Source organism: Sturnira hondurensis, unplaced genomic scaffold (genome assembly GCF_014824575.4).
Source record: "Sturnira hondurensis isolate 20B ecotype Veracruz unplaced genomic scaffold, ASM1482457v3 Scaffold0004136, whole genome shotgun sequence".
Taxonomy (NCBI): domain Eukaryota; kingdom Metazoa; phylum Chordata; class Mammalia; order Chiroptera; family Phyllostomidae; genus Sturnira; species Sturnira hondurensis.
In genome coordinates this window covers 52,555,143-52,843,500 of record NW_028076767.1, presented here as the reverse complement: position 1 = coordinate 52,843,500, position 288,358 = coordinate 52,555,143, and the positions used below count along the sequence as shown (strand labels likewise).

At 38.2% G+C, this 288,358-nt stretch overlaps 1 protein-coding gene and 4 pseudogenes across 2 annotated transcripts; 3 read left to right on the top strand and 2 right to left on the bottom strand.

Annotated features, from left to right (window-relative positions):
• The first annotated feature begins 121,238 nt into the window (after positions 1 to 121,238).
• On the top strand, positions 121,239 to 122,937 carry LOC118985173 (nascent polypeptide-associated complex subunit alpha-like; annotated as a pseudogene).
• Positions 122,938 to 124,262: 1,325 nt separating this feature from the next.
• LOC118985172 (thioredoxin domain-containing protein 9-like) lies at positions 124,263 to 141,394 on the bottom strand (annotated as a pseudogene).
• Positions 141,395 to 157,572: 16,178 nt separating this feature from the next.
• Positions 157,573 to 228,292, top strand: TANK (TRAF family member associated NFKB activator). Of its 2 annotated transcripts, none has more exons than XM_037044595.1 (8): positions 157,573 to 157,742; positions 179,605 to 179,752; positions 194,577 to 194,685; positions 195,677 to 195,795; positions 218,180 to 218,256; positions 219,433 to 219,548; positions 223,559 to 224,139; positions 227,535 to 228,292. In XM_037044595.1, exons 2-8 carry the CDS (start codon positions 179,654 to 179,656, stop codon positions 227,709 to 227,711), a joined length of 1,278 nt encoding a protein of 425 aa, XP_036900490.1. In that variant the 5' UTR covers positions 157,573 to 157,742; positions 179,605 to 179,653; the 3' UTR covers positions 227,712 to 228,292. The 2 variants fall into 2 exon arrangements, with proteins under 2 accessions (XP_036900490.1, XP_036900489.1); XM_037044594.1 differs by having other exon boundaries at positions 194,574 to 194,685.
• A 36,600-nt stretch (positions 228,293 to 264,892) lies between these two features.
• Positions 264,893 to 265,654, bottom strand: LOC118985958 (protein LSM12 homolog; annotated as a pseudogene).
• Positions 265,655 to 266,395: 741 nt separating this feature from the next.
• LOC118986011 (uncharacterized) lies at positions 266,396 to 266,496 on the top strand (annotated as a pseudogene).
• The last annotated feature ends 21,862 nt before the right edge of the window (positions 266,497 to 288,358 follow it).

The window sequence follows — 288,358 nt, the reverse complement described above, 5'->3', positions numbered from 1 at the left end:
TTCATTTTGTGCCCGGCACTGTTGTAATCACTCGTTATATGTTAAAGAAAACTGAGGCACAAGAAGTTAAGTAACTTTTCAAAGTCTCCCAGCTAGCAATGGACAGAAATAGGATTCAAACCCGTCTGGCTAGGGAGTCCACACCCAGCCATTCTTTCTACAGCCACAAGCCTCTGCCTTACTGAACAATCACCGATTCCACTGGGCCTTAGTTTTTCTGGATGCCACCTCTGTTCTCATGGATTTTTTTTTCTTTTGTGGTTTAAAGGTCCATTAGCATCACTGGCTCCTGGGAGTTGCCCCCAGGTTTCCACAAGGTTTCCTCCCCACCACCTGATGCTGCGTGTGGGTGCTAGGCGGTGGTTTGCCAGGCCACCCTGGCTCGGTCCGCCTTCCCAGACCCTACGAGGTCCCAACAGTGGCGCAGGGATGTGCGAGCTCTCAGGTGCCGTTTACAATCACTCACACAACGGGACCGACAGCCCAGCCAGCTCGCAGGAGAACGGGGCCGTTTCACAGTCCCAACATCACCTTGGCCTAATGTTCTGAGACCACTGAAAGCCCCGGTAAAAAATCACAGTCACAGCTCTGGGCTGGGGCTGTTGATTTTGCTAAGCGAGATCGCCGAAGGAATATATGTGAAACGCAAGAGAAAAAGTGGCAAAGAGGAAAGCAATCGGTGGACTCACAGGGTCAAACAAAAGTCAGGGAGCCGCGGAGGAACAGCCTGGCCACAGCCCTCCACTCTGCTAAAACCCGGGGTGCGAGAGCTTAAGGAATTAATATCTACTTGTTTCAATTCCTTCCCTATTGTAAAACGTTTATTTGCACGCTGGCTTTTAATTCAGTGCATGTGTGTTTGTGTGTGCGTCTACAAAGAGAATAAACTATGGCTCTCTTTAAAAACCTGGCAGCAGCTGTGTTCCTGTGCTCAGCACACCCTGCAAAGGTTTTGTGTGCGGAGCGCACAACGTTCGCATGGCTAACCATTTATTTATGCCGAACTTTTAATGTTATGCAAGACTTTTCCCTTCCTTTACTCACCATCGAATGACTGTGCTGATTCAACACTTTATAGTCGCATAAATTTTCATTTAGAATCTGTGATGAGAATGTGTGCCTCCTTGGGCCAGTTTCTCATTGAAATCACATGATGCAGAAACTATCTTCTCACATTTCAGTGAGAGGCTGCCCCCTAGTGAAAATTTTCAGCTACACATTCAACCTACAACATTGTTGCAAACTCTGCAGAGGTTTCTTGACACAAAGGAGAAATGTCCTTCAGTTACTGAGGATGTGACATTGTATAATTTAACCATCAATCAGATATTACTTTCCTTTCAACTTCCCCAGCCTATTTCTGGTACATTTCAGTGCTCTGTAAAGTTTTCTTTGATAATTTAAGATGTCTCTGATTTTTAAATATACAGACAAAATATATTCTTTTCTAAGCAAATAAAAATATTTTCATGGAACTAAAGTAAAAATTGTTAATGGCTGTGCCCTTTCTTTACCGTTTTCATACTGAGCTTATTTCATGGTATTTTTTCCTATCCAGGATAACTACACAAAGTAAATAATTTTCACTTTTAAAATCAGCATTCTAAATACTTCAGTGTTTAATGCCTATGCTTTTAAATGAAGGTTAGTATTTGTCCTCATGCATTCAGATGATTTTTTTGCATAATACCTTACACAATAAGCCTTAAAAGTAGTTATTAGTGTCATTATTACAGAGTTATCCATTTTAAGCAAAAATGATTTTAAATGTTAAACAAGAATACAGCTAGTGTTTTGTTTACAGGTTATTTCTACATTGTTGTCCAGAAGTGAAGTAGTTTTCATGACAAAGATAAACATAGTCTCCCAATGAAAAGTCAATACTTGGAAACAGTGGCAAGTTTGTCCTTCTTTGTAGTTTTACTTCTCATCCTTCACCTCTCCCATCCATCTAACACTAGTGGAAGAGATAGTATGTTGTCAAAATTAACCTATTAGAAATTTATAAGACTGAAAGGTGAAAAACCAATGACCGTGAACAATTGCTATTAACACCTGGGTGTTTGGAAACACTCCTCTCTGCTTTTCTGCTACCTAATTTTTACACGTGCCATCCAAGATTAGAACCAAAGGGAGCTGTTTGTTGGATTTTAAGGCCTCTAGAATCAAAGTTCTTTTCATTTCTCCTATTCATGTACACTAATGAGTACCACCCATTCTGTAGCTGACTGCGGGCTAGTTTGTGCAAAATTCACAATGCTATGAGATAGGTATTAGTATACTCTCTTTAGAGTAATGGAACTTGGCTCAGAGGAGTTGGGTCACTTTCTCAAAGACACACAGTCCTTTAATAGCCACCAGAAGTCAAGCGTGTACTAATCGAGGCCAAACTCTATGTCTCTCTCATCAAGGTTGTCCTACATCCTGCCCTTGGCTGCTTGTTTATTAAATCTTAGAGGCATAGGCCATGTGGCCTCTGTTTTAAGAGAGAAAATTACATCAAGAAAGAGTAAAAAGCCAGAAAGTACATACAACCGTCAGCATTTCGCCACTAAGTCTACTCAGATGTTCCCAATGAAGGAAAGCGATTCTCATTGGTCCTTGGGAAGAATGAATGAGAGCGGCCCCTGCGGAGGGGAGGACCCGCAGTGGCCCTCGGCAGCGATCTCCCGGAGCAGGACCCTTCTCCCCGGCCATGAATCACTTACGAAGGTGAAATTTTTCTACTTACACAAGATGTTGTCATAATGGAAGAGAAGGGGCCTTCAGACAGATACTGCCCGGAGAAGATGGTGTTTGGGGAAACAAGCAGCAAGCCAACCACCCCTTGTGGGATCGCTGCGTCCTGGGAGCTCAGTGGAGCTGCTCCGACAGCAACGTCCTTCAGCTGATCCAGACACGGACTTGAGATTTCACGGCTAGGGGAGTCGTGGCATTACTGTTTTGTTTTAGTCACTAAATTGAGTGAGTTGTTTTTATTTTTTTGTTTTGTTTGATTCTGGGTTTTTAGTCCGCTGCCTATATGCTTCAGATGAGCAATAACAAACAGCCCTTGCTTCTGGAAGTTTTTGAATCTTGCAAGAATGCTTCATCCGCCTTTTTCAAAACATGGCAAGGTGATCGGTTGTTATTTTTCTTTTTTAAAAGAATCTGAATTTGCTTATAAGAAGAAGCAGTCGTGATCAATGAAGCAATTGTTTTGCAAATATTCCTACATGCTCTTCGAAAGGAGTATACTTACTTCCCTGCCCCATCGTTGGGCCATTGAACTTGGCCATGTGATTTGCCCTGGAAGGTGAGTGGAAGAAGGAGTATGCCAGGTCCAAGCCTAGGCCATAAGAGGCCTCGTGTGAATCTGATCACTCCTCTTGTTCTATTACCTTTTGGTTCAAATAGACATATTATGGTAGTCCTATACCCAATCCTCAGTTTTGAGCCAAGTCTAACCAAACTCACCCAGATTCGCAAAGCTCCAGCTGACCAGCAGACAAAGAAAATAAGTGCTTATTCTTGTATGCCATTTAGCAATGCGGTGGTTTGTCAGGCAGCATGATTGTGGCAGAGTTGACCAATGCAAAGCCTAATAATACAGAGTAAAGTTAATACCCCTGAGGACTCTACATTGTATAATCAATGCATTTACCTCAAGTATCGGCAATCATGTAACTGATCAGCTTGGCCGTTCAGTCCACAAGTGAGAAACGGGAAGAATGCAAAACCGGCCCCTGACGCACCTAAACTGATGCCCCATAGTCTGTGCACTAGCGCCTGATGCTCCATTCATGGGAGAGAGTCTGGCCAGGAGCCTATTTAGTACCATTCTAACAAGTTCTGTCATCTAATTTCCCAGGCACTTTTACGGAGAAATTGCTAGAAGCAAACTTGCAGTCACCAAGACAAGAGGTAAACTGCACCAGGGAAGAAGGATATAGAAATAGCATAAAAAGGCAACACAAGATTTCAAAATTGCAGGCCTCTAGGATAAATTAATAGGAAAACAATGTCCCTAAGTGTATTATTTTCCCAATAAGTAGCAAGCAAAGTAGGAAACTTTATGATTAATTTTTAAAATTGCTTCAAAAATTGCTTGAAACAGGAGCTCTTGAGGACTTTTGGATTATGGTCCATTTTGAAAAAAATTGTAAAAATTATGGATTCCTTCTTCAGAAAAAAACAAGTATATGAGAAAAACCTCACAAAATCTTCTATATGATTTTAGGCAGTTCAGAGAGTCCCTGGGTCTGATTCATGAACCCTAGTTTACAAACAATAAAATAGTCTCACTTCCAGGAGGGATATAATTTATTTGTCTGAAATATTTTATTTCCATGAAACAGCCTATTTTTCTGAAACTTAATCCCAAATCAATGAGGCAGCATGGAATTCATAAAGCTATAAGAGTCCTTGGCCAGTCGCCACCCTACGACGGGCCCTGGGAGATATTACTCACCTCAGCATCCCCAAGCCTCCATGATATCCTGTAGTGATACATCTCTCCACCTCTCAGCTTTGTTTTATAAATGTCACACATATAAGAGTTTAGTAATTAGATCATTGCGCTATAGTCATGTAATCCCAGCTTTAACATCACTGCCCCATTGCTTCTTAGAACATTCGATCGTCATTGGGTCCATATTATTCTCTTTGTTCCACAATGGGGTGGCAATGTAAGGGATTTCTCCCATCAGCTTCTTAACTTCAGTTCCCTCTGTGGCTCAGGAGGCATCCATCCTCATCCTGCTTCTGCTTAGCTGAGTAGGTACTAAGTTTTCAGTCTCAAATCCCTGCACATTTGTTTCTAGAACCCTTTATTCTCTCACCAAAAAGAAAAAAAAGACCCACGCTGACAGTTATTGTTATCAATATCACAACAGCTCAGTGTTCTGCAGCTACAACTGGTAGTTCTTAGGATCAAGTTTATAGACTTTAAAAAACAAACTAGAAGTATGGCAATGCTTCTTAACAAAATTACTGATACCCTAGTGTCCTTGTGACTAATAATACCTTGCTATTATTGCATTTTCAAAACATTTATATTTTAAGAGGAATTATGAACAATTACGGCATTCCCCCCAAAAGGAGAAATAACACTTACTATATGTCTCCTACGTACCTTGTACTGAATTTTATTCCTTAAACACTTATCTCATAAAAATTCTGTCTCAAGCATTATTATTCACATTTATAAATGATGAGCCTGAAATGAAAGAAATGAAATGACTTGCTCAAGGTCACACCTCATAAGTGGCAGTGAGAAAAGTTACTTAGACCCCGTCTGTCTCACTTGCAGTATATCGTGTTTGGAGAACAGAAATGGCAGGGGTGGTTTTTAAAAAATCAAAAAGATTTTCATGGAAAAAAGAATAAAAATGTTCTTTGCAAAAAGGTGGGATTTGTACCAATGTGTGAATATAATAAAAAGCAGATTTGAGTTCAATATTAGAATGTTGGTGAGTGTCCTTGAGAGGGTTTCTTATGCCCACAAAGTTTTGAAATCAATTTTTTAAAAAAACCCACTACACACAAAGTTAGGGAGCTGACAGTTGATAGGACTGCCTTTGGATGAGCTACCTTCACAATAACCCTGCACTAAAATAGCAACGGAGGGACAGAAACAGCTGTGAGGGGTCTGTGGCAGCCTCACAGGTTCCTAGGGCCCCTTCAAAACATGGGGAACAAACCAGTGCCTCTCCCAAAGTGAAGTGTTTGAACATAGCTTAGAGAGGGCTGGAGAGATTACAGAAGCTTCGCAGTTAAAATGAAGGGAACACTGTGTGTCTTGGCTGGCAGCTGATAAAGCGTGGTGGCCCACAGAATTCTGGGGTTCTAAGACTTTTTCAAAGTATCTGGGAGGTTTGAACTATTTTCATAATAATCCTAACATATCATTTGCCTTTTTCATTGTGTTGACATTTGCACTGATGAGGCAAAAGCCGTAGTGAGTTAAACTGCTGGTGCCTTAGAACGGACCAAGGTGGTAGCACCACACTGTTCTAGGTGACTTTGTATTCCCCATCATCACACGCTGGTTTTGGAAATGTCAGCCTCACTTAAGAATGTCCTTGATAACATATTACAAGTTTTTAATTTTATTAAATCTAGTCCCTTGAGTATAAATATTTTTAATATTCTATGTGATGAAATGGAAAGTTCATCAAGTCCTTCTGCTGTATTTCAAAGTATAATGGTTGCATCAAGAAATAGCATAATGCAAGCTGCACTAGCTGCCTTTGTGTGGAACTAGCGGTCTTTTTCTTGGAGCATCATTGTTATTCCCATGAAAGACTGAAAAGAGAAATTGTGATTATTCAGACTTCAGTATTTGAGAGGCTTGAATATTTTCTTTAAAAATAAACCAAGTGAGCCTGACACTTTAAAAAAGAATTGACAGCCTGACACTTAAAAAAAAATTGACAGCCCTGGCTGTGTGGCTCAGTGGATTGAGTGCCGGCCTGCAAACCAAAGGGTCGCCAGATCGACTCTGTCAGGGCACATGCCTGGGTTGCAGGCCAGGTCCCCAGTTGGGGGGTGCACGAGAGGCAACCACACACTGATGTTTCTCTCCCTCTCTTTCTCCTTCCCTTTCCCTGCCTAAAACAAACAAACAAACAGACAAATAAATGAAATTTTTTTAAAAGTAAAAAATAAAAATAAATGACAATTCTTGCCCATCATACAATTCAAGCTTTTAAACAACAATAAGGATTTTGGAAAACTTGTATTCACCACTGTGAGCTTGAGAGCTATGGTAATTAAAGACTATTCCTGTGAAACAGCTGACAACATTAAGGAATTGAGTCTTTGCTGCTATATTGAAACATGTCAGCATTACTCTGTGAATCAGACCAACGCACGATGTTATGAAACCATGAATGTGTGGAAGATCCATTCAAAGTACAAGATAGGCCAGTGGATTTTAATGTGACAGAATCTGGAAAGCTTACGAGTTTGGTTTCAGATTACACATTGCAACCAACCTTTAAGAAACTACCACTTGCTGAATTTTGGTATGGTCTTAAAGAATATGGACAATTACCTGAAAAAGCTCTTAAAAATTTCTCTTTACAGCTACATATCAGCATGAGGCCAGATTGACTTTATATGCTCAACCAAAACAGCATATCACAGCAGATTGGAAGCAGAAGCAGATGAGAATCCAGCTGTCTTCTATTAAGCCAGATATGAAAGAGATTTGCAGAAATGTTTTATGCTACTCTTTTCACTAATTTTTATTTTGCAAAATATAGTTAATAATGTTATTTATGTTAACATGTAATGACTTTTATTTTTAATGAAAAAATAAATATTTCAAAATTCTCCATTTTAATTACCAATGTGATAAATATTGATAGATATAGAGTAAGGCAGAAGTTTACAGTTGTAAGTACATGAAACACAGTTTATTCTTGTATTGCAATTTATTAGTTATTATGTTATTTGCTACATGAACTACTTTTACCCCACCCTCTATAATCTACAAGGACAAAATTATGGGGGTCACCGTAACTTGTAAGAGTGTAAATGGCTCCTGAGACCAAAAAGTTTGAGAATCTCTGGTCCAAGCTGACGACTTAGGATAAATGGGGACATGGGCATCCTTGTGGGTACCAGTGTGAGAGGGGCTGTGCCCAGCAGCCTGGTGGAACTGGGCATCACACTGGGTGCCAACACAGCACATTCTCCAGGGCCAGACGCCTCCCAGATGCCCCCACACTATGTAAGCATGCAAGGCCTTAAAGCTGCCACCAGGGAGATAGATTTTACTGAAAAGCTTAATTTAAAACCTGAAATGACTAAGAAATCTGGAACTGACTGGAACTCATTTCTCTGTCTCTGGATAGAATGGAGACTTAAGAGAGACATTCCTGTTCAATCACTGAACAAAACTAAAAAAGTTACACTGTTTGCAGACCTAACTTTATGGCTTTGAAACACCTTGGCCACTGGGATCACTAGAGGCCCCCAAGCAGAAGCCAAATGACTTCTGGGCAGAGTGATGTAAAGGGCTTCCTGCTTGAGGGAAACTCAAGAATACAAGTGTTCCAAGTTCTTTTCCAAACCTTCAGAAATCTACATGTTCTCATATTTGCTGTTACCAAAAGAAAATACACATACACACATATATATAAATGAAAATACATATAAAATATATATTTGGCAGGATTACTCCCATACAGACAGAGATCCAGGAGGCACTGGCACACCAGAGGTGGCTGAGGCTGCATATCCACCAAAGGCCCCATTAATTGCACAGAAACTGTGATCAGCTGTGAAACTGCAGAGTCTCTGAGACACCTTGATTCTCTTCTCACTGATCCATACCCACTGAGAAGAGAGAGACTGTGAGGGTGAACCAGGATGGTCTCCACCCTCGAGGGCACTCTCGGTTCAAGGTGGGCGAGGCTTTGCTCCACTGAAAGTAGAATCATGCTGTAGGAACTTAGAGCAAAGAGGAATTAATTGTGACATTATGAGTTAATGTCAAGACTTCCAACCCTCAATTCTAGGTCAAATAGAAACATTTGATCACATCTCCATAAGCCTCTTCCCAATGGAGAGGATGACCACCAAGGTGGTCTGAAAACTCACACCAGTTCTCATGGACTTTAGCAAAATACAGATCTTTCTACTCTGTGTCCCTGAGGAGCCCTCCACAGGACTCCACTGCAGCCCCTCATTCACAGCCCACAATGGCACTGGTGCCCAAAGTAATAGGTACAGGGGCTAATTTTCTTTACATGCTCATGCAAATTGGCAGGAATGCAATGTATTTTGTATGAGGAAATAACTGTGTCTTATTTCAAATTACCCCAGCAGTGGACACTTCTCCAGGAGGACTCCTGGCTCTGTGACCTTGGCTGGTGAGTGAAGTGCATTCTGTTCCTGGTTGAGTTACTCTTTCTCAAGTTCGTCTTCTCATATGCACCAAGGGTAACCAAACACTTTGCATTCTGCAAATACATCTTCTGGCTTCTTCATCCCACCCAAAAGTTGTTATTCTGATGCCTTTCCCACTGCAATTAATATTAAAGCCACGAGCACTATAGATGACTGCTTATATTTAAATTTTATGATTGGGTTCTAAATAGAGTGATTAAATCGCAAATTTCTCTTGTTCACTGAGGAGGCATAACTTGTGTTAAGAAGTCTAAAAATACATATGTATTTTGCAAGAGCTTTTATATTTTATATATTGATTATCCCCACCAACCCAGCCCCCCTCCCTTAAAAGAGAAATAATACACTGTGTGTCAGTAACATGCTAAAACAAAAAAAATTGCATTTGTGGTTAATAGTTTACCAAAGGAAACTGTATATCTGAAAAGACAAAGGGAAAAAAGATGACACAAGCCTTAGTATTTGACTTTAAATGAATATTGGATTCCCCGAAGGTAGAAACGATGCATTAAGAAATGGAAAGGAAGACCTTCTGGGAACGGTGCCCTCTTTCTCTTTCACATGTGTGAGACTCTAAGTGCTTTCCTTACACAGAGTGCCATGTATTGACTACATTATGTTGAATATTATGTGATACAGTAAGCATTAAAGGTATTCTAATTCTTTTGGGCTCTGTTTGATTCTAAAATAACCTCTCATTTTTCAGATTGTGATCAAGCAATGCCCACAAAATTGAATTATCCAGTTGAGGTATAATTGATCATTTGGTTCTAACCAAGAAAGATTGTAGCATATCAGAAATGTGTGAATAACTACATACTCATCCTAAGGATGAACTGAAGACAGTTTGGGTGTATTTTCCCTCCAGGCTGAGGTGCTACACACTAACACCCTGTCGGGGCATCATCGCTGAGCAACACTCCAGAGACAGAATTTCCTTAAGAAGACCTGGAAGGACAGCAGCCCTAGAAAGCTACAGGCCATAAGTTTACCCCCAGAGCCTAATAGAATAGTATACACTAACTGTTCAATGGTCATCTGTTGAGAGAATAACGGAAAGGAAAAAAAAGTAATGGGCAGGGCAACACACTGGAGTAGATGATTGATTTTGATGGTTCTGGAAGTACCGAAGTTAAGGCAGGCAAGGTGTTGCTGAACCCTGAGCAACAGCGGTACCAACGGAGTTGTCTCCCAGTTGAAAGAGCCAGATGTGTGCATCTTTCCAAACTCTGAATTCTCTGACTTTAAGCTGGTAGCTCGAGATTGGCTCTGGTGGAGGTATTTACACCTTGGAAATAAAAACACACCACAAGTCAGGCTTATCCCCCCCTTTATTTTTATTTTTGACATTAATGCAGATGTCCTCATTTCCCCCCACTTTGCTCACCTCCTCCCACCCCCATCCTGACTTCCCTCTGGCTGTCACCAGGTTGTTGTCTGTATCTATGAGTCATACATACATGTTCTTTGGCTAATCCCTTCACCTCCCTGCTTTCCTCTCATACCTGTTCCATGTGTCCATGACTCTGTTTCTATTTTGTTAATTAGTGTTTTTTTAAAAGAGAGTCAGTTTACCAGCACACCACTGACTTAACTACTAAACTTGTTTTAGCTCAGAATTCCAACACCAGAAAGTCCTTTAAACCCTTACCAAAACAGCAGTATAAGAAGGGAGCTAAGCCAGAGGATGATGAAGGGATTCTTCTAACCTCCTTACAAGGTGGGTGAAAGGGCTTCTGAGTTATAACTGGAAAAGTTAATATCATCTGAAAAGGTACTGTAGGAGTGGAAGAAACTTTCCTCTGCCCTCAAGTTTTTTTCAGCTGGTCTAATAATCAAATACACATGAGACAGATTAACTAGAGAAAATAACCAATTTTAATACATGTATATACTGGGACACCACATACGGGAGAAACTCAAAGACAGAAAGGCAAAATGGGTACATAGGACATTCTGAGCTACAGATTAGGTAAATTGCCTTGGGGGCTTGCTTCAAAGGGTCATTGCAGAATAATAAGAGCAGTCAGTGGCTAGTAAATAGAAGTTTGCCCTGCAATAAAGATAGGTAGAAGAAGACAAAGAGGGAGAAGGAGAAAAGGTTATCACTGTGTTAATCTTTTACTATGGGCAAGGCCCCTAATTCAAATTTCTCTACATAGTTAATGAGGGGTGAGAGACAGAAGTTTATCTTTAGCCTACACGGTCTCAATTGTTTTTAGTTCAAAACAATCTGCATATCACCAAGGAACATCCTGGAATGACTGTTTCTGAACCCCCACAACTTCAAATACCTCCAAGAGTTCTGTTTTTCTTTCCTTTTTAGTCCATGAGAGCTCAAAATCTCAAATGTCATATTGGGATGCCAGCTTGCCTTTGGCCTAAGTTCAATGACTTATTCATTAATTAAACAAGTATTTCTTGTGTGCTCACCACATGCCAGGCATTTGGATAAACACTAAGGCTGATAAGTTGCTAAACAAACCAAATTCTCCACTCCCCCTTTAGGCACATCTTTTATAATATGACTTTTTTAGCTTTGCCTAAAAGGTAAAGGAAGGTAAGGAACTAAGTTTGTTACCCTACCTTCTGGATCTGAGTTGTACCTAACATTTTCTGTGACCAACTGAATGCAGGGAAAAATGGGTGTGCTGATTCTGAACTTACAGCTTAAAATGTCTTGCTCTCTTCCCTCCTCACTCTGCCTTGAGAATAAGCAGAGTAACCTAATGGAGAATAAGAAACCACATGGAGCAGAGCCAAGGTATACAAGCCAGTCGTTCCGCATCATCCCAACCCTCACTGACCGCACGGCTAACTGAAGACACATGAAGGAACCCATCTGAGATCGGTGAGCCTTGCCCAGATCAACAGAACTGAGTCTCACTAACCATGTTAGATTCTTGTGCAATAATAAGTGATTAATGTTTTTTTTAGAAAATCATTTATTGAAGTACTAATTGGTAGTTACAAAATAGCCACAGGGAAGTACAGTACAGCTGGCCTTAGAGGTGGATTGAACAAGATATCAGAGGTGTCACCTGGCCCTGGATGGATAGTTCAGTTGGTTAGAGCATCATCCTGATTCAACAAGGTTGTGGGTTTGATCTCCAGTCAGGGCACATACAAGAATCAACCAATGAATGCATAAATAAGTGAAACAACAAACTGATCTCTTTTTCCCTCACTCTCTCCCCACCCCCAATCAATAAATTAAAAAAATGTTTAAGATGTTACCTGATTTTCTGCCTTGAGTAAATGGACATAAGATGGTGCTCTTCAATGAGATTGGGAACACAATAAGTACTGAGTTTGGAACACAAGATCTAGAGTTTGGTTTTTGATATGTTGCATTTGAAGCATCTTCTATTTAGAGCTATTAGGTAGCAATTATGTATACAAGTCTGATGCTAAAATGAAAGTTAGGCTAATGATACAAATTTATAAAGAGTGTATAGAGTGGGAATCATTGAAGCCATGGATATGAATGAGATCTCATAGAAAGAGGGTACACTCATGTAGTGTCAACCAAGGAAGGTCAGGACTGCAGCTTGAGGGTCCAATTGTCTTTGTAAAGACAAATGAACCTGAAAAGTGCACTGAAACCAGGCACCTGGAAAGATAAGTGTGAAGCTGGGAGTCTCTGGAAACAGGAGAAAAAAGTGTGTAAGAGAGGCAGCAGCAGTTGGCATCGCAAGTGCTGATAAAAATCCAATTCAAACGATGACCCAAGTACGGCTGTGGTTCTGTGGCAATCTTGTATTGATGACCTCAGCAAGAGCTGTTTCCATGGAGCGGGTAGGACCAGTTGGAGTGGGTTGAGAAATGAGTAGGAAGTGAGTAACTAATTCTCTAGAAGTACTATGTTACTTCCAACATCATCTGTCTGAGCCCACGAAATCCAACCACTCCCAAACCAACTGGTCAGAGTCCATTCTGAGATTTCCTGCCAGCTACCCACTCCAAGTCCAGCCCAGCCCAGACCTGTCTGGAGAACGATGAGGACTCCCACTCTCAGACTCAATGAGCAAAATACTATCTATATCCTGGGAAGGAAATAATTTTAAGATAATAGAGTCTGAAGGGACATTTTCTCTAAACAGAAACTGAGGCTAAATAGAACCAGACTGGAAAGGACATAGAACTCCCCTGAATCTTTCTTAAGTCTAACAAATTCTCTTCATATGCCAAAAATTACCTGGACTAGAGAAAATTTCAGCCAAGTGTGAGTTGGATCTATTGGCCCTCATAACATTTTCTCCTAAGAGTTGGGGATGCAGAATAAAATGTAGCTCCTCTCCTTAGGAAACTTATAATATAAAAAAGGAAGACAGAGAAATAGATTAGTGGCAATAGCATGGAGTAATATCTGTCCTGAGGCAGCAAACACAGGGAAGTGGTGACTAAATCAGACTGGGCTTTCAGGTGAGGTTTTTAAGGTACCATTCCCAGGTGGCATTCTGCATGGTGAACAGAATCAGATAGGACAGTGAAGAAGAGAAGGTCAGTGGATGGCACTGTAGGTAGAGAGTACAGCCTGTGTAATGGCCAGCATCATAAAACAACATGGGGCATTGGAAGTACAAGAGATGAGTTAGAAGAGGCAAGAGCACAAAGAACTTTGTATATTACCATGTTAGTAAAAAAAAATTGGGGGTGTAAGGCATAGAAAAACAGTTCAGATAGCTTGAGCAACAAAATCTGGAATGCAGTGGCTCGAGTTACTAGAGAGTTAGAGAGGTCAATTAGGTTCTCAGCCTAGCTGGATGCCAGACTTAGCTGATGTCATCAGGAACCTCTCTTCAACTCCAGGCTTCACTCCCATTGACCTGAATTAGATCTTATACCCATCCCTAAACCAATCTCTAATACTGTAATTGATTGGCCAGGCCTGGGCCTTGTACCCACTCTTAGTTTCACAGAATTCAGTCAAATCTACCCAAATTATGGAGAGTGAGAGTGGGGTAGGAGAAAGTACATGCCCCACCCCCACCTTGCAAAGGGCTTTAAAATTTATCCAAGGACAAAGAAAGGTATTGAAGGATCAAGCACAGGGCACTGGAATGATCAGATTTTCCTTTCAGAAAAACCTGCTCAGCAGCTGTAAAGCACATAGTCAGAGGGAATTTAGACTAGAAGCAATTAGATCTCTTGTGTTTGTTGAGAGGATAATAGTTATACCCAAGCAGTGGCATGAGAACAGGAAATCAACTTGTTCCCTTCATGAGAATGTTAAAAGCCATCAGCCAGCTGCAATGATTCGGTGGGTTGTTTTTCCCCCCAACCTATCATCTAGATTTTAGGCATTAAGAGTCTAAGATATCAAAGACACAAGTCAGAAACGGCTCTTCTGTGCTGCCAGCCACTTCTAAAGGAATAGAACAGATTTTAAATCTATCAGATCCCTTCACCCTGTGAATCCATGTGTACCAAGGACAATGCAATCACATGTGCATATGCTTCCTGTTACCAGCATGAGGATCCTTGATATGTAAGACCACAGCGGGTTTTTCTGCACGCTTCTGAAGTGTTACATTCCCATTTATTCAGCTGGAGATAGAGAATGAAGCAACTGAGAGTCACTGCCTGTCCTACAGTCTGCACCCTGACTTTCACTTTCACCCACACAACACTGCCTTGGGTTTACAGAAAAGGCTTACACGTGCTATTCTTAAATCTGTACAGTATCTTCCCCTTGCAAAAGCACTGTCTTATGTTAATTCATTGAATTCTTCCAGCAACTGCATGAGATGGTCAGTAGCACCACCTGTTTCATCCGTAAAGAATCAGAAGCTCAGAGAGCCAGTGAGTTGCCCATGGCTGTGTCGGGGAGGAGGGCAGGTCTTTGAGCTAGAATCCTATTTCTTCCTGAAAACCTACTTTGGAATAATGGTTGTGAACAAAGATTCTGAGCCAGATTTTCAAGTTTAAAATCTTAGTTTGCTACTGATTAGCCAAGTGCTTTAAGCAAATGTTACTATTTGCCTCTACCCTGGGTTTCCTGAACTGTAAATAGAATTTTTTTTAAAAAATCTACTTTGGAGGGTTGGGCTATTATGAGGATTAAATTAAGAAATACAAACAAGTAAAGTGACCTTATAATTTATTGTCTAAAATAGTATACTTTTGAAGGTTAAAAGAAGTACTAAATATAAGTAAAATATGTTATTTTTGAAATCCTTACTTACTAACCAACATATTTTTTAAATTTATTCATGGATCTATAAAATAGCTCTATTCAAAACAAGTTAAGAAATAATTATTTTTCCAAAAAAATACATGTCAGGACATATTAAAGTCAAAATTTTTTTGAACTTCTTTATATTGATTTTTCCAAACATTTGAAAAAACAATATAGGCAGAATAATCATTCTCAGTACATATCCACCAACTTTTAATGATCATTCATGGCACCTAACTGCATACTTAGCCATATTTGTCCCTGACACCTGCCTTACAGGTTGTGTCTCATGGTCCCTGGGTCATCCGGCTGGCAACCGAGCAGGAGCAGAGAATGGAGTCTTCTTCCAAACTCCAGACAGCCTGGGAGGAGTTAGCTGTCTCTAGGTGCTCCTGCCTGGGAGCACTTCATTCTAACAGTGACCATTCTGAATACAGACCATGAAAACTCCGAGTGTTATTATGTTGTTTCTGGAAAGGGTTGGAAAAAACAGCATCACGGTCAATTCTATCCTAGGTTAGGCAAAGCAATGATAGAAACTTATTTTGACTTATGTAAAAGCAATTATTAATAAAAATGCAGTTTTAAAAAATTGAAGATAAATGTTAAACTAAACAGGATGCCCCAGGGCTCTCCAGGCCAACTGGCCAGGCAGTCATCCGAAAAATGAAGCAGGAAAGCAGGGTGTAGCTCACAATAAGCACCAGGTAAATATGAGCTATTTTTCCTGGTGTGGCTCTCATCATTGTTGTTGTTGTTACTATGATACCAATTGTGTACATGTACTTTCAGTAATGCTGCATTTTATAAACATGGTCATGTTTAGTTTTTTCCAAACCTCTGCCTGCTGCATTCATTTACCTTGTCTGCATGGCCCTTAAAGTTATTTGATTTGGGAATTCCTGGATCTAGTCGAGAGCGTAAATCATCACATCATACTTTCTCTTCCTGTTCTCTGTTCCCATAGGGTTTTTAGCATAAAGCACAATGTATTTGGACATAAGTTACCTTCTCACTGCCCGCTCACATGATGGAGAGAGAGAGAGACCAAGCTTTCTGTTTCTGGCTGGCGCTAATCCCATAAGGGCACTAATCCCATCATGAGGACCTTACCCTCATGACCTCATCTAAACCTAATTTCCCTTTAAAGGCCCCAACTCTGAATACCATCATACTGAGAGCTAAGGCTTCAATACATGGAATGTAGAGAGACACAAACATTCAGTCCACAGCACCTGGTCACACTCTCATGCTCTGAGCATGCAAGGAAGGCCCGGAAAGCAAGGACTTGGCATTTTCACTTTCTTTGGTGATAGGAAAGCTTTGTCTCATAAGATGAAAACTTCCCAAACGTAGGCAGGGTGTTCAGTTACTGGGCAATTAAAAATTACAACAAACATCTACAACAGCTATGGCTTACATTTCCTTACGATCCTCCTCAGAACTGAGCACCATCAAACCCTGAGGACTTGCAGATGTGGTGAATTATCAAAATGATGCCTTGGGGACTAATTTATTAGATAACTGTCCTTCTGGTAATATAGGGGTTCAAAGTAGTTTACGAAATCACTGATAACTTCACAACAACAGGAGGTGTATGACTGTACAGTAACTTGCTCTGGTCCCTTAATTTTAAAGCAAAGTAGGAAAAAATAATAGAAGGGGGAAAAGTGTCTCTATGTGCCTTAACGAAGTGACTTTCCCATGAGGACACAACACCTTAATAGTGATAGTTCAGTTAAACCTCAAATCTTTCCTACCAAATCTCTGGTTTCAAGATTGCCGAAGTTACAGTTGTCAGTGTGCGGCATCTTTAGTACCATAGTGCTGGCAAAAAAAAAAGCAAGGAAAATGATAATTTGAAAAAATCCCAAGGGCCATAATCCAAAGAAAAATACAAATCATGCAAGTTGACCTCAAACAACTTGAAATGAAAAATCAGAAGTATCACTCATCAGGCCAGAAAAGGCTGCAATGCTGGCTGAATCATTCGACCCGAACAGGAAGTTGGGAATCATTCTCAGACACAAGACACCTGCTTGGAGGGAGATACTATTGCTATCCATGATCCCCATGCTGAGCAGCAAGAACTCACTGAACATTTATGTGCCAGGCACTTTGCTTAGCACTTTGAAGAAAAATAAAGGTGAATAAAATGCCATCCATGATGTCCCCAAATGTATAATATATAGGAGTTAAGACATCAAGAATTCAAATGCAATATGGCAGAATGTGATAAATGCCCTAAGGGTTGTGCCAAGTGTATGAGGATTCAGCAGAGGGAGACAGCAGGGAACTCAAGAAAGGTAAATGGCAGGAGAGGGTGTACAATGCCTAAAGCCTCTTTCATAACTGCAAGTTACTTTCACAGATTACCAAACACATTATGGTTAGAACAGGCCTCCAGCTCCTCGATAGGACAACTGTCTCTTTTTTTTGCACTTGAAGAAAGTGAGGCTCTCACATCAGTGAGTGGCAGAATCAGAAATAGAGCCCAGGTTTCCTGACTCCAAAACCTGTGTGATATCTTTACAGTCATGAGACACTTACCGAAAAATAATTTGTCCTATTCTTTCCTGTGCCCTAAACATCACTTACGTCCTTACTCCTGAAATGTGGGGAAAGGTTATTTGATCTTGTGACTTGCTGGTGTGGCAGGGAGGTGAGGAGGAGGAGGAGGGGAGGAGGGTGATCACAGGGACATAGGGACTGGCCTGTTATCTTGTAGAGATGACAGCTTAGTTTAGCTGAGACACTGAGAGACCTGTTGTTCTAAAAAAGACTGTCAGCACGTAGGTGCCCAGGGACAGTTGGGAAAGGTGCAAAGATTGCCAATATCTAATCCAGAGGACTGAGGCTCTGAAGTAAGAATTGAAAATTCAATCTGAAATTAAGCCGGGGTTGGCTGCAGTCCTGTCTGAGCAGGTGTGAATTCAGATGTCCCAAGTTCATGATGTCGTCAGATGACATCTAAGGACACAGCGTGGGGTGAGCTTGAGAGCAGCATGGAAAAGGATGGGAATGCCATACCCCAAGTGCCCAGCCAAGAAATCAGAGCCACAGAGGCCTGTCCTCCTTGGTTCTATTCCCCATACTCTGGCAGCAGATTCTGCTTAGTAATTAGCTGGTACTATTTCATAGTATTTCTTTCCAGGGAGCTCTAGAGCTTCACACAATGCTAATTTTTCTTTTTCTCTATTCTCTGGTCGTGGTGTATTTGTTCTTGTTTTGTTTTGTTTTTTACTGTTTGTTTTGTGTCCCCAAAGGAGTTAATTGGCCTGATAAACTCATCTATCTAGTGGATTCATCTCTTGATTTTCAGATGTTTTCTTCCTTTTGATGTCAAAACCATGAACCAGCTATTCACAAATATCTTGACTTCAGTTCAGGCTGGAGTTTCTGGGTCTCTTTGGTGCTACTAAGCTACTTGTTAGATTGTGGTAGACATAGCAATGTCCCTGTTGTCACCCTATGGCAACAAGGCTTGTTCGTGGGAACCTGTTTCCTGCAAATAATAGGCTCACTGCAATACGTGAGATCAGTTTGATCTTACTAGCTACTTGGCTGCACCAAAACCAAATGATGCCCAATATATCACAACCTGCTCCAGGAATCCCACTGCCAGGACCCACATCCTTGACCATGATCAGCTTTATGAAGATGACTGCATAATAATATCCATCATAGACTGAAGTCTGCATAGCATGTATTTTTATGGAAGATTTTTTTAACTAGGCATCACAGTCACATTTCCTTTCACACTGACCAGATCAAGTTCAACAGAGAAGGGAAAAGCGGACTCCATCTGTTTATGACATCTGACTGTGGTGAGAGAAGCAGCTCTCTGAGACAAAAATTGGTCACTGTGGCACTTTCTAGACACCATCACCATGCTGGATGCTTTGGGAGCACTACATATAGGAATGATTTTGCTCATAAATTCTTTGCAGTAGTGCCTTAGAGGCAGTCAAGAGGTAAATGGTTGGAGTGGCTTGGAATCAGGAGACCACACAGACTCCTGTCTCCATGTCTAACAAGGTGAATATGCCTCAGTTTCCTCTTCTGTCAGCTCCTCACAGGGCAAACCGATGGAAGCAATCGGGCCTTAGAACCTTAAGTGTCTACAAACATAAGAATTGTTTAAACAGGAGACTTCTCTTTTAGTCCATGACAATGAATGCATTTCCTCATTTTGGTGATACTCCCTTCTTATTACAGAAGTACAAGCTGGGTTCAAAATAAAGACAAGAAGTTTTATACATTCTAAGTATTATTTGACTTAAATCATTGATATATCATAATAAAACTGAATAAAAGTAATATATCTACCTTGCAACTTAAAAAACAAACAAACAAAATAAAGACAAGAACAACCAGAGGTGCTTCACCTCCCTCCTCCAACCTGGAGGCAAGTCTGGTTTGTCCTTGCTGGCCAAAGAGAGTGCACCAACCGGCTCTGCTCCCCACACGAGCTTTGCAGTTCTCTGCCCTGCATCTGGCCCTTCAGGGGCAGCCAAAGCGATATAAGAATTGGCTTTTTTTTCACATTTTAAAGAATAAATTAAAACAAGGAATTTGGATTACATAGCAAGTTAGAGTAAAGAAAAATGTCCTCATTGGGAGTTTGAACACGAAAACACTGACAGGATGTTTAAAATTAAGGCTGATAACATCATCTCATGTGCAATGAAACCAGATAATAGGAAGAAGGGAAAGTCACATTTTTTTTTGTTAGATCTGATTAATGTGTCATGCACTCACCCACTTAGCACTATGAGGGAGGTATTAATGTTCTCATTTTACAGATGAGGAAAAATTACTCAAAGTTATACATTTTAGAATGGAAAGTCAACATTCTGCCTAGATATGTCAGATATAAAAGTTTAGGATTTTTTCCAACATGGCAATTTTTAAAAGATATTTTAATTATTTATTCTTAGAGAGAGGGGAAGGGAGGGAGGAAAGGGGGAGAACCATCAATGTGAGAGAGAAACAGTGATCAGTTACCTCTAGTCTGGGGACCAAACCACAGCCCAGGAACATGCCCTGACTGGAAATCAAACCCGCAACATTTTGCTTCGTAGGACGATGCCAACCAATTCAGTCACACCGGTCAGAGTCCAATAGATCAATTTACCCAAAGAAAGTCATGTTATCATTCCATCACAGACCTCTGCTTCCACAATTCTATTCTTTAAGGGCCATATCTAGCACCATTTGGGGAACAAACAAACAAACACCTAATATTTGCCCAGAGAAAAACTTTGCCTTGCTGAAAAACATTAGATTCTAAAATGTCTTCGGAAATAATAACAATTCAGAAATACCTGAGAGGAAATAAAATAACTGTCCAAGTAAAGTATTTGGTGGAACAACATCCTGTGCCCTGACATGGGTAGCAGGCCAAGGAGGCAAGTTCCTGAAGGCTGTCTCAGCCACAGATTCTGGGTTTGTTTGGGAAAAGTAGAGAAGAAATGAGGAACTGAGAAGAAATATTCAGAGTCCTGGCAGATTAGTAGTAACCCTCAATTCTGCACACCAGTGTAAATGGTGACAAATTCCCAGGAATCTTGTCTTGTCAACAGAGATCTTAGGTCAGAAATCAAGTTCACCTAAGCTGGGGGAGTGGTTCCCCTGATCAGCTGATGGCACTAAAGCTCTCTTGGGTGCTAGGCTTTGGAATAAAAAGGTGTGGTTCGATTTCAGAAGGTCCCAAGTCTATGTTACTACGAACATGAATTTCTAATGTCATCTCTAAAGTAAGCACTCTTCTGAAAGTTCGGTGACCGTCATTTAAGAGCTCTATGATGGTCCTCATGACTGTCCAACCCCCTCCAACCCAGTCTTTGATTGGATTCTAGAGAAGGCTGACAGATGGGCCCCCCTCCAGGGCAAATACGTGGGCACATGCTGCTACCTCCCACCCTCAAGAACCTGGCACTCATCACTAGTTGATGATAATGCTCTTTCGTGCTGAGGCCAGATGCCACCTAGAAAGCTTCTCAGCATAGCTGCAGGCAGCCCCCACCAAGCATTTGGAGTTGGCCTTCAGATTTTGGGGTGTCAGCCTTTTGACGTCTCTGAGCCACACTGGAAAAAGAGTTATTGCGGGCCACACATTAAGTAAACAAAGTCTAACGAAAACTGATGAGCAAGAAAAAGGTTTTAATTAAATTTATGATTTTGTGTTGGGCTGCATTCACAGCCCTCCTGGGCTGCATGCGGCCCGTGGGCCGCGTGTTGAACCTCCATCAGTATGCCCCTTCTCCCAGAATTCAGAGAAACTTCCAAGAGAGTATGAAAGACAGGCTTTTTCATCAATACCTTGGGGGAAAAAAGGCTTGAGAACAATTTATTCAAGCATTCAACAACAAGCACAGCGACAAAATCACCGCCACGTTGTGTGCTTCTACGTTACAGGCGCTGTACTATTCTTTACAGATACAAGGCCACAGTTCTTACTGCCAAGATGCTCACAGTCTAGAAAGAGATAGAGACGAGTGAATGTGATAGCTACACCTCAACCAGCAAGGCCAAAATGAGGCATGGCCCTTGTCTACTCACACACACACACACACACACACACACACACACACACCTCACTTCCGTACTTCTCACCTGACTACCTTCACCCTCCTTCTTCTTACCCTTGAAGTACTGCCCTTGCTTCAGAAAGCAACCAGCTAGTTGCCCAAAGGCCCCTCTGACCTTGGGCTAACTGGAATACACAAACACTGGAGAGACTACATTCCTGATTACCACATTATTTAGTGAAGAGTTCCACAGTTTCCACACTTTTACACTGGACTACTTGAAACTTCACTGAAAAAAATATTTTCTCAGCCCAAGTATTTGGGCTTCAGCATTACTCACTGGTGCTAATTACTCAAGTGAACTTCTCGATCTGTAACGGGTATATGAACCACCTGGGCACTTGTTACAACTTCATGTTTTTATTCACAGGTCTGGGATTTTTTCCCTGTCTTTTAGCTTTTCTTCTATCCCTTTATGCTGCATTCTGAGAAGTTTGGGGAGTTCGTATTATAGGATAATGACCAATAAAGGGCTCTTCTTGAATTTAAGACTAGTTGTGTGACTTTGGGCAAATATTCTCTTTTTGCCTTGGTTTCTTAATCAGTAAAATAGGGATATAGAATTCTTGTAAGGATTAAAAGAAATAATACATGTTAAATGCTTGAATAATGCCAGGCACATAGTAAGTATTTGTTAAATATTAGATAATATTAGCATTTGGTCAGTTTGATTTTATGGTACAATAATTCAGTCTTCAGTTATATTCAGTTCATTGTATTTAGTTTTGTTATTTCCACAACATTATTTTTCATTAATTGGTTCTCTTGCCTGATATTCCATTCTTGAGTCAAAACATCTTATTGAACATTTCTACTTTATAAGCTCTTGTGTTTGTTTTATACATTTACTCCTTGACCTCTTTGAGCTTATTAAATATATTTACATTTCTAACCACATAAAACACGTACATTTTATTTACTTTCTCAAACATACATTCTTTCATTAATTACATTTTGCCTTTTATATCTAGAGGCAACATGGTCAGGAGATTTTCCAAGGCTCTGGTCTGGATTGTGATTCCCACAAGGTTTGAGCAGAGCTGACTGCAGATGCGCTGGCTGGCTCGGGGAGCCGGACGGAGAACACGCCGCCAGGAGGTGTTAGACCCTGTCCCTGCAGGGTTAACACAACTGTAGCCTTTAGGTTTGACGCTGGTGTTGCTGCTGTGACTCCGGCCTTGCTTTGGCTACTCAGCTCTAGCTTTAGATGGTTCCCACTTGGAGACTGGCCAGCATTTACACCCGTGGCCATCCTCCAGCCTCGTGCATATCCACCCTCTTCGAAACTTCTGTCTTCCAGGTTCAGCCATTTATTTAACTGCTCTCTCCCCCCCCCCGCCCCCGGTTCATTGGTTCATTCTCAGGCCCTACCTGTTTTATTCCGCCCCACCCCTCACTTGTTTCACATGTTCCCCTTAACCCTGTCCTCAGTATTACAATTACACTTAATAACACAAGGTATTTTTTATCAGAAACAAGGACAAGTTTGCTTTCCTCTCCCTACCTCTAAAGTCCCAAGTTGCAGAAGCTTCAAACCTGCCATGCCATGGGCTTTTGAAAACCTCCATCTCTCCAGACCTCTCATTCACCCGCTACAGTAATCCTTGCAAGAGACATCAATACCAGAAGCGATTTGGGCTTTGGCAACACTAATCACTTGGCATGACAGCAAGTCATGAATCCAAGAAGTCAGGGTGAGCGATAATAAAAGTGCCAGAAAGGGAAGGAAATTACCATATTTTTACAGGTCTTAGCTCCCTGCAACCTAACCCTGCTCTATGGTTTTCTCTTTATAATTCCTGAAGAATTTCCCTACAGACATAGCTCAGATCCAGCCCGATAGAACACATGAACTGCCACAACAACCTCCAGGCAGACACATTTCCCTCTCATACAGTGTGGACTGGACTTAGTAACTTTTTAGTCTTCTAATCATATACGTGTATATATGCACATACGTGGAAAGAAGTTAATGTGTGTGCACATCCGTGTGTTTGTGCACACATACACACTTCTCAAGATGAAACAAATTGGTAATACTGGCTGTCTTCTCCCATGATTCAGCTCCCTCTTTCCCATATGCTCTCCGCCTACATGAATACCTGTACCCTGTTTACTAATTCCCTGGTAAATGTATTCACTTCTCTCCGTTCCTTTTTTCCAACACCCCAGTTGCTTTTTAAAAGTTTTAGCTCTAACCTTATGCTCTCTGTCTCTCTAGCCCTGCAGTGATTGTCACTGTCTTTCTGTGTTTCTCTTTCCTAAAAGTCTTGTAAAACAGAACATACTGCAAAGCAGTAGTGTTCCTTGGATTTAGCATTTGGGGTGGCAGATGGGATGGTAACGAATCTGCCTGTGGGGGCTGGGTATGCCCCCCAGCACTCCCAACCCATTGCATACATTTTGAATTAAAAATATTAAAGATGGAATTAGAAGCACATTAATATGTCATTTAATCTATTTAGAATTAGCTGAGAAAACAAACTCTTTACTAATACTTAATCAACCACAATTAATATATGACTAAATATAATTCCTTGGCTAGCAAATAGCCATGAGATATTTAGCTTTTGTGGTCTCGCTACAACTTGGCCATTGGTAAAGAAGCCCCTGGCAAAGGGTAGCTCTAGTACAAGACTTTGACATTGGCTACCAACCATGTTGCATTTAGATGCTCTTGTTAAACCACCCATTCTTTCACGCCAACTATCCATAGACCCATTGTTAATAAACCAAAACATCTGTTGCTCAGTCTTAGTGTAATTATTCCTTTATTATTCCCCATCTAGATTGTAAACTCTCTTGAGAACAAAAACTATGTTAGTTCCCGGCAATGAGATGCATGGTATATATAGTGAGTGGAAAGTAAGTTATGTTTGTACAACACTGCAGGCATTTCCCCTCCATATTCTCATGTGTTCATCACAGCAGCCTGCATCCATGGTTGTCAGTATGGAAGCTTATGAAGGTGGAATAACTTTACTGAGATCACAAGACTAGTAAGAGAGCCAGAATGCAAACTCCAACCTTCTTGACTCTAAAAAATGTGTTCTTTAAATCGCATTATGACCCTCACCATTGAAAAAATGCATGATGAGTGAAGAATGAAGGAAATAATCAGTCCTCAACTCAAGGCATTTCCATTCTTCAGTTCAACTCTCTAGTCTTAAAGGGTTCTCACTTAACCATGGGTGTGAAAAATAAGAGTATTCTGTGAAAAGAACAACATTGGGTTATAAATTAAAATTTTCAACATTTTGATCTGTAAAAACTGTGGTGCAGCAATTCTCCTTATGAGGCCACAAGGTATATCAGTTTTATTTTTCCATCTGACAGTTGACTGGGTGGAAACAAAGAGACTCAGAGAGGCCTGGGTCAATGTCTTGTGGCATCTTGGGTCAACCTAGAATTAAAACGGAGAGCCTTTGAAAGCTACATCCTCCACTCAGCAATCCATAATTTTTTAAATACTAATGTACAATTCTTTGCCTCAAGCACTAATGGAAGCTGTGTACCAGGAGGAGACCTTTATTGTCAATTAACCAACATTGAACACCTATCTAGCAGAGACACTGCATGGGTGCTTTTGGATTTTCTAGATTAGAAAAACAGACCAGCTCCAGCATCTTTATGATGCAACCAGAATAAAGCTAGAGAATTACATGAAGCACTGCAGATGGTATAGAATATCCTAATTTCAATACCAGATCTCACAAAATGCTTTTCTAAGTAGCAAAACCCCAGATAAATTAATTTGAAAGTACATATAAAATTGCAGCCATAGGGAGATAAATCTTTCATTAGCAAATCTTTCCATTTTGCCTGATCATTTCTAAGTAACTGTTAGATCAATAAGAATACACACGCATGCACAAATTTTCTATGGCTTATGAAAAAAGAAAACACATTTCCATTACGTTCTGTTTCTTTTGAAGAATTCCTCAGGGATCTCTTCTAAGTCAGCATACACAAATACATCCATTTACAATCTCCCTGGAAACTAGAATTGCTGGCCAATTCAGACAGCGAGCAGCAAAATGTTTTCTCCAGGTTTACTTGAAGAGAGAAAAATATTGTGGAAATGCAAAGGAAGGTATAAGTGGAGATTCAGGGTTTGATGTGCTATCCTCTAGAGGCCTACATTTCCATGCACCGGAAAGATGGCTGCTTTATGCCAAGTTTATATGCTAGGCCATGAAAAGGAAATAAGCCAAAGAAAAATGACAATAATAAAAATGACTGCCATGTCTACAGCACTTAGCAGGCGCAAGCACTGCACTAAGCACTTACTTACATTATCTGATGTAATTCTCACTTCTACGTTATGACATAGACATTGTCCCTCATTTTATAAAATAGGAAATGGAGACTCAGTGATGTTAAGAAACCCACCGACGGTCACACAGCGGATCGGGAATTCAACTTGGTGAACACCAGCCCAGGTCTGTCTGACCCTAAAGCCATGCCACGATGCCACATTTCCACAGACACAACTGTGCTACCCATAGGACCACACTGACTCTCCCTCCATGCTTCATTGATGTAGTTGATGCCAAGCTTCAGATGGGCATTTCCATGAAAAATGCTAAAAACAGCCACAGGTTTTGCCTGAATGGTGTGGCTCGGTTGGCTGGTTGGGTGCCATCCTGCAATGTGAGGGATTTCAATTCCTGGTTGGGGCACATGCCCAGGTTTCGGGCACATCCCTGGTCGAGCACACGCTGATAGATGTTTCTCTCTCACATCCATGTTTTGCTCCCTCTCTTTCTCCCTCCCTTCCCCTCTGTCTAAAACTAAATAAAGACAATCTTTAAAAAAAAAACAGATTTCCAGTGAAGACACAGAACCACCAAAATAAAGATAAAGGAGCTGTTCCCACACATCATATGACCATCTATTCACCTGTTTCTCATCCCTCACTTCTGCACACATCTATACTGTAAGAAAAAATCCATAAGGAGGAAAGAAAATTATTTGTGCTCTCCCTCAAGCTGGACAAAAGATTAAGAGGCATACACTCGCATACAAGCAATTGGAAAACACAGATTTGTTTTGACAATATATTATAATACCAAAATATTTATGAACGTAAACTGCAGCAAAGTGCATCCGTCTTCCAAAAGCACCCGCACCCCTTCCAAAGACCGCTTAGATGTGGGGAAGGGGAGAGTACCCTTCAAAATCAAATGCCCTCAGGCTAAGGGTGTGTAGAAGAGGGGTGCCTCCAGTTGTGTTACCAGGATTTCTGGTAAAATCAGTCTTCTCCCAGAACTCTCTTATTTTTCACATCCACTGATAAGTGACCACCCTTTATTTTGCAATCAGAGTCGAGCTGGCAGAACCGAAGTGCCTTGGCAGCTGCAGAGATGAAACTCAACTGAACAAACAGATTCTCAAGTGATGCTTAGATGGAAGAACTTGGACATGGTTCAGAATTTTTTTTAATTCATTTAAATGTTTGATTGAATCCTGCTCATTACCCTCTTGGCAGTGTATTATATATTCAGCTCTTTATTGCGTAATAATGTTGAGGGTGGAAAATAAGAAAGGTACAATATTACCAGCTCTTCTTATTATAGAAGAAGAGCAGCTTTGTTTATGTAATAAACAATAGTCAATAAATGCATATAACAAGTTAATTTTTTCACGGCAATCCGTACCCAGAACTTGAAATATGCTATTTTGTTCTTTGGTCCAAATTTTTTGAGAAAAATAAGTCCTTCTATATAGTGATCATACTAAAATCTTGGCAAAAAGCATACAAAAGCTGACAGGTCCCATTGTAGAAGGCTGCTTAGTGCAGCCCGGCCACAACCAACTTCACTAGGGCACTCCCCACCCCTCAGTCTCCCTGCCGCAGCCATGCAGACCCACTTACTCTCCATGAATGTCCCAAACATGTTCCCACCTCAGGGTCACTGCACTTGCTATTTATTTCCTCTAGCCAAAACATTCATCCCAGAGGGCCCTCCTTCTTTCAATGTCTGCTCAAATGTTACCTTACAACTTCACTCATCATTCTCTATCCTCCTAACCTGCTTCATTATTTCCTACATGTTTGAATCACTGGATATATATTTATTTAATCCTTGATTCTCAATGATCTTCTCCCACATGAAGGGCAGCTGCATGGGCAAAGGGACTTTGTTCACCACCATCCCCCCAGCACCCGGAACAGAGCCTGCACATAACCAGTGCTCCAAGAGTGCACATATGAATGAATATCAGCAGATCGAGTTGGGGCTGACGGGGCAGAGACAGGTGGTTGCCTAAGGTGTTGATCTTTAAACAGGGTGCAAACAACACTGGAAGGATAATGAGATAGTATTTATTTTAGAAGTCCTCTCATGAGAAAAAACATATGCAGATGCTTAGAAGAAATATTTTGATAAATCTCATGGGTCTTGAGGAGAATGAGCCCTCCCCCGCTGGAGGTGTTAGATAAACTGTCCTCTGAGGAGGGGAAGTGCCATTAGCTCTAGGGTTTTTCTTTTACGGGGTGGAGTTTGCAAGTTGGGGTCAGAACAGAATTTCCTGGGTCTAACTGAGAGAGTCCCTAGGTTCTGCTCAGCCTCTCCTGTAAATCGAGGTTGCACGAATAGTTCCGCAACACTGGCTGGAAGGAGTGCCATGTCATCAGTCTGCCTCGTGTGTCCACATACCTCTCTGCTGCTCACAGACCTACAGTGTTTCTCAGTGACCTTTCAGGTGCCATTCACACTCCTTAGCTTTGGCACCCAATATCTGGAACTCAAATATATTACTTTACAAGGGACTTTGCAAATAGAATTAAGACCACTGACTTTAAAATGGGGCATATAGGGGATTATCCTGGGTTATACAATTGTAATCACATGGACACTTAGAAGTAGAAGAAAAGGGCAGGATAACCAGGGAGATATGGCAGAATAGGGAGACACAGGAGTATTGGAAATGCCAGAAAAATTCAAACTGCCATTGTTGACTTTGAAGGTGGAGGAAGGGACCATAAACCAAGAGTGTAGGTGAACTCTAGAAGCTGAGGGGGGGAAAAGCCAGCAAGGAGACAGGGGTCTTAGTCCTATAACCATAAGGAAGTCAACTCCACCAACAAACTGAATCAGCCTGCAAGCAAATTCTCCCCCAGAACCCAGATGTACCAACACCTATGAGCACAATGCAGAGATGCCAGTCGAGCCCTGGACTTCTGATCTATAGAACTGTAAGACACTACCTTCATATTGTTTAAACTGTCGAATTTGCGGTATTTTGTTCAAGCAGCAGTAGAAAATTAATACAAGACCTTGAGTAATCTGGATCCCACTTATGTACCCAAAACATCCCATTGCTCTGATGTGTGAACCCACCACTCCAGTCAATCTGGTCTCCATTCGGTCCATAAACATGCTCATTTGTTGTTAACCCCACACTGTCCCTCCACTTGAGCTGGTTTTTCCTGCCACACCAATTCAAATACGGTCCTCTGAAGCTGAGTCACACTTAGTCCAGCCTCTTTGATTTTTAAGTCTGGTTACCCAACAGGACTGTCCACTAAGGGACTTCCAAGTGACACACTATGCTTTAACTAATTATGTATTATTGTCAAGTGTCTTATCGTGTTCACTCCCAGAAAAACTTTAAGAACTTCATAAGCTGAGATTGGGTCTCCTTTATGTCTGGCAGAGCCCAAAACAATGTGCAGTGAACATTTCCTAGAAACTTGCACTGCTCTACTTTAAAATGCCCACATGTAGATTTTTTTTACATGTAGGGTATTTTCTAATCTGCTAACAGTGATTTTCAACTGATATGCTATGAGAAATTTTAAAACATGCAATACCTGACTATTTAGTCAGGACTCTGACCTCTTTTCCCTTAGAGAGTCAAATAAAAAAATGACAACAGCCGCCCTGGCTGGTGTAGCTCAGTGGATTGAGCGCGGGCCTGTGAACAAAAAGATCGAGGTTTGATTCCCAGTCAGGGCACATGCCTGGGTTGCAGGCCAGTTCCCAGCAGGGGACTCATAAGAGGCAACCATACATTGATGTTTCTCTCCCTCTCTCCTTTCCTTCCCCTCTAAAGAAAAATAAATAATTTTTTTAAAAAATGACAACAGCCAACACAACAATAGCTGTCTGGTGTGAATGTATAAAAATTATGTCTATGTTTTTGTCAGATCAGCAAAAACTATGTTCCTTGGTGTGCTGCAGAATTTTAGGGATTAGTTTATATGTCCCTTGAGATGAAAAGGGTTGAAAATCGCGGTACTAATCTGACAGTAGGTATTGGCAAATGTCTTTTTGCAACATGGTTGATTTCAGCTGGAATCGCAGATCAGATATGCCCAGTCCTAACAGAGCTGATTCAGGAAGTGCTTAGTTTAATATATTTCTATCAGCAGGGCGTTCCTTGCCAGGACAGTTCTCACCTGACTCTTGTTTCCCACTGCATCCTGATTCCAAAGACTAGAGTGCCAACTACATGAGAGTCAGAAACATACCATGTGCAGACAGCTCATCTACCTAAGTGTCTCATTGTCTGAACATCTTCAGCTTTCATTGGAGAAGATAAACCAGCTAAATAATGACACCTGCTTTCCTCTAACAAGAAGTTCTCACTTTTCAGAATAAAATTTCAAGTTGTTGCCTTGATACTAAGAGGTTTTTAATTAATACACACACACTGAACAATCTTGCTCTATGGACATCATAAAAGCAATCTGAAAGGTAGCCGTTGTAAAATATTCATTCTATTGCCCTGTAGTTAAAAGCATGTATCTGTAAATTTTATTGCCTTCCTATTTATATTCACTCTCAGAGATGAAAATGAACAGGTTCAAATATTCATTTAGTAAGAAATATTTTGTATAAAAATGCTAATAGCTTTCATTATAAATTATGTCCATTTTAATACAAAGTCATTCAGGGAAGTACCTACTATATCAAGATTTTCAGCCGGTGTGCAGCAAGGATTTTTATTTTTCATTTTATTTTATTTTAAACCTCAGCCAAGGACATGCTTATTGATTTTTTTTTAGAGAGAGGAGAAGGGAAGGACAGAGAGAGAGAAAAAAAACATTGATGTGAGAGAAAAACACTGATCAGTTGTCTCTTGTATGCACACTGGTCAGGGACCAAATCCACCGCCTAGGCATGTACCCTGACAGGGAATTGAACCTGTGACATTTTTGTTTACAGGAAGATGCTCCGACCAACAGAACCACAGAGGTCAGGGCAGCCGCAATATTTTTTAAAACATACAATACTTGACTATTTAGTCAGGGGCACTGACATCTTTTCCCTTAGTCTGTCAAATTTAAAAAATCACAATAGCCAATACAACAATAGCTATCTAGTGTAAATGAATCAAATTATACCTATTTTTGTCAGATTGGCAAAAAACATATTTTTGGTGTGCTGCAGAATTTTATTAGTTTATGTGGGCCATGAGATGAAAAAGCTTTAAAGTCTATGTACTATATGGTTAAACGCTCCACTGTTATTTGTGGTTTAAGTAGAAGGTGAGAAACCGATGACTTCAGCTCTCTTTGAGTGGCTCTGCTCTCGTTTTTCCAGCTTTGGTTTCCACCAACTCCTGACCCCAGCCTCCAACAACTCTAGTTTCTCCTGCATGGACACACGCCATGAGACCTAGCCATTAGGACATTTTTCATGCTGTCCTCTTTGCCTAAATTGTTTTATCTTCTAACCCCCCAGTCCAGTTAACCCTAATTCACCTTTTAAAAATTAGTTTAAATGTTACCTCCTCCAGGAAGCATTCCTTACTCTTCTCCCCACGTAGACGTTCTTACCTCCCTAACGTCTGTGACTTTCTTGTTTTCTGGAGGGTAGGAATGAGATCTTCATCATTTTTTTATCCTTGGGGCCAGGTACCTCATGCATAGTAGTCTTTGAATGAAAAAGTTTCAAGTACCGTGGTCAAGTAGCTCCTAAGAAAACCAAAACATGGGTGTATGTATTAAACATGAGTATATTACGGATCACAGAACGGTATAGGTGTATTATCTCCCTAGATACGCCCTACAAATTGCTGCGACCGTGGGGCCTTAAAATAGAAAATTATTCTCTCACAGTTCTGGAGACCAGCAGCCCCAAATCAATTTGTTGGCCTACACCCCTTCTAGAGCTTCTGGAGTAGAAGTCTCCCCGCCCCTGTGGGAGCTTCGGAGGGTACTGACAAACCTTAGCCCAACTTGCCTTGCGGTGGCGTCACTCCATCTTTGTGTCGACTGCCCTTCTGTGTTTGTCCTCTCTGTGTGTCTGAGTTACAAAGATAGATGTGAGTTCATCGGGCGCCGACAGAATAATGCAGGATAAGCTCCTGTCTCAAGGTCCTTAAGCACATCTTCGGCCATATAGGGTACTTACTATTCCCAGGTTTTGGGGATTAGGTGGTGGACACACGTTCTCAGAGACGCATTCGGTCACAATGGGTGTAAGTTAGTGGGGTACCCAAGAAGTGTCATGGAAACTTACAGAAAAGTGCACAATGGGCTAGAGTGATGGCCACATGGCCTGTACACTTCAAAATCTCAAGGTAATTTGACATTATCACCGTGGCTCACTCCTTTGAGGTAGCGCAGTGATGCCAGTATCACTGTAGAAGAAGCTGAGAGATAGAATGTGTGCCTATGACAGAAATGCTAGCAATAAGGTCAAAATTTCCTCTCCTCTCTTAAACTCTTTATTTACTTTCTATATACTCTGTTACCATACAAAATGAATTTAAGAGAAACCAAATGAAGACCTACCATGGAGCTTCTTACCACTATTTAAATGACAGATTTTTAGTTTCTCCACCTTTTATTCCTGCTGGAGTTCTCACTGTGGAGATGCTAACACCAATGCTGGACAACCAGAGCTCAATCAGAAAAGCTAGGAGCTTCCCATAGTCAGCAAACATTGAATCAGCATCGGCCTTTAGCAAAGTATTCTGAGAAATAGGAAGATGAGCCCAGGCTGGCATAGCTCAGTAGACTGAGCGCAGGCCTGCGAACCAAAGGATCATAGTTTGATTCCCAGTCAGGGCACATGCCTGGGTTGCGGGCCAGTTCTCAGCAGGGAACTCACAAGAGGCAACCATACATTGATATTTTTCTCCCTCTCTCTACTTCCCTTCCCCTCTAAAGATAAATAAATAAAATCTAAAAAAAATAGGAAGATGAGTTAGATAGGCAGTCAGACACAGGAGCTACCATGTCCTTTCAGACACGTGATCCAGTAACAAACACCAGGCAGCACATTTCACAGTGGCCCAGATGGAATGCTGTGGGACTTTAGAGAACAAGAGGTCATTCCTGACTGAAGTCTCCAGGAAAGTCTTCCTGGAGCAAAGGACATTTGAACAGAGCATTGAGAAGAAACGACTTCAATTACGTAGGAGGAAGAGACGAGGGGAAAAGAGGTCAAGGGCAGCTTAAGCAGAATGAGAATATACAAAAGAGGGTGGGGATAAGTGACTACAAAGTGTATTGGGAAACAAAGAAGTTCAGTGTAGCCCTGGCTGGCGTAGCTCAGTGGATTGAGCGCGGGCCTGCGAACCAGAGGATCGAGGTTCGATTCCCAGTCAGGGCACATGCCTGGGTTGCAGGCCGGTTCCTTGCAGGCTAACTACCAGCAGGAGACGCACAAAAGGCAACCATACATTGATGTTTCTCTCCCTCTCTCCTTCCCCTCTAAAAATAAATAAATAAATAAATAAAATAAAAAAATATATAGCTCCCAAATACACTTAAAAAAAAAAAAAGAAGTTCAGTGTATATGCCAGAGAACAGTGGGAGATAAAAATGCAAAGAAAAATTGTTAGCTTCGGTGCTTGAGAAATGATATGGACTTTATTAAACAGGCATGGAGCTGCCATTAAAGGCACTCTGAATAAGGAGAAGACACAATCAGACACAACCAGAGTTGTGTGCGAAGATTACTCTGGCAGTGGTGTGAAGAGGTATTAGAAGGCTGGGAAGGCTAGATGCTCGAAGATTATTGCAATAGTACAGCCGAGAACTAAATAAGGGTTTGATTAGGAAGGCAGCTACGTGAAAGGAGTAGAAGTGAGAGAACTCTCAAAGGAAAACTCAGTAGGATATAATGACTCATTGAGTCTATGGGGTTGGAGAAATAAAGGCATTGGGGATGAATTTGAAGTTGAAATACAGTAGTGTGAAATAGTGATGCCACTGGAAGAATTTGGAAAATTGGGAGGAGAAACAAGTTTAACAACAAAAATGATTAACTTAGCATGAAGTTTTAAGAATCAGTAGGACACTGCCCTGGCTGGTGTGGCTCAATGGATTGAGCACGAGCCTGCACACCTAAAGGTTGCCAGTTTGATTCTTAGCGAGGGCACCTGTCACAGTTGTGGGCAAGGTCCCCACTTGGGTGTGTGTGAGAGGCAACCAGTCAGTGTATCTCTTACACATCGATGTCTCTCTCCCTCTCATTCTCCCTCCCATTCCATCTCTCTAAAAATAAATAAATAAAATCTTTTTTAAAAATATGTTCAAAAAAATCAGTAGGACATAAAGTAGAGATGCCAAAGAAGGACATGACTGGAATAAAAATGCAAAAATCATTCCATGGAGAAAATAATTAAAGTCATAGAAATACATAGCATCATAAAGAAAGAGAAAAATATCCTAAAGCTTAAAGAATATCTATAATTAGTGAATGGTAGAAAGATCAAAGCTAGACAAGAAGACTGAGACTGAGGAGAAGACCAAAGAAGTAATGCTGAAGTGAAAGAATTTCATAGAAGAATAATTAATATCAAATATTGAAATTTTCAAAAAAATGAACTATCAATTATCGATTAGAAGGTCAATTTTTTTCCAATGGACACATAGGCCAAACTGCAAAGAGATCAGACTAATTGGTAATACATAAGAATTGCAGATAAATTTTTCAAAAAGTTAGGAATAAAATACCAGAAGGCAATATCGAAGAAGGAATACATTTGTTTCGCATAACCATTCTCAGCATAACCTAGAATCCCAGGGGTTCCTGGGACAGCTGATACATCCCCCAAATTCATTCCCACTCTTAAATTGTATTACATATTCCAACTGTGAGTAGGTGTTTGTTGCTTTTTCACTTTCAGACTAAATGGCTGTATTCCAATCCAAGTTCATTTAGGGCCCACGCTGTGCCCTTGTACTAGTTGGGGAGATCCAGAAATGATTAGAACTTGACCCTCACTCTCAAGCAGTAAACAATTTAGTGGATAAAGTAGACATTTAGAGCTACAGCTGACCGCCGTGTGGCAAGGACTGCGGTGGTGGTCAGCAGAAGGCCGTGGGAACACTCGACAGGGGCGTTAGCCTGGCTGGGGCGAGGAGGGCCCAGGGTGCTGAAGGGCCCCCTGGGCAGGTGCTGCCTGCTGAGTCTCGAAGGACTAGGAATTAGGTTGGCGTATCTCAGAAGAGGAGTGGGGAGAGAAAAGAACTGCCTGCGTGTTCTGCAAAGACAAAGAATCTGAGAGGAAGGGAAAAGGAAAGTCGATGAGAAAGAAGGGGTTAATACCAGCAGCTTGTTTCTGCAGGAGGCAGGAAAGAATGAGGTCAAGCGGTCTGGTGAAGGAATTTGCCTTTCCAGGGAGGAGACAAGAGGAAAGGGAACAAAAAAATGATGAAGAAACAGGGCGGCGTTCAAGTAATAAAGAAAGAGGCTGAGGGAGCCAGGTGCTGTGCCCCGTGCCTTTTGTACAATGGAAGGGCAACCCCCCGGCGAGAGCAGGGTGGGGGCTGGCGAGGGCGAAGAAGTGATGATTACTAGATTAATAATCTTTCATTCTTCTTAAATAAGAGCACTTATCTGAATCAAAGTTTGTCTGGGGCTCGGTCTCCTCTTAAAGCATCTGCTGCAGGAAGCAATCCAGCACAAAGGCGCAGAGCTTCTGCTCTGGGGCCAAGTGACCCGTGTTCGCCTCGTCTGCCCCACGTGTTAGCCGTGTGCCTCGTGACAGAAACGGTTTCTCTGCGTCTACATCTGCTCATCTGTACGTGGGGCAAACAATAGGACCTAACTCATAGGTTTGCTGTGAGGAATAAAAGAACTAATGCCTGAAAAGGCTGAGAACAGTGCCTGGCACATAACACGCACTCCAAAATGTTAGCTCTTGTCATTACTAGACCGATGCTCTCCACTGGAACTTTCTGAGATGATGGAAGTGTCCCCTGGGCTGTCTCGCACAGTAGCCACTAGCCAGATATGGCCAGCGAGCACTGGAACTGTAGCTGGTGCAACTGAAGTGTAATTTTCACTCATTTATAAAAAAGCCACACGCGGCCCTGCAGAAGAGGCAGCAACCATTTTAAACAGGGGTTTATTGGTACAAAGAAAGACTCTGAGTTTCATTCCCCAGGGACCCTGGTCCTGAAATACTGTAGAATAGGCCCAACCAACCAGACAGATACTTGTAGCTCTGAGGACTCAGCTTTAGTTTGTGGGTGCTGATGCCCAAAGAGCGGATGGAGGAAAGTCATGCTCACGGCCCCTGTAATTCCAAAGGAGGATTCAGTGTATGATAGGCTGTTTGTTAGGTAAACAAGAGGCAAGCAGCACATTTCCAAGCAAAACAGAAGGGAGGTGTGCCCAGCTTTTTGCTGGAGTGGGTCAGCAGAGAGCCATTAAAAAGACGGCTGAAGTGCTAAGGGACATGGAGAGCGGCTGCTCAGATGCAGTGGCATTGGGCCCTGTTACTATCTGATGACAATGGAGTAGCCTCACATCAGAGCCACTGAAAGAGCCAATATGACAGTCAGTGTGACAACATGAAACTCAGTCTACAGTATTAACAAAACACAAAAGAAGGGAGGAGAGAGGTTATCGGTGAGTAGTGCGTTTTCTTTCGGGGTAGCAGAGGGAGAGGAAACAAATGGATCCTTAATGGCTTTGATGCGATTAGGGCCTTCGGTAGGAGGGGGTGGCCCTGGCTCGCGCCAGCAAGGCTCCGACAGGAGGCTGCATTGAAGTGGTTGGGGGGGCAGCGGCGCGTGCTGGTGACGGTCAGGGGACGCTGCTCTCGCTTCCCAGTGCTTCGAAGCCTCTTCTCGAATCCGAACTTACTCAGGCCATCTCTCTGTTTCTACAATGAAATAGCATTGTGGTGGAAACAGCATATTCCTAAGAATTTAAGAAAAGCATTATCATACTCAAAAAGCTTAATTAAGATGGTAGTATGGGGGATGAAGAATAAGGCAACTCAAATAAAAGGGCAGAAAGTAATTAAGTGAAGGAAAAACACCTTCTTGAGCACTACCAAGAAAGCAGACATTCAAAGCTTGCGAGTTGTAACTTGCTTTATGCCATAAGGTGCTTCCCTGTTGGCTGGCATACCTTGATCTTTTCAAAGTGAAGTGTTTGAAACTCACTAATAGATCTTCTATTCAGGGAAATTCTGTGCATTTAACGTGTGCATACATGAAAAAAGTCCTTCCTAATCCCACCTAATTAAGATCCCATTGTGGGAGCCTCTTTTTCTGTTCTGAACTGTGACTGGCTTTAGAGGCCAGCAGGCCTGGGCTCAGACCGAGCTTCACTCCCTGTTAACTATGGCCTCTCGGGTGAGTTCTTTGACTTCACTGGCCTTCAATTTCCTTAACAGTAAAATGGTGACAATAACACATACTTACAGAATGTTGTCAAATGCAATTTAATGGGGTAGCGTGTGCAAAACAGCCGAGCGCCCGGATCGTGGTGGGGACTTACCGCTGGCTGCTCCTTCAGGAAGGGGTGAGGGCGCGTTGTCTCCCGACAGGAATCCGGCTCCAGGAAGCTTCACACAGCTAAGAGCTGACTTGACCCTCATTTAGACATAGAAACCAAGAGTGCTTGACTCTGGAATTTCTTCCACAGGAGAACCACACTCTGGCCTAGTGGCTCTTTCAGGCCTTCGAGCTAAGTCAGAGAAGCCCTGCCTGACCAGGACAAAGAGCAGCTGCTGCCTCGGGGTCCAGATGAGGCCCCGAGTTCTGGGAATTCCCCCGGAGGCTGTTGGGACCCTTGCTCCGCTGGCCACACAGCACTGAGCTGGCCCAACCCGGCCCCCTCTGCCACCCCAACCTGCAGTGTCAGGCTGCTGCTGCACACCTTGAACTCTCGGCTAAGCTTATGGTTTCTGTCTAGGACAAGGAGGACTGCCTAGTCCACCCAATTTTAGGTTTTGATTTTCAAACATCATCTTTCCTAACATCAAAGGATGTGTGTTTGTAGTATAGCAAAAGAAATAGAAGCAAATTTTTAGGGAAGCAACTGCCCCTGTCAAGGCAGTCCATGGGGATAGACAGTAAGTAACCCAGGCTGGCTGTGGGGGGCCTAGGAGTCTGGCACAGGTCAGAGAAAGTTGGACATAGTTGGGGACAAGGAATTGCCCGGCGTTAGTCAAGGCACACAGGACATGGGCTAGAGAGGCCTGACATCAGAGCAGAGAGAAGCCAGAGCTTAGATGCTGGCCACCAAGGAGGGAGAGCTTAGAGAAGGTGACCTGGAAGTTTTGTTAGTTCAGATTCCTCTTAGAACTGTCCAGGTCTTAGAGGAACTACAGCCTTTTTATTCCAGATCTGGTCCCTAGGAGACGAGAAATCATCCTCACGTCGCCATGAATCTCTGTTCCCTTGGCAGGGAGAGCAATCTCTGGCCCGACAACAGCCTTTAGAGAAGAACTGGATGTTCATGGAAACACATCATCATCACCACCACCGCCGCCGCCACCATCAGAAAATTTATGAGAACTCAATTGTTCCGCAGCGTCTCCTCATCTTGGGGCAGAAATTTAGCATCAGGTCATAATCCCAAAACACTTAGAAAGTAGGTGGAGGAAGGATGTTAAAAACTGGCTCATGCAAATGCAAAGCAACTGCCCCAAAGAGCACGAGGAATGTTTGGAATAGAGACAGAAAATAGAGCCCTCCTGAATATAGGAGAGGTCTCTCCACCTCAGCCCTCCACGTGAGTGCACTGCTGGGATGTCAGCGCACAGCGGCCTGTCCTAATCTAGGCCGTGGCCGTAGCAGACAAGCACAGTCTCAGCCGTGTGGAGCTGGGGGGAGAAACTCCACTAGCCTGACCATGGAGCACGAAGCTAGTGTCCTGGCAAGAGTCTCACTAAAGACAGCTCTGTGCGGGATGTGAGTCACTTTTAGGTCTTGGAATTCGCTTAGAGATAAAAAGATGCTTTTACAGTCCTCTAAGGCCTGTATCCCATTTCTACTCAGAGCCTCAATATTCTTCATTAGCATCCAAGACAGGATTATCACCTCCCCCACAGAATGAATAAACAAGGCACTGAGCAGTCTCGGCCGCCTCCGGCTCCCCACGCCTGTCTAGAAAATTAATAAGGTTCTGAGTCTGATGGTTATTCAACAATGAGTTATATGTTCAGGAAAAATAAACTCATCTTTGCTTTCCTCCAAGTCTTCCTGGAAAAGGCACATAATGACACAGATGTCTTATCCTCATCAAGACCTGAGAATTTCCAAAATTCTTGAGTTCCTTATAAGAAGACCCACATGCCTGTGAAATACAAATAACTACAGAAAAATGTCCTGAACTGAAACTTGTTTCCATTTTAAGAGAACTAGAACAAAAGGTCATTTTGCAATGCAGGCACAAGATAAGAAAAACAAATAGCAGCCCAGATGTTCTATTTCCCTCTTGGTGGTGAATGCTGGCAGTGGGTCTTCAGACCTGGCTGCAGGTGAGGGCTGATTACATTAATGGAAAGCACCTGGTAGCACCAACCACCCGGACTCTGCCTCTCCAGCACTCAGGCCCCAAGTGGGCCTTTATTACACAAGCAATGAATGGCCCTTTCCTTCACTCACAGAAGGGCATCATGACCAGATGTGATCAGATAATTCCGTGAAAAGGGTTAAAGTCAAAGCCTCTGGATACTCAAGGGTGTCTCTCTATCACCCTGTCCTCTCTGTACCCTAATAAATTCTCCTTCTACTTCTTCTTTCTTGCTTTGCTCTAGGAACTAATGAGGGACTTGTGGGGAGAGGGAAACCACAGCCCATATTTCAAGGGTTCTGAGCTGGAAGAAGACACCAACTGCTTCCCCCCACACACGCTCTTTTCCCCAACAGAGACCAGCTTTTTCCATCTACCTCAAAGTTTGTGTTTACTATATTTACAGTCTGTGATACACTTCATAAGCTGTATGTGGTAGTTCCCTAAGAACTGTGTGTTCCCTTTCATTCATTTAAAACACACTTTTATTATGTAAAATCATTATATTAAAATATTTCCCCACACATGTGATTTTGTAGAACATAAACACAAAATATGCAAGACTCACTGTCTGCATTATTACTCACCACTGGGCTATAAGAAGTCAAAACAGCCCCAAGGACAATTGACAATTTCTTGTGCATAGCTCACCTGCAAAATCTTTTTGTTTTAAAGATGAAAGAGGGTCGTCTAGCCAACCACTATCTCAGAAGTGAATTACGTGCCTTTCACCAAGGCCTGGCCTAATATTCCCCCTTCTTACATTTCTCTGGTGTGGGGTGTTTGTGCTTGTTTTTATTTTTTGCCATTTTTGTTCTTCTTGAAGATTTATAGATGTGGTAATTCACTTGAGATGCACTGAGAATCTTAATCTGGCCCCTGAGTTCCTGGTAAATTGCTTCTTTTTAGCACGAGATGGAGCAGCTTGCATTTGCTACAATGGATCAAACATTCTTTTTCATGCCTACCCACAATAACAAGTGGGAGCTCACTTTTTTTTTTTAACATAACAGCCATGTTTGTCTCTAAATAACAAATGAAAATCACAACAGCTTATTCTGGAGCTGAAAATCTCATCAAACCGCCCCCAAAAGCGCCCCAGGGAGCTTGGATATTTGTGCAGATTGGGGGTAGTGGAGCAGAGGAAAGAAATCATTCCCTGTTTGTTATCTCTCTTTCAAATTCTACCAATTCACTAGCTAAAATCTAAGAACCTTACATTCTAGCTGACCTCAGACGCTGGGCGATGAAGGCTGGCCAGGACCGCCATCAGTTAGAGTATTAGAAAAATGTGCTGTAGTTAGTCACAGAAATTCTCTCTTTTTCTGTTTCTTAGTTTTCTAATAAAAATGACTCTGATAAGTTGAGCAGCTTCTTTAGGGCCACGTAATACTCTTGTTTGGGGGCATGGCTGTTGCAGTGGTTCTTCTTCAGCTGGAGAGCACTCGTAAAGGCCGACCCTGGAGCAGGGCTTTCCTTGTTCTGTGCCCATTTGCCACGTGGCATCAGTGCACACGGCACTGAGAAGCCTAGTGTCTCTCTCATTTTAGAGCAAACTTCCAGAAGCAATCGAAAGGCAAGCCTCCTGTTAATTAAGGGCTCCGCGGTCTTTGAATTAAAGATACTGACAGCTAAGGTGATTCAAAAGAAAACCTTTTTTATATAATCTGCCTAACACAAGGGCCGATGTAACTTCTGTGCAAAGGGACCTATGGCCAGCATGCACTGCATATTTAGCAAGGCATCGAGAACTTCAGACTGGAATGCACAGGGCAAAAGGCAAATGCAGCATATATTAATGTCATCCTGAGCTTTTTCCAAGCAACTTATATTTTCTAATGTGTGAGAGATATTCCTTCAACCCTTTCTGCTTGTTATTTTTGATGTTTTGAATCTGGCTACCAAGTCAACAATTAGGCCAGTAAAGAAAGTCCTGGTATTGCTGTGGTCTCCTTTAATTTTGACTTGCCAGTTCTCAGCATTATTAACCCTAAATTGCTGGATAGAAAACTTCTGGGGTTTCCCCAGAGCTAGACAATGACCAAACATGCAATCACTGCCCACCCCTCCCCCCTTCAAATACAATGTTTAAAGCTGCCCTGGTGGTATAACCCTGGCCTGCTTCTGCCATTGCTTATTCTGAAAAACCAACAGAATCTTCACATTTCCAAGAGAAACGCCCCCTCTTGTGGTGGCTGCTGAGTACTGCAGTCCTAGCTTCCAGCAGGAAAGGAAAAATACCGGACAACTTCCTACACACAAACCTGTAGGAGTACTAATAACTCTAGTCCGCCCTGAGCAGCTGAAAACTCTGAGTCTCCTGCTGTGGTGAGGGCTAAATCCTCTCTAACAGTATCAGGCTTTTAGATATAGTTTCAACCATATAAAATTGCTGGTAGTCAAATATTTTTGATCTATAAAATGGCAATTCCATGCAGTTAAATGTAATACATATTGATAAACCAGGGAAATTTCTGTTAGCATGTAGGTTTTAGCTGAGCCCATTAACTACTAGCCAAGAATGGAAATCCTTTCTAGTCTAGTAATTACAACGGGGAATTTTAAACACAATAAAAAAAATATTTTTCAAGCCCTAAATGCTAATACTTTTTGCCAAGCTCTGAACATAACCTTCTCATGTTTCTTGGTCAATTGGCAGTTAATTATAAAGATCAGACTTAGGAAGTTGGACTTCCCTAGATTAGTCACTTACTTTTTAAAGAGCACTTGCCAAATAAATGGCAAAGCTGCCTCTACCCTAGCACAAGTACCTGGTACTCGGAACAGGCTTTTTTCTCTGAGACAAGGCAAATAAAATAATGCTAATGGAGCGTTGTAATTCTCTCAGAGTTAGTTGCAAACATTTTTGTAAATGCCATGTGGATTTGTTTTTAATATGAGAAATTAATGTGTGATGAATTATGTTAAGCAATCATTTTCAGCAATATGAATTCATCATGCTAATACATTTTTAAAATAGAACCACCCGGATGGGTGGTTCAGTTGGTTGGAAAGTTGTCCTGTACAGCAAAAGGCTGCAGGTTTGATTCCAGGTCACCTAGGTTGGGGGTTCCATCTCGGGCACGTACAGGAAGCAACCGATAGATGTTTCTCTCTCTCTCTCTCTCCCTTCTTCTCTTTCCAAAATCAATACACATATCCTCGGTGAGGACTGAAAAGTATAGCAAGAAATGTGATCAGACAATTTATATATGTGTGTGTATATTTTAAATGATTACACAAATAAAAAGAAGCCCAATTTTACTAAAACTTAGAACAATAAAAAGTAAACCTACACTGAGATATCATTTTTACCTCTCACATTGGCAAAAATTTTAAAAACTTTGCTGATCCACTCTTGACAAGGTTGTGAAGAAACAGAAGAAGAGGGCACTTGTGGCATTTCTAGTCTACATTTAAATCAGGGCTCACCTCCTAGAAAGGACAATTTTGTAAAACCTATCAACATTACAAATGTATATATATACTTCAGACCCTGGTAAGTGTCATGTTGGGTAATGTAACCTACAGGTATGCTTGAACACAAATAATATGATATATACAAAATGTTATTACTTGAAGAATTACCTTTAATAGGACAAAATTGCAGACGACCTAAAAGTCATTCAAGAAAAATGAAGCGAAATAAATTAAAGTACAGCCATATAATGAAATATGATAAAGCTGTTATGACAGCAAGTAGGGAGTTCTCTACAAATCAATATAGAGCAAGACAAATTATGTGGGGGAAAAAGCACAGAAGTATGCAAACTATGCCACTTTATAGTTATAGAGAGTATATTTGCATTTTTGCTTTATAAAGAAACTCTAGAAGGATACTCAAGAAAGTGAAAACTGGTTAATAGTAGAGTCAGATTGTGGGAAGAAAACATCTCACTGTATTCTTACGGAAGTGGGGAGATATATGAAATGTTCAATATCACATATACAGAAATTAAATGGAAGAATCATTCATGTTAGTAGGTTAAAAAACTAATTTATTTTCAACAAATTGAATAAATTGCGTGTTGATATGTAGGAAGAGTGTAAGTAAAACTGTTTAAGGGCTGCATAATTCTCACTCCTCACTGATAAACCCCTTGTCTGCCCCCAGCAGGCCCTGGACGAGGCTTCTCAGCACACGGGCAGTGGCCATTCCGGAGCACCTGACCCAGATGAGAGCTCTGCGAGTGCCTGGCCTTTCTTCAAGACCTTGGTCCCCTTCTGGCCTGAGCAAATGTCCAACAGCCAGAAAATGACCAGTGGCACTAGTTTCCTTGTGAAATGAGCTCAATACAGTACTAAAATAATTCAGGAGACAAACGACTCTCAGTCCTTCGGAGCCCTATTCTTCCCGCGACTGCGTTCATTTGCGGTAAGGAACCCCTGCCACAGGGAGGCGCTGTGGTGGGAGCGCGTGAGCAGACAACGCCTAAGTACCCCCGAAACACAGCGGCTTCGACAGCACACATTCAACGGTCAAGACTCAAGACCCCGGGCCGGCTCACTCCTGTGGCTGAACCCCAAGAAGTCGGAATTTGGTTATTTTTAGCTTCAGGCTGAGATGACAGCATAAGTGAGCCCACCTCCAAGCCCAGAAAGAAATCAGACTTAAGAGGAAGGCATTATAAGAAGATAGTTGAGCTTGGCAATGTAATAAATGGTTCTTGTGTCTTTTTGCTCCTGAATATACAGGATTTTTTTAAAAAGTAAATATATGCATATATACCACTGACCAGCTCTGTGACTGGACCGACATTTTCACTCCAATTTTCCTCATCTGTCCCCGAATAATGAAGGATCTTGAGTTAGGACAGTGTTGCTCCACCTTTTATCATTGTCATTCCCTAAGGAACCTTTTTAGACTCTTTTTCCTCAGTCACCCTACATCAGAAAATGTTAGTACGACGTACTGCATATAGTATACGTACTTCATGTGCATTTGTGCTTTGTTTGTAAGGAGCACCTTTTGCCCGAGTGATGGTTAATTTTATGTGTCAACTTGACTAGGCTAAGGAATACTCCCAGATAGCTGGTAAAACATTATTTGGGGGTATATCTGTGAGTGTGTTTCTGGAAGAAATTAGCTTTTGAAGCCACAGACTGAAGGAAGAAGATGGCCCTCATCAATGTGAGGGCCACCATCCAACCTGTTAAGCACCTGAATACAACATGAAGGCAGAGGCAGAGTGAATGTGTTCTCCTTACTTGATGCACAACTGGGATGTTCACCATCTCCTGCCTCATCCATCGTACCTGGGTGTTCCTGGCACTCACGCCTTCAAATACCACTGGCTTTCCTGTCTCCTCAGCTTGCAAAGAGCATATACCCGTCTATCCGATTGGTTCTGCTTCTCTGAAGAACCTGAGTAATACTCCCCAAGAACTTCTTTTCGACCTCAATAAAATGCATGAATTATATTCACCAGAAGGGTCCAGAGGATCCCTTTGGTTTTGTAACTGAGGGAATGGTGCCGTGCTGTGGAGAAGTGTGAGCACCCAAGCACCAGATGTCAAATCCTGACCCACCACTTGCTTTCACAGAACCTTGGGTGAGTTATGTAAAGCATACTCCTGCGTACGTGAAACAGGTGTAATAATCCCTCTGACAGGGTTGTCAAAGAAGTAACGCAAAGTGAGTAAAGCCCCGGACCTGGCACACTGGGAACAAGCAATAACTGGCAACTTTTCATTTGTTTTATTTAAAACAAGTCTATGACTTACATCTGCATACCTAAAAAATGAAACACTGATCATAGTGACATAGGCAATGACTATAACCAATGTTTCTGAAACCTATCATATGCTTTTATTTGTGCCTGGACTGTAGCTCCTATTGTGACTTCAAAATTCTATCGAACTTTCAAGACAAAGATCAAATGTCACCCGTTTTGATAAAACTTTTTCTAGCTTCACCAAAGGTAAATCTCTCCATGCTTTCAACCTTCATACACAATTAGGGTGTCAAGCACATTTTACTCTATAAATTATATGGATTTTAAGCACCTTAAGGATGAGAACTCTGTTATATTTCTCTACATTAATACACACACACACACTTAGCATAAGATTTTTCAGTATTTATTGGTTAAATGCTGCAAAGTTGGATCGCAGAGATCAAATGTAACATTAGCACATAAAAACTGAAGTAAATAGGTAGTCTTGAATCAATATCAATGTTAACATAATGACCCAAAAACATACCGTGTTTTTCAGACTACAAGACGCACCTTTTTTACCACACTTTTGGCTTCAAAATTTTTTCCTATTTTCCTCTTCTAAAACCTAGGTGCATCTATTTTTCAGACCATAAGACACACCTAGGTTTTAGAGGAGCAAAATAGGAAAAAAAATTTTGAAGCAAAAAATGTGGTTAAAAAAACTTTGTCTTCATGGACAATAACTAAGGTGGGGGTGGAAATGAGAGGGAGGTGGGGAGCACTGGGGGGGAAGGGCTGGGAATATAAGACAGAAAACTGTACTTGAACAAGAATTAAATTTAAAAAAAAGAAAAAGGAAAAAAAACTGTGTCTTATAGTCTGAAAAACACGGTCACTAAAATATAAATAGAATTAAGTTTGTTTTGTCATTATTTACCCCTAAAATCCTAAACAGGAACCCCAAATGTGGTAATAGCTCATCTTTTCATGTTACAGAGATTGGTGAAAGTCTTTCTGGTAACAGTCAATCTATGAGACAGGCAAATTTTTTCAAAGAGGCTCTTCCAGAGAGTTAGGCTGTCTCCCAATATGCCTCAAACTGCAGTGCTGTGAAAAGGGGGCGGAGTGTCTGTGTAACCACAGAACAGTTTTCTGGGTCTCCTATTCTGTCACTACTATCGGTGGTCATTCTTTGTGGTGGTCCTGCTCCGGCTGCAGGGGAATTCTGTGAGACAAGGAACACATACGTCAAATGCAATAGCAGGAAGCAAAGAGAAGCCAGGAAGAGAGAATGACTGTGAAGCATTTGTTTTTTAGACTCTCTGATGTTTTAAGTATATACCTAGTGCTTTTTACACATGCTGAATAACCAGGCTAATTAAAAAGCCCATACAGTTCTTGTTAAAATCTGTTCAAATTTTTTTGGAGCACCTGTTACAACAGAATGCCCACAGACTTGATAGTTTAGAGCCAAGACACCTGCTACCTTATGTCTCACAGTATGTTCAGTTTTATACTGTTAGCGAAAAAAAATAAACACTTTTTGACATTTAGCAATCTTATACAAGTGATATGAAATAATCAGGAAAGATATTTAACCCTTCCTGTGCTGCTTCGAGAAGCCACGCCCTTTCTCCTCTAAGAATTGGGTTGTGACATTTTCCCATGCAGTGATTTAGGCCTTCCTCAATAATCTGTGATCACATGAGGTTTTCTAGAGAGCCCAGCTATATTCTGGGAAGTATGGAGCAGAGAATTTTCTAGTTAAAAGAGTCCTTTAAGAAAGCACATCACTGTTTTAACTTTGTCAAATGTTTATGAGATTCCGAAACAGGTTTGATGACATTACTGCTGGTGAGGTTTTTGCCAGAACATTATTTGAAAATGCATTTATTTTTGAAAGATAAATATTATAATAATTTTCCACAGTTAAGGAATTTTCATAGTCCAGACATGTACATAGGAGCATTTAGATTCAGTTTTATGGCTGATGAATCTTACGAGAATAATGTGAGAATGCTTTTCAAGATACATAATTTTAAAACAGCTGCCATTTAGTCTGCAGTATTTAAGTCTCTAAAGGTCCAGAACCATGCCTTATTTGACTGATAGGCCAGAGCTGGACAATAGAATGAACACACATTTCACCTTGGTAAAAACTTTTCCAACTTTATTCTGTCACAGTTTAAAACTTAATTTATACTAATGATATTTCTACTAAGAATATCTGCCTGCGATCTAGCAATTCTACTTTTAGAATGTCCTACAGTCAAGTCACACATATATAGAAAGACAAATATAAAAATGTCATTTCCAGAATTGTACATATAGGAGAATGTTTGAAACAATATAAATGTCCATTGATAGAAAACCAGGTAAATAAATTATGATAAATCAATACACTAAAATGACTAATGCTATGTAGTCATTAAGTGAATAAAGTAGCTCTTTGTATAGTGATATGAAACCTTCTCCAAGATATACTAAGTGAAAAAGTGTAAAAGCAAATACATAAGCAAACACACATATACACACATTTAAAAATTCAGAGGAATATAGAATATCTTTGGAAGGAAGCAGTAAAAATAGTGGCTATCTCTGAGGGGAAATGTGAGGGTTAGGAGACAGGAATAAAAAGAATATTTATGGCCCTGGCTGGTGTGGCTCAGTACCAGACTGGGAACCAGAGGGTGGCCAGTTTGATTCCCAGTCAGGGCACATGCCTGGGCTGCAGGACAGGTCCCCAGTGCAGGGTAGTCAACCACACTGGGGACCTGTGAGAGATGAGAGGCAACCACACACTGATGCTTCTCTCCCTCTCTTTCTCCCTCCCTTTACCTCTCTCTAAAAATAAATACATAAAATCTTAAAATAATTTATTTAAAAAAGAAGAAACTTACATTTCACTAAAAAAAATCCTTTTGTAACTTATTTATATTACATTTACATCTTACCTAGTCAAAATATTTTAAGATGTGAGTTGAAATAATCTTTTAAACTTGGGAGAAAAAAGAAAATGTGATATATTATGGGCATACTTAACTGTATATAATATAATATCCTAAAGTACTTCTAGATTTCCAGACTGTTACTTAGTTAACTCCAAATCAGCATTAACAATATAAATCGCAATTTAATGCCTAATTATCATGATGAAAACAGCTTTTGAATGTTGAATGTGTATAGCTGTATTCAAATACAAGCTGTTTTGACTTTTAACCAACATACCAGAACTGGGAGTGATTCTGTTGCATAATTAGAAAACAACCTAGAATACATTTCTCTGAGATGCTTTTAAAGTTAATGGAAAGCATTTTCAAATGTTCAGGAGAAGAGATGTTTCAGGTCTAGAACATCTATCAAAGGAGAAACACAGGCTGTGGCGATAGGCCTGATAGCTGTGGCTCAGGTGGTTGGACGTAGACCCATGAAGCAAAAGGTTTCCAGTTCCATTCCAAGTCAGGGCACGTGCCTGGGGTGCAGGCTTGACCCCCCGTCGGGACACATGCAAGAGGCAAACAATGGCTGTTTCTCTCCCTCTTTCTCCCTCCCTTCCTCCTCTCTGAATAAATAAACTATTTTAAAAATAAATTTTGACAAAGAAAAATAAGGTTCTATTTGTACAGAGGGGACCAGAGAAGCCACAATACAGCAACCACCTTGTCATTTTGTTCAGGAATCACCCCAAACCTGGCACTACTGAGGCCTGTGTCTTCAAATGGACAAGGATGGATCCCATGACTGCTGGGGGACTTGCGACTATTGAGCCACGCACGGTGCACAGTCCGATAAATCCCCACACCGGTGGTCAGGACCCACCTGAGCAATACACTGACGCTGACGATTTACCTTTAGACATCCTGGAAAGTCACTCTAGTCTTTCAAGACACAATTTTTCCACCCTCAAGAATCCTGCATTAACCAGCTCTCCAAAACCATCAGATGAGCACATAAAATTATGGTACGCTTAATGCTTATCTGCTTTTTAAAAGAAAATACATCCTTGGCTGGGTTCTTTGTCATCCTGTATACCAACATGTTGCAGGGTCCCAGTCAGGGCACATACATAACATAGGTTGTGGTTTCCATCCCCAATCGGGTGTGTACAGGAGACAACTGATTGATGTTTCTCCCTCAAATCAATGTTTCTCTCTCTCTCTCTGTGTCTCTCTAAAATCAATAAATCACCCTCAGGTGAGCACTTTTTAAAAAGAGAGCAAGAATAAATAATTGGAATTAGTATAGGTAGAAAACTCTGATGCAGCAATGACTGGCTTTGGTAGGACAGACTGAGGAAGATGAATGAGGAAAGACAGCCTCAGACCAATAATCACACCAAGTGAGCCATCCAGCCCTCTTGGTCAACGCTCTGTCGACTTTAAGGATTCATTCACATTAGCACCTCATGCAAGTAGTAATGTCTCACTGGTCATCTGTGATGCTCATGAAATATTTCTGGCCCATGGTAGGAGTCTATTGAATTTTCTAGCTCTTTTGTGGGGTGGGGGCCATGTATCCATTCCTGGCCAGTGTGTTGAAAAAAGTGAAATAAGCCAGCTGGTGAAAGACAAATACCCTATGATCTCACCTATAAGTGGGACCTAATCGACAAAACAAACAAACAAGCAAAATATTACCAGAGACATGGAAATAAGGAATAAACTGATAGTAACCAGAGGGGAGGGAGATATCAGGGGGAAGAAAGGGAAGGGTCATCAAGGAACAAGGACCCATGGACAAGGACAAGCAGGTAAGAGGATTGAATGTGTGAGATGGGAGTGGGTAAGGCGGGGGAGAGTAATGGAGGGAAAATGGGGACAACTGTAACTGAACAACCATAAAAAAGATTTAATTCAACTTAAAGAAAGAAATTCCTCTTAAAAGAAGAAGTATTGAAAAGTTGTTATCTAAACAATTAGCACAGTTACATATTTTGTTAAAGTGTTATATAGAAAATTTCATGGGAAAAGTTTGTATAATTTCATTGCACTCTAAAAGTGTTAGTTTGCCATGTTAACCATACAAAGGGGGAGAGGTCCCACAGCCCCAGAGTGAACTGTTATAGGCTGAGAAAGTTTGAGAGAAACAACTGGACCCTAAGGATTTTACCATCCCACAGTTATACAGCCCTTTCAGGCTCTTTACCTTGCATGTGTCTCCTCTTAGTATGTATATGTTCACACAACAATACTGCATTTTTCAGGACAAGTTCTCTTAATTTCACATTATTGGCATGGAAATGGAAGTTCAGAGGGCCAAAGTCGTTAATTTGTCCAAGATTTCACAGGTAATAAATGACAGAATCGAGATTCAAAATTAGATTTTCTGACTAAGTCTAGGGATTCTCTCACTGTCCTACTCTGCTGCATGGAAACAGGTACAATGGAAAGGAAGAAAAAAGACAGAGAAAACTTAGCTTATGGTTAGGGAAAGCTTCCTGAAAGAAGTGATGCCTTTGCACATCCCCACCCCTGCACCTGCCAGTCTTCCCACTAGTAACTGATTATCTTTGTCTTCAGCATGGAGCTCAGTGCTTGTCGAATAAATGATCAAATGTGTTGGATGAGTGAAGATGTTCTCTTTAGATAGATATACAATGAACTTTCCTTCTTAAGAGAATGACATTTAATTTCTCAGTCCCAGGTCTTGATCTCAGACTCACCCCCACATTTGCAGGACCCAGAACAACAGTGCACATGGAAGCCCTCATGCCACGTATCCAGTGATTTTATTTTTTAATCCCCACCCAAGGATATGTTTATAGATTTTTATTTTAGAGAGAGAAGAAAAGAGAGAGAGAGAAAGAAAGAAACATCCGTGTGAGAGGGAAACATCAACAATGGGTTGCCTCCCATCCCTGCCCAACCAGGGGTGGAACCCAAGACCTAAGTATGCGCCCTGACTGATCCCACGGCCTTTTGATATATGGGATAATGTTCTAACCGAGCCCTTGGCCAGGGCCATCCAGTTATTCTAAAAATAAAAAAACAAGTTAACAAACATTTAGCTAATATATATTCTTTCTTCCTATCTTGACAGATTCATCTTCATTAGAATAAAAAAATTTAAGTATGTGTCAAGTTATAATTTTTATATAACAGAGTTGGCAAAATACAAAAACAACTGAATTTTTATCATGCATGTCTGTTGGCAGGCCACTGATATTTGAATGAGAAGTAAAATAAGGATGTATATACTTTATAAATTATTGTATGTGTGTTGCATAAAATTTTTTTTGCTCTAACTTCAGTAGAATCACTAACATTGTTGTTATTATGAAGATTTCATATTATTTATGTTTTATTGACAGTAATGCCAAATTAGACAATCTGTCTTGAGTCATTGCTTTTTTTAAGTAGATTTCTGTTAGTTCCAGTTTGAAAAAATTTGCTCTGCTGAGGAATTAGCAACAGGAATTTTCAAATTACTAACATGATATATCAGGAAATGAATAAGATATACATATTTTCTTCAAACACTATAACAGAGTCAAATATGACAAATTATTATTATAGAAAATATTATAAAATGTTTTTAATTTCACCATATGCATTGTCATTGCTTATATTACTTTTATTGTCTCTTAAAGCACTATGTAAAACCATTGATTCATGTAAAGAATCAATATTTTTACATGCTTCATGCGTTTTAAGTTTATAACTACATACATATGCATTTTAGTAATATGAAGTATTTCATATTGCCAAATTTCTACAGCCTTGTGCAACTGTTTCAAATATTGCACCAATTTATGAGCATTTCTGGAACCATGAACTGGAACAAGGAGTGAAGCTTAAAGAGACTCTCAGTGATCACCATACTGTTGTCTGTCTTTGAGGGGTTGGCTGGTTTGTGTTGCTTAATCCCTTCACTTTTGGGTAGGTGGTAGGAGAGGATAAAGGGCGAATAAATGGTGGTGAAAAGAGATGTGACTTAGGGTGGTGAACACACAATACCATGTACAGATGATTATGACAAAATTGTACCACTGAAACCTATATAATGTTATTAACCACTGTAATCCCAATAAATTTAACTTAAAAAATAAAAATTATCTAAAAATTGAAAAAAAGGTAAATTGGTAAAAACGTGTCACGCTGAAGTCATACAAGAGCTCTATCTAATTAGCCCTTTTAGGGTCAACTGCCTCTCCAGGCAAATGTGACTGGTTTAACTTACATTTTGCTATTGTTAGTGGCCAGATTCTGTGACGTTTGAGCTTAGCTAATAAAAAATTGAAAGGATGAAAAAATATCTCTCAATACTACTCAGATAATTCATCATGAGTGTGTTCATGAATGCTAATTAAGAGGAAAATTTGACAAGTAAATACATTTATATTTTTCGCTTACACAAGCATTTCCACTCCTTAAATCACCCCCTCAGCTCTGTAGTGTGTATCTCCAATATCAGTGATGATTCAACCTATATACTTTCGTGCCATTTAAACAGCTGACTTTTGTGAGGTTTCTGTTTGGTTTTTTACTTTATTTTTACTGTTGACACTATTGCAGCTGTCCCCCTTTCCCCCTCCTTTGCCCACCTCCCATCTCCCTTCTTTCTGGCTATCTCCACGCTGCCATCTGTGTCTATGAGGGGGAACAAAAAAACCCTCAGAATTTATTTATGAAAATTGTGTATTTATTCTTACGTGTTTAAAAATCAGTCAGCTTCAAAGTGCAGTCATACCTCGGTACTCGTAGGCTTCAGAACTCATCAAACTCTGTATGTGTAGCATTTTGACAAGAAAAAAAGTTTCAGTAGTTGGCGTTTGCCTGGGACTCATCACCCTTGCTAGAACTTGTACGAGTCATGAAGCTGCCCCACAAGAGAAAATGCTTCAGTGTTCAGTACTAGTCTGTTTTTTAGGTGGGCATCACAAGTTCTGGGATGAATTAACAATGAGTACTGAGGTACCATTGTACTCTCCATTTGATGCACTACTCAAAACAACTTTTGAACTCATAGATTTTGATACCTTTTAATGCTGTGGCCAGTCTTTTGTTTTAGCTCTTCCACAATGGCAAATGTTTCCCCTTGAGGACTTTTTTCATCAGGAGAAACAAAAAAAAAGTCACTCCAGGTGAGATCGCATGAATAGGGAGGGTGGGATCCAGGGGTCATTCATTTAATGGTCAAAAAGTGCTGAACACTCAGTGTGATGTTGGAAGGTGAGGTGCGCTTATAAATCACCACCCATCATAAATGAGCAAATGTGGTGTTCAGAGTCTTCAAGAAAAAAATTCACTGACACTGAACACAGCCTCTTACAACAACACCAACTGGCACATTGAGACAGATGGGTTCCTAGAACACTCACCTAGTAGGGGAAGCTTGTACTACAAGGGGCCTGCCCTCCAGAAGATAGTCCCATTTTGGGAAAGGTCTCCCCTTACATGGGTTATACATATATAATCTTTGGCCAATCCCTTCACCTTCTTTCATCCAGTCTCTCCTCTCTCTCCACTCTGACAGCAGTAAGTCTGTCCCATGTATTCATGCCTCTGTTTCTATTCTGCTCGTCAGTTTATTTTGTTCATTAGATTCAACATATGAGTGAAATCACATAGTACTTGATTCTCTCTGACTTATTTCATTTAGCATAATACTCTCCAGGTTGATCTGTGTTGTTGCAGAAGGTAAGATTTCCTTCTTTTTTATGGTCATGTAGCATTCCCTTATGGAAATGTACTACAGCCTTGAGCACATCAGGCAGATTTCAGAACAGTGCCTCTCTGGGGCCCAAATGGTGTTCAGTCATGAGGTTGAATGTTTAGCATCACTGAGTGGCGGAGGCACCTGTGCATTTTTAACGGCCTTATTTTATGTGTAGTACAAAGTACTCTCTGAGTGAGAGATCTGGGCAAAGGCCCCTTCGGCCAGGCTAAGAGCCGTACTCTGAAGGTCCATCGCGGGAACGCTGGAAGACATCCCAAAAGGAAGTAAGCCACTGCTATAGATTCTTCAGAAGAGACTTTGTCAGCCCCCTTCACTTTACCTGTTCATCATCAGTTATTCATGGTTCAGGATATATAAGAATAATAAAACAATAATAGTGCTATTTAGCATATATATTCTCAAGCATCTCTACAAGCATTTTACATACATTATCACATTTAAACCTGACAAGAACCAGTGTGGTAAATAATTGTACTATTCCTCTTCTTCTAAATCAGAAAATTGAGACAAACAAAGGTTAAGTAACCTGTCTCAGGTCACAGAGCCAGTAAGGTGGAGTTGATATTTAAAATCAGGAAGCCTGCTACCAGAGGAGAGAGGGGAGGGAATTTCAGGGGAAAAGGGGAAGGATTTACAGGAACAAGTATAAAGGGCACATGGACAAAAACTAGGGGGGGTGGAAATGGGAGGGAGGTGGGGAGCACTGGGGGACTGGGCTGGGATGGGAGTAAAAGGCAGAAAACTGTACCTGAACAGCAATTAAAATGTAAAATAAAATAAGGAAGCCTGCCTCCACAGCCTTCACTCACAGGACATGAATTGGTGTCCTGTGACTAATTCACCCCATGACTTCCTCTTTTTTCTGTTCTGAATTTTGACTTGCTTTTTATTACTTAAAGTAATTACTCAAAAAAGTACAAGTAGATGAGCATGTAGAAAATCTTAAAAGTTCTTGGGTTCAAACCCTAAGTCTACCAATTACCAGCTATATAAACTTGAAAATCATACCATAAAGCAGAGATAGTCATAGTAAGTAAGAATCTTACAGGGTCAGCATAAAGAGTAAACCAGTTGTTGGTATAAAGCACTCATAATAGTAATGGCCATGTAAATATTTGCTTTTGTTGGCATTGTTATATAGGGTTTGTTTCCTGAGCTCCCCAGTAACAGTAAAAACAGGACCTCCCAGAGGTTTGTTTTTTCTTTCCCCCCCGGGATGAGGCATGAGGCGCACTCCCAACAGTGGTGGAGGCTATTGAGATATTGTGAGACTATTTAAATGATAAGCAGAAAGAACAAATAAGGGAAAGGACAGAAGAGAGAGAGAGAAATAAACATTAAAAAATCATGAAGGATAAAAAGACTGAGGCTTTGAAGGTACTGTGAGGAATGGAATTCCAAGCAACTATCAATATTAAGGAATTAACCTTAGGAAAGAAGAGGAAAACATCTTCATTTGTAACAGGACTTAACAAAGAAAGGGTTGTGATTATGCAGAATGCAGAATTTATAGGTTTGTTGCTGGAATGGGGGGAAATTTCTCTGGTAACCTCAATTTTTCCTACAAAATAGGAAGTGAAGTCATCTGCTGGTAATGAGGGTGGAAGTGGTGATATCTGGGTTTTGAAGAACAGAATAGAGGAAGTTTAAAATAATAATTGTGGTGAAGGGGAGAGATGATTGCCAGTTGTTTGGTTTTTAGTGGGCAGTGTTGGGGGCCTAAACGACTCTACCGAGGCTCGGCAGATGTAGTGTGGTTGTATGGTGTCCATCAGCAGTGCTCAGACATGGGTGGGCACAGGGAAGACAGCTTGGTGGAGGTGAGGGTGGCAAGACATTGGCAATGAAGGGAACATAGAAGTCCGAAGATATTGACAATGCTTAGGACAAAGTGATAATCTATAATATCTAGATTAAGTTGAGAAGGAAGAAGACCGGAAGGAATTGGAAGGGATGAAGAGGGGTTCATCTGGAAATTAAAGAACGGGTAAGATAGGAGTAGCCTTGGCCTAGCTGTCGAGGCTCAGTGGATGGAGGGCCAGCCTGCAAACCAAAGGGTTTAATCCCCAGTCAGGGCACAGGCCTGGGTTGCAGGCCAGGTCAGGTCCCCAGTAGGGGGCACATGAGAGGCAACCACACATTGATGTTTCTCTCCCTCTCTTTCTCCCTCCCTTCCCCTCTGTCTAAAATAAACAAACAAAATCTTTAAAAAGAAAGATAGGAGTACCCTTGTGCGAAGTTTGCAAAGCAGTGTAACTATGGTCAGAGATTAGTAAAAGTACAGATTTGACTACATTTTAGTAAAAAGTACAGATTTGACTACATTTCCAGAAGTTAGCAGCTCTGAATTATGACAACATCAGGGCACCTCCAGGGGACAGGAAGAGTGCACTGAAGAGGAATGAAAGGGAAGGTCGTGGAGATGACATAATAAAGAAACCGAGAGTCAGGCAACTGGATGGTGTATTTGCTGGCTAGGCCTGCCATAATGAAGTGCCACAGGCTGGCTGGCTGGAACAACAGAAATTTATTTTCTCTTAGTTCTAGAGGCTGGAAATCCGAGCGCAAGTTTCCAAGAAGACTGATTTCTTTGAGGGCCCTTCCCCTCCAGCTGTAGGTGGCCACCTTCTCTCTGCCTTCACATCGATGTTCTTCTGTGTGTACCTGTGTCCTATCCTCCTGTTCTTATAAGGACACCAGACGTCGGACTGCCCCCCTCAGTGATCCCATTTCACTCTTCGCAGACCCTGTCTCCAAATAGAGTCATATTCTGAGAGACCAGAGGTTAGTACTTTAACATATAAATTCTGTTCCATTGGTCTATGTGCCTGTTTTTATGCCAGTACCAGGCTGTTTTGATTACAGTGGCCTTGTAATACAGTTTGACATCAGGTATTGTAATCCCTCCTACTTTGTTCTTCTCTCTCAAAATTGCAGCTGCTATTCGGGATCTTTTATGGTTCCATATAAATTTTCGAAGTGTTTGTTCTATGTCTGTGAAATATGCCATTGGCACTTTAATAGGTATTGCATTGAATCTGTAAACTGTTAACAGGAATCTAAACAACAAAACAAACAAGCAAGCAAAATGTAACCAAAGGCACTGAAATGCAGAACATGCTGACAGGGTCCAGAGGGGAGAGGGGAGAGAATCACAGGGGAAAAGGGGGAGGACTCAAATGAACAAGTATAAAGGACACATGGACAATAACTAAGGTGAGGGGCGGAGATGGGAGGGAGGTGGGGAGCACCGGGGGGGGGAGGGGGGAGGGCTGGGAATATAAGACAGAAAACTGTACTTGAACAAGAATTAAATAAAAATTAAAAGAACATATAAATTTTGGAAGGACACAATTCAGCCCATAACTGATGGGTCACCCTGGAAGAGGCTGAAGGCACTCAGAATGATGGTAGAACAAAATGTAGAGATGGAGAGTGTGAACGACAGACTAAATGTTTCAGTGATTAAGGGGACTGACTAATCAGCTTTCTGCTGTTTCCTAGAGGCCATGGCTTCTCTTTAGGGCTTCAAGCCATTTCTCCTTGCAATATTTTTTTCATAAACCCATAACCCATGTTACCTTTCTGCTGCAAAGTTAGTTTTTGTCTATCACCAAAAGACAAAGTGTGTGGCTTGCACAACCCTATCCACTGGGGCAATGGTGCGATCCCCTCATTGGCTCTGCAGCTGGAGAGCTGGCAGACGTGAAGAGTTCCTGACCATGGCCGTGATCTGACGGACATTGATCTCACGAGACAGTGCAGGACCGAGATAGAACTCTCTCTCACCCAGGACTGGGTTCTTTGACACACGGAACATGGAGAGCACATAAAACACAGCTAAATCTACAAAACACACACTGCTAGAACAGTTAGAACTTTCCCATTTTCTTCTCTTCTTTGTGATAATGAAAGTAATTAGCTGTCGTTTACTGAACAAAGCACTGTACCAACCCCTGTGCTTTGAGCTCTACATTTATTCTCAGTTACCACTTACAGCAATCCTCAATGATGCAATTGATTAAAGGTTAAATAACTCACCCAGAGGCCCAGCTGGGAAGTGGCACGTCTGCCTGGGTTTAAGGACTGTCCTCAACAATGCTTTATTTGCGGGGACCAAATCTCCCCAGATACGTGGCATACCACAAGTCCCATTTCCTGACGGAATGTTTAAGAATCTGTGTAGAAAGTGGGAATAAAGGAAAACAATATACCTCAAAGAGTACTTCTTACACCATTATTTTTTTCAATTGTTCTAAACCCTGGATTAATTCACCAAGGGTCTAGAGAAATAAATGTTTGTGTGTTTCTTAACCTTCTTTCTGCTTAGCTGGCTAGTTCTATTTCAGGAGGCAGAGATTGGTTAGGTCACAAATTGTTTTTCTCAATCTACTTTTATTTGGTTTGTGGTAATGAGTAAATTCTTCACAGGAATTAGCAATAGATTATCTGTCAGGTTTAGTTTTCAGCATGAGGTAATGTGAAGTTTTCACTTTCGTGAGTGTTTCACAGGCATTTTAGTGTGAGATTGAGAGAAACTGAATCTAGGGCTACTATTTTCACGCCATTTTATTACAGAATTTTTTACTTTTTGTGTTTTGGGGGTCTTTAAGACTTTTTCTTTATTAAACATTCTATGATCTCAGAAAATCATTGGCACCATTGACACCTAGGTGTTTAAAGATGCTACACTAAACACTGGAAGGGGCATTTGTGTTAAGTCATTAACAAGAATCTACCTACCCACCAATTCAGTAGGTTTTTCCTTTGTAGACACTCTGGTCTTTAGGGATGGGTGATAGAAGAATTCAGACAGAATACAGAGGATAATATCTTGCTTTGGGAATTGGTCTTTGCAACACCCAGTCTGCTTGACTTGGGTTCAAATTAATAATCAAAATCATGAAACACAAAAAAACATCACCCATCTCCACATTGACCTTGTTTAATGAAAGAATCAGAACCAGCAGCAGCACAATATACAAATGGCGGCACAGCAGAGGGCCACGACTCCCAGGCACAGGTCCTAGAGTCCCAGCCCCTTGGGGGCTGCATGGTCACTACAACAGATGAAGTTGAGTGGACACGGACACGGTGAGCTAGAGGAAGGCATCAGTTCTGGAGTAACTTCAGCTTTTATTCCTAGCTAGTCATGCAGCCCTCTCAGGGATTCAGGACTCACACCCATTCTCCGGCACAGCTGTGTCTATCAATACAGGTTACTTGTTACTTGATAAACAATCTCAGCCCTGAGGTGCAGGTGTCTTGTTGGTATGTTGCAGGATCCTCCTTTATTTTGGATCTGGCAAAGGGAATGCCTAACATTCTTTGACTGGTGTTGCAAGAAGGATAATCACAGAGAGACTAGACTATGGGGTGGTGAACACACAGTGCAATATACAGGTGATGTATTATAGAATTGCACACTTGAAACTTATGTTATTAAAGAATGTCACCCCACTAAATTTAACTTTTCTTTAAAAGACTGAGTCAAAACCTCAGGCATCCTGAAGCTAATGAGCCAGTACCTGGTATAAACCCTTTGTTGGAACCTGCAAAGCCAACTATAAAAACAGGTTTCCACTACCCAAAGTTCACTAACCTTACAGGGAGCACTTTTCATTTTTCAAAAGATAAATCTACCTTTTAAAAAACAGGGGGAAAGAAGAATTTTGATTTTCAAGAGTCCTTTTTCTTTTCTAAATAAATAAATATTGGTTCTTTAACCCAAAACATATTTCATCCTAACCTGGGTTCTACCAAATAAAAATCCAGAAATACAGTAATTGGATTCAAAATTAAGAGAATTCAACTGATCAGAAAACCCTATCAAAAACCAGAGGCATATATTCATTGATAACTCATTTCTGCTATTTTGCTGACCTTGTACAGAGGAAGATATTGCCCAGGATGTAGATACTTTTTATTTCCATATGCATGTACTATATGTGGGTATGTGCAAGGAACTCAATATTGTTTAACCTATGAAGCATATAATAGCTTTCTTTTACATCTTCTTGTCCTCAACCACCTGTTACAGTTATTATCCTGAAAAAATATAACAATTAAAGTGTTATTCATATATATATATACAAATAAGTATATATAACTTTAATTTTTAAAAAATTCTTGGGGAAAACTTTAGTATGCCTTTAAAATCTTTCTTAGTTTGACACATTTTAATGCTAAACAAAACTGTTTTAAGTTAAGCTAAGAAAACTAATTGGTATCAGATTCTAAAAGTTCTTGTAGGTTATTGAAAGCGTTAGTTCTGGAAATAGCATTTTTTGTATTTTTCTTATTGATTTGCTTTTGAGACAAACTGCAGCCAGAAAACAGGTGATAAGCCATTGTCAATGCCTCTGGGAGAAAATGCTGTAGCCACAGACTACTGTTGATAAACAGATTGTGAATTAATTAGTTCTGCATAATTATGTGAGTCATCGAGTCTCTTAAACCAAGTGCAGCTGGTCTTGCATTGCTTTATATGTAAAGAAGAAAGAAAACAACGTATAGTTTATAATGCACCTCTTTTTTTAGTACAGTTTTAATTTTTTGAAAGCAATGGTAGAAAACTGAAATGGCACATGTTTAGGCACATTAACTAGTATTTTCCGATTTATAAAATGAGACAAGAAGGGATCCAGTCTTTATAAATTGTTACCACTGGCGACAGAACTGCGACTCAGGGCAGGCTGCAGCGTCTGCCTCATACTTAGTGGAAATTCTGTTTTGTTACCAGAAGATGCCAAAGCGAACATCTTAGGAAAAGCAACCTGGTGGTAAAAGGACAGAGCTTTTACTAGGGCGCTTTTGAGAATTTTTGTCTACACATCTGCAATAGCAACAAAAAAAGTTTTTAAAGAAAAGCAGAGGAAAATGCTTAAAAAGTAGTAAGCTGGAAAAAGACTGCAAACGCTTCTGACACATATGAAGCCTCAGTAAATGCAGAGAACAAGGAAATGACATAAAGAGACTCAATGTTGTACAGGTGATAGTTGTTACCAAATCAATATGTACATTTAATATAACTTAAAAAATGAATTAGAGAATTTGGAGTTTCGGCCAATTTTTAAAGAAATTATCTAGGAAAATAACATGAGGATAAGAGACATTTAAAAGAAGATTTGAATGAGGTCCTTTGCTCTATTAAAAAGTGATATATATTATGAACTATAATAAATTTTAAAAAATGATACTGACTGATGTAAGAATAGGCAGAAAAATCAATGACACAAGTGATATGGCCCGAAGACAGACTAGAATAGGTTAAAATTTACCCCAAGGACATAATCAAGCTTTGTACCCCCAAATACAGGGTCCGTCAAAAGTACCACCTGCTTGAGCATCGTTGGTGGGGTATGTAAATGTCTCACATGAGTTGGACAGCAATTTGAACATTTCACCTAGAATGTCATGTGATGTGCTTGAGTGTGATATTGTTGTGTTGCAGACTTACATGTGCATGATTTTGTAATAAAAAAGGGCATTTTTTGTGCTGAATTCTGTATATGTTTTAACATTTCCTTAAATAACAGAAACCCCCGAAATAGCCCACACAAGAGAGTGAATGAACAACTATGGCACATCTCTCTGGATGATGGAGGATTATATAATCATTTAAAAACACAGTTTTGACAAATAAATAATTGCATGGGAAAATGTTCATGAAAAAATATTAAATAAAAAACATGAATCAAGGCAATGTATATATGAATATATTTTGTATATGAGTATATATAAATAAAATGTATATTCATTTCTATTATATACATTTCATCTTTAGAAGATTTAAAAGGCATGCATAAAAGTATGAAAATTAGCTATGTAAAATAAATTATATGTTACTTTTACTTTCTTTCTTACATTTGCTTGTGTTTTTCAGTTTTCCTGAAATTGGTGGCATCTGGAAGATTTATTCTATCTGTAAAGGAATGAGCTTACAAAATGCTTTAAAAGCTGTTTTATTATATTTTGTCTTATTTTTTTAAAGATTTTTTTATTTATTTATCTTTAGAGGGGAAGGGAAGGAGAGAAATATCAATGTATGGTTGCCTCTTATGAGTCCCTTGCTGGGAACTGGCCTGCAACCCAGGCATGTGCCCTGACTAGGAATCGAACCGCAATACTCTGGTTCACAGGCCCACGCTCAATCCACTGAGCTACACCAGCCAGGGCATATTTTGTCTTATTTTTATAGTTAGGTTATGGCTTATCCAACTCTATTGATAGTTCAGCAATTTAAACACAAAGTCTGATTTCGCTGTTGCCTCTAATCCCCCTCAAAACCAAATGCCGTGTTTTCCTTTGGGTACAATATCGACCACCAAACCAACCAACAACAGCATATAAATAAGATATATGCCAATGTCAGGCAAAAATAATTTGCCATTCCAGATCTGTCTGTTATACAGTTATATGAAGTCCAATGTTATACTTCCCAGTAGAACAAAACCTGCTTTCTTATATGAGGAGAATAATTCTCAGTAGAAAGGCCTATTTATAATTCATCTTCAAATCATTTCATTTGTATTTGGCTGCAAATAGCAGAGATCCTTCACTTGAATTTATTTGAACAATGAGGAAATTTATTATCCCACATAAGTCTGGAGCTTGTGATATGGTCAATGGCTCAGTTATGCCAAAAGAGTCCTTTACTTCACTCAGATATTGTCAACATGTCAGTTTTGTTCCAAGGTTGGTTCCCTTTATGGAAATAAAAGTCTACCGTGGTTTTACTCATTAAAATGTCAAGAAAAATAAAATGGACCATCACTTCTTGCATCTCTTTCTTGAAAGCAAGGAAACCTTTCACAAAAGCCCATATCAGACTGCTCTGCAAATCTCCTTGGCCAGAAGAGGATCTAAGATGGAAGAGGAGTAGGTGGATGTTATACTCTCCTTCTCCCAGGACCAAATTGGAATACAACTAAAATATAGAGCAATCAACCTGAATAACCAACTGAAGATCAGCTGAAGTCTTATAACCAAGGATTTACAAGAGAGGTCATATCAAGACTAGTAGGAAGGGCGGAGATGCAAAAGAAGGCTGGCCCCACTCCCACAAGTGGTAACTGAGATTCTGGAAGCATATCTCAGTTGCAAAGATCCCCTCTGAGGAGCACGGGTGTCTCAACTCCAAACTGGGGTCCTCAGCCCAGAGCACCAGAGCTGGAAAAGGCACCCACATAACATCTGGCAGTAAAAACCAGCAGCGATTCTGTTCACCAGGGAGAGGCTAGAGACACAGGAGCCCTTTTTAAGGGCCAAAGCACAAAATCTTATTTGCAGCCACTCACGATGGGCTCTGGCAAAGGGAAGGCAGAGTGGATTGGAACTGCATGAGGAGGGACTGGGTTTTGTGGCTCTGGGGAGAGAGCTGATGGGCCAGCCACCAGGAACCCAGTTCTGAGTCACACTCCCACACCACAGACATCACCTTTCTTGTGTAGATCATACCCCACCTTACAGCATCAGCCTGAAGGAATGCAATAGTCCCACTCTCTGGACGCCCTGTTGCCCCACACTATGGAACTTGTGCACTGCTGAGGAGTCAACTGTCTGGGCCAGGGTATAAAGATCTGGGCAGACTCAGGGGTGTTAGTGACTGAGTTGCGTAGCTTTAGGGCAGGGTTCATTTCCCCCAATTCCCTGTGAACCTTACAGGGGACACTCCACCACAGTTCTCCTAACCTTACTCTGTGGGCACCCTGCAGCTCCACCTTCCCAGCCCTCAGTGATTCCACCACCCTGCTGAGGCCTAGACAGAATTTGGAACAGACTGCATTGTATGGCTCTGGAGCAGGGACCACCCTCTCCACTTTCCTCCCTCTCCCAACTCCTGATAGCCCTGCCCTGCTGAGATTGGGCTTCTGTAAGGATCTAGGAAAGATTGAGTCGTATGGCTCTAGAATAGGAAAGATGTTTCCCTCACACACCCAACTGGTGCAGAGCCCTCCCTTCAAACAGACAAATCGTGGGCATATTGGTCTATTTGAGCCTGATAAACTCTGCTGTCATTACCCTGATGATTCCCTTCACCACAAAGGTGTGCAAGCACCCAGCAGGTGGCAGAGAGACTAGGTATAACCCAGAACATTTGCTGAATGTCCTCAGGCATAGCACTCACACCTAGTTTGAACTTGTATATATCTGTTGAACACCACTTGCCCCACCTGGTGTTGCACTGGGAAGCTATCTCATACAACTGGAGTACCACCAGAGGCTCTTTCAGTGGCTGAGCCTAACAGGCAGCTGGCAGGTGAAGGAAAGCAGAGGAAGATCTTGGAGCTCCTTGAACTTTTGCTGACCTGCCCCTGGGCCTGGTGCTGGTAAAAGCCAGAGGTGGTGCACGGCTTGATCCTTCCTGTGCACAACCCGGCCCAGCAGGAGCAGCCACAAACGGTGGATCACTTTGTAGCTCCAAACAGGTTATCCAGGGCCAGTCACAGGCAAAGTCTGACACTGGCCTGTACTAGAGTCCCTCCCAAGATGCCCCAGAATGAACTCATCCAGTGGCTAGTTTCAGACATCTGAGCAGGATCCAATAAACTTCACACATAGCATATCCAAAGGGTTATCCCGGCAGGCAGCAAACCCTGCTGAGGCAAATTCCACTCTGCGTGTTCAGCACCTGCACATTGGTTCACCCAGAGTTGATCCTCACAGTCAGCCAGCTTGAGGTTCAACACTATGCGTGAATGGGCCAATAACAATCAAGGCTAAAATAGAATAGGAGGGCCACATAGCCCACACAAAGAACATTCCAGAGCAGCTAGAGAGAACTTCTGCTCAAGATAGAGGCACACGTAGGCATGCTTCATGTCTTTGCACAACCATAAGGAAGATCACAACTAACCCCAAAACAAAAAACACCCAGAACTGCCAGAAATTGAACTGTGTAGGGGTCCAACAATCAATGATTTAAAGAGGAGTATTCATTCAGACAGGTAGGAGGGATGGAGAAGGGGACCTGGGGTGGAGAGGACACAGTGTGGCAGTGGCAAGGCAGTGGCATTGGTCAGCCGAACAGGCAGTCCCACATTCATCTGTGGTGGATAAAATCAGGAGAGATACCTTGTGCACAAGCGATCCCAGCCCCAGGCCAGACCGTGTAGTCCAGGGTTCCGGCATCAGGAAATAAAGCCCCATAACTCCTGGCTGTAAAAAACAGTGGGAAGTTAGGGCAGTGGAGCAAACTGCTGGTCTCTTGGGAGAGTACATTTAAAGGGCCCACACAGTCCTAGAATGAATGCAAACCCATTCACTTTGGGAACCAACTCTGGGGTAGCAGCTAGAGGGGCGCCAGTCACAAATAGGAAAGGGGTGAAGTGACTGGAAACAGAGCAAGTGTTGAGCAAGTGTCCAGCAGCCAGGTAGTGGCATTGTCCCCTCTTCAACCCCTCCCCTATATACAGAGGCATGAAGCAGTCAAAGGGGTTGTCTCATCCTATTACCTCACTGCAATTACCTAAGGTTCTGCCCCTGTACACAGAAGGTACTATACATAGTTTACAGTACCTTTTACAGGGAGTCAAAGCAGCTCTACCTAATGCACATAAACAAACACAGGGAGGCTTCCACATCAAAGGCACAAAGAAATATGGCCCAAATGAAAGAACAGAACAAAACCCCAGGAAAAGAACAAAGTGAAATGGAAATAGGCAACCTATCAAATGCAGAGTACAAAACACTGGTGATTAGGATGCTCAAAGAACTAACTGAGTATAGCAACAACATAAATGAAAGCTACACTAAGTGAAATAAAAAGAATCCACAAGAAAACAACAGTGAAGGAAAGGAAAGTGAGATTCAAATCAAACATTTGGAACATAAGAAAGAAATAAATGATCACCCAGAACAGAGTAAAGAAACCAGAATTCAAAAACATGAGGAGAGAATAAGAAGACTCTGGGGCATCTCCAAAGGTTAAAGATAAAGAATCTTAAAAGCAGCAAGAGAAAAGGAGACAGTTACCAACAAAGGAGTGCCCATCAGACTACCAGCTGATTTCTCAAAAGAAACTTTGCAGGCAAGAAGGGGCTGGAAAGAAGTATTTGAAGTCATGAAAGGCAAGGACCTACAACCTACATTACCCTATCCAGCAAAGCAATCATTTAGAATGGAAGGGCAGATAAAGTGCTTTCCAGACAAAGTAAAGCTGAGGAGTTCATTATCACCAAGCTGTTATTATATGAAATGTAAAAGTACTTATTTAAGAAAAAGAAGATCAAAACTATGAGCATTAAAATGACAATAAACTCACAACTATCAACAAGTGAATCTAAAAGACAAATATAAAACCAAAAACAAACTAAACAAAAAACTAGAACAAGAAGAAAACCATGGATATGGAGATCATGTGGAGGGTTATCAGTATGGAGGGGGGAAGAATAAGGGGAAAGGTGCAGAGAATATGAAGCATAATTGGTAGATACAATATAGATGACCACTTAGTAAGTTATGAAATGTTTAATCACTAGGATGTATACCTGAACTAATATAATAATGTATATATGTCAAATGTAATTGGAAAAAATTTAAATAATAAAAAAACAGCAGAACATAGTTACAAATAATAAAATAGAGGTAAATTAGCTAGCAATAATCATTTAATGTAAATGGATTAATATTCCAAACAAAAGACATAAGATAGTTGAATGGATAAGAAAACAAGACCCACATATACACTGTCTACAAAAGATCCATCTCAGAACTAAAATACACAGAGATTAAAAATAAAGTAATGGAAAAAGATATTTCATGCAAATGGAAATGAAAAAAAGTCAGAGTACCAGTGCTTATATCTAAAGACAAAGAAGGACACTACAACAAAAGGATATAACCCTTGTAAACATATATTCACCTAACATAGGAACACCTAAATGTATAACAAAAATCTTGGTTGATAAAAAGGAAGAGATGAGTAGTAATATAGTCATAGAAGGAAATAGTAATAGCCCATTGACATCAACAGATAAATTTCCAGACAGAAAATCAACAAGGAAATAGCAGCCTTAAAAAACATACTAAACTAGATGGATTTAATGCTATCTTCAGAGCATTTCTTCCCAAAGCAGCAGAACACACATTCTTTTCAAGTGCACATGGAACCTTCTCCAGGATCTACCATGGTAGGTAGAACACACAAAAAGTCAATATATTCAAGAAGATTGAAATTATATCAAGCTCTACTCAGACAACAATGGTATAAAACTAGGACTCAATTACAAGAAATAAAACTGAAAAACAAACAAATACATGGAGGCTAAATAACATGATACTGGGCAATGAATGGGTCAGAAATGGAATAAAGAACAAAATCAAAAATTACCTTGAAACAAATGAAAATTGACACACAACAACCCAGAATCTATGGCACACAGCAAAGGCAGTTCTAAGAAGGAAATTAGGCAATATAGGCATACTTCAAGAAGCAAAATAATCTCAAATATACAATCTAGTCTTACACCTAAATGTCCTAGAAAAAGAACAACAAACAAAGCCCAAAATGAGAAGAGGAAAAGAAATAATAAAGATCAGAGCAGAAATAAGCAAAATAGAGTCAAAAATCAAAGTGGGAATAGAGGAAATATACTGCAACATAACAAAGGCCATATATGAAAAACACACATCATCATACTCAATAGGCAAAAACTAAAAGCGTTTCTCTTAGGATTGGTAACAAGGCAGGAATGTCCACTTTCACCACTCTTATTCAACATGGAACTGGAAGTCCTAACCAAAGCAATCAGACAAGAAGAAGCAATAAAAAGCATCCAAGTTGAAAAGGAGAAGTAAAAGTGTCATTATTTGCAGATGACATAATATTGTATATTGAAAATCCTAAAATTCCACCAAAAATTGCTAGCACTCATAAATAATTTCAGTAAAGTATCAGGATACAAAATAAATATCTAGAAATCACTTGCATTTCAATATACCAATAATGAGCTATCAGAAAGGGAATTTAAGAAAACAATCTCATTTACAATTACATCAAGAATTTTAAATACCGAGGAATAAGTTTAACCAAAGATGTAAAGACCTGCACTTTGGAAATTATGGGACTAAAGAAAGAAATCAAAGAAGATACAAATAAATAGAACCTTATACAGCATTCAAAGAAAGGAAGAATCAACATCATTAAAATGTCCATACTACCCCAAACAATCTGTGGATTCAATGCAATTCCTATCAAGATACCAATGGTGTATTTCACAGAACTAGAACAAATATTCCAAAATTTTATATGGAACCACCAAAGAACTAAATATCCACAGCAATCTTGAAAAATAAGAACAAAGTTGGAATATTTGTGCTACCTAATATCAAACTATGCTACCAGGCCATAGCAATCAAAAAAGCATGATAGCAGGATAAAAACAGACACATGGGTCAATGGAACATAACAGAGAGCCAGAAATAAACCCATGCCTTTATAGTGAATTAATATTTGACCAAGGAGGCAAGAACATTCAATGGGTAAAGATAATCTATTCAATAAATGGTTTGGGGAAAATGAGACAGATTATAAATAACAACAAAAAAGGAAAACTAGACCACTTTCTTATATCATATGCAAGAACAAACTCAAAATGGATTAAAGACTTAGATGTTAGACTTGAAATCCTAAAAATTCTAGGAGAAAATATGGGCAATAAGACCTCAGATATTTCTTGTAGTAATATTTTTTCTGATATATCTCCTCAGGTAAGGTAAACAAAAGACCAAATAAAGAAATGTGACTGTATCAAACTAAAAAGTATTTTCCATTTTTAGTTCCAGCAAAGAAAATGATCTACAAAGTGAAAAGATCCCATTGGATGAGAGAACATACTTGGCAATGTTACATAAGAAAGAAATTAATATCCAAAATTTTTTTTAAAACTCACACAGCTCAACACCCCCAAAAATCCATTTTAAAATGGGCAAAGGACCTGAATATGACACTTTTTCAAAGAGGGCATGCAGATGTGAACAGATGCTCAATATCACTAAACATCAGAGAATGCAAATTAAAACCACAATGAAATATCACCTCACACCTGTCATAATGACTATCATCAATAAAGCAACAAACAACAAGTACTGGCAAGAATGCAGAGAAAAAGAAACCCTTGTACACTGTTGTTCGGAATGCAGATTAGTACAGACACTCTGGAAATCATTATGGAGTTATCTTGAAAAATTAAAAATGGAACTGCCTTATGAGCCAGTGATTCCACTTCTGAGGATTTATCCAAAGAAATGCAAAACATTAATTTGAAAGAATAAATGCACATCTGTGTTCATTACAGCATATTTATAATAGCCAAGATTTGGAAGCAGCCCATTGCCCATCAGTAGATGAGTGGATGAAAAAGCTATGGTACATTTACACAATGGAATACTACTCAGCAGCAAAAAAGAAAAATCTTACCTTTTGTGACAGCATGAATGGACTTGGAGAATATTATTCTAAGTGAAATAAGCCAGTCAGAGAAAAGCAAGTATCATATGACTTACATGTAGAATCTAATGAACAAAATAAACTAACAAACAAAATAGAAACTGACTCATAGATAGAGAACAGACTGGCAGCTGTAAGAGGGGAGGGTTTGTGGGGCTTCATGAAAAGGTGAAGGGATTAAGAAGAAAAAACTCATAGACAACAGTCTGGTTATTACCAGGGAAAAAGTGGGAGAAGGGGAAGGAGAAGACGGTAAATGGGGAATAACAGTCACGGAAGGAGGCTTGACTTGGGGTGGTGAACACACAATACAATATACAGATGATGTACTATAGAATCATGCACCTGAAACCTATGTAATTTTATTAACCAGTGTCATGTCAAGAAATCTGATTAAAAACAAAAACAAACAAAAACAAAAACCTCCTTGGCCAGAACTGGGTCATGGGGTCATTTTTAAACCAACAGCAATGGGAAGGGCATTAACATAATTGTCACAGACAAATCAGGCTGTGTCAGCTTCCCCTGAAGCACCTGGAGGGTGGGTATGTTAACACGATCTAGTTTCTGCTCTGAAAAAGGAAGGTTGTGTGTGAAGGCCAGGGCAGGGGTGGGAGTGAGGATGGAATGTGGCATGAACATCTCTGCTCCAGTCCTCCATGTTGTTAATGACATGAGAATAAGGAAGATTCTTTTAAAATTAAAGATAGTAACAGATGCTGTAATTGATGCTGAGGATGTAATAGTAAACAGAACCTCACCTTTCTTCTTCAGGAATTCAAACTTTTAAGACAGAAGATACATACACAAGTAAACAGACAGTTATGACATAGAGTGTCACGTCATGGTGCCAAGGAAGCTCCTGGGGACTTAACCAGCCTTGAGTCCCAAAGATAGCAGCATATGAGCTGGGTCCTGAAATTAAGGAGTCAGTCCTGTGGCAATTGAGAGCATGGCATATCCAAACACTAGAATGCATTAAAGCTGAAGGTGTAAGAAAACTAGGGATCATGTAGCACCTTGAAGGCCATGCCAAGAAGCTTACATTTTATCTTAAAGGCAACAGGACTCTAATAAAGGATTATTAACAAGAAATAACATACCCTGATTTCCTTTTGCAAGCATTCATTCACTCCATCTGCAGAAGGATGAATTGGAAGGGTCAAGCCATATTTAGAGAGACCCTTTAGATGCTTTTGCAGTAATTGAGACTAGAAATCCAGAAATTAGAGGATAATTTGAGTTCATAGGCAACTAAATGGTTACTGGTACTACATACAGAGATGAGGAACTCAGAGGGTAAAAACAAGTAAGGGAAAGATTGAGTCTAGTTTGGGACATAAATGCTTATGGGACATCTAGTGGCAATGTGCAATAGATACTACTATGTGCTTAGGCTTCTTACGATTATAACCAACATCATTCAATTGTATTAAATATCTTCATGAAAATCTCCTCAAATAATATCAGTAACTGCCATATTATCCAGGCACTTTTTTTTTCTTTCTAGCTCTGACATGATTTGAGTGATACGATGAGAAAAAGTCATAGCAAATGTTTTACATGCAGACAATTTAAACTAATAGATATTTTTAGACATTGTGTAAGAAAAGAGCTCCGAGCTAAAAATACTGCTGACATTTAAAGGCTCTCTGCAAACTTCAGAAATGTGTAGCCTTAGACACCAAGGCTAGTAGTTTGGAAATAATGTTTAGCATCTCAACATAAGGCTTTTCTGAGTTTGCTTTCTGTCCTGAGCTCAGACACACCCCCACCCAAGCCCTTTTAAAATGTTTACTCTTTCTGGGTCCTAAGAATCTTAATTGTATTGGACTCAGACCTGTATTTCTGGCATGTCTGTTCTTTACAACAAGGTCTTTGTGCCTCTTTTCAAATCTCTCTGGAGAACAGAAAGTCCTTATTTGAGACAAATGTTCCTTCATCTAAAGAATATGAGTATATATCCTTTCAAAGGTTCATCTAAACAATAGTTTCAATAATATTTTTGCTTTGCATAGTTATGTTATACAGGTTCATGGTAGGTTCATGGTAAACAGAGAATAATAGTGATGGAAGGAGGCTTGACTTGGGGTGGTGAACATACAATACAATATACAGATGATGTATTATAGAATTGTGCACCTGAAACCTATCTAATTTTACTAACCAGTGTCATGCCAAGAAATCTGATTTAAAAAAACAAAAACAAAAACCTCCTTGGCCAGAACTGGGTTATGTGGTCATTTTTAAACCAACAGCAATGGGAAGGGCATTAACATAATTGTCACAGACAAATCAGGCCTGGAGTCGGCTTCCCCTGAAGCACCTGGAGGGTGGATATGTTAACACGATCTAGTTTCTGCTCTGAAAAAGGAAGTTTGGGAAATATCAAAAAGTATAAAGTAAGTAAAAGTGAGTCATAATGGCACCACCCAGAGGTAACAATGTTTAATATTTTGTTATCTGTCTTTATAATCTTTTATGTCTACATATAATATAAATGTATTTTTTACAAGTTGGGATCATATTCTACATAATATTTTGTAAACCTGATTTTTATTTATCATGCATCATGATCATCTTTCAATATCTTTAAATAAGCTTCAAGAAAATGATTTTTAAATGTCTGATTATATATTTCATCTCTTTATATGATAGAAACAGNCATAATGGCACCACCCAGAGGTAACAATGTTTAATATTGTTAACAATGTTTAATATTGGTAACAATGTTTTGTTAAACATTAAACAATGTTTAATATTGGTAACAATGTTTTGTTATCTATCTTTATAATCTTTTATGTCTATATATAATATAAATGTATTTTTTACAAGTTGGGATCATATTCTACATAATATTTTGTAAACCTGATTTTTATTTATCATGCATCATGATCATCTTTCAATATCTTTAAATAAGCTTCAAGAAAATGATTTTTAAATGTCTGATTATATATTTCATCTCTTTATATGATAGAAACAGTATTTACCAAGCAATCCTCACTTCTGTGGATATTTAGGCAATTTCCAATTCTTATAATATAAATAAATGCTGAGTGAACATTTGTGAACATAGGTCTGTGTGACTTTCTCTGATTATTAGAAAAATTCCCCCAAGTTGAATTACTGTGAACATTTTTAAAGCTTTTGGTGTATATTGCAAAATGCTTATTTCCAGGAAGTCTATACAAATCTGCACTCACACTACTAGTTTATAAAACGACTTAGTTCAGAGTAAATTACTTCTGTTTTCCCCTCTGTAATAAATGTGATACGAACAAGTCTTCTTTGATACTTTTATAGGTCCAATCAGCTTCCTTAAACTGTGAGATAGACCAGTGAGGTTCTTCATTTCATTCTGACACCACAATAACTTGGAAGGAGGAAAAAGCCATGGTTTCAGAGCTGTTAGTTTTTTTTTACAAACTCACAGTGTTGACTCTGGAGACTTAGGTTCCTTGGGCCTTGGTTTTCTCCGTCCACATGACCAGATTGAACTAAATAACTCCGTAGTTCCTTTCAGCCTAGTAGAAAAACAATGAAAATACAATGTTTATAAGTGCAACAACAAGAATTTTACAAACAGATAAAGGGTTTTAGCAAATAATGCAGAGTCTGATCTGTGGACATGGCATAATGGTCTTCTCCAAGTAATTTTTTTCTTTTTTTCCCACAAGCTTGTGTCCTTCCTCTACAAGCAGATTCTGAGGCTTAGACAGAGCTGAACTGGGAAGTAGTGGGGTAATCAGCCACCTAGCTGATGAAATATGCACAGATCCCCAAATCTCCCCCCACCTCATTTATTTCACCCTTACAACTTTACTCCTTCCATCTTTACTGAAAACTAAACTACACCTTTACATCTAGGAGAAAATTTATAATCATGGCTTGGCCTTTACTGGTACAGGCCAGAAAACTAGCCTGTATAGATAACAAGTGATATAAAAACAACACTAGAATCCCCTAGAAATTAGCACAAGACAATGTCTATACATATTCAAGATAATTTGATGTACAACAAAAGTCACCTGGTTCCACTTCTTCCCTTTTTCTACATCATCGCATAGGGTCAAACAAAGTGTTTTCTAACCATTTTTATTCTTGCCAGATTTTCAAAGCTTTTAGCTCATCCATATTTAAATCCTAAGAGGCAATAATGTACCTGTTGAGCAAAATATTTCAGCTATGTTTGGTTGACAGATTTTTTTTTAGAGATTTTATTTATTTATCTTTAGAGGGGAAGGAGAGAGGGAGAGAAACATCAATGTATGGTTGCCTTTCGTGCGTCCCCTGCTGGGAGTTGGCCTGCAGGGAACCAGCCTGCAACCCAGGCATGTGTCCTGACTGGGAATCGAACCGCGATCCTCTGGTTCGCAGGCCCACGCTCAATCCACTGAGCTACACGAGCCAGGGCTGGTTGACAGATTTTTAATAGGTCATTATTCTTCTGGAAAAGGAAAAGCAAAACATTAACAAAAACACACAATAAACCTCAAATGATTCAATGAAGTATCAAGTAATCTTATAAATAGTAGGGGACCATATCAATCTTTGGTTCCAAGCAACCTCTGCTCAGCCCATGATTTACTCATGATAAGCAAGCACATAGACAATCACCAAGTGTCCTGTAATCTCAGTGAGAACACAGGATTACAGCAAGGGTTTGGGGTGAAGAGCAGCCAAGCATCACCATGCTGAGGCTACCTATACTGAACCCCAGAGAGAACCTGACCCTGGGTTGTTACTAAGTCTTAAACATGCACTGCTGAACCCTTAAATCTTGCTAACCACTGCACCCCAAAATACTAGTGCAAAGAAGGAGTTCCTACCCTTTGCAACATCATGGATGGAACTGGAAAGCATTATGCTGAGTGAAATAAGCCAGGCGGTGAAAGACAAATACCATATGATCTCACCTTTAACAGGACTCTAAACAACAAAACAAACAAGCAAGCAAAATATGACCAAAGACACTAAAATACAGAACAGGCTGACAGGGACCAGAGGGGAGAGTGTTGAGAATCACAGGGGAAAAGGGGAAGGATTCACATGAACAAGTATAAAGGACATATAGACAATAACTAAGGTGGGAGGTGGAAATGGGAGGGAGGTGGGGAGCACTGAGGGGCGAGCAGGGCTTAGAATGCAAGACAGAAAACTGCACTTGAACAAGAATTAAAAAAAAGAAAAGAAAAGGAATGGAGAATGAATAATAAAATGTTAAAATCAACAAAAAAATAAAAAATAAAGGAAATAAATAAAATCTTAAATAAAAAAATACTAGTGCAAAGTTAAAATCAATTTTTTTTACCTTCTTGGAAAAGGTGACTTTCAGTATTTTTATCTAAATAGACTCCATGAAGGTTGTAGCAGTGGTTTTCAACTTTGGCTGCCCATTAGAATCACCTGGAGAATTTTTATAACTTCCAAAGCTCATGCTTCAGTTCTAACCAATCAAATCAATATTTCTTTTGTTTTTCTTAATTATATTTTATTGTTTAGGCTATTACAGTTGTCCAATTTTGCCCCCTTCACCCTCCTCCACCCAGTCCCCACTAAATAAATATTTCTAACAGTAGGGCCCAGGCATCATTATTTTTAAGAGCTCTCCAGTTAATTCTAATATGTAGCCAGGGCCTAGACCAACTAATGTAAGATTTATCCCAAGGAATTATGTTATTCACTTGAGCTCATTGTGTTTATTTGACCAATACAGGGCCAGAAATTATGAGAATAATTAATGAAGCTACTCCCTCCACCCCAGGAAACCCAATGCTTTTGGCTCTGACCTTCTTCATGGGGTGTCGTCAGCTGTGGTGTTTGTCGTATCCTCAACCAGCTGCTTGGGAGTTTTGAGGTTATCCCAAGAGTTCTGACACACCTCATAAAAACATCTTTTGTATTTTTCCCTGCCTACTCCCAAGCCACTCAGCTCAGAATTCTTGAGAGGGCCAGGACGACGTTTACTCACAAGATGCTGAAGTCAGCTAAGGTGAATGGATGTGAAATCTGGCTCCTTTAGGAAAGACTTTAATGAAGACTTTAGAAAAGTCTAGGACATGGCAGCTTCGGGGAATGATTGGAGGAGAGAGGAGAATGAGGGAGAATCTCTAAACCCTCCTCAGTCTGCATCCTGTATTCTTTGGTATGGACAATTCACATTTTCTCTACATCTTATGTAAGCTGCCATAAGAATCCAGCTTCAAAGTGCTAGAATGGATTCCCTTGGCAAAAGGGAATGAGCACCCATGCAACCTCCGCATTTAGTCACCCATGCTCTCTCCTTGATTGTGCATAGGTGTCACAGTAGCAAAAAATGGTATTTGAATTATCCTGTTAGGATTTTTTCATGACCTATTTATAAATACTCACTATGATCCATTCCTGTAAAATTGACCTCCCAAACTCAATGCTGGAACTTTCAAGTGTTTTGGGTTATTTTTTTAATGTGGAATGGCTATGTTTACTCTTACACATTTAGGAAGTAGGTAAGTGTTGTTTGTGTGCTGCAATTGTAGTGAGCATATTAAATACCATGGTTGTCAAGCAAAATTTCCATGTGCAATTTCAGACAACAGACTCCAAAGTGTACCCTCACATAACCACCCCTTTCCCAATGAGTTCNTCACAGTAGCAAAAAATGGTATTTGAATTATCCTGTTAGGATTTTTTCATGACCTATTTATAAATACTCACTATGATCCAATCCTGTAAAATTGACCTCCCAAACTCAATGCTGGAACTTTCAAGTGTTTTGGGTTATTTTTTAATGTGGAATGGCTATGTTTACTCTTACACATTTAGGAAGTAGGTAGTGTTGTTTGTGTGCTGCAATTGTAGTGAGCATATTAAATACCATGGTTGTCAAGCAAAATTTCCATGTGCAATTTCAGACAACAGACTCCAAAGTGTACCCTCACATAACCACCCCTTTCCCAATGAGTTCTGACAAAGCAGGTAGCTAAAAATTGTGTTTAGTCCTATCTCTTTGCCTCAAACAATAAGAATCTTCTTAGCAAAAATGTGTTTTGCTTAACAAATAACATCAGTTTTGTCAGAGTCAATTTGTAGTTCAGACACAGTAGCGCTCATTTGTCTACCTTTTCATGTTTCCTGGCTGTGTTTGCGGGCTGAGGTTGCTGCAATCAAGTCTCCTCACTTCGTCCTTCAGGTCTATCCATTGTGCATACTCTGATTCACCTGGTAATGATAGACCGAGTTAGCCTAGTTTCTAACAATTTACCTTTTGTGTCTGTGTGTTGAATTTCATTATCTCCTACATTGTGCTTCCATAATTATCGCTCAATAAAATTACAGCTCAGTTCAGAGCTCAACAATATGGAAATAGGTGCACAGGGTTTCTTTACAAGTAAGGATGCTGTATGCTCCTCTAAGAAAGAAAATATGTTAATTAGCAAGGAAGAAATGCAGTAAGAAAACACAGAATTGCTGCAGGCCTACTAAGTAAACAAGTAAGATACTATCTCTACAATGGGGATAAACATGGTAAATCCACTCCCTTGTTTTGTTGAATAAATACAGAAAAGGCTAACCACCTTCCAGTGGTTACATAGTGTATAGATGTAGATTGACATATTTCACATTTTAGGACCAAACTGTCCTACATCCTTGTTTTGGCCGTGCTAAGTTTAAATAAAAGTAAGATACTGAATTTAAAAAGCTGTGTAAAGAACAACCTGAACTGAGTAATTAGAAATGACCAAACAAAAGTACGTTTTTCTCTCCTACTTTGAAAAAATACGTTTTGAAAAACATACTCTTCAAGGTTTTGTCTTCACACTAGAACTTTTTGCTGAGGGAAATATTAAGTACAGTCAATCATTGGTCTGCAAAATGACTGCTAGTGTTTGAATTCAACTCTTCAGGGTTTTTTCCCCCCAGCTGGTTTGTGATTATATGTAGAGCTTTGTCTAAGTGGGAAAAAGAAAGAAGCTATACAGCTTTTTAACTCAATAACACATTGGCAGAAAATTTTAGCAGAGTAAGCTATGACTTCGATCAGTTTTTATACCAAGGCACCTTCCTCCCTGCTACACGAGGTCTTTCTGGAAAATGTCCAGCTGTAGCTAATATAAAAAAGAACAGTTTGCATGGCATTGATGTAACCTGGCAGTCAAAGAGAGTGGACTGGAATGCACATGTGTGAACAATGACAACTTCACTGTACTAGTCAGTGAAGGTGGTAGACACCATTGAGTGAGCATGTATACTGTGTGGCTGTTGCATTCAAAATGACAGAGTGAATAGAGTGGCAAATCTGCATCAAATTTTGCTCTAAGCTTGAACATTCCCCATAAAAACCTATTCAGATGATTCAGAAGGCTGCCGCTATGGACAACTGGTGATTGGCAGCTTCATCACAATAACACATCCATTCATGCATCATTTCTCATGCAGAGTTTTTTTGGCAAAACATCAAATCACCAGATGACAGTCCCCCTACAGCCTAGACTTGGCATCCTGCAACTTCTGGCTTTTCCCAAAATTAAAATCACCTATGAAAGGGAAGAGATTTCAGATCATTGATGAGATTCAGGAAAATATGACAGGGTTAGCGATTGGAAGAACTGTGTGAGGTCCCAAGGTACCCACTCTTAAGGACGTCATTGTCCTATGTACAATGTATCTTGTATCTTCTTCAAAAATATCTCTATTTTTTATATTACATGGCTGGATACCTTTTGAATTAACTCTGTATGCACTACCCACATCTCTTTCTTCAAATACAGGAGCCCACACAATTTTCTCCAGAAGAAAGCTCAGGCAAGTGTGTCTAATAACAATTTACAACTTGGGATCTCCATAAATTAGCATCTGTGCTGGCAGTATATAACAATGGCCAGCCATTTTTTAAAGTACACAAATAAGCAGGTAGGTTTTGTCTTATCTGCTGGCAAAATTAAAATAAGGAAATACAGGCAAGCCTTTAGCAAGTGGCCCTTAATGAGGCAAAAACTTCTGGGGAGCTAACTCCAGTTTCAGTTGGTTTAGCCTAATATCAGAATTCCAAAGGGGCAAACACCTACCATTGAGCCATGGGATTTCCAAGAAAACACAAAGCTCTCCTCCTTAGCTCTCAGTATTTTATCCACCACGAAGTCAGGGAGAAGTACAATCCAAGTTCAAGTCCTCTAAACTGAATAGCACAGATAAGTCTTAGTCTCAGTTTACTCATCTTCAAGATGAAGATGATAATCCCTTTTAGCTCTCTTAGCAACCCAGAGAAATAAGCATTATTATTATTCTCCCTTATCAAATGAGGAAACTGAGGCTGAAAAAAATCTCAGAATCATTTAACTAGTAGACCTATGAGCTAGGCACTCAACATACCTCCTTGTACCTACCATGTATCTGATCTTAAAGCATGTATGATAGCTTCAACCTTGTCACTTTGAAGCATTCCAAGACTTAAAGTCACCTGAATAATTAAGATTGTCTGATGACAGGTAATATACGTTGCTATGAGAATTCCCAAACTTGATTGAAATGTAATTGTAGAGAGGGGATGAATATGTTCCTTGTTCCTTTATTTCAACAATTTTATAATAAATTAAAATTAATAAATTTATAAAATTTAAAAATCATTAAATTTATAAATTTATTAATTTGTAATAAATTAATTTTTATAAATAAATTTATAGAACGTCCTACTTCAGTTCTCTTTTTGTGCATCCTTCCACAAAGTGTATTTGCAGACACAAGCATAGCTGTAGGAAGGCCGTGTCACTGGCCAGGCCTGCTGAAGTATGTGTGCCACCGCCCGCGGCAGCAAGGTGGTCGCGAGGTGAGGCGAGGGACTTAAAGAATGGAGAGGACCAAGTGCTCTGCTGGCAAATGGCAACTTTATTCAAGGAACTGCTGGCTTATATGCAGAACTGCAGTGGCCTGAGAACAATGTTGTTTTACAAAAGTTTGTACACTCCCGAAAGCTATCAAGAGGGCAAGATGTTCTCATATCCTGAGAACATGAGCCCAAAGATAACAGTGTCCTCATTACTATCACTTCCTTGGAACATGACGCATATGCCAAGATCTTGTTCTTTCCTTCAAGGCTGAGAAGGAGAAGGTCCGGAAGATGTCAAGATACCCGCCGGCTCCAGGGACCAGAAACCAAGTCCCTCCACCATTTTCACAGTGGGGGACTCTGTCCTTGGTCCCCTGCGACCTGGCGGGCTCCCACATATGTGTGCTGAGCTTTCCCCCTTCCTGACTTCTAGCGTCCTTCTGGACATCAAAGACCTTGCACATTCTAGGAGCAAGGAAACCACTTGGGGTCATCAGATGGGGCTGGACAAAGTATCAGGCCACAGCCAGGGGCACAACTGCTGAATAATTCACACACCACGTGCAGGCAACTTGCCACGCAAGACCCTCTTCAAAATGATAATGCAGAAACAGACAAGCAGGCTCCAGCACAAGCTATGGGTGGTGTTCTTTGGATGGGGCAGATGGCCTGCACTGGCTGGCTCCCATGAGAGTCCCTGCTGCTGGTGACTGACAATACCCAGCTGTCCGACTCTGCTACTTTCTGTGACTCCTGAAAGGCCAATTGCCTCACCCTGGGTTTAACCCATGTATTTCACAGTCTTGTTGCACCCCCTTTTCTCCCATCCCTACCATCCCAGATGACTCTCTGCTCATGTCCATCACCTAGTTTTAAACTGGGCATCTTTCTCTTACTGAATTGTAAGTATTCACTGTATATTAAAGGAATTAGCTCTTATTTTCTGAAGTTATTTTTTCCTAGTATTTGTCTCTTAACTTTTTTAATGGTATGCTTTTTTCTATTCAAACATCTTAAACTTTTGCTCATGAAATAAATGGAAGTCTTTTCCCTTATGATTTCTAGACTTTCTGTCATGCTTAAAAGAACCTTCCTTGCTTTAAGATTTTTTACTTGCCCATGTTTTTGTCCAGTGTTTTTTATAATTTCAGATTTTATAGTCAATATTTGATTTGTTTGTAATTTATCTTCAGTATGGAGTAAGTTCGTGATACAAATTTCTATTTTTCATACAGTTAGACAGAGCCCCAGCATCTTTGCTGCATAATGGATATTTGCTCCTCTAATTTGAAATACCAACATACTAAATTCCTTACATACTTGGGTCCATTTCTGGAATCTCATTTCCATCCCACTGGTGTGTCTAGTTTCAAAGTTTTTAAATTATTATAACCTTACAATATATTTTTTGGTGTGGCTGTTCTCCACGCCTGGCCCCACACTCCATCATTACTCTTTTGTTTCACAATTTGCCTGGTTCTTTCCCTACCCTAGCCATGAGCTGAACTTTAGTCTCTTTCTGCATGAGGTCTGACCTCAGAAATGTGGCAAGAGATGGAAAATAAGAGGGCAGGGCCTGCTAGTGAGGTATTGTGTAAATCAGAGATTTTCAGCCTTTTTCATCTCATGGCACACATAAAGTAATTACTAAAATTCTGTGGCACACCAACAAATACATTTTTTGCCAATCTGACAAAGAAAACAGATAGTTTTGATTCTTTCCCATTGGACAGAATTGTTGTGTTGGCTGTTGTCATTTTTTTTAATTTGGCAGTCTAAGGGAAAAGAGGTAAGTGCCCCTGACTAAATAGTCAAGTATTTCATGTGCTAAAAACTCTTGCGGCAGCCTAGTTGAAAATTGCTGGTGTAGACTGTAGACCTTTACCTCAGACTCTAATTAGTTTCCTTTATTTTTATAGTTTCTGTAGAACAGCAGAGCTAGCACTCAAAACTGAACTTGGCCAATTATTCACTGGTTGGTCCAAGCATTTAATACTATAATTGCCCCTCCAGTTGCTGACAAGCAAGGAGGCCACACTGAAATCAGCTCTTGGCTGGACAACAGGCAGCAAGTATGTCTGAGTAAATTGCTTCCCCACTGAAATGCTAGTGAGAAACACAGTGGATATGGGAGGGGTAGGGAATAAAGGATACATTTGCCATTCAAAGGCCATAGAGTGAAGAGAAACTGTGTTCCTATTCCTACCTACAAGGCAAGGAGCCATAGTCGTTGTCTTACTTCCTACAGCAAAGAACAAATAAATGGGCCATCCTATGGATTGAGAATGGTATAAGCAAAGTTGGAATGGAGGAAGTGGGGATTTTGACTTGCACACTACTGTGTACATCCTGGGTACATTTTCTAGGACTTGCAACCCTACCAGGAAGTCGTCTCCTTTCCTCCTGGGGATAACATTTACAGTCTTCAGAATAATACAGTCTTACTCCCAAAAGCTTTTTCAGAATATTGTTTAAATGTCAAAAAAATTTTGTTAAGTGTGGTTAGAAAACCACATTGTATTGAATTTTGCAAATTGTAATCTAAAAAACTGGAGTAGAAACAAAGGGCACATCTATGTAAGATGTAATGATACCCTCCCCAGGCTACAGATTTCATCTGTGAAACTGAAGCCTCCAGTCACATAGGAGTTGTTTTCCCCACACCAAGTTAAGTTTTACTTAGACATCCTCATCACAGTGAAACAGAAGCTTTAAGCTAAGTGCTTCTATTCTCCCTTTATTCCCTAACACATTCAACACTAAACAATATTCAAATAATATCTTACCACTTCCAGGCCTCTGTTGAAGATGGGACACTTGGCAGTCTCAGGCCCCCTCTGGACAACCAATGTGCTTTAAAAATGGCTGCCAGGGAAGCGTCTGACCTGAGACTACAGCCAAGCTCCAAGGTGGCAAGTGGGCAATTGTTTCAAATGGGAAATAAACTCTTTCCCCTTTTATCACCTCCACTGAAGCAGAAATTTGGAGATTACAGGGGTTTTATGTTACTTAAATTGAAATCCAAAGTGATACCAATCTCAAGTTTCTCTATTTATTCAATCCACTCAAAGGAAAGTCCCATTCCATTCTCTAATGGAAACATTAGAGTCTGAAGTAGCAAAATTTTTTTGTAATGAGGACCTTTGTGTGGTGCTTGTACAAATATTATGTGATCCTTGCTGCATACGTACAATTTATCTTTTAGGAAGAGCTTCACACATCCCCCCAAGCACCTAACATTTGTGGTCAGCTTCTGAACCACAGAATGTTAAGCATCTTTAAAATGCACATGCCCTTTGACTATTTTATCCAAAATTCGAAGTTATTAAGTCAAAATAAACAAAAAATTATATGTATTGAAAGTTATTTCTAATATAAAATTGAAAACAACTAAAATGCCCAATAAATGTTTACCCATATGATAAATTATTAGACTGTTAAAGAGCATATTTTTGAAGAACAGTTAATGATATAGAGATATGTACAAAAACTAATATAGAGTATTATAACATGTACAGAGTATTTATAAATATATAAGGAATTCATAAAAATATTACTATAGAAATCCAAATATCCCCTGGCTCCCATCTGCTTATTTATAAGAAAGGACACTGAATCCAAGGGATCATCAGCTCTTAACTGCCAAGTTACAAACCCTCAGGCTTCCTTCTGCCAAGCACCCCTTTGGAAGCCGTGGATTCTCCAGGTGAAGAACATGGGCAGATCCCAGAATGCATGTACCATTTCCCATTTGTCCTGGATCACCAGCTCCTTCCCAGTGATCAAGCCCCGCAAAAGGGAATGAAGCAGAGAAATAGGCCTCAGCAACCAACTCACAGAAAATGACCCAAAATTGCACATATAATTTCTGCTCATGTCTTATTAGTAAGTTCATCACATGGCCACACTCAGCCTCAGGGAACCTGGGAATTGTAGATTTTAGTTGACAACCATGTATCCAGTAAGAAGAGCAGAATGAATTTTGAGGTCAGCCTGTAGTCTACCACATCACGTCATATACTTTTAAAAAAATAGAGGAAGGAAATATACCCAAATATTTACAGTGGTCATTTCTAACTAGTAGAATTTGGTGTGATTTTTCTCTTTATACTTCCTTAATTCTCTAAGCTTTCTGCAATGACTATCTATTTCCTTCATAAGATAATGAAAAACATTATTAGTTTACAGAAAAAAGACTAGATAAAAATATTCAAAAATATATTAGCAGTTGTATTTGGAAGATGAGACTACGTGTAATTTTTCTTTATGTTTTCTGAATTTTTTGTAATTTATTTGAAGTTTGATAAAATAGCTTACCGAATGTCTTAGTTTCTGCAGTGGCATGCAGAAACAGTGTTATGGCCCACATTTGGGTCTCACACGTGGTCACAGTTACGGTGTGCTTCTGTCAGAGCCCTCTCTTTTCTTCATTCTAAAATAGAAAGGAAGCCTTTTTATTTATGACTCAGTCAAACTACAGATGACCTGAAATTCCTCAACCTGCCCTCCAAAGCAACCATTTTAAATAACTCTCGTATTCATTTCTAGAATGGAAGTTACGTTCAACGGCTAACTAGTTCTCTTCATAGCAAGCTGCAGGTCTCTCTGCCTAAATAGCAACTTCTCATATCTGTGCTCAGCTACCCCCTTGGTGCTGTCCCTTCTTAACATATATTACACTCAGTCAGATTTATCTCACCAGACTAAGTCCAATGCCACCCACTCACCTCGATCCCCAGTATAATTAGATTTCAGTGGGATACTTTTGAAGAACTAAAGAAACCAATTCTAAATAGTCAGATCATCGAAACTGAAAGAATAAGAAACTAAAATATTTGGAAGGAATAGGATTCTCCCAGTTACTGTTAAATCTCACTGTAAGGTCACTCAAGGGTAGCCCTGTTTAGGAGCATGTACAACGAAGAGAAATCAATTAAAGCTAACTTTAAAAAAGAAACAAAAAGTGGGCACCAGTACTCTGGAAATGTCACAAAATTGTAAAATACTTCTCCTATCTTTCCCCCTTCTTGGTTTTCTTTTCATCTATCTTTCTTCCATCCTCCATATCTGAAGATCACACAGAAGGCCTAGTCATTTACAATATCATTGTAAAATATAACAACAACCTATGCACCCTAATGTTCATAGCAGCACAATTTACAATAGCCAAGTGCTGGAAGCAACCTAGGTGCCCATCAGTAAATGAATGGATCAAAAAATTATGGTACATTTACACAATGGAATTCTATGCCACAGAAAGAAAGAAGAAGCTCCTACCCTTTGCAACAGCACGGATGGAACTGGAAAGCATTATGCTGAGTGAAAAAAGCCAGGTGTGAAAAGATAAATACTACATGATCTCACCTTTAACAGGAACCTACACAATAAGACAAACAAGCAAGCAAAATATAACCAAAGACACTGAAATAGAGACCAGGCTGACAGTGACCAGAGGGGAAAGGAGAGGGAATTTCAGGGGAAAAGGGGAAGGATTTACAGGAACTAGTATACAGAACACATGGACAACAACTAAGGGGAGTGGAAATGAGAGGAAGGTGGGGAGGGCTGGGTGGGTGGGCTGAGATGGGAGTAAAAGACAGAAAACTGTACTTGAACAACAATTAAATTTTAAAAAATTTAAAAAACAACAAATACTAAAAGCACTTACCATTTGTCAGTATTTACAAGCACAAAAACTCCACCTTCACTTTTTCAGGGAACAAGTGATGTGATTTATAATGTAAAATTTAATACTGTGATTTCCACCAAATGATTTAGTTAAAATAGAAATATCTATATATTAGGCATGTTTATCAAAATCACTCTGAATAAGGATACTGACATCCTGGGTGGCTCATATACATCTTCACCCGAAACCAGCCCAGACTGACTGGTTTCACTGACATTCAAATGACAGTTTGGTAGGAAGGAAGGAAGGGAGGAGAGAGAACAACAGAAAAAAACATGGTTCTACTTCACTTCTCTTATTATATTAATATTCCAAAATGTTTTATTTTTCTCTCACCTCCCCACTTTCAAAACCTTTAATCTTAGTACCTTATTTTTTATTCAATTGTCCTTCTGATTTTACAGTTTTTTAAAACTACAGAATGTTGTAATTTCCTAGTCATTTGCTCTGATATAGTAATTCTTTCTTCCTTTTTTTTTTTTTCTGAGAAAAACAGAGTATAGTGACTCCTGCCAGCTGTTCTGCTGCCCGGCATTCAGGCTGCCTGTCACTACCAAATCCAATAAGCAATGACAGTGATTGAATCTTTTATGGGCGCTTTATTCAGATGGCCGGTGATCCAAGAAGATGGCGGGTTCATACCTTAACAGACTATCTTCTCTTCTCTTTCCCGGTCAGATTTTTTATAACAGCGAATAAACCAGGTGCGGTGAAGGCTTTGAAATTCGGGGGGTGGGGGGGCAGGGGCGGTGTTAGGTGAGCAAAGCTGCAACATTCCTATTCTGGGCAGTAGCTATTCCCCAGAATAGCAGTTATCTGAATCTTCCTGAAACACAAAGGTTCGGTGCTGCTCAAACCTAGTTTGGCCAGGAGGGAGCGGTTGACCCAGCTGTCCCCCAGACGTCTGGATGTCCCCAGGCAGTAATCTTCTAGCACAGTGCTGTTTTCCCCCCAGGAGGTCAGCTGTTTTTCCAGGAGCCAGGATGGGCCTTATCTGTAGTTTCTGAAACAGAAGCCTTAACATACACATTACTTGCTAGACTTATAACTTATAACTTTTAGCTTTAAGCTAAAATTTTCCAAGTCATGAGCCCCCTATCAAAATTATCCTAGGATTTTTACTTGTAACTACTATTTTATTTATAATATAAAAAGGAGGAGCTTTCATTTCCTTATTTCCAGCTTCTATTTTCCTGACCTAGACTATTATTTATGAAACCCAATAGACAACTAAGAGATAGGTAGGTTGTTTACTTAATTTTAAAAAGGACGAAGAAGAAAAAGAGGAGGAGGAGGAGAAACTTACTTGAAGCATCAAGTAACCCAGGGCTTTTTAGAATAATCCAAACTTTACTGATGTGTTTGTAGATGAAGCTTTTTATAATCCCCAACCCTTTATACTCTCCAGATCTTAGACCTTATTGCCTTTCCGAATTAGAAATTATTATAATGTTTGTATCCATACCAATAAATTATCTTTAAAACGTTGGTTTAGGTAACTGTGCTACTTAAAGTCAGTGTTGTCTAGAAAATATTTTTAAAACAGCTCCTGTTGCAGTCTATTTCTAGCACACGCTAACATGCTAGGGCACCACCAACTTTGACTGGACCAGGAACCCTTTCTCTCTCTAGCAAATGGATCTCCAGAAGACAATGGCGCATCCAGAATGAAATGTTTGATGTGAATGAAACACTTTTTGTTTCAATAGAGCCCACTTTTTGTCTCCCAAAAGAACAGTCCCCACTGTACTCAGGGCAGCAGAACCACAGAGAGCTAAGACATGGAATAAGACTACGATGACCTGGAGAGGGAAGATGGCAGTGCGGTAAGAGGGAGCAGATTCCACTTCCCCCTACACCTGGGAGAAAAACCTAGCCAATCTACAGAGGAACCGAGAGAACAGAGCAATAAAAAATTGTAGCGGACATTGAAAAACCAGACAGTAAGGAGAGTGCTTCAGGACAATAAGGGCCCAGGGATCACTGCAAGGACCAGAGAGGCTGCAGCCCCAGGCCTGGCACTGGCCGGCCATGCCACAGGGCTCTTGGGGGAGAGCTGGGTCAACTGTTCCCTCCTCGGCCAAACAAGGTTTGAGCAGCACCAGGAGAGATCTGGTGGCTTGAAGTCATAGAGAGGGGAATAAGGACTAAGTGGCAAATACAGAGGGGCTGTGAGCACCCACGCATAGCCCTGGGAAGAGAGCGGGCCAAGCCTGTGTGACCAGAGGTAGCCTGGCCAGGTGCCTGCAACCAGGGAGAGTGCGCTTTGTGGAAGACTCAGAGCCCACACCCATAAACCCAGGGTGAGTGCGCACACGGATTCCACACCCAATGCCCCGCTGAGAGGCGCCAGTCTAGCTCTGGAGAAAATGCGCAGCTAGCCCTGGGAGTGCTGAACCGAAAGGGAGAAAAGCAATACCAGTTGCCCCTCAGCCTGCTCCAGCCAGCAAGACCAGAAAAACCAGTTTGGCCAGTTTGAAACCAGCAAGAGCTTTTTTGTTTGTTTGTTTGTTTGATTTTTTAAAGTATTTTTTATTTTTTAATTCTTATTATTTTTATATCTCTCAACTCCTTTTGCTTCTCTTCCCTTCTTTCTAGTTTTATTCCTTCTTTTTTTCTTTCCAATTTTATTTCTTCTTCCTTCCTTCTTCTGCCTTTTTCCCCCATTTTCTTTTTTCTTTTTAAATACCCACAAGTGAGACAGAAAAACCCAGAACTGTGAAAAGACCAGAGTTGGACCCAAAGAGGGGGCATCCCAACATCTGAAACAGTGAGACAAATTTCACTTTGGTATTACAAAGAAATTGCAAGTTATTGCATATTTGTATTATTACTTTTCATTATTCTTACATCTTTTATTTTAATAGTATTTTTGTATTTCTCTTCTATCTGTTTAGTCTTCTTTGCTTGGCGGGTTATATTGTATCATTTGACAGGTTTCCCCTGTTCACTCATTCATAGTGTATTGCTAATTTACTGTCCTTCACTTCACCTGTGTTCCATTAGCACACTACTCAAGGTCCTATACTCCCTATTCTTATTATACAGATCACATAGATTCTGTCATATGATTGTTGCTCTAATATTATTGTAAATAATAGCTGTTCCATACAGTTGTAAATACTACACAACACCCCTCCCAGATCTGAGCCCACTTCACACTTTCCTGAACTCTATTACTGTAGTGGTTAACTCTATTCTCTCACACCCTACACCTACTTACTATCCTTTACTCTCACCTTACCTCAGAATCTGACCTCTCACAACCTCACTGCTTTCTAGATCCAACACACAATCCTGCCCTCCCCAACAAGAGTCTTATCTTTTTCCATCCTTTCTAAAAAGTGGCTAGTTGAGTGGAAGATCACAGTTAACACTATATATAGCCAAAGGATCTCCTATCTCTTCTCTACCAGCTGCTACTTAAATATCATAGAATACTCCTGCTGTCTTAAACCATTTTGCCTTACTCCTCCAACTGATCACAAAAAAGAGTAGGTGAACGCAGTGAACACCAGGATACCCAAAGGAGACAGCACCACTGAATCTCACAGGTATTCTACCACAGAAGTTCACACCATAAACCCAGGAAGCCAGAACAGATCAATTTAAGAAGCTGAGGCTAAGAAGAAGAGTCTAACAAACAATGGGAACATGAAGAAACAATCTCCAAATAAAAGGAAATGAGGAAGCCTCAGAAAGAATGCCAAATGAAATAGAGACAACTCAACTATCAGATAGTGAGTTCAAAGCAATGGTTATCAGGAAGCTAAATGAGCTCACAATGTGCTACTAGAAACTACAGGGAAACTACAATGAACTCACTGCAAACTATATCAACATGAAAAAGGAAATAGAAACTATCAACAAGGGCCAAGAGGAAATGAATAATACAATTTCTGAACTAAAGAACACAGTGGAAGGAATCAAAAGCAGGATCAATGAAGCAGAAGATCAGATCAGCAAGCAGGAGGACAGAGTAGAAAAACCACACAGACAGAGCAAGAAAAGGAAAAGAGGCTCAGAAAGAATGAAGAGGGATTAAGAAAAATGCAAGACAACATGAAATGTAATAATAGCCATATAATAGGAACACCAGAAGGAGAAGAAGAAGAACAAGGGATAGAAAACCTATTGGAAAAAGTAATGATGGAAAACTTCCCTAATTTGATGAGAGAAAAAGTCACACAAATCCAGGAAACACAGAATTCCAATCAGTTGGAATTCAAGAGGAACCCAAAAAGACCCACTTCAAGATACATCGTAATTAAAATGGCAAAATTCCAGGACAAAGAGAGAATCTTAAAGAGTTAAAGAAAGGGAGAAACAGGAAGTAACATATTAGGGAGCCCCAGTAATGTTAGCTACTGACTTCTCAATGGAAATACTCCAAGCCAAAAGAAAATGGCAAGAAATATTCAAAGTAATGAGAACCAGAGGCCTGCAAGCAAGGCTATTTTACCCAGCAAGGCTCTCAATCAAGATAGAAGGCCAAATAAGGAGCTTTCCAGACAAAAGAAGTCCGAAAGAATACACCTCCACCAAACCAGCTCTGCAAGAGATGCTAAAAGGACTGCTTTAAGGAAGAGAGAGAGAGAGAGGAACACAGGTATGAAAATGGCAATGAATAAGTACATATCAATAATAACCTTAAACATAAATGGGTTAAATGCTCCAATCAAAAGACATAGAATACCTGAATGAATACGAAAGCATGACCCACACATGTGCTGCCTACAAGAGACTCACCTCAGGACAAAAGACCGACACAGACTGAAAGTGAAAGGCTGGAAACAAATTCTCCAAGCAAACAGACAGGGAGAAAAAGACCAGAGTAGCAATACTCATATCAGACAAAATAGACTTCAAAGAAAGGTCCATAGCTCTGGCTGGTGTAGCTCAGTGGATTGAGTGCAGGCTTGTGAACCAAAGGATCAAGGTTCAATTCCCAGCCAGGGCACACACCTGGGTTTCAGACCAGTTCCCAGCAGTGGATACACGAGAGGCAAGCATACATTGATATTTCTCTCCTTCTCTCCTTCCCTTCCCCTCTAAAGATAAATAAATAAAATCTAAAAAAGGGGGGCCATAAATAGAGACCCAGAAGATCATTTTATAATACTCAAGGGAAGAATCCACCAAGAAGACATAAATGTTGTAAATACATATGCACTCAACATAGGAGTACCCAAAAGCATAAAGAAAATCTTAGAGGACTTTAAGAAAGAAATTGACAGCAACACAATTATAGTGGGGGATTTTAACACCCCACTGTCAAAAATGAACAGATCTTCCAAACAAAATATCAACAAAGATATTGTGGCATTGAACAATGCCCTAGATGAAATGGACTTAACTGATATATATAGAGCCCTTCATCCCAAAGAAGCTAAATACACATTCTTTTCGAATGTACATGGAACATTTTCAAAGATAGACCACATGATAGGACACAAAACAAGCCTCAACAAATTCAAGAAAATTGAAATCATCCCAAGCATTTTCTTCAACCACAAGGAATTGAAACTGGAAACCAATCCCAAGGGAAAAAACCCAAACACTCACAATCATGGAGATGGAATAGCATGCTATTAAACAATGAATGGGTCAAGAATGAAAATAGAGAAAAAAAATTTAAAATCTTCTGGAAACAAATGACAATGAACTCACAACAACCCAAAACTTATGGGACACAGTGAAGGCAGTCCTGAGAGGGAAGTTCATAGCAATACAGGCCTACCCAAAAAAAGATAGAAACATTTCAAACAAACAACCTAACCCTATACCTACAAGAACTCGAGGAACAACAACAAAGACAGCCTGGAGCAAGTAGGAGGAAGGAAATAACCAAGATCAGAGCAGAATTAAATGACATAGAGACTAAAAGCACAAATCTAAGGATCAATGAATCCAGGATCTGGTTTTCTGAAAAGATAAACAAAATCAACAAGCCACTAAGCAGGCTCATCAAGAAAAAAAGAGAGAGGACCCAAATAAACACAATCAGAAATGAAAGAGAAGAGATTACAACTGACACCACAGAAATACAAAGTATTGTAAGAAATTACTATGAAGAACTGTATGCCAAGAAATTTGAAAACCTAGGTGAAATGGACAAATTTCTAGAAAAATATAATCTTCCAAAACTCAATGAAGAAGAAGCAGAAAGACTGAACAGACCAAAAACAGCAGATGAAATTGAAGCAGTAATCAAAAAATTCCCGACACACAAAAGCCCTGGCGCAGTTGGTTTCACAGGAGAATTCTACAAAGCACTTAAGGAAGAGCTAACCCCTATCCCTCACAGACTATTCCAAAAAATTTAAAATGATGGAAGACTCCCAAACTCTTTTTATAAAGCCAGCATTATCCTAATCCCAAAATCAGATAAAAACGTAACAAAGAAAACTTCAGGCCAATATTGCTGATGAACATGGACGCTAAAATCCTCAACAAAATATTGGTGAATCGCATCCCACAATACATTACAAAGATCATTCACCATGACCAAGTGAGATTCATCCCAGGAATGCAAGGATGGTTTAATATTTGCAAACAGTAAATGTAATAAATCACATAAACAAAAGCAAAGACAAAAATCACGTGATTATATCAATAGATGTGGAAAAAGCATTTGATAAGGTATCATACCCACTTATGATAAAAACACTCAGCAAAGTGGAAATAGAGGGAGCATTCCTCAATATAATAAAGGCCATATATGAGAGACCTACAGCCAACATCATATTCAATGGGCAAAAACTAAAAGCTTTTCCACTAAGATCAGGAATAAGACAAGGTTGTTCACTTTCACCACTTCTATTCAATACAGTATTGGAAGTTTTAGCCACAGCAATCAGTCAAGAAAAGGAAATAAAAGGCATCCAAATTGGAAAGGAGAGAGAGAGGTAAAGACATGATACACTATCATGTCATCTATATAGACGTCTATCATGTCATCTAAAATCCTATAGACTCCACCCCAAAACTTCTCGACCTAATAAATGAATTTGGAAAAACAACGGGATACAAAGTCAATATCCAGAAATCAAAGGCATTTTTGCATACCAACAATGAAACAGCAGAAGCAAAAATCAAGAAAAAAATCCCATTCAATATAGAAAAAAGAAAATGAAATACCTAGGAATAAACCTAACCAAAGAGGTAAAAGACCTGTATGCAGAAAACTATACAACACTGAAGAAAGAAATCAAGGAAGACACAAACAAATGGAAACGTATACCGTGTTCATCGATCAGAAAAATTAACATCATCAAAATGTCCATGCTACCCAAAGCAATTTACAGATTCAATGTAGTGCCTATTAAAGTACCAATGGCATATTGCACAGACATAGAACAAACACTTCAAAAACTTATATGGAACCACAAACGATCCCAAATAGCAGCTGCAATTTTGAGAAAGAAGAGAAAAGTAGGAAGGATCATAATACCTGATACCAAACTGTATTACAAGGCCACTGTAATCAAAACAGCCTGGTACTGGCATAAAAACAAGCACATGGACCTGTGGAACAGAACAGAGACCCCAGAAATAAACCCAAGTCTCTATGGTCAATTAATATTCAACAAAGAGGGCAGCAACATAAAATGGAATAAAGATAACCTCTTCAACAAATGGTATTGAGAGAACTGGATAGCTACGTGCAAAAAAATTTAATTCGAGCATCAACTTACACCATACACCAGAATAAATTCAAGGTGGATAAAGGATTTAAATATAAGCTATGACACCATTAAAGTCCTAGAGGAGAACATAGACAGGAAAATCTCAGATATTTCATGCAGCAACATTTTTACTGATATGTCCCCTAGAGCAAGGGACATAAAGGAAAGAATAAACAAATGGGATCTCATCAAAATAAAAAGCTTCTGCATGGCTAAAGAAAAGAGTATTAAAATAAAAAGAGAACAAACCATATGGGAAAACGTATTTGCCAATGATACTTCAGACAAGGATTTACTCTCCAAACTACATAAAGAAACTATATACGGCTATATACGACTCCACTCTAAGAAGACAAGCAACCCAATTAAAAAATGGGCAAAGGACTTGAACAGACACTTCTCCAAGGAGGACATACAGAGGTTCCAGAGACACATGAAAAAATGCTCAATATTGCTAGCTATCAGAGAGATTCAAGTTAAAACCACAATGAGCCCTGGCTGGTGTAGCTCAGTGGATTGACTTCAGGCTGCGAACCAAAGGGTTGCCAGTTGGATTCCCAGTCTGGGCATATGCCTGGGTTGTGGGCCACATCCCCAGTGGGGCCATGTGAGAGGCAACCACACATTGATGTTTCTCTCTCTCTCTTTCTCTTTCTCCCTCCCCCTCTCTCTAAAAATACATAAATAAAATCTTCTTTAAAAATAATAAATAAACAAATAAAACCACAGTGAGATACCACTTCACACTAATTAGAATGGCCATCACAAACAAAGCAACAAACAACAAATGTTGGAGAGGTTGTGGAGAAAAGGGAACCCTAGTTCACTGTTGGCGGGATTGCAGACTGGTACAACCACTGTAGAAAACAGTATGGAATATCCTCAGAAAACTAAAAATGGATCTGCCTTTTGACATGGCAATTCCACTTCTAGGATTATATCCTAAGAACCCTGAAACACCAATCCAAAAGAACCTATGCACCCCAATGTTCATAGCAGCACAATTTACAATAGCCAAGAGTTAGAAGCAACCTAGGTACCTATGAGTAAATGAATGGATCAAAAAACTGTGGTACATTTACACAATGGAATTCTATGCAACAGAAAGGAAAAAAAAAGGAGCTCCTACCCTTTGCAACAGCATGGATGGAACTGGAAAGCATTATGCTGAGTGAAATAAGCCAGGCGGTGAAAGACAAATACTACATGATCTCACCTTTAACAGGAAGCTAAACAACAAAACAAACAAGCAAGCAAAATATAACCAAAGATAGTGAAATACAGAACAGGCTGACAGTGACCAGAGAGGAGAGGGGAAGAAATTGTAAGGGAATTTCAGGGGAAAAGGGGAAGGGTTTACAGGAACCAATATAAAGAACACACAGACAAAAACTAGGGTGGGTGGAAATGGGAGGGAGGTGGGGAGGGCTGAGTGGGTGGGCTGGGATGAGAGTAAAAGACAGAAAATTGTACTTGAACAACAATTAAAGAAAATTTCTAATTAGTTAATTAATTAATTAATTTAAAAAATACTATGATGACCTTTAAGTGGTGGGTGCCTTTTGAAAACAGAAAGCATCATTGTTCTCTGTTTTGTGCTGGGAAGGAAGAGCATTCTTGATGTAAATTTTTCATATCTGTGTGTGAACTGATAAGAGGCTGTTAATCGGGTCGAAGAGGTTTTTTTAAAGATAAGCTCTTTGAATACAGAATACAGAACAAAAGTTCTGGACAAAAGTTAGTTGCTACTGCCACCTGGGAGGCATATGAAGGGGGTCAGAGACACCTAAAGTCTGGAGAAACTTAGATGAGCCAATAGGATAAGCTGCTTCTTCTGAGAAAGCTGTTCATTTTCTCAACAACCAGTAGTTCTAGACTTTTTATTAGATGCTTTATTAATTACTGTTCATAGCAGCATACAATGAAATAATATCAATATGTAGACAGATCTGAACAGTGAATTGCGAGGGTTGGAGGGCTTGCAGGGCACTGTCAAATTTTAAAAATAAATCTGAACTGGGAACATAAATGAGATAATCCATTTCGACATCCAAAACTAATTTTACATCATGAGGTATAATAAAATTCACATTTATATTCATGTACTAAATGCCTCTCAAATTTGCATGGCCCTAATACAATAAAATTAAAAATATTCTATCATTGTTTATCCTTTGTGATCAGTTGTTTATCCTGTGTTAAACAAATATTGTGGGAAGAACACATGAGAACAGGCTCCAAAGCATTCCTTGGATGCTCATCAACAGAAACACAGTGAGACAGCAGAACCCAGAACTTGGACAGATAAAACCCAACGGGAAAACCAAAAGAAAACTGACTAGAATTTTAAATGTTTAACAATGAATAGAGTCGTGGGATTACTGATATAAATGCAAACCTGATGCTTCATAAAATAACTTTGGATTTTTTATTCTAAAAAATAAATATATCCAGTTGCTTTTCCAACAAGATCCTTAATGATAAATGTGCCAGGGCAATGTATGTGTGTATGTGTGTGTATAGTGTGTATGTTATATATAGTTGTTTTTTTAAAGCAAGAGAAAAAAGACATGAAGAACATATAACATATGGCATTCCCTATCGCCTCAGCTGGTGTTTGCCATTTCCTGCTTGTAACTTTCTTAATTTTACATCTTCTCCTCAATTTCAATATACTAGACATTTTAACCAGATTTGTAACTTGGCCTTCCTGGTTTCTTCAGTTGCTGACCCTGCTCCTATTAATCTTTTCAGTTATATGAATAAGCCTATTAGATTTGAAGAAAAGCTAATAATTACAATGCCTAGAATGTTTTCATGAAGAATCAATAATGTGTTCATTGTGATGTGACTCTCTGGGTAAGTTATGCTTAGTGGTGAGAGGCAATAAAATAAAAACACATTCTAACATTTTAGTCAAATTTTATGGGATTGACATGTGATGTTAGCGAGAATAAAAATCAGTAAGGAACATGAAGGCAACTTATGAAACAAACTATATATATATAAAACTAACTTTGAGTAGTTCAAGCATCACCCCTCAAAATTGAACCTCAATGTCACTAACTTTTCTAGCCCTGGCCAAAGCTAGGCTGCATAATAAAGAAGTTTTCTTTGAAAAAGACAGGCAGTAAAACTGGTTATTTAGCCTTAGGCAAATGGGTTAAATATTAGCTTCTGTAAAGCAGCTAACAAGGATGCCAGGCAATTAAGATTCCAACCATGGGTGGCAAAATCTTCCTCACCAATTCCAAGGTCAAAAGAGAATGAACCAAGACAAAAGAAAAAGTGAAAGCTAATTCTCAACTGGAAATCAGAGTTACTGGGAAATGTGAGCAAGTCAGGGTGATTCCTGTTTCTAAGCTTCTAAATAAAGCTCTAAGAATATTATAGTTCTCAGAGTTCTTATAGTTTTTTTTAAAGATTTTTAAAATTTATTCATCTTTAGAGGGGAAGGGAAGGAGAGAGAGAGAAAGATATCAATGTATGGTTGCCTCTTGTGTGTCCCCTGCTGGGAACTGGCCTGCAACCCAAGCATGTGCCCAGGCTGGGAATCAAACCTCAATCCTTTGGTTCACAGGCCCACACTCAATCCACTGAGCTACACCAGCCAGGGCGGAGTTCTCATAGTTTGCTTAGCCACTAACTCCGTGCCTCTGGATACCCCAAGGTCCCTTGCTGGCAAATGCAAAGACTAACCCATCCAAAACACATTCTTTCATACCCTGACAGCAAGTCCTAGGATTAGACAATATCAGTTAAGGTATTGTTGTGCCCAGCCAGGACTCCACAATGACACCTTAGATGCAGGTGTCATTTGATGCAGGGGTGTCCAACCCTCGGCCCTCAGTTGTGTGTGGCCCAGGGTGGCTATGAATGTGGCCCAACACAAAATTACAAATTTGCTTAAAACCTTCATTTTGCTCATCAGTTTTCATTAGTGTTTGTGTTTAATGTGTGGCCCAAGACAACTCTTCTTCTTCCAGTGTGGCCCAGAGACTCCAAAAATTTGGATATCCTTGAAGGGAGGGTCTTCCTGAAGGATCCTGAACTAATTTCCTAAAAGCTTGCATACATAGGCATGGATCCCATCATATTTTCTCCGCTTCACTAATCTAGGTGGTTAGTAGAGGGCTGGGACTTCACATTATCCTAAATTTCCCAGCATGTGTGATTGTAAACTCACCCACTGCCTTCCTTGCATACCTCCTCACGGGCTGTCTAATGGTTACCTCTTCACAGATCCTTCTCCTCATCAGGATGATCAGGTTTTAATGAAACTCTTAAAGATACTAGCAAAGAAATCCTTAAAATGCAGAAAGTGGGAGATAAGAGAAAAAAAGATACACACTCTCTGGGCAACAGGGTTTGATGTGGTACTGTCAATAGTCATTTCCCATTTATTATCTAATTCTTGATATAAAAAGTTCATATCAGTGTCCACAAACAGAAAATCAAGAAATAAGACAGCATAGGCATACTTCCTTTTAATTTAAGGAAATTAAAACTCTTTTTTGATCATGAATATCCAGGTTGGAATTTTAAAATGTACTCATAAGAAGAGCCTTTATTAAATTACATCAATGTAAAATTAATTTTTCTACAAAATAAAATCAACAGAAAATTCAGAATTAAAATATTTCAGCCCTTGCTGGTGTGGCTCAGTGGACTGAGCGCTGGCCTACAAAACAAAGAGTCACCAGTTCAATTCCCAGTCAGGGCACATGCCAGGGTTGTAGGCCAGGTTCCCAATAGAGGTGATGCAAGAGGCAACCACTCATTTATACTTCTCTCCTTCTCTTTCTCCCTCCCTTCCCCTCTCTCTAAAAATAAATAAATAAAATACGTTTTTTTAAAAATCTCCAAATCTCACATGGAAAGTAATTCCAAAACTGGTAGCTGTAATTAAGATAGAAGTGTCAGAATGAAATTTTAGGGTGAGAAAATCTTCAAATCTATGAGAAATCATGTCTGAATAATGATAGATACAGTATAAGAATTTACATTAACAAGTGAAATAGGCAGGAGGATAAAAATTACACAGTTAAGAAAGGCCAAAACTTAGCCTGTCCTCACATAAAATTTAACACTTCTATGTGTTACCTTCATGCCTTACCCTAGCCTCCAGATTTCATAGGAAACTAAGACCTAAAGCAATTAGGTACAACCATCTGTAAGTTACCCAGAAAATGATTGAAAGTGTAGTATCAAAAGACTGACAAGAAGGAAACTCTTGTGAAGAGAATTTACAGCATTCAAAGGGAAAAAAAGCAGCGAAGCCAGATGTCAAAATATGTATATTCAGTGCCTCATAAAATTTCATTGCCCCAAATTGGAAAAAAAAAAGAATACCACATTTAGGCAACATTTTCAGCTGATGCCCCAATATATTTCTAACTTTAAGACATTCTTTCAAAGTTCTTTAAGTGCTTCTCATTCATTGATATTTCTCTTATTTTATTGAGATTTTCTAACTATTGTCCTACAGGATTAGCAGTGAATCCAGGGGCAGAAAATGGAGATAAGCTAAATGTCAAGTTCCCCATATTCTGCTTATCCACATTTAGCTCAGACACCTAGTCTGATCAGACGGGAAAAACTGGGGGATAAAATGAGAGAAGAAAACAGACTCATTTTAATCATATTCCTCTCTTCAATTTTGTAAATGGCAATCTACAATATACACCTCTTATAATTAATGTTTTGACATTGTTTTAAAAACTTCAAAAAGAAAGTAGAACTGAGTATTTCACACTGGAGAAACTGTAGAAAACTCCAGGCATGGAAGAATCTCCCCAGATCCCTCAACCCTCACAAGACTGTATGTATACTCAGGCACACTTGCAGACCAAGGGCCCAATCTGTCCGATGATGTGTTTTGTTACTAGAGTGCCTTTCAACAGAGCTTCACTCCCCAATTTGCCACAGTCCCCACCAATACCTACAAGCTTTCCAAGACCCTTCACACATCCGCCTTACCTATTAGTCCCTGTGTACACTTCAGATTTTGACCCCTGAAAATGAAGATTTATTTTCATACACTCATATATGTAAACTCAACATTGACAAGGCCTTGAAGTTTTCTTCTAAAACAACCTTTTATTAGATAATTAGATCCTTCAATACAATTCTGCCTAGCTTTTTGCACATCAGAAACACCAGAAAAACCTCTTATAAATATAGATCCCTGAGCCACACCTTTGACCTACTGAATTAAAATACCCAAGGGTGAAAGTGGAGCTGGGGCGGGAGAGGGCATCCTAAGCATCTATGCAGGCAAATCTGATGAGCAGCTAGGGTTACAAATTATTTCTTCACTGCATTCAGTGAGAATTCACTGCTTCCCAACAGTTGTTTGTTTTGTTTTGTTTTTTTTTAATAAGAATGTAAGAAAGTTCTTTCCTCAGGCAAGTCTTAGTGTTCAGACTAGAGACAGGGAAGAGTTACCTGCCTCTCAGCCCTGGGGCGATTTGACAGTATATCAGAGAGCCTTGTCAAAACTCACAGAGGCTTGTTACAGAAACCAGTCTCTGCTTCTTCCGCTTCCTGCCATATGTTTCATTCCCTGCTGACTCCATCCTGAGAAATTTTTCCATCTCTATGTCCATGTGGAAGCTAAAGATACCTATTCAGGTGTTACAGCTGTCACCAACCACATCCCGGTGATGGATGAAATAGATTTTGCTTCAGGAACTATGAAAAAAGTTGGTGCACAGAAATGACACATTATGAAATGACAAAGTACAACATCTGGCTCAAAAGTGAGTCATACAGGTGTCATTTATAAGACAAACAGGAAGCTTATTTTTTAAACAGCAAAGCGAAATTTCCAGGCTATTTTAGACTTTCTCAACAAAGGCTTGTTAATCAATTCAGTCAAAATAACATTTCAATGCATTTCACCAGATGTTTGGCTGAATTAGGTAAAATGACTGGTTATTATACTATAACAAAGAGCTATCACATAAGTGCCAACAGAAATTTGATAGTTATAGGTCAAAAAATACATCATTATAACACCAAGTGAAAAACTATACAGTACTTTATACCTTTCAAAAAAAGTACTTGCTTACAAATAATGTCTTTGAAATTTAAAGAAATCTTTTGTCAGGAGATAATGAACCCATGTAAACAGATGAAGAAACAGAGACTTGTCAAAGGATTTATCCAGATTTCCTCAGTTAGGATACAAGCCTGCACGGATCCCAGATTTCCCAAATCTAAGATCATATTCAATTTCTGAGGACCTTCAGCTTTTTACATTACAAGGGGAAGCTTAAAAATAAATTAGATAGGTAGAAAAATAGATAACAAACATAAACCTAACCATAATTCCAGGAAGCACATAACTGTACAGAGAGAAGTGCAGTAAAAAGAAAAATGAGAAACATCTATCTCTGGCTGCCAAGAGGACAAGTCAGTTTTCAAACTGAGCCCTAAGGTACTTCTGGTGACATAAATGTTTGCAACTGATTCCCAGGCACATGAGGAACCAGCTGTCAAAGGCACATGTACAGGGCAGAGAATAGAAGATGCCATCACATTATGGTTGTGCAAAACTTTTTACAGTTATGCAGAAGAGACGAGACCCATTTCCCTGCCAGGCAAATACTGACTGTGGAATATTGAGGTACAGGAATTTGGGGAGGAAGAACATGTGAACTGCCACTGAACTTGTTGAACTTCAGCCATAACAATGCTTTCTGATGGTCAATAAGGGGTAGAACTGACATCCAAGACAGCAAACAAAAACCTTAGAAAGAATAGGACATAATGTGTTATTTGATTTTTCATATTTGGTTCAGTGTGCAAAGTTAAGTCATGGGTAAATGAGGAAGAATGCCTCTTAAATATCAAGATCTCAAAGCCCTAAATAAGGGGTGTCCAACCTGTGTCCTCTGGGCCACATGCAACCCTGGATAACTGTGAATGAATGAAGCCCAACACAAAATCATGAATTTACTTGAAACATGAGATTTGTTTGTGATTACTTGTCACAGTGTTTTTAATGTGTGGCCCAAAACAACTATTCTTCTTCCAGTGTGGCACAGAGATGCCAAAAGTTCGGACACCCCTTCAGGACAAATGTTTAAACCCCTGGATTATTAGTGTGAGACAAGAAGTTGACAGTGAAAATAGCGGGGCCCTCTCTATTCAACTACATGGGGACAAACTTAAATGTGGAATAATTCCTCGCTATTTAGGGTGATTCATTACAACTCTGCTATGAAATTGTTCGCAGATTGAAATTTTCTTATGCATATGGTTTAATTTCTTTTTGCCCTCCAAATCTTATTTTCAGTGTTGAATTTTGGGATAGGGGAACTAACTCAAAATGTTATCTATCCCTATACTAATTTTTTAATGGGATGTATATTTGTTTTACAAAAAGCCAATATAATTGTGTGTATGTGTGTGTATATATATTCTAACTTGAGAAAAAGTCAATGTAATAAAATTCCAAATAATAAAATAGATAGTTAGGAAGGATTATTTGCTTTCATTAGTTCGATATACATTTATTAGGTACTTATCTTGTGTCAGACATTATGTGAGATATAAAGATGCAAAGATGAGTAATACAGAACCCTACTCTCAAGGCATTTACTATAGGAGAAGCAATTCAATGCTAGGAGGGGGGAAAAGGTATTCAGGGTATGGTAGAGGCACAAACCAGTAATCAAAACTCTGATTGGTAGCAGCTTTATTCTGCACTAAAGAACATAGAGTTTTTATTTTAGGCAAGGAGAGCCACTGAAAAGTTTTAAACAGTGAATAATTTTCAGAATTAGGTTTTGTAAATAGCAGTACTACAAAAACAGGATACAGGATAGCTTGAAAGGGTCAAGCAAAAGATTAGATAACCAAATAGAAGACTGTGCAAGAGTTCACACAAAAAATGTTGTGGGTTTGTACCAGAATCATAACAGGGAAGATGGAAGTTAAGTAGGGGTAGCTAGAGAGCAGGAAATGAATGCCGTAAGGTACCCTACTGAATATTTTTTGCAAGAACCTGAGCGTACGGGAGATAAGATCATTGACAATGGAAATTTCCTGACTCAGGAAAGGGAAACTTCTTCCACAACGAGATGTCAACAAAAAGAAGAAAAGGAAAATGGGCACAGGACTAAGATATTTCTCTGAAGAAGATATGCAAATGACCAGATGGATATGAAAAGATGCACATCACTAATCATCAGGGAAATGGAAATTAAGCCCAGAGTGAGATCATCTCCTAATTAATTATAATAATTAATTATAATAATTCTTAATACCCATTAGGAATTCTGCTATAAAAGAAAAGAAAGAAAATAACAAGTGTTGGGAAGAATATGGAGAAAGTGGAACTCTTGTGCACAACTGGAGGGATTGTAAAGTGTACAAACTGCTATGGAAAACAGTGTAGAGGTCCCTCAGAAAATTAAAAATGAGCCCTGGCTGGTGTAGCTCAGTGGATTGAGCGCGGGCCTGCGAACCACAGGATCGCAGTTCGATTCCCAGTCAAGGCACATGACTGGGTTGCAGGCCAGTTCCCAGCAGGGGACTCACGAGAGGCAACCATACATTGACATTTCTCTCCTTCTCTCCTTCCCTTCCTCTCTAAATAAATCTTTAAAAAAAGAGTAGGTCAAAATTTAAAAAAATAGAAAATTAAAAATGGAACCACTATATGATCTGGCAACCCTACTTCTGGGTATAAATCCAAAAGAACTAAAAGTAGTTTCAAAGAGACATTTGTACATCATTTGTACATCCATGCTCACAGCAGTACTATCCACTATAGCTAAGACGTGGAACCAACCCCAAAGTCTAACACAGATGAATGGATAAACAAAATGTGGTCTATCACACAGTAGCAGATCACTCAGCCTTAAAAAGGAAGGGAATCCTGTTGTATACTATAACATGGATGAACCTTGAGAACATTATGCTGAGTAAAATAAGCCAGTCACAGAAAGATACTTCTACTCCTTTGAGGTAACTGGAGTAGTCAAATTCATAAAGGCAGGGAGTAGAATGGTGGATGCTAGGCGGGTTGGGGGACAGGGAAATGGAGTTGTGGTTTCTGTGTATAGAGTTTCAGATTTGCAGATGAAAAAATTCTAGAGATCAGTTAACACTTCTGAACTATAAGCTTCAAAAACAGTCAAGATACTTAAAAAAAATAAGAAGGAGGAAGAGGAAAGTAGGAGGGGGAGAAGAAGAGAACAAGAGATCAGATCAAATGCGCTCACTTCCCCCTTACCTCCTCAGGGTTAAGCTTTATGTGGGCTGTGTAGTAGAAATACTGAGGTTGGTTGAGGAGAGCAGTTTTCCAGAGCAGAAAATTTCTCCTAGACTGGCTATAAGACGCTCAGAGAAGCCCCACAATCACACCGGGCTTTGCCCAACCAACATGGAGCCTGAGCAACAGAGGGGAAGCAACTAGACAAGGGGCCTGACCAGATGGGGCTAGGGGCATACCTTGTTCCCCAGGAGCCACGTGTCTGGGGTGGTCACAGAGGCTGTTCAGGCTGTCAAGCTCATGAGAAGTTCACCAAGATCATGGGCAAGGACACTGTAGCAGAGCCACAGATAAGTCAGGGAATGCAGCCAGACCCCAGAAGGTTTTTCTCGCTGTGACTAAGGTGGGGCCCAATCAGCCAAGAAAGGCATTGCACCATAGTTACTGGGGCCAAGGGCACTGCAGCAGCTCCTTAAGCAAGAATCCAGAGTGCAACACAAGGACAGACATTTCTCCCCCATTGACAAGAGAGCAAAATCTGGATTTGCCATTTTGTAATGCCTGATGCTTGTACAATTTAAGGACTAATCTACAGGAAAAAGAACACAAAATTATAAATAGAAAATTGCTAGGGCTCCTTCCAGGATCTTGTAAGGTTCCCAGGCAAGTGAGAGGGCCTGAAGCATAAACTTCCCTCAATTCAGCTCTGGGATGAGACTGAGTAACTACCCAAAACAGACTGTTTTGAAACAGCAGAAATGAAGGTGTGTGCCACTGGCATGGCCAGTGTGCTCTGCCATCAGCTGGGAATGGGGGCTACAGAATGCAGTGAAAATATCAGTCTTGATGTACAAATATCTACCACCTGCCATGTTTTCTGTGTTCAGAAGTTCAAAAGTCACTTTGTAAAATATTCAAAAAAGGATAAGCTGCTGGAAGTCAGATATGAGATTTATTGCTGTTGAAATTTAACCCCATGAACACTGATAAAAAGGAGGGATACAATCCCCTTGAAATTAATAAATGTGAGTATGATAAGATTGTAACAGAACCCCTGGGTTCTATTGCTCTGTGTTCTACTGTCCACTGCCAATAAGAACTGTGACTCCCAATGCCAGAGTCTTATGAAAAGGAAAAGAACTATTTATTTAAGTGTTATACAGGCGTAGAACAATGGCACAATTCTGCCATTAAATCTTACTCCTTTAGAACCAAAAAAATACCCACAAACGTACAGTCCTGCCACTACCACCCCTCCCCTACCCCTGCCACCAACCACTTGCCAAACCAGGAGAGTCAGAGGTACCATCTCACAGGAAAAGAAATATAGAAGTCTGTAGTTTAGCTGGGCAGACTCCTGTCTGTATTCCAGCTTCTTCCAGTCGCCCGTGCTCAGCTAGCTAGGCTCCTGCTTTCAATCCAAAACTGCATCCTGCCTGGCTGGTGTAGCTCAGTAGATTGAGCTCGGGCCTGCGAACCAGAGGATCCCGGTTTGATTCCTAGTCATGGCACATGCCTGATTGCAGGCCAGTTCCCGGCAGGGGACTCACAAGAGGCAGCCATACATTGATATCTCTCTCCCTCTCTCCTTCCCTTCCCCTCTGGAGATAAATAAATAAAAAATTTTTTAAAGTTGGCTCAAAACTGCAACCTGATGGTGAGCCAGGGAATCCTTCTGTATCCTTTCCACAAACATGGCCGAAACTCTGCACAGCTGCTACAAGGCTAAGAGGTTTCTCCTTCCCCAGATGCATGGTCAAAGAGAGCGAGAGCCTCTCATGGCTTTCCTACTCTCCTTCACCCATGGTCCAGAGCTCAAGCATAGCTGAGAGAGAGTGTGGCTAAGAGCAAGAGAGAGCTCCCTCTGCTCCCAAACCGCATGGTTAAGCCCCTACCCGCCTACCACACCTGGGTTTAAATCCCGGCATGGGTCTTCCTTTGTTACATCATTTCCAACTCCTCCCGTACTGGGTTACATCTCCCAGTGGTCTGGTTCCTTCTGCCTTTCACAGCTACCATTGTTTGTCCAGGCAAGTGTGGCTCCTTGATGTAGAGCTAACAGCCTTCCTGCTCTCACACAGGTGCAGGAAGCCCCTCCAGCTACACTGCATCACAGGATTGCGTCACGGGATTGCATCAGGGGATTGCATCACAGGGTTGCATCATGTGTTAGAGTCATGCCCATCTCCCTGGCTCCAAGCAGGTACAGCCACTTAACATTACTAAAACATTGGCCAAGTTCTTCAGATATGTAAAGTAACTCTGAGTGGCCCTGCTCCACTTCCCTTATCCCCCTAGCAGTAGCTATGGGGGTTTTCTCCATTTGGGGGCACTTCTAGCTAACACCCCATTACCAGATCACCAGATATCTACTTACCACGAATATCTTTCACTTTTCCTGGCACTGTAGTATAGACATACTGAGATAACAGCTACTCTATGGCAGAGGGTTCTCAGAGGGTATGTGAGGTCCTCCCTTTTCCAGCTACGAAGCTGTGTATGGCTGGGATTTTAAAAATATACACTTCAACCAAAACAACATTTCACAACAGATTGAACGCAGGAGCAAGCATGTGAATCCAGCTGTCTTCTATTCAGCCCAGAAAAGATGGAGATTTGCAAAAATGTGAAACAATGCCACTCTGTTCGAATATTTTTTGTTTTAAAAAATTAAATTTATATATGAATGTATAATATAAATTACATTACTTATATTAACAAGAATAAACGCATCACATTGTTTTACATGAATTGATTTATTTATTTTTAAATTAATAAATATGTTCAATTTTTTCTCATTACTAATATATCAAATATTAATATAATACACATAAACCAAAGCTCTTTAGGATCCTCAACAATTGTTTAGAGTGTAAAGGGACCCTGACATCTGGTCTGTGAGAACTAAGGTGTGTCTTGTGTAGTAAGCTTTATTTCAAAGAAATCAAGAATGAAATATTGTTCTACTTTTATAGCATAGGGGAACCCATAGAGATTCAGGAACACATAAATAAAATAGGTATTTTATTAACAGGGTCTTTAGGCCTCAGCTTCAGTGCTACTCTCTCAGAGAAGGGGTCTCTCCGATCTCTCTCGCTCTCTCTGTTTCTGTGTGTTAGCCCATCCTTGTCCTATTCCCTTCAGAACACTTCATAAAAATCTCTAATGACCTCATTTCTCTGTTCGCTCCCCTATGTGTTTATTTCCTGTAGTCCCCACTCTTTTCTTGCTTGTGACCTGTCTCTCCCCTGGAATATCATTTTCTTGGCAGACCTTGGATGTCTTCTTCAATGCTCTGTCCCCTGCAGCTACATAAAATCTGACACATAGTAGGAATTTAATTAATATTTGTTTATTGACGGAACAAACTGACTACATCTATTACATAAATACTTGCTTCCAGAGCTATAAAATGAAAAGAACTGAGAAATCTAGAGAACATTTTTTTAAAATGTGCTTCTTGCCTTTCTTTTCTGAAATAGCAAGTGTTTCTTCAATATTGAAGGAGCTGCTGTTCTTACAGTTTTTCTTGTGAAGCAAGGTCTTGTCAACCAAGTCTACCTGGCCCTCCAACTAGGAATGTTTTCTGTCAGTGGAAGATGACACCCACATGCACACCCCAGGGAAACCTGCTAGAACGCATCTAACTTTGACAAAACGTTGTTACCTATTTATCTCTGACCAGATTTACTGCTGCTTTTTGTCTAATTTTATTTTAATAACAGTAGCTCGGATTGAACCAGCATGTCAAAATTTCCACACCTAAATATACATGCCCACACACACGGAGAACTGAACTCAGGCTGTAATAGACATATCTCTTCCACCAAAAAAGCAAATCTGTGCCAGAGAAAGGCCTTTAAGTGTTTTTGCCCAGGCAGAGGACATTTGCCATATTACAAAAACACGTATCACTGTGCATGCAACCAGCCTTCTCTTAATCAGAGGCCCTAACCTTGGCTGCAGTTAGCTTATCAACAGTGCTGTTCAGGTCACTACATTACATTTAGGCCTGGGTCTTCGTGGATCAGAACAGGGCAGCCGCTGCGAAGGTGCACCAAAATTAAAGCCCGTGGAACAGGCCTGTATCTGCCCTGCTACCCGTGCGACCTTATTTAAATCATTAAACCGTGTGTCCTGGTGTTTGTATGTGTAAAACATATTTAATAATGCCTTTAATAATAAAACATATTTAATAATGCGTCCCAAGAACTCACCCTATAAGGATGTTGTAAAGATAGAGGAGATTGGTGATGGCAAAGCTCTTCATTTGAAAGGTACTATTTAAATCACAGGTACTATTATTAAAGCTCTCCGCAGTTTCTCGGCTAATGGACTGTGCAGCAGATGGGGCTTAGACGATGTTTGATGTTACTGATATTTCCCTTGAAGTATGTTTCCTCTTTCCATTTCTATCATTTATTAAAATTCTAGCTCTGATCTATGTAACACGGAAGAAAAAACACAGAAGGCTCTGCACCCAGACACTTTAAAATGCATCACTCCATGCGCTTGTAAGTGCAGGGTGGTCTTAGCTGCAGGGACAACTGACACAGTTGGATTAAGCAATCACAAATGTGCTAGGATTCAAAGTAGGAGAGTGGATGGATTGTGGATTCTTTTTCTTTCTTTTAAAACACTTTTTTGGTGCTTACCATTTGGGAAATAAAAATTGATGGAAAAAATGTTGAACCCCTACCTATATTAAAAATACTCGTCTAGCAGATCCAACACAAACACTTCAGAAGAGTATAAACTAACAGAGTAGCATTCAATACTGAGCAGAGATACACCAGTCATTTACAATTTACAAAGGAGGGCAATCAGGAAGACTCAATAGTGGGGGCACTGCCTACCCAGAGACAGAACAGGGAGGGGTGGAGGGTCAGATCTGGCAGGCAGAGATGTGACAATAGGAATAAAAAAGGTTTCAGAAAACAGCCTGATTCACAGACTTAACATCATCACGGGCTCATGCCCAGCAGCCTCCACCGCCAGCTTGCTTTCTATTTAAAATCACCTCTGGCCAAACCAATCTATTTTCAGTGTTTGCTTTAGTCTTCCTTTAAATACAAGTTATGTCAACAATTAACTCACTGCTGTGGTGCAACTTCAGACTGAAAACACACATCTAAGATTTGGGGTGGAGATGTCTGGTACGACGCTTTATTTGGGCCTGATGTGGTTTAACCCAGTTGCGTAAAGGATGCTGCTGTTGCTGCTGCTGCTGCTGCTGCTGCTGCTGCTGCTGCTGCTGCTGCAGCGACTCTCCAAAGAGTAGGCTGCTGCTGGGCAGAACAAAACAAAAAGGAACAGGTTGTGCCTGTTTACTGCTGCCTGGTGTTGTTCCCAAATAAATGGATGCTAATTGAGAGGGAGTGTGGCTTCAGATTTTATGACACCCTGGGTATATGTTAGGAAATCTCAGGAGGGCTGCTTTAAATTAAAGCTAATGTTAAACTCTGCTTAATTAGCATTGCCGTAGTGAGTTTCACTTTTCCCTATTAGGAGAAGAATGTGCTATGCTACCGTTCTCCTATGGCAAAATGCTAAACTATATGGCGGAGGAAAGAACTGATTTGGGAACTGAATGACTTGCTGGCAAGGGAGAACCAGACAGGATGGCATTTTACAAATTAAGATGAGTGGTATACTATTCAGATGGGAGGAGCACAGAGTGGGACAGTGGAAAGGAATCATCAGAATGGCACCATTATTTTAGAAACTTTTATATATCAGATGGGGTTGGGGACCTATAAGCAATTCCAGATAAAAAATGAGTCAGTCCCTCCTGAACAGTCTGTGGTAAAAAGCGTTAAAGATGCTGAGGACCAAAACTTCTGAATCCCATGTAAATCATGCATGCCTGATGGGAGTATACTTGAAACAACAGAGGTGGAAATAGCCTCTACTTTAGCCAAAAATCAGCTTTATCTTTGACTTTTCTTAATCTCATCTCTGACGCTTGCTTTTGCTTTAGTCCCATTTACACATAAGCTACGCAGCCTTTAGGCACCAGGCTCAGCTCCTTCCTTGAGTGCCAAGTAGGAGTGCCACGCTGGCCTGCCAGTTCCCCAATCTGTCGGTGATGTCAACTGCAGCAGATGTGGGCGTACAAGGTTGGTTGTTCCTGGACTGGCCACCAGACACTAAGCCCTGGTCATTGCATCAGGTACAACCACGCCAGAGGGATTTTCACAGATTGACAAAGCAAGAAGTTGCCCAGAAAAAGAAATTCAAGCTTGAAGTGATGCATCAAAAGGGTTTACTAAGTGATATGTCCTACTCACAGTCTCAGGAGGAAATTTCTGAGGATGACCCCCACTCAGTCCACCGAAGAGAACTATTGTCATCCGAGAATAATAAGATGATTATTCAGCCCTCTGATGCAAGTCAAAACACATCTCCTGCTCACAAGGAGCCAGCATAGAACAGGGACTGAGCTGGGAAAACAGGTGTGTTTGCACTTGGAGGAAGCGGCTAGGGAGATGAAAATGACTTAGCAGCTGGTGAAAAAGAAGGTTGAAGTTGTGCCAGGCAAAGGGTGTTTTTCCCCTAATTATGCAAAAGCCTTCATTTCATTGACCATGTTGTTCTCTTCTTCCTCCATTTAAATAGTATGAAGTCTGTGCAAAAACTCTTTTGGGAAGTCAAAAACAGGGCCAAGGATGCTTATTAAGGGAACGAGGGTCAAGAAATGCTCTTTAGTGGATAACCTTGCTGTTTTCACAGGGTTTATGAACCGTCATAAGCTTAATTAGAAAAAAGTAAAAGGTGTAATAAAATGAGGTGTAGGCAGTAGAGCTGACAAAAATGATATGGGAAGAGTGATCTCAGGAAACAAAACCCAGAAAACCTCTTTTTTTTTATTTGCATTGTTATTTAATTGTCGGCATTCATTCATCCCTTCACTCATTTACATGCATTTTGTGCCAGGCACTGAGCTATGCTTTTAGAATACAAAGATGAAAACTGGGTTTTCTGCTTTCTACAATGGTTCACAATACAGGGCTTGAAAAGGCATTTCACTCTAATTCTGCTGAGGTGGTTGCTCGGGCAGCTACTTAGACAGACCTTTATTCTAATTAAGAATGTTAGTCTGACCTTTCATGTCAGGTGCAAATTTCATATTTTAGTTGAATTCTTCAGACAGTTTGTGAAAAACTTAGCAAATGGTCTAAACCGAGAGCAAGGACTTCACTCGGCCATATGCAACCATGCGACTCAGGAGGACCACCTTTCCTCCTAGACTTGCTCTGTGATCCTACGTGAACATGTAACCCAGATGTGATGATCTTTTCCAAACCCAAATAAATAAAAGACCAAAAACAATAAGATAAACAACATCCTCATATTTCACACAGAAAAGCACTGCTTGGAAATGCATTAGCCACACCCCTGACCTTTGCCTCTGCTCTCCCCACTCAAGGAAGCAACATGTGCTAAGCAACTGGGAAGTTGAGGCAACCTTCTGACTCTACAGCTCGTGCTTGTGAACCAACATTACACATCTCTCTACACCGGCAGAAACTGTATCCGCAGTCCTTGTAGCTGGAAACAGCAGTCACAGCATGAGGTTCCATGTCTCTGTTTGACTTACAAAGTGTCAATCATTGTGTGGTCTCAGATACATTGACTTGCTCACTGTTTGGTAACATTGCAATGACAATGTGTTTTAAATATATGCTGGAAGGACAATTTAAACACTTGACAGAAGTGAGAGTCGAGACAGACCATATTTTCCTTTCTGAATCCAGTATGCAAGAGAATCTGCACATACTGCCAGTATTTTATTGTCATTTACATAGTCTTCAAATGTAAAAGTGCTGGCTAAGCAGGCGTTTGCTGGTTGGTTTTACCTTGAGAGCCTGATAGAGCGGGGAAAATTACTAGATGAAGAGAACAAAGGAGTCAGGAACCTAAGACACCAACCTCCAGATTCCTTATTTATTTTGTGGCTCTCTGGATGTGGCACCTCTTTTCTGTAAACCCACACTTACCCCCAGGCAACTGTCCTGGAACTTACACCCTTAAAATAATTCATGCAACACTCTAAAAATGGCCTTCCACTTTGAGTAGGGGAAAGAATCTAAGGAGAACACAAGAAAGAAAAGATATAAAACACAGTGTGGCAGGATAATTCATTAAGATACTAAATCAGACCTGGCTGGTGTAGCTCAGTGGATTGAGCGCAGGCCTGCAAACCACACAATCACGGTTCGATTCCCAGTCAGGGCACATGCCTGGGTTGTGGGCCAGTTCCCAGTAAGGGGACACACGAGAGGAAACCATACATTGATATTTCTCTCCTTCTCTCCTTCCCTTCCTCTCTGAAGATAAATAAATAAAATATTTAAAAAGATACTAAATCATGCTTTGTTCTGAAATTATGTTTCCTTCTTCAGCCCTTTCCAGAAAAGCAGCCCTGGAACGGCTCCTGTGCATTGTACACTCACTGAACGCTCCACCTGGAGTGGCTCCTTTACTCTAGAAGTCCAAATATATTCTTCCTGACCTAGTCTTCCAAATATCATGAGCTCCTTGAAGGTACTATGTCATGAGAATGATGAGAAAGAAGTTGATCTGGTAGAAGGAGAAGGTTTCACCTTCCCTCAGAGGAGAGTGAGGAGTGTGCAACCTGTACCTTCCTCCCCATGTGGAACTTCAGCAGAGATGTCCATGGTCAGGCTGTCACAGAAGGAGCAAGGCCAGCTGCTTCAAGGGGACTGCACTTGCTCAGAGGGCCTCTTGGTGGCAACCATACTGGATCATACTCTTCCCCACGTTCTGGGCAAAATTTAACTCTCTGGGAGGAAAGAAAGGGAGCAGAATAGTGACAAAGGCCCTGGCTGGCATAGCTCAGTGGATTGAGCACAGGCCTGTGAAGCAAAGGGACACTGGTTCGATTCCCAGTCAGGGCACGTGCCTGGGTTGCAGGCCAGGTCCCAAGTAGGGGACACATGAGAGGCAACCACACATAAATGTTTCTCTCCCACTCTTTCTCCTTCCCTTCCCCTCTCTCTAAAACTAAATAAATAAAATGTTAAAAAAAGAATAGTGACAAAGTTTGGATTTCCTACCACTTTGGTAACTTACACAAAATAAAGTAATATAACAATTCTTGATCACACAAATTTATGACTCCAAATTCAAACAGTTTCAAATACAAACAAAGTAGAATAACCACATTTGTTAGCAGTTTGTGTTACTAGGTGTCTTTTTCTTCCAAGGAATGTGTGCCTGCTGTTAATTTCTTCTCTGGCTATACTTTGCAGAGGAGTGCTGACTTCTCCCAGAGCCATAAATTAGAGTCATTTATTTGGGTCTTGATTTTACTCCACAGTTTTAAATTGAATACCAGTTTGTGATTGTTGACAACTTAGTTTTACCATACTGATTGGATGACAAGCTGGCCGACCACGGTTCTGTGGATGTCGGTTGCGGACTCTTGGGTTACAGATGAAGGACTTTGTTACTCACGGCACAGCAAGCAGCATGTGCAGCATATTTCCGTCTGTTCTTCCTTGTCTTCCAGCCCTACAGCGGCAACACAGATGGGCCCATATGGATGCCTACACATGCAGTGTCTTGCATTTCGGGAAAGGGAACTTGAACTCAGGGAACTTGAATCTTTTATACTGGACAGCAAGCATGCCTATCTTTTGCCCTGGAGTGAAACACTGTGTCTATTTTCAAAAATGAAAATACTGCTTGCTCTAGTAATCTCCTTGAAAAGACATTCCAGGCCAAAGGACAGTTTATGTCTCTGCTCCCAAGACACACAGAAATGTGAGGAACATGCGGGAAATTATCTCCCAGCAGTGCTAAGTTTCCTGTAGCCCTTACAAACACCAAAGAAACACAATCTCGTCCCTCAGAGAATCCAGCGAGAGATCAGTCAGAAGGTGTGCGGGCTATAGGCAGAGAAATCCACGTTTCAGCGCTTCTCTTGCTGTGATTATAAAGCAGGAATGAATCGTCCCACTCATGGCATATTTTGAGTAAGAAAGGAAAAAAGAACAGTCTGACAAATGCTTTGAGTTCCGTGATGGACACTCTAAAATAGAAGATATGGAAGAAAAAACATACTGAGTTCTAATCACACCTTTATTCTGTGATATCTTTGGAGGAAGTGTGATAAACACACAGATATTTAGTCTGATAAAGTGGAAATGCTGATTTTTTTAATGGTAAATATGAGTTTAAGGCATTAGTTTCATCAGTTTATAAAGCTGACTAGATATGTTTAACTACTCTGTTCTTATCGAAATCACTGTTTAGATTTCTGAAGAAATCAAACAGGTCTGCTGTCTCTTGATCGCATCACTTTCTGGCTGGAAAAGAGTACCTATGTGCCATCCCTGAGTCCTCCTTACAGTGTGTCTCCCCCACACCCCTCATCATCTCACACACACTCGGCCGAACTGCCTCCCTGTCTGTCTCCTGGCTAAGGGGCAGCTGATCTCTTCATTCTCCCAGTCTTAACTCCCTCTCTGCTGCCTAATGAGTTTTGACATAAAGTCAAAACTAGACTTTATACCTACCGATACAAGAATCACTAGACGACGCAGGCTGTATTTAAAAGTTTACCTAAATTCAAGTGTAGAATCTCAAGCATTCTATAGTTAATCTACAGCAATTGAGTTAAAAGATGTCCTCAATTTTCCTGGAGACAATATGAATGTATCACATGTGCTCTATAATCCTTACAGGAGAATGCCTGCGCATACACACCACATCTGGTGAATCAGACCATCGAGGACAGAGTCCAGAAACACACATTTTAGCAAGTGCTACAGGTGACTCTCACAGCCACTAAAGGCTGACCACCACTCCTCTGGTGTAATTACCAATAGAACTTCAATAATTACATTTATCTTCTAAGCTTTAGAATATGAGACAGAAACAAAGGCCATTCCTGAAAGGCAGAAAAGGCAAGAAACAAAAAATATTTTAATTCAGTAGAATAATTTTTATCAACCAATGAATGCATAAATAAGTGGAAAAACAAATTGGTGTTTCTCTCTCACTCTCTAAAAATCAATCACAAAATAGAATGATTTCTAAAGACCAGATGATTTCTAAAGAGCAGACTTAATTATATTCAGAAATACCCTAATTTCCTTTATTAAAAAGCAAGGAGTATAAAAATATCTATAAGAAACCGAATAATACAGAAAAAAGGTCAGATTATGCATGAGTCCACTCCCTCCATTTAAAAAAATATACTTTATGTTGTATTTCCCTAAAATTTAAAATAAAATTTAGATTGCAATAGAGGTGGGACTCTAAATACAGCCTCTGACAAATCTACCACATAGACTCATACTAATTTGGGAAGTCTGAAACAAGCAAATAGGTGAAATGTTTTTACTCTAACACATGAAGAACTTTTTATTTCCCTTCATCTTCCCACTAGTATCCAACCACTTATCATTAAGACTTCTTAACTCAGACTAAAATTGCCTGCATTTTTCACTATCTCAAGGGGTAATACAAAGATCCACCCTCCAGAAAGTACCTACATTTCCCCTCTCTAGAAATCCATGGGGCATCTGGCCTAAATCAGAATTCACAATAAATTTTGCACTGCAGTACAAAAGCCACTGATTGTCCTGTCAAAATTAGACATATTTGGGAGGGTTATTTTGTTGTTGGAGTTGCTTTTCTTAGAAAGAATTTTTTCTCTCTACTTACAAGTTGAAAATGATATTGAGAATCTCAAGAGTAAATACTCTTCTTAAACCATCTCCTTATTTTATAAGCAGTAAAATAATATAAATAAAATCTGTTTTGGGGATGTCATGCAAGGTCTTTCAGGAGGCACACTGCACAAGGGTTAAGGCAAGCAGCTGAGTGGCAGCCAACATCCAGCCGGAATTCTGCTCCCTGGACCAGTGCTTCGTTGATGCAACACCTGGAGGGGAGGGTGCATTTCTCTCTTGGGAGAAGAAGTCTGCTGTATGTTTGTTTATTTCTAAAGCTCCTTGGTTCCACGGTGTTTACCCCATCAAAAAATGCCTGCCCAGGAAAAACTTCAATATAACAGAAAACCTGTGACTACAGAATACAGAAGAGTTCTCTTTGTTAGTGTTCATATTTTCCTTGCTCTATTAACTACATTGGGACACTAAGGAGCTAAATCCGATGCTGCCAAGACTACTCCTAAAGCTCAATTTCTTCAGGGCACACAGGTCCCTGAACGCAGTCTGACTTGTGCATATTTCCCTGCCGTAAGAGCAAAATCCTCAAAGCCAGCATCTGTCCCATCCAAGCACGATTCCAGGGAAGTTCAATAACAATGATGCTGGTGGCCCTGAAAATGGCATAACTCTTTCACGACATGGAGCAGATATAAGATGGCACTATGTACCATAAATCCTCTCTATTTATGAGCTTTTAACTTCACAGCTAATGTACACAAGTGCCGAACACAATACCTAGTACAGTTGTTTACCTAATGAATCATCATATTATTATTACTATTCTTGCTCCTCATCTAAACTCTGAGTGAAGAGGAAATCAGTCAAACACTAAATTGGAGGTGGGGAGATCCCAAAATAATACATTGAGTAAGTTTCAGAGTAATTATAAAACTGTATTTTCCACTTAGCTAACTCTTACCCAAATTAATGAAAGTTCATATCATGCGGAGTTTTGAAACCATAACATGTGACAGTCATGTGCCCATACAACTGTGTTCAACCACCACAAAAGACTGTTTCTATCACCAAACCCATCTTACACCTGTTACTCATTTTTAGTCATTGCTATTTTTTTTACAGAATTGCTCATTTTCAGCACTTTCTAATCCAACTATTTTTTCCAGTTTCTTTTTTTGTGAAGATGCTTTTTATCTTTTTAATCAAGTGTATTTTATTAATTATGTTGTTTACAGTTGTCCCATTTTACCCCTTTGATCCCCTCCTCCTGGCACCCCCATTCCCTCCAGCAGTCCCCACCCCTTATTTCATGTCCTTGAGTCGTACAAATAAATTCTTTGGGTTCTCCATTTCCTATACTATTCTTAACCTCTCCCTGTCTATTTTGTACCTGCCATTTATACTTCTTATTCGCTGCACATTTTCCACCATTCTCCCTCCTCCTCCTCCCTGCTGATAACCCTCCATGTGATCTCCATTTCTATGATTCTGTTCCTTTCTAGTTGCTTGCTTAGTTGTTGTTGGTTTTTTTTAGGTCCAGTCACTGATAGCTGTAAGTTTATTGTCCTCTTACTATTCACAGTTTTGATCTTCTTTTTCTTAGTAAGTCCCTTTAACATTTCATAAAATAAGGGCTTGGTGGTGATGAACTCCTTTAGCTTTACCTTGTCTGGGAAACACTTTATCTGCCCTTCCATTCTAAATAATAGCTTTGCTGGATAGAGTAATCTTGGATGTAGGTTCTTGCTTTTCACCTCTTTCAATTCTTCTTGCCAGTCCATTCTTGCCTGCAGGATTTATATTGAAAAATCAGCTGATAGTCTTATGGCACAGGCGGCAAACACAAGGCCCGCAGGCCAAATCTGGCCCTCCACCTTGTTCTGCCTGGCACCTTGTTTCTGCCTAGCGGCGGTGCCAAGCTCCTTGCCCCTAGTTAAGGAGTAGTTACATTTTTACAGTTCTAAAATTACATTCGGTCCTTTGAACGTAATCGCAAGGCTGATGTGGTCTCTGGTGAAAAATGAATTTGACACCCTGCGTTATGGGAACTCCTTTGTAGGTAACTCTCTTCTTTTCTCTTGCTGCTTTTAACATTCTCTCTTTATGTTTAAGCTTTGGCATTCTGATTATGATGTGTGTTGGTGTGGCCCTCTTTGGATCCAACTTTTTTGGGACTCTGAACTTCCTGGACTTCCTAGAAGTCTATTTCCTTTGCCAAATTGGGAAGTTTTCTTTTTTCAAACAAGTTTTTAATTTCTTGGTCTTCCTCTTCTCCTTTGGCATGACTATGATTTGGATGTTGGTACATTTAATATTGTCCCAGAGGTTTTTAAGCCTCTCATTTTTTTAGAATTCTTATAATCCAACAATTTTAAATCCAATAAAAACTACAACTTTCATTTATATTATTCAATATTTAGTGTCCATTTGTGAAGTTGTTATTAAAAATTTTTTCCCATGAGCTCAGCCTTGGTGATTCAAACAGTCTTCAATACATCAAATCATGGAGAAGAGGCAGACCTAGGGTTAACCTTTGAAAACAGTCAGTTTTACTCAATCCCATCGATAATCCAGAAATTCACAGCATCTCAGAAATCCATAATGCTAACTATTGAGTGCTAAGCCTGAAGGAAAGTCGAATTAAAGTTTTTGAGGCTTCCAGTCTTTCCCAGTTCTACCTGGCTCTATCTCCAATCAAGGCTCAAACACCATGTAGCTCATGGAATTCTCTCGGGTGTCTCCAGGCTTGGGCCAATCTGATCCTCCACCTAGACTTGTAGACTGCCGGGCCACAATCAGGAGCTACAGAATTTACAGAGATTCTGGGAGTTAGACTGGCATTAGGCTCTCCCACGGGGAGAGAAGGAACGTATCCTAGAATGGGAATTGTCAAAGATTCACCAGAAATAGAATGAAGGGAAGTGATGAAAAAGTAAGGGTAGCCATATCCCAGCCCTCTCACAGGACGTGACACACAGCTGTACCCGTGTACCTAATACATCTCAATTGCAACACAGTTGTTGATTCATTCTTAAAGAAATTACTGTCAGCCATCTACCACGTGTAGAAAATATCTTTATGGATATAAAGAAACATGATCTAACAAGCCCTTCTGCCCTCTGGGCAGCACAGCTTGTGCACCATACAACGACCCTAGGCCCCAGAAACAAAGAGTTCAAATCCTGATCTGCCATTTACCATCTATGTCCAAACTATTTAGTCATTCTGAGACTGCTTTGTCCTCCAAAAAAATATCTAATGTACAAGGTAGTTGTCAAAATGAAATGAGGAAGCCTAGCTCAGCACAGAATAGTCGCCTAATGAAAGATTCTTGCCCCTTAGCTTCATAAGAACTGGCAAACTAGATGTTAAGGCAATAAAAAGAATCTCCCTGTTTCCAAGATTAGCCTTTTGTGGATCTGCTCCACTTCAAGACAGTCTAATTAACACCCATTCTTCACCTTCACCCACATGTTCATCAGTTTCAAGAACAGTTAATAGGTAGCAGGAGGTCACAAAGCAGATCCAGGCTCCCAATTCTTAATACCAAGTTCTACTTCTGAGCATCTGTCTATGGCAAACAATTCAAGTAAAATGAAAACATAATACTTTATTTGTAGTTTATACATATGTATACAGATCTTCAAATCCGTGTTCCCCATCATCCTTCTAGGTTCCAACACAATAAAAAGATATTTCTAATGAAGTATTTACTCTTGATTTATATAGCAGATATTATGCTATAGTACAGCTGCTTTTTATGGAGTGTAAGTACTTGTGTTTTTTTTCTTCTACAGGTCTCTATTTTATAGGTTTTTAAAGAAATAAAATACTACAAACTCTGCAATGCTCTTTGCATATAACAATAAACCAGGGAAATTTTTTGAATACCAAGGCTTAGGACAAACCTCAGACCAATTAAATCAGAGTCTCTGCAGTGATACCCAGACACTGGTGGGTTCTAAGGCTCCCCAGATGATTTTAATGTGCAGCCCGAGGGAAGTTGAGTGGAGGAAACACGACTGCTTCTCTCCTCCTTTGTTTATTGGACTCAGAGTCCAATTCCCCACTGATTAATCTCTGAGAGCTCACTCTAGCCAAGACACCGCTTGGGATTTTAGAAGGGCCACATCATCTCTTGCCAGGAAGGAGCCTTGTGAGTTTGCACTGACTCTCCAGCCCCAGCCTGGAAGCATTTCCTATAATGCAGCTGTTCGTTTCAGCACTCCAGATGACTTGGCCTGGTCCTGCATCCTACCGCACTGAACTTCTCTCCTAGTCTTGTGATAAAAATGCCCCATCTCATGATTGTAATAGACTTTGTTCTGTCTGCTAGTCCTCCAGGTCTGGTTTTCTGGACAGAGTTAGAATCACCTGGGGATCTTGTTAAAATGCAGATTCACCAGATTCAGGTTGGGAAATGCAAAGGCAGGGCCCTGACATTCTGCATTTTTAATAATCTAATGGTGCTGATGCTACTTATCTGTCAACCACACTTAGGTAGCAAAGACATAGTCTTTTTTATCTCTAAAGTCTAGGGCAGAATTCAATTCTGTTGTTTCAAGTCCTTTTTTTTTCTGTGAGACAGTCTTTTTTTGAATACTGATTTTCTTTATTTTTAGAGTGAGAGGAAGGGAGGGAAAAAGAGGAGAGAAATATCAATGTGTGAATGCCTCTCACATGCCACCCCGCCACCCCTGGGGGCCCGGACGGCAATCCAGGCATGTGCCCCAACTGGGAATTGAACCCGAGACCCTTTGGTTCACAGGCTTGATCCACTGAGCCACACCAGCCAGGGCTATGAGATATTCTTTGTCATTTCTAGTATATTGATGTTGAGTCTCTGGGTGGAAATGAATCCCACAGTTAAACCATTACTTTTCTGGAAAAGCACAATCCATTTTATGAAAACCCACTTTCACATTCAGCTCACAGGAAGCACCATGATGGAAAAGGCAAGTTTGCTGTATAAATAAACTGATAAGCATATGCTGACTATCAAATGAAGGCATTGACCTGACATGGCAAACACACAACAATCACAAATATGTCCCACTGTCTTCCTTCTGGAGCCTTTGGCAGATATCAATGACCATTCCTAACATTTTTTCTCTTTGAGTTCACAGTTAGCCTTAGAATCGTTCCCAACACAGAGACCTACCTGATATCTAACACTGGCATCTGTAATATGGACATAATGAGAGCTCGGAGGAGGAAACCATCTACTCCAAGGAGGAGCATTTCCCTAAGAGAATTGATTTTGATTCAGCCCGGCCAGACTGACTCTAACTTAGATTAGATAATCCAATCAATCTAATAGCATCTCTTCCTTCATGACACCAACCTCTCAGTAATAATCAGTGTTTAAGTGTTCATGCGGTTTAGGTAACGTTAAATATTCATCTTATCTGTAGCTATGTAATTATAATGTGTGTTTTATTAATAATACTTTTCATGAAACCCTTGATTTTCACCTTCCTGGTATACTATTAATAATAACAAAACAACAACAACAATTTCAAATGGCACTCAGACATCGCATGGGTAGAAAGTCCGTCTGTGACATTTATGACGGGCTCAGCTCCTGCTGCTGACTTGGAGAACGGGGTCTGCAATTCACTGCCGCTCTCGCTCCACAAACTGTTTGCCGCTATCTAAAGAACACGGACCCTTCCTGACTAAGCTGTCTGTTTCTTTGTCAATTAGCATATCACTGTGTAAGTGAGTGTCTTAAGTCAGACTTTGAAAATGTTTGAATTTCATGAACTACTAATATTTTCAATAAACATTTGGGGGACCAATGTAAGGTTGTTAATCTTTAATTTGTTTAGCAAAGATATAAAATCAAATAACAACCATCCAGTAATGCTGTTGTTTTGTTTTTAAAAACCACATATTAAAACAAAAAAAAATAGGAGGAAACTAATCTCTGAATTTAAAAAACAGTTCTTTAAAGTGAATCAATTTAGCTTTAGAAGATAATATCAGTGCATTAGCCTTCTCATTCACATGGTCTAATTAAACTTTATCATAGACAACCGCCCCTACACTCTTCTTTGGGTACCACAGACTTATATAACTGAAACTTTTGACAGCAAGTTATGTTTTCCTCATCAACAACAAGGACTAGGGGCTCTGCTCAGGAAATGAATGGGCTTTTTTTGAATGAGGTTGAAAACCAGCATCTGCTAAATCATTCCTGCACATGGTCTGCTTTTTGTGCTCTGTGCAGTAGACATCCAGCCGTTTCTGAAAGGACAGCTTCTATTTCCATTTGTTGCACCTTGGCTTCCTTCTTCTACCTGCTGGTCCACATTGATCCGTCAAGGCCAACCAGTGTTAATCCTTTTGTCTATTAAGGAAATGCCAGGCTATGGTAAAAAAAAAATTCTTTTTGCAGTTATTCCAGACATTCCAGTTGGAATGTCTGATTTCCACCGAGTTGCCACATGCTGCTTTCCACTGCATGGGCTGCATTTATGAACCCATTTATGAGCAGACCTCGCAGTGTACTTACCTAGAAAAAGAACCAATTTCTGAGTCTCAGTCAGGATCCATTCCTGCTACCATTTTCAAGAAGTTGTGATAGCTTTGAAAAGATGCCAAAACTTTGTTTCTTCCATGTTTTAAAAGTGATTTCAATAACACTAAAGATGAAATCAGAGAAAAGGCTTTTGGAGTTAGGGATATATTAACTTTTGAAATCTTAATTAGTTGTCAGGCTGGGGATGCAATGGCAGAATCCTTCCCCCTGAGTCATGAAAATGGATGAATCATAGGGAAGCAAATTCAAGGCCACAGACACCAGAGCTCAGGCAAGAGTGAAGTAAATTCAGGGTTGGAAATACGATCACTGAAATCAAGAGTAAAGCCGCAAGGTTTCCCTATACAGCAAGTATGGGCCAGGCTCTCGCTCACTCTTTTGCTGCCCCCATCTTGGCCCTGTGTTCCTGCACAAAGAGCCCAGGGAAACCAGATAAATCATCCCGGCTACAGAGCAGGAGTTAACAGAGCCCCAGGCTGAGACATGATCTGGAAGAGAATCAGACAGTGATGAGTCAGTACTGGAGCTCGAGGAACCGGACTCCACACAGGCAGCCACACGACAGGCACGGCTGGTGTGAAGAAGTAGTCAGTAAAGCAAAACAGAGCCAAAGTGAAAAGAAGGCAGGAGAGGCTATGACCAAATTAGGTCTTCAATAGGTTGCAGGGGTTACTAGAGTTACTATCCAGAAATATAAGAATATCCTCTTTATCATCACAAAAGCAGATGTTTATAAGAGCCCAGCTTCTGATGCCCACATGGTTTTGGTGGAAGCCAAGTTAAAAGATTTATCTCAGCAAGCACAGCAAGCAACTGCTGAGAAATTCAAAGTTCAAGGTGAACCTGTTGCAACCGCTCAAGAAAACACATACACTCCAACTGTACAAGAGGAGAGTGGAGAGGATAAGGTTGATGAAACAGGTGTGGAAGTTTAGGACGTAGAATCAGTCATGTCACAAATGTGTCAAAAGCAAAGGCAGTTTGAGCCTTGAGGAACAACGATAATTATAAATGTAACCATATAAAAACAAGGGCTTTTGTGTTTGGGGGGTTGGGGTTTTTTTTTTGGTGTTTCAAAAGAATAACTGCAGCTGTTCTGAAATTTGTACTGTTTCTATTGTTAATAAAGTTATGACTTTCTCTGGGATAAAATAAATAAATAAAAGAAATCAAGAGTAGCCCTGGCTGGTGTAGCTCAGTGGATTGAGCGCGGGCCTGTGAACCACACGATCGCGGTTCGATTTCCAGTCAGGGTACATGCCTGGGTTGCAGGCCAGTTCCCAGCAGGGAACTCATGAGAGGCAACCATACATTGATGTTTCCCTCCTTCTCTCCTTCCCTTCCTCTCTAAAGATAAATAAATAAAATATTTTTAAAAAGAAAAGAAAGAGTAAAGCAGAAATATCACAGAAACACAGGCTGTTGGAGTCTGGTGATCACGCCCAAACTAGGAATACAGTAGATCAGATCTAGGTCATTATCTGAGGAGCAGGCACGCCAAAGACCAGAGATAAATGGTTACTAAGTGGTGCCGTGATTCACACTTTCTGGGGAAGACGACTGAAGAGACCTTAAATCTACCACTTGGAAATCTTTTTCTCTGTCACCTCCAGCCTGTGGGATAATTTCCATTTGTCTGTCTGTAGGAACCACCTGGAAAGAATGATGAAAGTCTCTGAGACTAACCCCACACACTGAACTGGTCCAGCTGTATTGACTGAAGCAATTCCTTGAGAAAACTAGTCTGTAAATTAAGTCATCTAGTTCTGTTTATAGATATACACTGAATCTAATCGTGCTTAATGTCGCAATAGTGAAATTATTGATGTGTGTAGCACTGTAAGTAGACTCGTTCATATCACCTCTGATTTTTATCTGAAGCTCCAGAGCAAAGAACAGTGTTAAAAAGCTCCCATTATTCATACATTTGTTCAGGGATCACGCAAAAAAAGGTGATCCAGAAATTCAAACCAAAAAATAAAAAGGAGAAGGTGATGAATCTTAAGATTATAGTAGTGGAGGTGTTCAGAGAGAGTAATCAGAGAGAAGGCATTTTCTCTAGCCATCTCACTGTAGAATTTGGAAGAAGAGTCACAAGCGCACGAGGCATCCAGCCAGGTGCTGGGGAGAGTTAGCCTGGCAGTGTCCGCTAAAGTAGGCTGAGTATAGAGACTCTTCCCTGGAAGAGTTTAAAGTCAAGAGGCTGGCCTGGTTCTGAGTTTGAAGACAGAGCCAGGGGAGAGAGTTGTCACAGGAGTAGCCCACACTTCCACATTAAGCAGAGCAATGTCACAGGTTTTCTGGTGAACACCTTGGGAAGGAACCAGGTCTAAGTCAAGGTTCCAAAACAAAGACCCTGTGTAGGATATACTGTTAATGCAGGGTCTCAGGGGCAATAGTGAGAAATCAGAGAGGTTGTTCATGCCAGGGACAAGTCCAGTGTCTCACGAACAATAGGGCATGTACCCTACACAGAGGCCTTCCAAGTCAGATTAACACTCCAGCAATACACCTTCTGTTCCATACCTCTGCTCCATTCTCACAACCCTGTACATATGTCTGAAAGATGCAGAGTTTCCGTCTGCCAGTCCTGAAGGCCCTGGTTTCCTGGACAGAGCAAGATCACCTGGGGATCTCATTAAAATGCAAATTTATCTGATTCAGGTTGAGAAAGGCAGAAGCAGGGCCCTACCATTCTGCATTTCTAGTAGTCTAATGGTGCTGTTGCTGCTAATGTGCCAACCACACTTGAGTAGCAAAGACAGAGATGGCAACATAGTGAGATGAGGACTGGGGAGTGGAAAAGTGAGTCAGGAAAGAAGTAAAGAGGACTACCATGCCCGCTGTGTGCCCCTTTCCTCACTGCAGCTTCTGAGCCCAAGCCAGGCCCAAGCAGGAAAAAAATTAGCACTTCTTTAGATGGAACAACACTTTTTAAAGTGGTGACGAAATGAATTAAGTTGATTTTTGTTTTTACCATGCCAAGTTTACGTCATGTTATGGGCTCAGCTATGTCCCACCAAAATCACATGTTAAAGCTATAACCCTCAGTTCCTAAAATTATGGTTGTATTTGCAGATAGGGCCTCTAAAGAGGTGATTAAGTTAAGATGCAGTTATTAAGGTAAACCTTAAACCAACATGACTGGTCTTCTCATAAAAAGAGAAAATGCGGACACACAAAGGGACACCAGGTGGGGAGGGAGACATGTCTGCACAAAGAGACTGCAAGAGGGCAGCCATCTGCGAGCAAAGAAGAAGAATCTGGAATAGCGTCCTCCCTCATGGTCCTCAGAGGAAACCATCTCTGCCAGAACTTGATCTTGCTCTCCCAGGTCCTCTGCAGGACTGTGAAAAAAATAAATGTCTATTCTTTAAGCCACCTAGTCTGTGACATTCTGTTATGGCTGCCCTAATAAACTAATACATCAGTAAACCAGTGAATGAAGGGAATTTTTTTTCTACTTGGTTAACTTAAATACTATACGTTTTGTAGCTGCAGAAAGCTTCTGAACCACACCACTATCAGACTTAAAATTAACCTAAAAAGTAAAATTAGAATTCAATTCAGTATCTTTGTACAAATTTTATCATCTTATAGGGGAAATGAACTTCTCTATCTTGAAATCTTCTGACATATCTGAAATATTACAGCCTCATACTTTATCATCATGTCAGAAAAGTAAACAATTTCCCCTACATAAAATAAGTAAACTTTTCTCATGAACATAAATGTGTTTAAATAGAAGTACTATTTTCAAGGTTTAATCATGTTTCTATAGCTAGAAAAGTAGAGAATATTTTAAGAGTTCAGTTTCATACATTTCTTTAAAAGTTTCAGAAGAGACTGGTGATTAAGATACAGCGCTTCAGTGAAAGTCTTCTCCTCAGTCCCTCGGTCAGATTTACTATCCTACCACTTTATGGGTGAACTGAAAAGCTGATAGACCTCATGTCCAACTACTTGCTAAATATCTCCGCATAAACACTCCACCAGCTCCTGAATATCAGCTTCGGTAAAACTGAGCATCTTCAGCAACATGGTCCTATTCTCTCTATGTCCTTTTTTCTGTCTAGGTTCTAATGTGGTTGAAAAGGGTCAGTGAAACAACATCCTTGTGCGCAGCAGCTAGAATGGTGCCTGGACCACCGTTACTCTCACAGTCACTGGCACGACCAACTGCCCAGTCCCACGGTTAGAAACCCAGTAGCACCTTCAACAACTTCCTTTCCTTAGATCCCCCATTTTTATCAGTCCTTATATTCTACCATTTATATAGTCAAATAATCATTCCTAACTGATCTCCCTGCCTCTAATCTCTGTCCTCTTCATTAGACTAGTTTACAATATTTTGTTCCTCTCTGTATCCCACATAGTAGTACAGTTATTTTTTTTCTACTGAATGAGAGCTGTCAGCTATTAAATAGCCATTTCCTCTGAAACCTCAGAAAGATGTGTATATACAAAAGGTGTCTCCTTTGGTTGACAGAAATCAAGAAGAAAAATGTAACAGGAAACCCCAAGTAATCAATATCTAAGGTACTTTTAGCTTCAAATATGTACAAGGCTCTAAAGCTCCCCCAGCTACGGCACCTCCTACGTCCGGAACATGCACCTGCCTTTGGCAAGGAGCACCCAACTGGAGAAAACCCTCGCCAGCCAACTCCCTCCCTGCTGGGCCACCAACTGCACTGAAACTCTTTCTCGTCTAGGCAGCTTCTCTCACTAGCCTTGCTCTGCTTCAGTTAACTTCATTCAGACCTACAAACTCAAGCCCTATGAGAATTTTCTCTGCTTTTAGAGGAGACCCAGGTCATAGGCCTAAACGAAGTGAGTTTTTTATGCATTCTGATTATTATCAATTTTCTTCTTAAGAGAGACTGTGTCATATGGTAGGAAGAGCATGGGCTCTAGCGCTAGGCAGGCCTCAAGTCAAATCCTGGCTCTACATCAGTAGCTGTACGACCCTCCTCCTCTGTTCTCTCACCTATAGAATGAGAATTAAATCTACTTCCTGGCATGTTTGAGATGATTCAAACATACCAGTAAGATAACGTATTTGTATACAACAGCTAGTATGGTGCCTGGCACAACGAAGTTACTGCATAAGTATAGGTCCCTTTATCTTCTTTATAAATATTTATTTTCCACTCTCTCACTTTATGCCATGAGCACCTCGAGATACTTGGAAGAAAGCCTAGAGTCCTGCCAGTAATTACTTTAGCTTATATTGAGTATTGTCATAAAGTTTCTTTGTTTAATACCTCAGACTATAATTAAAGTCAAGGATTCAATTGGATATTTTCCTCAAGTTTCTGGGTGGGCTTCAATTAAAGAGATGTGTAAATGCCCAAATTCTTTAGCTTCCTGTTTCTGTGAATAAGAGCCTTGTTACTAGAGGAAGTTTTCTTTACATACAATGCCAAATAATAAATTCTTCTTTCCGTAATATAAACTCATCCTGTGTGGCTATCTATTCGGTAGTGGTAGAGAATGTCATGTCTCAAACTCAATCCTATATTTCTTTGTGTTCTAGATACATCATTAACTATTACACACCTGGCATGGGCATACCACTTCTAGGTGCTGTGAAGCTACAAGTTATGTGCCAGTCATGGCTTCTGATCTCAAAACACCAGAGTAATTCTATAGTAATTCTATAACAACAGTGTGTGTGAGGTATAACTAAACTGCATTTCAGAGCCTCAGTGCTAGAAAAGTTCAAAAGAAATTGAAAAGTCTTCTGACTGGTGGTAGGGGAAGTTTCACCTTAGAACAAAAGAAAGGTATCTAATGCAAGAACAGAATGTCAATGAGTGTGCCATCGAATGTTAAATGCATTATATTTGTTCCCAGTTGGTTAACTTTATTGTTCTTCTCAAGAAGAACCCACCTCAGCCTTCCACATTGGCCAAGAGGCCACCTCTGTGCAGACCACCTGCATGAGCCATCCTTGTATGCGACCTTTCTTCTCCCACCTTCACTGAACTCCACTTTCCTTTCTTCCCAGTTTTCTCCTATATCCTCTCCCATCATAATCAATCCTGTGTCAGAAATTCAATCATTCCAAGGAAAAGAATGACAAACTATTGGTGAGTCAGAGTTGAATGGCACCTTAAACATCATAGAGTTACCCTTCCCTTCATTCAAAGTTTGCAGTCAAAGACTGTTACATTCAGTCATTCATTATTTCACTTGAAAATATCTAAGCCACCCTATTATATGCAAAGTTCCCGGCAACTGTATTTCTGCTCAGTTTCTCTTATCCTCAAGAATCTTATCCCCTGCCTCTTCTCCATGTAATCAGTTCAGACGAAATTGGGAAATGGGGGAAACTGACTTTTGTACCCCTGGCCTCTTCGTTCTTAGCCCATGTTCCTCTTCACGGACCCCCCCCCACCTGTCACTTTAAATTTTCTCATTTCTGTTGTTATCAGTTATCATTAGAGTCTTCAGTCACCTTAAGGTTGGATGGCCCATACCAATACGATTGGTTGTTCTTCTTCACGAGGTAGTTACATTTCAATTGGGCTTAAAATCTCATATTACAAATAAAGGCCTAACCTATTTCAGGCACCAGTCAAGGAGGATTTGGGGAACATACCTGAAATAGCATTTTATAATTAACAACTCCTTTACATAACTTCAAGTAATATTGATAATATACTTAAAAGCTACCATTGAATATTGACATAACTGGGTACAATGAAAATTAATCCCTTACATTCAAAAGTTTGCCAGCTAAAAATGTATTGCCTCCCAATTCCAAAGCTCCCCTTAACTGTCTTCCTAGGAGAAAAACAGAGCTTGAAATTTTCTCCTTTGCTATAAGCACAATGTTAAGCTTTGTCAGCATAGGAAACTGGAGAGATACTGCAAGAGGAACCAGGTTCTTGATTTCAGTGTTTTTCATTTGCTTCCTGTTCCTATCTCATGGCTTCCAGCTTTACGTGTGGGGTTCATCCACTGGCACTCACCCCCTCAAGGTTCAGTGGAAATAGATGGACCACTTCTTAACAGGCTGCAATGCCATCCTTACTGACAGCTTTCCAGTAAGTCACACACGTATCCTGAAAGTCAGTTTCCCAGCCTTGGCCCACCTGCATTTTGGAAGGATGTTTTCTGCATGCCCAGTATCTGTGGTCCAGTTCTCACATAGGTACCCCAGCAAAATTCTCTGCAGTCCAATGGTATATTGCCACACCTTCTCCACTGTGGTCTGAATTCCAACCTTGGGCAGGAGGCCTCTTTTCCATATTCGTTCCTTCCTTGGGTACCCTCAATGAGCTCTATTGCATTCTTTTGACTTATATCCACCCCTTTATAGATCATCATCTGTTATAGTCAATAATTCTTTATACTAAAATTTCCCTATTCAAATTCCAGGTATCTGTCCTTTGACTGGTCCCTGACTGATATAAGAAAGGGAAGAAATGATCTTCATTCCTGAAGAATAAACCTTCAAAGTATTTGTCAAAAAAATCCAAAGTATGCAAACAACCAGAGAGATAGCTTGAATTTCTGCCAGAGTAATCCATTGCAAATTAGCCTAATATCTTGGTTACAATAAATAAGATTTTAAAAAAGGCAGTGAGCACTCAAATCCTAGAGAAAATAGATTCTCATATTGAAACTGCAACTAAAAATTTAAAAAAGCAGAATAAACAAACTAAAAAATTCAAAGCTAAGTACACCAGCTCCTTAATTAACTGTCAAGTTTCAGTATTACTGTACCCAAATAAGTACCTTCTGTATTTAGTTTTAAAAATTACCTGGGGGATGAGGGATGAGGGATCCTGACTAATTAGGACTTTTGCATTTGCTTCCTGAAAAAATACTGGCACAAAATAGCTCACAACCAAGCCAAGCTAGAAAAGTATAAGATGTGCAGTCATGACACTGAGCATGGTATTCTGAGTCACACAGTCTGAGCAGTGGAAAGCGAGAACTTAGATGCCTTTCCATGGGGCCATTGCAAAGATTAGTCCCTAAGACAGTGTTTGCCACGTAGCAACAACTCCAAAAGGCTGTTTTTTGTGGTTATTGCTGTAACTCGTGAATCTTGATTTATTATGTTGAGTTTTATCGCAAGAAAATTTCAGTTGTTAGTAACAGGAAATACAACTCAAATGAACTTAAACAATAACAAAGGATTTGGTTGATAACTTTACCAGAAAATCAGGAGGTAAAGGGAGCTTCTAAGTTGGTTCAGCGATATCACTAGAGACCCATCTCTCTTTTGGGGTATCGCCTGGTGGGGGCTTATCCTAGGGTTGAAGCCCTTTGTAGATTTAGGCTGGCTGCCAGCCATAATGACCGCTTCACTGTTCACTCTCAGGGAAGAGTGAGCTCTGTATTTCAAATGAGAGTCCTGGGATTCACCCAGATTAGACTGGCTTGCATCACGTATGCACCACCCCTAAACCAACAGCAAAGTCCAGGGAAATGTATTGTGCTGACCGGTTTAAGCCAATCTTAACTTACCTGTGAATTAGGGGTGTAGTTAGCTTTCCACACAGCACATGCTCCATAAGGGGGAAGACAAAAAGAGAATATGGATGTTGCACAGATAAACAAAAAAATCTTGCTCAAATACTTTAATTTTTCTCTTAAGTTTTCTTGTAAAACTTGTATTTATTCACATTATGGTGTTACAGAGATAGTGAATAAAATTTACCAAGGAATAAAGAATAATAATTAAAAATGTATATAGCCTCACCATGTGCTGTACATGTTTTACATATACTAACTCATTCTATCCTCAAACTATCATAAGATTTAGGCAAGGAGCTGCTAAAGAATGGAATCAGTATTTGGAACCTAGGCAGTATGGCTCCAGCGCTTGTGTGCCTAATCCTCTGCTACATTGCCTCTCAACAAAGAGGTAATTTTTAATTCCTCTGATGTGCTATGAAACGTGCCAGGGAGCTTGATTCCATGTGCCCTCCCCCCAGAGGTGATCAACATAGAACAATTGATGAATGAATGAATGACGTAGGAAAGAGATTCCTAGAAGGGTTTTTTTATTACTCCAACATTATTTTCAAATCTGAAACACAATGAAAAGGGAAGAGATGGGCCATTCGCCGACAGAGTACTCAGAGGAAGTTCCCCAGTCATGCCCCACTCATCATCCACACTGTAACAGCATCCTCAAATTATAGTCAGAGGTGATCAAGTATTTTGGAGCCAAGACCTCTAACGCCAGTGGAAATCTGTCAACACCATTATCAGTTATTTGATATTGAGAAAAATCTCTCTCTTGAGTCTCAGTTTCTCCCTCTCTGAAGTGAAAGGATTCAACCAGATTATCTAAAAAGTAGCATGCATGCACACACACACACACAATTATTCCCACACTTCTAGCACTACTTCAGTTTTTCTCTCTCAAACAATAGCTTGTTATTGAATCTTCCATCATGGTCTGGCATCCTTCCAAATATGATCAAATTAAAAGGAAACCTGACTAGTAAACCAAAAAATAAATAACAGAAAAAATCTTAAAATCTCTCTGCAAGCTTCAGCTGGTGAATCCTCCCAACCTGCCCCTGGAGTCTAGCTAAACAGTTTGCAAAGGTCAGGTCTCTTTGAAAATCTGATTTATTTTATTAAAGTCACAGAGAAACTCAGTTTACAGACTATCCTTCCTGTCTCTCCCTCTTCTTTCTTCTGCTCTTGAATTCCTCTCTTGCTGTCACGGCAATGGACAGGCTTGCATGTTTTTTTATCTCCTCATTTATAGAGAATTACAGGTATGAACTATTAATCCTATTAATATTAGAAACTACTATACTGCATGTGTTGCATAGAAAATTATTTTGACCTTAAACATCTCACTGAAATTGCAGTTTCGTGAATTTATGAATCCAAAAGAAATATGTTTTAAGTAATGCAAATTTGTTTTCTACCATTTATAAATTCTGGGCTTCTGTGAGGGAGCCAAATAATTTCCATTTTCTTTATTCTAATATCCAAACCACTTTTCCAGGTATCTCAGTTTAGGAAGAAAATGCTATGAGGCTCATTCTTTTGGTTGATGGTTCTCATTAACCTTAACAGGAGAAATCTCTGTACATAGATCAAAATAAAAGACCTACTTGGCAATAAACTAAATGTATTGTTACCTTGGTCACTTAAAGAGAAAGTAGAATGTGTAATACCTGAAGCAGACCTTTCTATGGTAAGGTGTCTCATTCCCTGATAACATGCTGTCATCTTATAGAAATTTTTTATGGAGGCTTAGAAAAGTTTACCTTGTATCCTGAAGAAAGTATCATGGATTTTTTATGAGACGTACTAAGCTATACATAATAGATTGAAAAAGGAAAGACTTGAAGGATAAATAATCTGCAGAAGCAAATTGTGCACTGTCATCATCCTTAACTAATGGCATTGAGTCTGCTCCACGGCTGCCTTGTTTTCTCAAACTGGGCTTTGAGAAACAGCAGCAAGCCTAGCTCCCTCCTCCACTTCTCCACGAGGCCCACTTCTGCACCATCCTCCTCTGCTTTCCCATTCTCTTGCTGTTTCTGGTTATATCATTCTTACATGCCCATCCCCAAACCAAACTGGTGGTTACTGAGCAAGGATTGGAGATGGTATACTCTCAGTTCGTTAATTGCTTCTCAAGTTGGAAGCTTTCAAAATTGGGCATAAAAAGGAATAAAATGTGATAGTGTAAACATCTACATTTCTTTTTACCTCCTCTAAAATTTCATGCTAGCCCTGGCCAGGTCCCAGGTGACTCGGTTGGAGTGCAATCCTATGCACCAAATGTTTTGGGGTTCAATTCCTGGTCAGGGCACCTATCTAGGTTGCAGGTTCCATTACTGGTCAGGGTGTGTATGGGAGGCAATTGATCCATGTTTCTCTCTCATATTGACGTTTTCTCTCTCTCTCTCTCTCTCTCAAATCAATAAGTATGTCTTCGGGTAAGGATTAAAAAAATTAAAAAATAAAATAAAATAGCCCCAACCAGTATGGCTCAGTTGGTTGGGCATCACCCTGCCAAGCAAAGTGCTGCTGGTTTGATTCCCAGTCAGAGCAGATGCCCTGGTTGCAGGGTTGGTCCCTAGTCAGGGTGCATAGGGGTGGCAACCAATCTATGTTTCTCTCCCTCTCTCCCTTCCTTCTCTTCTCTCTAAAAATAAGTAAGTAAAACCTTAAAAGTAAAATAAAATAATATTCTATGCTGTCAGTAAGGGAATCTGTATTTGATAAGGCGCACTCTAATGAACATCCCAGCTGCACTGTAATAATGTTGTTACAGTACAGACTTTGGAGACAGACGCCTGAGTTTCTACTTACTAACTGTATTTACTACGTTAAGTTAGTTGACTTTTTTATGCCTCGGTTTTGTATCAGTAAAAGACTACCTTCCTCACTTGGTACTTATAAGGGTGAAAGGAAATACTAAGTACTTGGATTGTTCCAGGACCAGAGTAAATGTTATGTTAGTCATTATTATCTCATATGAGATGTTAATACCCTTTCAACATTCCCAAGAAGTGACCATTTATCTTATTCTTGATTTTCTGTAGGAACAGAGACATTCTCTTCCAGGGAGACTTACTATTATTTTTGCTATAGGAATGTTTATCTCTCTATAGTGAAATAAAATCTATTCCCCTTTCAGTTCTTACTTGCTGGTCCACCTCAGAGTGATACAGAAGAATTTAACTGATATTTGACCTGAAATTTTTCTGATATATTCCTATAATAATGCACATATAGTATAGATGGGTACTTAGTAACTCGCTGGTCTACATTCTTCTTAAAGAGTGGTATCCAGAAAGAGGATCTGAAAGCAGTGTTTCCTTCATTCTAGATAGACTTCTAAGTTCTTATTCATTTTGGAATTTTTAACATCCCCGTAATCCTACCTTGACTAAAATGGAGTCTTTTTTCTATGACTGCTACTAAATTGCAGATCATTATTTCCTCTCTGGATTTATGTAATTTTTTCCTGCTTTTTGCTTGTTTATAAGGTGGTGGATAGTTGTGGGATAGCTGTAGAATGAGAGTAGTAACTAGACAACTTTGTCACTACTTTTCTTAAATTTCATGCTAGCATCAGTATATAACTTGAATTTGTCAAGGTATTTTGGGATTTTTGGTTCTATTAACCATCTTTTTATTACATATCATTGTGTCTTTTTTCTTTTGATAGCCAAAATTATGTAGCTGTCATACAATGAGGTTTATAGAGTGTTGAGAAAACCAGAGTCCTACTTTTATTCCTAGCCTCAAAAATAATAGGCCTAAGGTACTTCTTAACTGCTCAGGATATCTGCCTACCTCACAACTTTGTTTCACCCTCTACAGTGTTGAAAAGCAAACTAAGATTTTTACAAAAAATTTCCTCACAGTATTACAGAAAAAGCAAAAAGCCCCAAGTTTAGCCTAAAGGAAATCAAGTGAATATACTGAGAACATGGGGAAAGTATCGAATAAATTTATAACCCTTGATCCTTCTTGCTTGTTCACTTAGATGTCTAGGTTTCTCTTCATGAGTCACTCCGGCTGAGAATTGCCCCTCTCCCTGCACAGCACCTCACACACATCTCTGCTCTTGTCTTTGGCAATGGGCAGAGGAAGATATCATTCGCCTGTCTGTTTCTTCCTTAATATCATGAGATCCTCAATGGTAAGCAAAAGCATTTTAATAATCCCTGCACTCAGCACAGAACCTAATACATAATAGATAATAAACATTTGTTGAGAAAATAAATGAGCAAGCCTGCTAACTACATGTCCCTACTGATACAAGGCCAGTTATTAACTTAGGTTACACTTCAAGTAGATGAACTTTTTCCTACCTCCTCCCTATGGCCAGAAGTTCCACTAAATAATTCTACAAGTCTCTAAGACATAAAATGCAAGTATCCCTGATGGAGAAGTAATATTTTGGCAAAAATTTATGTTAGATTGCGGATTAGTGACACCAGCAACTTCCTCCAGTGCAGTTTATAGAGTTTGGGGTGGCATCAGAAAAATAGTATACATTATCCCCACAGATCCCAATGCTGTTGTGGCCATGGGCCAATAAAATCTTGGAGCATCAGCCCATTAGCAAATAGAGGTTAGAAAATCCTACTCCTCCCGCAGATACCATGCCTAGAACAGGGATTCATTCTGCAGGTGCCCATGTAATCAACTGTTTCTCAATCAAACACCTACTGCATGCAGCCCAGCTGCCTAATTAGCTTCTTGGCCAGAGTTCTAGGTACCTGGGTTCCCTCCTGAAGGAGGAAGCCCATCCCTGAATCCCAATCAGCAATTAAGAGTCCTGGCTTTCTTGCCCTCCACTGTCCCCAGGAAAGACTCTGCTTTCCAGTTCTTAGGGATACCTCTCACCCAGACCTTCCCTGAGAACTCCACTGTCCATGGTGGCAGTCTTCACTCTTTGATTGGCAACCCCTCGGCCATTCACCTTGGTGTGAATGAGAATCCGACTTTTGCTTTCCACCCTCTAATTTTGGCTCAGAGCTCCCTCAGGGCCTCTCTAACCCTAGTTGTTGTACCCTAACCCTCACCAATCCTGGATCAGTGCCAGTTTGCTCCATTTTTCCTTACAGGAATCTATATGTTTATCTGCCCTGGTCACATCTTTTACGATCCTGAGAGAGAAAAAGGAGGGGGAGGGAATAGGAAAAGGAACCATTAGAAACAGCAAAGATAAAAATTTCCATCTGCCTCACATGTTTTGCCAAGAGCCAGAACTGCTCAGTAGCAGAGGTTTTAAATTCCATGCACTCAGACAGAATTTCGTCAAAAAGATCTCAAACTACAGCTTCTTTGTCTTGGCTTCTCAGGACCCTCTTGTAAGTATTGCCCCTCCAGGTTGAAGCCAAGTACCCAGGACTGGCCATTTCCGCTGGATCTTGGATATCAGCCAAGCTCACATGCCAAAACAAATAGAAAAGGAAAAGGGCACAGACGGAGAGACCAAAGGGGCATTTCCCGGTTAAGACATCAGCACTCCTTTTTTTATTTTTTAAGATATTTGTTTTTAGGACCCTGCTTATTCAAAAATGTAAATTCTTGAGAAGCATGTTTTCCTTCCAGTGGTTATCTTGAATTTTTTTATATTTACAGAGTTCTTAGGTTTTGTTTTTCCATTGCACACAGGAAAGTTTAATGTTTGGTATCAGTAAGGCAGTTATAAAAAACACAAGATGCTGAAGAAAATTAATTCTTCATTATATGTCAGATGAGTAAACGGAACATTTTGAATCATAAGTGTACTCAACATTTTAGATACTTTCAAAACTAATTCCTCTGTACAGAATAATTTCATCATGATTAGAAGTATCTTAGGCTTATTTAACATCTAATATAAGAGAGGACAGTGTTTTAGAATAGAAAGGACACTGGACTGAGAATCAGAAGTTTTAAATTCTAATCCTTTCACTGACTGTGGAACATGAGGTGAAGTCTCAGGCTCCTCATCTGCAAAATGTAGGAATTGAAGCAGGAGACTTTCCATCTTTTTTGGTTACAATCTTTTTTTCTGTTTAATAACTTGATATGCTGAGAGTATAGTACAGTAAAAAAAAAGAAATACATTCATATTCAAGAGAGTCAGATTTTAACCTGAGTTTTGCCTCCAACTTTCTTTGCGACTTTGAGCATTTGCCCTCTCTCCTGTTTCTTCATCTGAATAAAAAGGAAATAGAACAGATGGTGTCTAAGGACATTTCCAGCTCTAAAATTTTATAACAAAGAAAAATGTCTGTGCTGCATATGCTACCTTCCATTTGCACATAAAACTTGATGTTTTCCTCCAAGCAGCCTGAGAAGAATACATGCATTTGTAAAGCGTCTCCCCAGTGTACTGGATGGAACACACACTCATCCACCTGAACAATAAACCTTGGTTCCCAAGGAGAAAAGCTGTCTTAAGTGCCTCTCTGCCTCACCTCTCTTCTGAGTACCTGAGGTCCAGCTCTGGAATCCAGCACAAACATTGTTATTACCAGGCTTCATCCAAGTGACCCCTGTAGACCATGATACAAGGACAACTGTACCCAAATCTAGTCTTTACCTTCTGTTTATAAATATATTACTTATGGGCAAGAGTAACTTGTTAAATGCTTTTTAAAAAGGCCATTTATCAAATACACTTACTTTTACATTTTTTACATGAAAAGGTGCCTAATCCAAAAATATTTTTGTGTTTATAATTTCTGGATTTTTGTTAAAATGCTGTAACTATTCACGTAAAGTGTCTGCTTTGAGAGGAAGTCAGAGCTATAGTCACGGTGGTTTACAGAACAATTTCTGGTAGTCTTTGCTTCAGTTCAGTGTGTTGCCATGATTGGCTGTCGATAGTTACAAATAAGGAAGTTTTCAAGTCAGGGGATTTCTCAGTGGAAGTTCCCAGTTCAACACAAGGGAGAGCTCGGGGAGGGGGAGTGGTGGTTTGGGCAGCATTCTAGACTGTAACTGCCCACACTTTAAAGAACAGTGGTCTGTGAAAGAAGACTTGTAACCTGAAGAAGAGGTAACCAAAACTTGAATACTTCGTACGGATGCACAGCCTAGAAAGGTGTTTGGATGGCTTAAACTGAAGTGTTGCTGATTTGCTCTTCTCTTGCTTCTGCTAAGTGAGTAGTTTATGACATGATTCAATAATGCCATTGTATTCATTATTGTAGTTAGGAAGTTGAGCTTTAAAAAACTGGGTCTCTAGCTAAAAAAAAAAATTAAATACTGTGATTTTTGTTACATTCTTCTCAACTTTTAGAATATATGTCTCTATTGGGAATGATTTTTTTTAATATAAGCCTTCCCTAATGAGTGATTTTTATAACATAATGTAGGATAAAATGTATGTATTTGGCATAAGTTGTATATCACTTACCAGTTTGAAAAGTACACTAATACTATATAGAGTCATACTTCTTTTTGGTTATAATTTTAAAGATCAATTTCAGCATGATCCAGTGTGTTCGTTCATTCAAACATTAACTCAAGTTTATATTTTTCCATTTTCTAAGAGATACACGTTAAAGAATATAGCTTCATAGACCTCAACCTCGTAGAAAATTTTCCATATCTTATCCTGAAATATGTAAACTTAAATAGTTAAAGCAATCTAGTCTTATTCTATTACCAGTTGGCTTTTATGTTCATAATCAAAAATGAATACCAAAGATTGTATAGTATTTTCTTAAATATTTTCTTAATAATAATCTTAGGAAGTGATTAAACACCAGGAATCATCATCACTATTGTTATACTAATAGCTACCGTTTATTGAGTGTCTGCTGGAGGACAACAATCACAAGATCTTCCAGTTCACAACAGAGCCCGTGCTTAAACATGAATTCGTATCGCTTCTTTTTCCATGGCTCTCTGTGTCCACTGCCCTGGCTTCTTACAACATTGAAACAGAATTTTGGGATGTTTTATCCAAACTGCAAAATGATGAGAAGGGGAAGGAAAATGACTTGGCCAAGGTCACAGAGCAGCCAAGTCATTTACAGAAACTTAGAAGTCATTTCTAGTTCTCCCTTCCCCTCACTCACACGCACCATCCCCTCACTATCCCCGGGGCACACTTGTACCTGTGCCAAGTCTGCCTCCATGCAAAGGGGCGAAGGGCTGTATGTGAGGTTCCTGCTAGCAGCCGACGAGGGCCCTAAAGGAATGTCCAGTTATTTCTTTTAAACACTTGTAACTATGAAGAGATGGCCAACTGAAAGATTTAAGACAAATCTGTTAAATTCCTCCAAAAAAGTTCCAGTTGGAATTTCATAAAACTATGCACTAATTTGAGGAAAATGATCATCTTTACAGTAGAGAATCTTCCTGCCTACAAACATTCTTTCTTTCCATACACTTAAGGACTCAGGAAATATATAGGTTTTTGTTTGTTGTAAAATGTATTCCAATAAACTTTGTTTTACTATGTTTCTGTGGGGTAAGGATTTAAGAAAGTTCTTGATTCCATAATTTTACCTTGCATTCAGCCATGTATTGATCTTTTATTTATTCTAAATTATTTTAGGTAATTTACATGTGATACCTAGATAGAAAAAATATAATTTTATATCCCGTTTTTTCCTCTCACCATATTGTCCAGAACTTCTAGAACAGAGTTTAATAACAGAGAACATAGCAGCCGACCTTGTCTTATTCTGATCTCAAGGGGAATTTCCCTAGTGGTTAACATTAAGAATGACGTTGGCTGTTGGTTTGAGGTAAATAAACTGATTATAAAAACCAAATAACTACCAAATATACTTCTACCTCTAGTTTATTAAAGATGTATCAAGACCTCATATAAAACCTCAATGTTTTGGTATCATTAGAGGCAACTGTATAGTTTTTCTACTTTATGTAGCATTTTAGTGTTATACAACATAGTCATTTCATTTTTAAAAACTTCCACATTATCAAAGATCATGCCCCAGTAATAATGATAGGTTTATAGTTATAAAGTATATTTTGTTTTTCCTCTGATTAAAGTAACGAATTGGTTGATCAAAACCAACCAAACCAGTCTACACATTTCCTCATTTTCTCTTCAATCCACATGCTTAGACGCCTCTCCTCTATTATTTCGTCTTCACAATTTAGATCACAACTCAAATGAATAGAAAAGAATGAAAACAACGTGACATAGCCAAGAAGCTCTATCCAGGCAGAGCAACCAGATACTCAAACAAAGCAGCTCTCCCTACGCTTTGTGCAAAATCTTTCTCCCTGTTTATGACAGTGCTGGTTGCAGACCACAGTTCAGTTACAGTTTACAGTGGTATGCAAATGGATGACCCAATTGAACAATTCTATGCCAGCTTATATTAAGAAAATGCATGCTGAAAAAGAAATGTCTGTAATTTACTGATAATTTTTGCATTCATATTCATAAGTGAAATTAATCTGTATTTTTATTTCCTGATAAAAATACCAAATTTTTCCATATTCTAAAAACATTTAATGGGCACTTTTTGCTCCTTGAAATGTTTAAAGAGCAAACCTTAACACCGTTTGCCCTTGGCACCTGGTTTGGTTGTTTTGTTCATAAATGATCCTTTTTGTCAAATATTTTAAATGTATAAGTATACATGATATTCTCTTGTACTTTTTAAATCATCTCTATAATTATGTGGATAACTCTATTTCGTTTCTTATTTTATCCATTTATGTTTTCTCTCTCTCTTTTTCCTGATTGGATATGTCAAAGAGTTCATCTCTTGGATGTATCACTTTAATGGTTAGATGGTTAGCTCTTTTTTAAATAGTTAGTTTTTGCTTTTAATGAATATTTTCTTAATGCCTTAGTTTAGAATATTTTATTTTTACCTTTTTGTTTTTGAGTTGAATGATTAGTTCATTTATTTTTATTTTTTCTTGTTTTTGTAATGAAAGTATTTAAGGCTAGGAGTGTCTCTAAGGACCATTTTAACTACATCTCACAGCCTTGATATGTCACTTCCCCGTGGTCATTATCACATGGTTTTTAATTAGAGATTTGTTTCCTTTTTGATTCAATAGTTATTTAAGAGATTGAAGAATTTTTTTAGTTAATACACTACATTTTTAGAATAGTTTCAGATTTAGAGCAATATTGAGCAAACATTGCAGAGTTCCCATACACCCAACCACACGGTTTCCCCTACTATTAACATCTTATTTTACTAATTTAGGTCATAGCTTATTTAGACTTCTTTATTTTTTCCTTTCTAAAATTTTGAGGTAAAATTCGCTGAATGTAAAATTTGTTTGAATGCTATTGTAGATTGAATTGTTTCCTTAATTTCATTTTTGGAATGTTCACTGATGGTGCATAGAGACACAACTGGCCTTCGAGTGTCAACCCTGTATCCTGCAATTTTGGTAAATTCATTCTCTAGCTCTAGTAGCATTCTTGTGTATTCTTTGGGATTTTCTCCACACAAGACAATGTCTGTACACAGAGATATTTTCACTTCTTCCTTTCTAATTTGGAAACTTCTTATAGTATTTCTTGTTTAATTGCTCTGACTGGAACTTCAGGACAATGTTGAACTACCGTGCTGAAAGAATTATCCTTGTCTTGTTCTTGGTCTTCTGGGGAAACCTTTCAGTCTTTTACCACTATGTAAGATGTTAGCTGTGGACTTCTCATAAATTCTCTTTATCATATTGAGGCAGTTCCCTTTTAGTTCCAGTTGTCTGTATCTTATTTTTAATCACTAAAGGCTGTTGGACTTTTGCCAAATGTATTTTTTTGCATCAATGAAGATGATCAGATAGTTTTTTTCTTTAATCTATAATGTGGTATATCGCATTGAATGATTTTCTTATGTTTAACCACCCTTGCATTCCAGTAATAAATTATACTTGGTCATGAAGTAAAATCCACTTAATATGCTGTTGAATTTAGTTTACTAGTATTTGGTAGAGAATTTTTGCTTCTTTATCCATAAGGCATACTGTTTTCAGCAGTTCTTAAATAGTTATGTAACTATATTCCAGAAGTGAAGAGTATTTATAATTCACTTACAAGTGCAGTCAGTTACACTAATAAATGTGACTTGACCCATTGTGTAAAGTAAATAATAATGTGTGAGAATTAGTCCTGAAATTGTGTGCTAAATTTCTATTTCCAATTTAGTGGATTAAAAATACAACTATGAATGGTATAAAGATGTAAAACTTTTATTGTGATAAAATCAGTCACAAAAATAGAGAATTTAGATCTTACCCAATTAACTTAAGAACTCAGCAGTTTTCCTCAAATTACATGAGTTCCACACAGAAAATATTAAAGATGTCTTTCAATGTGATGCAACTGTATAAAACTAGAATATGCCTATTTGATGACCAATGTATCAAAATCAACAGAATTTAGAAAGCATATCTAATTATAAAATAAGCAGAAACAAAAAGGCAATTTACATAGAATTATAAACTGCTCTTTAAATGTTATCAGAGTTTAAATGATTATTTCTTTCCCCAGGTAATTTTTTCCCCAGCTTTGTGAAATTTGTTTTCAAATTTCTTTTGGCTCTGAAATGGTGGCTCCATTAAATTTCCACTGTAATTAAGAATATCAGAAAAACTAAGCCTCCTTTCTAAAGTTTCTGTGGTGAAGTCACGTGTATCTCCTAGATCAATAAATTCAGTGACGTAATCTTTGATTCTTCCATCTTTTACCAGTATTAGTATAGGAATGACTTTGATCCTCAGTCTCTCAAAAAGAAAAAGTGTTTTTTCCACACTCACTCCCCAAAATTTGGTCTTCATATATTTCTTGAACAATATCACCAAATGTCTGTCTAGTATTTTGTACTTGAATGTGGAGTCTGCAGAAAGGGCAGACCACTTTTTTACTCTCCTTGACTTCTTGTGAAAGGCTTGCTAGAGATTTCTCTGTATTCTCCATGTCCTTTTGAAAGCCACTCATGTTTCTGCTGTTGAGCTTTCCTTTGTGCCTCAGGTCTCTTTTCTTCCAGATGTTCCAATTCATCCTCATCCATCTGATCCAATTTCTGAATTTCAGCATCCAAATGTTCTTCCACTAGGTTAGTCTAAATTAGTCTGAAGCAACTGGTCCTCTAGGACTTTTGAAAATGTGTTGATTGATGCATTAACTTCCATTCTTAACCATTTAGCCTTGGTGAGCTCTCAGTAGAACATGAGAGGTGACAGACAAGCAGCTTGAAAAGAACAGTCAACTCTGGCTTCAGCCTCGCAACAGCAGCTAGGAGCTACCAGCCAGCTGTTGGCTGAGATCCCTTGAGCCTTACAGCTGCAATGCCCAGAGGAAGTGTGGAGGAAGAGGAATACTGGTTTTTAGTTTTCTTTACTTGTGGTGTCCTCTCTGGCCTTAGTATCACAATAGTCCTGGATTCACAGAATTAGTTAGGAAGGAATTCACATAATGAAGCCAACTGATCTGGGACTTCTCTTCGTTGGGAGGTTTTTGATTACTGATTCAATCTCTGTGTTTGCCATAGGTCTGTTCATATCTTTTATTTCATCTAGATTCAGTTTGGGTAATTGGTGTGTTTCTAGGAATTTGTACATTACATTTAGGTTATCTAATTTGTTGGCAATCGCTTCTCTACCTTTTGGCTAAAATCTAGTGTAATCTATAGGGATGTAGTTATTCACAGTATATTGTCATAATCCTTGTTATTTCTGTTTGGTGGGTGATAATGTTCACACTTTCATCACTGATTTTAGTTATTTGTTGTTCTCTCACATTTTCTTATAAGTCTAGCTAAAGATTTGGCAGTTTTGTCAGTCTTTACAAAAATTGATTTGCTCTTGCTGGTTTAGCTCAGTGGTTTGAGTGTGGGCTTGTAAACCAAGTGGTTGCTGGTTCGATTCCCAGTCAGGGCACATACCTGGGCTGCTAGCCAGCTCCCCAGCTGGGGGAAGGTGAGGGGCAACCATACAGTGATGTTTCTCTCCCTTTATTTCTCCTTCCCTTCTCATCTCTCTAAAAAATAAATAAATAAAATCTTTTTTAAAAAACCTGCTTTTTACTTAATTGATTCTATTGTTTTTCCATTGCTTATTTCATTTATCTCTGCTCTAATCATTATTATTTCCTTTCTTCTGCTAGATTTGTGTGTTTAGTTTGTTTTTTCTAGTTTCTTAACATGTTAAGTTATTGATTTCAAAGTTTGTTTTTTTATGTAGATGTTTGCTGCTATTAATTTCCCTTTGAACACTGTTTTCATTGCATCCCATAAATTCTGATATGGTGTGATTTATCTTTAAGTAAATGTAATTTCCTTTGTGATTTCCTTCTGACCAATTGATTGTTCAAGAACATGTTGTCTAATTTGCACATATTTGTGAATTTTTCAGTTTCCTCCTTTTACTGATTTCTAACTTCATTTCATTTTGGTTGGAGAAGATACTTTGTATGATTTCAATATTTTTAAATATTAATATGCTGAGACTTTTTGTGGCCTAATATTTAATCTATCCTGGAGAAGTTTTCACATCCACTTAAGAAGAATGTGTATACTACTGTTACTGGGTAACCTGTTCTATGTATACAAGGAGGGAACCCCAAATAACAGAATCTATGTATAAAAAATTGTGTATTTATTCTTACATGTTTAAACTTCAGTCACTTTCAAAGTACTCTCCATTTGATGCAATACACTTATCAAAATGTTTGTCCACTGCTCAGAACAGTTTTTAAACTGGTTAATTTTGATGCCTTTCAGTGCTTCTGCCATTTTTTATTTCACCTCTTCCATTGATATGTTTCTTTTTGAGGACTTTTTTCATCCAGGGAAACAAAAAAAGTTGTTTGGGGCCAGGTTGGGAGAAAAGGGAGGGTGAGCCACAGAGTTCATGTCTTTTTTTGATCAAAAACTGCTGAACACTCAGCATAGTGTGGGCAGGGCACTTATAAATCACCCATCATGAAATGAGCAAATGCATTGAAAGAGTCTTCCAAAAGAATTCACTGAAGCCCAACACAGCCTCTCAGAACAATGCCAGCTGGTACAGTAATTAATACAGATGGGTTCCTAAAACACCCACCTAGAGGGAGAAGCCTACACTATAAAGGGACTACCCTCGAGAAGATAATTCCAGCTTTTTGGCCCCTCCCCTTATATCTGTGAAATCTAGCTGTTTATAGTATTCTTCAAGTCCTCTATTTCCTTTTGATCTTCTATTTTTCTATCTATTATTAAAAGTGGTGTAGTAACATCTCCAACTGTTATTGTAGCACTATTTCTCTCTTCCATTCTATCAATATTTGCTTCATGCATTTTAGGGCTTATTGTTTGATGTGTATATGCATATTAGTTATATCTTTGTGATAAATGTCTCTTTTATCACTACATGAAGTCTGTCCAGAAAAAGTCCAACCATTGCTAATATAATAAGAATGGTTTGCATGCTATGGATGTAACCTAGAAGCCAAGGAGAGTGGACTGGAATGTGTATGCGTGAACAATGAGGACTTCACTGCACTTCAAGCAGTGGAGGTAGTAGACACGGTTGAGTGAGCATGTGTAGTGTGTGGCCATCACATTGAAAATGACTGATCGAGTAGAGCAATGAATTTGCATCAAATTTTGCATTAAGTTTGAATGTTCTTCCATAGAAACTATTCAGAAAATTTGGAAGGCCACAGCTGTGGACAACTGGTGATTGGCAGCTTCAGCATGACAATGTGCCCACTCATGCATCACATCTTGTGCAGAGTTTTTGGTGAAACATCAAATTACCCAGGTGACTCTGCCCCACTATAGCCCAGATTTGGTGCCTTGCAACTTCTGGTTTCTCCCAAAACTAAAATCACTTTCGAAAGGGAAGAGATTTCAGACTGTTGTTGAGATTCAGGAAAATCTGACAAGGCAGCTAATGGCGACTGGGACAACTGTGTGAATTCCCAAGCCTACTTTGAAGGGGACTGAGGCATCATTGTCTTACATACAGTGTTTCTTATATCTTGTATCTTCTTCAATGAATGTCTCTATTTTTCATAATACATGGATGGATACGTATATAATGGATATAGGCTTATATCCATTATATAAGCCTGGATAGGCTTATATAATGCTTTTATTTGTTTTTATAACAGTTTTAGACTTAAAAGCTATTTTGTCTGCAACAGAGCACTGAAGAAATAAATTAAGGAAGATACAAACAAATGGAAGCGTATACTATGTTCATGGATTAGAAGAATTAACATCACTAAAATGTCCTCACTACCCAAAGCAATCTATAGACCAAATGCAATCCCTATTAAAATACCAATGACATATTCACAAATTTAGAGCAAACATTTCAAAAATTTATATGGAACCATAAACAACCCCAAGTAGCTGCAGCAATTTTTAGAAAGAAGAACAATGTAGGAGGGATCACAATATCTGATATCAAACTGTACTACAAGACCCACCATATTCAAAACAGTCTGGTACTGGCATAAGGAAAGACACAGCTCAATGAAACAGAGTAGAGAGCCCAGAAATAAACCCAAGTGTCTATGGCCAATTAACATTTGACAAAGTGGGCAGAAGCATAAAAAGGAGTAAAAATAGCTTCTTCAACAAATGGTGATGGAAGATCTCAAATGGCACATGCAAAAAAATGAAACTAGACTACCAACTTACACCATGCACCAGAATAAATTCAAAATGGATAAAAGACTTAAACATAAGCCATGATACTATAAAAGTCCTAGAGAAAAACAGGCAATAAAATTTCAAATATCCCACACAGCAATATTTTCACTGATAAATCCTATAGGTCAAGGGAAAAAGGTAATAGTAAACAAACAAAAGTACATCAAATTAAAAAGTTTTGGCACAGCTAAAGAAAACATCAGCAAAACAAAAAGGGAACCAACCATGTGGGAAAATATATTTGCCAGCGATATCTCAAAGAAGGGTTTGATCTCCAAAAGAGATAAAGAACTCATATGACTCAACACCAGGAAGAAAAACAACCCAATTAAAAAGTGGGCAAAGAATCTGAACTGATACTTCTCCAAGGAAGACATATAAATGGCCCATAGGCATATGAAAAGATGCTCAACATTACTAGGCATCAGAGAGATGAAAATTAAAACCACAATGAGATACCACCTCACAACAGTCAGAATAGCTGTCATTCACAAATCAACAAACAAGTGCTGATGAGAATGTGGAGAATAGGGAACCCAAGTGCACTAGGAAATGCAGACTGGTGCAGCCACTGTGGAAAACAGTATGAAATCTCCTCAAAAAACCTAAAAATGGGTCCTGGCTGGTGTGGCTCAGTGGATTGAGCACCAGCCTGCAAAGCAAAGGGCCACTGGTTCAATTCCCAGTTAGGTCATATGCCTGGGTTGCAGGCCAGGACCCCGGAGTAGGGGGCACACTAGAAGCAATCACACATTGATATTTCTCTCCCTCTGCTTCTCCTTCCCTCCCCCTCTGTCTAAAAATAAATAAATAAATCTTTAAAAAAATAAAGAAAACTAAAACTGGAACTGCCTTTTGACCCAGCAATTCCACTGCTGGGACTATACCCTAAGAATCCCAAAACATCTTTTTAAGAGAATCTTTGCACCCCTGTGTTCATAGCAGAGTTATTTACAATAGGCAAGTACTGGAAACAGCCTATGTGCTCATCAGTAAATGAATGGATCAAAAACTATGATATATTTACATAATGAAATACTACTCAGCAGAAAGAGAGAAGGAGCTCCTACCCTTTTGGACAGCATGAATGGAACTGGAGATCATTATGCTAAGTGAAATAAGCCAGGCATTGAAAGACAAATACCATAGGATCTTACCTATAACAGGAACCTAATGAACAAAAACAAAGAAATGAGCAAAGTAGAACCAGAGGCATGGAGACAAGGAACAAACTGACAGTGACCAGAGGGGAGAAGAAGGGGGATAAAGGAAGAACAAAGGGGAAGTGTCTAGTTAAAGAACAAGTATAAATAACCCATGGACATGGACAACAGGGTGGGAATTGACTGTGGGAGGTGAGGGGGGGCAGTGGGTAAGGCAGGGGAGAGCAAGGGGTGGAGGGGAAATGGGACAACTGTATTAGAAAAATAAAAAATTTAAAAATTTAAAAAATAAAAAAAAATAAAAATAAATAATAAAAAAAATAAAAAATAAATAAAAGTTATCTTGTCTGATATTAGTATAGCTACCCTTTCTCTTTTTTCATAACTCTTTGCATGGAGAATTTTTTCTATCCTTCTACTTTTAAATTATTTGCATTTTTTAATATAAAGTAATTTTCTTGTAAAGAACATATAGTTTGATTATGTTGTATTATCCATGCTGCCAAACTCTGCCTTTTGATTGGAGAGGTTAATCCATTTGTATTTAAAGTAATTGTTGATAAGGGATCCTTCCTCTGCCATTTTGCTATTTGATATCTGTATGTCTTAAGTCATTTTTCTGTCCTTGACTCACTTCCTCCATTATTGCCTTCATTCCTGTTTAACTAACTCTTTGTTTTATAGTATCTTGTTCCATTCTCATTTGCTTTTATATTTTTTAAACATACTGTCTTAGTTGTTACTATGGGATTAAATTAGCAGCTTAAATTTGTAACAATCTAATCTGAATGAATACTAACTGAACTTCAATAATACACAAACATTCTCACCTGTATAGCTTGGTTCCCTCCCTTATGTTGTTATAATCACAAATCTCATATTTATACATTGTGTGCACATTATAGGTTTATAATTATTTTAATCATTTGTTCATTAAATCATGTTGAAAATAAAAATAGGAGTTCAAACCATAAATACAATCATGCTAGATTTTATATTTACCTACTTAGTTATCTTTACCAGAGTTAATTTTTTGGTATGGCTTTGAATTATTGTCTAATGGACTTTTATTTGAGTCTAAAGGACTCTCTTTATCATTTCTCATATGGTGAGTCTGCTAACAACAAATTCCCTCACCTTTAGTTTATCTTAGAATATCTCAATTTCTCCTTCATTTTTGAAGAATAGTTTTGCCAGACAAAATTCTCAGTCGAGACCTATTTTTTCCAGCACTTTAAATGTCATCCCATTGCCTTCTTTCTTCTATGATTTTAAAATAAAATTGCCCCTGGCTGGTGTGGCTCAGTGGATTGAGCATGGGCCTGTGAAACAAAGGGTCACTGGTTTGATTCCCAATCAGGGCACATGCCTGGGTTGTGGGCCAGGTCTCCAGTGGGGAACATGGGAGAGGCAACCACACACTGATGTTTCTCTTCCACTCTTTCTCCTTCCCTTCCCCTCTCTCTCAAAATAAATACATAAAATATTTAAAATAAAATAAAATAAAATAGGTTATATTTCTTACTGAGAATCCCTTGTACATAATGAGTCATTTTTCTCCTGCTACTTTCAGGATACTTTCATCTTTGGTTCTCAACACTTTGATTATAATGTACCTCAGGATGAATCTCTCTGTGCTTATCCTACTACAGTTTATTGCACTTCTTCAATGTACAGATTCAGTCTTTCATCAAATTTAGTAATTTGAGACTATTATATTTTCCAACATTTTTTTCTGTTTCATTTCTCTTACTTCTCCTTCACAACTTCCATAATGCATATGTTGGGTCCCTGGATGTTGTCTCACAGGTCTTCTAGAATATTTTTACTTTTCTTTATGCTCCTCCAACTAGAAAATTTCCATTGTCCCATCCTCATATGCACTGACTCTTCTGCCTGCTCAAATCTGCTGCCAACCCCTCCAGTAAATGTTTTGTTTCACTTATAGTATTGTTCAGCTCCCAAATTTTGATTTTGTTACTTTCTAAAATTTCTCTTTTTTATCCTCATTTTTCCCTTATTATTTTCCTAATTTCCTTTGGTTCTTTGGCCATGGTTTCTTTCAGGCTTCTTTCTTTTCCAGGACATGTTTAAGACAATAGATTTAAAGTATTTTCCTAGTAAATCCAGTGTCTAGATTTTTTTCTCAGGAAAAAAGACATGTCTTTTAAAGACATTTTAAATGATAATTATGATTTCTTATTTAAATTAAAAATTAACTGAATGTAGAACCACTTAGTTAAGTTACAGAAATTATCTATATTAGTTAATAGTATTGAGTTCTTTATATAGGCCAGGCCATGTTTATATATCATCTCATTGTACATGCACACAAAAACTTTGAGGCAAGGACTATTATAATCTGCATTTAATGGAAAACAAGTTGAGGCACAGGGCTAATAAAGTCATATGTTAGTGGCTATATGTCGATATAACTATATCAACATATAAATGAGGCAATTTTAACTCAGAATTCTCACTTATTACTAGCATGAATTAGCCTCCCTTGGCTTAAAGGATTTTTTTGGTTTTGTTTTTGTTGTTGTTTTTGTTTGCGTGGGAGTGGGCGATTAGACATAGGCATTAGACTGTTGTTTGCAATTTCCTTTTTTTAAAAAAATATATTTTATTGATTATACCATTACAGTTGTTCTATTCCCCCCCTTCATTCCCCTCCACCCGGCACACTCCCTCCCCCACCATTCCCCCACTTTAGTTTATGACCACGTGTCTCAAGTTCTTTAGATTCTATATTTCCCCTACTATTCTTGCCCTCCCCCCTATCTATTTTTTACCTACTGTCTATGCTATTTTCTGTACCTTCTCCCCCCTTCTCCTCCTCCCACTTTCCTGTTGCTAACCCTCCATGTGATCTTCATTTCTATGGTTCCACTCCTGATCTAGCTGTCCTCTTGGTTTGCTTTTGTTTTAGGTGTGGTTGTTAGTAACTGTGAGTTTGCTGTCCTTTCACTGTTCATATTTTTTATCTTCTTTTTCTTAGATAAGTCCCTTTAACATTTCATATAATAAGGGCTTGGTGATGATGAACTATTTGAATTTGATCTTATCTGAGAAGCACTTTATCTACCCTTCCATTCTAAATGAAAGCTTTGCTGGATAAAGCAATCTTGGATTTCAGTCTTTGGATTTCATGACTTAGATACTTCCTTCCAGGTCCTTCTTACCTGTAAGGTCTCTTTTGAGAAATCTGCTGACAGTCTGATGGGAACTCCTTTGTAGGTGACTGTCCCCTTATCTCTTGCTGCTTCTAGGATTCTCTCCTTTATTTTAATATTGGCTGATGTACTTATGATGTACCTTGGTGTGTTCCTTCTTGGGTCCAAATTCTTTGGGACTCTCTGAGCTTCCTGGATTTCCTGGAAGTATATTTCCTTTGCCAGACTGGGGAAGTTCTCCTTTATTATTTGTTCAAATAAGTTTTCCACTCATGGCTGTTTCTTTTCCCCTTCTGGTACCCCTATCATTCAGATGTTGGAATGTTTAAAGATGTCCTGGAGGTTCCTAAGCCTCTCCTCATTTTTTTGAATTCTTGTTTCTTCATTCTTTTCTGGTTGGTCATTTCTTTCTTCCTTCTGGTCCACTCCATTGATTTGAGTTCCAGTTTCCTTTCCATCTCTATTGGTTTCCTGTGCATTTCCCTTCATTTCAATTAGTTTAGACTTCATATGTTCCTCTAATTTGTGGCTAAAATCAACCAGTTGTGTGAGCATCCTGATCACCAGTATCTTGAATTGTGCATCTGAGAGGTTCACTATTTCCTGGTCACTTAGAGTTATGGGCTCTGGGGCTTTGAGTTCTTCTTGAGCCATATTTTGGACTGTTCGTGCCTGTTACATATGAGGAGCAGAGCCCTAGGCGTTCACCAGGGCGGGGCAACCCAGTCTCTGGGTTGTGATGCTGTATGTGGGGGCGGGGCCAAAGGAAAGCGATGGCGGGCCCCCTGTGCTGCCTCCTGCCTCCACCGCCGCACGGTCTGTCCCACTGCGCATGAATGTGCGACCCCGGTCAGCCCACCACTGGGTTCGCCCGCTGGGCTCTGCGTGGTCCATCTCACTGCTTACTCCTTTGCTGGTTTATCTGCACTCGAATGTGTGACTGCAGCCAGCCCACCGCCCCGAGCCCTCACTGGGTCAGCCCTACACGGAGCTGCCTGGGTGCCTGGGGTCAGGGGATCTTTCTTCCGTACTGCTCCGATGCTGGCTCCGCCCCTCTTACCAGTCCAGTTGAATGGCTCATTGTGGTCGGACTTCTGTATATTTCAATTTTCTGTTCTTTGGCTGCGTCTTTGTTCTCCAAACCTTTGTTGTATTCAAACTTGGTTGTGGGAGAAGGCACAGTGTTTCCACCTACGCCTCCATCTTCGCGGAAGTCACTCTGCAATTTCCTTAATATCAGTTGCAATAGCTGTCTCAACCTCAAAAACAACCAAATATATCTCTTGGAATTTTATGGTGCATGTCATAAAGTGGTAAGAAAGAGTGAAATAGGAATCTACAGCTGATCCCACAGTTCTCACCTGGAAAGGGAGTCAAGTGAAGTCCTGATTAGAGTCAGTCCATTTAGCTGAGGCCTCAACAGACCAAGTAAAACATCAGGGAAACATGTTCTAGAATAAGAAAACCACATTAGAAAACACCTGAAAAAGACAGAACAGGGAGAATTTGAAGTATTGAAAGAAGCCCAAAATCGCCAAAAGGAGGCGGGAGGATATGAGTCTAGAGAAGTAACAAGCCTCATACCATGCTTAGAGTTGGGATTTTATTCTAATGGTAATAAGAAACCAATGAGCGATTTTAGGTAATACAGGAACGTAATAACGTTTAGAATTTGACAAGAGTAAAAATGAGGAGAACATTGAGAAGGCTGTTAGAGTAAATACAAATTGATGGAGGCTTGAACAAGGGTGGCAATAGAAACACAGCAGTAATGAGGTCAGAGTGTGACAATAGGGACACAAAGAGTGTATGCATGCAAGAAATGTTGCAGGGTAGTACTCACCTGAGTCACCTTACTGGGAGATTGATTAAATGTTAGGAGGTAAGAGTTTTATGTCTTTCTTATATGAACAATGTTTTTCTTTCTTCTATTTACATGAAAAAAATGAACATAAAATATTTTATTCTACTTGTACTTATTTACCTTTACATATAAAAAAGCTAAAGTAATGTATGTTAAATTGTCATAGGGAAAATGAGATCTTACTTATCATTTCTTTATTTCCACATATAAAAGAAAAGAAATGAGTAAATTAGAAAATTTTACTTCCTGCCATCTCTCTTTCGCCACTTGAGTTTTGTTGCCATAATCAGGAAGCTTAGTACATATTATTATTAAATTACTTATTTACATTTGTATGTCATAACATTCCTTTTAGTATTCTCATTATATTTGCAACATGTTTTAACCTAATCCAATATTTAAATTATTTCAAATATTTAAAAATATTCCTTTTATATCACAATTTCACCTTTGGTTTTTAATTTTGGTTCCCTTCTTGACCAATGGAAGTGTAAGTTCAATTATTTCAGGAAATGAGTGGTATATTCCTGAACCTTGAGGCATCTAAGAGTGTCTTTGCATTCCTTTCCTAAATGAATGATGACTTGGGTGTGTATAGATTTTGTAATGAAACCTTTTCCAAGCAACTGTAAATGTTATTCTATTCAGCTTTTGAAGTTTAGGTGATGAAGACAAAATTACTTTTCTGTACTTTTCTTCCTTTGCAAGTAATATCTTTCTTTTCTGCTTAAATTCTTGTTGAATATTTTTCCATACTTTAGATACAGTCTTTCCTCATGCTCTTAAGCCTGGAATAAGGCCTTTCCAAAGTATTTGCCAGAGTATCTTACACTTATCCCTATTGTAATATTATAATAATGCCCCATTGTGAAGCCTGCTTCTCGTATGTAGGTCAACCACAAGAGACATCAAGTTATTTAAGATAGGAAGGTGTCCTGATCTGTTTTGTATGTTTAACTTTTACCACATATCAAGTACTCACAAAAATTTGCTGAGTATGTGAATAAATTGATAAATCATTAATGTGAAATTTTTTAGCAGGATAGGTTAAAAGTATTTAGTCTCTTTTCTGTAATATATTTCAAATATCATTGAATCCTTTTCATCTCTGCTTTGGATCAAAATATTACTTCAGATACCTTTTGATAGATCTTTGGTTACTATCTTCTGTTCCATTTACTCTGATCTCTCCTGAAAAAACTGGAGCACTCTCTTTTTACTATTTCATGTAATAGTTTTTATCTATTTGTCCTTTCCTTTCACATTTTAAGAGAATTTTTCAAGTTTTTACTCTAATCATTAATTTAATAGTCTGCAGTATTGATTCCATCCTTGATAATATCTAAATAATATTTTAATTTTACATTTATGTATTTTATATCTTTACAGCCTAACTTTGACTAGGTCTCTCTCTCTTTTTTTTTTTTTGACTAGGACTCTCTTTATCTTGGTTTAGTATCTTATATTAGTCTAATACATTATATTTCAACTCCTGTTTCATAGAAGATGCAAAGCAGATTCTTTCCATTTACTTACATTTCTGATACACCGTTTTTCCAAAGTGTTCACATTCTCTGCATTTTAAACATTCTGTCATTCTTCATTTATGAGCATAGTCTTTTAAAAAGGGATATTTCATCTTGAATTTACTTATTCTCAGCCTCAGGTATCCTTTACTAACCTGATGTATGGATTTTCCTTGATTCTTCTCCTATCTACCTGATTTCTATCAGTTCCTCAGCACAGATCTTGTGCTCAGAGACAAGTGTACATGCACAGTTCACAGCTAAATTTTTGGCCAGAAACTGACATTCATCAATTTGTCACTGTGGATATTAGCTTGCAGTGGATCCCTCACCTGTATTGCTTAGTTATTTTACTATGAAGAGATAAATTCCTGGTTAATCACAAACAATTACTGGTCTTTCTCTTGGTAGGAACCATAGATAAAAAATTTAACTCCCAGTGGGAGTCAAACACACAGCTCTATCTGCCCAGTTCCCTGCATTGTATTGGCTTCATGGAGTCTTAAAAACAGAGCATCATCTCTCTCCACTCCCTCTGGAATCGTGCCGGCATCATACAAACCATAGCTTTAAAATGGGTAATAGAGAGAAGTGCTAATGGGTATATTGGGGAAAGGACGTATAAAATACTACTTGTAGGTAACACACAGTAGTGGGATTACTGTCAATTGATTCATAGGTGCCATGAGCCAGATAAGTTTCTTAATGTACCAGGCCAGCAAATTTGGTTACCTTTAAGCAACAAAGTTCATATGCATTTCAGCCTCACAATTCTTGCAAATGGTGAACAACCCTGTCAAATTTTGTCACTGAGAGGCTTGTCCATAGAGTTACAGCTACTCTTTTGATGCCCATTGTGATTTAGGAAAAGGCACCCCTCTAGAGGTGGTTCAAGCCCAAGAGGTGTCAGCCGGGTACCCTGAACAGGGCACAGACTGCTCAGCCATACACACTGGACCTGGTCATCAATTTTGCCTCTCGATGCTATTACCCATTCTCATGTTTTTCTGATTTTTTGCTTACTTTAAAGAGTCTGAGACACAAATAGCTAGTCCAGCTAAGGTGTCATCTTAAATCAGAAGTCAATCAGATTCTATTAATAGTAATATTTCACATCAAAGATTTGAGTGAGATAATTGATGCTTACCTGACAGTCCAAGTTGTAGTATTCATACTGGCAGTTTTCCTTGTCCCTAGATTTATATCCAGAATCCTCAATAAAATATTAAGCAGTTTTGAAAAAAGCTCCTAAACTGTTTTTAATGCAACCCTCATTTTCATCCCACCCTACCCCACAGTACCACTTGCCAACCTAAGGTCTATAGTCATATGAGTAAAGAAAAATTAGACTAAAATTATGTCATTTGTTCAGAAGACTATTTCTCAAACAAATATTTCAATTCAGTTGCTAACTTTCATAAAATATACTTTGTTAATTCTAAAAAATGCATCATCGTCATAGGAAAAGAAAAATACTTTACACTGTTGCAGGACAGAACTCCCCCATCTACTCTGGCATTCACGTTCCACAAGTGGGAGAAGCATTCAGCCACTGCTCTTCATAATTATATTGTAGGGTGGGAAGAGAAAGAATATGGATTTTACAAGTGTGTATGGTTAATTTTTCTAGTTTATTCAACATTTTTAGCACTTCCATTATGGTTAAATAAACTGTGGTCCATCCATACAGTAAAATAGTATTTAGTGCTAAAAAGAAATGAACTACCTACCCATGAACAAAACATAGAAGAAACTCAAATGCACATTAGTCAATTAAAAAAAAATCTGAAAGGCTATATATTGTGTGATCCAACTGTGTGACATTCTGGAAAAAGCAAAACTATGAAAACAGTAAAAAAAAATGATTGCCAAGGACTGAGGGGAGAAGGGAGGAATAGGTGGAGCACAGAGGATTTTTAGGGCCGTAAAACTATTCTAGTATAGTATTTTTAAAGATATTTTATTGATTATGCTGTTACAGTTGTCCCATTTCCCCCTCTTTATTCCTTTTGCCTTGCATTCCCCCTCCCACCATCATTCCCCTCCTTTAGTTCATGTCCATGGGTTGTATGTGTAAGTTCTTTGTCTTCTCCATTTCTTATACTATTCTGAACCTCCCCATCTATCTTCTACATACTATTTATGCTACTTGTGTTCTATACTTTTTCCCCCTGTCTCCTCCTCTCACTCTTCCACTGATAAACTTCCATATGATCTCCATTTCTGTGATTCTGTTCCTGTTCTAGTTATTTGCTTAGTTGTGTGTTTTTTTTAGGTTAGGTTGTTAGTATCTGTGAGTTTGTTGTCGTTGTACTGTTCATAGTTTTGATCTTCTTTTTCTTAGATAAGTCCCTTAAACGTTTCAGATAACGAGGGCTTGGAGATGATAAATTCCTTTAAGTTGACTTTGTCTGAGAAGCACTTTATCTGCCCTTCCATTCTAAATGATAGCTTTGCTGCATAAAGTAATCTTGGATGTAGATCGTTGCCTTTCATGACTTCAAATACTTCTTTCCAGCTCTTTTTTGCCTATAAGGTTGCTTTTGAGAAATCAAAGCCTAATGGGAACTCCTTTGTAGGTAACTGTCTCCTTTTCTCTTGCTGCTTTTAAGATTCTCTCCTAATCTTTAATCCTGGGTAATGTAATTATGATATGCCTTGGTGTGTGCTTCCTTGGGTCCCACTTCTTTGGGGCTCTCTTAGCTTTGGACTTACTGAAAGTCTATTACCTTTGCCAGATTGGGAAGTTTTCCATTATTATTATTTCAAATAAGTTTTCAATTTCTTGCTCTTCCTCTACTCCTTCTGGCACCCCTATGATTGTGATGTTGGAACATTTAAAGTTGTCCTGGAGGTTCCTAAGCCTCTCCTCATTTTTTTGAATTTTTGTTTCTTTATTCTGTTCTGGTTGAATGTTTCTTTCTTCCTTCTGCTCCAAACCATTGATTTGAGTCCCAGTTTCCTTCCCATTCCTGTTGGTTCACTGTTCATTTTTCTTTATTTCACTTTTCATAGCCTTCATGTTTTTCTCTAATTTGCAACCATACTCAAGCAATTCTGTGAACATCCTGATTACCAGTGTCTTGAACTGTGCATCTGATAGGTTGGCTATCTCTTCATCTCCATTGCTTGTCGTAGTTTTTCTGGAGCTTTGATCTGTTCTTTCATTTGGGCCACTTTTTTTTGTCTCAGTGGGCTCCTTACGTAGTAAGGGGAAGAGCCTTGAGTGTTCACCAGGGCCAGGCAAACCACGTTGCTGCACTGTGATGCTGTATGTGTGTGTGTGGGGGGCGGGGGCGTCTAAGCAGGAACAATACTGCTTGCTCCACTCTCTGCCAGTTTTAGTCATTTTCTCCACTACCCACAGTCAAATTGGGCCCTTCTGGTGCTGACTCCCGGGTGGGTGGGTTTGTGTATTGTCTAGGAACCTGTGGGTCTCTCCAAGAAACCCTTCTGTGAGGTTAGGAATTTCTCTTGCAGCCTCGACCTCCACAGGTGTTTTCAGTCAGAGGCTTTGAGGCTTTATTTCCCAGTGCTGGGGCTCTGGGTTGTGCAGTCTGTCTTACTCCCCAGTTGTTCCTCCTGGTTTATCTGCACACAGATGTGGAACCATCCAGTCCACTAGCTGCTGCCTCACCCAGTGCATCAGCTGCTACTTTGCCATGAGTCCTCTCTGCCCAGATGCCCATCTCCACCCCTCCTACTGGTCTGGTCTTCTTTTAACTCCTTGAGTTAAAGAAGAAATATTAACTTCTTTAACTGGACTTCATACAGTTTAATTTTCTGTCAGTTCTAGTTGTTTTTGTTTTTAAATTTGTTCCTGTCCTTCTTTTGGTTGTGGGAGGAAGCACAATGCATCTACCTATGCCTCCATCTCAGCCAGTAGTCCTCTAGTATAGTATTGCCTGATACTATGATGGGTATATGTCACTACACATCTGTCCAAACCCATAGAATATATGTATGTAAGACACTGAGAGTGAACGTCAATGTGAACTATGGGCTTTGAATGGTAACGACATCAAAGTAAGTTCATCAATTGTGACAAATATACTAGTCACTAGTACATTTGGCACTATGTACTAGTAGCCTGGTGGGAGATGTTAATGAAAGAGGTTATGTGCTTGTGCATATATAGGTATAGGGAGTATATGGAAAAATCTCTGTACCTTCCCCTCAATTTTGCTGTAAACCTCAAAGTGCTCTAAAAATTCTTTTTAAAATCTTTTGTATTGTCATGTTTAACTCAATTACTTATTACAAGAAGGCTGTTCAACTGGTCACAATACAAGAAGTTTCTGTGTGTTTAAAAAAGAAGTTTTTAAAACTACATTTTGGCTTTGACTTTTAAAAGCAAGCCCAGTAGGTATCAGAACTAAAACCAGAAGTACAATTGCTTTTCTTGAGTCATCTGTTTAAAACTGTGTTGCCATCTGTTTATGGCAAAATCAGGAAATCTAAATTACTGGGAAATGTTCTAATAAATCTACTTGCATTTGCTGACCATTCAAATGATAGCAAGTACATTTAATGTAAGGTGCTACTCATTGGGGAAAAACCGAATGTGTGTGTGTAGTTTTGCAGAGTGTCGGAATTAATCACATTCACTTAAGGATCTGTCAGAAATACAGGTTCCTGGGCTTCACTCACTTGCTCTGAATTGTAGGCTCTCTACGGATGAGTTCTTAGAACCTACACTGTTAATAAGCCTCTGAGATGATTCTGTGTACGCTGACACACAGGGTGATTTTAGCAAATTGTTATTGTTCAGCAAAAATTTAACCAAGACCCTCAGGTGACCTAAACTTGACATTGGACGCCTTTCCACTGCAGCTATTTGCCCTAAAAGGTGCAGCAGCGTGCTGGGCGGGGCTGCGCTGGGCGGGGCTGCGCCCGGAGAGGGCCATGTGGGTGGGGCTTGTGTGGGTGGGACGACCCGGAGAGGCCCGGCCTGCCCGGGCTGAGTGGAGGAAGAATGGTGAGTAGTACGCTCCGTGCGGAGGCTCTGCCCTCTGAACGGGAACGGAAAACAACTTCCGGTTGCAGTCACTTTGCCGGGCGCCTTGGACTAGAGGCGAAACGTGAGCGACCCGCTCGGAATCCCCGAATTGTGAGTAAAAAAACTTCGTGAATGAGTAGATGTATCCGTATCCGTGGAGCCCGGCGACGGAGAACTCGTTGTGTTTGTGTATGTGTTACACTGGCCGTGGTTGCACTGCAGGGAGAGAGCAGCGCAGGACTTGCGGAGACAACCAATTCTCAGAACGGGGAGGGACTTTGTGCGAGAGAAACCGCCGGGTCTACGTGCGCTGACCGGGAGGGGCTTTCCGGGCCCGAGACGTCGGCGCAGCAGCCGCCACGTTGTAGGGGAGGGATTCTGTCGGACTTTGACTGCTTCGCCTGGAAGCTGGGGGGGCCCGGCTTAGGGTGTCAGGGTGAGCGGTGGACTCCGTCCGGCGTGTGGACTTCTTCGGCACCGGAGCTGCCTTCCACAAGCTAGCACTGTTATGGTCACGCTTTGAGAAACTTCTTAACTTTTTAGATTCTTTTCTGTTGTTTTTCCCGAGGTTGTTGCACAATTCTGCTATCTGCTTTCCTGTGGGGTGTCGTCATAATCTTGTCAGTGAGAAGTTGGGTAACTTTCCCGAGGGTCGGGTGGCGGAGGCGGAAAGAGCAGAAGCAAACGGGGCTGGCGCTGGGAGCCCAGGCGTTAGGTAGAGTCCCACCCCCGTGTAAACTGACTAGCAACGATTTACAGCTGTAAAAAGTTGTTCTTATGTCCAAAAGTGAAGAAAGAAGGGGGAAGATACTCAAGCCAAAGAGAAGTTGTGTCTCTCTTATTGCTATGCCGTCACATAAAAAAAAAAAAAACAGAGCGTCCTTGCTATGTAAAGTGTCATCTCAAATGATTTTGACAAAGTTATCATAAGGAAGAAATGATAGTAAAGGAAGTGAAGTGATGTGGAAGTGAAAGAAAATAAAATGATCCTTCTGCTTACCACGGTTGAAATGTACATCTCAAACAAGAGGTGGCAGACAAGCAAGCATTATATTCTGTTGAAAAATTATTTTGTCCTCATCTTTGAGACAGGAGGAAAACCCTAAAATGATACAAGGGTGTGTAAAGCAAAAAATGAAACAACCTTCGCAGCTGTGTTTCCAACCATAGGCACTCCAAAGCCTTTCACATTTCTTTCATAGGTGCATAACATGTTATTTCATCTTCTTATGAAAATGAGATTATATATGCATACCATTCTATTATCTGCTTCTTTCTTAGATAAAAAAATATGTGGTGATAGTCATGCCATGTAGAGCTACTTTGCCTTAATGTCAGCATGGAATTACTTTCTCTGGTTGTATCGTAACCGACTTAAGAATCTCTTAAAATGGCCTGTCCATATATTTTGCCCTTTATTCTTCAAAATTATATTTTATTAGAATACAGATATATTAATCCCTTGTGAAATATATGGGAAGTATTTTCAAGAATTATCAGTCTTTTGGTTTAAAATACCCAGGTTTTGTATTCCTTAAGATGGTCCCCACATAAAATTATCAAAATATATTCCTATATTGTCTGTTAGTTCTTTTTATAGTTTTTACGCTTTACTCATTAAAACATCTGAAAATTATTTTTCTACATTAAGATAGATGTTTAGCCATTTTCCTGAATTCATTTGTTGAAATCAATTTCTTCCCCCAACTGACTAGAAATAACACTACCTTAAAATAGTAAAAATGTGTACATGGGCTGTTTCTTTTTTCTTTTTTAAAAAATTTTTAAAGACTTATTTCTTCATTCTTAGAGGGGAAGGGAAGGAGAAAAAGTGAGAGAAATGTCAATGTGTGGTTGACTCTCATGTGCCCGGCACTGGGGACCTGCCCCACAACCCAGGCACTGTGCCCTGACTGGGAATTGAACCAGTGACCCTTTGGTTCACAGTCTGAACTCAGTCCACTGAGCTACACCAGTCAGGGCCCTTTTCTTTTTTCTTATTCTTCTATTGCTTTGTCCTATTTGTCTCTTCTTATACAAATACTAATCTCTTTGATAATGGCGTCTTTTTTTTTACTAATTCATAAAGCAAGTCCCTCATCATTTGCCTTTTAAAGTTTTCTAGAATATTATTGTACCCTCTTTCAATAAAATTTAAAATAAATTGTTCATGTTTCATCAAAATAATCCTATTAGAGTTTTAGCTATTATTTAATTTCCAGTAAATTCTGTTTATCAAGGAAGTTTCTTTACTGTTTCTAGTTTACTAGGATTTTTGCAGAGAATGTATTCTGGATTATGTCCAAAGTCTTTTTTGGGGTGATGGAGGGGGGTATATTTACATTGGCTCGCACTTGGAGAGCAGTTTTAAATAATATATGTTGATTGTTCATTTGGTCTATACATTTCTTATTCTTAAGATGATGGCTTCTCATTATTACTTAACTAAGCATTTCTCTCAGAACTGGAAGTTGAATTTTATCATACGGCTTTTTGGCATCTGTCAGGACTTTTCATGTGTTTTTCTTCTTTGACATATTGGGATGGTGAGTTATTTTAGCAGGTTTCCAGGTTCTGAGCCAAGCTTACACCTGGTCATGGTGTAATATTTAAGCATATAGGTTCCTTTTAGTAACATTTTTATTTAAAATCAATCAATGAGTTTCATCAGTAGTCTTTTTCTGGGTTATCTTTGCCAAACTTTGGTATGAAAGTTATACTGCTTTCCTAAAAAGAACTGTGAAGAGTTCCTTCTTCTCTGCTCTGAAATAATGTAGATGAAATAAGAGCTCTCTGCCCTTTAAAGATCGGAGAATTGACTCATGAAACCATCTTGGCCTGGAAATACATTGTTCTTAAAACAGCAACCATATTTCAGGAAAAGGCCCAGAACTTTAAAATAAAACAAAACCTCCTTAAAATGAATAAAAGGGTCTGAAACACCACTAATGTTGACAACAAGTAACTGCTGTACTGATCTCAGTTGTTTTTATTCCTAGCCACCCGACCTCCGTTTTTTATGGTCAGTGAAAATGCTGTTGGAGACCGAGGCTGATAATACAATATATTATGGTACTTCTCCTTCTCTCCTCTATTGCAGTGATAGTAAAAAAAAAAAAAAAAAAAAAAGAGTGTTGCTTCTACATGGGTAAGTGCTTCTAAGCCTTGAAGGGGAAACCAAGACTGAAACTCAATTGGAAGAACATCAGTTTCAGTTTTTTCTCATTAGCTTCCCATTTTTGCTGGGAAATTTCTTCCTTTAGAAGTGATAACCAAGCTGACATTCTACTGTAGGCAAATCCCAAAGGGTGGTTGCAAAATGAGTGGGTGAGAAAATATACAAGCTCAACACGCTTGTACTTATTTGAATATGAAGTGGAAATCATTCTCAGAGTCCAGGGCTGGCTTCTAAGGCATAAAACCATCTAACCAACAGCTACCGTTTTACTTGACTAATAGTTTACTGTTAATATGTGGGTAATAGTGTATTTAGTGATCTTTAGTAGAGTCATTAATTTTTATAAATGATTAATTTTAAATACTTTTTGATTACTTTCAAGGATATGACTTTAGGCAGGTAATGTAATTTAGCAATGTCCATCTGTGAATTGTGGAGAATACTTCAAGACATTCATAATGATATTTACAGAGTGATGTAGGCATTATGTGAATGGTTGGATATGTGATTTTAAGTGATTATCTGTTAATCTAGAAAAAATAATTACTGAGCTGATTTGAGGGTGTACTTTATAACAAAGACTGTGTGTTTTTTAAAAATCATACCCATTATCCAAAAGTAAATGGTGGAAGAAAATAATCATCTATTGATGTAAAATGTCACTGTTCTAACTATTCTGATGTAATGCATTAGCTGATTGGCCATTACTCCTATTTATCCATTTTGTTTTTAACATTTTATAAGCATGAATATTACTGTTTTATTTCAGGTCCTTTGTGTTGAATTACATCAATAGAAGTTTTAGTTTCTATTTCCCATAGGATTTATGCTGTGGCTGCCATTTCTTTCCTGCTATCTCTTATGCTTGTATTATGGTTTTCAATCATGGGGAAAGAGAAAGTAATTGCCTAGAATAGGTAACAAAAATCTCTTTATAGTTCAGACCAAGATTCTAAGTCATCCTCAAAAAAGAATGAAAGCCCTGGCCAGGTGTCTCAGTTGGTTAGAGCTTCTCTACCTGCCCCCCTGCCATGCATTAAAAAAGTTGCTGGTTTAATGCCTGGTCAGGGCACATTGCTGTTGTGGCTCCATCCCAGTCAGGGTCATACCAGGAGAACCAACTAATCAGTGTTTCTCTCTCATATCAGTGTTTCTCTCTAACATCAGTGAACACATTCTCAGATGAGGATTAACAACAACAACAAACAAGGATAACAGAAAATATGAAATACACTGCATTTTGGGTGGGTGGCTAACTAGTGTGCAAAGTCTTTTAAACTAGGTACAATATTTGACAACTGTTCAAAAAGTCAGTAGGTTATGGAATAGGCAGTGGTACCAGGTTCTTCACAAAACTGAAGATCAGTCAGCCTTTGGGACCTACATAATACATGTGTCATAGTTTTTCAATACATAGTCTTAAAATTTTGTTAATTATGATAAAATACACATAATGTGAAATTTGCCATCTCTACCATTTTTAATTGTACAGCTCCTAGTGTTGAATGTATTCCCATTGTTGTGCAACCAAGAAAAACATTTCTTAAAGGACTTTTTTTTAAGAAAAAGAATTTGGGAAATAAGAAATAATGATAAATGTCTCACTGGGGAAATGTCCTATATGGTAACCTGAGTTTTACTATCAGAAATATACTCTCTAGAAATATACTATCAGAAATCTACTCTCTAGAATGATAATTATCAGTCCCAAATTGTGAGAATAAACAGTTTGAGCATCAGTGATCTGCAGTACAGTTCACTTACCACCAATACTTTTCCTTTGCAAAAAGGGTCTATTGAAAATAGGTTGTTAATACTGAAAAGTCTTTCAAGTCATTGCAGTAAGGAAATACTGGAAATTGAATGAACTAAGAAAAATATGAATTCCATCTTGGTGGTTACTTAGTAAGTTGAAATTATAAGAATCCTTGAAATATTTGTGTAGACTGAGATAATGGAGAATTGTTCCCTTGGGCAACAGAACAATCAGGTAATTTTGCTATGGAGAGAGACTTGCTAATAAAAGGACAGAAATCAGAGACTCAAGTCCTTTCATGATAATATAGCATTTAAAATTACTTGAAGAAAATCAACTGTTAAGGGGTATTTAAATGGTTTTACTATTCAGAGCCATTTATTATGTGGCATTTCATGACTTCATATTTGCTGTCCATAAACTAGGAATGTTTTTCCTTTGATATTGATGTTTCTCAACCTTTTTGAATCCGTGTTTCCTTTTTTGTTAGACATTGAAATCTCATAAATATTGGATTGTAGTATGTGCCCCTGCTTCCCACAGTCCTCTCTTACTCCTCCTTATACACAGTATAAACTTTCTCTTATAGTTCCTCCATTCAAATATATTCTATATGATTTGTGAAAGCAGATTTTTAAAATTCAATAGCCATTTTTTAACTTCATAACCTACACTGTCTCCAGATTCTAACATGGCACCCACTCAGAGGAGAGGATAATCCTTGCATAGCTGAGCAGGCTAACTGAGCAGTGCCATGTCTGTGTTTACCTCCAAGGAGTTGAACATCATATGCCCAGTTTCCCTGAAGATATTATATTCTTTAGTTGTGTACATCAACCTGTTGAATTTGATAAATCTGAAAGAAAGTACAGCTAGAGAAAAAAAGGAAGTGAGGCAAAGCTGGGACTCGTGGGTGTGGTCTCTGACTGTAAAGTCTTCTTTTAATTCTCAGAAGATAGCACAAAAAGTTTCACTAAGTTCTAACATCAGCAAAATGGAAAGCTGGTCTAGGGAGCTTTCAGTTTGATCAATGACTTGTCTTACTTTGTTAATTCTGATGCATTTAGCCAACCAGCTTAAGGAAAAAATCCAAAATCCAAATTCTGACAATGCTGGATCTATGATATTTATTTATTATTTCAGCTGTTTCATTGGGACACAGTACCAGTATAGTGCAGTGTGTTTTGGGTATATCCATAACTAAAGCACAAATTTACATAAATGAAGTTTACAACCTGGAAAGTGAGACTAGAAATGCAAGCTCATCATTGTACAAGCTCATATCATTTTGGGGGAATTGTTTGTTCTCTTAAAAGGGGGAAATGATCGTAAGTAAATGTTACCAGTAACAATTTTCATCCATTTCCTTTCTTCAGATAAGGAAAACACACATACTTTCAAGTGTCTTCAAAAGATTACCTTAACTATCTGATACAGAGGATGTCCTTTTATTGATGTACTGCATTGTATGTAATGCAGTGTATGTACTGCCTTATTGACTTATTTTCTGCTTTTTGCTTCTGACATTTTTGGTGAGTCAGGAGGCCAACATTGAATTAAAATACAGAAAAGGTAGGATGTGTCTGTCACTCACCTCTTTGTTTGCTAAGGAGACAGCTTTTCTTAAATAGAATGTAAACTCTTTATTATTCACATCCCAAAGGGTTGGGAAAAACAGGTGACTTTCTTTTCTAGGGCAGAGTGGAAGAGGTAGCACTTACTTAAGGTAATTTCTTTCCTTTATCCTGAAACTGCTTTAGATTTAAATTGGCCTCTCAACACAAGTGTGAACACTGGCAAAACACTTAGAAAAGTCTTAGCAGTAGGGGAATCCCAGCAGAGGGCCCCTTTCTACCTTCCAGATCATGCATATTTATCTACAACCTCACAAAAAGTAGGCCTTCTTAGAATTACAAATCATTCTAGGATAAAGGTGGCAAGAATCTACCTTTAAGCCTGTGATTCTTTTCAGTCTTGAAGTGTGTGTTTGTGTGTGTGTCTCTGTGTAAATAATCAAAGCTGAGCTGCTCTGCTCCGGTTGAACTGGGCGTTTGGTTGTGAAACATTGGTTCACACAGTCCCAGCCTCAGTGGAGCTCCACAAGCACCACTACTTACCTTGATTATTACTTTCTTTATTCAGGATTGGTTACCCATTATTTGGCAGCATAATACTGATTGCCAAAGACAACAGGCTTATTTTATCTATAAAGTAGGAAAAGAAGTTCATTTAAAAAGAAGGAGGCTGGGAGGAATTAGAGTACCGCTTCAGAAGATTCAACATCTGTGTAAGAGGAGTCCCAGAAAGGGGCACAAAAGGAATGAAATTGCCCCAAAATAATTCATTAAAATTTTTAAGAACTGAAGGACAAACTTCCAGATGAGTCAACTACAAAATCAGGAATCAAAATGACTCGATTTCAACTAAAATAAATGGAAGCTGGAAGAGAGCATAGCAAAGCTTTCCAAATTCGGAGGAATAATTATTTCCAATCTAAAACTCTTAACTGGCAAACTATCAATTAAGTCTAAGGGTGGAATAAAGATATTTTCAGTTATACAAGGTCTCAGAAAATTTATTTCACAAACATTTTCTCAGATACTGGAAGGCTAACTCCACCAAATAGACAGGTAAACAAAAAAAGGTGAAGATTTGGGATGCTGAAAATGAGGGATTCATCTAGAGAGAGAGAGTGAACAAAGAGAATCCTCAAACTCAAGGTAAAAGAAGGTTTCAAGATAAAGGCTTTCCTTTAGGCATAGAGATCGAGTCTAGACTGGAGCAAGTCAGAAAGCCCAGGGAGAGATTCTTCCAAGGTGAAATCGATAGAATAACTGAAATATCTGAAAGGATTAGGAATTGTGTTAGTGGCAATAAATAAAGCAAACGAGAAGTTTTTTCAGGAAAATTTTTTCAGAAAAGGGAAAAGAGCCATGGTATACAGGGTGGACCAAAGCAAGTTTATAGTTGTAATAATAATAAATAATAGAATACTTTTGCCTACCTCTGTATTATAAGGCTCAGCAGTGAGTAGCATTACATAGTCATAAGAAAGTAAAGCTGAAAGTTTACTCTAACCAAAAGTAGGAGAACAGGGAGGATATAAAGTCGGGAAGGGGGTTGTTAAAGAGAGCTTAATCCTTGTTTTGCACAGTGGGAAGGTCAGTAAAAGTGAAAATTAATAGTGGCGATATTAACATATTATTTAGAGTACAGAAAGAAATACCAGAAAGAATCAGCCAAAAGAACTGAAAATTGTTGCCACAGTGAAGCAGGAAATGGGGAGAGGGGAGCAAGGGACTGTTTTTCTTAAGCCTTCTGAAGCTATTTGACTAAAACTATATATACACATATATATGTATATATATCTTTGATTAAAAAATAGAAACTGAATTAGGATGAAAAGAGTTACGAGATTGGATCTTTTATATCAGCAAGACCTGAATTTATCTATGTCTTCCATTTTCTAATTCTGTAACATTAGTCATTGTATTTAAACTTTTTGAAGCTCTGTTTCCTTATCTAGAAAGGGAAGATAATATATACTCCAGCAGAGGGATATTAAAAAGGTAGTTTATGCCCTGGCTGGTGTAGCTCAGTGGATTGAGCACAGGCCTGTGAACCAAAGGATCCCAGTTTGATTCCCAGTCAGGGCACCTGCCTGGGTTACAGGCCAGTTCCCAGCAGGGAGCGCACAAGAGGCAACCATACATTGATATTTCCCTCCCTCTCTCCTTCCCTTCCCCTCTGAAGATAAATAGATAAAATCTTTTTTAAAAGGTAGTTTATGTAAAATATCTGGCAAGTAATGTTACCTCAATAGGTGTCAGTCCCTACCTCTATTCCCTAATGCTTCCCATGAGAAAACAGGGAGCCACCTCCTAGGATGTTTGCCATGTAAACACGAGACTAAGATTGTCCTTCTGTTCCATGGCTGTATGTCTCTTTGGGATTGAAGGCATGTCATTGAGATTTATGTCTTTTCAATTATCTGTAGGTAGTTTGAGAATTCAAATAGAATTGAGAGTGTTGGTAGGGGAAGCATCATGTTAAAAGGAGTGCTGTGGCCTGGTGGGAGAAGAGCAGTGGTCACACTCAGATTTCTCTCTCAATGTGAACTTCAGTGCAGATGACATTAATGGAGTCTTTCATTCACATATAAAACATTTATATAAACTGGTGAGTTGTGGAAATTTTACAGAACAAAGATCATTAGAGTGCTATTGTCTGGGTCATCTGCCAAAGTATCGAAGTACATTTAGAAAAAAAAAAACAACTAAGCAAAAGCAGGTCCAGCTGTCTGCTGCTATGAAAGCATGTACCCAAGAGGCAGTTGCTGATGTAAAGAATAGGGGTTTATTTGTAGATGCTGGCCATATAGAAGATGGGGGACCCACCTCTCAGTGGAGGCAGATGTGTTTGTAAGGAGGGAGAGGGGAACAGAACAAGAGATTAGGGGAGGGGGTTGCAAAGTTCTCTACCTGCAGACTAGCTCAGTCCATTCCGATAAGGCAAGGTTGAAGGTCAGCAAATCTCCCAGAACAGGATGCCTGAAGGTCGGGGTCTGTATCTTTTGAAGTTAGTCCCTAGATTTCTTATACAAACATGTTGTTTAAAGATGTTGTTTAGTCAGCATCAGCTCTTACAGAAACAGTGTCAAAAGAAGGATGGGGTGGGTTACAATTTCCCACTGTTACAGAACATCTCCTACCTTAGCAACTTATTTTTGTTTTCAAACTCTATATGCTTCTGGAACAATTCAAAAGGCAGATGATTGTGGAGCAAAAGGATGCTATGAAAGCCTGTTTCCCTGCCTTGGTGCATAGCTGTGTAGTATTTTACAGAGTACATTGCTTTCCCAGTTTTAACTAGACCCCCTATAGCAGTGATTTTAAATCTGGTTTATATTTGCTCCTTCCTCTTCCCCAACTTCCTCCACACACTCCCCTCCCCACACACACACACACACCAAATACTGTATGATTCAGGAACTCTTGGACAGGGTTTACTGATCTATTTTTTAAAACTACCCTTCATGATTCTAATGTACTGACAGACTAGAAACCCATATCCTACAGCATACTCTACCCTTACATACTACACTGGTGCAGATGAGGGAACTGAGGTTCACAGAAAGGTTAAATGCCTTGCTCACTCTCATCAGCAAGCATGCTGGACTCAATACACATTCTATATGCTAACTCTGACTTTATCTTTAGTTGACTAGGCATTTTAATTTTGGTTCTAATCTACAAATTGTCTTAATAGAGAAATTAATATATTTCACACAACATGTGGTCTCATTTAAAAATTAAGTTTGGAATCTTTATTTTGTAGTATCTTTTTATTTTTTCCAGATATAAAAGGAAGTGATACAACAAATCAAAAATTTTAATAAACTTATAGTTCTCTACAGCAAGTGTTAGGATTTACTAGATCTGAACATATATATTTGAGGAAAAAAATGGTGTGGCCCTGAAAAGAGTGGAAATTTGGGTAATTTGGGCACAAATACAGGTTTGAAACATTGGTTTGTCAGGCCAGCCAGGGGTTTTGGGGTCCTGTCTTGGGAGTATTCAACAGTTGGAGTGATATAGTATGTTACGTGGTGTAAAAATAGTGTATCTGGTTTTAAACTTATCATAGTACATTTACAGTCACACCCGAAACATCTTGGGAATGACTGGAAATGGAGATCTGGAAATCTCTGAAACCTTATTTATTTTCTTATTGGAGTTCTCACAGTTACTTCTGATAAAGCAAGTTGTGACTTGCAGTCATTTGCCTAACAGCCTGTAAGTGTCCTCAGGGAAATTAAAAGCAGAGGTATGAAGAACTGTAGAGTCCTGAGCCATTGGTTAAGAGCACAGAGTACAGCTTTATAATTATGTAGGCTCTTGCCTGTACCATTTATCATTGGTAATATTCTCAAGGCTAAATGACTGCTCAGCAATTTAAACTGTGATTTAAAAGAAAAGAGACCTTTATGTAAAAAGGTCCTTTATCTGTATCCTGAAGTTTAACTCTTTTTATAGAAGAATTCTCTCTTTTTAAAATGCTCGCCCAAGGGTATATTTGTTGCTTTTTTAGAGAGAAAAGTAGGGGGAGAGAGAAAAATATCAACAGGAGAGAAACACTGATCTATCGCCTCCCACACACATGCCAGCTTGGGATTGATCCTGTAACCTGGGTATGTGCTGCGACCGGGGATTGACCCCATAGCTTTTTGGTATACAGGATGATGCTCCAACCAACTGAGCTACCTGGCCAGGGCATGTTCTCTCCTGTTATAATGCTTTTTTTTTTTTTCATATACAGTAAATGACTTGAGATTCTGGAGACCCCTAATCTGTTAACTATAAAATTTTAACTACATTTTCAAGAGCAACATTTTCCTTTATATGGTGCAACCTGTGACATTTCTTACATTATTGTCTTCTATTTGGGGGACTTTTTTTTCAGATTACTTGAAGGTTTTTTCCCCCCAGACTTTTCTGGTTAAGGCCAGAAGATAAGTATAGTATCTTATTGTGAGAGATCATTAGTGACACTATTTTATTTTTATAAATTTGGTAGAGTGGAAAATAGAGACTTAAAAATCACATATTCAAACATGCTGTGAGAGTTTTTTCCTGTTGTTTAATAGTATGTAAGGGTTAACAGAACAGAACATTAGATAACATTCCTGTAATATCCATTTGGCTAATAGTCTCTTTACATAAGACAATAGACATCTACTAAAATGCCTTTCTGCTTTTATGCATTACCTAGTGTTCCTTCTGACATCATACAGATAATAAGTGGTCCTGTTCTTTTTTGGTTTATATTTGGGAGGAAAACAGTGTATATCTTGGTATATAAAGTGGTACAATAAAGAGTATTGTTTCTTTTTCTCTCGCTATTTTCTTTTCAAAGATATAGTTTTTTCTTGCAATAAAAAAGATTTGGGTCTGGTTGACTGTCTAAGGATTTGTCAGCATCAAAGAACACTGGACATTCAAAACAGGACTTCAAGAATATAATTAGGAGGGAAGGCATCCTTGGTCTTCATTTCTTTTGTTATCACTTGTAGCTACATTTTTTGTGCCTTTTGTTAATTCTGTCTCTTCAAGTACTTTTTTTCCAAAACTGAGTAACTTTCCCTTAAAAATTTTCTTCCTGTTCTCTGTGTCTGCCTATCATCACTGTCTGCCTAGTATTTTGAAAATTATGGCTGGTGAACTATCTTCAACAGAATCACCTGGCTTACTTGGCTTATCAAAATGCAGATTCCAGGGGCCCATCCCAGGCCAACTGATTCAGAATTTCAGGGACCTGAGTGCTACTTTCTTGTCCGTTGTGCAGATCCAGTTGGTCAACTAACCCTGTTGATTTTGCCTTTGAAACATCTCTTGAATCCATCCATCTTTCATTTCCCTTGCTGTAGTTCAAGCCCTCATCTTTCAGCCAGAATAGAGCAGCAGTTTCCTATGGATATCCCCGTTTTGTCTCCCTCAGTTTGTATTCCATGCTGGTGCCCAGTTTACCTTTCTAAAACATGTCTATCTCCTGCTTGAAAATTCTTCATTACTCCTTAATGTCATCAGGTTAAAGTCTAAATTTCAAGGTCTACTATCAATGCAGTCTGGTTATAACTGAGTTCGCTGCTTCTAGTTTATACAGTTAATCCCCTCTGTATCTCTAGGGGATATGATTCCACTTATAGTCTCTGTGAATGGTACTCTTAGGGTTTTTGCAGTGCAACAGTCATACCTAGATGGTGGCTCTGATGATCTTGTCAGACATCTTCTCATCCTGTACATACACTAGAGTTTGATAAATGGAATGCCTCCAGTCCCTAAATGCACTATAGTAGTGATTGCTGAGTACCTCTGCTCTTTCAGGGTGAATGTTCCTTAACCTTTCATTCTCTACTTGTTGAAACCCTCATACCCTCCTACTTGAGGGCCCAGTTAATTGTTAGATCCTCTGTGAAGCCCAACAGTTCTTTCTCTCTCTCTCTTTTTTCCCCTTTTGTGATAAAACTTACATACAATTAAATGCACAAATCTTGATTGAACTATCAAGTGAGTCCCTACAAATAACTTCTACCTGTGTTTCCCAGACCCTACCTATATATGCTCATACCTTTTTACACACTTATAAATGACTTGCTAGCATGATTAATCATTTTCATCTGTGTCTGCCTTATGAAATTATAAGCTCTAATTAGAAAAACAAAAGGCAAAGATTATCTACTATGTGTTCAGCACTGAACTAGTCCTGAATATTGTACCAGTTAGGATTCAGCTCAGCTCCCCTCTTAAGAGACCTCCAAAGACAGTGGCTTACAACAGAAATTTTATTTCATTCACATATTACAATTCAAAGTATAAGATATCCAGAGCTGATCTGGCAGCTCCATGATGTCAAGAACATAAGCATATTCATTTTTGTTGTTCCACCGTTCCTTTCGTTCAACCATCCCTGACGTGTTGCCTTCACCATAGGTAACTATACCACAACATTTTATCCAGCAGGAGAAGCAAAAAATTGGGAATGCTAGAAGAGCAGATATGAGGAACAAATAACATATATTCTTCATATATGGTCTCATTTAATATTCTTAATAACCTTATGAGCTATGCATGGTAAGAAAACTAATAATCAGAGAAGTTAAGTAAACAGCTATGTTAGTACATGCAAACTAGGGGAAAACCTGGAAACTGAAAATCTACTTCTGTAAGTGGAGAGCAAGGAAAGACCAAAGAAAGGCTGGCTACTCCAGCCTGGTAATTAATAGAGTTTATGAAGGGCAATTTACATATGAGGCTTATTTTGGGAGGTTGCAAGATGAAATAGATCCCCATGCCACTTGGTAGGCACCAAAGAATTATACAGTAGGGGACAGGGGTGGGGGGACTATGGAAGAGGAATAATTAGGAGTATCAGTACATGCATGCTATCAGGTCAGGATAACAATCTGTCACAGGAACCAGCACGTAGCAGGAAGCAAGGGAAGGTACTGTTTACGTCAGAATAAACATTACTTAGGATTAGACAGTCTCTAAGGGGTTTTATTTGTTTTTTGTTTTTGAAGAAAGCAACCTCCATTCTGACGCAAGTCCAGTCATGTCATGGAACAGTCTCTCCTTTATGGGCTAAACAATTGCAGATCTGGGATCTGAATCCAAAGCCTATATTTTTTATTATTCTACCTAGTAAATTATTAAAGAGGAAATATATCATTGTTATTAAATAAATAAGGTCATTAATTTTCACAGTGTTATATCACATACTGTCAAAGTATCATATGATCTCTTTACTTTCAGGATACCATATATAATTTTATTTCATGCTTCTCACCATCTCGAAATGAAAGTCATATCAAGTAGTTTGTAACCAAGGCCTAGTTTGTAATACAATTTGAAACAAAATGGCTACTCCTTTTAAATCTATATCACTTATGAGGAAAAATAAATCACCATATTTGCCAAGCAAAATCTTCTATTCTGTACTTCTTTGGAAATGCTATATAATAAAGTCGAAAGAGATTATACCATTTAACCCCATATTTTTAAAGGCAAGGAAAATTGAAGCCCAAAAACTAAAATTTGCTCTTTATTTTATTTCCATTCCTACTTGTTTTCAAGGATCAGTGGAAGAGCACTAACTTAATCAGTCATTTATGTGAGTAACCATTGTTATAATTAGGAATTGCCTAAGGCTTCTCACTGCATCAGTATCCAGCAAAGGCTTTGTTTGCTTGTAGTTGGCACTCAGTAAATACTGTAATGAATGACCATACTCACCATGGCACCCTGGGAGAATGCTTTGCAGCAGACTTTAATGAACAATCTTTAAACTAAGAACTTGTAGCCAGTAGGCAAGTCTTTTAATTCCTCTGAGCATTATCTGTCAAATGGGAATGTGAATAATAGGAAATGATGACTTGGCGAAAAATTTTGTGAAAGGAACACAACCCTAAGGTAGTACCATCTCTAAAGCCCTTGCTGCACCCAGGGTAGTGTTTTACATGTAGAAACCAATCAGATAGTTTAGTTTTTTGTAATTGAATTCAATAGTAATGAGATTATTGATTAAAATAAAAAATTGGCCCCAGCAGTTGATAGACTTTTGTTGGAGTTGAGAAACTTGACCATGGGAAGACAAAATTATCTCCCTTGTGCAGGCTGCCTCTCCAAGCCTACAGCAGTTTCATTATTGAACCAAGGGATCAGTGAAGGAGGAAGCAAGCTGCTGCCCAGGGAATTTCTTGGTGCTTCCACCTGAGTGGCAGATGCTGGACCTGGGAAGCAGAATAAGAATGTACTGCCCTCCCTTTCCCTTCTATCAGGAACCACCCAGGGGCAAAATGGACCTGCTTGTGGAGGTGAGTGGGTAGGAACTACCCTGGCTTCTGGAGGATTGGAGTTGGGGGGCTACTTTGCATTCTATCCACCCAGCTACCCTCTGTGGCATCAGTGACTTAATCTTTTCTTCGTATGCGATAGAAGGAAACTGGCAAACCAGACCCAGAAACAGATAAATTACTGTAGAAGGCTTTCCTTAAAATGTATTTAAAAGAGCCCTGGCTGGTGTAGCTCAGTGGATTGAGCACAGGCCTGCGAACCACATGATCGCCGTTCGATTCCCAGTCGGGGCACATGCCTGGGTTGCAGGCCAGTTCCCAGGAAGGGACATATGAGAAGCAACCATACATTGATATTTCTCTTCTTCTCTCCTTCCCTTCCCCTCTAAAGATAAATAAATAAATAAATCTTTATATATATAAATATATATTTATATTTATATATGTTGATTTTCATATATATATTTTTTTAAAGAGTGAAACCATAACTGGAAGAGTGTTTCTAAGACAGAGGTTGCTCTAGCTTGGGCATTCTGGCCTTGGGGAGTGGTGATGGCCATAAGATTTGGGTTTGAGCATATTTACTATAAATAAAGTGAATTCCCTGGAGCCTGGCAAATTTCACAGCAGACATGCCAAAATGTAATTGAAATACGACTGCCTCCTAAATTGTGAAATTAATCTTACACTTAACAAATGCTTTAAAAAACAGAGGAATGAGTGGCTTTAAAGTTCAGGGTGTTAATATTTGAAATCTGTTCAATTTAATTAGCTGGGTCCAGAGACTGTTTTCCTTTTTCTCTGGTCAGTGTCACTGATTAACACCCAATTCTCTTCTTGGCTGTGAGATAAGAATTAAACGTATCATTTATTTAGTTGTATTGACCTGAATCATATCTCCCCAGTGTACATTCTTATTTCAGGAAATAGGGTGCATTCCTGTAGAATTTACTTAGTAATTCAGTGACATTTGTGTGATCTAATTCAAGGACCTGAAGTAAATATTCCACATAATTTACTTGCATATGATGTAGCTCTTTTTAATTCTGCATTTATATTTTTAAAAACAAGAATGTACCTTCTTGATGGAACAGACATGCATTTTTAGACTTACAGACTCAAGAACTGTAGAACAAAGAAGTTTCTTAGAAATCTATTCCAAATACAATTTTTATATTGTAGAGAAGGAAAACTTGGGTCCAAAAAGATTTAGTGGCCCAGATTGAAAAACATGGGTTAGATTTACATTGACAATTTATGTCAATGTAACATGTGTTACATGTGTAACTTTTTAAGACAGTGATAGATAACTTAGCCATTCAGCTACTTAAAACCTTTAACTTCTATATTAGCATGTTACAGTATATTATAGTTCCTATAGCTACCTCCCCTTATTTTTCTTTCCCTGCTTGCATACTTATTTTTCTTTCCCTGCTTGTATACTTATTTTTAATCTCCTGTGTAAACTGCCTTAAATCCTCTCTAGTGATTTAGTGTATAAGTGAATAAGTAAAGTATTCAAAGTGGTATTTTGTATTAATGCTAATATGTTTCCATAGTGTCTATGGCAGTCAAAAATCCTGGCAATGGCCCTGTGGGTTGGGCGTCATCATGCACACCAAAAGGTCACTGTTTCAGTTCCCGGTCAGGGCACATGTCTGGGTTGCCAGCCAAGTGCCTGGTGGGGGGCATGCATGAGGCAACCAATTGATGTTTCTCTCACACATCAATGTTTCTCTCCCTCTCTTTCTCCCTCCCTTCCTCTCTCTATAAATAAATAAATAAGAAAGAAAGAAAGAGAGAGAGAGAGAAAGAGAAAGAAAGAAAGAGAGAAAAAAAGAGAGAAAGAAAGAAAGAAATCCTGGCAATGTTGATTTTCCTAACAATATTTCATCTTTTCTATCTATCAGATGTTGCAGTAGAAACAAACTTCCTGAGTAGACTACTTAAAACGATTAGCATTCTTTTATTTTCAGATAATGACATTATGATCCCCATAATAAAAAACTTGAAATTGTTTTTATTAAGCCTGCAAATTGACTTAGGAGTATATTTATTATCTTAAAATGAAAGATTGGCTGATAGGATTAAAATGTTACCTAGGTATTTAAAAGAGCATTGTGATTTATGCTCACCCGTTTTTGACATGGGTGACAGGCCATCATTGGGAGAGAATAGCTTTTTAACAAATGGTACCAGGACAGCCGAATAGCCACATGTGAAAGAAGGAATCTGGACCCCTACCTCACACCGTTTACAGATCAACTCAATATGGATCAAAGATCTAAATGCAAAAGCTAAAATAATAAAATTCTTAAAAGGAAACATAGGTGATAATCTGTGTGAACTTGGATTGGCAATATTTTCTTTTTTAAATATATTTTATTGATTATGCTATTACAGTTGTCACATTCTCCCTTTATTCCCCTTCACCCCCCTTCACACTGCACCCCCCCCAGCATTCCCCTCCACCCCCTTAGTTCATGTCCATGGGTCATCCATATAAGTTCTTTTGCTTCTACATTTCCTATATGATTAACCCCCCCCCATCTATTTTGTACCTACCATTTATGCTTCGCATTCTCTGTACTTTTCCCCCATTCTCCTTCCTCCCCCTCCCTGCTGATAACCCTCCATGTGATCTCCATTTCCATGATTCTGTTCCCATTCTAGTTGTTTGCTTAGTTTGTTTTGGGGTTTTTTTAGGTTACATTGTTGATAGTTGTGAGTTTTGTTATTTTACTATTAATATTTTTAATCTTCTTTTTCTTAGATAAGTCCCTTTAACATTTCAGATAATGAGGGCTTGGAGATGATAAACTCCTTTAAGTTGACCTTGTCTGGAAAGCACTTTATCTGCCCTTCCATTCTAAATGATAGCTTTGCTGGATAGGGTAATCTTGGTTGTAGGTCCTTGCTTTTCATGACTTAGAATACTTCTTTCCAGCCATTTCTTGCCTATAAGGTTGCTTTTGAGAAATCAGCTGATAATCTTATGGAAACTCCTTTGTAGGTAACTGTCTCCTTTTCTCTTGCTGCTTTTAAGATTCTTTCCTTATCTTTAATTTTGGGTAATGTAATTATGATGTGCCTTGATGTGTTCTTCCTTGGGTCCCACTTCTTTGGGGCTCTCTTAGCTTCCTGGACTTCCTGGAAGTCTGTTGTCTTTCCCAGATAAGGGAAGTTCTCCTTCACTATTTTTTCAAATGAGTTTTCAATTTCTTGCTTCTCCTCTTCTCCTTCTGGCACCTCTATGATTTGGATATTGGAACGTTTAAAGTTACCCCAGAGGTTTCTAAGCCTCTCCTCATTTTTTTAAAATTCTTGTTTCTTCATTCTCTTCTGGTTGAATGTTTATTTCTTCCTTCTACTCCAAATCGTTGATTTGAATCCTCATTTGCTTCCCTTCACTATTGATTCCCAGTGCATTGTCTTTTATTTCATTTTTCAAAGCCTTCACTTTTTTCTCTATTTTGCAACCTACTCAACCATTGCTGTGAGCATCCTGATTACCAGTGTTCTGGTACTCTGCATCTAATAGGTTGGCTATCTCTTCATCACTTAGTGGTATTTTTCTGGAGCTTTGATCTGTCTTTCATTTGGGCCATTTTTTTTTTTTGTCTTGGCATACCTGTTTCTAGTGAGGGGTGTAGCCTTAGGTATTTGCCAGGGTGGGGCTACTCACATTGCTGTGTTGCGACTCTATATGCGGGGGAGAGGTCCAAGCAGGAACAATGCTGCTTGCTCAGCTCTGCACAGGCTTTCAGTTACTTCCCCCGCTGCCCACAAGCAATTTGGATTCTTGTGGTGCTGATTCCTGGGTGGGTTTGTGTATATTCCTGTGGGCCCCTCCAGTGAACTCTCCTTTGAGGCTGGGAGTTTCTCCTGCTGCCTTAACCCCCACAGGTTTTTTCAGTCAGAGGTTTTGAGGCTTCATTTCCTGGGCTGGAAAACTGGGTTTGTGCGGTCTTGTCTCACTCCCCAGTCACTCCTCCTGGTTTATCCACACCCAAATGCAGGACTGCCCGGTCTGCCAGCTACCACACCTGCCCTAGTCTTCCAGCCACTGCCTTGCCTCAAGTCCTCTCAACCCCAGCTACCCATCTCCACCCCTCCTACAGGTCTGGATTAACGTTTCTTTAACTCCTTGGTTATTAGACTTCATACAGTTTAATTATCTGGCAGTTTTTCCTGTTTTTCGTTTTTAAATTTTTTGTTGTCCTTCTTTTAGTTGTGCAAGGAGTCACAGTGTGTCTACCTATACCTCCATCTTGGCTGGAAGTCAGGCAGTATTTTCTTAGATATGACACAAAAAGTATAAGCAACAAAAGAAAAAAATATAAAACTTCGTGGGTTCAATCCCTGGTCAGAGCACATACAAGAATGCATAAATGGGTGGAACAACAAATCAATGTTTCTGTCTTTCAAATCAATAAATAAAAATTTTTTACAATTAAACACTGTTTACTTGTTGAGAAATTATTTTTTTAATTTAAGACTTCATGTGTCAAATGGCACCATCAGAAAATGAAAAGACAATCTAAAGAATGGGCCCTGGCTGGTGTAGCTCAGTGGATTGAGCACGGGCCTGTGAAGCAAGGGGTCGCCGGTTCGGTTCTCAGTCAGAGCGCATGCCTGGGTTGCAGGCCAGGTCCCCAGTAGGGGACACGTGAGAGGCAACCACACATTGATGTTTCTCTCCCACTCTTTCTCCTTCCCATCCCCTCTCTCTAAAAATAAATAAATAAAATATTTTTAAAAGAATGGGAGAAAATATTTGCCAATTATATACATACATATATACATACATACGCATGTATGTGTATTTATAAGTATATATCTGCTAATTGGGTTGTCTAAGTCTGTATTGGACAACCCAATTAAAAAGTGGGAAAAGGACTTCACTAGACATTTCTCCAAAGAAGATATACAAATAAACAATAAACAATGGAAAGCTTGTTAACATCTTTAGGGAAATGCAAATCAAACTATGTTAAGGTACCACTTCACACCCACTAAGATGCATATAATTTTTATTTATTTATTTATTTTTAAATATGGAACACGTCACGAATTTGCATGTCATATAATTTAAATAGACAATGTTGGTGAAAAGGTGAAGAAATTGAAACATGTAACTGCTAGTAGAAATGTAAAATGATACAGCCTCTTTGGAAACAGTTTTAGCAGTTCTTTGAGAAGTTAAAGAGGATTACCCATCTAACCCAGTGGTTCTACACCTTGGTATATAGCCAAGAGAATCAAAAACAGGTTCACACAAATATGTGTTACACAAATAGCGGCTTTATTTAAAATAACCAAAAAATGAAAATAATCCAGGTCTTGATGAATGGATAAATAAAGTGTATATCTGCAGTGGAATATTATTCAGACATAAAAAGCAATGAAGAATTATTACATGCTCCACTAAACCTTGGAAATTTTATGCTATATAAAAACAAGCCAGACACAAAGACCATAAAGTGTATGATTCTATTTATATGAAATGTTCAAAATAATCTAATCCATAGCATTAGAAATCTGATTAGTGTTTGCTAGGGAATGAGGAGAAAAGGGAATTAGGCCTAAGTGCTAATAGGTACAGGTTTCTTTATGTGCTGATAAAAAAATGGTCTGGAGTTATGTAATGGTGATGGTTGCACAATATAATGAATGTACTAAAAAAAAACCAAAAATGTGCACTTTGAAATGGTGAATTTTATGTTCTGAAGTATATCTTTATGTAAATTACTAAAAAAATAATTTTAAAGCATTGTGTACCCAAAGATAAAATGAAAGATGTTATGAAAGATTGGAAATGGAGCTTATGAAGAGTTTCCAATTATAAAGAAGCTAAGTAATTTGGTACTCCAGAAACCTATAACATAGGGAACTCTGTCTCTTCTGTGGCTTTCAGAGGGTTAAGAGAAAGGTCCTGTGATGAGGTGTTTACAGCTGGACAGGAGGAATCAGTCCTGATGGTCCTCTGCTCAGAGCCCAGGAATATGGTTAGAGGTGTTATGCAAATTGAGGTGATAAAACCAAATTATCTCCACTGAGTAAATCACCTGTAGTTCAGAAACAGCAGGGAGGTTAGAAAACTAATAGGGAGTGGAGGATGTGTTTTTTCTTTTTAAATATATAGTCCAACAGCAGCTCTCCCTAGGTTTTGTGCTAAAATAAGAGCATTTTCACACATCTTAATTGCTCTGCGATAACAACAGTATGAACTCCATCCACAAACATTTATTATGTATTTAATTTTGCTCTAATTTCAGTGTAGTGAGAATTCACCTTGTAAGGGAGTAACTGTTCGTTTAGTAAAAAGAAATCTCTTCCCGCATTGCTAATCCTGTTGTGCATATTTGTAATGTATTAACAATACTTTTATATTTCTCCATTTTCAGGTTGCACTTACAGATTACTATTTTCAAAGTAGTATCTTTATGAACTGGATTACCACTTGGCTCCTTAAGCACTAGTAAAGAATATTTAAAAATTATAGAAATTAAAGTTTCATGGTATTTATTATTAGGATTTGAGATGAGACTTTTGTGTCTTTATAAACCTTTATAGTACTTGGTGCTATAGTGTTCATGACAAACCATTTAGAATTGTATTTAAGATGTATTTTAAAAATGAGATTTCTATAACTTAATAGCTATAAATTGTTCTGATTATTTTCCAGACGTGTTATTTACTCCATCCTTGATAGTGATGTTACAGAACAGAGAGAAATGGATAAAAATATTGGTGAGCAACTCAATAAAGCTTATGAAGCTTTCCGACAGGCATGCATGGATAGAGATTCTGCAGTAAAAGAACTACAGCAGAAGGTATGTGGTTCTGGTTTTGAAAGTTATATATCCCGGTAAATGGAATTTGAGAGTCTTGTTACTGAAAAATATTACATTGTTAGACACTGCTTTGAAGAACTATGATTACTGAAACATGGGGATATATTAATGGATAAAATCTGAGAATTTTATGTTTTCTTTTTTAAAAACATTGTGACCTGTGGGAAGAGATCATTTTTAAGGCATCATGTATAATAACAAATGTTCTTTCATAAATTATTTTTTAAATTTTTTCATTACAGTTGACTTTCAGTATTTTATATTAGTTGCAGGTGTAAATAATTCTTACATAAAATTACAAACTGAAAGAAGTATCATTATCTTAGCTAGTTTTTTGGTTTTACATGGTTATTTGGCTAGCAGGAAGACAGTATAATTTAAAATTTTAAATTTTAGTTTTGTGCTAAAACTAAATTTGTTATTAATTTGGAAGTTTTTCATCTTTAACTGCGACAGAAAAAAAATAGACTATTTCAGCAAAATCTTTGATGACTTACCAGAAGTTTCAGCTTTGTAAAATTAGCCCTGTACACAGTGTATTGTGAGGTGATCCTATGGTTCCAAATGGACAATAGTCAGAACAATCCAGGAGAAGAAGCTGTGAAAAGATATTAGGGCCCTGTCATGATTAATGTGACTAAGTAGTTTGTACTGTGTTTTTTCTTCAGTCAATGTTTACTGAAGGAGCCCTGGCTGGTGTGGCTCAGTGGATTGAATGCCAGCCTAGGAACCAGGGGTTTGCTAGTTCAATTCCCAGTGAGGTCACATGCCTGTGTTGTGAGCCAGTTCCCCACTAGGGGGCATAAAAGAGGCAACCACACATTGGTGTTTCTCTCCCTCTCTTCCTCTCTTCCTCCTTTCCCCTCTCTCTAAAAATAAATAAAATCTTTCTAAAAATTTACTGAAGGATTAATACATATATACTTTAGAAAAGTCTTAATATATCATTACACAAAAGATCGTGGGATAGAAAATAGATAGGATAGAGAACAATGTGGAATTCAGCTGAACATATCAGTGCTAACCAATGTTCTGAGAGCCAGGAATTTAAAAGTACATGGCAACCATCAAGTTGAGCTTTATGTACTGTATTTGTTTGTTTTTTTATCCTCACCTAAGGACATTTTTTCATTGATTTGAGAGAAAGAGAGAAACATCAGTGTAAGAGAAACATCAATTGATTGCCTTCTCATATGCATCCCAGCCAGGGATCGAACCTGTAACCTGGCTTTGTGCCCTGACCAAGAATCAAACCCAGACATTGACCCTTTAGTCTGTGGGAAAGGGACAACACTCTAATCAGTTGAGCCACCCTGGCCAGGGCTGTACTTTAATATACACTTATACATGAATATCTATTAATATGCATATTTTAATATATGTGTATATATGTTGTACTTCCATTTTTAAAAGAAAAAATAAGTGCTCTTCATTTCAAGCAACCAAAATAAGGAGTTAAATTAGTATTAAGAGTTAATAGGGAAGAGATCTAAGATTTATTTAGGAGATAGAATAGAAGTAGTGACAGCTGTATGCAGGCCATTTCTGAAGGTGATGGCATGGATTCTAGAATGATACCCAAGTATCTGGAATAGAAGACTGGATCAGTTCGTGTGCTGACAACTGAAACCAAGAATGGGGAAGAAGGTGAAGATTTGGGCATAGAGAAATGAAATGTGTAGCTTTTAGTTACTAGATTTAGTTACCTCTGGGGCATGCAGGTGAGAGCATCTAGTGGGTGGTTGCAGATACGGATCTCAAAGCCTGTGTGCGGTTCTGAATTGGAGATGATAGATACACGTTTTAGAGCAACAGGTTTTATTTTAGCTTTGAATGTGGATAACATTTCTGAGTTAAAGTGTATAGGATGAAGAAATAGTTAAAGGACAAAAGAGTAAGAGGAAAATTAGGCCAACCCATTGGTCAGGATTAGGTTGAAAAATTTACTATGAATGAGAAAAGAAACATTATTCCTCTAAGAACTGGAGGGAATGAAAGGGAAAATAGTCACAAATGAAGATAAGTTTGCAGAAGGAGGTGGTGGTGGCCAAAAGTTAGAAGGGTTTATCATATATCACACATAAAATCTAAAGAAGTCTAATATATAAAAAACAGTTAAATGGTGCTAACCAGAGGGTAGCATGGGGGTGGGAGTGGTGGATAAGATTAGTGGTGTTTCAGGTTATAGGTGTGTAGTAAAAGTACAAACAAGTAATAAATGAGACAGAATATAGACCATAATAAGTGTACAACAATTATGTAATGTGATAACACTACAATGTTAATAATATTATGATATATAGATGTATCAAAATAACACACTTTACACCGTAAACTTAATGTTATACAACAGATAGATTTATTCAGTAAATTCATCTGAGCCTTCAGTGAGTTGTAATCTTTTTAGTGGTAGAGGGTCTCAGCTCCATGTTGCTGAAAAGGCAATATCGATGAAGCACAATAAAACATGCTATACCTGTAATATAATGAAATAAGAGTTCTGACATTGGGTTTTATATTTTATTCTTATTTATTTTTTAACTTTTTAAAAAACATGTTTGTGAGAAGACATTTATACTTCCTTTTTATTTCTTGGGATTTTATTTTATAAAACATTTATTGTTTTTGAACCTGTAGAATCGAAAGTACTAAATGTAAATCACTAATTTCCTCTCATGTATCTACTCCCAGAAATGACATTGAACTTTGAAGTAAAGCAAACTAGTTATTACTCACTTACAATCTTTAGTAATAAGATGATATATACAGGTTCTCAAACTTCTAGTGTGAAGATAAAAGTAAAATGTTCTTAAGTCAGACCTAAGTTTTTAAATACCATAGTTAGCACTTTGAAGATTTTAAGCCTGGGTAACTGGAAGACTGGTGATGCACCCACAGAAACAGAGAATGCTGATTTTGGTAAAGGAAATTATTATTTTATTTGATTTGGATATTTGGGGTTCAAGTGTAAGAAGATTAGCTAGGGGACGATGACCAGCAAGCAATTGAAGTGTGGGTCTTTGGAATAAGGTACCAGATGGAAATACAGATTTGGAAGTTTGTCTTTGTAGAGATGATATTTGAAGTGTTAGGAGAAGAAGGTACCAAGGAGAAAGAGAGTAGAGCAAGAGAAGAAGCAACAGGACAAGTTTTGTACCAACATTAGAGAAGTTGTGTACCAACAGATTGAATAACCTTGATAAAATGGACAAATTACTAGAAACACTCAACCTACCAAGACTAAATCATGAAAAATAGGAAATCTAATAGATCTATACCTGGTAAAGAGATTGAGACAGTTATCAGGAAATTCTCAACAATGATAGTCCAGAACCCAGAAGCTTCACTGATGAATTCGACCAAACATTCAAATAAGAAATAACACCAATCCTTTTTACATTTCTCCCCCTCCCCAATTCATTAGGGTAGAGCACTTCATAACTCATTCTAGGAGACCAGTGTTACCTTCATCCCAAAGACAGAAATACCAGAAAAAAGAAAGAAAATTATAGACCAGTATCCCATGTAGGTATTGATATAAAAATCCTCAACAAAATGCTAGCACACTTAATTCAGCAGCATATTACAAGCATTGCACACCTTAACCAAATCAGATTTACTCTTGCAATGCAAGAATGGTTAACATACAAAATCAGTCCATGTAAAACCACTTTGACAGAATATTTAGATAAACAAAATGCTGTATATGCATACAGTGAGATATTATTCAGCCTTTAAAAGGAAGGAAATCTGACACATGGTTTAATACAGACGAACCTTGAAGATATTATGTTAAGTGAAATAAGAGTGTCACAAAAGATGATTCTACTTTCATGAGATACTTAGAATGGTCAGGTTCATGAAGACAGAGAGTAGGATGGTTTTTAGAGGCTGGGGGAGGGGAATGGAGAGTTAGTGTTTTACAGATCCAGAGTTTCATTTTGGGAAGAAGAAAAAGTTCTAGAGGTGGGTGATGGTGATGGTTGCACCACAGTGTAAGTGTACTTAATGCCACAGAATTAAAAATGGTAAAAATGGCAAATTTTATGTTATATATATTTTACCACAACTTAAAAATGTATTACAAAAAATGGAATTGATGTAGCTAGATTTTCTTATGAGCTGTTTTATTGCTGTCATCATATTGAACAGACTCACTAGTCTTTTACTGCTTAGTTGATCAAACTCCAAGCCAGTTCTTGTCACAGTGTTTCTTCTAGTTCACTGCAACTTAAGACTCTGAAATTCCTCTTTGAGGAGTCAGTATGCTACATCCATTTAAGAACATTCTGTCAAGCAGATGCATTTGAGTAATTCAAATTAATAAGGGAGGCAAAGACCAATAAGGCAGGTAAGTGATTTTTAAAATATCATTGGGCAAAATTACAAAAGCAGCACATGCTTATTGACAAAAATGCAAATTATTCAAGGTATACAGAATATAAAGTGATGGTCCTCTTCCTCACTCCCCAGGGATAACCATTGTTAGTAATTTGACATAAGTCCTTCTAGAATATATGAATTACATTTTATCAAAAATGGAATTATGCTAATCTGAAAAAAGTTTTAAATTATTTAAAAATGTTTTTTGTCTTCATTATCATCATCTCTTAAGATTTATCCAGGCCTATGTTGGTCAAAGTGCTTTATAGTCATCTAATTTAATCATTATACAGATCTTATAAGGAAGTATTTTCATTTTTCAGGTGATGAAAATGAAGTACAGAGAGATAAAATAACTTGACCACAACCATGTAACAAATGTGTATTTTAGTAAAGCTAGTTAGAACTGGAATTTGGAAAAATCTACTTAACCACAGATTTCATGCGTGTAACTTCTTTGCCTCAAGTCAGTAGTCTTTCAAGATCAGACATACTGAGCTACCTCATTCCATTTCTTAGCTGACTGTTATCTCTTGTACTACCTCTTCCTTTAAACACTCTTTTCTTTACCATTCCAGACACCATGTTTGATTTTTCTCATACTCTTTTGGGCCCCACTTCCTCTGTCTTTGTTAGGTTCTCTACTACCAAGCCTTAAATGTGAGAGTTTTTCAAGGCCTTCTTTGCTTCTTACCTTATATTCTTGTATTAGCCATCTCATCTTTTCCTGTGGCTTCAGGTACCTGTGAGAATGACTCCTAAATTTATGTCCTTACTCCAGACCTGCCTCTAAGCTCTAGACTCATATATCCCATTTCCACCAGAAGGCACATTAAATTGCATGTCAGACCTGAACTTATATAGTCATTGTTTTTCTTGCCTGTACCATTTCAAAGGAATGCTGAGGTTTAGAAGCTGCCTTTTGTTTATCCTAAATTATCTCACTTAAGTGTCGAAGGGCGACCCACAAACTGTTGGGTACTACTAGTGTCACACTACTGGTCATCGAGTAGATTTACACTCCCTGGCCCCTGTGTAGTGTGTTTCTCTTTTTTATACCAAGTTTTTCATTGTTATGCTTAGGCAGTCCTGCTAGCATGCCTTTGAATTGTTTTAGAACCTCCAACTTAAGTGTCTAGTAAACTGTTACATGCTTCCTCTTAGCCCTATAAAGTCAAGATTGTTAGCCCCATTTTCAAACGAAGAAACCAAGACTTTACAGTAAAGTTAGTTTTCAACCCGTGTGGCAGATTCTGTGCTGAAACAGGTTCATCTGACTCTAAACTCTATGTTCATTATAATAACCTACCTAAACCGTACCCCATTTCAGGTTTTCAAAGTGTTTTATTCCCATTGCTATGAATCTAATATAGTCTCCTCTTTTCTTGGATGAGTTCTTAATTTGTGAGTTATACCTCTCTTACCAAAAAAGGGTAGAATATAAAGCTTGCTATTATTATTTTTTATTCATCCTACAAATAATTTAGGATATACTAGGCACATAATGCCTGGTATTCAAAGAAAATAAAACATAGAGCATGCACTTAAAGGATTCATAGTCTAACATTGCTTATTCTGCTTCTTGCTTTGTATAAACATTCATATGTATCTACACTAAGAGATTTTTCTGACTTACCAGATAGAGGAGTGTTTAAATCACAATAGCCCTTATAGCATTGGCTAGGCCTCTGAATTAGCTATTGTATAGGATAAGCTGTTGTTAGAGAGACCAAGAAATATTGCAGCTAAATAAGAGAGTTGTTTGTTTCTCACTCATATAACAGTTCAGAGGTGAGTAGCCAGGTGGTAAGACAGCTAGAGGATCCTTAAAATAGGTTTCGGTCTCTGAAATCACAGTGGCTACTCTACTTCTTACCATTTTCCTGCCAGTGGGGAGAGAGGAAGAGAGAAAGAGAGGGGGTAGAAGAGAGAGAAAGAAAGAAAAATAGCAGGGAAGAGCAGACAGCTTCCTTTTAATTATGTGGCCCAAAATTTGTATAGGTCACTTCTGTTCACCTGTTAGCCAGAACTGAGTTGCATGCTCACACCTACAAGTGGGTGAGAACTAAAAAATGAACTTGTAGAACTTCTAATATGAACTACAAGTGGGGAAGACTAAAAAATATATTCCCTAATTGGGTGTCCGTATGCCCTGCTAATAGTTCATATTAGAAAAATGAAAATGTGGCCTGAGAACCAAAGGATCGAGGTTCAATTCCCAGTCAGGGCACATGCCTGGGTTGCAGGCCAGTTCCCAGCAGGGACACATGAGAGGCAACCATACATTGACATTTCTCTCCCTTTCTCCTTCCCTTCCCCTCTAAAGATAAATAAACAAAATATTTTTTAAAAATGAGAATGTAAATAGGGGAATGATTAGCCGTCTTTGCCACATCTTATGGCTAAGCTAAAGTTGCCTGGAGATTTTCAAATATCACAAGATTCCATAAATTGAAGTTAAATATGTAATCAATTTTATTATATTACCAACCTGCTTGTTATCCATTCCTTCCACTGTTCTTGGGAGAAAACAAGTATTTTTAATAAAGAGTTAAATACCCTCTACTGCTTCTTTGACCATCTTTCTCAGAGAAGAATCAATAATAAAATAATTAAAAATCTGAAAATTTTAAAACCGATTGCCATTTAAAAGTCAGATTACCATATTCATATATGCTTAAGTTACTGAAAACTTCCTATATCTACTTGTTCCAGGATCCTTTGTATTTTGTAATCAGAAATATAAATCTCCTTGTTGAAGAGAAATACAGAGTAAAGGGAATTCGTCTCTTCCTTCCCAGTTCTTGATTAAAAGAGAAAAATCAGCAATGTCTTATACAAAGAAAGAAATCTTAATCCTAAAACAGTTCAGCTGCTGTGGTATAAATTGCTTTTTCTTTGTACTAGTAAAAAAGGTGAAGAATATTAACCAGTGAGTCTAAGGTAAAGGCCTCTGTCAATAAGACGAATTGATTCTGTGTCTCTTTATCATAAATTGTAGATCCAGCATTTTTCTGACAATAAATGTAAAGTTGTAAAGACTGTTTGTCAGATTACGTTTTTCTAGAGCTGGTCTTGACCCATCTGAAATATTAACTCTCAGCCTAAAGGCCCATGTTACCTCTAAAAGCTTATAAAAAACATGACTTAAAGAATTATGTGAAGGGATAAAAGGCCTTTATTGTAGGAACTATTTTATTTTTTAAAACACCTTGTTTTCACTTAAAATGTAAATGACTCATTGTTTGCCATCTTTTGGTTCCTTTCTTTGTTCCCCCAAATCATCTTTGTCTATGTAAAGTATTGATGAGAATAGAGCAGTCCACTCTGGGTTTTTTCTGCTGAAACTACTGGCATTAAAATAAAGATTCTTCTGTCTGTTTCTAATCAAACTTTTGCCATTGACTTATTTTCAGAATTTAAAATGTATGTATCTGTTCTAGGTTTTTATTTATAGAAATATATTCTGTCAAAACTTTCAGACAGGTATGCTAGGTTCAAGAAGATTCACTAATAATTGGAGAAATTTAAATTCTGTTACTTAACTTAGGACTGTTTCGAGCACCTTACTCAATATATTATAACAGGAACTTGCACTAAGTACTGGGTTGCAATGACAAGCAGAGATATTGCCTGTTTTGTGGAACAGTGTGGCACAGTCTAGAAAAGCTACACTAGTCAAACAGTTTCATAAATGTAAACTTTCAAAGAGGTCATCTTCCATTGGAATTATTAGGTGCTTGATCTAATCTAGGAGGTCAGAGAAGACAATCTTTATGAAGTAATTTTTGAAAGGGCTGGGGGGCAGGACAGGGGGTGTACTTTCCAGGTATAAGGACCTTTGTTATAAAGACTCATTGACCTAAAACAACTGAAAGCATATGGGAAATACTGCAGTATGAGAAGAGTCAGGGGCAAGACTGTAGAGTTTTAGAGGCCATATTGAGAAATTTTTTTTCCAATTATTTTAATTTTATTTTTTTAAATAATTTTTTATTTAATTCTTGTTCAAGTACAGCTTTCTGTCTTATATTCCCAACCCTGCCCTCCCCCCGCCCCATGTTCCCCACCTCCCTCCCATTTCCACCCCCCACTCTTAGTTATTGTCCATGTGTCCTTTATACTTGTTCATGTGAGTCCATCCCCTTTTCCCCTATGATTCTTTCCCCCCATATTGAGAATTTTTGTTTCTTCAGTCTAAGAGCAATAGGAAGCCATTTAAGATTTGCAGGGTGGGGGAAGAATGAGAGTTGTGGTTAGATTTACATTTTGCAAAGAACACCAGAGCTAGTGTGTAGAGAATGGATTGGCTGATTTAAGAAGAACAGTTAGGTGGTTGGAGGGAGGAGAATCATTAGTTTTGAATAAGTAAAATTTGAAGTAATTTTCCAGTAGCACTTGGCCACATAGATCTAGAGTTCAGAGTAAAGGTCTGGACTAGAAGGAGAAATTTGAGAGTCTTGCTTATAACGAACCACTGAGGAGGAGGCTGCCTAAGGGGGAAGGAAGTATATAGCAAACAGCGGACCTTTGTGGAGCTAGGTGTACTCACATGATATGCCATAGTGGTTATTTAGGGGTTGGGCGCTGAGGTCAGGCAAACTTGGATTCAAATCCCAGCTCTACTATCTACTTAGAAACTTTGGGCATGTTATCTTGTACCTCTGTGCCCCTCAGCTTTTCTCATCTTTAACCTCCTCAGGAGGTTAGTGTAGGGAATAGAGGAGATAAAGACTATAAAGCTTGCTGATTTGGCTGCATAGTAGTTATCAGAAATTATCATATAATGATAATGCATTTTTGAAAAATTTGGTTATAGAACGTATGTATTCATTCATTCATTCATTTATTTATTTATTTTTAGAGAGAGAGGTTGGGAAGGAGAAAGAAAGGGAGAGAAACGTCAGTGTGTGGTTGCCTCTTATGTGTCCCCTACTGGGGACCTGGACTGCAACCCAGACCCATGCCCTGACTGGAAATTGAACCGGTGACTTTTTGCTTCACAGGCCTGTGCTCAGTCTACTGAGCTACACCAGCCAGGGCAAATTCATATTTTTTAGAAAGAAAGATACATACACATACACACAGGAGTTCTGAAGGGCACATACCAAAGTGTCAGTAGTAGTTACTTCTAAGGGGGAATGGAAGACAAAGTAAAGGAATACACTGTCATTTTTTACTCTGTACCTATCTGGGTTGTTTTTGTGATGTCATGGTGGACATTTTGATATTTGCATTTTTTTCAACATGCTACTTTTATAATTTTTAATAGCCATGAATTATTCCTTAATAATTTTTGAGCCTGATTTTGTAGGTTTTATAAACTTTCTTTGTAAACTTTGAACAATCAGAGTTTCTTGTTTTTGCTTGACAGAATGTTTTTGATTCAATGGTGATACCACAAACTTCTGAGTCCTAGGTTACAGTGAACTAGAAGAAAGCCTGAGAAAACTGGCTTAGAGCATGGGGTGGTTGTGTGGTAAGTCTGGTAGCAAACTGCCTGTATTCAGTGGTAATCAGAGCTTTAATTAATGGGTGTATGCACTACATGCTATAGTAATAGATGTTATGTAGATACCTTGCACATTATTAAAAGAAAGGAATTAATGTTTGCAAGGAGCTTATTATGTGCCAGCTATTTTGTACATGCAGTCTCCTTCAATCCTTCAGGTAAATATTATCTTCATTGCAAAGAGAAAGAAATCAAGGCTCAAAGAGACTAAGTAAATTAATCAGGGCCAAAACACAAGATTGTAAAATAAAAATAGTTTGTCTTAGTGTACCATTTGACATGCTGTGAAATTGCTGGCAGCACTGTCACCTAATAGTAGATAATTAGATTGATAATCTGATCTGTCAAACTGTAGCTCTAGCCTAGATAAATCTTAGTATTGGGAGGGAGAGAGGGGGCGGGACTTCTACCTCGTTATAAGAGAATAGAGCAGAGAATGGAAGAAGAAACCAGGGTCTCTGAGTTGCTGATCCTATACAATCTCATTTTTTTAACTTAGAATTGATGGTTAGTTTACCAGAATATCAAGATAAAACAATTTGTGTCTAAAGTGCTATGTATTGGGATAATTAATATCTAATTATCTTACTTTATGAAGTGTGAACTGTGGAGCTCCCTATTAAGAGCCTTTGAGGTAGCCAAGCCAATCCTTCAGTGAAGTTTTTTGTTCTCTTTGTTAATTTTAGAACAGTTTGAAAGGTTTTTAAATTGAGACTTTTTTCATTCATTCAACATTTATTCCAATTTTTATACTTGAAGGAAAGCAGTGGTATTTTTCAGAATATTGAGATTAGTTCTTTAGGATAAGAAGACATAATGTTCAGGAAGAAGTAACATTTGATCTATTTAGATAACTGTAAATAACTTAAGAGCACTAGACATTTTTTTCTTCATCTAGGAAATAAGTGCTTTGGAAAATATGAAAAATTAGAATTTTTGGTGTCAGCAATAGGAAAATAATTCAGTTTTTAGAACTCTATTTTATATTAATGAAACTGATGAAAACTTGAGCAGCTGTATATCCAAAATTATAGAGAATATGCTGCCAGTTTTGAAGATAGATTCAGATTTTGCCTGGATAAAGGGACATGTCTTAAACTTTTAATTAAAATATGTGTGGACAACCATTTTTAATAAATTTAAGATGTGTCCTATATTTGATCACCATTGTTTTAAGTTTTGCTTTTGTACACTGAGAAAGAGACAAAGTACATTATAGCACCAGTACCTAAGTACCTGTCTGTTTTTCCTCTTTAGATGCTGGGTAGACCACTTGTTTTGCTAGTCTTTAGAATTGGAAGGAGTGTCAAATACACAGAAGCCAGAGTCATCTTGGCCAGATGGTGTTTGATACAGATGGATGGTTAGTTGTCATGCAGATCTCTTAGTTGGTAACTTGTTGCTGCCATCTGACTCAAAGAATCATTCACACACACTGGCTGTCAAAAGCATCTTCTCTTCTGTCTGTTTTAGCTGTCATGTCTGTGCTCTGTACAGAAGTGTTGACAAGACATTGCTGTTGTACATTTTCAATGTGGTTGTTAATTTTTTCTGTTTTATGGGGCCTTTGATAGTGCCGGGATGCACTTGGCTTTGTAAATTTTTTTTAATGCTGTGACAGTGCAATAATTGTCTGACCCTTTAAAAGTCCTTTAAAAGGACTTTTCAGGCTATAAGTTTATTCATATCTTTTCAGTGAGCATAAGTATTTAATTTTCAAAAAAACCTTTTTGTTTCTTTTAGTTTCCTAACATAGCAAAAAAACTGAATTCTACTGTTTAACTTCCAATCTTATATAATATTCTCTGGACTTCCCTCATGGTCTTATGGCCAAATTTTATTTTTTACTATTTTCCGAATATATATTTTTCTCCTCTTAAATTATTACCTTTTGTTTTTCTGATGGTAAAAGCTTCCCTTCCCCCCCCCAAAATTAATACTCTTCAGACATTGCCTATCATTTGCATCCATATTCTTAAACTTAACTTCCTTTTGTCTTATTCACCTGCTGACCTTGTCTCCATTTTTCCTGTTTCCCTTTCAGGAAAAAAGCAAAGCCTTTTCTTTATTCTCTCAAGTCACTTGTAAAGGCATATCTATTGCTCTGATACTTTTTCAACTATTTAAATAGTGTATTTGTTCAAGTAATATTTACTGAGCTTCTCAATATGTGCTAGACACTCTGCTGTACTCTGGAGATAACAGGACGAAATAGTCTTTGCCCTTGATGAGGCCATAGTTTAAAGGGAAATTTAATTTCTATAATATAATATAAGTATATAGAAAGAGCAGTGAGAGAACATGAACCACTTCTTTTCTGTTTCCCTTGGTATACTTCCAAGGTATTAGTTTTTAAACTATTACAAAATTTACTTGAGTTTATAAAGTATTTTATTAAGTGGTTTAAAAAATAATTCAAAACTTCAGTTTGAAATAATTGTTGATCTATTGATTTTTCCAAGCTAATATCAATACATTTTGAACATTATTCATTTATTATTATATGTGCAGATGTGCTAAAGTATGTTTTTAAACCAGAGACTAGAAGATGAAAATTACATGCCAGTGCCCTGGCTCCTGTGGCTCAGTGGGTTGAATACCTGTGAACTGAAAGGTCACTGGTTTGATACCCAGTAAGGGCACATGCCTGAGGTGCAGTCCAGGTCCCCAGGTGGGGGCTTGTGGGAGGCAACCCATTGATGTTTCTCTCTCTCTTTCTCCCTCCCTTCCCCTCTATCTAAAAAAAAATAAAATCTGGAAGAAAGGGAGCGGGGAGGGAGAGAAAGGGGAGGGAGGGAGGGAGGGAAGAAGAGAGAGGGAGAGGAGGAAAATTTTACCTGGCAGAGGCTTTCTGAGTTGGTTTAAAAAAAAATACAGGTCACCCTGGCTGGTGTAGCTCAGTGGATTGAGTGAGTGCCTGTGAACCAGAGGATCGCAGTTCGATTCCCGGTCAGGGCACATGCCTAGGTTGCAGGCTTGTTCCCTGCAGGTCAACTCCCAGCAGGGAACGCATGAAAGGCAACCATACGTTGATGTTTCTCTCCCTCTCTCCTTCCCCTCTAAAGATAAATAAATAAATAAGTAAAATCTTAAAAAAAAAATACAGGTCAATTCATTTTCCATTAAGATGAGGGGAATATATATAGTGGAGGGGGAATGGACTGAGGCTTAAATATCCTACACATTTATTGTGGGCCTGTCTCTAACTTGCTGAGTTTTTGTAGTGGTTACTTAATGTCTGCATAAGTAGAATGTACATACCTATCAAAATACAGTGAAAGAATGGGTAATTATTGGTCATTGTTTGTGATGAGCTTTGAGTTCTTTGGAGAAAGTACTAAATACACAGAAATAGAGAAGACTTACATCAGTTTGCTGATACCTCAGCCCTGGAGGCTGTGTGTAGTCCAGGTAAATGTAAGGTGTTACAGAATTTGCTATAGACATTTGAATCCTTCTTTCAGTTAACCTACACACTCTTTCTAGGTCCTTGAATGTAAATTTATATAGGAATAAGATGTCATGTCTTAGGAAGCCTGGCCCTAGACTGGATTTTGGTATCTAGGGTTCAATTACACACATAGTCACAGGACATGTGGTGCGCATGGACTCACAGGATTTATTCTTCTATTCATAATAAAATATACTTTGATTTTTTTAACTTGGATTCATTTATTTCCTTTTTTCCCAACAAATATGTACTGAATACTTTCTGTAAGTTACCTTGCAGAGCTCTATGGGGACATCAAGTTATATTGTATAAGACTGCTTTCAGGTGGCATGTGCATCACTTGGGTTATTTATCAGCTCTGTCAGTTACTGTGTTTGAAAGATACTATACAATTTTACCCTTTAGTTGGGAAAATGCAGGGTCTTGCTTTAGTTTCTTAAGCTAATTTATTTGGGGAATGTAGGAACATCTGTATAATTTATAAAGAACTTCAGTTTTATTGTTCTCTGAAACTTTGAACTTTGATCAAGAGTCAATTCAAATCAAATATTTAGTATCTACTGGAGAACTTTATGAGATTATTAAGACTCCCCATCTAACATTTCAAGGAATGTATAATTTAGTCATTTATTTATTTGTTACCTGGTGATACAAACTGGTAAAGAATTCTCTATTCTCTACTACTTTGGTAATAAGTTTTTAAGACTTTGTACTAATTTGTTGATGGTGATGCAGCATTTTCAAATTCTTGGAGGTTTATAGTATTTGTATTTTCTAATGTAAACTTGTGTCGTATTTCACTGCTTAATTCTCGTAGCTATTGCGATAAAATAGCAAAATAAATGGATTTAAAATATAAGAGAAATTGTGACTTTTAAGATATCCACTAAAAATTAACCATTTTTTGAAGTCTTAAAACTTTTAGAAATGAAGTTTATGATCAATAGAATTTTATAATTTGTACCCCTCCCTTTGGTTTTCATGACTTAGTTATACCCATTTCCTTTTTTATTTTGCCCTCTAAAAATAAATTCAAAACTGTGATTATTTAAAAGACATGAAATCTTAGCTTTTTAAGTTAGTGGGTATTTTTATAGAAAACTTTAATATAACATTATTTTATTATTTATGCCTTTTTTTGTTATCATTAAGGATTAAATTCTAAATTATAACTTTTATACTAACCAAAGGACCAAGAAACCATATGTTGAACTCTTAAGTGAAATTTTCTTTAAGATGATTTTTAAAATTTTACAGTGTTTCAAGTGTTTTAAATCCCAGATGCTGGTAATGATTATAAATACATTGCTGGAGCCAGTGTTTAGCTCATACATAAATGCTCAATATCTGGGAAATAGAAATATGGGCAATTCATATCTATGTAATTATTAATAGACAGAAAATATATGTACATATCTGTCAGTAAATATCAGGCTAACTGGTTTTTATGTCAGCAGACTGAAAACTATGAGCAGAGAATACGTGAGCAACAGGAACAGCTGTCACTTCAACAAACTATTATTGACAAGCTAAAATCACAGTTACTTCTTGTGAATTCCAGTCGAGGTATGTTCATGCTAATTTTTTGCATATTTCTTGAACCACTTCTAGAAAAAGGTAGAAGTCAAATTTTTCTAATTTATTTCTTCATTGTTTCTCTGATGTACATATTTAGGAAATAGAAAAGTGGACATTCGCATATTCTTTACGGTAGAACTCTAAGTTGATAAAACTTTCTAGAAGACAATTTGCCAATAAATAGGAAAAGCTTATTAAAATGTGCCTTTTAAAACACAAATTTAAGTTCTAAGAATATATTTGTTCAAGTACTTGAAGATATATATTCTGAGATGCTCACCATGGCATAATTCATAATAATAAATTATTATAGCCAAGAAAAGTGATGATAATAGATTAATTAACATGACATATACCCATGTTATATAGCAAAATGAGCAAAACAGGATACAGAAATAAATTTTATTTTATTTATACAAAAAAGATTCTTACATGATTATATACATATATATATATGTGAAGAACTGGTAATATAAACTAAAATATTAACAGAAATAACAGATAGTGAAATTATAGCTTATAGCTAGTTTTTATTTTTTTATACTTTTTAGAGAATGTCTACATTTTCTAATTTTCCTATAATAAGCATGGAGTAGTTATGCGAATGAGTCTGCTAAACAAGAAATACCTGAAAATATGAGTTATGTAAAACTACAATTCTAGTTGTTCATGGTTAAGCTGTAAAGAGCATAATTCTAGTTTTCTAAATTCTACATATTTTGTACACCACTAATTTTGATAGAGTAAGAGTTTTGTGTGTTTAGTAGGAATGAAAACAAATATGAAGCAAATATGCTAAAATCTAAATAAGCAAATCTAAATTGTCAAGGGAACTATTTTTTACAGAAATTTTAAAACTCATAGTTTAAAATCTCTACTCCTTAAAATTAGGGATTTGGGTTTGTATTCTATTTACATTTCCAGGTAGATCCAAAAACAAGGGTTTCCTACTTAAGTCCAAGAGGGTTTTGTTTTACAGATAACAGTTATGGCTGTGCTCCCCTGCTTGAAGACAGTGAAACAAGGAAGAATAATTTGACCCTTGATCAGCCACATGATAAAGTAAAATCAGGAATACCAAGAGAAAAAGAATCAAAGGTAGATTGTGCTGCCGGCTTATTCCCTAAAGGAAATAAGAAATAAGAAATCGTGTTTCACAGCCTGAATTATTTAGTCAGTATTGCATCATGACTTGGGTGGGCAGGAATGGGACAAAAAGAGGGCAAGATTCTTTTTCTTTTTTTTAGAATGTGGACAAGATTCTTTTCAACCCTAACATTGCTTCTGCAAAAAGCAACATTCAAATGCTGATTTATAGCTTCTTCATTTTATTTTCCTGAGTTCTAGAATTCTAAACAGAAGTTCTGTATATACAAATAAATGAATTAAATGGTCTTAAATAGAAGTATTATTTCCTAGTAAAATAAAGGCTTAGGTTTTATAGTTTCTAGTATTTTCTTTTTAGGCATTTAACAAAAAAATTATGAAAAAATAAGAAATTAAGATGGGTAGTAAAACAGAGATGAATCTGGATTAGAAAAGAGCATTCTAGTTTCTTCATAAATTGCCTGTGCTTAAACTTAAAAAAAAAAGAATCCACCTAACCAGCTTAAGCAAAAGTATTCATTGAAGCAATATAAAAAGAAATATTTCATATCTGCAAGGACTTAGGTACACATATGTTCATGCTATGTTGATTGAAAACAACCTAAACATCCATCAAGAGCAGAATGGTATAACACTTTAGAAAAATTAAACTAATTTATATATTAATATGCCTGTATTACAAAAGAAATGTTGAGTAAAAATTAAAGTGACCACATAACATCTGGCCAGTGTGACTCAGTGGATTCAGCACTGGCCTGCAAACCAAAGGGTCGCTGGTTCAATTCCTAGTCAGAGCACATGCCTGGGTTACAGGCCAGGTCAGGACCCCAGTCAGGGGTGTGAGAGAGACAACCATATATTAATGGTTCTCTTCCTCTCTTTCTCCCTCCCTTCCCCTCTGTCTAAAAATAAATAAGTAAATAAAATCTTAATAAATAAAGCCTATTTTTAAAAAAAGAAATGACCATATGACAAAAAGGGAATAATTTATATAAATTTTTAAACATATAAAATGTAATGACATTGTTTGTAAAAACACAGATGTAGTAAAAATATAAAAACATGGACAGGAAGTGTACACATCTTTAGAAAAACGATTACCTCTACATTTGGTAAAAGAAGAGGCGGGACTCTCAGAAGTCGATAAAGGTGGTTCCAGTTGTTTCTATAACTTTCCTTTTTTAAAGAAAAGAAAATAAAGCAAACAAAAATTTGGTCTAAGTTAGAAAAATACAGGCCAAATCAAGCAAATGAAGTTAAAATCTTTTCCATTGGCTTATGTATATCTATACTTATGGAATCATAATTAAAACCACTTTTAATTAATAAAAATTAAATACTTTTGTAAAGGCCTTTGATTGATTTGAATATATTAGGGTTTTTCCAAAATGAAAAAAAATTTCATATTGTTTGGTTTCGATTTTGTAAAATTATGGTCTTTATACCAGACAGGAACTGGAAAGCAGTATGCAGAATAGCTAAGATAGTGGCAAAATTTATTTTTTCTATTTTTAATATACTTTTATATTTTAGTCTTCTCAAAAATGAATTGATTTCTAGAAATCACATTCCCAATCAGTTGGCCCAACCTCTGTAATGAATTAATTAATAGAAATGCTTTGAACCATGAACAGAAGGAAGCTACGACTAACCACCCACAGTCCTTTCCTCCTCCCGTTTGGTGGGTGGATTGAAGATTTCTTTTCTTTAGAATAATTTGTTTAGGATTCGGTTAGAATATTTGGGTGGAGTTAAGATCTGTGGACATTATGGCAAATGGAAACTATTGCCGCCTTGGAAAATGAGACAGAGAAGAGGAATGAGGGATGTGTAGAAGGAAAAGAGACCCTTATAGAAAATTTTATTTGAAAACACTAAATTTATACTTCACTCTCTGTTCATGCTAATCCTATGCAAACAGAATGCAAGAATCTTTTGGCTCTTGAAAGAATATAGAGTCAAGACAACAAAGCCTGTATCATCAGATGACTCTTAGAACTCTGCTTATACTTTAGAGACATTAGAGAAGTACTCAGTTTGATGGAAAACCTTTCACCTCTTGCACACCATGTGGTTTGCAGTCTTTCTTGATGAGATACAATTTTGGCAAAGGGGATGTTTTATAAGGTATTGTGTTATATGTTATAGAAAGTATCCCAAACTCACCCCAAAACTTAACTTAAAACAACAAATATTTTTTAAAGATTTTATTTGGAAAGAGGGTAAAGAAAGCAGAAAGAGAGGTAGATTAATATTGATGTGCCAGAGTTATGATTGCTTGCTCCATGCATGTCCCCAGCTGGGGAAGTGGCTTGCAACTCAGGCACGTGCCCTGACCAGAATTGAACCAGCAACTTTTTGGTGTGCAGGAAGACACTCAACCTGCTGAGCCACACCACTCAAGGCAAAACAACAAATACTTATTATTTGTTTCTATGGGTCAGAAATTCAGGAGTGACTTACCTGAGTGGTTCAGATTCAAGACCTCATGTGATTGAAGTCGGGATGTAGGCGAAAGGGTTTAGTTCTGAAGGCTTTACTGTAGTTGGAGGATCTCCTTCCAGGAGGGCTCACTTTTCAGATTGTTGGTAGGAGGCCTCATCCTGTGGATCTCTCTTCACAACCTGGCAGCCAACTTCCTCGAAGTAAAAAAGTAAGAGATCTGAGAGAGAGAACAAGGTGAATAAGAGAGAATAAGCCATGGTGTTTTCTATTATCTAATTCCTAAAACTCACATACTGTCCCTTCCACTTTATTCTCTTCATTAGAAGTAAGTCACTAATGCTCCAGAGGCAAAGAAATAAGTTCCTCCTTTTAAAAGGAGTAGACATTTTAAAAGCATCACAGGGATTGTAGATTGTGGTACAGAAGGAGGTACCAAGTATCAAGGGTGTGTTGGGGGGATCTAGTATTTAATTCACCATGTGGTAAATATTAATGAAAGGTAAAGGAAGTTAGCAGAATTTAATAATGAGTTAACTTCCTAATCCTATCATTATTAATCTCAGGAAAGAAATACCATAATTTATCATCTTAACAAGTTCAAAAATTCTAATATGAATATAAACTTTCCAGAGGATTATAGCTGAGCAGTGCTTTACTGCTGCATGTTCTTACTAATTTGTTCTTATAACCAGTTTAAAAAATTAAAAATCAGAACAACTGTAATAGCATAATCAATAAAGTATAATTTAACAAATATAAAATAAAATTATGTGCAAAAGTACAAAAAAAATAAAATTAGAAATATTTGTATATAGGAAATCAAATAACACTAAAATGCATACACTTATTCTTGATGAAAGTTATTTAATCTGTTTATAGGATACTGTTGTCATAGTTAGTAACATATGATAGCAGTTATTATTGAAATAATACATTTTGTATTTTAATGAAAATACAATTTTTAAAAACTAGAATTATAACATACTGAGTCATTTGTATGCTGTTAGAAATAAGATGTTTTTATAATACTGCTTCTGGGAATCACTTCATTTGCCAAACTAAATGCTTTGCTGAGTATCTAAGGCTTACAAAACTGTTTGCCCTCGTCTTTCTATCCCACTTGTTGTTGTGGTAGTTACACAAAAGCCTAGAATATTTTAATGCAAGAAGATAAGTCAAGAGCAATAATATAGAATACATAAAAGAATTTAGCAAAATTGGTAAATTTTCTGTACTCATTTATTCAATAACTCTGAACTGCTACATACCTGACACTCAGCCACTAGTAGAAGAAAGAGGTATTGTCCCTCCCCTCTGGCTTGAAATTTAACTTAATAAATAAGGTAGAGATTACTGAATATTGTAATGTTATTTCAGATTCTAGGATCCAGGACACAAATTAAATATAGTATGAATTTATTTGAACTTTTAACTGTTAAGATTATGTGTTCCTGTGTCCAAAGAGCTGATTTTATGTTTAATTTCTTATTTTCTATATATATATTTGTAATATATCCTTTTTTATTGTTTTTCAAGTACAGTTATCTCCATTTTCACCCCACCACACCATCCCACTAATATATTATATATATATATGTCTTTTTTCTTCTGAGTTAATATGCTTTAAGCAAAATTTTAAAAATATGAAGAATGAAGTTGTGTCTTTAAGTCACCAGTTAGGCAGTGGCAATTTTCTGATGTGGTTGCCCTTATGACTACATCAGCAGGTGTATGGTAGCTTTGAGGATCAGGGAAGATTTTGTAGGTTTAGAATAGTAAACAGTGAAGGTAGGTGTGGGCCTGCCATCTTTGCTAACTAAACATTAAGGAAATGTGCTGGCAATTGCAAGTCATACAGACACTGATGTTTCAAGAAAGCTAATGTCTAAAAATTCACCTGTCAGTCACTTACACAAGCAGTATGTATTGAACTCCTTTTGTTTGCCCACTTTTGCTAGTCGATATCAAGAACACAAAAAGGAGAGAGAGAGATCTGTCCTTTTTAAGGAGCTACAGTCTGGTTGGAGAACAAAGATTTGGAGACCCAAGCATTATAAGACAATGTGAAGTCCTAATTATATGACAAAATCCTAATTATTTTGTGGTACAGATAAAACATATAGGCCCTTATTTTTAAAATAAACATTCTCCTTGACCTGAAGGTAGCAGGGGCTCAACATTTAGTTCAAGTAGAGAAAAGAAAACAAATTCTTACTAGCCTATATCTTTTTTATTAAATATTTTATTGTTATTCTATTACAGTAGTCCCAGTTTTTCCTCCTTTGCTGCCCTTTGCCCAGCCCACCCCCTACTCCCATAGTCATTCCCCACACTGTTGTCCATGTCCATGGGTCATTCTCACATGTCCTTGACTGGTCCTTCCCCATCTCTCCACCTTTATCCCCCTCTCCACTTCCCTCTGGTCACTGTCTGTTCCTTGTTTCCATGTTTCTGGTTCTATTTTCCTCATTAGCTTATTTTGTTCATTAGGTTCCTTTTATAGATGAAATTATATGGTATTTGTCTTTCACCAACTGGCTTATTTCACTTAGCATAATACTCTCCAGTTCCATCCATGCTCTTGTGAAAGGCAGAAGTTCTTTCTGTCTGCTGCGTAATATTCCATTGTATAAATGTATCACAGTTTTTTGATCCACTCATTTACTGATGGGCACTTAGGCTGTTTCCAGCATTTGGGTATTGTGAATAGCACTACTGTGAACATTGGGGTGCATAAATTCTTTTAAATTGGTGTTTCAGGATTCTTAGGGTATAATCCCAGCAGTGGAATGGGCGGGGGGGCAAAAGACAGTTTCACTTTTTTATAAGTTTTTTTGAGGAAATTCCATTCTGTTTTCTGCAGTGGCTGCATCCATCTGCATCCCACCAGCAGTGCACTAGGGTTCTCTTTTCTCTACATCTTTACCAGCACTTGTTACTTGTTGGTTTATTAATGATGGGCATTCTAACTAACGTGAAGTGGTGTCTCATTGTGATTTTAATTTGCATCCCTCTGCTGTCTAGTGATGTTGAGCATCCTTTCACATATCTACGAGCAATCTGTATGTCCTCCTTCGTGAAGTGTCTATTCAGATACTTTGCCCAGTTTTTAATTGGATTGTTTGACTTTCTGGTGTTGAGTCATGAGAGTTCTTAATATATTTTGGAGATCAAACCATTGTCTGAGGTATCATTGGCAAATACANGTGGAATGGGGGGGGGGTGGGCAAAAGACAGTTTCACTTTTTTTTTAGTTTTTTTGAGGAAATTCCATTCTGTTTTCTGCAGTGGCTGCATCCATCTGCGTCCCACCAGCAGTGCACTAGGGTTCTCTTTTCTCTACATCTTTACCAGCACTTGTTACTTGTTGGTTTATTAATGATGGCCATTCTAACTAACGTGAAGTGGTGTCTCATTGTGATTTTAATTTGCATCCCTCTGCTGTCTAGTGATGTTGAGCATCCTTTCACATGTCTACGAGGAATCTGTATGTCCTCCTTCGTGAAGTGTCTATTCAGATACTTTGCCCAGTTTTTAATTGGATTGTTTGACTTTCTGGTGTTGAGTCATGAGAGTTCTTAATATATTTTGGAGATCAAACCATTGTCTGAGGTATCATTGGCAAATACATTCTCCCATATGGTCAGTTCCCTTTTCATTTTGATGATGTTTTCTTTAGCCATGCAGAAGCTTTTTAATTTGATGTAGTCCCATTTATTTATTTTTGCCTTTATTTCCCTTGCCCTAAGAGATATGTTAGTAAAAATATTGCCATGTGGGATATCTGAAAATTTTCTGCCTATATTTTCCTCTAGGACTTTTATGGTGTCACCACTTATAATTAAGTCTTTTATCCATATTCAGTTTATTCTAGTGTATGGTGTAAGTTGGTCGTCTAGTTTTTCTTTCTTTTTTGCTTTCTTTTCTTCTTCTTCTTTTTTTTTTTTTAAGATTTTATTTATTTATGTTTAGAGGGGAAGGGAAGGAGAGAGGGAGAGAAACATCAATGTATGGCTGCCTCTCGTGCGTCCCCCGCTGGGAACCGGCCCACAACCCAGGCATGTGCCCTGACCAGGAATCAAACCACAGTTGCTTGGCTCGAAGGCCCTCTCTCAATACACTGAGCCACACCAACCAGGGCTTTTTTTTTTTAATGTACCAGTCTGGTTTTCCCAACACCATTTATTGAAGAGGATATTTTTGCTCCACTGTATGCTCCTGCTCCCCTTGTCAAATATTAATTGACGGTGAAGACACCAGTTTATTTCTAGGTTCTCTATTCTTTTCCACTGATATATGTGTCTATTCTTATGCCACTACCAGACTGTTCTGATTACAGTGGCCTTGTAGTATAGTTTGATATCAGGTATTTTGATCCTCCTACTTTGTTCTTCTTTCTCAAGATTGCTGAGGCTATACAGGGTCTTTTTTGGTTCCATATAAATTTTTGGAGTCTTTATTCTAGATCCGTGAAATATGCCATTGGTATTTTAATAGGCATTGCATTGAATCTATAGATTGCTTTGGGTAGTATGGACATTTTAATGATATTAATTCTTCTGATACATGAACATGTTATGTGCTTCCATTTATTTGTATCTTCCTTAATTTCTTTCTTTAGTATTCTGTAGTTTTCCAAGTACAGTTCTTCTACCTCCTTGGTTAAGTTTTTTCCGAGGTACTTTATTTTTCTTGTTGCTATAGTAAATGGGATTTTTTCCCTAGTTTCTGTTTCTGATATTTCATTGCTGGTATACAGAAATGCACTCGATTTCTGAATAGTGACTTTATGGCCCACTATTTTGCCAAATTCACTTATTAGGTTGAGTAGTTTTTTGATGGAGACTATAGGGTTTTTTATGTACACCATCATGTTGTCTCCAAATAATGTCAGTTTTCCTTCCTTTTTTATAACTTGGATGCTTTTTATTTCTTCTTCTTTTCTGATTTTTGTGGCTAGAACTTCCAGTACTATGTTGAATAAGAGTGGTGAAAGCAGATACCCTTGCCTTGTTCCTGATCTTGAGGAGAAGTCCTTTAGTTTTTTCCCATTGAGTATGATGTTTGCTATAGGTTTCTTTATTATATTGAGGTATGCTCCCTCCATTCCCACTTTGTTGAGTGTTTTTAATCATAAATGAGTGCTAGATTTTATCAAATGCTTTTTCAGCATCAATTGATATGATCATGTGATATTTTCCTTTCATTTTGTTTATGTGATGTATTATGTGTATTGATTTGTGAACATTGTACCATCCTTACATCTCCGGGATGAATTCCATTTGATCATGGTGTATGATCTTTTTAATGTATGGCCAATAATTTGTTGAGGATTTTAGCATCTGTGTTCATCAGTGATATTGGCCTGTAGTTTTCTTTGTTTATTGTGTCTTTACCTACTTTTGGAATTAGGATAATACTGGCCTCATAAAAAGACTTTAGGAATCTTCCCTATTCTTGAATTTTTTGGAATAATTTGAGGATAGCAGTTCTTCTTTAAATGTTTGGTAAAATTTACCTGTGAAGCCGTCCAGTCCAGGGCTTTTGTGCGCCAGGAGTTTTTTGATTACTGTTCAACTAGTGAGTTGTTTTGATCTATTTAGGCTTTCTGCTTCTTGATTCAGTTTTGGAAGATTGTATGTTTGCAGAAATTTGTCCATTTTGCCCAGATTGTTCAATTTCTTGGTATATAAATGTTCATAGTAACTTCTTATAATCCTTTGTATTTCCATGGTATCAGTTGTAACTTCTCTTTCATTTCTGTTTTTATTTATTTGGGTCCTCTTTTTTTCTCAATGTATCTGGTTAAAGGTTTATCAGTTTTGTTTATCTTTTCAAAGAACCAGCTCCTGGATTCATTGATCTTTTGAATTATTTTTTAGTCTCTATATCATTTAATTATGCTCTGATCTTGATTTTTTTTCCTTCCTTCTACTTGCTCTGGGCTTTGTTGTTGTTCCCCAAGTTTTTGTAGATGTAGGGTTAGGTTTTTGATTTGAGATTTTTCTCTCTTCTTTGGGTGTGCCTGCAATGCTATGAACTTCCCGGAGGATTGCCTTCGTTTGCTGTGTCCCATAGGTTTTGGGTTGTTATATGTTCATTTTCATTTGTTTCCAGATACTTTTTGATTCTTCCTTGATCTCATTGTTAACCCATTAGTTATTTAATAGCGTGTTATTCAGTCTCCATGTATTTGAATGTGTTTGAGTTTTTTCCTTGAGCTTGGTTTCCAGTTTCAAGCCATTGTGATCCAAGAAGTTGCTTGATATGATTTCAATTTTCTTGAATTTGTTGAAGCTTATTTTGTGTCCTGCCATGTGGTCTGTCCTTGAAAATATTTTATGTGTGTTTGAAAAGAATGTATATTTTGCTTTTCTTTATTTTTGAGGTAAAAGGTTCTGTATGTATCAGTTAGTCCATTTGATCTAGAATATGTTCAGTGTCTCAATTTCCTTGCTGATTCTTTGTTTGAAAGATCTATCCATTGTTGACGTGGTGTTAAAATCCCCTACTAAGAGTGTGTTCCTGTTGATATTTTTCTAGAAAACCCCCAAGATTCCCCTTATATACTTGGGTGCTCCTGTGTTGGGTGCCTCTATATTTATAAGGATTATAGCTTCTTGATAGATTATTCCCTTAAGTATTATGAGTATATTCCCTTAAGAGATTTTTATCTCTTTGTATTGCTATTGTTTTGAAATCTATTTTGTCTGATAGAAGTATTGCTACCCCAGCTTTTTTTTTATGTCCTTGGAATTTTTTTTTCCATCCCTTCACTTTCATTCTGTGTAGGTCTTTTTTTCTGAGGTGGGTGTCTTGTAGACAGAGTATATGTGGGTCCTGTTATCTTCTCCATTCAGCTATACACTGTTGTTTGATTGGAGCATTTAATCCATTTGTATTTAAGGTTATTATTGATAGGTTCTTATTCATTGCCATTTTACCCCCTTTGTCCTTGTGTTCCTCTCTCTTTTTCTCCATCTTCTTAAAGCAGTCCCTTTAGCATCTCTTGCTGTGCTGGTTTGGTGGAGGTGTGTTCTTTTAGCCTTCTTTTGTCTGGGGAACTTTGTGTTTCACCTTCCATTTTAATTAAGAGCCTTGCTTTAATTGAGAGTCTTCGGTGCAGGCCTTTGCTTTTTTTTTTTTTTAGGTTTTATTTATTTATTTTTTAGAAAGATTCGGAAGGGAAGGAGAAAGAGAGGAAGAGAAACATCATTGGGTGGTTGCCTCTCACATGCCCCTACTGGGGACCTGGCCTGCAACCCAGACATGTGACCTGACTGGGAATCGAACCAGCAACCCTTTGGTTCACAGGCCAGCACTCAGTCTACTGAACCACACCAGCCAGGGCAGTTCTTTGCTTTTTATTACTAGTTCCCTTGTATGTTACTAGCTGTTTCTCCCTAGTTGCCTATATCTTGGTAGTATATGCATTGGTATGTAAATTTAAATTGTCTCCAAGATTTAAGTGAAAAAATATTTCTAGCCCTGGCTGGTGTGGCTCAGTGGATTGAGTGCCTGCCTGTGAACCAAAGGGTTGCGGGGTCAAGCCACATAATCATGGCTCAGAGGAGAGTGCTCCCTACCTTTTTATTATAGACAGCTGTTCAGTTAGAGGCTTTTACCTGTGCTATGTTACTCCAACTGTTATGTATGACAGTTTCAGCAGGCAGTATAGGAACTGTTCTGCTCTCTGGCCTCTATAGCTTATAAAATACTAGCCTCACAAATCTAGGTCTTCGATGGGATCCCCATCCTTGAACTGTTCATATTATGCACAGTGGATTTCAGGTGCAGCTCCCATTTAGTGAGTTCCATCTGAACTTTAGTCCCCCCATAACTTTTCTCAACACTTTAGATACTTTCTCTATTGCATGTTTCTTAGACTATGTTTATTAGTTTATTAAATTGCTGTATATTATCCAGGTACCTGGTTATATATTGTAAAAGTTTAAAATAGAGTGCTATATACAAGTATATGATAAATAATGTTTTTTATCCTTTGAACAAAAGTTAGAAATTAGACCACTGGTCAAATATGTAATTACCAAGTGGTTTCTGTGGAAAAGGCAAATCTAGTTATGTCCTCTGAACATTGGTACATTTCTTAAGAGAGGAACTTGGAATAAATTTGACAACTTATGTTTATTACACAGCTTTGTAAAACCAAATGCCTTATAGTCCTTTAAGGTTTGATTCTTTCTTTTCATCATCTTTTACTCAGTAGAAACAGTGCTTGTGTCCACTATACAGTGGCGCATGTTAACCTAGCCTAGGGCTTACAGAAAGCTGGAAAAAACGCACATGCACACTGTGCAATACTTCGCCTTCTCTGTCGGAGCAGATGTACCATTGTCCCTGTTTTGTTTCTAGAGGCAGGGACAAATATACCTTCTTGTTTTATATACATATAACACTTCTCTTTGGAGACTAGTCTTTGTTTATTGACTCTCTGGTAGAATAATAATTAGAGGGAAAATAATTATCTTTAATCAGTTCATTCATCAAAGTTCAAAGTTTTGTTCCAATTTGTTATAATAAATATATCACAATAAGAAAAAATACCAAGGTATTTTAATATTTACATTGAAGTTTCTTTTGTAAAAATTGTTTCCAGAGATTAATTATTAATTAATCCTAACCCTTTCCTGTTCTTCAATTTAATGCCTCATTTTAGAGTTTTTGAGGGGATAAGAAAATGAGAAGTGGTATATCCCTTTTTAAAATCTCTTCTCTGGTTTCTAAGCAAATTTGAGTGTCTCTAAGTGTGTCTTTTCTCCTCTTATTTCCCCCAATTATCCCCTTTCTCTCATTTCCCATTTTTATTTTTTTCTCTGTGTTCCAGAGCCCACAAAACAGAGCTTGTGTGTTTTATTCAGCCCTGATATCTCTTGACAAAGGCATGAAAGACTGTTATCTCTACCTTAGTAGATTAGGAATAGCCCCACACACACAAAACAATCTAGTTTCTCTCATTAACTTGTCATATTCTGTCACCCTAAGAGTTCTCAAAATTTATTTTGAAGATTTCTTTTACATTGTTATGAAATGTTGCTGCATTAATCTGTTGTAATATTTTGTGGGTTTTTTATTTTAATTTTTTGGTTGGATTACGTGAAGAAAATCTAGCCTCACACAGATAATGTAGTTGGGAAAGGGAAGAATATTTTAGTAATCTTTTTAGAAATTATGGATGTTCTCTGGTACTATCCCAAAACTCAATAAATGGTAGTTTCTTAAGTGTTAGCTGCAGTATAAAAGCCGAAATTAATGAACTTTTTTACTACATTAAAAGCCACTGGCCTGTCTTGCATTTTGAATGCATCTCCTCCCTATGCATGATTGTGTAACATCATGAATTTAGTCACTGGTTCACTACACTATGCAGATCTTCCACATTCTGACTTACTTTATGATATATTTAAAAATCACATGTAATATCATCACTGACCTTATCAGAAAAGTTTTTTCAGTATTAGCTGTCAAGCTTACTGTAATGGGTACAAGGTTTCCAAAATTTTAATTTTCACATGAAAACTTAAATTTTTTTCATGGACAGTAAACCTTGTCAGTTGGGTTTTTTTTTTTAAGTCAGCAGTTAACTTCATTTGCTTTTGAGAAAATGTCTGCTTATCAGTCATTCTTTCAAGTAAAAATGACATTCCACTTTTAAAAAGTGATTAGTTCATCTTATAAGTCAAAATGTTACACTGGGTGCTTTTTCCCAAGACAACCCTTATACTTCAGTATGAAACAGAGGCCCTTTTTGTATGTCCCATTTTGTTACACAGAATATTAGAAAGATCTTAACTTGGGAATAAAATTCAATAAATCTTTACAGCCTCATCAAGAACATTCTTGGGTGAAACTGGCTTCTTTCTTTTTAAATTGGCAATGTGACATTGAAGAATATAGTGACTACAATTTGGTACCATGGTCTTAGTCATACTCAGGCACCAGCAGTTTTACTGACCTATCACTTTTGCATCATCAATGTAAATGCCAACACAAAAAAAGAAAAAAGGCAAATAACATCTAATAGTATTGTAACAGTAGTTGACCCCAGGGATTTCAGAGTCCAGATTAGATTTTACCCTACTTACAAGCTAATAAGTTAGCCAGTTATCGCTTCATGGATGATGGAAGAAGATACAAGACTCCTTGATCAGAGGAAAACAGATTTATTATTTGCAGCACAGCAACTTGCAGGAACATTATATTTGCATTGGTACCACCCCCGGGGGTGATGTGGTTACTCAGGTGAATGCTGGGACATTAAAGGAGAGGGACGTTGAGTTTGGCAATCACACCATTTTATAGCAAGCAGTAAAGCATGTTTTCCCTCTATGAATGCAACTCTGAGAAATGTGCCGGGCCTTGTATTCTTGGCATGCAAGCAAAAATATGCAGGGACACTCAAGGCCCATGCAGATTCTCTCTTCCCAACATTGGATCTCTTGAAAGGATCTTAGGACCCTCTGGGATCCTCCCAAGGGATCCTAGACCATATTTTGAGAACCACTATTCTCAAAATGTAGTATAATTTTACCAGATTATAATTTTCTGTTATAAAAATCATGTTGTCTTTTTTTCTCACTAAGTTGTTTGCTTTTCATCCTGCAGAAAAAATTGTCACAAATACCACATGATCTCACCTTTAACAGGAACCCAAACAACAAAACAAACAAGCAAGCAAAATATAACCAAAGACACTGAAATAAAGAACAGGCTGACAGTTATCAGAGGGGAGAGGGGAGGGAATTTCAGGGGAAAAGGGGAAGGATTTACAGGAACTAGTATAAAGGACACATGGGCAAAAACTAAGGGGGGTGGAAATGTGAGGGAGGTGGGGAAGGCTGGCAGGGTGGGCTGTAATGGGAATAAAAGCCAAAAAACTGTACTTGAACAACAATTAAATTTTTTTAAAAAAAGGGAAAAAAATGTCATGCTCCAAGAATACTCTAGCATCTCTTCAGGAACTCTTTATTCATGGAGGTCATATGGCTTGCTAATCCTTTCTTTTCACATTCATTGAATACATAAGTACTTTGTGTCTCTGTACTTTAAATCATGACACCTGTAATTAATCCTGTTTGCTTAACTATACCTACTACATTAAATCTAGAGCAAACTCTGAATTTTCACTCTATTCTGTTAAAAGATACTGAAGGACCTGATACATTTCCAGAGGTGTTTCACAAAACCCTACACTTGTGAAATGCTGCATACTATGTACTCTGTGGTCATTTTAATGGCACAAGAGTGTGCTTTAGGATCTGAAATCAACAGTAAGAAAACCATTTCACTTCCTTTAACCAAATAATCTCCTAGCCCTTTCCCCACTATTATATTTAACAGTTTGTTTTACATTTGTAGTTCCCTCTAAGATACTGATAGAATTTAGCAGGGGAGTAGAAGGGAAGTCTCACCTAAATTTTCATTTGCACCTGATATGAATGCTCTTTGTTGCTTAAGTATTGCTGTGTCATGAAAGCTGACTCTTTCCCTGAGAGGTTTTTCTTGTTGTTGTGGATCCACATCTTTTCATACACTTGATATTTTGCTCTAAGATATAAATATATCCTACAATTCTAATAAAATTAACTATTGTAAAGTATGTCTCAGACATTCTGTGTGTCATTAGCCTGTGATTTTTTTTCTTCCCTGATAAGTCCATTTTGGAAAACCAAATAATTTCAAGATGGATATCCTTTGTTTTGTTTCTCCCATTGTGTTTATCAATAGTGGTATGGTTTTTGTATTTCAACTCAGTTTTCATCTAAGTAATTCCATATTGGTTTACATACTCTTATTTTTAGTCCTAATTGCTCTCCGCTATTAATATTAAAGACAGCATGTTTCCCTGTACTAATGGGACCAGGGGTCACTGACTTGTTCACATTCCCTTAAAGTATCATCTGTATTCCTGCTGGATGGCCAAATGGCTACAGTAAATCTGTCTTTCCTTCTTGCCACTGCCGATGGAACATTGTCTCCTCCTCTTCCCCACGCTGTAGCCTCAGAACCTCATTCCTGTCCCTCGCTCTTGTCACTCATCCTCTGATGAGAGTTTTATAAAGCTGGATCTAAAACTTCCTCCTGTCTTTCTGATAAATGTCTGTTCCTTTTTGACAAGAAGAAGATAGATCTTGGTAGTTCTTATTACTAACTTCTTTCTTGGCAGAATTAAAAGTTGGTAGACCTTTGTCACACCCATAGCCTTGTTTTGGATTTTACTATTTTAGAAGAGCCTAATCTCAGTTTCTTTACAGTTTTATCTTGCCCTAAGATTTTTCGATGCTAAAAAAAGAGAAATGAAGATTTGAAATGTGAGCGGGATTTGAGGAAAAGGTGATTATGAGTATATTGTGTTTTAATTCATGGTGGTCTATAGTAGACAACAAAACAAGTGAGCATGTATTGGATCAAAAGGGAATTGAGAGTGGCTGTCGAGAGAGAGGGTGAGCCTGAACAGACAGACTTAGGGATGAATACTCAATGGCCTTGACATGAGAATGAATGATAAGAAGTATGTGTAGTGAAGGGAGAACAGTGTACTCACATCTGAACCTTAGAAAATACCCACATTTATGTTCTAGAAAGAAGGGCCAATGGAAATACTAAAACCTTAGAAGAAAACCTACATAGTACACTGGTAACCAAAAAAAACTAAGTTTTGAGGGGGAGCTGCCTAGTAGTGTGAACTACTGTTGAATGAGCATTAAACAAAGTAAGAGCTTTGGAAAAAGCTCTATTGGATTGGTGATTAAATCATCTCTGGAAAATTATGATGAAATTTCAGAAGAATGGAGGGATTTAAATAAACAAAAACTAAGTTTGGGAGTTCAACTTCTGTTATGAAGAAGTGAGTACCAAACAAACCAGTCCTCTACAAATCAAGAGTAATAACTTTGGACAACATATAAAAAATCAACCACCTGAAGACTTCAGAGACTGAACTCTACACATTTTGGTAGGGAGTCAAAATGTGGAGCAAGTAATGGCTTGGCGTCAATTCCCAGTTTTCTGTGATTTTATCCTAAGGGTAGCCAAAGTTTTAGTGGCTGAAATTCCAATAAAAAGCCCATCATTATTCTAGCTAGCAGAACCAGGAGCCCAGAAAAAAACTATGGTCACCGTAGAGTAAGGGAAGGACCCCCAGATAGGAGAGAGCCGGCAGAGAACTCTTAAGTTCAGTGTTTAAACTTGGCCCAAGTCTCTGGCTACTCCTTGAACCCATGGATTTGTGGGGCAACCTGAAACTAGTCTGCAGCTCAGACTTAAAGTGCTGAACTGAGATATGAGCTGCAGCTCTTCAAAGGAGTGGCAGTTTGGAGTCTGAGCCTAACCAACTTAATTGCCTGGAGAAACAAAAACATCAGCACCCTCTGGTATCATAACACAATGTCTCCACAACATAATATTCACAATGTTCAGGGCACAGCCCAAAATTACTCAGCATATGGAGAGTAAAGATAATGTGACTCATTTTCAAGGGAACAGATACCAGTCATGAAGTGATCCAGATATTGAAATGATCAGACAAGGATTTAAATCAGCTACTGTAAATAAGCACACTCTTCTATTAGGAAATAGGAAGACAAGGAAGGTTGTTAAGGTTTTGAGAGGATAAATTTAACAGTAAGATACTCCATTGTCATGTTGTCAAATAGTTAACATAATAACTTTGAGGTATAATAGTTGACAATGAAATTTTGGTTAAGAAATTATTGACAAATTATCCCTGTCAACAAATAAACTGGTTTGGCAAAACCTGATATATTTACCTAGGTTATTTTGGGACGTAAATTTCTTCTTGGACATTCTTGAGTGCGTGTACACATGCACACACACACACACACAGACATACCTAAGCCCCCCGCCCCACAGGCAATATTTAAACAGCAGTCTTGGCTTAGAACCACTCTTGAGTAAGAAAAAATATTTGTTGCCTGATAGGTTTTAGAATCTTAAAATTATTATGTGTCAGTGCAATGTGTACATGTTCCCATTCTACATCTACCTCCCCATGCTAGGTAACCGTACTGCTTCCTTTCTCTAGTAGCCAAGCCCTGTGTCAGAAGTTAAGAGCCTGGGTTCCAATTACAACTCCTTCACCTCCTGGAACTGTAGACACATTTTTTGAGCTCTCCAAAGCCTTATTTACTACAGCAAACTTGAAAATCAAAATAAAGTACTTAATTTACAAGGTTATATGCATTAAGTTAAATAATACATGCAAGTTGCTTAAATATCCATTTTCATGAACATATTCTCTGTTCATCATGATGATAGTATATCATAAAATTTGTGGTTAATGGAAAGGATTTCCCTATATTGGTTCATTTTAAAATCTAGCATTTGGAAAGGGGGTTAGGTGATCATGGAAAACTTTACTTTTTAAAATTATTTATTTTAAAAAGTCATTTAAATTATTTATTTTCTATTTTGCATTAAAAGGCATTCCTGCAATTGGATATTTCTTCACATTGAGAAAATAAGACACATACAAGGAGAACCTAATACAAAGTGAAAGGTTCAAAAGACAGGCAGTGGAAGAGTATTAGTCTCACTCTGCTTCAAATTAACTTCACAGGATTGAAATTATACTAATTGTAGCAATACTGGTAAAGGATTTTAACTTTTTTTTTAAAGGATTTTTTATAGCATTGAATTAGTAGAGCTTTTGGGGGATTTATATTAAAACAGAACTTTGTAAAGAACTTGGAAGTAATTGGGATATTTAATTTTATTTTTTTATATTGTTTATTTTCTTGCCACTTCTTCAGAACTCTGGGATGGATCCCATTTTGCCCTGGAATTGTTCCCAACCTGGCAGTGGGTTTGCCTAGCACACTGCATCACGCAGAATAGGCAAGGCTCCTAGGATTTTTGTCTTGCTAGATTTTCAGTAATGTTAATGAGGGTAAGAGAAATGAAGATTTTACATAGCCATAAAACTTTATAAATACAGTTTCCTTGTATTTTTTCAATTTGCCTTTTGTCAAACTTTCCTTTTATTTTGCTTCTATATTTATTCTTATCAAGTCTCATTTTTGTTTTTGTATTTTTTCTGTTCCTGTTTTCTACTTTAATCCTTTCCCTGTCTCATCCCTTTCCTTGCTAATTCAACAGTAGTCAGAGCTTGACTTTAACCTCAGCATCCTTGTCTCAGTGTACCTAAAACTGGTAAGTAGCTACAGGGTGTAAAAGCAGATTTACAGTTGCTAGTGCACCTGAGTTTGTTCTTGGAATTATTATTTATGAATTATTGTATTATTTTCCATATGAACATCTGTAAACCTACTTTTGCCCCACCCTGTATTCTACCTCAGTTTCTTCTTTATTATTTCACTCTTAGTTTCAAAAATATGAGTGATAAGTGAATTCTTATTTTCCATTTCTTTTTCCGCTGTTCATTTTTCCTTTCTCTGTAGAAAATTTTATCAGGCTCCTATTTATTCCAGTTTATATTCCCTTTGCTAGTCCATTCCATCTTACCTCAGCATATTTCTTAGTTTACATTGTTCCAAATAAGAGCATAGTTTTAAAAGCATAATTTTATTTTTTTAAAGCATAATTCTATTAAGTGTCCTCCAGAAAAAAAATCAAATATTGACTATACTTGGTGCCTGACCATGTAAAAATGAATATTCCTTTTGCATGCAGGAATCTCAACTAAAGTTTAGAGGCAATCTTTGATATGAACACTGGAATAAAAGTGATAATTATCACTGTAGTCCAAATATGTATCGTTGAAAACTTACCACCTATATTCAGTATTAGCTTTTAAAGTTTCAGTCCCTTCCATATGAAAGAATAGACATTACATTATGAGTTTATGATTATCCTCAGAAATTTCAGAACTCAATTTAATTTTGCTAACTTTAGTTGCATAGAAAAAAACATGATTCTGAGTTTAAATTTTTCTTTGCATTTTTTTCCTCCAGCTTTATGGAGGTATAATTAATAAATAAAAGTTGTATACCTTTACATTGTAGATGATGTTTTGTGCAGTACCACAATCTTATTAATATATTCACCACTTCACATAGTTATCTTTCTTTTTTATTGTAGTGAAAACATTTAAGATTTACTCTCAGTAAATTCAAGTACGCAGTATAGTAGTAATGATTAACTATAGTCACCATGTTATACTTAGATCTTCAGGATTTTGTATTCTATATAACTGATACTTTGTCCTCTTTGACTAGCACATCCCCATTTCCCCAGTCCACAACCCTGGCGACCACCATTCTAGTATAGTCTACTTCTGTGAACTTGAGTTGTTTAAATTCCACATATTAGTGAGATCATGCAGTATTTGTCTTTCTGTTCCTGGCTTATTTCTCATAGCATAATATCCTTTAGGCTCATCCATGTTGTCTCAAATGACAGGATTTTTTTCTTTTTTAAAGTTGATATATTCAGCCTTAAAATATTCTTTATATATGGGTATAATATCCTACTATGTATGTTTATATATCAGGTTTTCTTTACTCATCCACCAGTAGACACTTAGGTTGAATCCATATCTTGCCTTTTGTGAGTCATTTCTGTGTTTTTCAAATTCGTTTATAAAAGGAATAAAATACTTTTACTTTTGCTACCAAATATTTTAACAGATAGACATTAGGAAAAATACACATTTTTTTCTTTGAGATGTTGATATCTAACAAAATGTGAACTCCCAAAAACAGTATTTCTCATTACCTTTGCATAAACAATAAACCTGGCTTTGTCCTAACAAAATATTGGCCATTTGGGTTTTTTTTTTAACCTTCTTAAACATTACTGCTTATTCAGATAGCCCTTGAACATATATTTTTATATAACATCCGTATCTGAGATGGGTAAATTGATTCACATATACTAAGAAACTAATTTATATATACTAAAACAAAAATTCTCTCAATTCACATAACAAGGAATTTAAGGAATCATTTCACAGTGTCTTTCAACTGTTTCAAATTGGTTTGTCTTAATGATTTAGTCGAGTGATTATCCAACACCATGCTGAAAGTATAAGTGAAAAGTACGACGTGTAAAACTCTCATTTCAGTATTCATTCCACAAGTTCAGCATTTCCAAACTAGTACTTGGAACAGTTTATAATGTTAAGTATTTTAAGTTTTAGTACCTCAAGATAAATTCATTTGTTGAATGATTTAATGTTTAAAATCACCTAAAACATAATGTTCAAAGTTCCCTTGCTTTCTTATTTGAAATTGCAATAACGTAACTTCCTGCAGTGCAGGGTCCATCTGGTTAATATTTGAGAGTAGAAAAAATATATATAAATTATCTCTTCTAATGTTTACGAACACTCTGGGATGCTCAACAAACTGAAAAATCTTATTAAGATAAATTAGCATTGAAAAGAAAGTCAGTTTCTGAAAGTGTTGGAGTTGCCATTAACTATACTAATCCCAAATCCTTTGAAAAAATAATGAGCATTTTCAGAAAGTTGTGTCAAATTGCCACAGTAGAAAATAACGTGCCCCTGGCTAGTGTGGCTCAGTGGATTGAGCACCAGCCTACAAACGAAGGAGTCACAGGTTCGATTCCCAGTCAGGACACATGCCTATGTTGCAGCATAAGAGGCAACCACACATTGATGTTTCTCTGCCTCTTTTTCTCCCTCCCTTCTCCTCTCTCTAAAACTAAATAAATTTTTTTGAAAAAAATAACATTAACATGTTACGTTCATTGTAGATAAATCCTATTTGTCCTTTTTTTTAAGTAACATGTTAATAGGTTTCTTTATGAAACATTTTCTTGGGATGCTGAGGACTTAAGATTTTTATTTGAAATATATCCACAATCAGTAATACTTTTCTTTAATAATAATAAAAATAATAGTAAGCAGAGCTGTATTTCTAACCCCAAAGAAGGTGAAGACCTTAAATACGTCATAGAAATACCTCAAAGAGTGAGTCTTCCCTTTTACATCCTACCAGTAAACCCAAAGAATCTTCCAGATAAATTTGCCCAAACCAGTAATCAAATCTAAACATCACAGAAGTTGACAGTTAATTGTAAAGCCAAAGACGTATCCTTCTTTTCCTACCTTTTCCTCCATCTCCTCCCTAACCTTTACCAGCTTAGCTTTTAAAGGTTCTTCAGCATCAGAAGCAGTCATTCCTAATATAGGGCAAAATCATCAGTACTTGGACAACTGGGATAGTCTTTATCACTTTCTGGAACTGTCTTCATTTTCAGGCTAAAATTACAGAGTACCTCTTTTTGGTTCTAGTTCCTAGTAAAATCATTTTTTTATTTGAGAATTTGTAGTAGCAAATTTTAAAAAGATTAATCAATTCCATTTAATTTACTTATTTTGATTTGTTTAACATAATATCAGGTGTTTCTGTTCTCAAATATCACTTCTGACTTTGTTGATAAAGATTTAATATAAAAGTTAAAAGTTTATTTAACTGTTAAAAAGTTAAAAGTTTATTTTCATACATGTAGCATCCTGAATGATTGGCTAGCTTGCAAATGTCACCGTTCTTCCTAGTCCACGCTAAAAGCCATTATGTGTTCTAATTGCACATAACACTACAGAAAAACTTTGTCTACCACTTTTAAAAACAAACTGTGACTGCGAAAATGTCTGCTGATGTGACCGCTTTATAAGCTTGGTAAAGCAGTTTTAATCCAGAGGAAAACATGGCCTAATTGTTGGTCAGACGAAAAATATGCAGCAGTAAATGATCTTTATTTTACCTCAGTTTGACTACATAATTACGAAAGTAAAGTAGTACTCTATTTTAGAAATGTTAAGCAAACACTGGTACTTAGGAAATACCATATTAGAATGTATATTAGAAAAGTTGGAAAAGGTATATTATAAGAAGCTGGAACAGCAGAGCAATAAACTGAAATAAACTGGAGAAGGTGTTAAGGAAACCAAAGAGAAATCAAGTCTTTTTCTTAAAGAACAAATAAGACTCCTAAGAAATTGAAAGAAACTCCTAAGAAATTTTCCAAAAACAAGATTAGAGGGAGATATAATCAGATGATAAGAAACAATGAGGTAAAATCACTCATTTTAATAAAAGATACTATGGCCTTAATTGAATAAAATCTTCAAAGTCACTAAATATAAATGTCCACTGGTTTGAATTTGAACTTGTAAGACCAAAATTGTTTTGGCTGAAGTATAATTTATGATTGTATAATATTAGGACTTCAGATCTCAGAATTTTTCAATTTATAGCTTTATAAGGTACACACAGTTTTCTAGGTATGATTCAACTTTTTAAAAAAAATCTGAGCCATACTGTAGATTATTTCATGTTTTTCAATGTTGACTTTTTAGATACCAGAGTAAATGTAATACCAATGTAAGCCACAGGGTGGGAGTGAAAGGCAAGAACTTGTGTTAAAGTAGCTTAAATACATAATCGTACTCTCTTTAAAATGTTTGTTAAATGCCAAGGAGCTGTTGCTTGGTTTTCTTCCTCCAATACAGCTGCATTTCTCAGCAAAGAATCTCTAACAAAATGCAAAGACATTGATTTAAATGTATAGGCCAATACTGGAAAAGAAGTGCACAAACACACACATTTTTTCCCCTAAACTTTTCAGTCATTTCAGGTGCTACTGGTGATCAGAGTATCAATTTTGATCAGTAATTGGATCTGAGGAAATTCCTTGAATTATCAGTATTGGAAATAGTACCAGACAGAAATACTTTATATCTTCATACTATTTTTCTCCCTTTATTTTCCTTTTTCCCTTATTCTCATTTAAAGGAAAAAATCTATCATGTATCTCTCTATGTACATATACATATATGTGTATGTGTATTTACATGTACCACATACAGATATATGCATATGCATATGTCTGTATATGTATATATACATACCTGTAGGCTACTTAAAGAAGCAACTTAAAGTGGTAATCATTTTGTATCTTTAAGGAAAGAAGACAAGAAGTTTCTTCTCCTAGAAAAGAAACTTCACCAAGGAGTCTTGGCATTCCTTTATTCCATGAAAGGTAGCTCTATATCCTTTTTCTGCCAACTCTAAAAATGATAAATATTGAAATATAGTCTTATTTACATATTTTTAAATTTTAGCAATTGAAGAAAATAGCAGCTTCTTAGAACTAGACAAGACCAACCCAAGGCTCCTCCATGTGAAAATGACCTAAATGAGTTACACAGTTAATACCACATGTTAATCTAAAAACTGAATTCTCTAATGTGCTAGTATTTCAATAGACCAAGTATTGGGTTGACCAAAAAGTTCATTTGGTTTTTATCCATGAGATGACTCTTAATAGTGTTCAGTTGTCTAACTTTATTCAAAACAATTTTGTTAGATTGTATTATGACAGTTGTCATATCAGCAGGCATTTTTTTAAAAAAACATCAAAATTTTTGCATAGACATTTTTATATTAAAGATGGAAGAAAATATACAATGTTTTCAGCATATTATGCTTTAGTATTGCAAGAATGGGAAAAATGCAACTGAAACACTAAAAAACATTTGTACAGTGTATGTACAGTGATCGAATGTATCAAAAGTGGTTTGTGAAGTTTTATGCTGGAGATTTCACACAGGACAGTGCTCCATGGTTGGGTAGACCAGTTGAAGTTAATAACGATCAAATCAAGACATTGAGAACAATCAACATTATACCACGTGGGAGATAGCCACATACTCAGAATATCCAAGTCAATAAAGTTATTGGTAAAAATGAAAAGTGTGTTTTTTATTTTATGGATAAAACCAAATGGACTCTTTGTCCAGCCCAGTATTATGGCCACATTGTTTTATACAGATGACTCTTAATATGAACCTTATCAAAGTGAGGAATATTTAATTTTCCTTTGCTTAACAGGCTTACAGAGAACAAAAGTCAAAGCGTTGAAATTTCTAATGTGAGAATGTGACAGCCAGCATAAGTGTGATATATGAATAAGCAGATATGCTAGTCTGCCCTGTGTTTATGTATTAGAAGTCTTAAGTTTTTTGTTACTTTGTACCTGGCTCTCCAAACATTAGAATTGTTTTAGGGGACATTTTCTAGGAGTTGAAAACATTTTTTAACTTTAACCTTTCAATAATTATTTTGTGGTACATAAAAACATGCTATATAAGTTTAATTATGACTAAAGAATATTGAAGAAATAGCCTTATATTTTTAAATATTGATTTATTTTTAGGAGTTATATAGAGAAGACTTTCTGGGATCTAAAAGAAGAATTTCATAGAATATGCATGCTAGCAAAAGCTCAAAAAGACCACTTAAGCAAACTTACTGTCCCAGCCACTGCAGCTGGTAAGGTTCAATTTAATGTAATAGTAATATTATTGGTTGGAATTTCTTGTTGACTATGGACATAATTCTAAATGTTTAAGTGTCAAATATCTTCAACTTAGGCCTCACACAAGATATAATGGGTAAGTGCTGTTAAAGTTTTATAATGTATTACATTATATAATTTATTGTGTTTTTTTCCCTCTTTATTGTGTGTGGTAAATATAGATTAAATGAAATGACACTATTACTAATCATCATAATGAAAAGTTTCATCATGGAAAAAATATAAAATAAATATAAACTGTATCTCTCAAAGTTTTCAGTTGCTCTTTGGGTGTCTTATAAAACATTAATTCATATGTCAGTAAGTGACCTTAAAACCACATTACCATATATAAGCTGAGTTAAACTATAACATCAGGCTTGTTTTAAATACTCTCTGAAAGATAATTAACACCATAGATATATTTTGTAATTTGGTTGAGAAATAAACATGGTACATTTTGCGAGGCCACTTCTTTTGAAGGCACAAAACACAAATTTAGTATTAAAAATAAAAGGAGCATCTATCTTACACATATATTTCAGTGTGTTTTTAAAAGCCACACCCTTTCTTAAAACCTCAGATTGGCTTCCTGGTGTTTGCATCGGTAGTTTATATGAATAGCAGCATACTGGGTGTTGAACCTGGCTACCAAGCACGTGTGTAAACAAAAGGAAAGTAAGAAAGTAAATGATCACTTACGATAAATTCTCCTTTACCCTTGTGATTTGAAATATTCATCAATTCCCAAGAGATGTGATTTAGAGTTTTCACTCTGAAAGATGTTGCATCAGTTTTAATACCCCTTTAATTAAAGATCACTTTCCATTTTTTATAGCTTTTATATCTGGGCTATTTAAAAGTCATTCTATAGTGTAAATTCACTTTTTGCTTTTTCTGCCATTGTATTTTCAGAAAAGGTACACCATGTTGTATTGGAAAAACAAAACAATCTTCATGAATAGATATAATTTATTGCTTCCCCACCCTTCTTCCTACCTCTCCAAAAAAGAACTTTAATTTTTCCGTCTTAGTTTTTGTCATTTTCATTAGAGATTGATAATCTGTGCCAACTAAAAACACTAAGTACTTCTGAAGTGATAGAATTATTTTACTTAAAAGATACTAAGTATAGAGATGTAGTACCTAGAATTCATAAACATGCTTTTTTTGGACATCAACATCTTATCAAAACATTGCAATGGTGATATATTCTTTGGCTTTACCCCATTATCAATGGCTTAATACCTTGACCATTTTTAAATTGCACAGATCTAAATCTAGTATGTATCTGTCAACTAGAACACTGAGTGTTTAACTTCAATTTCTTCCCCACTAAACCTGCTTCCTAACATTATTCTTATACTTTATATTAACTGTCACAAATAATAAATATAACATTGTTCTTGAAATGTTTAGAACTTTTGTGCTACAGATTCCAGTGAAGTTTTTGCTAGGTCTGAACAGAAATCAAAATATCAAATACTATGTTACTGACAGCAGTAAAGGGGGTAGAAAAAAAGGTATTTCGGAAAAAGATACCTTTTTAGGTTTTTTAATGGGTAAACACTACATTGAAAAAAGTATAAAGGAGCCCTAGTTGGGCAGCTCAGCTGGTAGGGCATTGTCCCTAGGCCAGGATAGCAGGTTCCTTCCCCAGTCAGGGCACATGCAGGAAACAACCAGTGAATTCGTAAATGAGTGGAACAACAGATCCATGTTTCTCTCCCTCTCTCCCTTTTTCCCTCCCTCCCTCTCTCTCTCATAAATAAATAAGATACAAAGAAAAAAGTATAAAGGAACTATTTCAAATGTGATTTTCATAATACATCTGGAAAAGCATATTTAATATTTCCCTGTGTTTCTTTTGTTAAAATTTTATTTTTACTTTTAAATAAACAGATACAATTTGTGGAATTTGCTGTTAGAATTGTACATTTCTGTATTACCTTCTTTTTCTTTTCATTGAGTATTTAGTCCACAGAGTATTTAGTCCACAGAGCACCCAAGAGACATGCCTAAACCAGTTTTGGGAAGCCAGAAGAACCATCCAGATATATCAATGTTTAAGTCAAGGAATGACGAACAAATGAGAGTTAGGCAAACAGTAGTGGGAGAGGACAGTAGGCAGTCTGCACAACATATGCAAAAGCTTCAAAACAAGAAAGCATGTCTATTTTGAAAAACTCTCCCATGTTATAGCTGGAGCAAGGAGAGGGCAGGTATTGTTGAAAGATGAGAGAATGGAGAGGTGACTGGCAGCTGAGGATCTTGGAGAGCCATGAAAAAGTTTTATCAGGAAGGTAACAAGACCAAATTTGTACTTTACCAAAAAAACTAGGGGGTGATGCAATGTAGAAAATGAAGAATATGAGATAAACTTAGAGGCGGGAAGCAGTTCAAAGTCTGTTGTAATAATCCTATAGAGAAGATGTATGTACTAAAGAAAGGGAGAAGGTGTAGAATAGAGAGAACCAAACAAGTTAGTTGCAGTGTACTACAGTCATGTCCAAACAGAAAACAGTTTTGGAATGTAGTGTGGCATGAGACTGCCAAGACCCTGAGGAAGGGAAAGGAAAGGAATTGACATTTGTTAAGTGGTGACTAAGCTGGACAGACACTGTGTGAGGTTCTTAAACTGGCATCATTGGTCTGTTTTCTATTTGTGAGTATACAACTTCATTGATGATTACCTTGTTAAAGTGATAATTGTTGTTAGTTCTTACCATTTGCCCACTTAATGAAAATACACATATTACCAACTTCCAACCTCACAGCCTTCACGAAGTAACATGTAGAGCATAATTGAGCTTTTCCTAATGTCTCAGGATCATCAACATGAAAAGTGCTTTGATCATTATTTTCTGTTTTTTGTTTTGATTTGGGTGGGGTTTTTTTTTTCATTGAGAAATGCAGCCTTTGTTGGCTGTAAACAAGACAGTGGTGTTTTCTGAATTAGTCTATCTGCTTTTTTTGTTTTTCTTATCTCCACCCCTGCCTTGAGCTCTTGTTGGTATGTATATCTGCATTCAGCAACTCACATCTATACCTTTTAATTTGCTGCTTCTAACCAGCTATGAGCCAGGGAAGCATAATCAAGCTTGTTAGAATAAATCCAAAATGAAAATAAGAGCAAAATTCATATATTTGTGGAGCATGTGGCTCTCATTCTGACTCTTGAGAAGCTCAGTTCACTTACTTGTTAGCTTTGCCTATGCCCTAGGGAGCTGAAATTGTTGACTAAGTGACATCTAGATAGTGGAGCTACACAGTCCCTGGAATCTTCCTGATATCTACCTATTATCTACAGAGGCCTCTCTTTTTAACCTATGAGAAAATAATATATTCACATGTAATTTGCTGAACATCCATTCCAAAATGGTATTCTTTTGCCTCCACTGTCTTTCCCCCATCCCCACCACTACTACTACATCACTTCCTCACATGGATTACTGAGCGTAGACGGTGGCTAAATTGATTGGTGATACACTTTGTCACGTAGTGATATTAGAGCAAATGATAGACCTAATTCATAGTGATTCTTAACCTGTAAAAAAATATATGTATGTATTATAAGGATTTTCCTTTTTAACAATTTACTTTTCTAATAAGCAAGCTCACAGTTGCAGCTTCTCTCCCTGACAAAATGTTTAAATGTATACACTATAAGCAAGGTTTGTTTTTTGTTTTTTTTTTTTAACTGTAAAGCAGTAGAACTGTGAACAAGATACAAAGCTTACAGCAAAAGACTTGGGAAAAAACAAAGCAGTTAAACCATGGCTAATAAGATACGTTCTAGTTCACCCACTGGAGAATGCTAATCGTTTCGTGTGAGATGGTAGCAAATGTAAAAAATCATTGTTTTCTGTTGCTATAAATACCAGTAGAAAAAAAATAATACTCATCTGTCCAAAGCTAATTGTACATTCAGATTGTTAAGAATGATTGGAATATGACTTTTGCTTTCATCGTCTTTTCCCTGCAGAGACACAGTGCTCGGTGCCTGTACAGTGTACCGATAAAACAGATAAACAAGAAGCGCTGTTTAAGCATCAGACTAAAGATGATATAAATAGAGGTGCACCCTGCATCACATCTGTCACACCAAGAGGACTGGGCGGAGATGAAGAAGACACCTCTTTTGAATCACTTTCTAAGTTCAATGTCAAGTTTCCACCTGTGGACAGTGACTCTACTTTCTTACATAGTACCCCAGAAAGACCCAATGTCCTTGGCCCTGCCACATCTGAGGCTGTGTGTGAGGATAAATTCAATATGGAAATCATAGACAACCCAGGAAACTTTGTTAAAACAGAAGAAACTTTATTTGAAATTCAGGGAATTGACCCCATAGCCTCAGCTATACAAAACCTTAAAACAACTGACAATACAAAATCCTCAAATCTTGTAAACACTTGTGTCAGAACAACTCTGGATAGAGCTCCGTGTTTACCACCTGGAGACCATAATGCATTATATGTAAAAACATTCCCTCTTCAGGACCTGTCTGATGCTTCTTTTCCTTCACTTGATTCGCCAGGAAAACCTATCCGAGGACCACAGCAGGTAACTGTTTTGCATTAGCAAATATATTACGCATGAACACACGCTTTGCTATACAGGCACAGATACGTGTCTCTTTCAGGTTATCGAACATCCATTTAAACTAATGACTAGCCAAATGTAAGCTCTTAATAAAAGATCCAATCTCTATAATAAATTACATGAAATCATATGCTAAAGCTGTATTATAAAGTACCTTAAAATTTATGGCACATTTTAAGATACGAGTAAGCCTTCTGCATATCTAGTGTGTGTCACTGTTTTAATCCTTTTTTCAAACCTCTTTTACTCAGCATCATTGTTGTACAGGATTCTTTGTTAAATTTCATACTGTAAAACAAATGGTATTTTTCTATTAAAAAGTTTGTGTAGATGTACTCCTCTTTATAAGGATTCCTGATTTTTCATAATAATTGTATTGCATATTCCTATTCATCAAAATAAGTAATCCGTCTTTCAACTAATATCAGTTATACAGTACATACATCTCTAGGGTTTAGTCTTGGTTTTTAATCTGCCACTGAACATGCACCTTAATATATTTTTTAATAGTGTCGTTTGTGTGGTTTTAAATGTTCCTAAAGCTCACAGACTACTTAAAGCCCCGCAATCCACTCCTATCATCTTTTTCATTTGGGTACTCATGGGATGATTCTTCCAGTTTAGTTTTTTTTTTTAAATTTAATGCCTGAAGGCAAATGAAAATATATAATTGTTAAAATAAACAAAAACTCATGAAAATACAGATTGGTGTAAATGTCTATATAACTTGCAAACATTTGTTTGATTTCTCCTTGTCTTAAGCAACTTGATGAATACCCCTTGGCTTTGTAAGTACTCTAATAGGCTATAGACTTTTAAATTAGGATGCAAAGGATGCAATAGCCAAGCTGTGGTATATTTTAACAGTAAGGAAAACGAGGCATTTCTGACAGTGAACTTTAATTATAAACTCACTTACGTTCTACATTTTACCTTATTTCACATCATAGTCTTATAGTCACTACTAAATGAAGCAAATTAAACAATTTCATTTATTGCAAGTAGAATGCCTGTGGAGCTGTGAAGTGCATCAGTTCTAATGCCTGTTACTTTTTCCCCATTCTATATCTCTTGCTTGTTCTTTTACTAGTTAGTCTGTGCATTCATGTTTCAGTAGATGGCACCCTGCATTGTGCATTTGCTTTCTATGCCAGAGCTAGGGAAACAGCTGGTATGTGATTACAACTTGATGGAAAAGTATTCAGCTTAAAAAATGCAGGAGAGTTGGTGTTGAGCTGTCACAAGACATGGGGCGTAAGGTTAGATAATTGATATTTTGGCAGAAAAGGCAAAATTAGTTTGTTTTGAAGGCCGTGTTACAGTTTAAGATTGAAAGAATATTTCTTAAAATGGGTTTTTAAAAATATTTTGCTATTTTATTTGTATCAGTGTGGCTAGTATGATAAATATAAAATTCTTGAGTTGAAATAACAGAGCAGTGAAATTATGGTTAAATATATCATTTTTTACTTTTGATCAATCATTATTACTGAACACTCTTTTAATACGTTCAGCTATCATAAAATCTAAAATATATCTCCTTATTTTTGTTCTATGCAACTTTCTTTTCTTCCTGCTTTTGCTGAGTCAGTGATGGGGGCCCCAACTGAAGTATGTGAAGAGATGAAACCTGAATTAATAGCTTCTAACAGAGAAGGATAAATACAGACTTTGAAGTTAAATTGGCAGCAGAAGATGGCTCACAAAATGTAAAAGCTAAAGTCCATCTAAGTCTGCTCTCTATTTTATAAAACTTAATAAGAATTTCTTTAACATAACTTTTTACTTACATCCGTAATAATTTCCCATTAGAGTGGTACACATGAAGCAATTGTACTTTTTGTTTAAACTGCAAACAGTAAAATTTAAATCTAGTTAATTAGATATTTGCTTACTCAAAATTCTTACTGCTTTTATCATAGAAGAAAGATTTTCGCAAAAATTATTTTACGCCAAATTTCGAAGTGTGTATTTTAAGTGTTACTATTTTATGTAATAAAATTACCACTTCTCACAAAAGGAATTGTGTCAGTGTTACTGTAAGCCCGCTGTGCTGATATTTGAATGCATCTCAGTGCTTAGACAGACTCTGTGTATTTACACCAACTGTACACAGCTGTCCAGTGAAATGTGTGTAAGAAGACAATGATGTCATGAAATTCAGATACTTCAATTAGTACTCCGTGTGCTTTTTCAGATCATTGGTTAGAAAGAGACTGGTTTAGGAAATGAAAGCTAACACTGTGTTAGGTGTTGGACTAAGGTCTGTTACTTTAAAAACGTTTTGGGAATAGGAGCACACAGGGGTCTCTTTAAATTGACTTATTTGAGGTGGTTTTCCTCAAACCATCGAATTTAGCTATGTTAAGGTAATTTATCTACACAAGGTAAAAAGCAAATTTTAATAAGTAATTATTTTTATTTTAAAAATAATTTGGTTTGCAACACTTTAGGAAAATAATATATTCCAATAAACAAGTATTTATTGAACACCTACTGTGGAACTAAATGCTTTTCCTTGCCCTTCTAGTTTTGTTTTTTTGGTTTTTTTAAGAATAAATTCAGTTATTTAAGGGCATTTGTGTGCTACTTATAAATGGAGATAGTTTTATTGAATTATGGTGTTCTGTAATTCTTTAAGTAACTATTAATAGGTTTCACTTTATTCAGCCACAAAAAGGAATAAAGAAGGCCAATCTATACACTAACAGGAGCAAAAATGAAATCAAAGAATGAATCCAGTGTTAGATTTTGTTGAATGATTCATATATATTAATACTAATTTATTAATAATGTTCAAATACTTAAATATTTGAGATAAAAAACCTGATCAATGGAATGAAAAAACTTATTTTTAAAAATCAAAACATTTGTGAATTTGCTTCTAGTGAAATTTGAATTACTCTTCATCACAATGTATGTACATACATAATCATGTCTACTGTACTGTGTATTAATAAAGGCCCTGTAACTTAAGGTTTCTGTTGTAAAATAGAAAAGATAGAATTTAATTTTTAAAGTCTCAATTATTGATTGTTGTTCCAAAATTACTGCCTTTGTGATAAGGGTATTAAAATATGCTGGTGTTAAAAGTTGGAAGATTTTTTAGATATGTGAAGATAAAATGCATGGTTGTGTGTTTCAAGTGACTCTAAAGTTTTGTTGTAACATCCCTTAGGAAAAAGAGAATAAAGTTATGTTTCATACTCACTCTTTGCAAAGGTAATTTACTTTCATATTAGGGATTTCATATATATATGCACAAAACCCATTCAAAAAATTGAATTTGAAATTCAATGCAAGTTGATTTTAAATATAAATAACAAGAGATGTTTTTGTTTGTTTGTTCCCTGCAGCCAGTTTGGAAGCCCTTTCCTAGTCAAGACGGTGACTTATCGGTACAAAGTGGCACAGGCTCAGAACTGCATATACCTCGAGTATGTGAATTCTGTCAAGCGGTTTTCCCACCCTCCATTACATCCAGGAGGGATTTCCTCCGGCATCTTAATTCACACTTTAATGGGGAGACTTAAGACACGTTTGAAAAAGACATATTGAGTTCTATGTGATGATTTCGAGTTTGTAATACTATAAATACTTTGATTGCAAACTTACTTCAAGACCATTTGTTAAAAAATCACAGCTATTTGAATTTTTTCTAAACTTATATTGTAATTTTTTATTAAAGATCAAACTGTAATTCACTGCATTTATGTTTACAGTGCTTATTACCATAATTCAAAGTTATGTGTGTACTTACGGAATTATGTGACTATAATGGAAGTTTGCTTCAACTGTCTAAGCTTATTGCTTGGATTTCTAGTTAGATCTGTTGAATTTGGTGATGTCAAATGTTTATAGGGTATTTTTCATTGTTTTCATTAAAAAATTTAAATTATGCTCTAAGTGATTTTTTAAATAAGCCTATAGTAAAGAATAGCAGACAACATAAACATCTAAATACAAAACCTAAGACATTTGTTGCTCAGTGACAGAATCACTGGGAAAACTATTTAAACACTTTATGGTTTTTAAAAATAATAAACATGGCTTTAATTTTTACTGTATAGGTACAGGATGAAATGAACTATTAAAAGAGTTACTTATATTGTGATCATTAATGTGTGCTTTGTTCCTAAGTAAAGAAAATATAAAGGAAATAAATCACACTTGGAGACGTTTATAAAATTCATGTTGTCTTTCCAGTAGTGATTACAAGGGTGACACCAGGTCTGGTGATATTTCATTACAAGTAGATCACTTTGAATTTTTAAATTATTTTTCAGACTAAACTTACTAAAGAAACATTTGTATTTAATGCTAACTAAAAACCTGTAAGAACTATATCCATGTGTATTAATTTGTATTAGTAATATTCACATTCTTGTTGAGAAATTTGTTGTTAGCATTCTGATTTATGGCCACTGGAAGACATATAAGAGAGAGGATACCAAATTCAGAAGGCTGCAGAATTTTGTTTAGAGTGACACTTCCCTCTTGCTTGCTTCCCTGTGATTCTTGTCTTTTAGGTTTCTCTTCCCTCCTACCCTTCCCCCAATTTTTTAAAATGTCTGAGGCATGACTTCCGTTTCATGAAGTAAACATTGATTTACAACTCTCAAAACAAATTTAAGCCTTCCTTGGAGTGTATGTTTTGAAAAGCTGGAGGGTTTCCCATGAGGGAATTGGAGCAGGCCCCTGTGCCACAGGGAAGAAGGGCCGTAACGTGAGGAAGAATGAGTGGTGCCTCAACTTCTCAGGGTGCCAAGCACATCACATTGACATCTTCCTCACCAAGATGACATGGTGATTATTAGGTATTCACTGTGAAGGGTTCCAAGGCATGTACATCTTTCTTTCATTGCCACTGGGGCAGGTGAATGGAAATGCCTAGACAATTATCCAAGCCTCTTCCCTTCCCCCCCTACCTTCCACCTACCCAACCTCCCTTCTCACTCCCTGCCACCCCCACCACACACAGACACAAAATTAAAAATAAAAACTTCCCTGCGTGTATCAGCCAGAATATACCACTGTGCCTATCGTGCAAGGGGATTCTTTTTCTTCTTTTTCTGGAAAAGTCCTGCTCACACACTTGACATCTAGTAGACTACTGACAACCAAAAGAAATCACTGCCCAGAAAGTGACTCAAAGGGTATCACTGACCCCTCTTCTCCAGTCAACGGTTTTCCCACCTCCAACACTGTAGTTAGAGGGGGCAACTCCTGTTTTCTTTTGGGTTCTAGTGCTACCAACATCCGAGAGACAAAGGCTCCCTTGGGCTGCAGGGGAGGCAGCCAGAGAACTGGCTCCTGTCCCGCACTGCAGAGGTGGCACCGGCTGCAGCTTGAAAGGTGGAGTGGGCACCCGCCAGGTCTCCCTCTGTCTTATTACTGAGTCGTGCAGAGGCTGCATCTTGGCATCTGCTAAGCGTGGCCGGGTAAGAACAGCTCCCAGGTAAAAAAGCTGCACACTCGAAACGCTGAGTCTGAAAAAACCACCCCCGCCGAGGCGAGGCAGTTGTGAGCGGGATGCCTGAGAAGTGGGAGGTGAATGTCCTCGGGAGGGCCCCCCCGGTGCAGCTTTCCCCGGAGGCTGAGGCTGCTGCCAGCGGGGACATCTGCTTTCTTACACTCCCGCCTGGCTCACCCCGCCCCCTCAGCCCGGGTTGCGTGGTTATTTTACCAACACCGGGGTAGGGAGAACTCGAGGAGGTAGAAAGGGGGTGGATGGAAGCTCAAGAGATGTTCTTCCCACTCCTTCACGTCCCCTCCTTTTCCTTTCACATCTTTTAACCTTCAAGGTAAAGACTTTATACATATGAAAGATGAGCGTGTCCGCCAGCTCCTAGGCATGCCTTCTGCTCGCTGGGCTCTCGGGTGCGGGGCCTTGCCTTTCTCTCCATCCTCCCTGGGGTCGAGCGGAGTTCCGGCGGGGGCCGCGGGGCCGGCCGGGTGCGCCCGGCCTGTAGCGGCTTCTCTCCCGGGCTGCTGCCTCGACAGCTGCTCGTAGCTACAGTAATTAGACTGTCAGTGCTTGTTAGAAGAGAGTGGGGAAAACACGCTTCTGACAGCAGATTCCGAGACTCCCCAGTTTGTTAATTTCTAAGAGATCTTTAAAGCATTAATTGAGGTCTCCCCAACTCTCCCCTCCCGTCCCTCTCCCCAACTCCTCCTTTCCCAAAAATATCTTCAGGAGAAGAGAATTCTCTCCGCGTGGAAGCAGTGTTTCCCGCAAAACTGCAAGCCCCCCCCCTCCCCGGATTCACGCAGTACACCCTATTTTATATCTACATATAGACCCATACATGTATACACGTAAGGTTAACTCCGCGGAGGCCTAGTCCAAAGAGGAACCAGGATTGCATTTTAAAATAATAATAATAATAATAAATAAATAAATAAATAAATAAATACACTAAGAAGGAAAGGGGGGAGGGAAACAGAGTCGGAAAGAAAAGAGAAAAGCAGCAGGCTGATTACGAGGTGTCAAAACTGCCAGGAGCAAGAAGGTGATAGCAATCAGGGGTGAGAAGAGTGCGGCATTCGTGCGGGGCAACTAATTATCCGTCTCATTTGAGAAGAGCAGCATTTGAGGCAGCAGCGTTCGCCTGCTGAACGGTGACAGATTGGCGCGGAGGAGAGGGGAGGTGTTAAAACAATGGAGCCGGGCGCGCGAGCGCTGCTGCATGCTAATCAGCCCTCCCTCCGCCTGCCTGCCGCGCTCCCTCCTTCCTCCCGGCCTCCCTCCTCCACGCTCCCTCCTCCCGCCTGCGGCGCTCCCTCCTTTTCAGCGGGCCCGCAGCCGCCGCCACCCGCGTCCTGCTGCCTCGCTTTCCCGCGCGTCCTTCCCGCCGCTGGCAAGTGGAACCCAGCCGCTGACACTGCGTCCCTCGCGGACCCGGGCCCTCTTGCACCCCCCGCGGGCCCTGTTCGCAGGCCCTGGCCGCGCGCGAGCCGCGGCGGAGCGCCACCCGTGCTGGTGCGCCTGGAGCCCGGCCTGACCGAGCACTCGCGTTCTCAGTTCCAAGTCTTGAAGTAGAGGCCGGGGAACCTGTATTCTCGCGCTTTCTGCTGGTGGATCGCACACGTTGAGCTGGCAGCGGGAACCTAAGCGAACTCAGAAAGAGCGACGGGGAGCCAGGGGAAGGGAGTCAAGGCCAGAAAGGCAAAGAGGGCCCCTGCGCGGCCGGCGGATCCCCGGATCTGGCCCTAGAGCGGTTGGCACTCCACAGGCCTTCTGCCGCCTGCAGCGCGACAGGGAGCTACGGCCAGCACTATCTCCCGAGCTCGTTGATCCCGGAAGACCCCAACACCTTACCGCACACACACCCCCAGGAGCGAACTACACTATTACATGATTTAGCAAGCGCAGGAGGAAGACCTTAGCGCTTAGCATAAAGAGCCTTAGCATTAGGTGTGTTTCCGAGGCTTAGCTTCCTGACCCAAGACTAGACTAAGGGGCTTCTGGACCCTTCAGAGAAACACCATTGAACTGTCCCGGGTCAGCTAAATAAACTTTAAAAAACCGGCCACCCGCCCTCTATTTCGGAGACTTGGAGGCCTGAGGGCGTTCAGGGTTGCTGGCTCAGAGCTCTGACCTGAGAGCCATTGATCAAAACTTCAGGGCCGTGGGTGCCTCTGGACAGAGAATCCACCAGAACCCGAGTCTCTGCTGAAAAAGATCTCCCATACCTGTTGAGGCTGGCCCAGGACCTGAGGTTTTGAGTACAATTTCCTCCTACTTTTTGAGTTTAAAAGCTGATTGTTGAGCTTAAACCTTTTGCTTTTATTTCTACATTTTTACTATTACAGATTTACATAAAGTACCCTTAGAGATTAAAAAACATTGACACATTAACGTACTTGTGCTTTAAGTTGGTTAAAGGGAAGAGCTACAAGAAATGGTAGGATATAGACTGAGAATGCAATTCCTTCTAATGGGTTCCCTACTATTTAGCTAACCAGGTGTCGAAATTAACATAAAACTTCCTTCCCCCAAGCCATAGAGGGGAAAGGAAAGCAGATGAAAATTAATCCCTGTGTATTTTTTTCCTGCTGACCTTTACCATTGCATAACTTTACACACGCAATCGTTCTTCCAAATCAATTTAAAATGTGAAGATCTAATAAAGCTGTCATACATACATAGGGGTGTCATTGATATTATTCTCTCTCCCCTTCAATTTGTAATGTTGCACAATAAAAGTACAACAAAAATAAAATAAAAATCACTCGAGTACATTTGGGTATTTTATATCATCATTATTGATCTAGTCATATGAAAAAAACACACAAGCTCACAACAATCATTTTTCTTGTTAGAACATTCCCCAGCACCCTGATACAGTAGCTGAACGTAAAATATTAGGGTCAACTAAAATAATACAGAATTCTTAACAGTTTTTAAATTGAGAATTCTTAAAAGACTGAAACAAAGAATTGTGTGTAAATAGATGTTAATTCCTTTTTTTTCTACTCTTTGGAAAACCACTAAGCAGGCCTCTCTGCCCTTAGTGTATCACAAGCTTTTCAGTGCTGGAGTGTTATCTGGCATTTGGAAAACTCCCTGGCATCTGAATCTGTTAAAATAGCAACCTATCTAACAAGAAAGACATTAATTTTACATATTTATTAATGTAAACTTGGAGGCTCAGATGCTTCATCAGCATCAAAATTAAGCAATTTATTAACTATTCTAATCAGCCTTTTCTTCATTAACCAATGCTAAGAAGCAAAGTATCTCTCTGAAGCAATGAATCTATAGAGTTCAAATACATTTAGTTTAATTCCATGTTATGTATTTGTGGTAGCTAATCAAGTTTGTTACCTTCCAACAGTTTGATTATTATAGATTTAGTGTAATTTCTTCTCAGTCTTTAGACTTCACAAATTTGCAAGATTGTTTTAATCGTGTATTTACAGATAAGTTTTTATTTGCACATAAGGACAAAAAGGTGAAGTGAAATTTGGTCCCAATGGAAACCTGTTAGGTTCCCTGAACATATGGCTCATTGGGCTGTGACTTCCTTTTTGAGATCATTTTCCAAGATTTTTTAATATATACATCAATTTGACATCAGTTATAAAGAAAAGATATTGGCTTTGAAGATGCCTCCACCTGGGGCATATCTCTCAATAACAAGCCATCTATCTATTCAGGTGTACCTCTGAATGTACAGGTTTCCAATCTCCAAGAACAGGGCATAATTTCAAACCAGTCAGAACTGACAGTTGATTTACACCGTCTTTGAAATTAGGTGATTCTGTGGATCCTTAGACTGCCACAATGATTTGATTAATACAGTTTAGGAGTGATTGCTTGTATCTCTTTTCAGAAAGCTATGCATTTGGAATCCACAGTATTATAGTGATTTTTCTCGGTAATGCAAGTGATGTAAGTCTCATTTATTGAAAGTATGTGGTGCCAGCTTAAGACTTAAGGGGAAAATCACAGCACATTGAAAAAGATGTAAATGTTCAATTGGTAAAAAAAAGGGGGGGGGCCGTGATAAAACATGTGCCTATTTCCGTTAAGCTTAATTTACTATTCAAAACAAGTTTTTCCTAATAAGCTCTATTGTTTCTTTCTGTTTTGTAAAATTTAATATGTGTGAGACAAAAACCAGATTCAGAATGTGAATGAAGTCTGTTTAATGAAAGCTTGTTGGAGCTTACAGTTCAAGGAGGGCCTCAAATTAAAAGACACATCACCTTCCAACACCGATAGGCTATAAGGAAGCAGTTTTCTTAGGCCACTTCTAGAACCATTTTCAACTAGATTGCTAACTTACTCCAGCCTCAGAGCTCCTCATGGATAAATTCGAACATTTAGTGTGCAAAAAACACTAGACTATTCAGAATGATGATGCACGCATATTTACTATATAACCTTAGCTTTCGCTTTATTGCAATCCTCTTCTTTCGGAGGTCCCAGTCCCCAGATAGGATGGAAGAGTAAGTTCTTAAACGTATCATTCCCTTGTCCTATCTGCACAAGGTTGTTTGCCTTTAGGCCACTCACACTTTTCCAGACTATTTGCACCTGATTGTTGGACCCCTTGATGGTGAACTGGTCTCCCTCATTTAAATATCCCCTTGGAATCTGGAAAGCCTGGAGAACCAGAGTGAGCCTGTGCTTCCTTTGCTGTTTAGGGCTATGTCATGAATACATTTTTAAATATCATGCTTATATCCTTTGGAAGCAGTGTAAAAATATGAGTTATTGCTTATTAATTCAAGGAATAATTGCTCTAGAAATAACAAAATCTTAAAGACTGCATAATACAACTTTTGCTGTATGTGGACAAAACGAAACTGTCTATAGCAGATGAATGAGTCCTTAAATCCCATCCAAATAGCTAGTACCTGACTCATGCTCTCCAGCCATTCAGTCCACTATTTTTTTCATAATAATCTCAAAAAAAGTGTACCTCAAAAAAGATACACTTTTTCACTGGCTTTGTACTTGGCTTCACACGAAGCTTAAATCGCTGTGCCATAAGTCTTTTGCACACAAAGAAACCAATTTTTTCTTCACCCCGGAAACATTAGGAAGCCTGACACTACCTGAGCAGTAGGTGGGGTGTATTTTTAGGGATTATCAATTTATCACCTCCCTACCACCGGCCCAGAATATTTCTGCTGGGAGTAAGAAGCACACTGAGTGTAGAACACTTCTCATGCCTGCCCCACGGAGGGATCAGCAAGTGTTGGAATGTTATTTTTCAAGCTTGAGATACAGACTAAGGTAGGAGAGAAGGTAAAGATTTGTACACCTAAAACGTGGAGTTAAGCCTCACCATAACACCCAAACCACAATGTTAACTTCTTAATAGTCCAAATTCTAAACCAAGGTTTATATGGGAAAGAAAGAAAAAAGTAAACCAGTATGAACTGGGAGTGAGCCTATGTATTTTCCAAACTATTAAACTGGAACTAAAACAATTTCTAAACCAACAAATATTTCATTTGGGTCAAGAGTTGGTCTGGAGATAGTCTTGAGGCCCATGAGGAGGTCTCTGGCACTGCATTATCTTTTCAAAGGTTGGTGAATCAACTCTGAAAACAGCTCTCATTAGATAGTTTCTCCTTTTTAAAGTTGTTAAATAGCACTAATCGCCAGTGAGAAAGGGGCATTATGCAACTACGAGCAATTGGCTTAAAAGGAAGACAAGCTCACTGGGAATCCAAAGGATCAGTAAGGGTGATAAAACTTCCTTGAAAAACCTTCTCCAACCCAGACTGAGGAAGAAATGCAAGCAGCAGGCTTCCTCTCTTAAGCAGCTTCCTCTCTCTCTCTCTCTCTCTTTCTCTCTCTCTCTCTCTCTCTCTCACACACACACACACACACACACACACGCACGGTGCTCCAATATGCCACAACACATTGTTTTGCTTGACCTTTCCAGAGGTTTTACCATTGGCATTGCAAAAGTCTTTTCTTTCAGCATCTGCAAGGCATGGGTGAGATTTGTGGGTCAAAGCGCTTAATGAATTTCAAAGCGGCTTTTGCTCGGCCTTTCTGCCTTTGAAGTTTTCAAGTCTCAGTTTTGTTTTTTTCAAAATAAATAACAGTAATGTGGCTCTGTAGTAGAACTTTAGAAAAAATGTATCATCCTGACATGGAAGTACAGTAATAACTGCCACTCTGCTTCCAGACATGTTGTGGTACCCTCTACTGGCCTGGAAGGGGGCCAACCTCGGGGAAGGAACCGGTCCATTTTCCAGCCCACAATGACACTGCCACTTCCTCCAAAAAATAAGGACATTTCCAAGCATTTCAGTCATTTCTCCCTCCTCCACCCTACACTGTGCTTGGAAAAGCATGCTCCCGGGGTGACTCATTTCTTTTCCAAAGCCAAGTCCCAATAAAAATGTCCTGAGTATCTTGATTGATACACATCAAGAGAATGAGCCTGTCTTCTGGTATGGTTTCTCCAATAAAGTGTATTTTTAAAGTTATGATAGCCAAATTTAGCAAATACAAATACAGGATGCCCAGATAAATCTGAATTTCAAATAAACAACAAATAACTTTTTACTGTTAGTATGCCCTATGCAATATTTGGTGAGCCTTTTTTTTCTTTTCGTGGGTTTGAGGAGGGGCAGGGAGTGTGATTAAGTGTGGAACCAATATCCTTTTTTGTGCCTGGAATTTTCTTTCTTCCTTTCTCATTCTGCAGGGAGCCTCAGGTCCTCTTAAGTATCTCTCAGCATTTGCTGTACAAACTACCCCCTCTCGCTTTTGATTATACATTGTTTTGTGTTGTGCTTAAATGTGCGTTTATATAGTGTCCAAAATAACATGAGCTTTTCAAAGCGAGATTGCTTATCACATCTCTTGCTCTCTTTTGCAGGGTTCCCTACGCCTTCCTTGCTGTCCTTCCAGGCTGCCTCTGGAGGGTCAGGAGGTACACTGGGAATTCTTCACTGCGCCTGTGTCCTGGATGTAAGGGGAAACTGAGACTCAGGGACTGGGCCCCTGGAACCGCACGGAAAGGGAAGGAAGAAAGCAAGGTGGCCTTTTAGGCCCTTTCCAGACCTGCCCTGCGGAGCGATGAGGGCTTGAGGCCTGGACTGGAGGCCTCTTCCCGGTGCCGCGCCTTCCTGTCCGGCCTGAGGTCCTGCTCTCCTGCTGGGACCCCCGAAGGCGGGAGAGCCGGGGCCCCTCTGCCCAGCGAGCCGCGCGGGGAGCCGATTGCTTTCGGCGCCCGGGGTCGAGAGGCCGAGAAACCTCCGCTCCGGGGCGACAGGCGCCCAGGCCCTTCCCGACCCCGGCCCCGGCCGCGCTGCATCTCCTTGCTTCACCTTGCTTCAGCCGGGCGATTTTCCCCTCATTTGTTGCATTGTTTGCATTAATATGAATATCTTGTTCTGTTTGTTTTGTCTCCTGGGAGCCAATAAAGCTGTGAGTTTTTTTTCTTTACACCAAATGCAGCTCTTCGGGCGATCAATCAATGGGTAGTCCTCGGATAATCTGTGAGAGTGAGAAATCTAATAAAGCCAGCGACTAAAAAAGGAAAACAAAATCTATTTTTCCTCGTAGGTTCACTACGGCAGGACGAATGTGTTCCACTTCTGCTTGAGGTGGGTTTAACTCTTGTTTTGTTTTGGTTTTGTTCCCCCTTTTTTAACAAATGAATTAAATGTCAAGAAGGGAGGGAAGAGTGAGAAGAAGAAAGAGGGCTGTTTAGGGGCCTCTTATATTTTCTAGTGACTGGTGAGTTCTTGCAAGAAGAAGAAAGAAGGTACTTTCTAACGTCCCAGAAAATGAGAGCGTGAGGGAGGATTCTAATAAAATGCACTTTGGCGAAGAGGTCCTTAGTTTTCCAAGCAGGCAGCAAATGTACAGTACCTTAATAAAAGAGTTAAGTAATGATTACAAATCAAGTTTTTAGTAGTGTCCCCTGCCCCAATCACTTCTCCGCTCCCGTTAGGTGGTAAACTCCCAAAATGCGTTTTTGGAAGTCCTCTAAGCTCTCCTGAGCAATGCAAGGGAGATGAGAAACATCTTCTGCCTCCGTGGCTGCAGTTCTCACAGCACAATGCAACCCAAATTATTTTATAAACACATCAAAATAACAATCTGCATTATCTAACATTCACAGCTGAACTGAAGAGCCCAAGATTATGTGATGAATTGTTAAATTGTGGTAGCATTGTTTTGGATTGCTAATTAAAAAAAAATAAGCAAACCCCATGACTCTAGATATGACAACTGAAAATACCCACAAATTATTTAATAAATGAAGCGTCTAACAACGTTAACACTTCCTGGTCGCCTTGTAAATAAATGTAATTTGAGGTAGATCTTTAAAATCTTCAACCTAAACAGTGAATTCATTACCCGCCATTCAGATCTCTGGATGCCTATGGACTTCTTGGAATTAGGTGTTAAATAGACAAAAGTGAACCAAACCGCCTTTAAAAGCACAGCATGACCATGTAATTCTTTTTCCAGTTTGTGGTAAAAAATGATGAAACTTCTTTCCAAGTAGCTATCACCCAGATTCAGTGTGAAAAGTAGTGTAATTGTAATTCACGCCATCAGGGTCTATCGCTGATAGACGATCAGCTGTTCCGTGGTGGGAGAGGCTTTCTTTCCGAACAGGAAAGCTGCCAAGTGCTCGGCGATACCTCCAGCAAGCTTATCGGGTGGAGTTCAGAGCCAAAACAGCAGCTGCACACATATGCAAATTGGCAATTAATAGTATAACATTCTGGAAAAAAACGTTAAAAATTTTTTTAAAGAAAATAGAAAGGAGCTACCTGAACGTTAACCTTAGCTGGGACTGGGACTTCTAGGATGGATGACTAAGGATTAATTACCCTCTGCAGAGGACTTGCTTCTTTATCGCCTTCTCCCCTGCAGATCAAGTCTTTGTTGTCTTGCTGAGTTTTGTTTGTTTCATGGAACACAACAATGGACACTACAGGAAGAAGTTTTAAAATAATCAAAAGCTTCTACATTTTGATTCCAAAAAAACAGGGAAATTCAAGTTCTTTCCATTGAGCCATCCTTTCCATACACAGAAATCACAAAGCAAGAGCTTTAGCATCCTCATGAAAGAGACATTTTGTCCTGGACGTCATCATCTCCTTCCACTGCAGCGGGCGGCAGGGCCCAGCTCCCCGTCCTGGGGGAGCTGCCTGTCTCCGTCTTGATTTGTCTGTCTCTTCCTCCCATGGCCAGGGATGCTGCTGGTGGCTTCACGCAGCAGTTTGCACAAATCCAGCAAGATTTATGGGTTATGTCGCCCAGCTTGGATAAACACAACACTCTCAAAATCTTTAAAGATAAAAATCATATGAATTTGTTAAATTTCTTAACATTTTAGTCCCCCCACCCCAGCCCAATCTCGCACACAAGGTCACTGTTTCCCTGATACAGTCAGACAGTGGTTGGGGCTGGGGTTAGGTTGACAACCTAAACCCCCCAAAGGGCCTGGCATTTTCACAGCAGGTTCTCCCTAATGCTCTGAGTCTTCCTCTCCCTCTAGCACAGGGGTGGGATGATTAACAAATGTTTCAGAGAACCTGTGAATTCTTAGTCGTCATAGTTGCATGATTGAAGATCTGTCTCTTTCTGGAGTGGGGCAGGTTTCAGAAATGTTGGTGTTGGGAGTTTTACTGAGTTTGAGATTTGGGTCAGGGTTCTAATTCTCCTCAATATGTAAGGGTGAAGGGGGTTTATTTTGCTTCATTTTTGGATGTTTTGGGGTGAAATTGTACCAGTTCTGGCTGTAGTGTACCATAAATGCTGAGCTGCAACCACTTTTTTTTTGGCCTTTTACTCTTTTTATCATCTATACTTCTGGTGTTATTACTTTCAGGTTTATTGCAGTTCAAATGTACCTTTAGTTTAAAAACATTCTTTTCTTATGCCCTAGGGACACTTATAATCCCAGACAACTTTTGGAGTATTAACACTCTTGTTGAAAGGATACCATATTCTTTCACTCCCAGTATAGGTTTTAAAGCTTGGATACCAAATCTTCAATAGGAATTTCACCCAAGTGTCATTTTAATATATTTGTTTATATTCCTTGGGGGAAAAGGATTTTGAATAACTGTCAATTGAGCATCCAATCTTATTTGTAGTACAGACAAATTTGAGTCCCTGCATGGGAGGACAAAAATCCCTTCCACTAAATGACTAACTCTGGGTCGGTAGATTGTACTTTTCTAAATATTCATTATTGACAGAACTTTTCTCTGTCTGACTAAACAGTAGTATCCTATGTTCTGAAGATTATAAAGTATGGGAGAAAACTTGTTAAGCCTAAATTTTATTCATAAGTAAAGTATTATTTTTCTTGACTTGTGAGTGAATTTGAACACACTGTTAGATTTCTCTTTTTTCTTGTGACTAAATAAAGAATAGTTTAAAATGATGTAGCAAGTCAATTGAAAAGTTGCTTTTGAATAAAACAGGACAATGGGAATGCCAACTTTCTTTCCTTCTCTATAACTTCATTAACATGGTTTATAGACATTTGCATGTAAAATGTAGCTAACGAAGATTACACAAAAGTATATTTAGTCCTTTAGTGCCTACCTCTATGGTAAACTCATGCCATTTGGCAGAGTTTGAAGTCTTCCAAGAAGCCTGGTTTCCACCTGGAAAACAAACAACTAAATCTGAATGTGTTACTTATACGATGGTGAGTTTCTATCTGTTACATTTTATTTTAGTGCATATACTAGAAATTGTATTTAGAGTTTTCTAAAATTGTCATCTGTCAAGGTAGAGGATTATAGTAATATAATTATACCAGAAAAAGTGTTCTGACTTTAGATTATTTTGGTAGTTACAAATATGCATTTAAAAAATTTCAGAATGTTTGTCACAAACTCATGTTTCATCGTCCAATTCTGAATTAATTTACATTAGCTATAACTGTTATAATCAAAGTTTATTTTCTTTGCATTTATTGATGCATAGATAATGTTACACACACACTGAAGTGCGACACATAGACACTATTGCACTCTCTAGCTGGACCTAATTTTGCTCCATCTTCAACTGAAACTTCATCTCAAAATTTTCTACAAAATATATCCTATGTTTCTAAATATAGAATATTTATCAAATTATTGTTGTAGTCCCAGTTCAATGTATCCTACTGTTTTAAATTATAAAGAGTTTGCTTTATAAGAACTATTTTTGACTAATCAAAGATCCTATGTTGTAGACACTTAGTGTCATGATGCAATGACTGGTGAGATGTCACAGATAGTGAAGACAACACTGAATAACTTCTCCAGATACACACCCTGTTTTATAATGCTGCAGGTGCACACAGTGGGAAGAGATGAAGATGTGGGACCATCATGGCCCAGAAAAATGTACTATCACAACTAGTGAAAAGGGAAAACTCTATGTCTCCTTAAAATGTGCTTGCAGCTTCTTCTTCATCTGAGAGTGCATAATCACCTAAAGGAATCCATATAATATTTCTTGCTGAAGATACATTTTCTAAGAATAGGTGTGGTTGTGGAGGTCTGTACCCTCAAGTGCAGAAGCTTTAAAATTCACTACAATATATGAAAATATGTTTAATACCTCTACCACTTTCATATTATAATTTTTATATTTGTCATTTTTTATTCTAAAGTGCTTTGTGAATCCAGATGAATACATAATAGATACCCCATTCTCTGGGAGGAAAAAGAAGAAAAAAATCCATTTATATTTTAAGGTGCTATATATGATCAATACAATATTACAATATTTTATCTTAGCACAGGGCATTTGTTTTAAAGAATTTATCTGGAGAACTCAGGACCTTTTCTACATAGAAAACTGAATGGGGAGCCTTTATTTAAGATAACAAAGTGTAACATTTTTAGAAAATCGTGCTTCTAGGAAATTCATTTGGCCATTAGCCTAACGAAGGCTAATAGTCTAACAAGTGATGATGATAGAATAACAATATTTCTTGGTTAAGTTCTTTCTCTGTGCTAGACACTTCACACATACTCCCTCATTAAGTCATAATAACCACCTTATGGGGCCAGCATTATTATCTTTATTTTACTGACGAGGCGAATGAGGCTAAGTATGGGTCACATAAATTAGTCATGGATGAGCCCCTACGGCTGTGGACACTGCCATCCGCGCTCTTACCACGTGAGGCATCTCCATTCTGGTGTCTGAAGGACGGGGCATGAGGAGGCCAGACAACTGTTCTTCCCGTCTTAGAACTCCATTTTTCCTTTGCTAAGTCAAAAGGAGTCAATAAAAGTAGCCCAGGGCTTGAGCAGTGTAACTGAGGCCCCTTTGATTAGGATGTCTTTATATGACTGGAAACAGGGTTGCTTTGGCACATGCATCAAGACTCAGGCAATCTCCACATCCATCCTCAATTTTAGCAATTCGAAGCAGTTAGCTTACCCGGACAGTTTTGTATGCATTGCTAAATGAAGACACAAAAACTGCATTCGCAAAGAGAGGAAACCCAGTTAAACTAGGTTGCAAATTTGGCCCTAATTTAGCGTAGCATTTGTGATACATATAGGTTAGAGTGACATTTATATAATGGTGTGAAATATGAGAAAGTTCCAATGCTAGACACAAAGACTTTTTAAAATTGCTTTTGCCTACTTTGGTTAGTTTAAGAAACAGGAGGAAGAATTTGGTTTTTCAAGTGATAGGAAGCCTTTAAGGATGTTGGAACACAGTTTGGTCCCCTGGGGTTCTGCCTGCTGTACAATTTTAAATGTCTTTTAGCTAAAAAATTGGCCAACAAGGGAAACATGGAGATGAAATCTCTTCTTCCTTATCTGGGAAGTGAGAAGCTATAGGTAACTAGCATAATCCAATTGTGTTAGTCAAATAAATGGTCAGCTTTCTGGCTCAGAAAGCCATGAGCATTATTACTCTTAGCTAATACTTCTATTGAACTAGGGTGGTTATCTGTACATGAGAACCTACTTCGGAGGTTTTGTCGTATGCTTGGTTGTAGATGTGGGTTTCAGTTTAAGAAATACAGCCAGATATGAGACTAGACAGGCACATGTCTTGTATAGATGCTGAGATCATGGTACCTGAAACTGTTTCTATTTCTCCAAAGAAGACCACTGGAGGGCAGTGTTTTCTCCTTTGGGAACAGCCCCTGGTTTTAGATGGTGAACCCATGGACGTGTTAAACAGGTGTCTACCAGTTTCGGAAAATTAGTTGCACATTTCATTCAGGCTGTGCTTGCAGCTTCCTCCCTCCTGTTTACATGTCCTGCAGCTTGTTGCTTGTCATACTGCCTGTCAAATTAGTTACATACCTAAATTCAATCCTCAAAGAAGATCATGTACAGTATTTGTTACTTGAGAATCTTTTAAAGTTTTATAGTAACTAACCATTTGACGATTGTGCAACGTTTGTTTTACTAATATAAATAGCAAATGAAAGATAGTTGCACAAGGATAGTTTTAACCAGCTTCTTTGCCCTTCAAAATTTCAGTATTTCATTAAGTTTATATTAACTTGATTTTATTTTTCTTTTTTTTTAAAGATTTTGTTTACTTTATTTTTTAGAGAGGGAAAGAGAGGGAGAGAAACATCTCTGTGTGGTTACCTCCCCCGCAGTCCCCACTGAGAACCCAGGCGACCCAGGTATGTGCCTCTACTGGGAATCCAACCCGCAACCCTTTGATTTGCAGGTGGGCACTCAACCACTGAGCCACGCCTGCCAGGGCCAACTTTATTTTCAATAAAATACGTGTATCTAGGAAGAACAAATCAAGATTTTTTTCTAGCCCTGGCTGGTTTAGCTCAGTGGATTGAGCGCAGGCCTGCAATGCAAAGGGTCGCTGGTTCGATTCCCAGTCAGGGCACATGCCTGGGTTGCAGGCCAGTTCCCAGCAGGGGACACATGAGAGGCAACCACACATTGATGTTTCTCTTCCTTTCTTTCTCCTTCCCATCCCCTCTCTCTAAAAATAAATGAATAAAATGTTTTTCAAAAGATTTTTTTCTAGATTTTGTTTTGGTATATTTTATGGTATTTCTTTTTTCCTAGGAAGAGTTTATGAAAAAATAATTAGCAAGTTTTTAGTAAAAATAATCTATTGCTGAGTATTAAATTATAAAATTAGACTTTTGGGCTCTGGTTGATGTAGCTCAGTGGGTTGGTTGTCAACCTGCAATCCTAAAAGTTGCCGGTTGGATTCCTGGTAAACGTGTGTGTGAGAGGCAACTGGTCAATGTTTCTCTCACTCATCGATGTTTCTCCCCGTCTTCCTCCCTTCCTTCTCCTCTCTCTAAAAATAAATAAATAAAATATTTTAAGCAATTATGCTTTTTGGTGTTTACATTAATTAAAAAGTGAAGCTGTATTACAGCTCCCCAAGACCCTCCTCTCTGAGATCTGCCCGTGTGTTTCATGCATCCATGCCTCTGGTTTTATTTTGCTCCTCGGTTTATTTTGTTCATTAGATTTTATGTGAGTGAGATTATATAGTATTTGTCTTTCTCTGACTGGTTAATTTCACTTAACATAATATTCTCCAGGTCCATCCATGTTGTTGCAAAGGGTAAATCTGCTTTCTTTTTTACTGTTGAGTAGTATTCTGTTGTGTAAATGTACCACATCTTTTTTATCCACTCATCTGCGGATAGGCACTTGGGCTGTTATCAGATCTTGGCTATTGGAAATAACACTGCTATGAACATAGGGGTGCATAAATTCTTTGTAATTGGTGTTCTGTGATTCTTAGGGTAATTCCCAGAAGAAATGCTTTTAATCCTCTCTAATTTAATGTCTGAAAAAATTGTTCTTCTAGTTTTTGTTACTTGAAAAATGTAATGTATTTCATATGTTTATTTGCTATTTATACATTTTTGTTATGGCTTGCTTTTTAAAAATATATATTTTATTGATTATGTCATAACAGTTGTCCCATTCCCCCCCCCTTTATTCCCCCCACCCGGCACACCCACTCTCCCCCTTTAGTTCATGTCTATGTGTCACAAGTTCTTTAGCTTCTACATTTCCCACACTATTCTTGCCCTCCCCCCCCATCTATTTTCTACCTACTGTCTATGCTACTTATTCTCTGTACCTTCTCCCCCTTTCTCCTCCTCCCACTCCCCTGTTGCTAACCCTCCATGTGATCTCCATTTCTATGGTTGTATAATCTAGCTGTCCACTTAGTTTGCTTTTGTTTTAGGTGTGGTTGTTAATAATTGTGAGTTTGCTGCCCTTTCACTGTTCATATTTTTATCTTCTTTTTCTTAGACAAGTCCCTTTAACATTTCATATAATAAGGGCTTGGTGATGATGAACTCCTTGAATTTGACCTTATCTGAGAAGCACTTTATCTGTCCTTCCATTCTAAATGAAAGCTTTGCTGGATAGAGCAATCTTGAATGTAGGTGTTTGGATTTCATGACTTGGAATACTTCTTTCCAGCCCCTTCTCGCCTATAAGGTCTCTTTTGAGATATCAGCTGACAGTCTGATGGGAAGTCCTTTGTAGGTGACTATCCCCTTATCTCTTGCTGCTTCTAGAATTCTCTCCTTCATTTTAATCTTGGCTAATGTACTTATAATGTGCCTTGGTGTGTTCCTTCTTGAGTCCAACTTCTTTGGGACTCTCTGAGCTTCCTGAACTTTCTGGAAGTCTATTTCCTTTGCCAGACTGGGGAAGTTCTCCTTTATTATTTGTTCAAGTAAGTTTTCCTTTTGTTGCTCTTTCTCTTTCCCCTCCTGGTACCCCTATAATTTGGATGTTTGAATGTTTAAAGATGTCCTGGAGGTTCCTAAGCCTCTCCTCACTTTTTGAATTCTCATTTCTTCCTTCTTTTCTATTTGGTTGTTTCTTTCTTCCTTCTGTACCACTCCATTGATTTGAGTTCCAGTTTTCTTTCCATCACTATTGGTTCCCTGTGCATTTTGCTTCATTTCACTTAGTGTAGCCTTCATTTTTTCATCTAGTTTGCGACTAAAATCAACCAGTTCTGTGAGCATCCTGATCTCCAGTGTTTTGAACAGTGCATCTGATAGGTTGGCTATCTCTTGGTTGCTTAGAAGTATTGTCTCTGGGGCTTTGAGCTGTTCTTCTGCTTGAGCCATAATGTTTTGGTCTGTTGGCACCTGTTATGTGTGACAGACGAAAGCTTAGGTGTTCACCAGGGCAGATCAACCCAGTCCCTGGGTTTTGACTGGGGGCAGGGTTGAGAGGGAGCAATGGCGTTTGTACTACTCTCTCTAGAACTTTGTTCCCCTCTGCCACTTCCCACAAGCAAATTGGGCCCTTCTGGTGCTGGTTTCCAGGTGGGTGGGCTTGTGTACATCCTAGGACCCTGTGGGTCTCCAACGAACTCTCCTGTGAGGCTGGAAGCCTCTCCCGGCACCTCAACCCCCGAAAATTTTTCCAATCATTGCTTTTAGGCTTTATTTCCTGGCATTGGGGCCCTGCATTGCATGGTCTGTCTCACTGTCCGTTTTTTCACCTGGTCTATCTGAGCACGAGTGTGTGGCCTTGGTCAGCCAGCCGCCTTGCACACTCACTGCCTCCACCCATTGCCACCCCACGCCTGAGATCTGCTAACCGCCGCCTGTGTGTCTGGGTAGGTCCAGCCAATTTTTCCTGCTCGACCCCTTTCTGCCAGCTGCAGACTTCACCCCTCTCACCAGCCTGGATGAATAGTTTGTTGTTGTCGGACTTCAGTACAGTTCAATTTTCTGTCTGTTTTGGTTGTGCTTATGTTTCTAAATCTTTGTTGTCCTTAAACTCGGTTGTGCGAGGAGGTGCAGTATTTCCACCTACTCCTCCATCTTGGCTGGCAGTCCTTGCTTTTTTCTCTACATTATTCATTTTTTCCCTTGAGATACTGGGTTTCTAATATCAATTTATGAAAATTCTTCATATAGTAAAAAAGGTAACACTGTACCGCACATTCTATAAGTACCTTTCCAGGCTGATATTATGTTCTGTTATTGACTTTTCCACTTTTAAATTACCACCTTCTGAAATGTTTTTATTAAAATGTTTACCCTTGTATATTTAGAAAATATTTGTCACAGAGATTAAATATTCACTTATATTTTCTCTGACATGTTTGATGAACTTGTTTTTGTTTTTATTTTATACATTTAATGCTTTAGTTAATCTGCAATTTATTTGTACTTATCATGTCAGGTGACTATTAGATCATTTTTTTCCATTGTTAATCAGTTATCTCTGAATATTTACTGAATAACATACCTTTACCTATGGATTTAAAAAGACTCTGAATCAAGCTGAAAGCTTTTACATTCCAGGGCCCACTCCTGAGAATAATTTCTGCTCCACTTTTTTCTCTCTTCTTCAACCTTTGTCACAGTGTCATAATTATACATTGTGACAGCTGGTATTGGAACTCTCTTTTCAGTTCTTCAGTAGTTGTTTTTTTTTTCCCAAAGTATTCTTTGTGATTTTTTTCTCTTTATTTTTTATATACTTCAGAATTACTTTACTAATTTAAAAATTCACTTGACCCTGGCTAATGTGGCTCAATGGCTTGAGTGTCAGCCTGCAAACCAAAAGGTTGCAGGTTCAAGTCCCAGTCAGGGCATGTGCCTGGGTTACAGGCCAGGTCCCCAACGGGGGCGGGGCACACAAGAGGCAACCACACATTGATGTTTCTCTCCCTCTGTCTAAAAATAAATAAATAAAATCTTTTAAAAAATTCACTTGAGAGCATATGTTCTGTTATGGAAAAGGGCCAAAGATATATTAAGTGAAGAAAGGCAGTCATAGAACAGTATATATGACATTATTCCTTCTATAATTATAAAAAGTCAGAAAAAGCATAGCAGTGCAAGTGCATGCCCGGGTGTATGTGACTGCATGCCCTACAGATACATACAATTTCCTGGAAGAATAGACAAAAAAATTATTAACCATGGTTACCAATGTCCATGGAATGGACATTGTGAGAAAGAGAAAATTTTGCTTTTTACTATTAGTAGTAAAAAGTAGTTGTAAGTACTTTGGACTTTAAAACTTACCTGAAACTCAAAACAGAATTACATTAAATGTATAAATGAATTGAGACATTCTTCTAACATTGTCATTTTCCCGTACAGGAACACTTTTCAAAATTTGTATGCCTCTTAGTAAAATTTCATAATTTTCTTCAGATGGGCCCGACACAAGCTCTGTAGTTTATTGGCTTATCCCTGGATGTATATAGCTATAAATATAGGTAAATCATGTGTCTGTACCAATAGACGTATGCACAGGTACAGATATACTATGTTGTACATATATACATTATAATTGCTATTGTTTGTAAAGTCAATTTGTCTTATTGAAGACTAGTTTCTGATTGTCCTTTTTAAAAAATAATTGAGGGCAACTTGATTTTTTAATTTCCTGGACTTTAAAAATAATCTTGAAGTAATTGGTTCCTTCAAATTTAGGCTCAAATTATCATTTTCTGTAGAAGTCCTCTAATTTTACTCAATAGAATCAATATAGTATTTTTGAATCATGTAAACATGGCTTAAGAAAATAATAAGAATATTTTAAAATATGTATGTTACTTTCTGAAGAATGCAAAGGAATAATAAACAAAATAATTATTAGTATAACTAGGATTTCCATGAATAATTTATGAAAACCTAGAGAAAGAAGAAGAAATAGATATGACCTACTTTGAGTCCTATAGACTTTTCCATATTTGTAGAAGATAATTTTATTTTTCATATTTTTGGTTTTCGAAAAGAAAGTATTATGTTGCTATCATTCTTGCCTATAAATATATAATATTCTCATTGTAAAAAACATTCAAATATTATAGAAAAAAGTACTTTCTTATGTGGTCAACCATAACCCTATTATCTAGGAAAATTTAGTTAATAGTATTTTGCATATTCTTTAAGAATTAATTTTATATAGTTATGAAGTGAGAACACACTATACATACTGGTTTTTAAGTTCCTTTTTTCTTCTAAGGTACAATCGCTGCTGTCTCTTAATGTCTGTAAATGCAGATCTTCATAATTTCTAATGGCTACCATTAAAATATATTTTTTATTTCACGACATTCAATAATTTATTTGATTAATTTTCCATAGATTAACACTCTGGTAGTTTCCAATATTTTACAATTAATATGCTAAAACATCTTTTTGCATTTGATACATTATTTTTTAAGAAATAAAATGCTAGATTGAGTCTTCATAATTTTAAGACTTTGAATAATACTGCAAATTTGGGGGGCACTTTTTGTCCCCCCCAAAAGCCATAGTGATTTTGTTTTCAAGTCTTCCCAATATTTAGTCTTGCTATTATTTTTATTTATAATAAAATGTTTTTAAAGATTTTATTTATTTACTTTTAGATACAGGAAAAGGGAGGGAGGAAAAGGGAGAGAAATGTCAATGTCCAAGAGAAACACTATGGGCTGTCCCCCACACCCCCCGGAGCCGGGAACTCGGCACGTGCCTGGACCTGGAATCCAACAAGCAACGCTTTGGTTCACCGCCGGCACTCAGTTCACTGAGCCTCACCAAGCAGGGTGCTGCTATTATTTTTAAATCTTTATAATCTGATAGGTGGAAAATAGTATTTTATTGTTCTTTTAATTTCAAAAATGTGACTCCTCATGAGGTTTACTGAGTTTTCTTATGTTTAGAGTCTATTGTTGTTTCTATGTTTGTGAATTAACTATTTTCTTCCAGTCCTGCTTTTCTTTTGGAGTACCATATATATCTTATTGTTCTTGACTCTTAAATGTCTCCTTAAAAATAAACGCCATTAATCTTTTGGTGCGATATGTATTTCTTTCAGTACGTCTTTAAGTTTGTTACCTTGTTCATGTCATTTTGCCATACAAAGTTTTTATGTAATCAAATTTACCAGTTATCACTGAAATTCAATGTCTTTGGTGTCATTCTCAGAAAGACACTATGACAAGATAATAATAAAAATTATCTTATGGTTTATTATAACTATATTTATGTTTTCATATTTAACACTTATATCTTTAACCAATATAGATTTTCTATTTTAAGACATAAATAGAGATATAACCATATTTTCCCAAATGATTAGTTAATGTTCCCACACCATTTTTGAACAACCCATATTTTCTTCACTAAATTTTTGGATGTACTATAATCTGGGTCTAGATTTTATCTGGATGAACTATATTAATGTGATTTGTATAAGTGCAATTCTGAGAATATTATTCATGTTTTGTTCCAGTAGTGCTGTGTAACAAACATCCCCCAGATTTCAATAGCTTACATCAAACATTTACTTCTCTGTCATGGTTACCTGAGTCACCTCTAACATTGTAGTGTTCTGCTGCACACAGTGGACTTTGCTCCCTGCTCCAGGTCATGTTTATGACTATCCCACCATCTTTTTTTATTAGGCCGAAGCAGCAATACCATAGAACATGTTCTTCCCATGATGAATGGCAGGAGTTCAACAGGGGTGGTGAAAATTTGGTCACTTTTAAAATCTCAACTTAATGCATTCTCTTTTCCATCCATACTCCCACTGGTTTGAGGAAATCACATGGCCAGGCCCTAAATGAGTGAGAAAGGGAAGTACAGTGTCTTTAAGGCCATGGGGAAAATGAAGGTTTGTAAACAAATAATACTTCTACCACTCTGAGCTAGTTACATTTTTAAGTCTCATTTTCCTCACTGTTAAAATATGATTATTATTAAGATTCAATTACATAGATGATAAATATCAAACACATTGGCACCTGGCATCTAATAATTCAGTAAATGTGTATGTGTTTTCTCACAGTATACTATAGCTTTGCAATATACTTTACTTTGTGGAAGAGCAGATTAGCTCTTCCCCCTCACTCTGTTTTGTTCTCTTTTCTTTCTCTCTCTCTCTTTTCCCAACACTCTTTCTTTTACAGGATTTTTTTCTGACTATTCTCTATCCTTTTTTTCAAGGTGAATAAACAGACTTTTGATTCCATCACACAGATTTTCTCATTCTTAGTGAGGAAAACATCTTCTCAGTCATACTACTTTTAGATGATGAGCAAGTTATTTCAAGATCTTACCAAGAGGAAGTTAGGGGATTACTCTTGAGAACCATAATAATCAACATACTTTCTGTTTATTAAAAGAGTCAAAACTATACTGCACAAATTTGCCAATGATGTTAAGTTAATAGAAGTGATTAATATCCAGAAAAAATAAACAAAAATTCAATTTAGGATAATGGTCATATAAAAATAATGTTCAAAAAAAGCGACTGCAAGGCATGCTCACAAACATTCAGTACAACATAGGATTGTACAAGAATGTCTAGGCAAAAGGACTAAGAAAAAGACTGCAATTTACTGCAAAGTAGTGCCAACAATGTGAAAGAAACAGTGGGGACCCAAAAATATAATTTATTTATAAAAAAATTGTGTATTCATTCTTACACATTTGAATTCCAGTCACCTTCAAAGTGCTCTCCCTTTCATGTCATACACCTATTGAGACATTGTTTCCACTGTTCAAAACAGTTTTGGAATTCATTGATTTCAATGCCTTTTAGGGCTCCTGCTGTCTTTTGTTTCACCTTTTCCACATAAGCAAAATGTTTCCCTCTGAGGACTTTTTTCATCCAGAGAAACAAACAAACAAACAAAAACCTTCTGGGGACCAGATTGGGTGAATAGGGAGGATGGGGCACAGAGGTCATGCCATTTTTGGTCAAAAACTGCTGAACACTCAGCACAGTGTGGACAGTTGTGCTTGTAAATCACCCACTGTGAAATGGCCAGACGTTGGAAGGGTCTTCAGAGAAATTCACTGAAACCAAATGCAGCCTCTCACAACAATGCCAGATGGTACACTGATCCAGGTGGATTCTTAGAACACTTACGTAGTGGAGGATGCCTATTAACATGGGGTCTGCCTTCCAGAAGATAATTCAGAGGGTTTTGGGGGGCCTCCCTCATAATTATTCTGACTTCCTTAAATAGCATTAAGTATGCAAGGGACAGTTTCTCCTTTGTATCATGTATTAATTATATTTTTGTTTGAAAAACACTTCCTGTTGGATCACACTTTTAAAAGATTTGGAATTCATGATAAATCAATGAACAGAAAAATAACCAAAGAGATCTAATGTAGGTCCTTGAGGAAAGCTAAAGGTATTGGCATTATTTAATCTTAAAGTCTAAAGTGTGATTTTATTCCCATTTAATTGTAAGATTTATTTTAAGAGAAAAGATGCTGAGCCAGGGTTTTCTATGTCTAAATAAGAAGAGAAAGTTTATTAAAATACACAGTTTTATGTGATTTTATAAAGATTCATTGATTGTTAGGTCAAGGAAACAGTAGAGGTAAATATCAAGATTTAAAAATTTTTGTTTCTGGAAAGAGAAATATTCTATTTTATAAGTTAGAGAATAGATAATTATCCTTGGTTAAAACTGCCATTTCAGGATCGCTGACAGACTAGATTAACTGTTCTGATACTATGAGCCATGAATTTATACCGAGATAAGTTGTACAACACTTTAATCTGTATGATTCATTAATAAATTGATTAAAATGTTTGATGTAGTTTCATCATACAACCATATTGACATATTTACATAAACTTTGAACATGAGACAAAATAGTTACAGTGTTCTAATTATAATTATTTTTAAATATTTTTAATATATATTTGTTTTTTACATTTTTTATTTAATTATTTTTCAAGTACAGTTTTCTGTCTTTTACTCCCATCCCAGCCCACTCCCCATAATTATTTATTCTTAATAATAATAATAAGTATATGAGAAATACATTTGGTCAGTTATGCTCTATGGGTCATTTTGGATTATGTTTCACAAGCATCTAATAAAATGTTGCCCAAACTATTGATTGTAAACTATTGCCCATACTTGATTGTAACATAGAAACTGTGGGTTTAAATGTAGTTTTAAACATTATTTCGAGCATAGTTTTAGGGCCTTATAATTTAAGTTGTTCTCCAAAGATGCAAGTTTGGGAACTAAAATGCCCTTTTAAACGTTATCTGTTAGTTCTGAAAACATGATTTTTAACAGGTAGCATCTTCAATTCATTTAAAAAGGGGCCTTTAACACAAAAACACCCAAGAAATTCTCAGTAGAAGGGCTATCGGGAGGAGCTGAAACATCCTTTCCTTTCAGCGTTGAGGCACTGGCTGTTTCTTGTGTGTATGTACATATACATACATGTGAGATAAGTTTTAAGAAAGAATAAATGCCAGTTTTCAAAAATATAACACAAACCTTTCCATTAATTTAGATCCAATTATAAGAAATATGTTTCTGTAGAAAGCAAGAATGAAATAACATGGTTTTGGTTTTATTTCATCATCTGCCAATGGTTCTGAGAAATGTGTGTATGTTTGTAGAAAGCACATTAGTTTATTCCCAATTCTTGGCTCAATGGTATAACCTTTGTACAAGAAAGCAGCGCATTTGCATATTGTAAATGGGCCAATTAATCCTGCTTTAGTTTTTAGAAATATTTTCCCAAAACTTCTGATATTACCAGTGCTGGTTTCATTTTGGCCCAAGTCAAAGCCTGTTCTCACTTTTCTCCACTTTTCCATCTTTACCTGATCAAATAGACTTTGCTATGAAAGCCTTCCAATGGGTTCTGTATTTCTGGTTTCATAATTGCATTGTTTGAACTATTGATAATTTCACATTTGTATGACTAATAGGCTCTCATAGTGTGCTGACGTCTGTGTTATTTTTGACTTAGTCCATTTGAATATCTTTTAAAGTTTTCCTTGCATTGGAACTACAGAGATTAATCTATTTTACAAGAGAGTGTGATCAAAAGTGATAGCCTTGATTTTGGGGTCATAGAATCACCAATGCATGTAGGTATACAAGTTGAAAATATTGTAAGCTGCCTACTTTAATTTCAAAAATAATTTAGTTTTATATTATTTTGTATTTTATTCAAACATTCATCCCATCTTTTTGTAAAATGAAGGAGAAATTGCACCCTGAGATTCTGCTGTCAGAACCATGATCTCAGGAGTAAAAAGATCGTTTACTCTGCCTTGTAACTTCCTGTTCCACCACTACACAACACGAGAGGCATGGCAGCACTCAAGACTTGTTGGTTGGATGAACTGACAAAATAATGTAATAGTATCAAAACTACAAAACTTTATGTAGTTTTGCTGTTTTTTAAGCTGCAGTGTGAAACTCCTTAGCAGATATTTTTATTCATTGTGGTTGGCAACATGGCGGTGTTCATCAAAATTTAATACACGTGTTTGACCTACCAATTCCAGTTCTTTGAGCCTACTTTATGAAATACTCAAACACACCCACAAAAATAGCTATGCAAGGCCACTTGTTGCCTCATTGTTTTTAACAGAAAATATTTGAGAGAAACTAAGTGTCCATTATTGGCAGATAGTTAAATAAAAGCAAGGTATATCTATACTTGGATCACTATGTAGAACTCTTAAAAGAAGGAAGTAGATATATATACATGTACATAGAAAGATCTCCGAAATACTGTTGAAAGTTAGAAGAGCAAACAAAATTCTCCAAATAATCTATGTGATGTTAAAACATAAGAATATGTTCTGAAATGATAGACACCACAATTTTAATTGTGTTTACCTCTGGGATAGAAAGATATATTGATGATAAAATTAATTATTTTAAAATGCTGACAAAGGTTTTCACTTTTTACCCCATTGTACTGATGTATTGTTTTAATTTTTAACAGTGACTATGCATTTATATATTAAATAACTAAGTAAGCCTGTGATTTAACAAAAACCAAAAAACGATACTTCTTTACACAGAGAACAATTTATCTTGTAAATAATTATTAAAATATAACGTGAAATTGTTACAATTGTTCTCTATATCTCTTTCTGCCATTCCTCTCTTATACATCCCACCAATTACAAAGCTACAAAGAGCAAGCCAAGAAAAGTGTCTTTAAAAAACAGAAAAAGGGAAATAAAGATATGCCTAGAAAAACACCTTGTTCAGATTATGTCCCTCTCATGACAAATAATAAATTTATTTAACCCAGAGGATACTATCCATACACATGGTACTGAGGCCACTGGAAAAGCTGGAATGTTGATCCCTCTTCGTAAGTTTCTAGGGAGATGCAGCTGATCATTTCTACCAAAGGTTGAAGGTGGAAGAGTTCTTAAATGCTTTTGAAGGAGTAGATGGATTCCATTTTAGCCTGTTACCTGATTGTGTTACACCGAATAATATCGATTAATATCTGATTGGGTTAAGATTTTTATTTAAGTAGATCTTACATTGTTTTAATTCCACTAGGTATTAATATTTATTAGCATGTGTTCTGTTACATTCTTTTCTCTTTTTTTTGCCTACCTCCCATGTGACACTATTGCCGAGACTAAGTCTTGTCCATGCCTGTGTATTTCAAATATAAGAACAACAAAATCATTGCTTATCTCTTGTCATTTCTTACTCTCTGCTTTTATATATACTTGTATATAATCTAATACTTAATTATAAAATTATTTCCTGTTTCTATGCTTTCACATGAGAGCTATTTTAAATAACAAATAAGAAAGAGAAATACTGATATATAATGAGAAGTTGCCATCCAAAGGAGGTGAATTTTTTAAATCTTACAAATGCTTAAACTTACTTGCTCTATGGAAACTCTTCCCTTAGGTTTCAGCCACAGGTCTCCAGTAGCTGATCTCCACTTAGATTTAATTTCCGCTTTTCAAAACTCCGCATATGTAAACCAAGCCTTTTATTATCTTCTAATTTAATAGGCTATGAAGCTCAGTTTAATCTGCGCAGATTTCTTTCTTGAAAAGAGAAAATTTATTATTGAGGCCAAAGGCTGTCTCATTCAATGCCATTTTGAGCTTACTTCTAACATAAGTAAAGCTAGTTGAGAATGTAGGCATCACCTGTCACCTTAGCCTCTACAGAATCTGATCTGGTCAGTAGAATCAGTTACAAACCAAATAATCGTTTCATAAAGCTTACCACTATTCTAAGTGAAAAAGCATTATGCTAGTAAGATCAGACAAAAATGTAAGATAGTTAACCCTTTCTGCTCCATTCAAATTCAGAAATAGTCTCTTACTTTTCCCAAGGAAAAATTTTTTACTAAATAAATAAAAAAATAAAATTTCGTTCACATATTTTTCTATTAAAGCATTCCAAGAAGAAAGAGGCAGTTAAATACCTTGAAGTAAAAAAAATACAGCAAAGAAAAAAAAGTGTGAGCCTTTGTTTACTTTTAATCATTTATATTATTTTCTTTATTCTTTAAATCTACTCCCCAGAGTAGATTTCTTCCTAAAAGAGTTGTACTTGTAAAGTCAGTGGAAAATGAAGGCATTGTTGTAGATCAAGTAATACGAGACATGTTAATGATGTGTAACAATGTGGAAAATTCCACTGAGGTCTTAACAGTCACTCAGGACATCAGCCTCCCCTCACATCCTCTTACGTCCCTTCCCACCACCTCCTGTTTAGTCAGTACTGCCATCGCTACTGAACAGGAGCAGAATAAGTGATGCTGAGAGAGCTGCAACTTTCATTTTAAATACAGTTCAAAATTTGAAATAGTTGATGGTCTAATGGAGAGAAAACATAAGGTAAAATGACTTCACTTAAAATAAGGTAATGGGGATTACTTAATTATAGTTATTTACTTGTAGGTTTGCTTTTATATAGGTATTCATATATATATATATACATATACATATACATATACCTATATATATACATACCTATTATTTATGATTACATGTGAACATACTACATGACAGGGAGAAAGTGGTCAGTTGCCCTATATTAATCAGAGATGGCTTCTAAGAGTAGATTCTGAATATCTAAACATGCAGATGGCTGATAATTCTCTGCCTGTAGAAAGCTTTAAAGTTATAGTACACCAAAACCACCTACAGTTTTTACTTCTAGAAATTGCAGTGTTGTCACAGGAATGGTGCCTCTCTATGGGACAAATGTATACATACACACACAATTATTGACCTATTTGCTTAAGATGCATAACTTCACTTCTTTGAACTTTGTTTCAAATTAGGTTTTGATGAATGGGAAATAACTTCATATATGAAGAAGAAAATTTTCTTTCTGTTTTCCATTTCTGTACACAGAACAAACAACAAATGAAAACAGTGTGATAACTGGTTTCTACTTTAGGACTATTTGTCACATAAATCTACAGAACACATGTGGGAAGAAATGTCTGTTTGTCAGAAGGAACGAAACTTTTAAATTACTTTACTAGAACTTAAAACAGTCCTCAGGTAACCTTCACTCAGAAGAGCCAAGAAAGGTAAAAGCATCCCATTTACTGAAATGACCATTCACCTTTCTGAAGTTGACGATTTTAGTAAGATTACAGTTTTTAAAAGTTAACAGACTAGAAGGATTACACTTACCTTCATTCCTTAATGAAGGAATAAATGAGACTATTATTAGAATAATTTTATCTATTTATTAGCTAGCCTATGTTTCTACAGGAATCGAGCTCCAGCAAATCTACTTCTAATGATCTTTGTCTTGCCTTTGTTCGGTGAGTCGGAATACCATTTTTGATGTTTTTTGTGCTGAGGATACTTCCGAAGCACTTCAAAAATCAAAATAATCTTGAAGACCCCATCCAGCACAACCTTGGTTAAAGATACGTTACCTACCTGTAATAAACCAGCAAAAAAAAACTTTGCTCAGCACAACGTGGAAAAAGTATCCTGAGTTAATGTCTCAAACTTGGTGCACTTCTCTTTAGGGTACACTGAACAAATTAAACACTTTTCTTTCCCGATTTTCTTGGTTAAATGGACTTTTAATGGTAGAGCAAGCCACTTCAGCGGTTTTCCTTTGAGAAGAGAAGTCCTATAGAGACGTTGGGTTATTTTCCCCAGCATTTTTTCGCTGACCATGGTCTACTTCTGTAGTGTCTCGGAACGAAGCTCTCCTACATGGCTGGGAAGACAACTCTCCATTGGCGTATTTCAAGGTAGGTCTTCATTTCTTTAACACAGCTGGGTTTTTCAACTTTGAAAAGCAGCTACTGCCTAAGCAGCCTGACTTAGACTGACAAAAGCAAGGAAATCCTGGATCCATAAATCACCTTCCACCCCTTGACCCCGCCACCCGCCATGTTCGCGTGATCACACCCAAATAGCAGCTTGTGTTTACACTCTCAGTCCCCACGGCGGACCTCCGCGTGCACGCGAGCGCTCGCTCTGTGAGCACTGAATGGGATCGCGACCCGGAGAGCTGGCAACGTAAACACAAGCTGGTATTATGGTGTGACTGGCGGTTTGTGGTCCTGTGTTTGGATACTTTAAAAATGGGCACCCTGGCAAGAACCGAAGGGGCAGAAAGCAGAACTTCTCTTACATGACTTCTCTCGGCTTCGTCTCGCCTCAGGTAGACCCAAAATAACTTATCCCCTGGCCAGGTCCCTCTCAACCATTTGTTTTTGCCTAGTTGGCTACACTTCAACACAACAGTTTTGTTTTCAAATGCAGGCCGTAATACTTTGCCTTTGGTAGTTTCAAATTATTTTCTGAGTATTTGTAAGCACTATATTTATCCAGTTAATATTTTTATCAAAATCTTCCATGCGGCAAATTCATTGCAATGTTTGATGTGTTTAAGCAAGAACCTATATGCCTCATGTGATCTTGTTTTCATATTTGCGAATTTGCAATAGTTCTTTTACCCCGAATGAGGGTTGGCATCAACATAACTCTGTTAGACAACATGTCTACCTCGTGTTCCTGCTTATGCTATTTTAACCATTGATGCTGAAGTTCAGAAGTTGACCTCAGGAGAAACACACAGGGTAAAAAGCCTAAAATTACTAGCTTTCTGTTAGCATGACATCTCCTGGCACAGCCAGTCCTTCAGTTTTCCCCGCAGTCTCTATCACTTCTCCACCCTCACACAGAGTCCCGCCGCTGGCCCTCCACTGTGAGCTTTGATTCTGAAATCGATTTTCTTGCAGGGTGAGGAGATGATCATCTACTTCAGAAAGAAAATGAAGGCATATAGAGGAGAAAGGTTGAAAAAAACTTATTTCTTAAAAAAAAAGTCAATATCGCTCATGATATGCTTGGTTTTGTGATAAAGTATATTATCATGGTTTTTAAAAAAACAAAAATTTCTCTTTGGAATTATGGATGCCATCACTACCAAAAATCAGTAACAAAAGAAACAGTGGGTAGCTTGGCACGCCCCTCTTCTTCAATAAAAATTACAAATTGAGTTTACACCTGTTGAGGCGGCCATTCTTCACTATAAGCGTGTTTCTGACAACTGTTTCTTTTAGAATCCAGTAAGTAATTGAAAAACAAAAGTGATGTTCTCAATACAGCCGAGAAAGCATTTAATGTAAAGACATACACACAAACAACTCGTGGCTGTAGACAGTTTTGATGTGGACTGCAGTACTTATTAAAGAAGTAAGAGGGGTTTAAGCTTGGGATCTTTAATGACGTGCCACTCACATGGAAACAAGTGAATTCAGAGGTGTTGCCAGTCACTTTAGACTGTAAAGAAATAACTTTTAAAATATCAAATAATTTGCACTAAAATGCTATAGAGCAACAAATTGCCTTGTTTATTTAAAACCTATTGTCTTTGATTGACACGGTTACTGGCTCTCGGTGCCCAAGCCATGAATGAGACATGAGACAACTTCACGCAGATTACCGAGTCCTGTGGAGGAAAAGGGTTGGCACAGCTACTCCCTCAAGGGGGGAGTGTCTCAGAGCAGCTTGGCCACCCTCTCAAGGGGAGAGCGCTTTGCACCCTTGCCGAGACAGGCTTTTATTAGGTTTAATTTGAGCAAGAATACAGGTACAGCTCATTAATCATTGTCAGGCAGTAAAGATCAAACAGTAGATAACATAAAAAGAACTATTAGGGCTTCTTCTGAGTCAGGGTCTATTAGCTAAGAGGCTACAGAACTTTGGGAAACAAACTCATTTCCTGCTGGGGCCTTTATCATTTAACTAAGAGCATTCTCAGCAAAGCAGGCTTCACAGGATTTTACAGATCCTTTCTCAGGCCTGATCACCTGGGGAGCCCACCCTTTCCAGCACAGGGCTGCACCACCCTCTGTCATTGTTTCAGATTTAAGTCAGGCAGAGGAGGCAAGATAGCCAAGAAATTAAGAGAAATGAGGACTCAGGCATCGGCAAAGCTGAGGGGTGAGGGTCCATCACCCCCTTTCTCCATAGCCCCCCAAGTGCTTCCCTGGGGCCTCCACGTGATCATGCCTGTCTTAGGTCGTTCCCCCCTTGGGAAATCTTATCTGTCATTGGCTAACTGATCAAGCATTGGAGGCCAGTTTGAAAAAAGGAGCAGAAGCAGCGCTCCTGCCAGGGAGATAAACTTTGTCTCCTCAGTGGCTTGCGGTCTGAAGGTCACTCACTCAGCCTTAGCCATGAAGGGGTTACAGCCCCTGAAACCAGGCAGGGCGGTTCCCAACATTTGATCACTTCACAAAAATGCACAACGTGACGGACCTTTGCCATCTTGTGTCTTGATTATCCGTCGCTGTGTGAGATGTCTCCTCAGGACAGCCTGCAAGCATCTCTCAAGTTACAATAAAGGAACCACCTGCAAGTACATCAATAGTGACAGATCTGGATCGTCTTATTTTCACCTGATACACATTCAGGCTCAGTTGATAACCAAGCTTTGGAATGAATAGATGTACTGCAAGAGTGAGGATGGGCCTATCTTACACACTCATTTTCAGAACAGCCGTATGGAGATATTTTGAAGATTCAATACCTATGGTAATATGTTCATATATACAAATAAGTATTGTACAAAGACTCAATATTTTCACAAATTTAGTCCCCAATACCATATACATTCATATCTCCTATGCTATAGTTCATATTCTAAAGGAAAAAAATTCATGCTACAGGATTTCATAGCTTTAAACTTTAGTTTTCAGTTTGAGATTTTTAAAAATTCTTTACTTCAAATATATTATTGTAATTTTACAGAAAGTTTAGAACATCTTTAAGCCTCCAGACCGCCTTCCCATTCCTCATAATTTGCTCGGGCCCATTCAGTTTCTCGCGTCATCACTTTTGTGAGCCACCTCATGCTGTCAGTAGTGTCTGTTGGGCAAACACACAGACAAAGTGGCCTTTTAGATTAGAAGGCGTTTGGCAAATTCCTCGTGTGGAGACCAGAGAGAAAGGTAAAGTGGGGCCAGAAAAGCTGCAGCAAAGGCCCAGGCAAACATCCCTAGTAGTTTTTTTTTTAACAGATTGTTGGTGGTGATTACACAACACTGTTGATGTACTTACTTAATGATACAGGACTTTGCACTTAAAGTGGCTCAGATGGCAAATTGTATATCATGTGTATTTTAAACAAGTTTTTTAAAAAGAGGTTAAGATGAACTTGAATGAGAAATTAGGGACAGACTTTAAGAACCTAACTGTCCCACAATAGAAAAATATATGCTACAACAATGTTGCAAAGATAACGATAAATTAAGCAGAAAAAACTAACTTTCTTTCCAGTGTGTTGGAACAAACATTTAAGAATTCTCTGTTGTTGGAGTTCATTTGAACACCAATATCATGTAAAGTAGCCAGAAGATAATACAAAAGTAAGACAAAGTTTATTAAATACTTTTTAGTCTGTTTTCTATATTTTTTTCTAACTGGCTTTTTTTCCAGTTTGTTATTTTTTTAAAGCTCATGCACATGAGCATATAACTTGTCTGTGTCACTATGAATATAAATGAAAAGGAAAAAGTAAAAAGTGAAAAATAACACTGCCTTAAATACTGATGAACTTTAAGTAGCTGAATTTTTTTTTAAGTAAACTCTAAGTCATCCTGTAGGGCCTACTTTCCCACTTTTTAATAGCTTTCTAAAAAAACTCAAACCTTGAAGTGCGTGCAATTAGAAACATGCAACAGTGAGGCTAGGCTTAGTCACAGTCCTATTTCAATGCAAGCTGCTCCTATTTTCGGTGTCCTCCAAAGAAATGGGATTAGAATGTTCTAACCTCTGCTCAGTCTGCAGGTGAAAGCAGGAAGCTGACTGTTTAAGAAATTGGGGCGGGCTCATCCTTTTTCGCCAGTTCTTTCTTGTGTATTATATATTTGTTAATTATATTACTATGATGTGGACAATGAAAAGCAAATAATTAATTTTGTATGCACAATCAGCTCCAGACTCTTCTGGACAGATTGCCATGAATATGTCCTGTCTGTGAGTATCAGAACATGGATTCTGCCTTATAGTCACAGTATTCTATGGGTTGTGTGCCCTAGCTGTATGTTTTTAAGGCTTCTCCATGATCTAAAATAGTGCACTGTTACATAAATTCATCGAATCCTAAGATTCGATGAATCTGTTACATAAATTCATCCAGTTCAAGCACCCACCTGAGGCTTGAATCTCTCAAGTACTTACTTGGCTTTAGTATTAATATTCCTTTTTAAAAAATATTTATTTATTTATTTATTTATTTATTTATTTATTTGTTTATGTAAGGGACATGGGAAGGAAGGGAGAAAGAGAGGAAAAGAAATAACAACGCGAGAGAGAAACATTGATTGGTTGCCTTCTGCATGTGCCCCATCTGGGGATGGAGCCCACAGCCAGGCATGTGCCCTGGCAGAGAATCAAACTGGTGACCTTTGGCTTGGCAGTACAACGTGGGCATTGTACCAACTGAGCCGTTCCAGCCAGGGCAGCATTAATGCTCTCTGAAGCAAAATGGTGGTGCTGCTTAATTCTGCTGGAGCGTTTACAGTTGACAACAGGAACACCAATGAGCCTGGAGGAAATGATAATTTCTTTCTTATTTATTTATTTATTTATTTATTTTTAGAGAGAGGGGAAGGGAAGGAGAAAGTGGGAGAGAAACATCATTGTGTGGTTGCCTCTCATGTATCCCCCACTGGGAACTGGCCTGCAACCCAGGCATGTGCCCTGACTGGGAATTGAACTGGGAACCCTTTGCTTCACAGGCCCATGCTCAATCCACTGAGCTACACCAGCCAAGGCGAAACAATCATTTCTTCATCTGTAGAAGATGCATCAGGTGGAGAACTGAATGAAATAACCCACATAATCTTGCTTAGCGAGTGTTAGAAACATAATATATACTAAAAATAGCTATATTTAAATTCATTTATATAGCACTTACTACTCCATATATTTCAAGCTCCTAATGCTGGTTGATGTCACCTAGATTTTGGGGTACCTGGTTGTCTGTGATAATGTTAAGGAACAGGGAAATGTTTATGTAAATATATCACGGTGCAACCATAACCCCAACACCACAAGAATCTAATATACGAGAGAAACATCTTTATTTCATGTTAAAAATTGCAAACTGTACCATAATATTAGACTAATGACATTCAAGTAACCTTAACTTTAAATTCGCCTTCCCACTCACTAATGCTGACATCTCAGTTACAAACTGTAAAAGTCACCACATGTTTTGGAATCTTATGAAAGCCTCAGTAAGTGCTTGTCTTCACAAAGGCGAGATTGCTCTTGTACTTCATTCATACTCTTAATGACTGGATGTTGAGAAGCACAAAAAAAACTACTAACTTTTTCATCTAAAACATACCACATGTCCATTTCTTAATTTCGTGTTCACATATTAAAACCACCCCAAAACTTCCTGCTGGTTCTCTGACTGGTGTGGCTCAGTGGATGGAGTGCTGTCTTGCAAACTGTAAGGTCACTGATTCGACTCCCAGTCAAGGCACATGACTGGCATGCAGGCCAGGTCCCCAGTAGGGGACATGTGAGAGGCAACTGATCCATGTCTCTCTTGCACATCAATGTTTCTGTCCCTCTCTTTCTCCCTCCTTTCCTCTCTCCCTAAAAATAAATGAATAAAATCTTTAAAAATTTTCCCTCTGGTAAAATCACAGTCGACTAGGCATTATAGTCTTTGAGCTATGTTTTTAAATGTTCTTAAAGATTTCTAGTTCTATGGCTATGATTATTTAGCAGTGTGCATATAAGTAGCTTTATTGAAGGTAAAGTCATTTGAATTATGAGTGTGTGACCTAAAACTTCTTAAAGTAATTAGCAGCTCTCATCTACCTGAAAGATGCAGTTATCAGGAGCATGTAGTTTAGTATCAGCACATCTCTAATATCGATGTTATTTAAAGCCATACATTAAGAGTCATAAGCATCTGTAGTGACAGAAGAAGCATACAGCAAAGCACTGGAAAACTGGAATAGAATTAATTGGTTCTGGTCTACCCACTTCACATTAGAAAATAGCAACAGAAAAAAAATAAAAGACTAAATGTATTCGTTAGGCAGGATCAGCAATCATGCTGCCCACACATGATCTGCAATTAATTTGTAAACAAGAAGATTCATCACCTGGAGGATAATAAACTCTAGTTTTATGGACCAAAAGACTAGACAAGTAAAAAACCACTAATGAATGCACTGTGTAAACACAAGGGCAGGCATGTACATTGGTTGAGTAAGTGAGGATAACAAGGAGACTCTGTTTTGTTATTAAAGTAGACCAAAAGATACATGATGCATATCTGGAGATTTTCCGGTGTTAACACTTCTCAAAACAGGGTCAGTTAAAAGACATGGAAAAGTGTTTCTATCAGTAAGAAGGGCAAAAGTTGATTTTTAGAAAGAGCATTTGAGAAACAAGCAAGGATCAGTGTAAAAAAAAAACACCTGACATAGTTACCTTAATTTTAATTATATTCTCTTAGTTACTTATTAGAAAATCCTATGAATAAATAGTAATCTGAAGTGATTTTAGTTTACCATCTTCAAATATGACTTGGACTATGAAGAGATGTCTCCCAAAATTATTTATTGAGAAAATAAGTACTAATGGAATTATCAGTATTGTCTTACTTTGGGAAAGGTTTTGATGTGAAAACTAATTTCCTTCCTGTAAGTTACAGTTGTATAACACACCAATTTTGAACCCAAAATAAAGCACTCAACTTTACATCTGTTCAGGTGAGAATTGCTTCTTTAGTATCAGCTAAAAATTCTGAGAAACACAGAGGTAAAGAATCAATTTAGGGTATTTGTCTAAAATACAGAGTCCTGGTCTCCACCGCATACCAAATGAAACACAGTCTCTGGAACTGGGAGCCCTGGAATCTGTATACATTTGTTACAAAATTTCCACCTGATTCTGATGAATACTAAAGTTTAAGTGTGAATTTATTGGTTACTATACACATTTTTCTTTCTTTTTTGTTGGGTGTTTTGTTTGTTCAAGTCTAAGATCTGGAAATGCTGACCCTTTGTGAACAAGAGCCAATGGGAAATACAGGATCCCTTCCCTCCCCCACCCTGCTTCCACGGGAACCACCACCATCGCCTCCTTGGCTGGATGCTGGGAGAGCCCTCCATGTACGTGGACTCAGGAGGACAGGGCAGCCTCCTTCTGCGGTTGCTGGGCTTGTGAACAGTGCAGTACCTTTTGGGTTTCCACATCTCTAAAATGTTTTTCAATTATTTTGCGTACATGGCTCAGTGCACTCCCCTCTTTGCCTTTACAGTTTTCCACTCGATACGGGGGTGTAATAACAACTTCTTCCATGGCTATGATGTTTTTTTAATCGCCAGTTACAGTCTTTAATGGTCTTGTGAATGGTTTGGAAGAGCTGCTGGCCCTCCGGGGAGACACCAGCACTGATTGCATAGGCCTGGCTCAGTTTCTTCTCCTTCTTTGTTCGTGCTTTGCTGGCAAGCTTACTAACATTGAGTGAAGCTAGGGGAGGTGGGGTTTCTGTTCGGTCATTAATTATTTCCACTTCTGAAACATACTGTAAGTTTATGAGCAAGATGCCTGCGCAGCTGGGCTTTCCGCTGGAAGAGGGACATCTTAAAGCCAGCGTTTTGGACTGGTAGTGGAAGGCTACCACCTGGCCCGGCAGCCACTGCTCCTGGCGAGTCCGGCAGGACGCCTGGCTCCCAACGCTGAAGTACTCGCCCGGAGGAGCCACCATCTTGGGAGAGCAGCCGTGGCCGGCCTAATATACATGTTTTCACAAAGTTTTATAAATTGTTCCTTTCTATAGATAAATTATTTTAATAAATATATGAAACTACATTTTTAAAGTGTAAAAAGTAGGCCTGAAATTACTTACATGAAGTACGTTCTCGGACCTGGAGTCACCTTACGGGAGTGAATGGTATTATTAATGCCGAGATGAAAAGGAAAAGAAGTCAAAGGGAAGTCTTAATGCAGCAAATAGCACTAAAATTTTTGAATGCCCTGCACCTCAATTATTAATTATAAATATAATCAACATATTCAGATATATCACTTATTAAGCAACTTCAGCTTTCAAAACATCTCTACTCAAACAGATCACAGAGGACTTAAAACAAATACCATAAACCATACTAAAGTATATGTAGTTCATCAATAAGAATTATCTTTGACCCAATTTTAATAACTTAATTTCTCTGGTTGATTTGATCAGAGTGCATTAGAAGTAACAATATTTCATTTTTTAAAGATTTATTTATGTATTTTTAGAGAGAGGGGAAGGGAGGGAGAAAGAAAGGGAGAGGAGACTTCAATGTGTGGTTGCCTCTCACGTGGCCCTGACTGGGGACCTGGCCTGCAACCCAGGCATGTGCCCTAATTATGAATCGAACTGGTGATCCTTTGTTTCATAGGGTGCTCAAGCCACACCAGCCAGGGGACAGAAGTAGCAATATTAAAACAAAGAATGGGCATTGCTTGCTTCAGCAGCGCATATACTAAAATTGGAACGATACAGAGAAGATTGGCACGGCCCCTGAGCAAGGATGACGCAAGTTTGAAGTGCTCCATATTCCTATACTTCTCCAAGGAGGACATATGGAGGGCCCAGAGACACATGAAAGGATGCTCAGCATCACTAGCCATCAGAGAGATGCAAATTAAAACCACAATGAGACATCACTTCACATTAGTCAGAATGGCCATCATTAACAAGTCAACAAACAACAGGTGATGGTGAGGCTGTGGAGAAAAGGAAACCCTGGTACATCCCACAGTTGGTAGGAATGCAGACTGGTGCAGCCACTGTGGAAAATAATATGTAATTTCCTCAAAAACCTAAAATGGAATGGAGTTTGGACCTGGCAATTCCACTGCTGGGATTATACCCTAAGACTGAAACACCAGTTCAGAAGTACCTATGCACCCCAATGTTCATAGCAGCACAATGCACAATAGCCAAGTGCTGGAAGCAACCTAAGTGCTCATCAGTAAATGAGTGGATCAAAAAACTATGATACATTTACCCAATGGAATACTACGCAGCAGAAAGAAATAAGGAGCTCCTACCCTTTGCCACAGCATGGATGGAACCAGAGAGTATTATGCTAAGTGAAATAAGCCAGGTGGTAAAAGAAAAATACCATATGATCTCACCTATAAGTGAAACCTACTCAACAAAACACGTGAGCAAAATAGAACCAGAGATATGGAAATAAAAAACAAACTGACAGTGACCAGAGGGCGTGGGAGGGGTAACAAGGGAAAGAAGGGGAATGGTCAAATAAGGGAACTTGTATAAAGGACCCATGAACAATGCAGGTGTGGGGGGAAGGATTGAATGTGGCTTGTGGGGGGTGGGTAGGACAGGGAAGAGTAATGGGAAAAATGGGGACTATTGCAATTGAACAACAATAAAAATACACAAAGGTTGGGCAAAGATGACATTTGTTCCTAGAAGTTAATTTTTAAAAGTAGTATTTGGAAAGAAAAAATGTTCATTAAAAAAACAAGCCCCAACATACTAGACTAGACTAAAATACTGTACAAAGTGAACTTAAAAAGCATAGTTATATGGGGCTGTTTAATGTAGGATCAAGCACTAAAATGATCTTGTGTAGTGCTGTAACTGTAAATGATTTTTAGTAGTGCTATAATCACTACTAAATCATCAGTTAGCATGTTTATTATGCTCTAGATTAAGAGAGAGAAATGTATCGCTCAATTTTGAAAGGTTGTGTGCTGGTTGGTGTGGCTCGGTGGATTGAGTGCCGGCCTGGAAACGAAAGGTCACCAGTTTGATTCCCAGTCAGGGCACATGCCTCAGTTATGGGCCAGGTCCTCAGGTAGGGGCACGTGAGAGGCAACTGATCCATATTTCACTCTCTTTCTTTCTCCCTCTCTCTAAAAAATAAATAAAATCTTTTTTAAAAGGAAGATTTTAATCCAAATTGTCTAAAATTAACAATGTTTATTTTATTTTATTTATTCATTTTTAGAGAGTGGGGAAGACAAGGAAAGACATATCAATGTGTAGTTGCCTCTCATGTACCCTGTACTGGGGACCTAGCCCACAAACTAGGCATATGCCCTGACTGGGAATCAAACTGGCAACCCTTTGGTTTGCAGCCCACAATTTTTTTTTGCTGTTGAAATTGTAATATTTATTTATTTATTTAATATATATTTTATTGATTATACCATTACAGTTGTTCTATTCCCTCCCTTCATTCCCCTCCACCCGCACACTCCCTCCTCCACCATTCTCCCCCCCTTAGTTTATAACCACGTGTCTCAAGTTCTTTAGATTCTAAATTTCCCCCACTATTCTCGCCCTCCCCCCTATCTATTTTCTACCTACTGTCTATGCTATTTTCTGTGCCTTCTCCTCCTCCCACTCTACCACTCCCACTTCTCCCTGTTTCTAACCCTCCATGTGATCTTCATTTCTATGGTTCCACTCCTGATCTAGCTGTCCTCTTAATTTGCTTTTGTTTTAGGTGTGGTTGTTAATAACTGCGAGTTTCCTGTCCTTTCACTGTTAATATTTTTCATCTTCTTTTTCTTAGATAAGTCCCTTTAGCATTTCATATAATAAGGGCCTGGTGATGATGAACTCCTTGAACTTGACCTTATCTGAGAAGCACTTTATCTGCCCTTCCATTCTAAATGAAAGCTTTGCTGGATAAAGCAATCTTGGCTGTAGGTCTTTGGATTTCATGACTTGGAATACTTCTTTCCAGCCCCTTCTTGCCTGTAAGGTCTCTTTTGAGAAATCCACTGACAGTCTGATGGGTACTCCTTTGTAGGTGACTGTCCCCTTATCTCTTGCTGCTTCTAGGATACTCTCCTTCATTTTAATCTTGGCTAATGTAATTATGATGTGCCTTGGTGTGTTCCTTCTTGGGTCCAACTTCTTTGGGACTCTCTGAGCTTCCTGGATTTCCTGGAAGTCTATTTCCTTTGCCAGACTGGGGAAGTTCTCCTTTATTATTTGTTCAAATAAGTTTTCCACTCGTGGCTGTTTCTTTCCCCCTTCTGGTACCCCTATAATCCGGATGTTGGAACGTTTAAAGATGTCCTGGAGGTTCCTAAGCCTCTCCTCATTTTTTTGAATTCTCATTTCTTCATTCTTTTCTGGTTGGATGTTTCATTCTTCCTTCTGGTCCATTACATTGATTTGAGTCCCAGTTTCCTTTCCATCACTGTTGGTTTCCTGTGTATCTCCCTTCATTTCAGTTAGTTTAGCCTTCATATGTTCCTCTAATTTATGACTATAATCAACCAGTTCTGTGAGCATCCTGATGACCAGTGTTTTGAACAGTGCATCTGAGAGGCTGACAATCTCTTGGTTGCTAAGAGTTATGGGCTCTGGGGCTTTGAGTTCTTCTTGAGCCATCTTTTGGCCTGTTCATGTCTGTTATGTATCAGGATCAGAGCCCTAGGTGTTCACCAGAGCAGGGCAACTCAGTCTCTGGGGTTGTGATGCCAAATGTGGGGGTGGGGCCTAAGAGGAGCACTGGCGGTCCCGTCTGTACCTCCCGCAGCTGCCACCGCAGGTGCCACAGCTGCCACCATCACCGGGGCCGTGCCACCACCGTCAGCCCTCCACCACTGGGTTCGTCCGCTGGGGCCTGCGCAATCCGTCTCACTGTGCACAAATGTGCGACCGTGGTCAGTCTGCCCCACACCCTGACTGGGTCTGGGCTGCCTGCTCCCCTAGGTCGGGGGATCTTTCCTGCCCCGACCCTGCTCCACTGCTGGCTCCGCCCCTCTAACCGTCAGGGTTGAACTGTTCGTTATTGTTGGACTTCCATATAATTCAATTTTCTGTTCTTTGGCTGTGTCCTAGTTCTCCAAACCTTTGTTGTATTCAAACTTGGTTGTGGGAGAAGGCACAGTGTTTCCAGCGTCTGTCTTGGCGGAAGTCCCAGAAACTGGTGAAGGCTCTCTCTCGGGCTGCAGGCAACTTGGTCTGGGGCAGCAATGGGTTGTTCAGCCAGAACGTGTTGGGCTCCTCCACCACTTTCATCTTGGCAGCGCCCGTGTACCCGGGCCCTAAGTGGAACGGGGCGTGAGGAGGCGGGCGGACAGCAGGGTGGGGGCGCGGGGATGGGTGGGGAGAAGGTTCAGGGTCACAGGAGTGGAGTGGGGTCCCAGGACACTAACCGTAGGCCGAGAGCTCGACTATCAGCAAGAGGCGGGCCAACTTCGCAGCCATCACTCCCTGCAGCCCACAGTTTTTTAAAAGATTTTATTTATTTATTTTTAGGTAGCCAGGAAGGGAAGGAGAAAGAGAGGCAAAGAGACATCAATATGTGGTCGTCTCTCAGGAGCCACATACTGGGGACCTGGGCCACAATCCAGGCCTGTGCCTTGACTGGGAATCCAACTAGCAAGCTTTTGGTTCATCTGCCCTCACTCAATCCACTAAACTTTACCAGCCAGGGCTAAAGTTAATAATATTTTAAATCATAAAGAGGTAAATTTTACTTATTATTACAACTCATCAGCATGATTTACCTCAAAGAAGACAGGGTTATTTCCAAATTAACTTAAAAAAATACATTGTGTTACTTAGACATAGGCGCCATCTAGTGGCAAAAGGCAATAGTTTCAAGGTAATTGTTTAGGTTTTGGATTAAGACAATATGGAAGTGGCTACATCCACAGATTTTGTTTAAGGTTTAAAATAATTGTCAATTTTAATTGCACAGATTAAATTGAAAATTATTTATTTAACTTCAAAAGTCTTATAAATATCACAAAGTGAGGAAGAAATTGAAGGTGATGAAGGCAGGTCAACATAAACAAAAATGAAAAATAAACACAAATAGAGTTAAAGAAAAAACTTTATTGAATATTGATTATGGATATGCATGTAGGTAAGCCTAACACTGAATTGAAAAAATTAATATAATGATTAATTATAAGAATCTTGAAAGCCAGATGGAACTGGAAGATAATAATATGGAAGATGAAACAGGAGTTTATTGGAATTCAAGCATCTTAAGATCCTTGATTTGAAGAAATGAGAGAGATATTGGCTAAATATACATTGATAAGTTAAATAGTCATGTGAATATATAAAGGTAGCAACTAAAATGGCTACCTGTATAATGCACAGGCGAAACCAATGAATTTCTAGATTATATACAATAATTATAACAATAAGTACATTACAAATATTAAGACATTTAATCCTCACAACAATTTCCTTGAGTAAGAAGCATAATTTTCTGCTCCCTGACTCCAAAATTTGTACTCTTTAACCGCTATGCTAGTGTTTTTTAGGTAGGTCTTATTTGGTTACCATTGCGTATATGTCAATATGTTTACAGTTGACAATAAAGAAGAGTAAATGTGGCATGAAAAGATAACAAAATGCTAACAGTCAGTGTACAGAATTGAAGTCTTCATAGTTTAAGAAACAAGGACTGTAATATACTTGTTCTTGGCAATATGGAAAGGATGGGAGGAGACAAAAGCATCCCTATAACTAAAGTACCAGAAACCAGAAATAGATTTGATGATATGTGACAATTTATTATAGGAGAAGGATGACATTTCAAATTAATATGAGTATAAGATAATAAATGGAAGAACAATCAGGTAGTAATCTTGGAAAATGTGAATCTGGAGATCTACGTTACTCCTTTTGTGAAAGAGAAATCCAGATAGATCAAGTTTTAAATGTGAAAGTCTTTGAAGAAGGAAGATATGATTGTTTAACAATTTTTATGCTGTAAAGTCCTTTCCTGAGTATGTACAGCCTAGAAACAAAAGCCACGTCATCAGATTGTTTTGAAACTTTTATGCAGTGAAAAACGGCATAAACAAATCTGCAGAGGGCTCTGGGTTTTTCCCATCCACCACCTGAACAGACCAGTTCTCCATTTATCTGCTTTGTATATTGATGCTGCACGTAAGGTACCATTTGATGAAATGTTCTAACACTGGAATGGGAAAAGGAAGAGGAGGAAGTTGAAAACCACTCTCCAGGGGTGCACCCAGAACAGTTAAGTGATACAAAGTTAGCAGCATACTGTGGTACAGACCTGCGCTGTTTTCTTGCCTTTTACCACCTCTTTGTTAACATTAAATGAAGCCCCGTACTAGCAATGGAAATAAATCTTCTTTTGAAGCAATTAAATAAATAGCCTACTGACTTTTTCAAATAATTGTGTAGTATTTAGTAGTTTTGACTGGTTTTAAATTATTTACATGTGTCCCATTATTGATTATTTAACTACTTATTATAGCACTATAGTCTAGAAATAGGAAGATTAGAAAAATTGAGTAGCCTATTCCAAGAATATACAATGTATCTGTTGCTTTTAGAGTTATTTTTCCATTCCTCCAAACAATGAAAAATTCATTAGAAACAATTTATAACGTAATGAAATTTGGCATTATGCCAGATTTTGAGGAGCTATTCCCTTTGAGGCAATTCTATATCACAGATACTGTGGTTAGTATTTACTCTAGCAAGCCTTTCTGCATCCTAGTCTGATAAAGCTACATATATATTGTACATCTATAAAAGATTTGATGTTACATGTGAATGTTATTTTAAATGTTTGTGGTCAGAAGGATTAAATTGCTCTGTTGAGCATTAATGGCTGAATTATGTTTTAAAATATAAGATAAAAATGATCTCTCCGTGAAGAAAATAATCTGCCCTTTCTATTGAATAATTTTTAATCAAGTTATTTGTTGTCTCAGAATTAGAATCTTTGAATCTTTCACTCAACGGCTGGGATTTCTTTAAAATGTCACCATCTATCGTAAAGAACTCTTGTCATTTTGTCAATGAATATTAAATCCTCTCCATGAATGAAGTCGTTTTCACCCAAATCATTAGGAAATCCATCTATTACACTAACATTATAAAGCATTAAGGTTACTGCTTAATTTAGTAAATGCACAATGATTATAGAAAATAAAAATGCTAAGAAAACTAATATAAAGATTAAAAGAGTTTATAGTGCACTAATCTATAAATCAAGTAAGTTCATTATAAAATAGTTATACTCTAATAATGGGATTCTTTATAGACCCAATTAATATCATCTGACAAAGATGATCTTGTGTAAGCTACCACATAAGAGGCCAAGAAAGCTTTTGAAGTTTAAATAGAGAACATTTTCTGATCCTTAACACATTCCGATTTAATTTTCATATTTGTGAGTGGATCGAGTTTATTTTATAAAAGATTCGGGGCTTTATGTAAGTCCAAACTAATGAGTCACTAATATTTTTATACTTAAAGTAGGAGATAATTGTCAGTTTGATGATATGGAAAGTTTGTTAACTACAGTAAATAGCTAGCTTATTGTTAACTCTTTGCTTGAGATAGTTGAACCGCAATTGCCTTCTAAGACCCCAAGGATACAGTGATGAGGCAGATGCAGTCCCTGTCCTACGAGCCTGAGGCTGAGTGGGTAATTAATAAAAGATGACATTCTTTTTACAGGTCCAGCAGTGTGTTAAATGCATGATATACCATTTTATTTAGTCACGTGATCCTACAAGGTTGTTAATATTATTGTTTTGATTTTCCAGATAAGAACACTGAGGCTTAGAGAGACTAGGTGATGTGCCCAAAGTAAGTAAGAAATGGAACTGGCGCTCTGGCTGCTGTAGCTCACTTGGTTGGGTGGCGTCCTGCATACCAAAAGGTCGCAGGTTTGATTCCAGCCAGGGTACATGCCTGGGTTGTGGGTTTGGTCTCCAGTTGGGGCACATGCAAGAGTCAACCCGTTGATGGTTCTTTTTCACTTTGATGTTTCTTTCCCTCTCTTTCCACCTCTCTCTGGAGTCAATAAAATAAAGAAATGGAAGTGGGATTTGATTCTAGAACTTTCAAATACCACAGTATGGGTTATTGTAGCTGTATAATAAGTCTTGAAGTCAGCTAGTGTAACTCCTTCAACTTTGTTCTTTTTCAAAGTTGTTTTGCTTACTCTAAATCTTTTGCATTTCCATTTGAATTGTAGAATTAGCTTGGGAAGAATCTTAATATTGAACGTGGTTCAATTTCTTAGAAACACTTCTATCTTTGGGGACCTTGCTTTAATTTTTTGAAGGAGGCCCAGACCTGCACTTAGTCTAAGGACAACCCTGCTTCATGCCCTAGTGATACTGCTTCAGTCATGAGGGGTTCCCCCAAGTTTATTGCCGTTGGAAACAAGTATTATTTCTGGCCCCTACCAGCCAGTCCCCATCCCACCTAATCCTTTCACGTGGTCCTTTCTCCAGCCTTACACAATGCACGGATCACCACTGAACTCTAGGGGTCTCTGTGAAGATCTCTGGCATTCTCCTTCTGGGTCTCTCTCCTCTCCAGCTCCCTGCCCTGTGAATCCTAGCAGTCTGGCTCCCCAAGACTCCCACCTCTCTCTCCTGAACTCAGAGACACCTTGGGGTTCTCCCTTCCTGTGCTGAGGCTTGGAAACTTTCTCTGGGGGGGGGAGGTGTCCAACCATTTGGCATCTCTGGGCCACACTGGAAGAGGAAGAATTGTCTTGGGCCGCACATTAAATACATTGTACACAAAATCACACAAAAAATCTCATAATATTTTAAGTAACTTTATAGTTTTGTGTTGAGCTACACTCATAGCCATCCTGAGCTGTATGTGGCCCAGGGCCACAGGTTGGGCCCCCTACATAATGTAGGACCACTCAAGGAGCTAGAGGACTCTCCTTATTTGTTTTCCGTCTCTCAGAATTCATTTTCCTTTGTTGTTCAATGTCCAATGTCTTAAGTTTCATTGTTTTCTTCCTTCCTACTAGAAATAACAGTATACTCTTTTGCAGTTAACCATCAGATTGTAAATAAAAAGGACACATATAAGTACTAGTTCATGCTCTTAATAGAAAGCTGTTCCCCCATACTTCCTTCTTTCCCCTTCCAACACGCTGCTGCGTGAGCGGACAGCGAAGCAACTCAGTAGGAGGACCACAGCTCCCCGACGGCTTCACGGCACAGTGCCACCCTGAGCCCCTCACCACCTTGAACTTTCATGGGAGGTAGAAAAATGTTATCACTTGGTTAAACCATTACTATTTTGGTCTTTGCTAAAAAGCAACTAATATGCCAACCAATTCAGCCACGGGAGGTAAATAACTTCCATAGAGTCCATTTATAAACCTAGATTTAACTATGGGCTATTGAAAATCATAATCCNGTTAACCATCAGATTGTAAATAAAAAGGACACATATAAGTACTAGTTCGTGCTCTTAATAGGAAGCTGTTCCCCCATACTTCCTTCTTTCCCCTTCCAACACGCTGCTGCGTGAGCGGACAGCGAAGCAACTCAGTAGGAGGACCACGGCTCCCCGACGGCTTCACGGCACAGTGCCACCCTGAGCCCCTCACCACCTTGAACTTTCATGGGAGGTAGAAAAATGTTATCACTTGGTTAAACCATTACTATTTTGGTCTTTGCTAAAAAGCAACTAATATGCCAACCAATTCAGCCACGGGAGGTAAATAACTTCCATAGAGTCCATTTATAAACCTAGATTTAACTATGGGCTATTGAAAATCATAATCCAGTGTTTCCCAAATTTGGGTCATTTCTGCATTATTTTCACAATTTTTCCCACCCATATACTATTTGTGTTATTGTTTGCTTTATCTATTTTTAACATAGATGCTCTAAAAAATTGAATGTTTTTTTAAGCCATAGTAGACATTAATTCAGGGTCAGACATGCTCTTTATATATTTATCTAGTACACATCGAAATAAGTATATATCTATTAATGCAAATTGTCCGTGGACATTTTGTGCCACCCGGTACTCATGACAAACAATGAGAAATACATTGTACATTTATTTTTCCTCTCAATCACTTTACACAATGACTTACACAGATCTCAATGAATAGAAAGATGAGGCTTATTGGAGGGTATTTATTACATACACACTTTACCCACTTCATCCCCCCCAATTTGAGTTTCCAGGGTAGTTGTTAAAAAATTTCCTCTGTTTCCCATCCAAGTACTAACCAGGCCCGACCCTGCTTAGCTTCTGAGATCAGATGAGATCGGGCGCGTTCAGGGTGGTATGGCCGTAGACTCTTCTGTTATCTGCAAACATAAAGAACAAACTTGTGGCTTCTCTAGTTCACTGTGAGGTATGAGCCTCCCTGGAGCTGCATTCCAGTCCCCGTGAGTAGCTAAGCCTATACATCTGCCTGGCTCAGAAAGGAGGTGATCATATACAATCCAAAGTGCCATAGAAATATAATATTAAACTTGTTTCTGCTTTAGAAAAATTAAATTGTAGCAAGAAAGAAATGACACTAGTTGCACGTAAGTTGCTTTTCCATCAAAACAAAATTACTGGGTACTATGAGTTGTGACTTTGCTGTTAACTCAGTACATGACCTTTCCTATGCTATGTGTCCACTTTGGGTTTCATTTTACTGAAGTACAAAGTTAAGAAAGCATGCAGAAAAGCACAAATAACTTCATGGCAAAGAATGTGCCAAAGTCATTAATGGCATTTCAGAAAAGAAAAAGTATAACTGGCCAACAAACACATGAAAGTTGTTCAACCTTATTAGTAATAAGAAACATGCCCTGGCTGGTGTAGCTCAGTGGATTGAGCACAGGCCTGTGAACCTGAGGACTGCGGTTCGATTCCCAGTCAGGACACATGCCTGGGTTGCAGGCCAGTTCCCTGCAGGCCAGTTCCCAGCGAGGGATGCGCAAAAGGCAACCATACAATGATGTTTCTCTCCCTCTCTCCTTCCCCTCTAAAGATAAATAAATGAAATCTTTAAAAATTTTTTTAAAAAGAAACACCCAAATTAAAGCAAAATGATGTTGTTTTACTCCCATTAGATAGGCAAAAATTATTAAGTCTGACAAATTGTAATGTTAGTTATGATGCAGAGCAATGGGAAAGTTTGAATGTTGTATTGGAGTACAATTTGGTATTATCTAGTAAAACTGACATGCATGCCTTGACTTCTAGGTTTACACTCTAAACAATCTCTTAGTAAGACCAAGGAACTCAGAGAACATTTATAGAAGCGTTTATAACACCAACACCTGGAAACAAGCCAGATGTCCATCAACTAGAGAATGGATAGTGATACAGTCATATACCCATGAAAAACCTGGATAACAGATAGGCATGGATAATAGAAGTTGCAAGTCTTCAGAATGTACATGATACAAACTTTATGCCTGAATGAAATGAAACATGGAGCCCTGTAAAGTGAAAAGAGAAACTGGTGGAGAATGGCAGAGAATAAGGGGCCATCAAATTGCCTTTTAAAAAAGGCAGCAGAAACAAAGGCTTATATACTAGTTCCATGGGGAATACATTATAAGACCCAGGGCATGCCTGAAACCACCGATAGGGCCTAACCCTACATAACAATGTTTATTCAAAAACATACATAGCTATGATAAAGTTTAATTTATAAATCAGGCACATTAAGAGATTAACAATAACAAAATGGAATAATTATGTAAGATTATACTGTGATCTTGTAAATATGATCTCTCTCTCAAAATATCTTACTGTTTCATACTTACCTTTTTTCCTGTGATGATGCAAGATGATGCAATGTCTATGTGATGAGATGGAGTGAGGTGAATGAGGGTGTTGACGAAGACTCAGTCCACTAGGCTGGTCCACACACAGCACGGATATACTAGACAAAGAAAGGGATGATTCACACCCTGAGCAGGACAGAGCAGGATATTGCAAGATTTCATTATGTTACTCAGAATGGCATACAACGTAAAACCTATTAATTGCTTATTTATTTTTTATCCTCACAAGAGGACATGCTTATTGAATTTAGAGAGAGGAGAAGGGAGGGAGAAAGTGAAAGAAGCATTGATGTGAGAGAGAAACATCAATGGGTTGCCTCTTGTATGCGCCTAGACCAGAATAGAAACCACAAGTGAGGCATGTGCCCTGACTGGTATTCAAACCCATGACCTTTTGGTTTATATCTGATGCTCCAACCAACCAACCGAACTACATTGGACAGAGCAGGAACTGTTTATTTATGGGATTTTCCATTTAATATTCAGCACTGCAACTGACCGTGGGTAACTGATACAGCAGAGAGCAAAACTGCAGGTAAGGGGGTACTACTGTAAAGTCTTTGTTTTAATAATCATCTACCATGAATTTCCTTTGAATTCTATTTTCTATCTTTTCCATAAGGTTTTTTTTAGTTAGAAATCCTTTGTAATGTGTAAAATTATCTTGTACTATAATCACCCTCTTTTTTAATCTTAGTAATATGCTGGGTTTCTGGGCTTAAAGTACATCAATTTGAAATCCTTTGAGTTACTCTGTGTATCTTATTTACTTTGCCAGAATACAGTAAATTACATTTTAGAGCCTTCTTGAAAACAGAGATTATGCTGTTTACATACTAGAAAATTCAATATAGACTTGGGATTCTGATTTATCCTCCTTATGATACTCGTTCTTTGCAGATGCTAAGAAATAAGGAAATTATTTGAGAAGATGAAATTTTATTGACATCAGGGATATTCAGGCCACATCACCAAAAATTTTATGGCAATATCAGTAGTGCCTTTTAAATTAAATGACAAATTGGAAGTATTTAACAACATATGGTCGTTTTTTCTTGACATATATGATTAAGAATATACTTTTTATCAAAATGTAAAATACCATCTGGCAGAAGTAACAATTACTCTATTGGTCTTATACATTAAATTAATCCACTGCACTTTAAAAAGTAAATATTTTCCTATTTTTTCTGTTTCTTGTGCTAGATCTGTATTTATTTGTAATACTTAGAAACTGCATTATTCAAAAACTATAATTAGGTATAACAATTAAAACTGACTTTGAATTTGGAGCAGAAAAAAATGTGTTTCTTAACTTCTTTCCAAACATTTCTCGAAAATTAAAATGGCAACAGCCCTCTTTTGATATTCGTAACTGTAAAGCTGAGCTATCAGAAAATTTGCTGTAATGATGTCCTGTTAGACACACAGTCAGACTTTGTATACGAAAGGAGTTATATGTATATGCACACAACGTCCTTTACAAATGGGAGGAAATTTTTGTAAGGTTGCTGCACTTTGAACGGGTTCATGGTAATGCTACTCTAAACAGAGACAGTCATTCACTTAACAAACCTGTCAGGTTTGGAAGGTACCAAATGGGTAGGAGAGCTTCTCTGACACAATGTGTAAGTTGCATGTTTAACAATGTGGACTTTTGACAATTTATGATTTTAAGATATATCGAACATTTCATAATTCCATACAAAGCCACAATAGGACTTATCTAAACAGTGAATGCTTTAAGCTTAGCATGTAATATTCATAACAGATTTTTGGCCATTTAGATTCCATAAATTTGTTTTTATGGCAGATTAGTTTTATTTATTTATTTGCTTATTTCTTTATTAAATCTGTTGGGGTGACACCAGTTCATAGGGTCATATAGGTTTCAGGTGTACATTTCAATGATACATGATCTGTGTATTGCATTGTGTGCCCACTGCCCAAAGTCAAATCCTCTTCTGTCACCATATATTTGGCCCCCTTATATCCTTCACTCTCCTCCCACCCCCTTCCCTCTGGTAACAACCATGCTGTTATGTCTATGTCTATGAATTTTAGTTTTATATCCCACATATGAGTGAAACCATATGGTTCTTAGCTTTTTCTGACTGATTTACTTTGCTTAACATAATAGTCTCAAGATCCATGCATGTTCTCACAAATGGCAGTATTTCATCTTTTCTTATGTACCACACCTTCTTTATCCAATCCTCTATCAAAGGACACTTTTGCTGTCTTCATGTCTTGGCCACCGTGAAAAATGCTGCAGTGAACATAGGGGTGCGTATATCTTTATGAATAAATGCTTTCAAGTTTTTTGGGTAGATACCTAGAAGGGGAATTGCTGGGTCATGTGGTAACTCTATTCCTAATTTTTTAAGGAGCTACATACTGTCTTCCACAGTGGCTGTCCAGTTTACATTCCCACCAGCAGTGAAGGAGGGCTCCTTTCACTCCATAACCTCTCCAACACTTGTTATTACCTGTCTTGTTGATACCTGTTCTAACAGGTATGAGGTGGTATTGCATTTCAGTTTTGCTATGCATTTCCCTAATAGCTAGTGAGATTGAACATATTTTCTTTCTTTTTTTCTTTCTTTTTGGGGGGGTTTACATCTGCCACTTCATTTATTTATTTTTATTTGCAGGAGAAGTTGAAACAAATCTTTAAGGGTATTTTCATTTTTTCCTTCTCAACATGAGTCATTCAAGTACAACCAACTGTAGAAATGTAACAAAGTAAGGAAAAGATAACACAACACCCCAAGAGGCAAACGTCGGAGGGGGCGGAAAGAGGTGGGTGCGGTCTGCATATACCATATGCATAAGTGCCATGTGATTCACCTGCTCAGGACCACCTCCTTGGAATGAACATCTTTTCATATATCTGTGGGCCACTTGTATGTTTTGTTGGGACTGGTGTCTGTTCAAGTCCCCTGTCCATTTTTTGATTGGATTGCTCATTTGTTTGGTGTTGAGTTGTATGATAAAGTTCTTTATACATTTGGATATTAACTCCTTGTCAGAGCTGTTGTTTGCAAATATCATCTCCCACTCAGGTGGTTGCCTTTTTGTTTTGTTGGGAGTTTCTTTTGCTGTGCAGAAGCTTTTAAGTTTTACACAGCCTTATTCATTTATTTTTGCCTTTAGTTCCCTTGACCTTGGGGTCAAATTCATACAATGTTCTCTAACACCCAGGTCCATAAGTTTAGTACCTATGTTTTCTATGCAATTTATTGTTTCAGATCTTATATTTAGGTCTTTGATCCATTTTAAATTATTTTTTGTACACGGGGACAAGCTGTAGTCTAATATCATTCTTTTGCCTGTGGTTTTCCAATTCTCCTGGCACCATTTAGTACTGAGTCTTTTTCCCCCATTGTGTGTTTTTGGCTCCTTTTCAAAAAACTGTTTGCCCATATACATGTGGTTTTATTTCTGGGCTCTCAATTCTGTTCCATTGGTCTCTGTGTCTGTTTTTCTGCCAGTAACATGCTATTTGGATTATTGTAGCTCTGTGGTATATTTTGAAGTCTGGTAGTGTGATACCTCTGGCTTCATTCTTTTCACTTGGTTCTTTTATAGTTCCATACAAATCTGATGATTTTTTGCTTTATTTATTTAAAAAATGACATGAGGATTTTTGCTTTATTTATTTAAAAAATGACGTGAGGATTTTGATGGAGATTGTATTAAATCTGTATTTTGCTTTGGGGAAGGATGGACATTTTAACTATGTTGATTCTTCTAATCCATGAACATGGTATATCTTTCCATTTCATTGTGTCTTTTTCAATCTCTTTTAATAATGCTTTGCAGTTTTCAGTATACAGGTCCTTCACATCCTGTGGTACAATTCCATAAGTTTGTTTGTTTATTTTTTCGAAAATTATTTTAAGAGGGGTTGTATCTGGATTTAAAATATTTCTGATTCTTTTGGACATTCTTCACAAGGAAACGACTTGGACAAATACTACATCAGTTTTTAGTACCTACTATGGACAGGCCATGTTCTCTGTTCTCAAGCTTAAAGTTTAGATAGGAAGGTAGACAAGTAAAACCAGGATGGTAGAGTAGCCACCTTTCAGTTGTAGGGTAATGTACATGGCTGGTATTAACTGACCACACTTCAAAAAGGTGGGGTGAAAGGTAAGGATTGGAGATGGAAGGACATTTCAGATAGGAGAAATGATAGATTTGAAGATTCTGAGGCATAAAACATATGATTTATCCACAAAAACTTTGGTGTGGCTAAGAAAAGGGATAAACTAACAAATTTGAGAATTTTCCTTCCTTTAAACCAACTTGATTATAATATAAATTATATGCAATAAAATGTACCTATTTCATGTGCACAGTGTGATGAGTGTTGACAAACTAGCATCACAATAAAGACACAGAACTTTTCCAACAACCCTAATGGAAATTTCACACCATAAGCAGTCAATCCTTCCACCTAACTTCAACTGGAATCCCCAGGATAACCACTGATCTGCTTTCTGTCACTACATCCTTGATTTCATTTGTTTAGAGTTTCATTAAAACGGTATTATTTGTTCCAGGATGGTGTAGTCATGCGGACACCAGCCTACAGTGCCCGAGGCATTATGGATGAGATGTGAAACAAATTCACATGGACTACTGAGTCCTGCGGAGGAAAAGGGTTGGCATGGCTACTCCCTCAAGGGGAGGATGCCTCAGAATGGCCTGGCCACTCTCTCAAGGGGAGAGCGCGCTGATGCTTGCCCTGACAGTGTTTTACTGGGTTTAAATTGAGCAGGAATACAGGTATAACTCATTAATCATTGTCAGGCAGTAAGGATCAAACAGTAGATAGCATACAAAGAACTATTAAGGCTTCTTCTGAGTCAGGGTCTATTAGCTAAGAGGCTACAGAACTTTGGGAAACAAACTCATTTCCTGCTTGGGCCTTTATCATTTAACTAAGAGCATTCTCAGCAAAGCAAGCTTCACAGGATTTTACAGATCCTTTCTCAGGCCTGATCACCCAGGGAGACTGCCCTTTCCAACACAGGGCTGCACCACCCTCTGTCATTGTTTCAGATTTAAGTCAGGCAGAGGAGGCCAGATAGCCAAGGAATTAGGAGAAATGAGGACTCAGGCATTGTCAAAGCTGAGGGGTGAGGGTCCATCACCCCCTTTCTCCATAGCCCCCCAAGTGCTTCCCTGGGGCCTTCATGTGATCATGCCTGTCTTAGGTCATTCCCCCTTGGGAAATCTTATTCATCATTGGCTAACTGATCAAGCATTGGAGGCCAGTTATGGAAAAAGGAGCAGAAGCAGCGCTCCTGCCAGGGAGATAAACTTTGTCTCCTCAGTGGCTTATGGTTTGAATGTTGCTCACTCAGCCTTAGCCATGGGGGGTTTACAGCTCCTGAAACCATACAGGGCAGTTTCCAACAGTGTGGCCAGGTGGATTGAGCGTGGACCTGTGAACTGATGGGTAGATTCCCAGTCAGGGCACGTGCCTGGGTTGCAGACCAGTTGAGGTCTCCAGTAGGTGGTGCACACGGAGGAAACCACATGATATTTCTCTGCCTCTTTCTTCCTCCATTCTCCATCTAAAGTGAATAAAATCTTTAAAAAAACAGTATTATTCAATATGTACTCATTTGTGTCTTACTTCTTCAGTATGATATTTTTGAAAGGCATTCTTGTTGCATATGTTAGTAGTTCCCTTTTTATTGCTGAATATTATTGCATTGTAAGGATATACCACACTTTATCCATTCATCACCTGGAAAACATATCATTTCCAGTTAGGGCTCTTATTAATAAAACTGTTATGAACTATTATATTCAAGTCTTGGTGTGAACATAGGATATTTAATCATATTTGGTAAATATATAAAGTAGAGTTATTGGATGAAATTGTATTTTTTACTTTATAAAAAATGCTAGGACGATTTTCAAAGTTGTTGTACCATTGTACTTAGTGTTTGTATGCTATACATTTTTTATCCTTTTACTTTCAACATAGTTCTGTGTCTAGTGAATTGCATATAGTTCTTTTTTAATTTTTTACCTGTTCTGCCAATTGTTGCCTAGTAATTGAATGTTTAATCTTTATAATTAATATAATTACTGATATAATTACACCTGCCATTTTGCTATTTGCTTTCTAAATATTGCACATCTTTTTATTTCCTTATATTTCTTCATCACTGCTGCTCTTTGGGTTAAATACATATTTTCTTGTGTACTACTTTAATTCCTTGCCATTTATTTTATTATAGTTTTTAAATATTTTCTTAGAGGTTGCTCCGGGGATTATAATTACCTAGTTACAACAATATAGTTTGGACTAATACCAACTGCAATAGTACACAAAAACATCACTACTTTACAGCTTCTTTCCTTCTCCTCTTGTTTATGCTGTTACTATAATATAATTTATATCTTTATACATAAAATCAACACAGGTTTATAAATATTGCTTTATGCTATTGTCTTATAAATCATATAGCAGACAAAATGAATTACAAAGAAAAATATATCCGTACTCTTTTATATTTACTTACGTAGTTACCTATACAAGTGTCCTTTATTCCTTTATATGGATTCGAGTTATTGTCTAGTGTCCTTTCATTTCAGGTGGAAGGACTCCCTTTTGTATTTCTTGTAGGGCAAATTTCCTGGGGATATATTCTCTCTAATTTTTTTACACATATATTTGAGGAATATGTTAATTTTTCCTTCTTTTTTGAAGGATAGTGAATTTAAGTACAGAAATATCGGTTGAAAGTCTTTTTTTCTTCAGCATTTGAATGTCAGCTCACTGATCTCTGCTTCTGTAACTTTGGCTATAAATCTTACTGAGAATTATGTAATAAGTGGTTTCACTCTTGATACTTTCAAGATTCTCTCCTTGCCTTTGACCTTCAACAGGTTGATTACAATGTATCTTGGTGTGAATTTCTTTAAATTTATTTCAGCCAGAGTCTTAGGCATCTTTCATGTTTTTTCATGAATTTGGAAAGAATTGAACATTATTTTTAAAATATTATTTCTGCCTTTTTCTCTTTCTCCTCTTCTTCTAGGACTCCCATTATACCTATGTTGTTATGTTTGATTTTTGTCCCACAGTCTTCTGAGGCCCTGTTTATATTGCTTTATTCTCTTTTTTTTACAGGCCTACTTCAGAATTTTACAAGTTTAGTTTCAGACCAGAGTAAGAAAGTGAAAATCATAATAAGTAGGTCACACTAATTCTTTGGTTTACCAGCACATATAAAAGCTATTTTTATACTGTTCTGCAGTCAATTAAATGTGCTATAGCATTATGCCTGAAAAAATAATGTACATATCTTAATTTAAAAATACTTTATTGTTGTCCTGGCCAGGTGGCTCAGTTGGTTGGAGCATTGTCCCATACACCAAAGGGTTGTGGGTTCAATTCCTGGTCAGGTCACAAACCTAGGTTGCAGGTTCAAACTTGGGTCAAGGTGCATATGGGAGGCAACTAATCAATGTTTCTCTCTCTCTTTCCCCTGCCATTTCTCTTATTCTCTCTCTCTCAAATCAATGAAAATATGTCCTCACATGAGGATTAAAAAATACTTTTTTTGCTAAAAAACTGTAACCATCATCTCAGCCTTCAGTGAGTCATAATGTTTTTGTTGGTAGAGGGTCTCTTGCCTTGATGTCAATGGCTGCTGACTGAGCAGGATGGAGGGCGCTGAAGGCTGAGGTTGCTATAGCGATTTCTTATAATAAGACAACAATGAAGTTTGTCACATCAATGGACCCTTCCTTTCATGAACAATTTCTCTGTAGAAGCGATTTTCAACAGGGCTGCAACAATTTTTAAAACATGCAATACCCAACTATTTAGTCAGGGGCACTGACTTCTTTTCCCTTAGATTGTCAAATAAAAAAAATGAAATGACGATAGCCAACATAACAATTTCTGTCTGGTGTGAATGAATCAAATTGTACCTATTCCTTTTTGTCAGATCAGCAAAAAATATATTATTTGGTGTGCCACAGAATTTAACTCATTTCTATGTGCCACGAGATGAAAAAGATTGAAAATTGCTTCTCTATGGCATGTGGTGCTGTTTGATCCACAGTAGGACGTCCTTCAAAATCAGAGTCAATCCTTTCAAACTCTATAGCTTTATCAACTAGGTGTATATAATATTCTAAATTCTATGTTGTCATTTCAACAATCTTTATAGTGTTTTCACCAGGAGTAGATTCCATCTTAAGAAATGACTTTTTTTGCTCATCCATAAAAGGCAACCCCTCATCCGTTAAAGTTTTATCCTGAAGTTGCAGCAATTCAGTCACATCTTAAGGCTCCACTGCTAATTCTAGTTCTCTTGCTGTATTCGTATTCACCATTTCTGCTGCTGCTTTTTCCACTGAAGTCTTGAATCCCTCAAAATCATTTGCAAAGGTTGGCATTAACCTCCAATCTCCTGTTAATGTTGATATGTTAGTGTTCATGGTGTGCCCAAACAATTACAGCAGTAGCATCAAAGATCACTGATTATAAGCTGGCTGGTATAGCTCAGTGGGTTGAGCACAGGCCTGTGAAGCAAAGGGTCGCTGGTTCGGTTCCCAGTCAGGACACATGAGAGGCAACCACACATTGATGTTTTTCTCCCACTCTTTCTCCTGCCCTTACCCTCTCTCTAAAAATAAATAAATAAATATTTTTAAAAAGATCACTGATTATACATCACTATAACAAGTAGGATAATAGTGAAAAAGTTTGAAATATTGTGAGATTTAGCAAAATGTGACACAAAGACATTAAAGGAGCAAATGCTGTTGGAAAAAATGATAGTGGTAGACTCACTCAACATATGGTTGCCATACACACTCAATTTGAAAAAAATCTGCAAAGTGCAATAAAGTGCAATAAAACTGACCTATATCCAAATTTGAAAATGTTTTCTTCAATCTGATGATATCTCTGTTGAGTCCCTCTAATGAATTTTTCACTTTGATTATTATTCTTTTCAACTCCAGAATTTTTACTTATATTTTTAAAAATGATTTCTATCTCTTTATTAATATTACCTATTTGGTGAAACACACTTTTCATATTTTTCTTTAGTTTTTTAGACATGGTTTCCTTTAGCTTTGTGAACCTATTTAAAATTTCTCATTTAAAGTCTTTATCTAGTAAGTCCAAAGTATGAGCTTCCTTAAGGATAGTTTCTACTGATTCTTTTACCCCTGTGTATGGGCATCACATTCTTGTTTCTTTGCACGTGTCATATTTAAATTTTTTTTATTTTGAAAACTGGACATTTTGTAAAATAAAATACAGCAGTTTAGGAAATCAGATTTTACCCTCTCCCCAGGGTTTTTGTTGTTTCTGCTTATTCAAGTAGTTGTTGTTTTAGTGACTTTTCTGAATTCCTTTTTAAAAGTCTCTTCTCTTTGTTCTGTGTGAGCACTAAAATATTTGCTTAGTTAGCTTAGCGGTGGTCATCTGATGACTGGACAGAGATTTCCTTAAACATCTTCAACTAATAGTTTCCCACTCTTTGCCATGTGGGTCTTACTATGTGTATTGGGGCGTGCCTTCTACACTCTGCCAAAGAATTTACAACTGTATCTTAGCCTTTACTTCTTACTTGTATAAGAGCCTCAAGATCAGCCAGAAGTGAAAGCTTAAGACCCTCTCAGGTCTTTCCTGAGCGACCACATGGCCCTAGGCATGTACATAATTCTAAGCATGCTTATTTCCTTCTAGATTCTCAGGAATATGTCAGAGTTTTTAAAACTCCCCATGGACATCTCAGTCTCCAGCTTAACACTTTAGTATGGGTGGAGCAGTGATGCTCCAAAGAAAGTTGAAGGATTCTTAATTTTTGATTGGATATTATAGGGAGCCCGGTGAAATTTTAAACAAAGAAAGGGCATGATTGCAAAGGCATTGCAGAAAAAAAAAATTTCCAATGGAGAATGAATTGAATGGGGACAGACTGGAGACTGGGAGATCAAGGAGATTATTGTAATATTCTAGGGGAGAAAAAGTGATGCAGGCCTAAATTAAGAAAGAATGGAGAAAGGGAAGTGGTAGATTGGGAAAGCTATTTTACATTTTAGATACATCATTAGTTAGGAGGCCGGTGGGAACAAGGATATAGGAGGGAAGTGTCTACTCTCAGGTTAGACTAGGAAAACTGGTTGAAGGATAGGGTCATTCACCAAAAACGTGAACAAAGGAGACATAGGTTTTGGAGAAAACATAAAGATGAGGACCCAAATATAATTAATACTACCTATGCTTAAATAACCTATGCATTTTTAAGGTAGAGATGGAGTATCTTTGAGAGGGAAATTTTGTGTAATGGTGCCTCTCAGACAGCTTTGGATTCAGACGAGATAATCCCTCTTTCCCTTTCACCCAGTTGACTTCATAACCATTCTTAGTTCATGAATGTTTTAAAAAGGCTTATTATTTGCAATATATGTGATCAAGTGAGTGAGACTTGGTAAACATGCTGCCTTAAACAGAGTCTGTACCTAACTGTGATAAATACTTTCAATAGTCATTTTTGGACGGTTTTGCTTTCTTAGAATCTAGCAGAGAGCAGATAATGGATAAAACGTTGTTATTAACGCAAATCACCTGGAGAAACATCAGTAAATGATTCTTTAAGTCCTGCAAATTAATTTGAGCTTAAAGTAGGTGATTTTAACATTTGGTAATGTTGGTTTTACTTGAAATCCAATCCTTACAAAGCGATAAAGACAAAGTCAGCAGATCGCACTATGAGAAAAAGCCTCTGACAGATTCCCCTTTTCACGCCCTTCCTCTTTTGCTTTTCAGGTGACCTGGGTGAACACCAAAGCGAAAGGAGTTCTG

Coding starts and splice junctions, on each gene's coding strand:
- TANK (XM_037044594.1), top strand. CDS start 179,654: ATGGATAAAAATATTGGTGAGCAACTCAATAAAGCTTATGAAGCTTTC. Junction 219,549..223,558: donor TGTCCCAGCCACTGCAGCTG/GTAAGGTTCAAT, acceptor TTTTCCCTGCAG/AGACACAGTGCTCGGTGCCT. Junction 224,140..227,534: donor CTATCCGAGGACCACAGCAG/GTAACTGTTTTG, acceptor TGTTCCCTGCAG/CCAGTTTGGAAGCCCTTTCC.